The sequence below is a fragment of the Carassius carassius genome, chromosome 5 (genome assembly GCF_963082965.1).
Source record: "Carassius carassius chromosome 5, fCarCar2.1, whole genome shotgun sequence".
Lineage (NCBI taxonomy): Eukaryota > Metazoa > Chordata > Actinopteri > Cypriniformes > Cyprinidae > Carassius > Carassius carassius.
In genome coordinates this window covers 27,951,913-28,226,767 of record NC_081759.1, presented here as the reverse complement: position 1 = coordinate 28,226,767, position 274,855 = coordinate 27,951,913, and the positions used below count along the sequence as shown (strand labels likewise).

Sequence of the window (274,855 nt, the reverse complement as noted above, 5' to 3'; positions counted from 1 at the left end):
AAACACTAAAACTAAAAACTCTTTGGTACTGGAATAATACTACAAAAAGAAGACTTTGCCTCCCACTGCCAGCAGCTTATGTTCCGGAGACGGGAAAACAACTGCCCACATTCAAACAGAAGAGAGAGAAAATGCCTCCTCTTGGATCTACTTGTTGCATGAACTGCTGCAAACTTCTACAAAGGATTGTGATTCTTGAAACAAAGTTACTTGCTGGACCAAAACAGGTGGAACACTCAGCAGACCGTTGTCATGGACCCTCTCAGCATACAGCCAGTTCCATGAATCTTCTGACTCTCAACAGTTTATACCAAGTATAGAGGAACAAGCCGAAACTGATCACCACACTAATCGATGGCACAAACAGGGAGCAAGACCCAAAGGAGAGATATCAGATTGTCACGAGTTTCTCGTATTGCTGCTGTAGCTTCCTCTACCCCAGATTCGACTATGACAAGGCTTGTGAATACTGGTTTTCTACCACACCCTATACATCTTGAGAACAGATTTGAAGCATTAAAGAATGTGGGTGTGGAATACCCAAATGTGATTAAACATGGATCGGATCAGCCAGCAGCTTACATCGCTACTAACAGGCGCTCAAAGACGAGCAGACAGCAGCTTTCAGCTCAGAGCGCACCTGAGCCCAGGACTCTGATAGTGTGTGACTCTGTTATCAGAAACATCCGTAGCAGGACTACAACAACATGCTGCCTTCCTCAAGCAACAGTCTCTGATGTGAACAAGGAGCTTCAGAATATTCTGATGAAGCACAAGACTCCAAATTAGAATAATCATCCATGTGGGGAAGAAGGATATTTGGAAAGATCAGTCAGAACTCCTTAAGAAGGACTTCAGTGATCTCTTTGAAACACTTCGAAGACTCAAAGTTCAGTCGTTTATCATTGGACCACTCGCAGCAAGGGGAACAAATATGTTTTCACGGTTGCTTGGGCTGAACACATGGCTACAAAGATCTTGTAATATAAAAGGAGTGATTTTCTTCGACAACTTCAGTCTTTTCTGGGGCCATAGACAACTATTCAAACCAGAAGGCCTCCACCCATCAAACTTGGTGCTAGAGTGCTTAAGGACAATATCTACTTCTCCCTCCGTCATCCTTCAGCAGAGTGTGTCAATCCATTCGGCACACACACACCTGATCCGAGTCATCGTGTGGTTGACACATCCCACAAGGACACTGAAAACACCACGCAGCCACAACAAGCACTGCTCATGGACACTATCCTGGCTGAGCCCTGCCCACAGAGCTCTTCACAGACAGACTGTGATGTATCAAAACAGCTCCAAGACTCAGCAACCAAGGACGACTTTCTGGAAAACAGCAAGGGAAGCCAGGACAACGTATCACAGCCACCGTAAAAACACCAGAGACACAGCCAGAACCAGAAAATCTGAGCATATCACACCAGTCTTCAGGTCCTTACACCAGCTTCCAGAATAGATCAGATGTGCTAAAACACTAGCCACTTTTAAATCTAGACTCAAAACTCATCTGTTTAGCTATGCATTTATTGAATGAGCACTGTGCAATGTCCGAACCGATTTTACGTATTCACTGTATTTTATGTAAAATAATTTTGTTTTAAATTCATTTTAAATAAGTCCATTTTTAAATAATTTCCAAAGTTTTAAAATGGCTTGTTTTTATTTTTGTTTTATTATTTCTTCATGACTATTTTACTTTCTTTTATGTTAAGCACTTTGAATTACCATTGTGTACGAAATGTGCTAAATAAATAAACTTGCCTTGCCTTGCCAAATTCATTATATTTAGGCAAGTTTGCATCTTTGTCTTAATCATCATTACTATTGCCCCTTTCTTCTCTAGTAGCACTTGTCCTCATAACTCTAGTAGTTCAAAACGATCCAGATAAGGCCATGCCATTAATGGATAGGAAGATTGAATTTGAGCTGTAATATGAATAGCTCCTTGGAACAAAGTTCAGCTCCCAGAGAGCAAATATATATATATAGAGAGAGAGAGAGTCGTGGCCAAAAGTTTTGAGAATTACATAAATATTGGAAATTGGAAAAGTTGCTGCTTAAGTTTTTATATTAGCAATCTGCATATACTCCAGAATGTTATGAAGAGTGATCAGATGAATTGCATAGTCCTTCTTTGCCATGAAAATTAACTCCCAAAAAAACCTTTCCACTGCATTTCATTGCTGTCATTAAAGGACCTGCTGAGATCATTTCAGTAATCGTCTTGTTAACTCAGGTGAGAATGTTGACGAGCACAAGGCTGGAGATCATTATGTCAGGCTGATTGGGTTAGAATGGCAGACTTGACATGTTAAAAGGAGGGTGATGCTTGAAATCATTGTTCTTCCATTTTTAACCATGGTGACCTGCAAAGAAACGCGTGCAGCCATCATTGCGTTGCATAAAAATGGCTTCACAGGCAAGGATATTGTGGCTACTAAGATTGCACCCAAATCAACAATTTATAGGATCATCAAGAACTTCAAGGAAAGAGGTTCAATTCTTGTAAAGAAGGCTTCAGGGCATCCAAGAAAGTCCAGCAAGCACCAGGATCGTCTCCTAAAGAGGATTCAGCTGCGGGATCGGAGTGCCACCAGTGCAGAGCTTGCTCAGGAATGGCAGCAGGCAGGTGTGAGCGCATCTGCATGCACAGTGAGGCGAAGACTTCTGGAAGATGGCCTGGTGTCAAGAAGGGCAGCAAAGAAGTCACTTCTCTCCAAAAAAAAACATCAGGGACAGATTGATCTTCTGCAGAAAGTATAGTGAATGGACTGCTGAGGACTGGGGCAAAGTCATATTCTCCGATGAAGCCCCTTTCCGATTGTTTGGGGCATCTGGAAAAAGGCTTGTCCGGAGAAGAAAAGGTGAGCGCTACCAGCAGCTTGTTGACGTTTTACCCCACAATAACCACACGGTGTCCTCAGAGGCCTAACTGGCACACAGACACATTAAATGTCTGTGAACGCTGCTGTCTTCCCTTGCAAGGGATGTGATTTTGTTTTTTCAAGGGGTAATGGCTGCCTCAGAATCTCGGAAATGGGGACCATGCTGTAGCACGGTGTGAAGTGTGAAGTTTTCGTTCACACTTATGTCTGTTACGATCATAAGGCTTGGTAGGTGTTTATCCTTGGAAGTCATATCGGAGGCGACTGTCTGTCTAGACTTCAGCCACACAAAAACCCCTGATTGTGCATATCAGAACTTTTTTACCAACAATTGCGGGTACTTAAAGACACTAAAGGATTACATTCCTTAATTTTTTTTTGTATCTTTTTTTCTGGACTATATATAAATATAGAGTCCATACAGTATACATATGACCTTTGTTGTATTTCTACATCACTTAATACCATGTTAATGTTTTCTGAAAAGAAAGTCTGCTTACACAATTTCAAACACCAAACCAGGCGCTATAAAATTTCCATTCTGAAGAAAAAAAATTCCACTGCTAGAATGCAGAATCTTCAAACATAATTCCCACTGTTCTAGAATAAAAAGCATATTTTACAGCTGAACTAAATAAGAGCTAATACAGACAATAAGGTAATCAAAATAAAGAAAAAAAAAAAGACACATGGAGCAGGCACGTGCACACATAGACTTGAAAGGGGGCTTGAGCACCTACCCTTTTTATTCCTGGAGAGAAAGTGCCCTTTTTTCTGGGATGCTTTTTTTTATTTTTGAAAAATAATATATATTTCTGTTTGCACACAGCTTCCCTGTCAAACAAATATATTTATTGAAATATAGTATCTATATATCAGGTCAGGAGTTCTGAAGCGCTCCCTCTCCCTCGATTGTTAAACCCGATTGTATTGCTTCCGCTAAAGAAAATAGTCCGCTCCGTCTCTACGGTTAGAATCCTGTGAGTCCATAGCAACGCTCTGTTTTTCATGGCAACTGTCTGTTATACTCCGCACAATTCTACATTGGAATTCAACCAAGCCATGTAATAAAATAAGTTAATAAAATAAGCATATATCACCACCAGGTGATATGCTTTAGTTATTTTGTGTAAAGGCCAACAGAGTAGTTAAGCACTATTTTTATTATAGCTACGCTATAAGGTTTTATTATTACGGTATCAGACTTTTATTTTGATAACCAAAGAAACCGGAAGTATGGTGACGGAAACGAAACTGGCAAACGGCGCAAAGGACGAAAGGAAAGTCTGAAAAGGTTCATGGTTAAAAACAGTAAAAGGCCACGGAGAAACAGTTGAAACTGCAAGGTTTAGCTTCGGTCAATTGGGGAACAAGGTTGGTATAGTTAATAAGAAATATATTTGAGTTACTTGAAATGTTTATTGTAAAATGTATAATTTGGTAATGCTATCGGATTGAAACTAATGTAATGAGCTGTGTAGCGTTCGAAATGTGATGGTAATGCATGGTTTATTTGTTTGTTACTCAGCTCTTACGTTGGTTGATGACACGGACGGCAATAAAAGTCATTTTAACCATCAGTTCTGGCCTTCTCAATATTGACTGGATGCTACAGTAAGAGCTTGACCATCGCCACGCGCTGCACAACGGGGCCACAAGATCTAACGGCAATACCCGTGACGTCCAGCGGATGGCAGAAGTAGGTCAGAAAATAAAACATTTCAACGAAAAGTGCTCAAAATGGAAGAATCACAGGCTGCTTCAGTAAGTCAAATGGACATAAATGAACAGATCACAAATTTACAACAAGAAATTCAAGATTTAAAAGACTTACTTAAAGACGAAAGTGAGGATAGACAAAGCATTAAAGATTCAATCACATGCAAAGAACAAATCTTAACAGAGCTTCAAGACAAAGCTCAAAGCATGTCAAAGTTGCCAAGATGTTCTGAAAGAGTTAAAGCTCAAACGGAAAGGATGATATCATTCCAAAAGGAAGAAATGAGTAAAAAGGAAAAAAGACTAATAACTCTTTATGAACAATGGAAAACACAGGTACGCGAAACAAGAGAAAGGTTAAAGTTAGATATCACAGACCAGGAGATGTCAGAACTCGCAGATATAACAGAGCAAAAGAGAGATGATGTATTGAAGTTATATTCAGAAATAAGAAACCAAATGGCACCATCATCTGACATAAGGAGAAAGATGGATGCATGCGATGCAATAACTCAAGACATCGTAAGGATAATTCTGGAAAGATTAAGTGGTGTTGATGAGGATTTTGATGCAGAGCGTGAAAGAACTGGTTTACGTGGACTTTTAGAGCACGACTACGCCCAGTCCATATACGGCTCAACCGCAGCATCAAATCGCAGCCAACGGTCCTCAGCTTCACAGCTCACAGCAAAACGAGCCGACGCAGCAGCAGAGCTAGCTGCAAAGGAGGCTGAATATGAGATCGTACTAGAGGAACAAAGACAACAGGAAAGGATAAAAGCTCTAGAGGAGGAGCACAAGAAACAAATGGCAGCTCAAACATCCGAATTGGAACGCTTGAAAGCACAGAAGGACGTGAAAGCAGCTCGAGCCAGGTTTGAAGCATATGACAGAGAGTTATCACAGGTGGATGATGTACAGTCAATTAAAGGTGAACAGGTGAGCCCATACTTCACACCCAAACAGCCCACACCAGCACTCTCTTTCATTCCTGTGCAAACAGCTCCCCCTAGTGTCACTCAACTAGCTCAAGCAGTGCAGGACAGCATTAAACTGAACAGACTTCCCACGCCAGAACCAACAGTGTTCAGTGGCGAACCAATAAGCTTTATTGAATGGAAATCCACGTTCATATCACTGATTGAACAAAGGGGCATCTCAGCGGCAGACAAGTTGTACTATTTGAAAAGATACGTAACGGGCCCAGCTCGAAAATGCCTTGAAGGGACTTTCTTTAGAAATGATGAGGAGGCTTACAAGGACGCTTGGGACAAACTAAACCAAAGGTACGGCCAGCCATTCGTGATTCAGAAGGCATTTAGAGAAAGGCTATCAAACTGGCCTAAAGTGCAGCCTAGAGATGCTGATGGACTAAGGGCATTTGCAGATTTCATAAATGCATGCATGCTTGCAATGCCTCATGTAAAGGGGCTACAAATACTCAATGACAGCGAAGAAAACCAAAAACTGTTGCACAAACTACCAGACTGGATAAACGCGAGATGGAACAGGCAGGTAACAAAGACTTTAATGGAGGGCGGTGAGTTTCCAAGTTTTATTGCCTTTGCCTCCTTCCTCTCATTAGAAGCTGAAGTCGCCTGCAACCCAGTCACCTCCATTCATACACATCGCTGCACTGAAACAAACAGCGACAGAAGGAACACAAAGGAAATCAAAAGAAACAAGGCAAGTGTATTTAACACAAACACAACTGAACAAAGTGATAAAAGGACAATAACAAAAGCACTTAACAGCTCTCCATGCTCGATGTGCCAAGGCACCCATCATCTTCACAAGTGCCCCGACCTCTTGAAAATGTCTCTAGAAAACAGAAAGAAGCATGTGAAAGACAATAGACTTTGTTATGGCTGTCTAAAACAAGGACACAGTGCTAAGGACTGCAAACGCCGCCTCACTTGTGAGACCTGCACAAAGCGACACCCGACATGTCTTCACGATGAAAATTACAGGAACGGTCTGCAAAGAGAAACACGTGCGAGCACAAACTATGCAGCCCAAGGTAGCTCACCTGAAACAGCAACAGCCATGTCACTTAATGTTGCCAGATCTGAACAGTCAGTCAGCACCTCAATGATAGTTCCAGTGTGGCTGTCCACTACCACTCACCCACTCAAAGAAAAACTGGTCTATGCATTATTAGACACACAGAGCGACACTGTATTCATTGATCAGGATGTCACACATGAGCTGCAGGCAGATGTTTGTCCAGTAAAGCTGAAATTAACTACTATGATGGGTAGAAATGCAGTTGTAAGCAGTGGAAAGGTGTCTGATCTCTTAGTGAGAGGCTATAACTCCGCCACAGTCATAAAGCTCCCTACTGCATACACAAAGGATTACATACCTGCTAACAGAGAACACATACCCACATGTGAAACAGCCAAACAGTGGAGTCATTTGCTACCGATCGTAGACGAGGTCCCTCCACTCCTCAGTTGTGAAGTAAGTCTCCTCATAGGTTATACTTGTCCTAGAGCTCTCGCACCCAAACAAGTAATCTTAGGCAAAGAAAATGAGCCCTATGCCATTCACACTGATTTGGGATGGAGTATAGTTGGCAACTCCACATCATGCAGCGAAACAGATTCGGCGAGCAGGCTCTGTCACCGAATCACTGTTAAAGAGATCCCTCCCTCCACTCCAGCTGATGCAATACGTGCTTTGGAGAGAGATTTCAAAGAGACTGACGGGAATGAAAAGACTGTCGCAAGAGGACTTAGTATTCCTTCAGAAACTCAACAAACATAACACAAACTGAAAATGGACATTTCGAAATGCCATTACCATTTAAAGAAAGACCACAAATGCCCGATAACAGACAACTCGCTGAAACCAGGCTAAATCAGCTCAAACGCAAATTCATGAAAGATGAAAAATACAAAAGGGACTACATGAAGTACATGAGCGACATCATCAAAAGAGGGGATGCCGAAGAGACTGATGATAATGGACTGCCCGGAGAGACATGGTACATACCGCACCACGGAATCTATCATCCAAAGAAACCTGAGAGGTTGCGCGTGGTCTTCGACTGCTCTGCAAAACACAAGGGCACCTGTCTTAATGAGCATTTACTGAACGGTCCTGACATGATCAACAACCTAACTGGTGTGCTTGTGCGCTTCAGACAGCACCAAGTAGCTCTCATGTGCGACATTGAAAAAATGTTCCACCAGTTCCAAGTCAAAGAGAATGATCGCAACTACTTGCGCTTCGTATGGTGGAAAGACGAAGACATGAACAGCCAACCACAAGCATACAGGATGACAGTACACCTCTTTGGTGCAGTTTCATCACCCGGTTGTGCGAACTATGGACTCAAACGTTCAGCCAAAGAGAACAGTTCCACATATCCAGCTGGCTCACGGTTCGTAGCGCAGAGACAGTAGAGGATGCTATACGACTGGCAAAGGAAGCACGCGAACTATGTGCAAAAGGTGGACTAAGGTTACATAAATTTGTGTCCAACAACTCTGAAGTCTTAAAAAGCATTCCAGCTTCAGAGCATGCAACAGATACAAGAACAAAGGACTTGACGTTTAATGAAACACAGACAGAAAGAGCACTTGGCATTTATTGGAATGTGGAAAAGGATTGCTTTACATTCAATGTCACACTAAAAGACCAACCACCAACCAGGCGTGGCATCTTGTCCACAGTCGCAGCAATATACGACCCTCTTGGCTTCATTGCTCCCTATGTGCTAAAGGGAAAGGGGATTCTCCAAGAAATGTGTCGTCAAGGAACGAACTGGGACGACCCGCTACCTGAGCGTCTTAAGCCACGGTGGGAGTGCTGGAAAGGAGATCTACACAATCTAAAAAAGGTGCAAATCAGCAGATGTTATGTTCCTGCAGATTTTGGAGAAGTGGTAAAAGGAGAAATACACCACTTTTCTGATGCAAGTACCACAGGGTATGGACAGTGTTCTTATCTCAGACTCATAAACAAAAGGGAAGATGTCCACTGTACCTTCATCATGGGCAAAGCACGCGTCTCTCCAACAAAGGTCAACACGATCCCAAGGTTAGAGCTTACCGCAGCCGCAGTATCAGTCGCTGTAAGTAACATGCTAAGAGAAGAGTTGCTCTATGAAAATGTTGAGGAGTTCTTCTGGACCGACTCAAAGGTCACTCTAGGATACATAAACAATGATGCGAGGCGGTTTCACACGTTTGTTGCTAATAGAGTGCAGAAAATCCGCAACAGTACCTCACCGCAACAATGGTTTTATGTGCCTACCAGTGAAAACCCAGCAGATATGGCATCCAGGGGCACATCTGTAAATGAACTGCTTTCATCTAATTGGCTCACAGGCCCTCACTTCCTGTGGGAAAAGAAAATACAGCTTCCAACAAAAGAGACCATTGTACTTACAGTAGGAGACCCAGAGGTGAGAAAGGTACAGACACTAAGCACAGAAACGGTTGAACATACAAGCCTTAGTGACCGTCTCACAAAGTTCTCTTCCTGGTCCCGTGCAGTCAGCGCAGTCGCATGTCTCAGACGATACGTGCTCAAAGACAAATCAAAGACACTCACAACTGTAACTGAAAGACAAAACACAGAAACGGTGATCATCAAGGACTTACAAAGACAAGCATATCAAAACGAAATAGAGACATTAAGCAAAGGCAAACAACTTCCAAAGAACAACAAAATGTACAACTTGGATGTTCTCTTGGACATGGACCATGTGCTCAAGGTGGGAGGAAGGCTCCATCACTCATCTCTTCCCAGCTCATTTAAACATCCAACAATCATTCCCAGAGAACATCACGTCACAAAACTGATAATTGCTCACTGCCACGAAAGGGTCAATCATCAGGGAAAAGGGTTCACAATGAATGAGATACGATCCAATGGCTATTGGATTCCAAAGTTGAGTCAAACGGTTGCATCCTACATTCGCCAGTGTGTGTTTTGTCGGAAACAAAGGAGACCTGTGGAAGGACAAAAAATGAGAGACTTACCCACAGAAAGAATTGAACACTCTCCGCCTTTCACATACTGTGGTATGGACGTTTTTGGACCATTCCTGACCAAACAAGCAAGGAAAGAATATAAAAGGTATGGCCTTCTTTTCACATGCTTTTACTCACGTGCAATTCATGTCGGAATGTTAGAAGACCTATCAACGGACACCTTTATAAATGGACTCAGATGCTTTATCGCTCTAAGAGGCTCTGTCAGACAAATAAAATGTGATCAGGGTACTAACTTTGTGGGTGCCAAAAACGAAATGAGTGCAGCACAAGGTGAAATCGACACGGATAAACTGACAACCTTCCTTGCAGAAAAACAATGTGATTTTGTCCTAAACACACCTCATGCTAGTCACGCAGGTGGAGTATGGGAACGGCAGATACGTACGGTGAGAAACGTTCTTAATGCAACATTGGCTCTCACACCAGGTCGACTCACCGACTCTTCACTCAGAACCTTCTTGTATGAAGCAGCTTCTATAGTAAACAGCCGCCCCGTTACAACAGACAGTCTCAACGATCCAAGCAGTTTGGAGCCGCTAACTCCAAATCATCTTGTCGCATTGAAAACCTCAACACCTCTGCCTCCCCCAGGACAGTTCGTTAAGGAGGACTTATATGCACAAAAACGATGGCGCCAAGTACAGTACTTGCTCGAACAATTTTGGAGCAGATGGAAAGGGGAGTACTTGCAAAACATAATGGTCAGACAAAGATGGCACAAGCCTAAAAGAAACATGCAAATAGGTGACATAGTAATGGACAAGGATGAAATGCAACCACGATCACAGTGGAAACTTGGTCGAATCTTGGACACTGTAAAAGATACAGATGGACTTGTCAGAAAGGTCAAAATAGGCTTTGCAGACAGAAATCTTACCAAAAGGGGTCAACGTGTGAACAAAATGTCTGTAGTAGAACGCCCAGTACATAAGTTAGTTCTGCTACTAGAAGATTGTGAAAGGTAAATCTACAATGCTTAAGTGTATTGAGATGTTGAAGTTACAGGTGTAACATGTTTACAAGATTATTTCTGTATTCTGGTTAAGTAACTTGAAGAAATTATTTGTGTTTTTATGTGTGTAACAGCAAATAATTTGGTGGGAGTGTAAAGGCCAACAGAGTAGTTAAGCACTATTTTTATTATAGCTACGCTATAAGGTTTTATTATTACGGTATCAGACTTTTATTTTGATAACCAAAGAAACCGGAAGTATGGTGACGGAAACGAAACTGGCAAATGGCGCAAAGGACGAAAGGAAAGTCTGAAAAGGTTCATGGTTAAAAACAGTAAAAGGCCACGGAGAAACAGTTGAAACTGCAAGGTTTAGCTTCGGTCAATTGGGGAACAAGGTTGGTATAGTTAATAAGAAATATATTTGAGTTACTTGAAATGTTTATTGTAAAATGTATAATTTGGTAATGCTATCGGATTGAAACTAATGTAATGAGCTGTGTAGCGTTCGAAATGTGATGGTAATGCATGGTTTATTTGTTTGTTACTCAGCTCTTACGTTGGTTGATGACACGGACGGCAATAAAAGTCATTTTAACCATCAGTTCTGGCCTTCTCAATATTGACTGGATGCTACATTTTGTTTATCCTATTTACCTGCAGATCCCTGTCAATTAGATGCAAATGTGTGCATTTTAACTAGTTGACGCCTAATTTGCATACAGAACGTCCCCAGTTATTGACTTACATCAAGAGTCTTTCCACCTGAAATTTAGAAATCTAAATTGGTAAATTTAGAAGAAATCTACAGATGCAAACAGATGGAGGATACACTTTAAAAAATGTAGTAAATCTGAGTAACTGCATCTGGTACATTAATAAATAAAACTGAGTAGAAATAAGTTAAACTTTAAAAATAACAATATTTATAAATAAACTATTTAAGTAATTTAATTTTTTTTATTTCCTCGAAACCTTTATAAAATAGTATTCCATACCACCACAAATACATACATGATATTGGCTTTTATTGAATTTTTACTCAATTATTTTGGTAAGTTTAATTTTAAAGTGTTATGTATTCTGATAACACCAAAATAATTAAAAGGATGTAGTGCCTTGTGCAAAAATAAACAAATTATTAGTAAAACACGCCGCTCTGTTTGATTTAGTTATTTAGGTTATTCTAAATATGAAGAGTTCAGATGAAAAATCCTCTAAGTGCCATCTGAAATTTCCTTCAATAATGATCATTTTTATCAAGCTTGTATGTTTATGTTCACTTATTTCACATTACTGGCAATGAAAATTACCTATTAATTGTCATTTAAGTTAAATTACTGAACTTAAATACGAGCTTGAAAAAAAAAAGCTCATAAGAAAATTTCAGATGGCACTTAGAGGCTTTTGCAACTGAACTCTTCATATATACTTGAAACTAGTAGCATAGAAAATGTTTTCAAAACATGCACATTGTGGAATGGTTTCCTTTGCTGCTCTATAAACCTAGTGAATACTAAGGAGACCATGGTTTCTGTGAACTGATTATTTTGTAGACATCTTTTGAAAATGAAACTATTGCGTGAGTTTGAGGAAGATAAAATTTATTAACTTTTTAAATTATTTTTTTTAAAAGGAAGTCAGAGTTGCGTTAATATATATATATTTTTTTGTATATATATATATATATATATAAAAAACTAATTATGAGAAGTGCCCTTTATTTCACTTGAGCCCCTGCCCCTCAAAATGTCTGTGCACGTCCCTGCTCGGGTGGGCAATGGAAGACTGTATGGTATGGATATAGCAGAAATGTCTGTTGAATTCAGAAATTCCTCAATGATTATTGCCTGTGATTAAGATAATTTCATCCCAATTTATGAAAAAAAGATCAAAAGGGTACGAGAGAACTGAAATATGTGTCCCGTGTCTTTTTTAATATTAATTTGCCGTCCATGTTGTAAAAGGTGTGTGTCTGCACCCGCCTGCATATATTTGTGTGGCTGAAGTCTAGACAGACAGTCGCCTCCGATATGACTTCCAAGGATAAACCACCTGCCAAGCCTTATGATCGTAACGAAAACACGCGTGTTTGCGTGTGCAATACTACAGCATGGTCCCCATTTCCGAGATTCTGAGGCGGCCATTCCCCCTTGAAAAGACAACATCACATCCCTCGCAAGGGAAGACAGCAGCGTTTACAGACGTTTAATGTGTCTGTGTACCAAGTTAGGCCTCTGAGGACACCGTGTGGTTAGTGTGGGGTAAAACGTCAACAAGGTGCTGTTTTAAGTAGCGAGGTCGCTGTTCAATTTTGCATTTTTTCCAGTATTAAAAATTATTTCATACATTTACTGTTGTGTTCCACAAAGAAAGAAAGAAAGACATACAGATTTGAAACAACATCTCTACCTGTCATATGCTTTTTCTAAAGTAAAATATACCATCAATGTGCCTGACAGTATCAGTGATTTTGTTAAAGCTTAAAGGGATAGTTCACTTTGAAATTAAATTTTGGTATGTTTTAGCTTACCTCAAGATCATCAAGGCATCCAAGATGTAGGTGTCTTTGTTTCCACAGTAGTTTCAATTTTGATATTTTTAGGTCAAACCGTTCTTGTCTGTCACTCATATAATGCAGGTCTATGGTCACCACCTCAAAGAGCATGCACAGAGAAGTCCAAATTAAACAATTCCCCATCGTAAGTACACATTGATGGCCTAAGACACGAAATGAGCTGTTTGTGTGAGAAAACAAACAGTATTTATATAGATTTTACCTCTTATACACAACCACGTCCAAGTGATCTGAGGGTGTGCACGCGTTCTGGTTCTATTTTCTTTTATAGTTAATAATCACAACTACTTTCCACAACTTATAAAACTCTGAAGTTTCATGTTTACATATGGGGACATGTGAATGTGTTTATTAAACATATATGTGTGTGGCTGAGTTGCACAGCAGATTGAAGATCAAAACACTTATTTTACTGCTGATAATCTAATCTGCTAGGGCTGCTCCGATCACGATCGGCCAATCGTTAATGCGCATCTCGTCAGTAAAGCCGGTTCTCTAATCAGCGGTAAATTCCATCAGGTACGTTCATTTTCAGCGTTTATTTGCGCATCTTCTCAGTTAACGACGGCTCTGTGTAGTAACAGCTGCTCTATGTGAAATCACGCACCTGATGGAATTTACTGCTGATTAGAGAACCGGCTTTACTGACGAGATGTGCATTAATGATCAGCCGATCGTGATCGGAACAGTCCTATAATCTGCAGTAAAATGTGGTTAACAAAAAGGAACTGAGGCGTCTAATGATCAAGAAGCAGCCAAGCACTGAGAAAAGGAACAGACAAATGAAGGATCCTGAAGACTATTCATTTGAATTGCACAAAGGCCCAAACTGGGATGTAGAAAGTATAGGCCTACGGCCAGATAATTCTCTTTTTTTAATAAAATTTTCCACTTATTATTGTTTATTTTAGCTGTAGTTGTTCTCAAGCTAATACAGAAGGCAGATGTGGAGATTTGTTCCAGAATGAATCAGTGTTGCCAAACAAATTGGCTAATGTATTGTTTTAATGCAAATTATACATTATTATGATATGTAAATGAGACAAATGAGTACAGTACACTCTGCTAAAGACAGTAGAGGTGGTTTATTCAAGAAAAAAAAAATCAAACATATGATTAATCCTCTTTACATGAAATGTCCAGAAAGCTTCTATCTGGGGACCATACAATAGGTTGGAACTGGGACTTATCCAATTTCCAACCTATATAATGGGCCTCGGGTGTTTTGTGGACAGAACGGTCTTATGATGTTTCCTGCTGACCTGTCTTATAAAACCTATATATCAACATCCATAACTCCCACTCCACAGAGTCAGCAGCACCAAGTTTCATGCCAAAAGTCCTCTGTCCACAACTTATTTGGGGACCATTGAATGGGTTGGAAATGGTATGTAGATTAGTGAAGAACATGGAGAGAGAACAAAACAAAATGCTGGTCACAAATTAGAAGCACAAAATGAGGATTTGTAAAGAAAAACTAAATAAGCCAAGAGAAGATTGGTTTTCCTTTGCTAAAGTAAGGAAACTTTGTTATATTTTACAATATAACAAAATTATATATACAAATATACTATTGGGTATTATCCATTATATACTACATCATTGTGTAATTATATAATTGTGTTATACACAACATAACACAATATTGTCGTTTTTTTTCTCTGTTTTGTCCAAAAAAATATTACCTATAAATCCACAGCAGAATTGTTGTGCATCTCAGAGCAATACAGCAGTGTTTAGATTTTTTTTTTAATGAACCCATGTTTTGAATGAATTGGGTGAACCAATGATTCAAAAGCCCATTCATAAAGTGAGCCATTTACTGAATTCCTGAATGAATCAGCTATTTGTACGAATCTAATGAATGGAAAGGTGCGTTCGACTTCACGCAGCATTGCGCAAACCGATCACTATCTGACTTGCAGCACTGCATGCCGGTTAGAAATTATGTCCGACTTGAGACGGAGCTGACGCCACATGGCTGTCAAGTGTGGCATCAAAGTACCACGAGAGTGTTTCGAGAGCAGCCGGCTGACTCAGCCACCGCAGTTTTCCAGAGCGGCTGCAGGAGCGCTGATGATGACACAGCTGCTTCACGATTGGCCAGATCCACCACATGACAAGATCACGTGTGTTTCGGGTTAGACAAACCTTTTCAGTTCCAATAATGGCAACAAATCTGAGATTTTAGAATGGTTAACACTTTTAAATGTAGTCGCACTGTTGTATTGAGTCCCGTTTATCATACAACACTGATAAAAGCATAAATGCCCCACTGTATTAGTATTTAAATAGTATATGTTTGTTGAACTTTATTCTTGAAAATTTGGCGCTGCTTATATCGAAAATATAAGCAGTATGTAAAAACTGTTTCTGTTGCTCATTAAAACGTTTCTAAAACGTCTGTGTATTTTACAAATACTGCATTTAATTCACTTCATCTGTGATAAAGTATGCAAACACCACGTGAGTGTCACTAATAGGAGCTGAAGATGTCCGCTTGACAGGTCTGTTTTTAACTCCGCCCCCAAGCGGCAACTGTCGCTAATCGCTGTCTGTAGCCTTGCTTCAAGTCGAATGCACCCAATGACTCATAAGGACATTTACTGCCACCTGCTGGAAGTCTTAGTTTCTTATTTAGAGTATTATTTCTTTTTTTTTTAAAGGGGAAAAACCACTTTTTGTATCGTTCACCCCCCAATTTTTTTTTTATTATATCATAATTTACTCAAACCTGAATGACTTTCTTTCTTTTATGGAACATAAAAAAAAGGTATTTTGAAGACTGTTGGTAACAAAGCTGTTTTGGTTACCAATGATTTTCATTGCATGATTGGAAAAACTGAGACGTTTCTCAAATTATCTTCTTTTATGTTGAATAGTTCATGTTAGGCCATTGTAGCCTAAACATGTAATACATTTTATGTTGAATCAAATAAATTATTTATTTCTTTTGGGGGCATTTTCACAGCCAAATGAAGTTTCTGATTAATTAGATTAATTAATCGACACGGAATTCATTAGATAACATTTTTTAATTGACTGACAGCCCTAATATATATAACTTTGTTTTAGAATTCGTCATTACAATGTTTTCCTTGACCTCTGTATTAAATAGTTTTTTCTGTATGCTCTGTACATGGTTCTTGAGATTGCATTTGATATCACAGCTGTAAGTTCTTGTTTAAAAAGATAAATGGGACTTAATTCAATTTGATGATATATTAATATTTGCGTTTCCTTATTTGTCAGTTTGAATTTTCTCTAATACTAAAATAGTGGTGCCTCATTCTCTTGTAACATTTTGCTCTAGAAAGGTATATTTTTTCTCGCTTACATTTTTCTCTGTCCAGCAGACCACAAATTACCATATTTTTTCACAGGAAACATGTCCTCACTGTGTGCAAGTGCCGGAAGAGAAGAAGACTGAAATCTGCAGCAGGATATGTTTTTTATATCTCAAATAGGAGAACTTGAAAAAAAAAAGAAAAAAAAAAGAAAAAAAAAATTCTAAACTTAATAATAATGCTTGCAACATCATGACTAAGGCTCATGACTTTTTACTATTATGTGTTATTGAATGCACAGTATTATTGAAGGTATTTCAAACACCTAATTCCATTTGTTTGTATACCTCATTCAGGACACAATATAACAAAAGACCTCCACACTACAGTTGGATGGCTGCAGAAAAAACCTCTGTATCTTCAGGTTTGTTGAAAGAACTGAGGTTCCTCCAACTCAAAGAGAAAGACCATAAGAAAGCTCTTCTTCAGCTTCCACAGACAGAAAGGGCTGATGACCAGCAACTGGCCAAAGAACCTTTCGTTTCACAATTCCAATATAAGAATATTATGGACATTTTATATAGACATTTTTCTCGATGAGAGCAATTTATTTTGGGGCCCCTTTTGTTCATACAAAAGTTTTGACTTATTTGATTTATCAGTTTTTATATTTATCAGTTATATTTATCTCATTATTTTTAAATGTGTGCATTTAATTTAACATTTGTTTGTTTTATTTTCTTTAGTTTTATGTTTTAAAATATTTTTGCTACTTAACGTTTAATAATGTGTATAATGGAAAAATAATTGTAAAAAAAGAAATATATATATATATATATATATATATAAAATCTACCTCATCTAACATGATTAACTGATTGAATCATGACTGATTAAATCGTTATAATAAAATGCTGACTTCGACATAGATTAACATTTAGAAGTGATCCAAAACACTAGGAGGCGCTATGCTTAGTAAGATAACTTTTGCTCCGCCCACTTCCAGCTTGACGCAGGCCTGGCGTTGCTGTCCTAAGACTGCTGTGACGTAAGGGTTCTGCAGCTGGAGTTATCTCACTGGAGCTAGAATTAGTAGAATCAAGTTTTTAATAAAGCGTTTACCCCCAATTTCCACTACACGCATCTGCGGTGCGTTACGGTTCCGACACGGCTGATCACGGCCACTCTACTCAATGCTTGTGTTTACACCACACTGTAAAAAGTGAATCATGAGTCTTGTAATTTTCATTAAAAAAATTAAGGTGATAATTAAAAAATAATGTGTTGATTTCATTAAAGAAATTATGATTCAGTGTTGTATAGAAAAGAATGAGGACTTTTTTACTAATAAAACCAAGATATGCGTTTTCCTCATTTTTTTAAGGAGACTTAAGCAGTTTTGGTGCTTGAATTGGGGAACTGATTAAACTAAAATAATTAAGGAAAGAAGGCTGCCTATTTATTTTAAGAGAATTAGCTCAGTTTTGCAGTTTTATTTTAGAGGTGACTGTTAGTTCCCAGCATTCTTTGCATATGGCTGGATATGGAGAGTAAATTTTAAAATTAAATGCTACTTTATATTTTTGGGTGAAAGGAAGCATCTATTAATGTTTAATGTTCAGTTACATTTGACATTTGTAAGAGTTTCTGTAACATTGAAGTTTCCATTGCACAGTGCAATCGTTACCACTGTGCTGAAGAGTAGAGCTTGTGGGTATGGATACTACTCTTCTAAGGCATTAAACCTTGTTTAATGAGCAGTAGCTTTGCTAGTGCAGTACTTTCCAGTATTTCTCAAGTATTTTCCTACTTGAGGTGATTGGCTGTATACAGTTTTTACAGTGCAGACACTATTTTGATCCTAGGAGGCCAGGGGCCCGTTTCACTAAGGAGGTTCAACCAACTCTGAGTTTAAACTTGAACTCTGAGTTGACTTACCCTGAGATGGGAAACTCTTAAGTTTTCAGTTACAGAACAACTGAAATGAGTTGGTTTAATCAACTCTAAATTGACTGAGTTAAGCGCATGCACCACAACTATAAAAGCCATTATCAATGGAGTGCCGATATTACGATTCACCATGGCAACAGCTACCGCCAAAAAGCCGTCTGCATACTTCAGACTCAATACAAATGTAATTCTTCTCAGTGTTATAATATCACAGGTGAAAACTGGCAAAACGTTAGATTAATGAACTAATAGCTAATCATTTTATGGTATCTCATAGGCAAAAAATATATATAAAATAATAATATTAATAATAATATTTTAATATTTTAGGCATTTTTCTTATTTTACAAATGATCTGCAAATAGAGTAAGAAAAATACGGCACTGGCTATTTACACTGAGTGGAATTAACATACTTTCTTAGCGAAAGATCCTATTTACAATAGGATAAGTGCAAGTAGCTCTAGATGCTATTTACAGAAAAAAAAATGTACAGTGAAAATCATGATATATTCTATTTACCAAGTAGCAGTTCTTTGCAACAGGCTAAGTGTAAATAATAATTAGATGCTAGTTATACTTTATACTGGCAGATACATTTGCACCTCAGTATTGTTATACATTAACAGGATGCAATAACAGATTGTAAATGATTATATTTATTACAATTATAAATAGTTGTATCATTATTAAACACTCATTAGGCACTTTACTGACACTTTTAGAAAATTTTGTTCATTTTTATTGAAAATAAATTCTAATGTGACATGTGATGGGAAAAGTGAGAAAAACAAGGTCAGCTAAAGCCGGACTCTAACCCAATCAATCATGTTACCAGCTAGTTTTCTGTTCCCAAAACATTACTGCCTACACCATTGAAGCCGTTATTCACATGTGTCGTATTTAAGGTTATGTGTCGATGGAGGGCGGAGCTACAGTAGATTTGCACTTAGTAATGGACACTCCGAATAATCTTGTTTGCCATTTGCATTAGGATTATATTTATTACCACACTGGCATATAATTTTACTTAAGTAAAATGCACTTTATTTAGATCCTCCCCAGGAAACAAGACTAAGTATCTTATATCATTTTCTTATATAGAAAATCTATCTTTATTTAATTAAATTATTTTTTATATTTGTACTTGGGGGGGAAAAAAGACAAAAAAAAAACACTTAAGTAAGAAGAGCATTTTTCCAGCGTGCATCAATGAAGTGTTTTAAAAAGGGGAGGAGGCCGAAAGAAACTCTGGGTTTACTGAAGAAAACCTACTCCTGACCAGGTTACTCCGGACCATGGTAACTGACTCAGAGTATAAGTTACCTCTCTTTCAGAAACAGGCTTGACTTACCCGGCTTTCTTGGGTTTGACAAACCTCCCATTCTGAAACAGAAAACTTAGAGTTTCCCTCATTTTAGTGTTAACATACTCAGAGTTTTCACTTAACCTCCTTTGTGAAACGGGCCCCAGATCTACTTCTCTGTTTATGTATATTACGAATCAATGGGCTACTCCACAGCGGTACCTAGCCGAACCAGTCTAAAAGAGTCAGAATATAAACACTTATTATATGTGTACCGTAGTGATTCTGGAAAAGCCAAATACACAGTTTGGAAAATGGATTCATGGTGTACTTGCTTATTATAAAAATGTGTAAATTTTGAACACAAAAGTAACGGACTGCAGCGTTAAAAGTAATGCATTACAATATTGTATTACTCCCTAAAACAGTAACTAATTATGTTACTTAGTTACTTTTTATTGACAGTAATGTCTTATGTTACTTTTGAGTTATTTTTAAATCAGGGCAAAGCTTTCTTGATTGTTTTTAAAAAATTCTTCTTTTATAAATGTAACATCCCTTTCACACCAAAAGTGAAATGAATACGGGTCAGGCTGAAGGAAATTTAAATTTATTCACATCTCTACAGTAGGGGGCGCAGAATATGACGCAGCTGAAGAAAGTTCAACACCATTGGTGTGACTGACAAAGGAAAAAAAAGCAGGAAACTATGCGGTGCACTTACCATTTTCTTGTGTTTTTGTTCAGCCTTTTTGTCAGTGCCTCCGCCTGTAGGTATGTGCTTTATTATAGACTTCTATGATTGCTAATCCACAACAGATGACGATTATTAGGTTGAACGTTCAGAATAGGATTCCATAGGTTATATTTCAGCACGAATTTCGCAAATGGACAGCGATTCTTAAAAGTAGCACGTAGAAGTCGTTCTTGTCAAGTAAATTTTTAGGGAAAAGCGCGTGGAATTGCGGCGAGAGTTTGTAACCTTGCACGTAGAGAGCGCTCTTCAGAGCTAAGATACATTGTTATCGGAAAACTCGACCCAGACTCAGTTCCCTTTCATAGGTCACTTCGATGCTGCGGTGACGTCACCGTATGGGAACACCCCTCGGTGTGACGAATGTCTGAAGCCCTATACCATCCTGGCAAACCTATTGGCCAAATAGCACTTGGCACCACCCCTACGCATGCGCACGCATCGTATACCTGGGTGCCGTGCGCTATTTCGCTCAGATTTCATTCCTTCAGGGAAGCGAATCATCTGTGCCCTAGGAATCATCTCGCGTTCTCAGCGGTTTCTACAAGCAGTGCTAACTCCTCTTCGCAGACGCGATGAATTTTTGAAAATGTAAGGAACCGTGTACCAGGTTCATCACAAAGGGAGACTCACATGAAAGGTGCGTAGTATGTTTAGGCTTACATCACGCACAGGCGTGGCTTAGCGACCTTTCTTCTTGTCCCCACTGTGATGGCCTGCGGCTTAGAGTACTGCGCTCGAGGGTGGAAGTGTTTTCTAATGTCGCCCCCGTGTCTAACCCCCGTCATGTCACATATGCGGCTGCCGAGGCACCGCACGAGGCGATAGCTTGGGGAGACATGTGCGACATGGATTTTGAGGACAGCGCAGTGCTGGAATTTTCTCCATGTCGCTCGCTCTCCCCTACCCTGGTGCAGGAAAAGAGCTTTATTGAACCAGTCGTCTTCTCAAACAAGAATTTTCAGCCCACACCGGAGGCATGCGACGCCATCTCCTTCGGTTATGGACGTTACGATGACGACATTTTATCCACCACGGCCTCGGGGTCCGAGGACTTCGCAGCCGACGCTAGCTCTCTCCCCCCTAGTGGACAAGAGAAGCGTGTTTCCCCCTCCTACAGTGAGCTGTTGGATGTGGTTTCTCGCGCGGTGGGTAAACTGGGACTGGATTGGGAGGTTGAGAAGGCCGAAGCCCAACCTTCATCTAAGCTGGACGACCGTTTCTTAACCAGTCATACATCTGTGCAGCCCCGAAGGCCCTTGCCTTTTTTCCCGGACCTCCACCAAGAGGTTTCGAGGTCCGGGAAACAGCCATACTCAGCGCGTATCACTAACGCTGCGGCTGCGGATTTCGCCACCATTTCTGACATGGCCAACCATGGCTATGCAGCGATGCCTCCGGTGGAAGAGACTCTCTCTGAACATCTCGCGCCTAATTCGGCCGCGGCATGGAAGTCTCGCCCCCTTCTACTACTAAGTACTAAGGCGTGTCGAGTCACATCCAGCCTCATTGGAAAATCCTACATGGCCGCTGGCCAGGTGGCTGCTTCGCTCCACTCTATGGCGGTCCTTCAGGCCTACCAAGCGGAGCTCTTAAAGGAACTCGATGAAGGGGAGGGTATCACACCCGAGGCCGTGAAAGAGTTACGACGAGCAACAGATTTGACGCTACGCGCTACCAAACATACTGCTCGAGCAGTGGGCCGTTCCATGGCTGGTTTGATTACGGTTGAGCGCCACCTCCGGCTTAATCTCACCAATATCAAAGAAAAGGACAAATCTTTTCTTATGGACATCCCTGTTTCTAAGGACGGTTTGTTCGGAGAGGCTGTCACTTCGGTGGTGGAAAAATTTAGAGCAGCGAAACAGCAATCAGCCGCCTTCCGCCAGCTGATTCCTCGCAGGCCCAGGGAGGTTGAACGCCGGCAGGTGCCCGCGCGTTCTCGCTCAACCTCCTCTCACCGCCAACGAGTTGCCTCACGGGAAGAGCCTTCACCTATGGCGCCCCCTCGTAAGGATTGGGGTCCTAAGGTTTTTCCACCGGCTCACCAGCGACAACGGAAGAGGTTAGACCTGAGCTCGAAGGCTAATGCCTCTAATAGCAGCTCCTGATGTTCTCGCTGCTTGCCAGGGACTGTGCCCTCCACTAGAGAGTGCTATTGGACTGCTTTTGCGCATCCAACCCTCTCACTGCAGTCCCCACACTCAAACACTGACTGTCTTGCCGCAAAGAGCGCCTAAAGCAGCATTGGATTGAGTTATCATGCAGAGCGTTCCCTCAGACACTCTGCGCAATTCAGCTTTCAGACTCCGAGGGATAGTGCAAGGGTCTGGCAAAGACGACCAGCTTATGGCGGCTTATACAGCCGCCGCTTTTTCGCTAGTGGCAGAGCCCGATGTTCATCTTGTTGGATGAATTCCTGCCGTGGACATGTTTCAGGATTATGCACAACGAGACGCAACGACTTTTATGCATGCACTTCCCCTGATCGATCTGAAAGATGCATACTTTCAAATTCAGATCATCAAGAGACACAGGAAGTTCCTCAGATTCACTTTAGAGGGCAAAGCATATCAGTACCGCGTTTTTCCCTTTGGCTTAGCTCTGGCTCCCCGTACTTTTTCAAAATGCATGGATGCATCTCTCGCCCCATTGTGGCTCCAAGGCGTTCACGTTTTGAACTAATTAGATGATTGGCTGTTGATAGCACAATCGCAGACTCAAGCACACTCTCATCGGGATCTTGTGCTGAATCATTTAAACAGCCTGGGCTTACGCACGAATTTCCAGAAGAGTGTTTTAATTCCCTCTCAATGGAAAACCTTTCTGGAAATAGACTTGGACTCTCGCGCAATGACAGCAAAGCTATCTCCCCCGCGCGCTCAGTCGATCGCGTCATGCGTGCGTCACTTCAAAGCGGGTCGCACAGTGACGGTGAGCTTGTGTCTCAGACTTTTAGGTCTAATGGCAGCGGCATCACCCGTAATCCGTCTGGGATTACTTCACATGCGCCCTTTTCAGTGGTGGACGAAAAGACAGAACATTTCACCCCGTTGTCTTCCGCATCGGACGATTTCGGTGACACGGAGGTGTGTTATGTCGATAAAACTGTGGATGTCGACCGAATTTCGGCTGGGGATTTGAGCTTCCCGAGAGACTGTCACGACGGATGCGTCTTTGACCGGTTGGGGAGCTGTTTGTCAAGGGCGCCCAGCCCACGGAGTGTGGACAGCGACACAACGCAGTTGGCACATAAACAGGTTAGCATTACTGGCAGTTTTTCTAGCTCTCCAGTATTTCTCGAATCTGCTGATCGGCCGTCATGTACTGCTCAGGTCAGACAACACAGTGGTTGTGTCATATCTGAATCATCAGGGAGGATTACGCTCTCGCCCCCTGTGCAGGCTGGCGAGACATATTCTTCTTTGGTCTCAGAACAAATTCCTGTCGATCCGAGCGGTTCATGTCCCCGGACGTTTGAACTTCGGAGCGGATTTGTTATCCAGACAGACTCTGGAGCAAGGGGAATGGAGATTGCAACCCCAAACGGTGAACCTCTTATGGCAGATTTTTGGAGAAGCAAAAGTGGACTTATTTGCGTCGAACATGACTATGCATTGCCCGCTATGGTTCTCCCTATGCCCTCCATCGCCCCTGGGCTTGGATGCGTTAGCTCACAATTAGCCAAAAACCAGCTTGTATGCTTTTCCCCCGATTCGTTTAATTCCAGCTGTATTATCCAGGATACGGCTGGACAGAGTGGAACAGCTGCTGCTGGTGGCTCCACGGTGGCACACACAGCCGTGGTTTGCACCCCTGATCAGTCTGTTAGCGGGCTCTCCATGGGAGATTCCCCTCAGACAGGATTTACTATCACAAGCACAGGGAATGATTTGGCACCCAAGGACAGATCTATGGAAACTGTGGGCGTGGCCTCTGAGCGGAGTGAGCTAGTATGTCCTGGTCTTTCTGTTGAAACTACAGAGACTATACTGAATTCTAGAGCAGCTTCTACGAGACGCTTATATGCTTTCAAGTGGAAACTGTTTACGACCTGGTGTGGAATTCGTAATATGGACCCAGTTTACTGCCCAGTGGCTTAAGTACTGGAGTTCCTTCAGGACCATTTTTCTGATGGAGTGACGCCAGCCACTCTGAAAGTTTACGTGGCAGCTATTTCAGCTGACCACGAATATATAGATGGTGCCTCAGTGGGCCGTCATCCGCTGGTTTCTCGTTTTATACAGGGTGCGCGACGGCTGAGGCCTATCCGCCCTGTGCAAGTTCCTTCATGGGATTTATCTGTTGTGTTACAAGGTTTATCAGGGCATCCGTTTGAGCCCCTGGAATCTATACCGGATAAAATCCTGACTCTGAAGACAGTTCTTCTTATGGCTTTATCCTCCCTCAAGAGAGTTGGGGATTTACAGGCTCTTTCTGTCTCACCCTCGTGCATGGAATTTTCACCGGGCTCTGTGAAGTTGTTGTTGCGACCCAGGCCTAATTATGTTTCTAAGGTCGCTTCTAACCCCTTTCGTTTTCAACAAGTGGTCTTGGAGGCTTTACCCCCTGCTTTACCCCCTGCTGTCAGGAGATCTAAGAGTTTGCCCTGTCAGAGCGCTAAAGACTTATGTTGATCAAACTGCCCCATGGCGTGAGTCTGACCAGCTGTTTGTCTGTTTTGGACATAAGAATAAAGGCCATGCTGTCACAAAACAACGCATGTCCCATTGGCTGGTGGAAGCAATATCTTTAGCCTATGAAGCGCGCGGACTCACTTTGCCCTTAGGAATTAGAGCTCATTCCACGAGAGCAGTGGCTTCTTCACAAGCTTTTCTCAGTGGATCTTCTATGGATGATATTTGTGCTGCAGCAGGATAGTCCTCACCGAGCACTTTTATCAAGTCTTACAGTCTGGATGTGAGGATGGCTCCTGGCTCCCGGGTTCTCTCCGCTTGAGCATATGCTTCCTTGGATCCCAGCTATCAGGTACGTCAGGCGTTATGGTATAGCGTTCCCATACGGTGACGTCACCGCAGCATCTAAGTGACCTATGAAAGGGAACATCTCGGTTACGTATGTAACCATGGTTCCCTGAATAGGGAACGAGATGCTGCAGTCCTGGCCGTTCCATACCTTGATAGCATTTTTCTTCTTCAGTTCATGAAATCTGAGCAAAATAGCGCGCGGCACCCAGGTATACGATGCATGCGCATGCGTAGGGGTGGTGCCAAGCGCTATTTGGCCAATAGGTTTGGCGGGATGGTATAGGGATTCAGACATTCGTCACACAGAGGGGTGTTCACATACGGTGACGTCACCGCAGCATCTTGTTCTCTATTCAGGGAACCATGGTTACATACGTTACCGAGATGTTTTAAGCATTCATTAAAGCGAATCGGTTCAAAGGAGTTATTAGTTCGAAAAATCAGACGTTTCCTTAGTGGACAGATATGCTCAAATGCTCCACACATATAACGTTGCTCCCAAATATATTTTTAGGTCGCACAGATTACATTTCAGGAGCATACGCGACAAAAATTTTGACAATTTCGAGCCTTGGGGAAGCTGCTAAGCTAGCTAGAAGTAAGCAATAACCAACATGGCGTTACTTTGCTAAGTAAGGCCAGAATTGCTTAACATTAATGTTATGGAATCATGACAAAAATGATCAATAGATTGGTTAAATTTTACTAGACCTGCATATAAAAATGAAAGACATATTTTATTTGCTTACATGAATCATCCGTGTTCACTTGTCTTCCTCAGTCAACTGAAGCTGTTCACTTAAGTATATGGCTGGGTGTGTGCGCATTCATCGGTGCGCGTACACTTTGAACTTCAATCATGACAAATGATTGGACAACTTGCGGAGTGACATGACGACATGAATCTCTCATCAGATGCACAAAAAATGTTGACAGCGGTGAGCGCAACCGCTGCACAAAGCCTCTGCACTCACTCACGGTTCTCTCAACATAGCACAAGAGCTGTCAGTTAATACATGGGAAACAAAGTATCTGGAGTTACTTATTTGAAAAGTAACTCAGATATTTACTTCTAATTTAAAAAGTAACGTGTTACTTTACTGGTTGCTTAAAAAAGTAACCTGATTATGTAACTTGCATTACTTGTATTATTTTGTCCAACCCCTTATGAAGATTTTACAGTAGATTAATCCTTCCATCCGTTATCAAGACTGCTTGTCTTGTGTAGGGTTGTGAGGATACTAAAGCCTCGGAGTAGACTCATGTATTTATTTATTTTTTTATTATTATTCATGTCTATGTTCTTCTTGTATACTTTCTTTCTGACAAAATGGCATAAATATTTCAAATAGAATAAATGCGTACAAATGCTGTCTTGCATTATTCATTTAATTATTACCAATGTTTGTTTTATGAGTTATTATAAAGTATGTTTCTAATTATTAAAAATATTAACAAATTTACTTGTGTACATAGTTCTGTATTACTAGTTTAAGTAATTGAAGTAAACTAAATATTGTGATAAAAATCTATACAAAGATTTATATATTCTGTAATGCATCTGTGTAATCTTGATCATTGCCATCATCTTCTGTAACAGCAGAGACAGAGGGGTTTTGGCGGTCTGGAAGCTCAGTAGAGCAACCTCTACGAGTTAACATCTCCACAAGCTCTGTTGCGTGTGTCTGCTCAGTCACAATCTTTAGGGTAAATCTGGGTGGGCTCCCCATGTGACTGCGATCACCTGGAATAATCTCTATTTCAGCCATTTTCCTTGAGAAAAAGAGAGAGATCAATCGTAATGTAAGCAAGAAGGCATAGGCCAAATGTGCAGCAGAGATGCTCAATCCTGTTCCTGGAGAACTGCACCTTCCTGCAAATATATCTGGACCAACTAATTAAGATCTTCAAGAACACTTCATAATTACAAACAGATGGGATGGATCAAGTCTAGGACTGACCTTTGCTGGAAATAAGATCCCAGGAACAGGAACAAGCACTCTTGATGTACATGGGATTGATATTGTGTTTATGGTAACCATATCTGTGTATATGTGTGTGTGTGTGTGTACACTTGTACAGCTATCTTTTTGAGGACCGGTTTTAGTTTTAGACCATCGGAGTAAAGACAAACTTGTTAAGCGAGGACATTTTGACCAGTCCTCACTTTCTGAGACCCCTTTAAAAGACTTGTTTAAAGGTCAAGAGTTTGTTTTAGGGGTCAGTTTATAATTGGGTAAAGGTTAGGATTAGGGTAAGGGTTTGGGTGAGGCACTTAGTTCTGATGGGTAGGTTAAGGGTAAGGAGCTAGAGATTGCATTGTGTCAAAATGTTTGTCCTCACAAAGATAGCTATACAGAGTTGTGTGTGTGTGTGTTAAGCAGGGCGCCCCCAAGGGGTGGCCAGGGGTGGCCACGGCCACCACTGAATAAACTCTGGCCACCCCTGTGGCCACCCCTAGGATGATTTTCAGTGTAACCTACTATAAATTTAAATGCAGAATGTAAATTCGTAATAGTTTAAGAAGTGGGGGAAAAAATAAATAAAAATGCAGCACATGCTGCAGCCACCAAAAAAGATCGCAGATTGGCAGCACCGGAGTAGTCATCCCCCCGTCGCCCTCCCCCGTCCAAACAAATCACAGAGTGTGCACATAGCTACGTCTAGATGGTCTAGATGGTTCGCATACGCATTTGTAGTGCGTTCTTTCACTGGAAATTTAGAATTATCACATTTTTCAAGATATGGGGCAGAAAATGTATAGATCTATATAGTTTATATAATTTCATATAGTTATTATCATACGAAGGGTTAAATTTTTCTCTAAAAGTCAGCATAATTACAAGTGTGACATTGCTTTTATACAACAGTTCAAACAAAAATCATTCCAAACACAGCCACTGTTTTGCGTCTCTGAACAACATGACAGTGATTCGTTCCTGAATAAATCAACCGTTTAAATGATTCGGTTCAATCGCAATGACTCACTTATTAACAGTGACTCACTGCCACCTACTGCTGGTTTTAATTTCATATTAACGGTACCTTCTTATTTTTTAAATAATTTCGAACATCAGTTTTCAATGTTTTAATTTTTAAAATGTCAGAACATTATTTATAAATTTATAACTGCAGGCTAAAGTTACCATGTCCCACAGAGCTGTATTAAACAGTGTGTAAAAACATCTCAATGGCACTTCAGGTGCAGCTTCTGTTTTCTCTGCATTGCAAAGATCATTTTTGTTGATACTGATTGCATTTGCTTGGTAACAGCCCAAATGCAAGTATTTGACCTAAAAGATGGTGCACACTTCTAGAAAAAATTGCGTAAAGGTAAAAATAAAAAATTCAGGAGTCATCTGTCAGCAAAATTAGAAATAAGATATCAGCACAATTAAAGTGACATTATTGTCTATTTATCGTTATCGATAAAATCCCAGAAATAACAGGGATACCATTTTTTTTTGTCAATATTGGAAACCCTTAATTATTTTCTCTTTATTTTGGTGTGCCACCCCAAGATTTACTGTGGCCTCATCTGGCCACCCCTGTTAAAATATTCTGGGGGCGCCACTGGTGTTAAGGCACAGTGTGTGTATGCTTTAGTACTCTGTGGGACTCTGTTTGTGATGTCGTCTTATGAGCCAAAAGACAGCAAAGATAACAAGCAGGAGGAGCAGCAGCAACACCACAAACACGATGAAGACATCAGAGTTCAGCCACCGTGACAGGGAATCTCCTGATTCCATCCCTACATGGAGAAACACAAGCTCATGAACTATTTTGAGAAATGTACCTACATATGCTCAGTGAACCTTATGGAATAGGATACATACTGAACAATAACTGTAAACAGCAGCCTATAACTATAAATGTTTCATTATAAATCGCTACTTGTCTGATATTTAAAGCTGCAAAATCTCCTTATGAAACAAATTTCTACTGCAGTGTTACTTATTGCGCGGCTCGCCAAGACGTGACTCGTATGGTAGTAAATAACATGATAAGAGCATGCAGTCAATACAGATATTTTATAAAATCATTAAAAACAAGCAGGGCTACAACATAACCCACTAAAAAACTCACACCGTGTCTACAGCGGACACGACGATTTTAATCAATATTCTGTCTACATAGGATGCGGCGCAGCGCGATGCACGCGACACGTAAACTGATGCATCGTTTTATGACGAACTGTATTGACACAATGGTCAAATTATTTGCAACGGTCGCTTTGTCGCGTCCAGTGTAGAAGATTAGTGTAGTGTAGTAACAACTGTCGCATCCGGCGTAGACATGGTCAGACAGTGTCTGCTCTAAATTACACTTACTTTATATTAAAATTTAATCTTACACAGCCCTTACGTCCATGACATCACAATATTTCCATCTCTTAACGCTGAATGTCCTGGATGGTTACATGGCTAACGTAGAAAAAACAATTTGAGGTTTATCAGCATTAAGGTAATCCAGATTTTTTTGTAATTAAGGGAACTCATCTTGTCTCAGTTACATAGCCTATTTGACTGGTAAATAACCCTTTTGATAATTTGCGGTAACTCTCTCGTTGACTTTGTCCTAAAAGTGAGGCTTATTAAAGATAAATAAAAATAAAAATAGTGAAGCTAGTAAATTATAAAGTTAAACCTCTGATAGCCTACCTGAGTGTCACGGCCGGCTCGCAAACCGTGACAAAGAAGGAGACAACACGTTGGATATTGCTCAAATGCAATATCCAACTTCCGGGCGCTGCTCTGTGGCGACCTGCTGTGTGTTTCACGTGCGCTGTTTGAGTTGTTTGTTTGCTGAGTGACTGTCGTTGTTTTTACTTCATTATTTTATTTTGGCTGCTGACGTGGTGCATAATCCGTAACAATGGAGTTTTATGGATGGATTGTGGCAATTGTCATCTGGATTTTAAGTATTAATTTAATTTGTGCACTAAATGCCGAAAACGCCGCCGGCGGGGTTGTTCGGTATAGCCGTGAATTTTTACTCCAGTATAGTAAATATGCGGAGACAACATCTCATCGACGCATACCAAGTTATTTGCAACCTTCACAAGACAAGATTACTCAATCAAAAAGGAACCGGAGACGAGGAAAGAGAGGTGGGATCCGCCAGAGACTAAAAAGAATGGGAAGTAAATTACCCCTGCCCACAACATTATTAATGAATGCCCAGTCCCTGAGGGGTAAAATGGACGAATTAACAGCAAATCTACGGTACTTTCATGAATATAGGAATGCTTGTGTGTTAGCAATCACAGAAACATGGCTGAATGAGAGTACCCCGTCAAGCGAGGTTGAACCAACTGGCTTCACGGTGTATCGAATGGATCGTGACTCGGATATCACGGCTAAGTCGCGTGGCGGTGGAGTTTGCTTTCTCATTAGGGACAGCTGGTGCAAACAAGTGGTGGTAAGAGAATCTCTCTGTACTCCTGATATCGAACTAATGAGTGTATCACTCAGACCATTCTATCTTCCTCGCGAGTTCCCACAGCTGTTTTTTACTGTCGTCTATATACATCCGCTGGCAAATTCAACTAAAGTCTCCGATGTGTTATATCAACTTTCACAAAGACTTGATACTCTGTCTCCAGATGCTCCCAAATTTATCTTAGGAGATTTTAATAACTGTTCCTTAAAAAACTGTTTGAGAACTTATTACCAGTATGTGAACTGTTGCACCAGGAAAAATAAGACACTGGATAAGTGTTATGGCAACGTTAAAGATGCCTTTTCTGCCTCGACGTTACCTCCCTTGGGTAAATCCGATCACAGCGTTGTTAATCTTCGACCAAAGTATCAAAGACTTCTTGAAAGAGAAAAGCCTCAGATTAAGACTGTAAAGATTTGGAATGAAGAGAGTATTATGTGCCTTCAAGGATGTTTTGATTGTACTTTGTGGGACACATTTGAATCACCTGATCTGGACACTCACACAAATGTGGTATCTGATTACATAAATTTTTGTGTGGAGTCAGTTCTACCCACGAAAACGTATAAATTATTTCCAAATAATAAACCATGGGTATCAAAGGAACTTAAACAACTGATAAATAAGAAGAAGGTAGCATATTATAATAATGATGTTTTAGCTAAAAGGGACATTCAAAGGGAAATTAAAAGACAAATTAAGGTAGATAAGGCCCTATATAAACAAAAAATTGAGGCTAAAATGTCACAAGGAAATTCAAAACAGGCATGGCAAGGTGTTAGGATGATGAACAGTGTACCACATAAAAGTCAAGGAAAACATAATGCAAATACGACGATCACAGATGGCAAAAGTGGGGAACTGGAGCTAGCAAATAGGTTAAATAATTTTTTTTCACGTTTTGAAGGAAATAGTGAGAACACTAACAGTGATGAGGAAACTTTATTTACATTTTCATCAACTAATAACTTTATCATCAAAGAGGCGGATGTAAAGAAAATGTTTAAGAGTTGTAATATACATAAGAGTCCCGGGCCTGACAGCATCTGTGGACGAGTATTAAAAAACTGTGCTGAACAACTATCCACGGTTTTTACTTCACTTTTCCAAGGATCTTTAGATCGATGCATAGTACCAACTATCTGGAAAACTTCAACTATAATACCCTTTCCTAAAATCAATAAACCACTAGAGCTCAGTGATTATCGACCAATTGCACTGACCTCTTTGGTGTTTAAAAGCTTTGAAAGGCTTGTTAAAAGGTATGTAGTGTCAAAAACCCAGCATCTATTGGACCCTTTACAATTCGCCTATCAGTCTAACAAGGGAGTAGATGATGCAATTTTAACATTGTTGCATATTGTTAATTCGCATCTTGAAGATTCCAAAAACCATGTGAGAATCCTATTTGCTGATTTTTCATCGGCCTTTAACACTATATTGCCAATGGTGTTGGTCGAAAGATTAACCACAGAGTTTAACCTGGATGGGGGATTGGTTATGTGGTTGTGGGATTTTTTAAGGAATAGAGTACAAAGAGTGAGAGTGGGTGGATCAATGTCAGAGAAACAAATTACTAATGTCGGATCCCCACAAGGCTGTGTCCTATCACCTATATTGTTTATATTGTACACAAATCACTGTATAAGTGCACACTCAGGCAGATTTTTTATCAAATTTGCAGATGATACTGCATTAGTCAGTCTCCTAAAGGGGGACGAGGACAGTCATGGACCTGTTTTAAATGAATTTATTTCTTGGTGTGACATGTCAAATCTTAAGTTAAACATTTTTAAAACAAAGGAGATGTGTATTGACTTTAGGAAGGAGTCTTCAGTGAGTGTAACCACTATCAAAGGAGAACCAATACAAAGTGTTGATGAGTACAAATATCTTGGGGTCATCTTTGATCATAAGCTGAGGTGGGATAAATGGACAGAGGCTGTGAACAAAAAAGGACAGCAAAGACTCTACTTCCTTAGGAAGATGTTGTCATTTAATGTAAACATCTCAATTCTTAGACTTTTTTATAATTCTTTTATTGAAAGTGTTTTTACATTCTGTATCACTTGCTGGTTTGGAAATGCCACAGTGAAACAAAAGAGCTCAATTAGGAAAGTTTTAAGCACGGCGAGCAAACTAATTGGTATCCCTTTGAGAGGTCTAGAACAAATTTATCTTAACAGATGCCACAGTAAAGCAACAAAAATCACAGCAGACAGTAGGCACCCTCTGTTTGATGAATTTGAGAGATTACCTTCTGGGCGAAGGTACAGGATGCCAGCAATGTTTAAAAATAGGGGGAAAAACTCCTTTCTGCCACAGGCAGTTAAACTGTTGAACAAGGGTAATGCTGCGTACTGAGCGGGTCTCAGTGATGATTTGTATATTTTATTGGTTTTATTCTCTTCTTGTATCATGTGACGTGTATTGTCGGTGCTGTATGTGAGCATGTGAAACGCAAGCAACAAAAATTTCCCTAAGGGGATAATAAAGTACAATCAATCAATCAATCAAATCAATCAAATGACTTGTTCTGTTGGTCTGTTTCTGTTGCTAGTTATGTTTGCGTTTTGTTGTTGTTTTGTAACTTGCGACAGCTGTTCAACACTTCAAAACATAACAGGAGGGGCTCTAGAACCCAGGAAAACTATGCGCAAAATCTAATGTTAAAGGGGTCATATGATGTTGCTAAAAATAGGTATAATGAAATGTGTTCGATTTAAGGTTCAAGAAACACATTATCTTCTACATACTGTACATGATTGTTTCTCCTCTATGCCCCGCCTTTCTGAAACACGTCGTTTTTTACAAAGCTCATTGTTCTGAAAAGCAAGGTATGTTTTGATTGGCCAGCTATCTAGTGCGTTGTGATTCGCCGAATGCCTCAAGCGTGTGACCGAAATGTTTAGCCCCTTGCCATAGTGTGATGCGGTTCCCGTTCACAACACTACTAGACAAAACAATAAAATCCATTACAAATGAGCCATTTTTGCATCCAGTGGGGACATATTTAAAGATTATAATGACCTATACTGTCTTTATAAGCGTTGTGTTGCATTTTGTGCAAACATAAAATCATTGCTGTGTCCGAAACTGCTCCCTATCCACTATCAGGTGTCAGCCATTTTGTAGTGCTGTCCGAATTATGAATGAATGACTTCATTCTCTACATTGTCCACTACTTTTTACCCACAATTCATTCTGATTTCGGTTGTACAACCGATGTACACTCGTTGAAGCACTATTTTCCACAATCCAATGCGGAGAACCGGCAAGCTAGAAGGGAGAGCAGGAGAGAGCGAGTTTGAATGAGAGATGCCATTTAGACTACATCTTTATTATTTCTGTTTTAAAGTTTTTTTTTCATGCATTATTTATATTAAAATATCAACATATTTAAACTCAGTTTAAATGTTTTACTAACTTACTGAGGTGGCATCGTTAACTTACCAAAATGATGATCATTTGGTACATAATTTAAAAATGTTTGTTAATCACAGTAGGTAAAGTGTAATCATTTTGATGTAAAATTAATGGTCGCCTGAGTGCGCTTCATGACCATTATCTTGTCTGAGCTCAAAACGCTACTTGGGAGAATGTCAAGATACTAAAAATAATAAATACAAAACATTATGATCTGTTAATGTGTGTTTATTTTTTTCTCAATATTTTAATAGCATTTAATGATTATGAACATGAAAGCATTACAAAACAAATTAATAATATACCATCAATGAAATCACAAAGCTGACTCGGAGGCAGCTATGAATGAAATATAAAGTCATTTTTAGTACCCTATTATTGCTATTAATATTATCTTCTAAAGTAAGGTACATGTAATGGGGAAGTTGTGGCCTAATGGTTAAAGAGTCAGACTCGCAGTTGAAAGGTTGTGAGTTCGAGTCTCGGGCCGGCAGGAATTGTAGGTGGGGGGAGTGCATGTACAGTTCTCTCTCCACCTTCAATACCACAACCGAGGTGCCCTTGAGCAAGGCACTGAACCCCCAACTGCTCCCTGGGCGCTGCTGTAGTACCTCTGAAGAAGAAGTACAAAAAGGTTAAAGAAGAATAAAGAATAAAATAAAATAAAAGAGCACTGCAGTGATTGCTTCTTTAACAGTTTATTGAATCTGAATGGTAAATAATAAAACATACATGTATTACAGATGCTCAGTACATTACGTTATCAGTGCATATTAACACTTTTCTTACAAAGTAATGACTAGCTGTGAATATAAGTAACTGCATGTCTCATCACACTAGAGACACAACTGACACAGTGACACTTGTTATAAAGAGAAAGAGAAAACACATTTTCAGAAATGACCAATGTTCACTCCATTGTCCAATGTATTTCCTACAATAACGTCACTTACAAGATTGATGAAAACTATTGAAATGCATAGCCTAACTCAATTCACAGACATGAAGGAGTTAATTACCCAAATGCAAGTTTCAGATAACTCATAAAACAAACAACTTAATAAACTCTTATATTCAAACAATGCTGACATAAATTACTCTCTCTCTCTCTCTCTCGTATATAGTGGGCTAACCATAGACTGTATAAAATTATGGACGTAGTGTCCGTGACGTCACCCGTAGACTACTGAAGAGAGTTTTTGAAGCCTAAAGTGTGTAGAGCGGGCCATCGCCATCTTGGCAGCGCGTCACCGCGCGACTCTCCCGGACAATCAAAAATGGGCAAAAAGGCGGGAGCTAGTTGCTGTAGCCACGCCCACCTAGCGCAATGGCAGTGTCAGCAGCGGCAATCTCCCTGTCACTCAAGTGGCCACGCCCTTAATTATGCAGAACTTTAAGTCTTAATATAATTTAAACGGATGAGTTATAAAAAAATTCACCCCCCCACAGTTGTCATGAAGGGCAAAATGAGCTATTTAGACCAAAATCATTTTTTGAACCAGGCTGTAAACATGTTTTGTCCTGCTGTAAAGTTGGGCATTTTAACACGGGGAGTCTATGGGACTGACTCCCTTTTGCAGCCAGCCTCAAGCGGCCAGTCGATGAATTGCAGTTTTAGTCACTTCCTTATTGGCCTCACGAGAGAGAGCGGGAGGTTGGCGCTCGGGGCTAACACGCTAATCGCGAGGCATCCATGCTAACCATGTGCTCAGAAATGCTAACACATGACACACTATCACTACACTAAAATAACCTGCTTTCAATACGTACAACTCATCAGTATTGCATTAAACAGTGTTACTACTCAAGATCGAAGTGTTTAAGTTACCTGAAGAAGAAGTACAAAAAGGTTAAAGAAGAATAAAGAATAAAATAAAAGAGAGCGCTGCAGTGATTGCTTCTTTAACAGTTTATTGAATCTGAATGGAGCGTATCACGGGCGCGCGCCACATACCGAAGTGTGCGATGACGTCATCACGCTGGTATGCCAAATGAAAATAATTAAATGGATTAATGCACATAACGCTCTTACTCATTTTGTTTACCTAAAGCACAACTAACCATTCAAAAATATTAGCAATATCAAGAAAATAACAATGAACAATTTTATAATGCATTTGAAAATAACATTGAACGATTCTATAATGCATTTGAAGAAATTAATAAACATAAAAATCACTATATCACAATGCAGCATAAATGGCTGCCCACTGCTGTGTGTGTGTGTAAGTGTGTGTGTGTGTGTGTGTTCACTGCTCTGTGTGTGTGCACTTTGGATGGGTTAAAAGCAGAGCACGAATTCTGAGTATGGGTCACCATACTTGACTGTATGTCACGTCACTTTCACATATAAAAGTATATATGGCAATGTTTTTGCAACAGCTTCAAGTCTCACGTGCAGTGTATCATCACCGTCCAAATCTGTTCACTTATCTGTTCAATCCTTTCTGATATAGTCCCCTCAACTGCAACACACTGATAGGGATGAGTGAACGAGTGAGCGATTTCAGACACAGCTCATGTCTGCATTTGTGATCGGAGAAAAGACAAACAACAAGCTCTACTCTACACTGCTCAAAACTCGGGTTTAAAAATATTATCATCAGTGGTAAATCCTTTAAATATGTAAACACACTTACAGACTGGGAGTCAGAACAGCCGGCATTGTAGTCTTCTCTCCCAGGATCAGCAAACAGTCCTCCATAAAATGTGCTGCACACATCTGAAAATTGGGGTTGAATTGTTCTGGAATGGTGTTGTAGATACAACTTAACCACTACTTTCTAGCTGTGTCCTCTTTTGGAAGGCTGAACAAAGTATTTTCACTTTTACAATGAAACAATGTTTCCACAAAATGGCCCCGGCGCCAACAGCAAGAATCAAAGTTAGGCCTTCTTTGCATAAAGATTTGGGTGGCGTTATGAAAATCTTCCCACGTCATGACGTAGACATGTGGGGGTGATTAGAATGAGGCGTCTTAGGAAGGCATGGATGAGTCTAAACTTTTATTAAGAATATCTCTTTGGTTCAAGTCTCCATATCTCCTTGAATTCAAGTTGAATGTAAGTAAAATTTAGACTGAATGAACTTAATTTATACATTCATATTTTAAAATAACATAAAACAAACATATAACATATCAATAATAATAAAATAAAAAAGATAATAAAAAAACAAGACAAAAAATATATATTTGCTCTCTGGGAGCTGAACTTTGTTCCAAGGAGCTATTCATTTTACAGCTCAAATTCAAACTTCCTAGCCATTGATGGCATGGCCTTATCTGGATCACTTTGAACTACTGGAGTTATGAGGACAAGTGCTACTAGAGAAGAAAGTGGCAATAGTAATGATGATTAAGACAAAAAAAAAAGAAGCCAAATTAATTAGATTTAGACAAGCTCTAAAAAGCTGTGCAGGGATGCACTCTCCTCTCACACACAAATCCTTTGATCTGTATCAACATCAACTATGGTGATGTCACAGTCATGATGTTCGTCATCCTGAGGCACAACCAGAAGAATTCAGAAGAATGTGAAATGATACACATATAATAATAATACATTTACTGATTTTAAATAATACAATTCCTAGTGGGAATAAGCTCATTAAATATTTCAATGTTATTATTTCTCAAATACATTTTATCTGAATTGAACTCATAATTGAAGATCTTTATTGAACTGAACCAAATTAACACTGAACTGCATGTCCTCAGCTGAACAATGACACTATTGTTTTTGTTGTTGGTGTAGTTTAGAGCTGCTACAGCTTAATTGACCTCTGTTTGATCCATCAGATCCATCTGATCAGGCTCTTGAGACCAAAAATTGCTTTCCACTGGTTCTAGACATAAACCAGACCTGCCCATGCACACACATTTATAAAAAAATAAATCTAATTTAATTAATATAAATGGAAATAAATTAAATTTTAACCATTTTGCCAAGTAAGACATGTTCCTGAATCAAAATTATTGTCAAAAAATATAGACTTAACCCAATCCCTACACCTAAACCTAACCTTACCCATAATTTATTCCTAAAATCAGTGGGTAATAAAAGCTGATTAACAAGGGTGTAGAAGCACGTAACTCTGATTGTAAGCCTAAAACAGATATTTTCTGAAAAGTTATATCTCAATTCTAATTGGTTGATTGAAATGTTGTTCCAGGATCAACAATGATGTTGATCCAGGAACATGTTGTACTTGGTGAAATCACGCTCGCCATATACATATATATATATAGTAAACTCTATGTCCAAATTACTTTGAAAATGAAGATAATTACCAATATATGACGTAAAAATAACTTTGTACCTCTGTTTACTGTCACACACAGTAACAGTGCATACTTTATTATTGCATGTTGCAATTTTAAATGTTATATTATATAATTTATATTTGAAAGTATTTAGAAAAAAGGAGGAAAGTGTATGAATAGCTGCTGCATCTTGTTATGCTCAGTTAAAACGGCCAGACTGGCGTTTCTCTCAGAATGAAAGCTCTCAGCAGCGCAGCAATCACTGTGGTCACTCCAGAACAAATAAAACACATTGTCACGGAGAAGCCACATTTCTGAAAGATAAGGAATAAATATAAAATAGTTTTTGGTTGTGGTTTGAAGAAATTATAAGTATTTTAATTATCTAGAAACCATTAAAAAAGCATTTTGTATGACTGTTTCAGAGGAAAACCACAACAGACCCATTTGAACACTTCCTTTTTGTGGTTTAGCTTAAAAGACAGTGCTTACATTTTTGTCATGATTGTCTGAATTTCATTGCTTTCAAATCATATTCACAATATCATTTGTGAATAACCGTAATCAAATAAATTTGACTGCTAGTGTATGCATTGATAATCAGTTAAATCCTCCAACAAAATGTAACCTAATACATTTTATAGACTCCTTTGGTCACGTTAAGTTTACAGATACTCTGCAGAGGCTCGGTAGAACCCTTTCCCAGGAATCTCAATGACAAAAGTGTCCCAACTTTTGCTTGTTCTATATATTCAGGGTTGTGGGGATGTTGGAGCCTGAAACAATTCAAATTATTATAATTAGAAACTTATCTACACAAAGATTTATATATTCTTAAATGCATCTTTGTAATATAGATCATTGTCATTATCTTCTGTAAAAGAACAGATGGAGGGGTTACTCTCTCTCTTAGACTGTAAATTGGAATACTTTTTTTTACCATTGATGTGTCTGGAGAAAAAATCCCAATTATCTTGAATTAATGCTATAAAATTTGTTATTCGACAGTCAAGAAAGATAACTCTTCTCCCAGCTCAGAGGCAGAATTAGGGGAAAAGCAAAAGAAGGGAAACTAAAAGAGTTGGCAGTTTCCCCTTCAGTAGAAATTGGCAACACCCCCCCCCCCTCCCACACACACATACATCCCCCACCATAACAAATGGTCATAAGAAATTAGCTAAATTTATTTACATTTATTTATTGAATAACCTTAGACATAGCCAAAGATCTCACTGATTCCATCCACATAGAAAAAAAGTGTTTTCAAAACAAGAAAAAGAGAATTATATAAGAGAAAATTAATGCTTTTTAAAAATTATATTGAAAGCCTTGAAGGAAGACAACCTCTTATCTGGAACTGAAGACAATACAGCTATTCTGTCTAGTATTTACAGAGTAGAGTTTTAGTAAAACAAAATAAAACAGGATAAATGAAGTACAACACATGCATGCTGTCTGGAAGCTGAACTTTGGGCCAAGGAGCTGTCCAGTATATCCATTACAGCTTCAAAAGAGGTAAAATCTGCACAATTTCTGACTGGGATTCACACTCCTTTCACACACAAATCCTTCTCCATGGTAGGTGTCAACATCTTCGGTCATGATGCCACACTCACAATTTTCATTTTCCTGAGGCACAACCAGAACAGAAAAACATTTTTAAGAAATGTACTAAAATTATGTTCTTAGAATGTGAATTAAAACACCTATAATTCATATTAGATTAATGTAAGACAATTATACCTTTTTGCTTTTAATAAGTCAAAACATTAATTTTTTTTATTATTATTATTCACTTTTCCCCACTGTCTCACACACAAACTATAGATCACACACTTGCTAACACTTTCTCACTGTTCTCACAGTTTTGTGTAAAACGGACATCAGTTGGTACTGTAGTCATTCATATATAGTTTTAAAAATTAAAAAAAGAAAAAATGTTTTTCAAGCTATGTTTAACAAATTTCCAACAGCTTTGAATTTTGCTAATTGTTCAGTAAAATCTTTCACAAATATGAAAAATTGCAAATGCATTACCACTGAGGGAGAAGCAGTGTTTCCAGATCCATCTGATGAGGCTCTTGAGACCAAAAATTGCTTTCCATTGGTCCTAGACATCAACCAGACCTGCCCATGTACACACAAACATTCAACAATGTGTTCACATTTAAAAATAAATAAATAAAAGGAGAGAGAGGAAAGTGAATGAATAGCTGCTGCACCTTGTTACGCTCAGTTAAAACGGCCAGACTGGCGTTTCTCTCAGAGCAGAAGCGCTCAGCAGCGCAGCAATCAATTTGGTCACTCCAGAACAAATAAAACACATCGTCACGGAGAAGCCACATTTCTGAAAGATATCAAATAATAGTTCATTAGTTAAAAGAAATATAAAACACACATAGACACACAAGAAACCCATTTTAAAAGTTGTACAACACTGCCAAAGTGAAGAACAATGAACATTTAAGATGTAACACACTGGAGTTAATCTAATAATGAAGTATGTGTGAATCAGTTTATATCCAGTAAGTACATTTTTTACACCAGTAAGTGCAAATTAAAATGAACCTTTTTGTCCTTTTATTGGTTGTGTTTCTCTGTTGTGAGAGTCTGGGGGGAAAAATGATATTCAGAAATGTGAAATATTTAACTGTCACATTTTTTCTAGATTATTATTTAGTGCCTCAATAAATTTCAAATACTGTGTCATGATACTTACAATTTAGACCCACAATGACAAGGATGATGGCTGAGATAAGAATGTTCACAGCAAACAGTAAAAACACACACTTTCTTTCATAGTGTTCTGTTAAACAGAGATTATTAGAGATTAATAAGAGAGCACTAACTGTAAATTACATTAAAAGTTTGTTCCATCCATTTATGCATCCTCTGTTGGCTTACTTGAGAGCAGTGTTGTGCTGTTTATAGTTCCATGGTGTGCAGTAGGTGAAAGCTGAAGACTTTGATAAATATCTTCTGTTTTAGCATCACAATTTTTATGCATAACCCTCTTCTCTGCATTTCCTTCACTTTCTTCGTAAATATTGACGGACGTAGAAAAACGCTCCTGCAGCTCCATCACACTTGCAAGCACTTTAGTATTTGCACATGCACATAGTTGTCAGAATCATATATCACCCTCTGAGGCTGAAAAAGGCTGGTTTTCTTTTCTCTTCTGTACTTCCTTTTCTGTCCATAGTCAGACCACGCTTTCCCATGTTCCATGGTGATGGTGTGCTTGGATATAAAAACTGCAGTGCAGTCTTCCTAAGAGGAAGTAGTGAAAGCATTAACTCAAAAAAGGTAACTATAACTTGATGATCATGATAAAAATTAATGTTTCTCAATCTGCAAAATGTCAGATAAAGCAGAAGCAAAATGTGTCATTGGTTTCTAGAATGTGTTCCTTCTCTCAATATCTTTCAGACCCTTAAACTAAAAATAGGAAAATATTTTTTTAGTTTACTTTTACTTCTCAAAAATGGGCTTTATGTACTCATCATAAATATACTTAAAATGACATTTAAGTGTACTTGACTTATACTTAGAAAAATTCTAAATATATTTGAGCTATACCCCTAGAATCTATGTTTTCATTATTATACAGTAGGGTGCTAGTACACATCTTCTGCACAGAATTTCCAAAAAAACAAGTGAAGAAGAAGAAGAAACAACAACAGATAGGCTGGTCTGAAATCGCATACTCAATGAGTAGGTACTTAATTTCAATAAGTACTTACTTAATGAGCGCTAAAACAGTACAGCCAAATCTGGTTGAGTATGAATGCGATCCGCCATGTTTACGTTATCATGTGACCTATGACTTTATAACAAGCACAACGACTTCAAATATATATTACTGACTGCGACAGGTTTAATATCTACTATCGCCAGAGGTGGGTAGAGTACCCAAAAACTGTACTCAAAAAGTACTGTACTGTAAAAGTAAAAGTACTTATAGAAATATTTACTTAAGTAAAAGTAAAAGTACATGTCTGAATAGTTACTTGAGTAAGAGTAAAAAAGTATTGGATAAAAAATCTACTCAAGTAGTTAGTTACTAGTTACTTTGGGTCATATATACTGAGCCTATTTTTATTTAGATATATAGAAAAAATGTAAGTTATGTGTGTGTGTGTGTGTGTGTGTGTATAAATATATACATTTCATCAGCCTTTACTCAAGTCTTCAATGTCACATAATCCTTCAGAAATCATTCCAATATGTTGATTTACTATCAATGATGTTCTTTTTATCATAATCCTAAACAAAATGTCACAGGTTCCAAAAAAATATTGAGCAGCAAAACTGTTTCCAGCACTGGTAATAAATCCATATATTAGAATTATATTTTTAAGGAATGACTCTGAAAACTGGAGTAACAGCTGATGAAAATTCGGATTTGCATCACGAAATAAATTATATTTTAAAGTATTATATATGTATAAATAACCTCTGACGCAGAGAAGAGAGACAACTCCTCACATGACTGTTAAGTTACAGAACATCTGTCTGTTTACTTAACAGATATAGGTGTAATGTGTCACGGCTTACGCTGCTGGAAGGAACACGGAGCCGAGGGATAAACGAAACAAGGATTTATTAAATAAAACATAGGCAAGGCAAGTGGCAAATAAGAGGTGGCAAGTGGCAAGTAACAGGTAACAAGTGACAAGTGGACAAGTGGACGAGTTGACAAGTAACTAGTAACGAGTAGACCCGACAAAACAGAACTGAAAGGACAAGGCATTTATACAAGGGATAATGGGGAAACACAGGTGGATGGCATGACTAACTTAACAGGGAGATGGAACACATGCGGAAATGACTAGACACACCTGGGAACTAATCAAACCACACACGGAAGACAGAAACTGGGTCACAGGGGCAAAAACACACAAAATGAGTCCAGGTGTGTGACAGTACTCCCCCCTCCCGGTAGGTGCGTCCTCGCACCGTAGAAACAACAAAGGGAGGCGTGGGTGGGAACTTGGGAGGAGGTTCCGGTGGAGGACAGCCTCCCAGGAGGGGGCCAGCAGACAGGGACTACAGAGGAAGGAGCCAGGGAGGAGATGACGGAGGGAGGAGCCAGGGAGGAGACAGGAAGGATGTGAAGCAGGAGGTACCCAGCAGGACCCAGGCCACAGCCATAACGGCCCAAGGTGGGGCCGACGGTGGAAGGAGCCATGGAGGAGGAATGGTCACCGACTCCAGGGACTCGACCCACGGCAACGGAGCAAGTGGAGGAGGAGCCCGAGGTGGAGACGGAGAGCCGAAGAGCCAGGGTGACGGGGAGGAGCCGGAGGTCCTAGGCGGAACTGATGGCTCTGGTGACTGACGCGGCGATGTGGATCCGGAAGGCCGCGGTGAGGCCAGAGTGACCGAGGACTGAGGTGTAGCCGAGGGGATGAAGGAGCCTGACGGAGCCGGAGGGACGGAGGGATGAGGCGAAGCCGGAGGAGTGGAGTCCCGAGGCATAGGATGGACGACGCCAGACCAAGGCGGAGCCGGAGGGACGAGGGAGCCAGGCAGAGCCTGCGGACTGCCGGGCCACGGCGGAGAGGAAGGAGCTAGGAGCCATGGTGGAGCCGACGGGTCAACGGGCCGAGGCGGAGTCCAGGCCTCAGAGGCTGGAGGCAGAGGTGAGGGAGACGCCGACCAAGGCGTCGCTGGAGGACGGTCCCGCTGAGCTCGCACCACAATGATGGTAGGCTGAGGGGCAGCCAGACGACAGCGGAGGAGGAGGCAGGAGTGGGTGGGAGGGAGGGTGGGAATTTTGGAGGAGCAGGCATTGGAGTAAGCTCTGGGGCTGGAGCCCTTCCTGGGCTTAACGGAGGATCAGAAAGAAAAAGACTGTGAAAAAACGGAAAACAAAACGGAGGGAAAACACGCAGTTTTTAACTTTTTCGGTCGGGTCTTCTGTCACGGCTTACGCTGCTGGAAGGAACACAGAGCCGAGGGATAAACGAAACAAGGATTTATTAAATAAAACATAGGCAAGGCAAGTGGCAAATAACAGGTGGCAAGTGGCAAGTAACAGGTAACAAGTGACAAGTGGACAAGTGGACGAGTTGACTAGTAACTAGTAACGAGTAGACCCGACAAAACAGAACTGAAAGGACAAGGCATTTATACAAGGGATAATGGGGAAACACAGGTGGATGGCATGACTAACTTAACAGGGAGATGGAACACATGCGGAAATGACTAGACACACCTGGGAACTAATCAAACCACACACGGAAGACAGAAACTGGGTCACAGGGGCAAAAACACACAAAATGAGTCCAGGTGTGTGACATAATGCCATAACATATTTTTAATACGACTGATTTTATATTAAATGTGAATTTAACATTGACAGTCAATGTGATATAAAAACTGCTACTAATCTTTCATTGTTCATAAAGAGAGCAAATAACATTTACATTATCAAAAATCATTTTCACTGACAGTCTAGAGTTCAGTCACTCTCAAAAACTCCCATTAAAATCACTGAAACTGTTAACAATGTGAAATCAATATCTTATTTACCGATTCGTACACACATCTGCACTTTGTTGTTTCTGACGAGAGAATTTGCCAGAAAGAGGTATTCAGTTAATGAGCGATCGGAAGTTCGGATCATTTTACCGACTCGGACTTTTGAGTCTCGTTCAGCAAAATGAACGAATCTTTTTTCGAGTCATTTAGTTCATTTCAGCAAAATGTAATTAAAATGTTATGTGCTACTTCCCCAACACATCTAGTACTTACGCAAAAGTTGATCACACTAAAAACAATTCAAAACTAAAATGATATAAGATACAGAAAAAATATTAATTTTTTACCTGGGTCTTCAGTCTGTGATTAGCTCACCTCACCTCTTATCTGACCAGAAGTCTTCGGTTGACGGGTTTAAGTCATGCCTTAATCACGTGACAGACCCATACGCAAAACTAACGCAGTCTTGAGCCGGAAAGAGAATTGATTAGTTCATCTCATGAGTCTTTCGGGTCTCGGGTCGAGTTTGACTCGTTCCTTAATCACGTGACAGACCCATACGCAAAACCAACGCAGCCTTGAGCCGGAAAGAGCATTAATTAGTTCATCTCATGAGTCTTTCGGGTCTCGGGTCGAGTCTATGGGGTCGAGTTTGACTCTTTCCTTAATCACGTGACAGTGACATTTCTGTGAGGATCTGTGGTTTGTTATTATTTTATAAATAAATAAAACCCTGTTATAAATAAAATATTGATTAATTTGTCTTTTTGACTGTCTATCGGTAAATAAACACTAGGCTATATAATAATATAATAATCCAAGCTTACAATAAAAAGTATTTATAGACTAGTTTGTTAATTTTTACTCCAATTTTGAGTTTGCTGGTATAATAATAATTTTCCTAGGCAGACTTGACATATTGGTGTAATATGTATAAGAAGATATGTATAAGATATGTATAAGAAGATTGCTCAAAAAAGGACATAATGACATAAATTAAAAGCAAATAAAATGTTGAATTTGAATTATTAATGTTAGTTTAAAACATTAAGGTTATGATAACTTCAGCTTTAACAGTTAACCCAAACTGAAATAAAACTGGAGAGTTAAAGTGATTTACTTAAAAAATATAGTGTGCTTGGGTCACACAAAGGTTTAACCAATGGTTCAACTGAAGGACAACTGTCACTCAAGACTGTCACTAAGGGAACGGTGACCATTCCACACCCATCCCCCTTTGTTTTGCACTAGGTGAGGGGCAGAGAAGAGCCTCAGACAGATTTTAACACCTCAGGACAATGAGCACTAGAAAAAGGAGTGATGTTTGGTCTCATTTTGTGGCAACTTCAGCCACTGAAGCAAAATGCATTATCACAAGTTAGAACAGAGACTGAGGATGATAGCCCTGCTGCTCCTGGAGCTGTTTCTACCACCAGCACTTTTTCTGCTGGACCTTTGACGGCTTTAGCTGGCACGCTGACCACATCTACAGCATCCAGTACACCAGCAGCAGCCACCCTCATCCAAGGAGCAGTTAGGCCGAGGAGGCCACAACAACAAACTTCAATGAGCAGTTTTGTAACAAGACCAATGGATCCATTAAGACAAAGCAAACTTGATGAGGCTCTGGTGAGAATGATTGCTTGTGACTTTCAGCCATTTTCTATAGTGGAGGACAGGGGCTTTAAGGAGTATTCACATCTTCTGGACCCGTGATACAGTCTACCTAGCAGAAAAACATTATCAAAAACTGTAATGCCTAGGCTGTATGACAAATTAAGAAGTGATATAATGGACAAAATCAAGACTGCCTCTGCTGTTTGTCTCACAACAGACTGCTGGACCTCTTTGACTACAAGAAGTTACATGACTGTGACATGTCATTTCATAGAGGACTTTCAGATGACCTCCTATCTCCTGGACTGCTTTGTTTTGACAGACAGACACACTGCTGCTTACCTGGCAAGTGAGCTGACAAGGGTTACCAATGAATGGGGTGTGGGTGACAAAATTGTAGCTTGTGTCACAGACAATGCCAGCAACATTGTTTCAGCCCTGAAAGACCATCTCCACTGGGACCACATACCTTGTTTCGCCCATATGCTGAACCTCATTGTCAGAGCTGCATTGAAGGAGGTCCAAGCATTATTGCAAAAGGTTATTGCAAAACAATAGTTGAATACTTCCACAGAAGTACAGTTGCTTCAGACAAGCTCAAGGCCACACAAAAACAGATGGGTCAAGAGCCGTTGAGGTTAAAACAGGATGTGGCCACAAGGTGGAATTCAACATATTACATGTTGAAAAGATTTACTGAAATCAAAGATCCGATCATCTCCACCTTGGCACTAACTAATGCATCTCTGCCAACCTTGTCACCAGAGGAATGGAAAATTTCCAGAGAAATCTTGGACATTATTAAGCCATTTGAGGAGGTCACCACAGAAGTGAGTGCAGAAAAGTAAGTAGTTTTAGGACATTTTTTAATTATTATTATTCATCTTAAAACCACATTTTTTAATGTCTCTTGATGCAGCCTTTTTTCTGTAGCCTTATTTTTTTTTACAAAGAAGTATATGCAGTACTGATTTTTATTTTGTTATAATTAATTTATAAACAATTTGTATTCTTCATAGGTTTGTGACTGCATCCAATGTCATTTTGATGACAAGAGGTCTTCAGAGGATTGTTGCCCGATATCAAAGAAATCCCTCCAGCTTTGACCCTGTTAAAAAACTAGTGGATGCCCTGATGTCAGAAATGACTAAGAGGTTTGGCAGAGTGGAACACATTGAAAAGCTTGCTGATGCTACTTGCCTGGACCCAAGGTTCAAAAAGCAAGCTTTTGTCAATCACCAGGCAGCAGAAGAGACAGTTGTAATTGAGATTTAAGTTTGCGCTAATTCGGGTTGTTTCGAACCCCTGCAGACAGTCGGTCAGAACTGTGTAATGACATCAATGGTAATGAATTCACTCTGCAGACTCCAAATCTCTTTGAATGATTTACTGATGATAATTTCAAAAGTAACAGGTGTGGTTTCTGGAACAAAATACAGATATAAACTTAAATGAGTGATTACATTAATTTACTTTAACATTTAGAAGTGATAGGCAATACTCTTTACAAATATGAATAACCATATATGTGAGCGGTTAATGCCAGTACTAGGAAAACAATAGACAGTTATACTATGTAAGGCCACAAGATGGCGCCATTGGCACATTTATAGTGACTGAACACATTCAAACCAATGATAGCATATAATCATAAATCACTAATAATCTAACACATTGTCATATTCTACTGTAAATAGCAGGTATTACTTGCAGTAGCTATTATGATAATAGAGCAAAGAATAACAGGATGGCAGCAGTATTTAAATAATGCAGATAACACAATTTCCTATGACGCGATGGCGCTAGATACATCCGAATCGCGGCAAGAACGATCAGCATAATTCTGAGGAAAAAAACTAACAAAATACACTTACTTTCTATTCACGCACACAATATTACATCAGTAATATTCAGATACTGCCAACAAACGTGCGATAAAGTGGAGTCATCTCAAAACGATCGCGTTCATTGTCTCTGCTCGTTGCACCTGCTTTTTCTCCTCACCACGAGACCAGTGATGACGTTGAAGAGTGCGATTGGTCAACTAACAGAGGAGCCTTTTGAACAGCCGCCCCCGAATTCAAAGCTTGAATTCGCACATCTTCCAAAAGGGTTTAACCTATAGTAGGTTATTCCTAATCAAGCAGGACTGGAAGTTTGATAAGACGGGATACTGGTCGAGTGTACAGTTTTTTCTTAACCTCTACCGTGACTGACCTCACCCTTGAGTCTACTCCTGGGAACACTTCTGTGATTTTTCCCACTGGCCACAACGCCCGAGGCAGTTGAGGGTCAACAATCATCACCACTTCGTCTACTTGCAGATTCTCTTTATTTAACCTCCATTTCTGGCGAGCTTGGAGACTAGGCAAGTAATAGCTGATGAAATGTCTCCAAAAATGATCAGCCAAGAGTTGGCTGTGTCGCCAACGGCGACGACTCAGCACATCCGACTCCTGATAAACCACCTGTGGCAAAGAAGCATCTCTGCGTCCGATGAGAAAGCAGTTGGGAGTTATCGGGTCGATATCTGATATATCTGAAGAGGTGTAACCCAGAGGTTTTGAATTCAAGATCCCTTCAATTTCAGTTAAGACTGTTCTCAAGACCTCTTCCGTCACAGTCTGCGCCCCTATGGTAACTCGTAGAGCCGTTTTAATTGAACGGATCTCCCTCTCCCAGCATCCACCAAAGTGAGGCGCTCCTGGTGGATTGAACACAAACTTGATTTGTTGGGCAGCCAGGTTACGTTGAAGTTCACTGTGCAAGGCAGCAAAGGATTCTTTCAACTCTCTTTCCCCACCCTTGAAGTTAGTGCCTTGGTCACTTAACAATTCATGTGGTTTTCCTCGTCGCGAGATGAATCTTCTCAAGGCCATCAGGAAGGAGTCTGAATCTATACTGGTTAGGTAATCAATGTACACTGCCCTGGTTGTCAAGCACTTGAATAATATGCCCCATCTCTTCTCATTTCGACGTCCAATCTTGATTGTGTAAGGACCAAAGCAGTCCATGCCAGTTGAGAAGAAAGCAGGTTTGAAGAGCTGTTGTCTTGCAAGTGGCAAGTCAGCCATACGGGGGACTTCTGGTTGACCCTTCCATCTTCGACACTCTACGCAGTGTCGTTGGTGGCGCCGAACTGCTTCACGTCCTCGCAATACCCAGTAGGTCCTCCTTATCTCTGCGAACACCCGTTCTGGTCCAGGATGGTGCAGCCTTTCATCATAATCTTTGATAATGAGTCTGGTCACAGGATGCTGAGGGGCAAGGAGGATAGGATGAATTAAATCCAGATCTGTCTCACTGCGACGTCTCAGGCGCCCACCCACACGAATGAGTCCAGTGGTAGGGTCAAACTCAGGAGAAAAAGAAGCAAGCCTACTCGTACCTGATACCGGTTTCCCTAACTGCAATTGGGCCACCTCAACAGCGAAAGAGTCTATCTGAATCTGACGAAGCACTAATAACTCTACCTCCCTCCGTGTATCAGCGCATGAGAGTTTTGCCGCCCCGTGAAGCTGCTGACTGCATGCCTCAAGTAACTCAGTTAACGTGTCATATTGCTGTGGATTCGGCATGGATAGCACTGTAGTTGATCCACAGAAAGCAGACTGCCTTAACTCGTTACTTTGCCCATCAGTTGGCAAGGAGGGTTGATTGGGCCAATTTGCTAGTGGCAGTTTAAGAAAAGAAGGCCCTTGAATCCACTGGCTTCCTTCAACAAGGTCACAGAGGTGTTTGCCTCGTGTTATGTCATCCGCAGGATTGTCTTCTGATCGTATGTGCTGCCATGTTGCATTTGCTGTGAGTTCCTGTATTTCCGCCACCCGTGTCCCCACAAACACTTTGTAACGGCAAGAGCTTGACAACAGCCAGGTGAGCACAGTCATGGAATCCGACCAGAGTGTTAAGGAACAGATGGGAATAGTGAGTTCGGTGACAAGGACCTTGGAGAGCTGCGCACCACTGAGAGCTGCACATAACTCTAGGCGTGGGATGGACTGCTGCTTTCGGGGTGCAACACGTGACCTAGCAGCCAGGAATACAACTTCAACTTGGCCTTCTTGGTTCTCTGTACGCAAATAGGCTACAGCCCCATAAGCCTTCTCTGAAGCATCACAGAACACGTGTATATCACGCCTGCTAGAAGGGAGGTCCATTTTTGAACTGGAATAACACCTCGGCAGCGAAATCTTCTCCAGATCACTCAACTCTTCCTCCCACAATCTCCATAACCTGAGCAGATCCTCTGGAAGCTGCGGGTCGTCCCAGTCACGCTTTTTATCCCATAAGCGTTGCACCAGTATTTTCGCTCTAGTGGTATATGGGATAATGTATCCAAGAGGATCATATTGGCTAGCTAGAACCCGATAGATGCTGCGCATAGTTACTTTAGAGCAGTTCACAACCCGATGTTTGTAGTGCAAGGTGTCAGACTGACACTGCCAGTGAAGGCCAAGTGTGGATTCAGGGGTTACTTGCTGACCCTGACTAAGCCAGAGCTCACAGCTGTTAGATCTTGATTCAGGTGGCAAATGAGCGATCACAGATGGGCAATTGCTGGCCCACTGCCGTAATTCAAAACCTCCTTCAGCTAGGAGGGAACAGAGCTGATCGACAAGTTCTTTAGCCGCATCTTTGGTGGTAAGACTGTACAGGCAATTGTCAACATAAAATGACTTCTCGATAACTTCCCTCACCTGGTCGTCTGGTTGACTGTGGTCTAGCACATGCTTCTGCAGGGCAAACGTGGCACAACAGGGGCTACATGTAGTACCGAAAGGAAGCACCTGCCACTGGTAAACATCTGGTGCTTGCTCTAATGCCATGTCTCTCCACAGAAACCGAAGTAATGATTTGTCTTCAGGGAGCAGCCTCACCTGATGAAACATCCCTCGGATGTCGCTACTTATGGCTATAGAGCGTTCCCTGAAGCGAAGTAACACGGCTAACAGGGTAGAACTCAAAGTGGGACCTGGAAGGAGCAACTCGTTCAAATTTTGACCCTGGTACTGAAATGAGCAGTTGTAAACAACACGATTTTTGCTGTTATGCTGGACCATGTGGTGGGGGATGTACCATGATTCTTGTTTACCATCTACTTCACATGGTCGCAGTTTCTCTACATAGCCAGCATTCTTAAGCCTTTCAACTTCGGTTCTGTAAGCCAGGGCTTGTTCAGGGTACTTTATCAGCTTCCTCTCAATGTTCCTTAGCTGCGGTAGTACAGCTTCTTTAGGCATATGCAAAGTTGGAATGTTTTGGACTCGAAGGAGCGGTGTAGCATACCGCATGACCCCATCCACATCAACTCTCACTGTTCTCTCTTGAAGGAGTTTGATGGCCTCCTGATCAAGCTTTGATCGCATCACTAATTTCTCACTTTGATAAGGGATTACGTCCATCTGCCATAGCTTTTCTACTTGAGAGAACAGCTCAGAATTGGGTGAGATAGCAGTAAAGAGGCACTGATGAGAGTTGAGCCCACGTTTGACTTCGTGTGTAGGGCCTTGAAGTGTCCAGCCTAACTGAGTTCTGACAGCAGCAGGTCCACCTGGTGGGCCTAGTAGGACAGGCTCGATGGGGGTGACTAGATGTGGGCAGTCTGAGCCAATTAGCAGTACTGGCTGTACTCTGTCTAGTTGCTGCAGCGGCAATCCCGCTAAATGTCGGTACCTCTTTTGAAGAGCTGCTACAGGGTAAGTTTGCTCAGCAAGACCAAGCCTTTCGGCAGTGAAAGCACCTTGAATAGGGAATTTCTTGTGTCGATTCGTGACTGGAGACACAGTGAATGAGACTGCCGCCCCATGAAGAACCTGTTGGTCTTGCCTCACTGTTCGTAATATAAGGTCCTCAGGCTGTCCCTTGAGATCTAACTGCTGTGCTGCTGGGTGGAGCAGTATGGTCCTCTCAGACCCATCGTCTAACACAGCATACGCTTCAATCGATTTGTCACCATTGGTGATAACAACTTTGCTCACCTTGAGGAGAACCTTGCGGCTGTAGATCGGGCGATCTACATACAGGATGTCGTTGGTGGTGTTAACCAAGCAGGAACTTTCTTTTGTGTCTTTCTCCGTTGTATCCTCCACAGACCATTCGTTCACATCATGCAGTATGAATAGATGCTTCCTATTGCATGTCTTACAGGGGGTTTTCAAGTTGCATTTCGAGGCATGATGACTACGTCCGCAGCACCAGCACCGATTGTTCTTACGAATCCAGCTTTCCTTTTGCTCCTTGGATAGCTCTTTGAAATTGGAACACCCATTCAGGAAGTGATTGACACTGTCACAGTAGGGGCAATATGCTTGTGACCTTCCCTTAAATCTGGCAAATTTAGAGGTTCCCTCTGGGGCAGGTGCTCGAGTTTCATTCCTACTCATATGTTTCTCTGTGCTTAGCAGTATAGAGGTTGGTTTCCTAGTAGATCTTGAGTCATGCTCGAAGGAGCGGCGCTCTCTTTTCTTACTGCTGAATTCTAGTGGGAGACTTGTCATCCTGGAGCCCTCATCTTGAACTTGGAGCTCATACTCCAACCAGTTAGAGAAATCAATGAGAGTAGGTATGGTTACTCGTAATGGGTGTATGTATCTCTTGAAACTTGTTCTCAGTTCGTGAGGGAGTTTGCATTGAAGCCTTGACACATGCGACCCACAGACCCTCAGGCCCCAGTTGCTCTAACATGCTCACCAGTGAACGCACACGGAGTGCAAACAGCTTAAAAGCCTTAACGTCTCCAGTTCTGATGTTAGGGCCGTCCATGACTTGAGCGATGTTCTGTAAAACCAGCTTGTGCGGCTGCCCATACATCTTGATAAGGGCTTGCAAAGTATCTGTATATGGGTGTGCTGAGTTGCCATAAGAATCCGCCACTAGCAGCGCTTCCTCTAACTGCAAATGATCTGTGAGGATCTGATATTTGAACCGTTCGGTGGCGTCAACAGGGAGGAGGTTCTCTAATGCCATGCGCAACCTTGAAAACTCTCTGGGATCCGATGTCGTCAATGTGGGTATAGAAGGCTTGGGTCCCCTGTAGATCTTCTCTTTGAAACATGGCGCTGCAGTTTGTTGTATATGTTCAGATCGCTGTGTAGGATATGACTCACTGACACCCATGTAAGGATGATGGTTGTCTCTAGAAGCCCTTTCATCATAGTGGATGGGTTCAGCATACTGGTTTGGATGAACATATGAATGCGTATCGCGACTCTGAGTAGGTGTTCGATAGATTGATGTTGCTTGAGGCTGATTAACTTGTACAGGTGAAATAGTGCAGTCCATCACCTGCTCAGTTATCTGTCTGATCTGTGCAGAAGGATATTCATTGGAGTCTCTGACGTGCGTGGTGTGGACTGGCTGGCCGTGGCTTTTTTCTGGCACGTGGAAACGGGGAGCTGGCGATGGGGGCACTGGTTTGCATGAGGTGGCCACGTTTGTGGCTAGCTGCTGAATCTCACGTTTCATGATGGCGTTCTCTGCTTTCAGTCCCTGTAACGCAGATAAAATCTCTGGCAGGTGTTGAACGCAGCTACGAAGCTCATCATTTTCTCTTTGCATCTCCTTCCATCTAGGCGGTCTGTTTTGTAGCTCTTCATTATCTCTGTGTGAGTCTCCCAGTGTATCTTGCCATTCATCTTGTATCACCAAGTCGCTGAATTGTGAATGTTGACTTATAGGGGTAGAGACACGAGACTCGCGTTCGGCAGACAGTGACGCAAGTTCAGCATCATCTTCATCAGAATATGCAGGTTGCAGGGATCTTCTTTCAGGTCCAGGTCTTTGTACTTGAAAATCTGCCAAGTATGCTGGTGGCTTTAAATGTCGTCTGGGGCGGACAACAGGAGGCTCTGGACGGAATGCCATTCTTCTGCAGTAATTCGAGATCCGGCTCGAAGGACCATTTGTAATTGAGATTTAAGTTTGCACTAATTCGGGTTGTTTCGAACCCCTGCAGACAGTCGGTCAGAACTGTGTAATGACATCAATGGTAATGAATTCACTCTGCAGACTCCAAATCTCTTTGAATGATTTACTGATGATAATTTCAAAAGTAACAGGTGTGGTTTCTGGAACAAAATACAGATATAAACTTAAATGAGTGATTACATTAATTTACTTTAACATTTAGAAGTGATAGGCAATACTCTTTACAAATATGAATAACCATATATGTGAGCGGTTAATGCCAGTACTAGGAAAACAATAGACAGTTATACTATGTAAGGCCACAAGATGGCGCCATTGGCACATTTATAGTGACTGAACACATTCAAACCAATGATAGCATATAATCATAAATCACTAATAATCTAACACATTGTCATATTCTACTGTAAATAGCAGGTATTACTTGCAGTAGCTATTATGATAATAGAGCAAAGAATAACAGGATGGCAGCAGTATTTAAATAATGCAGATAACACAATTTCCTATGACGCGATGGCGCTAGATACATCCGAATCGCGGCAAGAACGATCAGCATAATTCTGAGGAAAAAAACTAACAAAATACACTTACTTTCTATTCACGCACACAATATTACATCAGTAATATTCAGATACTGCCAACAAACGTGCGATAAAGTGGAGTCATCTCAAAACGATCGCGTTCATTGTCTCTGCTCGTTGCACCTGCTTTTTCTCCTCACCACGAGACCAGTGATGACGTTGAAAAGTGCGATTGGTCAACTAACAGAGGAGCCTTTTGAACAACAGTAAAGAGGATTATTGCAGCTGCAGCAGCTATTAACCCAGCTCAGAGTGAGGAGGATACTTCAGATCCTGGTGCGACTGCCAGTGCAGGGGCCATGTTTTGGGAAGACTTTGATGAGAGGGTAGCAAGCTTGAGGCCTTCTGCTACCTCTTCTAAGACCTCAGATGCTATAAAGGTTCAGGCCTACCTTGCAGAGCCACTCTTACCCCGCACATCAGACCCTCTGGCCTGGTGGAGGAGATGTTCACCAGTTTACAAAAGCCTTTCTGAAGTCACGAAGACAAGACTTTGCATTGTGGCCACATCCGTGCCATCTGAAATATTTTTTTCTAAAACTGGGCAGATTATCTCAGATAGAAGAAACAGACTCAGCCCATCCAAGGTCCGGGAGCTTGTTTTTTTGAATGAAACATGCCTTAAAGCAAGTCTTAAAAAAATAGCCACAGTGTGTTATTTATTTTAAAGCTTATTTATTTTTATTTATTTAGAAAAAGACTAGCTTGTTGTGCAATATTTTTGTTGTTGTTGTGATTTTAAAGGTAATTTGTTATTGTTATAAGGCTCCGTAGCTTTAGTATCTCTTAATTTTAATTTATTTTTTATTTAAATGGTTTAAAATTTTATGTTATTTATTTTAAATTTATTTATTTCATTTTTAATTATTATATAAAAAAAGCAAAGCTTGTTGTGCAATATTTAGTTTTTCTTTTTTTATATGGTACTTTTAAAGTTCATTTGTTAAGGTTATTAGACCCTATGGCTTTATTATCTTTTAATTTTAATTTCATTTTTAATTATTTACTTTTTTATTATTTTAATTTATTTTGGAATAGTTGTCCTCTTTGTTACAAAGCTTTTCTGGCACAAAAATAATCAATAAACAACAATTCAAAAGTATGTACACAGTGTTTTTTAATGTTAATAAAGTGTCATATGTTACAAAAGTATGGTTTACACAGACAATCTGATTTAATAACTGCACAATTAAACAAAAACAAACAAACAAACAGACAGAAAAAAATATCAACATTTTAAGCATAACCTAAACCAACTCTTTATTTCCACATTCAGTGTTATGGAAAAGTACCATCATGACAGAAATTAAAAGCAACAATTTGAAACCAGAAATGCATCACGTAACTGTAAGAGTAAATAATAATAATAATAATAATAAATAATAATAATAAGTACTACGTAGTGTTGTCACGGTACCAAAATTTCAGTATTCGGTACCGATACCAGTGAAAATCCACGGTTCTTGGTACCAATTTCGGTACCAAAGCAAAACATAAAAATATGCCAATTAAAAAAAAAATTACTTTTTAGCACTAAAAATAAAACCAATGCCATTCTTTATACTTATTTACAATTGTGTTTAAAGGTTTTCTACAAGTTATATAATTATGAAAAACAGTAAACAAGTTTCACCCAAATTTAATTTGTCTTTTAATTTATTAAATTTAAACACATTTTATTTTTGGTAAATAAAGGGGATTTGCTATTAAAATTAAAACATGGAAGAAATATTGTGATTTATTTCTTTAAAAAATATTTTCAACAGTAGTAGCAGTATCACATACATTTTACTAAATAATAGTAATATTCTAGTACTACTATTCTATAATAGTAATATTTCTAGCACAATGCCTTTATGTAAAAATTAACTTTTAGGCCTAATGAATGCATATTTGTCATTTTAACTGAACTTAAGACTGGTGGTGATGCTTAAGATATTTTTGGTCATTGAGGGTTTCTGTAAAAAAATAGTAATAGATCATATTAATTATTATTAAAAGATAATACTACTACTAATTCTACTATCATACTAATGTATATGTATGATACAATGCAATATGAATTGATGAGCTGCTGGGTTCATGAATATTAATCATGTTGTCTGCGTTCGGTCAAACTGATTTGCTGAAATCAAAACAGGGGCGGTAAGAGATCAGCGCCAGCCAATGAAATTGCCATTTGCGCATTAGCTCCGTAGAAACCGGTATGTCTTCTGCTTGTTCGAAAATGAATATGAATAATTCTTAATGAACTCCATTATTTTGACAGGAGAAGACAACAAAGAATAGTTTACATATAGCGCGTCGATTCAGCGTGGTAAGACTATAGCTCTCTCTCTCTTTGCATGTGTGAGAAACAGCGCTATCAGTAAAGCGACGGTGAGTCGTGCGCCTTCACAAAGAGTTTAAAGAGCATCAAATACAGGTGCGCTGTGCGTCCATTGAGATGAACTGAAAATTTCAGATCGCTTGATGGAGAGAGAACTCTGAAGCTCAGATGCTGAAATTAATGCAAGCGTCATGCGCTTCAGTCTATGTAGTAAACAAACCCGCACGTCTCTGCCATTCATTAATTCACACAGAGACGCGCAGAACACGGATTCATATTTCAAACAACTTTTGCGGCTTAACATTTACAGATACTCGTCCATATGGAGATTTGATTTGATTAATTTATGCTAACTTTGACAAATTCCATGACTGTCCATATTAAAATGTAAGTTTCATTTTCATGATTGGATTTTGAGATTCCGTCCTCGTTTTTTTTTTTTGTACTGACTTGGTACCGAAGTACCGGGTCTTTTGACAACACTACTATGCACCCATTTGTAAGGAAAGTAGCCTAGTAAATTAACTAATTACTCTAGCCAATGTTGTCACGTCACGGGACAAAAGAACGACCAACCCGAAGAACCGAAAGATAAACTAATCAATTCTCTTTCCGGCTCAATACTGCATTCTTTTACTGTCTATGGTTTTAGCGTATAGGTCTGTCACGTGATTAAGGAATGACTCGACCCGAAGACTCATGAGATGAACATCAATTCTCTTTCCAGCTCAGACTGCATTGGTTTTAGCGTATGGGGTTGTCACGTGATTAAGGAACGAGTCAAAAACCAGATAGACCCGAACTATGAACTAATCAATTCTCTTTCCGGCTCAGACTGCAATTGTGTTTAGCGTATGGGGCTTTCACGTGATTAAGGAACGAGTCAAAAACCCGATAGACCCGAACTAATCAATTCTCTTTCCGGCTCAGACTGCATTGACTGAGGCCCTGTCCCAAATGGCACACTCCGGACTTGTGGACTTCCTCAGAGTCCACACTTCGGTGACGTCATGTAGTGCAGACCTATAGGGCCCTTAGCGCGAGTCCGCGAGGGTGCATTGAGAAGTATTTTGGGACAGACTCGATCGTCACGCCGGAAACAGGAAGAAGGTCTGGTTGACTTATCCCTCTCCATACGGAGCTGAATAAACTTAAAGGTCATCTCATCAGTCCCTTTATTAGAAAAATATCACAAATATCATTAAACAAATTACAGTCTTTAGCATAGAGAACAGGATTAATTTTAATTTCCCAAATAATATGTCCATGTGAAATACACAGCCTGCTTTTACAGTTCTATAATTGTAAATGCCACCTGGGCATTAGAATAGATGTCATGGTTATTTAAATGATAAATACATTTGTACATAATAATACATAATGTTAAATTTTAACACAAAATTAAAATGAGTTTAAGAAAAATGTATAGGTTTCAATATTCATACTACGTTTATATGACTCATAAAGCCATGACATTCGGTTCTATTTATGTAATGAATCATAATGCGATCGTATTATTTAACGCGCTATTATTATGTTTGAGATATCAACTGGTCGATAATGTTTGTATAACTGTAAGTAACAACTGGTAAAATGTACGCCTATGTCATAAAAAACATTGATACTTTTACACTTAAATATTCTCTTCTCAGCCATGTTTACAGTCCGTGAGCGAAATATCCTCCCATCTGTTGTCTGATTGGTCTTTCGCAAGGATTCCTGGGTAGTTGAAGTGCGTGGAGCCTGCTTCTATGCGGGCTTCGCGGAAGACCGCTTCAAGGGTACAAAGGGGGCGCTGCTGAGCACACTTCGGAGCGTTAAAATGCTGAATGGGACGGCCTACGGACTCGTAGACTCGGCGAGCACGCGCATTTCAAGTCCACGAGACCGAAAGTCCACATGAAGTGCGCGATTTGGGACAGGGCCTGACAGGTGAATCACTACTACTAGAACAGAACATATAGAATATTGCGCATGCGCGACTGAACGAATCACTCCCCGAGACGACTCGTTCTTCCCGAGTCACATTAAAGATTTGTTCAAAATGAACGAATCGTTCAAGAACGCAGAGGTGGGTAGTAACGAGTTACATTTACTTCGTTACATTTACTTGAGTAATTTTTGGGGTAACGAATACTTTTCGGAGTATATTTAAAGATGGGTACTTTATACTCTTACTTGAGTAAATTTTTGGGGAAAAATCTGTACTTTTACTTCGTTACTGTGGGCGACGCTCCTCTCGTTACTTTATCTTAATGCAATAAATGTTATAATGCTTCAGTTTATTACAAACGCGCCGTCTACTTTTCTCTGGGCAATGAGCGATGCCCATTCGCGAATGATTCATTCTTTTGAGTCAATTCTGTTCAAAGGCTTGATCAAACCAATTGGCAAACGAGTGAATTGGTTCATGAATCAGTTTGAATGAGTCGTTCAGTTCCCTGCCGCACGCGCTGAGCGTCTGAAGTGGTTCACTCGGAGTTGTAACGTTTAAGAACAGAAAGAGCGTTGAAAACGTGGCTGGAACTGCACTGGATTGAAATCTGCACAGGTTATTATTTGCTAGCGATGGAGATCCTTATTAGATGAACACCGCGTGTGCTGTCTACTGTTTAACAGGTAATAACTTGGGCTACATTCGATTACAGTACACGATACCACTGTGACATTAGTTTGTTGTACGTGTGTGGCTTATAACAGAGGGGAGTCAAGTTGAATGCAGCTTCCAAAAGACAAAAAATAGCCGATTAAGATTTTATTAATTTTAATACAATCACACTGGTGCAAGTACGTTCAGCGAGTCATATTATCAGCTGCTAAATTCAGATCTGTGATTGCTTGCTGGCGCTTAGCCAGAGATAGATGCGTTTATACAGCGCTGCGCATTACAATTCACACATGATTCTTTTGAGCTTATTAAAGCATTGGCCAATCAGAGGCGTTCAGATGAGTCATCGCTAAAATGCCGGTGCTTCCTTCACTCGCTCACTGACTGAATACCTCTTTCTGGCGAATTCTCTCGCAGGAACAACAAAGTGCAGATGTGTGTACGAATCTTTAATTAAGATATTGATTTCACAGTGTTAACAGTTTCAGTGATTTTAATGGGAGTTTCTGAGAGTGATTGAAATCTAGACTGTCAGTGAAAATTATCTTTAATAATTTAAATGTTATTTGCTCTCTTTCTGAACAATGAAAGATTAGTAGCAATATTTATATCACATTAACTTTCAATGTTAAATTCACATTTAATATAAAGTCAGTCGTATTAAAAATATGTTATGGCATGACACCTATATCTGTTACTTAAGTAAACAGACAGGGTTTTATAATAAATTACATAAATTGGAGTAAAGGCTGATGAAATATATACATTTATACACGCACACATACATTACATACATTTTATCTATATGTCTAAATAAAAATAGGCTCAGTATATATGACCCAAAGTAACTAGTAACTAACTACTTGAGTAGATTTTTTATCCGATACTCTTTTACTCTTACTCAAGTAACTATTCAAGACTAGTACTTTTACTTTTACTTGAGTAAATATTTCTAGAAGTACTTTTACTTTTACTTGAGTACAGTTTTTGGGTACTCTACCCACCTCTGCAAGAACAACACATCACTAAAACGCATCTATCTCTGGCTCAGCGCCAGCAAGCCATAACAGATCTGAATTTAGCAGCTGATCATATGACTCGCTGAACACCGGTGTGATTGTATTAAAATTAAGAAATATTAATCGGCTATTTTTTGTCTTTTGGAAGCTACATTCAACTTGGTTCCCTTCTGTTATAAGTCACACGTACAACAAACTAATGTGACAGTGGTATCGTGTACTGTAATGAATGTAGCCCAAGTTATTACCTGTTGAACAGTAGACAGCACACGCGGTGTTCATCTAATAAAGATCTTCATCGCTAGCAAATAGCCTTTGCAGATTTGTTTTTAATTCAGTGCAGTTCTATAGCCACGTTTTCAACGCTGCTGATGTTAAACGTTACAACTCTGAGGCCGGTGACACACTGGATGCCTGGCGCAAGCGTCTCAGCTGCGTGGCGTGTCGGTTTTTAATTCGGCTCCCATGTTAACAGGTTAGAGCTTGCAGACTGCCTGCGTGAGATGCGCGTCTCAGGCGCGGCTTGAGCCGCGCGGAAAACGCGTGCATGCTAGAAATAGAACCGACGCCTATTTTTACCGCGACACGCGCGCGTGTTGGAAGCGTTTCCAGGCAAAATATAATAGGAAAATATGTTATTTATATATGTCATTTTGTACACAAATACATATTAATTCATGACATTTTGATATTTGAAAGTCTGTAGGTTGATATAAATTCAGATATAAATGTAATTTTAAAAATAAATAAATAATTGTTATAATAAAATATTGTTGTCATGAAGACAAGAGCCTGGTCTGTCGGCGGTCTCCCTCTATGTCACCTACAGCAGCAGCAGCGCGCCAGCGCCGCGTCAGGCACGCTTCTGGTGTGTAAAGACACAGAAAACGCGAAGCATCCGCCACGCTTCTGGGACGCTTCTGGCACGCAGCAGAGACGCCACGCAGCCAGTGTGTCACCGGCCTGAGTGAACCGTTTCAAACGCTCAGCGCACGCGGCAGGGAACTGAACGAATCATTCAAACTGATTCATGAACCAATTCACTCATTTGCCAACTGGTTTGATCAAGCCTTTTAACAGAATTGACTCAAAAGAATGAATAATTCGCGAATGGGCATCGCTCATTGCCCAGAGAAAAGTAGACGGCGCGTTTGTAATAAACTGAAGCATTTATAACATTTATTGCATTAAGATAAAGTAACGAGAGGAGCGTCGCCCACAGTAACGGAGTAAAGGTACAGATTTTTTCCAAAAAATTTACTCAAGTAAGAGTAAAAGTACCCATCTTTAAATATACTCAAAAAAGTATTAGTTACCCAAAAACTTTACTCAAGTAAATGTAACGAAGTAAATGTAACACGTCAAGTAAATGTAACGAAGTAAATGTAACACGTTACTACCCACGGTAGTAACGTGTTACATTTACTTCGTTACATTTACTTGAGTAAATTTTTTGGGTCGCTATATATTTTGATGTTGATGCAATTTGCTCATTTTGTGGTCTTGTTGAAGAAACAGCTCCCCTTTTATTGTGATTGTAGTTTAACCATACATTTTGTGAAAAGTTTTTATATTGTAACTCTACTGAAACCACAGTTTAATCCTTAAAGTATCATAGTATCACCTCATAGTATCAGTAGCTCCACAATCCTACCTAGTACGGTCTTCCTCAGCATTTGCAATATTTGTTATATCTGCACAAAGGAGACGTCGATCAGCAGCTCAAAGATCTTGCCTTTGGAGAAGACTGTTCATTTTACTAAGTATTACTACTTAGAAATTATGATTACCCCAGAAAGCATTTCTAGCCCACCTCAACACTTATGAACTGTTGTGAATTCTTTATGGTTTTTCTCTTATTGTCCATAATTTGTTCTGCTAATGTGTTGGGATATGAAAAATTCTCTGTATATAGGTTGAAGCAAATACGATTCTAACGGAAGTGAGGTATTCTCTGCTACGCAAGCGCAGCAGCCGGAGTTTTTGTAGCTGGAGTTTCATAGCGTTTGCAGAGTTTCCACTCGTGTGCAACATCCTTGAGTGCAAGTTAAAGTTACTGACAAAGTAAGTTCATAACACGATTCTATGTTTAATGTAGAATGTTTGTGTGCGCGGCAACTATTTCCGGCACTAAGCCAATATTGCCACTGTTTCGCGATCTGTATAATTATCAGTGCACTCGCGCTAGCACGGATGCTAATACCACTAATACTATGTTAATACTAAGTGGCACATGTCTGCACACAGGCTACGGTATGCACCCCAGTGATACATGAAGAAAAGTCATCTGAGACAGGTGCTATCTCTAAAGCAGAATTAGAGAGTTGCAATATTGGATTCACTCCGATCCATCCACAACAATCCAAGACTGCAGGTTTACTGTATTCTCCCCTCTCATCTGGCATAGCATCTTCTGTTTCACATCTTTCACAACCACAAGTATATGAGCCTTTCTCATCTCATTCTCCCAGAATTCTGCCTGGTCAGGAACAAGCTCTGACTCATGACACTGAACGATCATTCCAGCCCCTTAAGCTACAACAGCTGATTTCGCCATCACCTGTCTATCAACATCTTATGGCACCTCACGGCTATCTTGTAACACCACATTCAAAGATAGAGCCAGTGAATGCATTTACTTCATCCAGTCATGTCCCTCCTTATCAAACAATGATGCCATCAACGTTACCCTCTCAAGACATGATTCCTGGCTTACTCCCTTCCATGAGCCCTGCTGCAGTTTTCGTCCCTCCACAGCTGTTACCAACCCATACAGCAGCTCCACCAGGTTCAGCTCAGCGGACATTGTATAGCCCCCCTAAACCTAAAATTCCAGACTTCACAAGTGACAGTGAAAGAGAATTTGCAAATATGAAGCTGGAATTGGACAATTTGCTTGAGCCTTACCCAAAACTAACAGAGAACTATAAATATCATGTACTGTTGGAACATCTTAAACTGCCTGAAGCTCAGATGATAGCCCAGTCCTGTCGACATCACCCATATCTGTATCCAGCAGCTATGCAAGCACTTCAGTTACAGTACGGCCAGCCACATCAACTGGCTCAAAGTGAGATAGCAGTCATCTTCACATCACCAGATGTCAAGCCCAATGATAGCCACAGCTTTCAGAGCTTTGCTTTGCGAGTTCATCTCCTAGTCAGTATGCTGCTGTCCCTAGAAGGACCAAGAGGGATGGAGCTTAATTGCTGCTCACATGTAGACCGGCTACTTAGCGAGCTGCCAAAGTATCTATGGGATGGCTTCATTGACTTCCTTTAACAGCAGGGAAAGCTTAACTCCATAAGTCTCAACCCTTATAATCTACAGGACTTTGCTGGATGGCTGCAGGTTAAGGCACAGCTGCAGAGACTGTTCATTCGATTAGTACAGCGTTACCAGCATCAGAGACTTTCAGGGGTCAGTAGATAGAAACTCCCAGTTAAACCAAAGGGTTCGAATCTAGTTGTTCATCATGGTGCATCCCAAGCAGAGACAGCGCTCTCTACCTCTCCTAAAGAGCTAAAGCTTAAGAAACCATTCAAGGTACACTGCCTCTTTTGAAATAGTAAAGAGCACTACATTATCCGTTGTGATAAAGTCAAAGAGCAGTCGGTAGATGACCTTCAGAAGTGGATTTCTGAATACATTTCTGTGGTGGAATACATCTTCAGGTGCTTCATCGTATAGCCCATGATGATCCAACAAACTGTACATAAAGCACACCAGGGAGTCGCATTTACCTTACCCCTGCTAGTGTGACCTGCAGAGTTCTTCTCAAAGTGGTACCAGTGCTGCTACACAGCGAGTTCAGGTCAGTGGAGACTTACGCTATACTGGATGATGGAGCGCAGAGAACCATGATTTTACCAATAGCCGTCCACATCCTGTTTTAACCTCAACGGCTCTTGACCCATCTGTTTTTGTGTGGCCTTGAGCTTGTCTGAAGCAACTGTACTTCTGTGGAAGTATTCAACTATTGTTTTGACCTTTTGCAATAATGCTTGGACCTCCTTCAATGCAGCTCTGACAATGAGGTTCAGCATATGGGCGAAACAAGGTATTTGGTCCCAGTGGAGATGGTCTTTCAGGGCTGAAACAATGTTGCTGGCATTGTCTGTGACACAAGCTACAATTTTGTCACCCACACCCCATTCATTGGTAACCCTTGTCAGCTCACTTGCCAGGTAAGCAGCAGTGTGTCTGTCTGTCAAAACAAAGCAGTCCAGGAGATAGGAGGTCATCTGAAAGTCCTCTATGAAATGACATGTCACAGTCATGTAACTTGTTGTAGTCAAAGAGGTCCAGCAGTCTGTTGTGAGACAAACAGCAGAGGCAGTCTTGATTTTGTCCATTATATCACTTCTTAATTTGTCATACAGCCTAGGCATTACAGTTTTTGATAATGTTTTTCTGCTAGGTAGACTGTATCACGGGTCCAGAAGATGTGAATACTCCTTAAAGCCCCTGTCCTCCACTATAGAAAATGGCTGAAAGTCACAAGCAATCATTCTCACCAGAGCCTCATCAAGTTTGCTTTGTCTTAATGGATCCATTGGTCTTGTTACAAAACTGCTCATTGAAGTTTGTTGTTGTGGCCTCCTCGGCCTAACTGCTCCTTGGATGAGGGTGGCTGCTGCTGGTGTACTGGATGCTGTAGATGTGGTCAGCGTGCCAGCTAAAGCCGTCAAAGGTCCAGCAGAAAAAGTGCTGGTGGTAGAAACAGCTCTAGCAGCAGCAGGGCTATCATCCTCAGTCTCTGTTCTAACTTGTGATAATGCATTTTGCTTCAGTGGCTGAAGTTGCCACAAAATGAGACCAAACATTACTCCTTTTTCTAGTGCTCATTGTCCTGAGGTGTTAAAATCTGTCTGAGGCTCTTCTCTGCCCCTCACCTAGTGCAAAACAAAGGGGGATGGGTGTGGAATGGTCACCGTTCTCTTAGTGACAGTCTTGAGTGACAGTTGTCCTTCAGTTGAACCATTGGTTAAACCTTTGTGTGACCCAAGCACACTATATTTTTAAGTAAATCACTTTAACTCTCCAGTTTTATTTCAGTTTGGGTTAACTGTTAAAGCTGAAGTTATCATAACCTTAATGTTTTAAACTAACATTAATAATTCAAATTCAAAATTTTATTTGCTTTTAATTTATGTCATTATGTCCTTTTTTGAGCAATCTTCTTATACATATCTTATACATATCTTCTTATACATATTACACCAATATGTCAAGTCTGCCTAGGAAAATTATTATTATACCAGCAAACTCAAAATTGGAGTAAAAATTAACAAACTAGTCTATAAATACTTTTTATTGTAAGCTTGGATTGTTATATTATTATATAGCCTAGTGTTTATTTACCGATAGACAGTCAAAAAGACAAATTAATCAATATTTTATTTATAACAGGGTTTTATTTATTTATAAAATAATAACAAACCACAGATCCTCACAGAAATGTCACTGTCACGTGATTAAGGAAAGAGTCAAACTCGACCCCATAGACTCGACCCGTCAACCGAAGACTTCTGGTCAGATAAGAGGTGAGGTGAGCTAATCACAGACTGAAGACCCAGGTAAAGAATTAATATTTTTTCTGTATCTTATATCATTTTAGTTTTGTATTGTTTGTAGTGTGATCAACTTTTGCGTAAGTACTAGATGTGTTGGGGAAGTAGCACATAACATTTTAATTACATTTTGCTGAAATGAACTAAATGACTCGAAAAAAGATTTGTTTATTTTGCTGAACGAGACTCAAAAGTCCGAGTCGGTAAAATGATCCGAACTTCCCATCACTAATGCGTTTTTACAGCACTGCGCATTATAACCAATCACACAAGATTATGTTGAGCTTTTGAATGCAATGGCCAATCAGAGGTGTTCAGATGAGTCATCGCTAAAATTCCGGTTCTTCCGATCGCTCATTAACTGAATACCTCTTTCTGGCAAATTCTCTCGTCAGAAACAACAAAGTGCAGATGTGTGTACGAATCGGTAAATAAGATATTGATTTCACATTGTTAACAGTTTCAGTGATTTTAATGGGAGTTTTTGAGAGTGACTGAACTCTAGACTGTCAGTGAAAATGATTTTTGATAATGTAAATGTTATTTGCTCTCTTTATGAACAATGAAAGATTAGTAGCAGTTTTTATATCACATTGACTGTCAATGTTAAATTCACATTTAATATAAAGTCAGTCGTATTAAAAATATGTTATGGCATTACACCTATTTCTGTTAAGTAAACAGACAGATGTTCTGTAACTTAACAGTCATGTGAGGAGTTGTCTCCCTTCTCTGTGTCAGAGGTTATTTATACATATATAATACATACTTTAAAATATAATTTGTGTATAATTATATTAATAATTTTTAAATATAATTTGTGATGCAAATCCGAATTTTCATCAGCTGTTACTCCAGTTTTCAGAGTCATTCCTTAAAAATATAATTCTAATATATGGATTTATTACCAGTGCTGGAAACAGTTTTGCTGCTTAATATTTTTTTGGAACCTGTGACATTTTGTTTAGGATTATGATAAAAAGAACATCATTGATAGTAAATCAACATATTGGAATGATTTCTGAAGGATTATGTGACATTGAAGACTTGAGTAAAGGCTGATGAAATGTATATATTTATACACACACACACACACACATAACTTACATTTTTTCTATATATCTAAATAAAAATAGGCTCAGTATATATGACCCAAAGTAACTACTTGAGTAGATTTTTTATCCAATACTTTTTTACTCTTACTCAAGTAACTATTCAGACATGTACTTTTACTTTTACTTGAGTAAATATTTCTATAAGTACTTTTACTTTTACAGTACAGCACTTTTTGAGTACAGTTTTTGGGTACTCTACCCACCTCTGGCGATAGTAGATATTAAACCTGTCGCAGTCAGTAATATATATTTGAAGTCGTTGTGCTTGTTATAAAGTCATAGGTCACATGATAACGTAAACATGGCGGATCGCATTCATACTCAACCAGATTTGGCTGTACTGTTTTAGCGCTCATTAAGTAAGTACTTATTGAAATTAAGTACCTACTCATTGAGTATGCGATTTCAGACCAGCCTGTTGTTGTTTCTTCTTCTTCTTCACTTGTTTTTTTTGGAAATTCTGTGCAGAAGATGTGTACTAGCACCCTACTGTATAATAATGAAAACATAGATTCTAGGGGTATAGCTCAAATATATTTAGAATTTTTCTAAGTATAAGTCAAGTACACTTAAATGTCATTTTAAGTATATTTATGATGAGTACATAAAGCCCATTTTTGAGAAGTAAAAGTAAACTAAAAAAATATTTTCCTATTTTTAGTTTAAGGGTCTGAAAGATATTGAGAGAAGGAACACATTCTAGAAACCAATGACACATTTTGCTTCTGCTTTATCTGACATTTTGCAGATTGAGAAACATTAATTTTTATCATGATCATCAAGTTATAGTTACCTTTTTTTTGAGTTAATGCTTTCACTACTTCCTCTTAGGAAGACTGCACTGCAGTTTTTATATCCAAGCACACCATCACCATGGAACATGGGAAAGCGTGGTCTGACTATGGACAGAAAAGGAAGTACAGAAGAGAAAAGAAAACCAGCCTTTTTCAGCCTCAGAGGGTGATATATGATTCTGACAACTATGTGCATGTGCAAATACTAAAGTGCTTGCGAGTGTGATGGAGCTGCAGCAGCGTTTTTCTACGTCCGTCAATATTTACGAAGAAAGTGAAGGAAATGCAGAGAAGGGGAATATGCAGAACAACAGCACAACACTGCTCTCAGGTAAGCCAACAGAGGATGCATAAATGGATGGAACAAACTTTTAATGTAATTTACAGTTAGTGCTCTCTTATTAATCTCTAATAATCTCTGTTTAACAGAACACTATGAAAGAAAGTGTGTGTTTTTACTGTTTGCTGTGAACATTCTTATCTCAGCCATCATCCTTGTCATTGTGGGTCTAAATTGTAAGTATCATGACACAGTATTTGAAATTTATTGAGGCACTAAATAATAATCTAGAAAAAATGTGACAGTTAAATATTTCACATTTCTGAATATCATGTTTCCCCCCAGACTCTCACAACAGAGAAACACAACCAATAAAAGGACAAAAAGGTTCATTTTAATTTGCACTTACTGGTGTAAAAAATGTACTTACTGGATATAAACTGATTCACACATACTTCATTATTAGATTAACTCCAGTGTGTTACATCTTAAATGTTCATTGTTCTTCACTTTGGCAGTGTTGTACAACTTTTAAAATGGGTTTCTTGTGTGTCTATGTGTGTTTTATATTTCTTTTAACTAATGAACTATTATTTGATATCTTTCAGAAATGTGGCTTCTCCGTGACGATGTGTTTTATTTGTTCTGGAGTGACCAAATTGATTGCTGCGCTGCTGAGCGCTTCTGCTCTGAGAGAAACGCCAGTCTGGCCGTTTTAACTGAGCGTAACAAGGTGCAGCAGCTATTCATTCACTTTCCTCTCTCTCCTTTTATTTATTTATTTTTAAATGTGAACACATTATTGAATGTTTGTGTGTACATGGGCAGGTCTGGTTGATGTCTAGGACCAATGGAAAGCAATTTTTGGTCTCAAGAGCCTCATCAGATGGATCTGGAAACACTGCTTCTCCCTCAGTGGTAATGCATTTGCAATCTTTCATATTTGTGAAAGATTTTACTGAACAATTAGAAAAATTCAAAGCTGTTGGAAATTTGTTAAACATAGCTTGAAAAACATTTTTTCTTTTTTTAATTTTTAAAACTATATATGAATGACTACAGTACCAACTGATGTCCGTTTTACACAAAACTGTGAGAACAGTGAGAAAGTGTTAGCAAGTGTGTGATCTATAGTTTGTGTGTGAGACAGTGGGGAAAAGTGAATAATAATAATAAAAAAAATTAATGTTTTGACTTATTAAAAGCAAAAAGGTATAATTGTCTTACATTAATCTAATATGAATTATAGGTGTTTTAATTCACATTCTAAGAACATAATTTTAGTACATTTCTTAAAAATGTTTTTCTGTTCTGGTTGTGCCTCAGGAAAATGAAAATTGTGAGTGTGGCATCATGACCGAAGATGTTGACACCTACCATGGAGAAGGATTTGTGTGTGAAAGGAGTGTGAATCCCAGTCAGAAATTGTGCAGATTTTACCTCTTTTGAAGCTGTAATGGATATACTGGACAGCTCCTTGGCCCAAAGTTCAGCTTCCAGACAGCATGCATGTGTTGTACTTCATTTATCCTGTTTTATTTTGTTTTACTAAAACTCTACTCTGTAAATACTAGACAGAATAGCTGTATTGTCTTCAGAAGTTCCAGATAAGAGGTTGTCTTCCTTCAAGGCTTTCAATATAATTTTTAAAAAGCATTAATTTTCTCTTATATAATTCTCTTTTTCTTGTTTTGAAAACACTTTTTTTCTATGTGGATGGAATCAGTGAGATCTTTGGCTATGTCTAAGGTTATTCAATAAATAAATGTAAATAAATTTAGCTAATTTCTTATGACCATTTGTTATGGTGGGGGATGTATGTGTGTGTGGGTGTGTGTGTGGTGGGTGGGGGGGTTGCCAATTTCTACTGAAGGGGAAACTGCCAACTCTTTTAGTTTCCCTTCTTTTGCTTTTCCCCTAATTCTGCCTCTGAGCTGGGAGAAGAGTTATCTTTCTTGACTGTCGAATAACAAACTTTTATAGCATTAATTCAAGATAATTGGGATTTTTTCTCCAGACACATCAATGGTAAAAAAAGTATTCCAATTTACAGTCTAAGAGAGAGAGTAACCCCTCCATCTGTTCTTTTACAGAAGATAATGACAATGATCTATATTACAAAGATGCATTTAAGAATATATAAATCTTTGTGTAGATAAGTTTCTAATTATAATAATTTGAATTGTTTCAGGCTCCAACATCCCCACAACCCTGAATATATAGAACAAGCAGTCTGGAGAATGACAATAAATCTACTCAGTCTAAAAGCTTCATACATAGGTAGGGAGAATCCATATAAATTGGGACACTTTTGTCATTGAGATTCCTGGGAAAGGGTTCTACCGAGCCTCTGCAGAGTATCTGTAAACTTAACGTGACCAAAGGAGTCTATAAAATGTATTAGGTTACATTTTGTTGGAGGATTTAACTGATTATCAATGCATACACTAGCAGTCAAATTTATTTGATTACGGTTATTCACAAATGATATTGTGAATATGATTTGAAAGCAAAGAAATTCAGACAATCATGACAAAAATTTAAGCACTGTCTTTTAAGCTAAACCACAAAAAGGAAGTGTTCAAATGGGTCTGTTGTGGTTTTCCTCTGAAACAGTCATACAAAATGCTTTTTTAATGGTTTCTAGATAATTAAAATACTTATAATTTCTTCAAACCACAACCAAAAACTATTTTATATTTATTCCTTATCTTTCAGAAATGTGGCTTCTCCGTGACAATGTGTTTTATTTGTTCTGGAGTGACCACAGTGATTGCTGCGCTGCTGAGAGCTTTCATTCTGAGAGAAACGCCAGTCTGGCCGTTTTAACTGAGCATAACAAGATGCAGCAGCTATTCATACACTTTCCTCCTTTTTTCTAAATACTTTCAAATATAAATAATATAATATAACATTTAAAATTGCAACATGCAATAATAAAGTATGCACTGTTACTGTGTGTGACAGTAAACAGAGGTACAAAGTTATTTTTACCTCATATATTGGTAATTATCTTCATTTTCAAAGTAATTTGGACATAGAGTTTACTATATATATATGTATATGGCGAGCGTGATTTCACCAAGTACAACATGTTCCTGGATCAACATCATTGTTGATCCTGGAACAACATTTCAATCAACCAATTAGAATTGAGATATAACTTTTCAGAAAATATCTGTTTTAGGCTTACAATCAGAGTTACGTGCTTCTACACCCTTGTTAATCAGCTTTTATTACCCACTGATTTTAGGAATAAATTATGGGTAAGGTTAGGTTTAGGTGTAGGGATTGGGTTAAGTCTATATTTTTTGACAATAATTTTGATTCAGGAACATGTCTTACTTGGCAAAATGGTTAAAATTTAATTTATTTCCATTTATATTAATTAAATTAGATTTATTTTTCATTTTTTTATAAATGTGTGTGCATGGGCAGGTCTGGTTTATGTCTAGAACCAGTGGAAAGCAATTTTTGGTCTCAAGAGCCTGATCAGATGGATCTGATGGATCAAACAGAGGTCAATTAAGCTGTAGCAGCTCTAAACTACACCAACAACAAAAACAATAGTGTCATTGTTCAGCTGAGGACATGCAGTTCAGTGTTAATTTGGTTCAGTTCAATAAAGATCTTCAATTATGAGTTCAATTCAGATAAAATGTATTTGAGAAATGATAAAATAATAAATTGAAATATTTAATGAGCTTATTCCCACTAGGAATTGTATTATTTAAAATCAGTAAATGTATTATTATTATATGTGTATCATTTCACATTCTTCTGAATTCTTCTGGTTGTGCCTCAGGATGACGAACATCATGACTGTGACATCACCATAGTTGATGTTGATACAGATCAAAGGATTTGTGTGTGAGAGGAGAGTGCATCCCTGCACAGCTTTTTAGAGCTTGTCTAAATCTAATTAATTTGGCTTCTTTTTTTTTGTCTTAATCATCATTACTATTGCCACTTTCTTCTCTAGTAGCACTTGTCCTCATAACTCCAGTAGTTCAAAGTGATCCAGATAAGGCCATGCCATCAATGGCTAGGAAGTTTGAATTTGAGCTGTAAAATGAATAGCTCCTTGGAACAAAGTTCAGCTCCCAGAGAGCAAATATATATTTTTTGTCTTGTTTTTTTATTATCTTTTTTTATCTTTTTTATTTTATTATTATTGATATGTTATATGTTTATTTTATGTTATTTTAAAATATGAATGTATACATTAAGTTCATACAGTCTAAACTTACATTCAACTTGAATTCACATTGTTTTGTTTGTTTGTTTTGCTGTTCCTGTATAACCTCATGTATAATGTTTAATGCCTCAACTGTGCAAGGCAAAACTCATAATTAGACAGAGTAACTGTATTGTCACTAGAAGTTACCGATAAGAAGTTGTCTCCCTTCAAAATGGTTTTATTGTTTAAAAAAAACTATAATTTCTCATTGTCTTTTTCTTGTTTTAAGAACACTTAATGATTTGGTTTTAAGGCAAGTGGAATCAGACAGATCTTTGGGTATTTCATAAATTCAGATCATTTATGCGATTCCAAGTTTCCCTTTCTGTTTGGAGTGTTACAAGCAGTTTGTGAATAGATAAGATCCCTTAAATTACAAAGACTAGAGTCTCAAACCCAAAGAGATATTCTTAATAAAAGTTTAGACTCATCCATGCCTTCCTAAGACGCCTCATTCTAATCACCCCCACATGTCTACGTCATGACGTGGGAAGATTTTCATAACGCCACCCAAATCTTTATGCAAAGAAGGCCTAACTTTGATTCTTGCTGTTGGCGCCGGGGCCATTTTGTGGAAACATTGTTTCATTGTAAAAGTGAAAATACTTTGTTCAGCCTTCCAAAAGAGGACACAGCTAGAAAGTAGTGGTTAAGTTGTATCTACAACACCATTCCAGAACAATTCAACCCCAATTTTCAGATGTGTGCAGCACATTTTATGGAGGACTGTTTGCTGATCCTGGGAGAGAAGACTACAATGCCGGCTGTTCTGACTCCCAGTCTGTAAGTGTGTTTACATATTTAAAGGATTTACCACTGATGATAATATTTTTAAACCCGAGTTTTGAGCAGTGTAGAGTAGAGCTTGTTGTTTGTCTTTTCTCCGATCACAAATGCAGACATGAGCTGTGTCTGAAATCGCTCACTCGTTCACTCATCCCTATCAGTGTGTTGCAGTTGAGGGGACTATATCAGAAAGGATTGAACAGATAAGTGAACAGATTTGGACGGTGATGATACACTGCACGTGAGACTTGGAGCTGTTGCAAAAACATTGCCATATACTTTTATATGTGAAAGTGACGTGACATACAGTCAAGTATGGTGACCCATACTCAGAATTCGTGTTCTGCTTTTAACCCATCCAAAGTGCACACACACACACACACACACACACACACACACACACAGCAGTGGGCAGCCATTTATGCTGCCTTGCTCAAGGGCACCTCGGTTGTGGTATTGAAGGTGGAGAGAGAACTGTACATGCACTCCCCCCAACTACAATTCCTGCCGGCCCGAGACTCGAACTCACAACCTTTCGACTGCGAGTCTGACTCTTTAACCATTAGGCCACGACTTCCCCATTACATGTACCTTACTTTAGAAGATAATATTAATAGCAATAATAGGATACTAAAAATGACTTTATATTTTTATCATTCATAGCTGCCTCCGCGTCAGCTTTGTGATTTCATTGATGGTATATTATTAATTTGTTTTGTAATGCTTTCATGTTCATAATCATTAAATGCTATTAAAATATTGAGAAAAAAATAAACACACATTAACAGATCATAATGTTTTGTATTTATTATTTTTAGTATCTTGACATTCTCCCAAGTAGCGTTTTGAGCTCAGACAAGATAATGGTCATGAAGCGCACTCAGGCGACCATTAATTTTACATCAAAATGATTACACTTTACCTACTGTGATTAACAAACATTTTTAAATTATGTACCAAATGATCATCATTTTGGTAAGTTAACGATGCCACCTCAGTAAGTTAGTAAAACATTTAAACTGAGTTTAAATATATTGATATTTTAATATAAATAATGCATGAAAAAAAAACCTTTAAAACAGAAATAATAAAGATGTAGTCTAAATGGCATCTCTCATTCAAACTCGCTCTCTCCTGCTCTCCCTTCTAGCTTGCCGGTTCTCCGCATTGGATTGTGGAAAATAGTGCTTCAACGAGTGTACATCGGTTGTAGAACCGAAATCAGAATGAATTGTGGGTAAAAAGTAGTGGACAATGTAGAGAATGAAGTCATTCATTCATAATTCGGACATCACTACAAAATGGCTGACACCTGATAGTGGATAGGGAGCAGTTTCGGACACAGCAATGATTTTATGTTTGCACAAAATGCAACACAACGCTTATAAGGACAGTATAGGTCATTATAATCTTTAAATATGTCCCCACTGGATGCAAAAATGGCTCATTTGTAATGGATTTTATTGTTTTGTCTAGTAGTGTTGTGAACGGGAACCGCATCACACTATGGCAAGGGGCTAAACATTTCGGTCACACGCTTGAGGCATTCGGCGAATCACAACGCACTAGATAGCTGGCCAATCAAAACATACCTTGCTTTTCAGAACAATGAGCTTTGTAAAAAACGACGTGTTTCAGAAAGGCCAGACCGTTCTCATCCCAAGGCTTCATGTACTGACCCTTTTGACATTTCGTCAACATCCTACTCACATGGCACCCTCTAGCGTCAATATTAGAAGCAGATAAAAATGGGCCAGAAGGCGCCTCCTAGCGGTCTAACCCTAACCCTAACCTTAACCCATAATCTGTGTCTCATATTGACGCTAGAGGGTGCCATATGCGTAGGATGTTGACGAAATGTCAAGAGGGTCAGTATATGACGCCTTGGGATGAGAATGCGTTAGAAAGGCGGGGCATAGAGGAGAAACAATCATGTACAGTATGTAGAAGATAATGTGTTTCTTGAACCTTAAATCGAACACATTTCATTATACCTATTTTTAGCAACATCATATGACCCCTTTAACATTAGATTTTGCGCATAGTTTTCCCGGGTTCTAGAGCCCCTCCTGTTATGTTTTGAAGTGTTGAACAGTTGTCGCAAGTTACAAAACAACAACAAAACGCAAACATAACTAGCAACAGAAACAGACCAACAGAACAAGTCATTTGAGCAATATCCAACGTGTTGTCTCCTTCTTTGTCACGGTTTGCGAGCCGGCCGTGACACTCAGGTAGGCTATCAGAGGTTTAACTTTATAATTTACTAGCTTCACTATTTTTATTTTTATTTATCTTTAATAAGCCTGACTTTTAGGACAAAGTCAACGAGAGAGCCACTTTTACCGCAAATTATCAAAAGGGTTATTTACCAGTCAAATAGGCTATGTAACTGAGACGAGATGAGTTCCCTTAATTACAAAAAAATCTGGATTACCTTAATGCTGATAAACCTCAAATAGTTTTTTCTACTTTAGCCATGTAACCATCCAGGACATTCAGCGTTAAGAGGTGGAAAGATTGTGATGTCATGGACGTAAGGGCTGTGTAAGATTAAATTTTAATATAAAGTAAGTGTAATTTAGAGCAGACACTGTCTGACCATGTCTACGCCGGATGCGACAGTTGTTACTACACTACACTAATCTTCTACACTGGACGCGACAAAGCGACCGTTGCAAATAATTTGACCATTGTGTCAATACAGTTCGTCATAAAACGATGCATCAGTTTACGTGTCGCGTGCATCGCGCTGCGCCGCATCCTATGTAGACAGAATATTGATTAAAATCGTCGTGTCCGCTGTAGACACGGTGTGAGTTTTTTAGTGGGTTATGTTGTAGCCCTGCTTGTTTTTAATGATTTTATAAAATATCTGTATTGGCTGCATGCTCTTATCATGTTATTTACTACCATACGAGCCACGAATTAAGTCTTGGCGAGCCGCGCAATAAGTAACACTGCAGTAGAAATTTGTTTCATAAGGAGATTTTGCAGCTTTAAATATCAGACAAGTAGCGATTTATAATGAAACATTTATAGTTATAGGCTGCTGTTTACCGTTACCCCCAATTTCCACCAGATGCGTAACGGCTGCGTTACGGCTCCGGCACGGCGGCGGAGTCAATAGGTTTCCATTAAAGTCAATGAGTGTATTTCCACTGAATGCGTTACAGCTGCGTTCCGACTCCGGCGATCCGCAGCCCTCCGGAGCAGATACGCAGATCTTCTATTTTTGCCGGATGCCGGAGCGCTCCGCAGCACTACAGGGCAGAGTACTCAGGACAGGAAGTCGAGTGACAAAACAGAACAGCCAGAAACAAAGTAAAAGATCCGTTTAATTTTCAAAATAAAATACACCGCGCTCATATTTCCCTACACTACACCTTGAAAACGTCATAATGGGCGGAGACAGGCTTGTTGAAGTTTTAACCCCGTTGACACGATGGATAAAGAAATGAAAAGAGAAAAGAAAAGAGTTCTATCCTATACTCCTTCTGATGGAAAACTGTTCCTGGTTTGGTAGTTCTGTTTATAGAAACTATATATCGCGTGATCACACCAGAATTCGCGAGATTACATGGGGCATCGTGACGTCAGCTGTCAGTCATGACCGCAGCCGTTCCGCAACAAATACGGACCTGGTGGGTATTGACGGACGACGGAACACGGAGCTGTCACGCAGCGGAGCCGTAACGCAGCCGTTACGCATCTGGTGGAAATTGGGGGTTATTGTTCAGTATGTATCCTATTCCATAAGGTTCACTGAGCATATGTAGGTACATTTCTCAAAATAGTTCATGAGCTTGTGTTTCTCCATGTAGGGATGGAATCAGGAGATTCCCTGTCACGGTGGCTGAACTCTGATGTCTTCATCGTGTTTGTGGTGTTGCTGCTCCTCCTCCTGCTTGTTATCTTTGCTGTCTTTTGGCTCATAAGACGACGTCACAAACAGAGTCCCACAGAGTACTAAAGCATACACACACTGTGCCTTAACACCAGTGGCGCCCCCAGAAAATTTTAACAGGGGTGGCCAGATGAGGCCACACTAAATCTTGGGGTGGCACACCAAAATAAAGAGAAAATAATTAAGGGTTTCCAATATTGACAAAAAAAATGGTATCCCTGTTATTTCTGGGATTTTATCGATAACGATAAATAGACAATAATGTCACTTTAATTGTGCTGATATCTTATTTCTAATTTTGCTGACAGATGACTCCTGAATTTTTTATTTTTACCTTTACGCCATTTTTTCTAGAAGTGTGCACCATCTTTTAGGTCAAATACTTGCATTTGGGCTGTTACCAAGCAAATGCAATCAGTATCAACAAAAATGATCTTTGCAATGCAGAGAAAACAGAAGCTGCACCTGAAGTGCCATTGAGATGTTTTTACACACTGTTTAATACAGCTCTGTGGGACATGGTAACTTTAGCCTGCAGTTATAAATTTATAAATAATGTTCTGACATTTTAAAAATAAAACATTGAAAACTGATGTTCGAAATTATTTAAAAAATAAGAAGGTACCGTAAATATGAAATTAAAACCAGCAGTAGGTGGCAGTGAGTCACTGTTAATAAGTGAGTCATTGCGATTGAACCGAATCATTTAAACGGTTGATTTATTCAGGAACGAATCACTGTCATGTTGTTCAGAGACGCAAAACAGTGGCTGTGTTTGGAATGATTTTTGTTTGAACTGTTGTATAAAAGCAATGTCACACTTGTAATTATGCTGACTTTTAGAGAAAAATGTAACTCTTCGTGTGATAATAACTATATGAAATTATATAAACTATATAGATCTATAAATTTTCTGCCCCATATCTTGAAAAATGTGATCATTCTAAATTTCCAGTGAAAGAACGCACTACAAATGCGTATGCCAACCATCTAGACCATCTAGACGTAGCTATGTGCACACTCTGTGATTTGTTTGGACGGGGGAGGGCGACGGGGGGATGACTACTCCGGTGCTGCCAATCTGCGATCTTTTTTGGTGGCTGCAGCATGTGCTGCATTTTTATTTATTTTTTCCCCCACTTCTTAAACTATTACGAATTTACATTCTGCATTTAAATTTATAGTAGGTTACACTGAAAATCATCCTAGGGGTGGCCACAGGGGTGGCCAGAGTTTATTCAGTGGTGGCCGTGGGCACCCCTGGCCACCCCTTGGGGGCGCCCTGCTTAACACACACACACACACACACACACACACACACACACAACTCTGTATAGCTATCTTTGTGAGGACAAACATTTTGACACAATGCAATCTCTAGCTCCTTACCCTTAACCTACCCATCAGAACTAAGTGCCTCACCCAAACCCTTACCCTAATCCTAACCTTTACCCAATTATAAACTGACCCCTAAAACAAACTCTTGACCTTTAAACAAGTCTTTTAAAGGGGTCTCAGAAAGTGAGGACTGGTCAAAATGTCCTCGCTTAACAAATTTGTCTTTACTCCGATGGTCTAAAACTAAAACCGGTCCTCAAAAAGATAGCTGTACAAGTGTACACACACACACACACACACACATACACAGATATGGTTAACATAAACACAATATCAATCCCATGTACATCAAGAGTGCTTGTTCCTGTTCCTGGGATCTTATTTCCAGCAAAGGTCAGTCCTAGACTTGATCCATCCCATCTGTTTGTAATTATGAAGTGTTCTTGAAGATCTTAATTAGTTGGTCCAGATATATTTGCAGGAAGGTGCAGTTCTCCAGGAACAGGATTGAGCATCTCTGCTGCACATTTGGCCTATGCCTTCTTGCTTACATTACGATTGATCTCTCTCTTTTTCTCAAGGAAAATGGCTGAAATAGAGATTATTCCAGGTGATTGCAGTCACATGGGGAGCCCACCCAGATTTACCCTAAAGATTGTGACTGAGCAGACACACGCAACAGAGCTTGTGGAGATGTTAACTCGTAGAGGTTGCTCTACTGAGCTTCCAGACCGCCAAAACCCCTCTGTCTCTGCTGTTACAGAAGATGATGGCAATGATCAAGATTACACAGATGCATTACAGAATATATAAATCTTTGTATAGATTTTTATCACAATATTTAGTTTACTTCAATTACTTAAACTAGTAATACAGAACTATGTACACAAGTAAATTTGTTAATATTTTTAATAATTACAAACATACTTTATAATAACTCATAAAACAAACATTGGTAATAATTAAATGAATAATGCAAGACAGCATTTGTACGCATTTATTCTATTTGAAATATTTATGCCATTTTGTCAGAAAGAAAGTATACAAGAAGAACATAGACATGAATAATAATAAAAAAAATAAATAAATACATGAGTCTACTCCGAGGCTTTAGTATCCTCACAACCCTACACAAGACAAGCAGTCTTGATAACGGATGGAAGGATTAATCTACTGTAAAATCTTCATAAGGGGTTGGACAAAATAATACAAGTAATGCAAGTTACATAATCAGGTTACTTTTTTAAGCAACCAGTAAAGTAACACGTTACTTTTTAAATTAGAAGTAAATATCTGAGTTACTTTTCAAATAAGTAACTCCAGATACTTTGTTTCCCATGTATTAACTGACAGCTCTTGTGCTATGTTGAGAGAACCGTGAGTGAGTGCAGAGGCTTTGTGCGGCGGTTGCGCTCACCGCTGTCAACATTTTTTGTGCATCTGATGAGAGATTCATGTCACTCCGCAAGTCGTTCAATCATTTGTCATGATTGAAGTTCAAAGTGTACGCGCACCGATGAATGCGCACACACCCAGCCATATACTTAAGTGAACAGCTTCAGTTGACTGAGGAAGACAAGTGAACACGGATGATTCATGTAAGCAAATAAAATATGTCTTTCATTTTTATATGCAGGTCTAGTAAAATTTAACCAATCTATTGATCATTTTTGTCATGATTCCATAACATTAATGTTAAGCAATTCTGTCCTTACTTAGCAAAGTAACGCCATGTTGGTTATTGCTTACTTCTAGCTAGCTTAGCAGCTTCCCCAAGGCTCGAAATTGTCGAAATTTTTGTCGCGTATGCTCCTGAAATGTAATCTGTGCGACCTAAAAATATATTTGGGAGCAACGTTATATGTGTGGAGCATTTGAGCATATCTGTCCACTAAGGACACGTCCGATTTTTCGAACGAATAACTCCTTTGAACCGATTCGCTTTAATGAATGCTTAAAACATCACGGTAACGTATGTAACCATGGTTCCCTGAATAGAGAACGAGATGCTGCGGTGACGTCACCGTATGTGAACACCCCTCTGTGTGACGAATGTCTGAATCCCTATACCATCCCGCCAAACCTATTGGCCAAATAGCGCTTGGCACCACCCCTACGCATGCGCATGCCTCGTATACCTGGGTGCCGTGCGCTATTTCGCTCAGATTTCATGAACTGAAGAAGAAAAATGCTATCAAGGTATGGAATGGCCAGGACTGCAGCATCTCGTTCCCTATTCAGGGAACCATGGTTACATACGTAACCGAGATGTTCCCTTTCATAGGTCACTTCGATGCTGCGGTGACGTCACCGTATGGGAACGCTATACCATAACGCCTGACGTACCTGATAGCTGGGATCCAAGGAAGCATATGCTCAAGCGGAGAGAACCCGGGAGCCAGGAGCCATCCTCACATCCAGACTGTAAGACTTGATAAAAGTGCTCGGTGAGGACTATCCTGCTGCAGCACAAATATCATCCATAGAAGATCCACTGAGAAAAGCTTGTGAAAAAGCCACTGCTCTCGTGGAATGAGCTCTAATTCCTAAGGGCAAAGTGAGTCCGCGCGCCTCATAGGCTAAAGATATTGCTTCCACCAGCCAATGGGACATGCGTTGTTTTGTGACAGCATGGCCTTTATTCTTATGTCCAAAACAGACAAACAGCTGGTCAGACTCACGCCATGGGGCAGTTTAATCAACATAAGTCTTTAGCGCTCTGACAGGGCAAACACTTAGATCTCCTGACCCCGCCTCAGCAGGGGGTAAAGCCTCCAAGACCACTTGTTGAAAACGAAATGGGTTAGAAGCGACCTTAGAAACATAATTAGGCCTGGGTCGCAACAACAACTTCACAGAGCCCGGTGCAAATTCCATGCACGAGGGTGAGACAGAAAGAGCCTGTAAATCCCCAACTCTCTTGAGGGAGGATAAAGCCATAAGAAGAACTGTCTTCAGAGTCAGGATTTTATCCGGTATAGATTCCAGGGGCTCAAACGGATGCCCTGATAAACCTTGTAACACAACAGATAAATCCCATGAAGGAACTCGCACAGGGCGGAAAGGCCTTAGCCCTCGCGCACCCTGTATAAAACGAGAAACCAGCGGATGACGGCCCACTGAGGCACCATCTATATATTCGTGGTCAGCTGAAATAGCTGCCACGTAAACTTTCAGAGTGGCTGGCGTCACTCCATCAGAAAAATGGTCTTGAAGGAACTCCAGTACTTAAGCCACTGGGCAGTAAACTGGGTCCATATTACGAATTCCACACCAGGTCGTAAACAGTTTCCACTTGAAAGCATATAAGCGTCTCGTAGAAGCTGCTCTAGAATTCAGTATAGTCTCTGTAGTTTCAACAGAAAGACCGGGACATACTAGCTCACTCCGCTCAGAGGCCACGCCCACAGTTTCCATAGATCTGTCCTTGGGTGCCAAATCATTCCCTGTGCTTGTGATACTAAATCCTGTCTGAGGGGAATCTTCCATGGAGAGCCCGCTAACAGACTGATCAGGGGTGCAAACCACGGCTGTGTGTGCCACAGTGGAGCCACCAGCAGCAGCTGTTCCACTCTGTCCAGCCGTATCCTGGATAATACAGCTGGAATTAAATGAATCGGGGGAAAAGCATAAAAGCTGTTTTTTGGCTAATTGTGAGCTAACGCATCCAAGCCCAGGGGCGATGGAGGGCATAGGGAGAACCATAGCGGGCAATGCATAGTCATGTTTGACGCAAATAAGTCCACTTTTGCTTCTCCAAAAATCTGCCATAAGTGGTTCACCGTTTGGGGTTGCAATCTCCATTCCCCTTGCTCCAGAGTCTGTCTGGATAACAAATCCGCTCCGAAGTTCAAACGTCCGGGGACATGAACCGCTCGGATCGACAGGAATTTGTTCTGAGACCAAAGAAGAATATGTCTCGCCAGCCTGCACAGGGGGCGAGAGCGTAATCCTCCCTGATGATTCAGATACGACACAACCGCTGTGTTGTCTGACCTGAGCAGTACATGACGGCCGATCAGCAGATTCGAGAAATACTGGAGAGCTAGAAAAACTGCCAGTAATGCTAACCTGTTTATGTGCCAACTGCGTTGTGTCGCTGTCCACACTCCGTGGGCTGGGCGCCCTTGACAAACAGCTCCCCAACCGGTCAAAGACGCATCCGTCGTGACAGTCTCTCGGGAAGCTCAAATCCCCAGCCGAAATTCGGTCGACATCCACAGTTTTATCGACATAACACACCTCCGTGTCACCGAAATCGTCCGATGCGGAAGACAACGGGGTGAAATGTTCCGTCTTTTCGTCCACCACTGAAAAGGGCGCATGTGAAGTAATCCAGACGGATTACGGGGGATGCCGCTGCCATTAGACCTAAAAGTCTGAGACACAAGCTCACCGTCACTGTGCGACCCGCTTTGAAGTGACGCACGCATGACGCGATCGACTGAGCGCGTCATGCGCGAGAGTCCAAGTCTATTTCCAGAAAGGTTTTCCATTGAGAGGGAATTAAAACACTCTTCTGGAAATTCGTGCGTAAGCCCAGGCTGTTTAAATGATTCAGCACAAGATCTCGATGAGAGTGTGCTTGAGTCTGCGATTGTGCTATCAACAGCCAATCATCTAATTAGTTCAAAACGCGAACGCCTTGGAGCCACAACGGGGCGAGAGCTGCATCCATGCATTTTGAAAAAGTACGGGGAGCCAGAGCTAAGCCAAAGGGAAAAACGCGGTACTGATATGCTTTGCCCTCTAAAGTGAATCTGAGGAACTTCCTGTGTCTCTTGATGATCTGAATATGAAAGTATGCATCTTTCAGATCGATCAGGGGAAGTGCATGCATAAAAGTCGTTGCGTCTCGTTGTGCATAATCCTGAAACATGTCCACGGCAGGAATTAATCCAACAAGATGAACATCGGGCTCTGCCGCTAGCGAAAAAGCGGCGGCTGTATAAGCCGCCATAAGCTGGTCGTCTTTGCCAGACCCTTGAACTGTCCCTCGGAGTCTGAAAGCTGAATTGTGCAGAGTGTCTGAGGGAACGCTCTGCATGATAACTCAATCCAATGCTGCTTGAGGCGCTCTTTGCGGCAAGACAGTCAGTGTTTGAGTGTGGGGACTGCAGTGAGAGGATTGGATGCGCAAAAGCAGTCCAATAGCACTCTCTAGTGGAGGGCACAGTCCCTGGCAAGCAGCGAGAACATCAGGAGCTGCTATTCGGGGCCCGAGAACGAGAGGCATTAGCCTTCGAGCTCAGGTCTAACCTCTTCCGTTGTCGCTGGTGAGCCGGTGGAAAAACCTTAGGACCCCAATCCTTACGAGGGGGCGCCATAGGTGAAGGCTCTTCCCGTGAGGCAACTCGTTGGCGGTGAGAGGAGGTTGATCGAGAACGCGCGGGCACCTGCCGGCGTTCAACCTCCCTGGGCCTGCGAGGAATCAGCTGGCGGAAGGCGGCTGATTGCTGTTTCGCTGCTCTAAATTTTTCCACCACCAAAGTGACAGCCTCTCCGAACAAACCGTCCTTAGAAACAGGGATGTCCATAAGAAAAGATTTGTACTTTTCTTTGATATCGGTGAGATTAAGCTGGAGGTGGCGCTCAACCGTAATCAAACCAGCCATGGAACGGCCCACTGCTCGAGCAGTATGTTTGGTAGCGCGTAGCGTCAAATCTGTTGCTCGTCGTAACTCTTTCACGGCCTCGGGTGTGATACCCTCCCCTTCATCGAGTTCCTTTAAGAGCTCCGCTTGGTAGGCCTGAAGGACCGCCATAGAGTGGAGCGAAGCAGCCACCTGGCCAGCGGCCATGTAGGATTTTCCAATGAGGCTGGATGCGACTCGACACGCCTTAGTACCTAGTAGTAGAAGGGGGCGAGACTTCCATGCCGCGGCCGAATTAGGCGCGAGATGTTCGGAGAGAGTCTCTTCCACCGAAGGCATCGCTGCATAGCCATGGTTGGCCATGTCAGAAATGGTGGCGAAATCCGCAGCCGCAGCGTTAGTGATACGCGCTGAGTATGGCTGTTTCCAGGACCTCGAAACCTCTTGGTGGAGGTCCGGGAAAAAAGGCAAGGGCCTTCGGGGCTGCACAGATGTATGACTGGTTAAGAAACGGTCGTCCAGCTTAGATGAAGGTTGGGCTTCGGCCTTCTCGACCTCCCAATCCAGTCCCAGTTTACCCACCGCGCGAGAAACCACATCAAACAGCTCGCTGTAGGAGGGGGAAACACGCTTCTCCTGTCCACTAGAGGGGAGAGAGCTAGCGTCGGCTGCGAAGTCCTCGGACCCCGAGGCCGTGGTGGATAAAATGTCGTCGTCGTAACGTCCACAACTGAAGGAGATGGCGTCGCATGCCTCCGGTGTGGGCTGAAAATTCTTGTTTGAGAAGACGACTGGTTCAATAAAGCTCTTTTCCTGCACCAGGGTAGGGGAGAGCGAGCGACATGGAGAAAATTCCAGCACTGCGCTGTCCTCAAAATCCATGTCGCACATGTCTCCCAAAGCTATCGCCTCGTGCGGTGCCTCGGCAGCCGCATATGTGACATGACGGGGGTTAGACACGGGGGCGACATTAGAAAACACTTCCACCCTCGAGCGCAGTACTCTAAGCCGCAGGCCATCACAGTGGGGACCAGAAGAAAGGTCGCTAAGCCCCGCCTGTGCGTGATGTAAGCCTAAACATACTACGCACCTTTCATGTGAGTCTCCCTTTGTGATGAACCTGGTACACGGTTCCTTACATTTTCAAAAATTCATCGCGTCCGCGAAGAGGAGTTAGCACTGCTCGTAGAAACCGCTGAGAACGCGAGATGATTCCTAGGGCACAGATGATTCGCTTCCCTGAAGGAATGAAATCTGAGCGAAATAGCGCACGGCACCCAGGTATACGATGCGTGCGCATGCGTAGGGGTGGTGCCAAGTGCTATTTGGCCAATAGGTTTGCCAGGATGGTATAGGGCTTCAGACATTCGTCACATCGAGGGGTGTTCCCATACGGTGACGTCACCGCAGCATCGAAGTGACCTATGAAAGGGAACTGAGTCTGGGTTGAGTTTTCCGATAACAATGTATCTTAGCTCTGAAGAGCGCTCTCTATGTGCAAGGTACAAACTCTCGCCGCAATTCCACGCGCTTTTCCCTAAAAATTTACTTGACAAGAACGACTTCTACGTGCTACTTTTAAGAATCGCTGTCCATTTGCGAAATTCGTGCTGAAATATAACCTATGGAATCATATTCTGAACGTTCAACCTAATAATCGTCATCTGTTGTGGATTAGCAATCATAGAAGTCTATAATAAAGCACATACCTACAGGCGGAGGCACTGACAAAAAGGCTGAACAAAAACACAAGAAAATGGTAAGTGCACCGCATAGTTTCCTGCTTTTTTTTCCCTTGTCAGTCGACACCAATGGTGTTGAACTTTCTTCAGCTGCGTCATATTCTGCGCCCTCTACTGTAGAGATGTGAATAAATTTAAATTTCCTTCAGCCTGACCCGAATTCATTTCACTTTTGGTGTGAAAGGGATGTTACATTTATAAAAGAAGAATTTTTTTAAAACAATCAAGAAAGCTTTGCCCTGATTTAAAAATAACTCAAAAGTAACATAAGACATTACTGTCAATAAAAAGTAACTAAGTAACATAATTAGTTACTGTTTTAGGGAGTAATACAATATTGTAATGCATTACTTTTAACGCTGCAGTCCGTTACTTTTGTGTTCAAAATTTACACATTTTTATAATAAGCAAGTACACCATGAATCCATTTTCCAAACTGTGTATTTGGCTTTTCCAGAATCACTACTGTACACATATAATAAGTGTTTATATTCTGACTATTTTAGACTGGTTCGGGTAGGTACCGCTGTGGAGTAGCCCATTGATTCGTAATATACATAAACAGAGAAGTAGATCTGGGGCCCGTTTCACAAAGGAGGTTAAGTGAAAACTCTGAGTATGTTAACCCTAAAATGAGGGAAACTCTAGGTTTTCTGTTTCAGAATGGGAGGTTTGTCAAACCCGAGAAAGCCGGGTAAGTCAAGCCTGTTTCTGAAAGAGTCAGTTACCATGGTCCGGAGTAACCTGGTCAGGAGTAGGTTTTCTTCAGTAAACCCAGAGTTTCTTTCGGCCTCCTCCCCTTTTTAAACACTTCATTGATGCACGCTGGAAAAATGCTCTTCTTACTAAGTGTTTTTTTTTTTGTCTTTTTTTTCCCCAAGTACAAATATAAAAAATAATTTAATTAAATAAAGATAGATTTTCTATATAAGAAAATGATATAAGATACTTAGTCTTGTTTCCTGGGGAGGATCTAAATAAAGTGCATTTTACTTAAGTAAAATTATATGCCAGTGTGGTAATAAAAATAATCCTAATGCAAATGGCAAACAAGATTATTCGGAGTGTCCATTACTAAGTGCAAATCTACTGTAGCTTCGCCCTCCATCGACACATAACCTTAAATACGACACATGTGAATAACGGCTTCAATGGTGTAGGCAGTAATGTTTTGGGCACGGAAAACTAGCTGGTAACATGATTGATTGGGTTAGAGTCCGGCTTTAGCTGACCTTGTTTTTCTCACTTTTCCCATCACATGTCACATTAGAATTTATTTTCAATAAAAATGAACAAAATTTTCTAAAAGTGGCAGTAAAGTGCCTAATGAGTGTTTAATAATGATACAACTATTTATAATTGTAATAAATATAATCATTTACAATCTGTTATTATTGCATCCTGTTAATGTATAACAATACTGAGGTGCAAATGTATCTGCCAGTATAAAGTATAACTAGCATCTAATTATTATTTACACTTAGCCTGTTGCAAAGAACTGCTACTTGGTAAATAGAATATATCATGATTTTCACTGTACATTTTTTTTCTGTAAATAGCATCTAGAGCTACTTGCACTTATCCTATTGTAAATAGGATCTTTCGCTAAGAAAGTATGTTAATTCCACTCAGTGTAAATAGCCAGTGCCGTATTTTTCTTACTCTATTTGCAGATCATTTGTAAAATAAGAAAAATGCCTAAAATATTAAAATATTATTATTAATATTATTATTTTATATATATTTTTTGCCTATGAGATACCATAAAATGATTAGCTATTAGCTCATTAATCTAACGTTCTGCCAGTTTTCACCTGTGATATTATAACACTGAGAAGAATTACATTTGTATTGAGTCTGAAGTATGCAGACAGCTTTTTGGCGGTAGCTGTTGCCATGGTGAATCGTAATATCGGCACTCCATTGATAATGGCTTTTATAGTTGTGGTGCATGCGCTTAACTCAGTCAATTTAGAGTTGATTAAACCAACTCATTTCATTTGTTCTGTAACCGAAAACTCAAGAGTTTCCCATCTCAGGGTAAGTCAACTCAGAGTTCAAGTTTAAACTCAGAGTTGGTTGAACCTCCTTAGTGAAACGGGCCCCTGGCCTCCTAGGATCAAAATAGTGTCTGCACTGTAAAAAATCTAATGAGCTATTTACTTTAAAAAATTAAGGTAACAATATTACACATAATATTTTTGAGTAGTTTTTCAGGCTTGATTTTTTTTAATGGCATCTACCTGAATAAATCATGTGAAATCTCCTAAATTAATTAATCCATGACACAATACATTTTATATAATTAGGGAAATGTGCTCATTTATTTTAAGTTTATTCTCAAAAGTCTGTGATTTTAAATGAGGTCTGTTTGTATTTTATAAATTTACAAGACTGTACAGCCAATCACCTCAAGTAGGAAAATACTTGAGAAATACTGGAAAGTACTGCACTAGCACTAGCAAAGCTACTGCTCATTAAACAAGGTTTAATGCCTTAGAAGAGTAGTATCCATACCCACAAGCTCTACTCTTCAGCACAGTGGTAACGATTGCACTGTGCAATGGAAACTACAATGTTACAGAAACTCTTACAAATGTCAAATGTAACTGAACATTAAACATTAATAGATGCTTCCTTTCACCCAAAAATATAAAGTAGCATTTAATTTTAAAATTTACTCTCCATATCCAGCCTATGCAAAGAATGCTGGGAACTAACAGTCACCTCTAAAATAAAACTGCAAAACTAAGCGAATTCTCTTAAAATAAATAGGCAGCCTTCTTTCCTTAATTATTTTAGTTTAATCAGTTCCCCAATTCAAGCACCAAAACTGCTTAAGTCTCCTTAAAAAAATGAGGAAAACGCATATCTTGGTTTTATTAGTCAAAAAGTCCTCATTCTTTTCTATACAACACTGAATCATAATTTCTTTAATGAAATCAACACATTATTTTTAATTATCACCTTAATTTTTTCTCATTAAGGTGATTGACTCATGATTCACTTTTTACAGTGTGGTGTAAACACAAGCATTGAGTAGAGTGGCCGTGATCAGCCGTGTCGGAACCGTAACGCACCGCAGATGCGTGTAGTGGAAATTGGGGGTAAACGCTTTATTAAAAACTTGATTCTACTAATTCTAGCTCCAGTGAGATAACTCCAGCTGCAGAACCCTTACGTCACAGCAGTCTTAGGACAGCAACGCCAGGCCTGCGTCAAGCTGGAAGTGGGCGGAGCAAAGGTTATCTTACTAAGCATAGCGCCTCCTAGTGTTTTGGATCACCTCTAAGTGTTAATCTATGTCGAAGTCAGCATTTTATTATAACGATTTAATCAGATGTTAGATGAGGTAGATTTTATATATATATCTTTTTTTACAATTATTTTTCCATTATAAACATTATTAAACAAAATATTTTAAAACATAAAACTAAAGAAAATAAAACAAACAAATGTTAAAGTAAAGGCACACATTTAAAAATAATGAGATAAATATAAAAAACTGATAAATATAAAAACTGATAAATCAAATAAGTCAAAACTTTTGTATGAACAAAAGGGGCCCCAAAATAAATTGCTCTCATCGAGAAAAATGTCTATATAAAATGTCCATAATATTCTTATATTGGAATTGTGAAACGAAAGGTTCTTTGGCCAGTTGCTGGTCATCAGCCCTTTCTGTCTGTGGAAGCTGAAGAAGAGCTTTCTTATGGTCTTTCTCTTTGAGTTGGAGGAACCTCAGTTCTTTCAACAAACCTGAAGATACAGAGGTTTTTTTCTGCAGCCATCCAACTTTAGTGTGGAGGTCTTTTGTTATATTGTGTCTTGAATGAGGTATACAAACAAATGGAATTAGGTGTTTGAAATACCTTCAATAATACTGTGCATTCAATAACACATAATAGTAAAAAGTCATGAGCCTTAGTCATGATGTTGCAAGCATTATTATTAAGTTTAGAATTTTTTTTTTTCTTTTTTTTTTTCTTTTTTTTTTTCAAGTTCTCCTATTTGAGATATAAAAAACATATCCTGCTGCAGATTTCAGTCTTCTTCTCTTCCGGCACTTGCACACAGTGAGGACATGTTTCCTGTGAAAAAATATGGTAATTTGTAGTCTGCTGGACAGAGAAAAATGTAAGCGAGAAAAAATATACCTTTCTAGAGCAAAGTGTTACAAGAGAATGAGGCACCACTATTTTAGTATTAGAGGAAAATCAAACTGACAAATAAGGAAACGCAAATATTAATATATCATCAAATTGAATTAAGTCCCATTTATCTTTTTAAACAAGAACTTACAGCTGTGAAATCAAATGCAATCTCAAGAACCATGTACAGAGCATACAGAAAAAACTATTTAATACAGAGGTCAAGGAAAACATTGTAGTAATGACGAATTCTAAAACAAAGTTATATATATTAGGGCTGTCAGTCAATTAAAAAATGTTATCTAATGAATTCCGTGTCGATTAATTAATCTAATTAATCAGAAACTTCATTTGGCTGTGAAAATGCCCCCAAAAGAAATAAATAATTTATTTGATTCAACATAAAATGTATTACATGTTTAGGCTACAATGGCCTGAACTATGAACTATTCAACATAAAAGAAGATAATTTGAGAAACGTCTCAGTTTTTCCAATCATGCAATGAAAATCATTGGTAACCAAAACAGCTTTGTTACCAACAGTCTTCAAAATACCTTTTTTTTATGTTCCATAAAAGAAAGAAAGTCATTCAGGTTTGAGTAAATTATGATATAATAAAAAAAAAATTGGGGGGTGAACGATCCAAAAAGTGGTTTTTCCCCTTTAAAAAAAAAGAAATAATACTCTAAATAAGAAACTAAGACTTCCAGCAGGTGGCAGTAAATGTCCTTATGAGTCATTGGGTGCATTCGACTTGAAGCAAGGCTACAGACGGCGATTAGCGACAGTTGCCGCTTGGGGGCGGAGTTGAAAACAGACATGTCAAGCCGGACATCTTCAGCTCCTATTAGTGACACTCACGTGGTGTTTGCATACTTTATCACAGATGAAGTGAATTAAATGCAGTATTTGTAAAATACACAGACGTTTTAGAAACGTTTTAATGAGCAACAGAAACAGTTTTTACATACTGCTTATATTTTCGATATAAGCAGCGCCAAATTTTCAAGAATAAAGTTCAACAAACATATACTATTTAAATACTAATACAGTGGGGCATTTATGCTTTTATCAGTGTTGTATGATAAACGGGACTCAATACAACAGTGCGACTACATTTAAAAGTGTTAACCATTCTAAAATCTCAGATTTGTTGCCATTATTGGAACTGAAAAGGTTTGTCTAACCCGAAACACACGTCATGTCATGTGGTGGATCTGGCCAATCGTGAAGCAGCTGTGTCATCATCAGCGCTCCTGCAGCCGCTCTGGAAAACTGCGGTGGCTGAGTCAGCCGGCTGCTCTCGAAACACTCTCGTGGTACTTTGATGCCACACTTGACAGCCATGTCAGCGTGAGACAGCGCCGTCTCAAGTCGGACAAAATTTCTAACCGGCATGCAGTGCTGCAAGTCAGATAGTGATCGGTTTGCGCAATGCTGCGTGAAGTCGAACGCACCTTTCCATTCATTAGATTCGTACAAATGGCTGATTCATTCAGGAATTCAGTAAATGGCTCACTTTATGAATGGGCTTTTGAATCATTGGTTCACCCAATTCGTTCAAAACATGGGTTCATTAAAAAAAAATCTAAACACTGCTGTATTGCTCTGAGATGCACAACAATTCTGCTGTGGATTTATAGGTAATATTTTTGTGGACAAAACAGAGAAAAAACAGACAATATTGTGTTATGTTGTGTATAACACAATAATATAATTACACAATGATGTAGTATATAATAGATAATACCCAATAGTATATTTGTATATATAATTGTGTTATATTGTAAAATATAACAAAGTTTCCTTACTTTAGCAAAGGAAAACCAATCTTCTCTTGGCTTATTTAGTTTTTCTTTACAAATCCTCATTTTGTGCTTCTAATTTGTGACCAGCATTTTGTTTTGTTCTCTCTCCACGTTCTTCACTAATCTACATACCATTTCCAACCCATTCAATGGTCCCCAAATAAGTTGTGGACAGAGGACTTTTGGCATGAAACTTGGTGCTGCTGACTCTGTGGGGTGGGAGTTATGGATGTTGATATATAGGTTTTATAAGACAGGTCAGCAGGAAACATCATAAGACCGTTCTGTCCACAAAACACCCGAGGCCCATTATATAGGTTGGAAATGGGATAAGTCCCAGTTCCAACCTATTGTATGGACCCCAGATCGAAGCTTTCTGGACATTTCATGTAAAGAGGATTAATCATATGTTTGATTTTTTTTCTTGAATAAACCACCTCTACTGTCTTTAGCAGAGTCTACTGTACTCATTTGTCTCATTTACATATCATAATAATGTATAATTTGCATTAAAACAATACATTAGCCAATTTGTTTGGCAACACTGATTAATTCTGGAACAAATCTCCACATCTGCCTTCTGTATTAGCTTGAGAACAACTACAGCTAAAATAAACAATAATAAGTGGAAAATTTTATTAAAAAAAGAGAATTATCTGGCCGTAGGCCTATACTTTCTACATCCCAGTTTGGGCCTTTGTGCAATTCAAATGAATAGTCTTCAGGATCCTTCATTTGTCTGTTCCTTTTCTCAGTGCTTGGCTGCTTCTTGATCATTAGACGCCTCAGTTCCTTTTTGTTAACCACATTTTACTGCAGATTATAGGACTGTTCCGATCACGATCGGTCGATCATTAATGCACATCTCGTCAGTAAAGCCGGTTCTCTAATCAGCAGTAAATTCAGAGCATCCCTAGCAGATTAGATTATCAGCAGTAAAATAAGTATTTTGATCTTCAATCTGCTGTACAACTCAGCCACACACATGTATGTTTAATAAACACATTTACATGTCCCCATATGTAAACATGAAACTTCAGAGTTTTATAAGTCGTGGAAAGAAGTTGTGATTATTAACTATAAAAGAAAATAGAGCCAGAACGCGTGCACACCTTCAGATCACTTGGACGTGGTTGTGTATAAGAGGTAAAATCTATATAAATACTGTTTGTTTTCTCACACAAACAGCTCGTTTCGTGTCTTAGGCCATCAATGTGTACTTACGATGGGGAATTGTTTAATTTGGACTTCTCTGTGCATGCTCTTTGAGGTGGTGACCATAGACCTGCATTATATGAGTGACAGACAAAAACGGTTTAACCTAAAAATATCAAAATTGAAACTACTGTGGAAACAAAGACACCTACATCTTGGATGCCTTGATGATCTTGAGGTAAGCTACAACATACCAAAATTTAATTTCAAAGTGAACTATCCCTTTAAGCTTTAAACAAAATCACTGATACTGTCAGGCACATTGATGGTATATTTTACTTTAGAAAAAGCATATGACAGGTAGAGATGTTGTTTCAAATCTGTATGTCTTTCTTTCTTTCTTTGTTGAACACAACAGTAAATGTATGAAATAATTTTTAATACTGGAAAAAATGCAAAATTGAACAGCGACCTCGCTACTTAAAACAGCACCTTGTTGACGTTTTACCCCACACTAACCACACGGTGTCCTCAGAGGCCTAACTTGGTACACAGACACATTAAACGTCTGTAAACGCTGCTGTCTTCCCTTGCGAGGGATGTGATGTTGTCTTTTCAAGGGGGAATGGCCGCCTCAGAATCTCGGAAATGGGGACCATGCTGTAGTATTGCACACGCAAACACGCGTGTTTTCGTTACGATCATAAGGCTTGGCAGGTGGTTTATCCTTGGAAGTCATATCGGAGGCGACTGTCTGTCTAGACTTCAGCCACACAAATATATGCAGGCGGGTGCAGACTCACACCTTTTACAACATGGACGGCAAATTAATATTAAAAAAGACACGGGACACATATTTCAGTTCTCTCGTACCCTTTTGATCTTTTTTATTCATAAATTGGGATGAAATTATCTTAATCACAGGCAATAATCATTGAGGAATTTCTGAATTCAACAGACATTTCTGCTATATCCATACCATACAGTCTCCCATTGCCCACCCGAGCCCATATTTCCCCTTATTCACAGAACTATACAGTAGCCCACAGCCTGTTAACTCTCTTATTAAAACCCCTTTATACACAATTGTCATTGACTGTTTCATAGAATTAAGATATACAGAAGAACTGTTCAAGTTTTTTACTTTACACAAACCCCTGATTGTGCATATCAGACCCTTTTCCCCAACAATTGCAGATACTTAAAGACAATAAAGGATTACTTTTCGGTTTTTGTATCTTTTTTCTGGACTATATATAGATAGCCTAGTCCATACCTACAGTATACATATGACCTTTGTTGTATTTCTACATCATTTAATACCATGTTAGTGTTTTCTGGAAATAAAGTCTGGTTACACAATTTCAAACACCAAACCAGGCGCTATAAAATTGCCATTCTGAAGAAAGAAAAATCCCACTGCTAGAATGCAGAATCTTCAAACATAATTCCCACTGTTGTAAAATAAAATGCATCTTTTACAGCTTTCATGTACTAAATAAGAGCTAATACAGACAATAAGGCAATCAAAATAAATAAAAAAGACACATGGAGTAAAACACAATAGCCAAACGCTGTGACATAAACAGACAAACACGCGCACATGCACACACACACACACAAACAAACAAACAGAAAAACACGATTTGATGGTTTCTTTGTTTTTGTAATGATCTACCTATGAAGTGGATTAAAAAAGGCATGTCCTGCTCAGGATAAGAAGTAAACACAGAGGTTTCAACTCTTAAGGGGACAATATAAAGTCCATCCCACATTATAATCACCACCTGTTGTTCTTTTAATTTTAATCAGATTATGAAGCATGTGAGCTTTTTGGTGGGAGGTATGCATGTTATCTGTAACCACTAACAATCACTGTATAAGTGATTGTAATAAATACTTAAATACACTGCATTGAGTGTCACATGTTTTTACATGTCAATGAACCTGTATAGAATATGCATAACCCAAGGAAAATTTTAATTTTACATGATAGCAAAGGCATTAATTTAAGCACCATAAGGCTTAGTGTTTTGAATCCTGGTAAATGAAGGCAGCTGTTGTACTATGTGAGCTATGAATTTACATTGCCAAAATAGGTAATAAAAAATATGCAGATTGTGCAGGCAAAAGAGAAAAATATTGGTTACTAAAAATCAGGTATTATGTTTCAATTTATGAGATCACTCATTTTCCTCAACACATGATTGACGATAGTGTATGAGTTAGGTATTTGGCACCAAAACAGGATCATCTCTATTGTTTTTGAAAGTTACATACACTACACAAAACAAACTCTCCAGATTAATTAGAAAATTTTAGAAGCTAATAAAATGAATCTTAAATGTCAAAACGTAAAAAAAATTTATATATATATATATATATTTATAACAATAAAAATAACAACATGCTACGTTTTAGCAAAGACAGGCACAGCTGCCTGAATGGCATAAAAAGACCCTGTAACTCATCTTTAAATTGCAATACTAAACAAAATATGCGAAAGCTGAGGAAACTGGAGCGCATTCTCTACTACAGGAGAAGTGAAGTGTGTCTGTGTAAAAAGTAAATTGCAGGTGTGTAAAAACCAGTCAGAGTATTGTCAACAGGTCAGATGGAGATATTTGATGGATATCCACTGTCTGGCTATGTGGATGTGTTCAATTTATATAGTAGTTGAGTCTGTGATAACAGAGCTGTATTTGAGGGAGGCTGAGTTTTAAATCTGAACGCGATTGTGTCACCAAAGTAACCTGGGGATGGGAATTACTACATTAATACACCACCCTGGTTATACAAATAAGGACAAAAGTCCATGTATACGGACAAACATAATTTATCAGGTCATCTAGTTTTGTGCTCCCAGCCACTTGATGCCATTATGCTATATTAATAGAAGAAAGGGTGGATAATATTAATGTGTGTAAGTGTTTATCTGTGTAAAAGTAATGCATTCACTAAAGATTTAATAACACAGCAATATTGTATCAGTTTTGATCTTACTGTGTGTGTGTCCAGATCTTTTTTAGCAAACTGAGGCACAGCATGGCTGAGGCTTAGACGACTGATTACACCCACCCACCCACACACAGACACACACACACACACACACACACACACACACACACATACACAAATACAGCACAGTAAGGCAATCTGATTACACAAACTATAGCAAATAAAGCTCTTCCATCTATCCAATAGCTTTTCTTCACTTCACTTATTTGTAACTATCTGTCTTTCGGCTTTGTTCAGCATAACAAACACAAAGTAATGGGAAAGCAAAGCACATTGCAGAGCACACGGAGACCTGTGTAAAAATGGCTACAATCAAAAATTAGGCACTTTTATAAAAAAAAATAAAAAAAAAATAAAAAACAAGTTGTATTTATATATATATATATATATATATATATATATAGATATATTCTCAGTAATATTATGTCTACTATATATTTTTGTTCTATCATTATACTATTTATCATCTCTCTTACAATAATTGAAAGTGTGTGGTAGAGAAAAAAGGAATATCGTTGGCTCCTGGTTGGCAATCAGAGTCGCAATGGCCCTTCATATGCAGCTGAAGGATACGTCCATCTCAGTGATCTCTGGTGGAAATGACAGATAGTCTTTTGGCACAATTTTTTTATTTTGATTGAACCAATGGCAGCCCATGAGAGAAAATGTTTTAATGAGGTTTCCCCTGCTGAGGGATGTGGGAAATCGCACCGTTTTTCAGGACACATCATGTGCGCACACAGACAAACACACTCACGCAGGAAGGACAGGTGCTGACTGGTCCAAATGCAGGAACACATTAACAATCTGCAATAAGAAAAACAGACAGAGAGACTTGGTTAATCATCTTAAAATTATAAAAATAAAAACACTTACTAGTTAAGGACCCATAATTACAATCAATGACCTTACATAAAATATGTCTTTTGCAGATGATCAGTAAAATTACTGAATAAAAACATAGAATTATATACAGAAACGTTTAAAGGTTGTAATAAAAAATATTTCATGAAATGTTTTTCAGGATCATGTGACACTAAAAACTGGAGAAATGGCTGCTGAAAAATTTTAGCCATTTTTTTTACCATATGTTTGATTAAAAACTGCATCCTTGAGAATAAGAGACTTTAATTATTGTTTTTTTTTTTTATCTCCAAATTCATTCTTTCCAATACTTTTGAATTACCAAATTGGGCCAGAAAGCTTCTTGTGCTCATTTTTTCAGATTAATTTCTGGTTTGTTTGTTTGTTAAAATTGGGTTTATGCTTTGCTTTCTTTTATATATATATATATATATATATATATGATTTCTGACTATTTTCAATCTCAAGGCATCAAAATTATGTGTTTTCACAGTGCTATCTTCAGATGTGAGGTCATTAGAGGACACTGTATGCTGTCTACTGTATGCCATTACTTATGGTGACAGTCTCATACTCATAGTCTTAATGTTAAAACAAACAGCATACCAGAGGATAACATAGTCACAGAGGCACCAAACTACTTTCAGTTTAGTCTAGAGACAGGAGACAGTGGGAAAAGATTCAGATACGCACAAACACACACACACACACACACACACATGCAATCAGAAACACACACTTGAAAAATATCAAAGGGAAACTCAATAGACAGTAATGATAATAGCATCATTAATAATAGCATTGATTTGATAGTCGCTCTTCTTTCTTTGTGTCTATATTTCTTCTACTCTCTAAAAGGTTACTCATCAGGTTACACTGGCTACCAGTAGCCGCTCGCATCAAACTCAAGGTACTGATGCTAGCCTACAAGACGACCACTGGCACGGCACCAACATACCTAAACTCACTGGTTAAATCTTATGTGCCCTCCAGAAGTTTGCACTCTGCAAGTGAACAACGCCTTGTGGTGCCATCCCAAAGAAGTTCAAAATCACTCTCAAGGACCTTTTCCTGGACTGTGCCCAGCTGGTGGAATGACCTCCCAATCTCAATTCGTACAGAGTCTTTACTCATTTTCAAGAAACATCTAAAGACTCATCTTTTTCGCCTGCACTTAACCAACTAATACTAGCACTTTTCCTTTTCTTGTCTTTTCATTTATAAAACAAAAAAAAAAACCTGGCTATGCGTTCTGTACTAGACTAACTGAGACTTGTCATGGCACTTGTATACTATAGTTGTTCTCTTGTTGACCTGACTGCTTCTATTGTTCTCATTTGTAATTTGCTTTGGATAAAAGCGTCTGCTAAATGATTAAATGTAAATGTAAAAGTATCAATGAACAGGTCCCATGGGATTTCCACATTTGTTTTTGTTTTTTTACATGGAGTTCTCAATTTCTCATCCTTTTTTCTTCACTGCACTTCCACTGTCAGATATGATTAAGAAACATCAAGATGCCCTATATTTCTGTTCTTCTCTTACTGCCATAATTTCTGTGTGTGCATTTACACAATGCTACTATCATATTCCTGATACCCACACACAGTCGCACACATCTGTCTAAATGCATAAGAAGGCCAGATGGGTTCACAGTCAAAGATGTAGCGCAGAATGTGAACAGCCTACACTCCAGTGAGAAGCACCTCACACACAATCAGCACACAGTGCCCATACTGCAAAGATTCCTACCTGTGAAAGTCAGTCAAAGCTACGTCACACTAGACTGAAACTTCTACAGACACTGCAGTGTGGGTAATATAGCCTTGTGCTTGAGAATTCAGGGAAATGTTTATTTACTTATTATAATACCATTTAATGTTAATTAATTTATTTATTTAATGTTAACATTTTATTTTTCCATATTTTACCCATTTCACAAACAAATACATTTTATGGGTCAAAATGATTAATTTTTCTTTGATGCCAAAAATCATTAGGATATTAAGTAAAGCTGTTCCTTGAATATTTGTAAATTTCCTCCCCAAAACATATAAAAACTTTTGTTAAGAATCATTTTAAACGGTTCGCGTGTCCAATAACCATTAATCCACAAATGACTTAAGCTGTTAACTTTTTTTAATGTGGCTGACACTCCCTCTGAGTTCAAACAAACCAATATCCCGGAGTAATTCATTTACTCAAACAGTACACTGACTGAACTGCTGTGAAGAGAGAACTGAAGATGAACACTGAGCCGAGCCAGATAACGAACAACAGACTGACTCATTCTCAAAACAAGAACCGGTTGCATCGGTTTTCGGATCACCAGTAGTGATGGGAAGTTTGGTTCTTTTCCGCGAACTGGTTCTTCCGGACATTTTGATTCAATAAACCGGCTGAAGAAAACGGTTCACCGGTTCTTTTGCACTTGACGTAATGACGTCATTGGCGATGATTGCACTTGATTCAAGCCTTTGGTTTACCCGCGCTAATAACATTAGCACAGAATCAGTTCAGAATCAATCACCAAAAGAATCAGTTCGGTTCAGACACGTTGTGTGTCAGTCTGCTTCACGCTGAATCACACATGCGCAGTATCATCAGCTCCTCGGTTCTCGAATCGGACTCGTCCGACAGAAATGGTTCTTGACTTGAGAATGAGTCAATCTTTTGTTCGTTAACTGGCTCGCTCGATGTTCATCTTCAGTTCTCTCTTCACAGCAGTTCAGTCAGTGTACTGTTTGAGTAAATGAATTGCTCCGGGATATTGGTTTGCTTGAACTCAGAGGGAGTGTCAACCACATTCAAAAAGTTAACAGCTTAAGTCATTTGTGGATTAATGCGTATTGGAGACGCGAACCATTTCAAACGATTCAGTTCGATTTGGTGAAATGGTTCAAGAAGATCCGGTTACATCGAATGATTAGTTCGTGGACCGGATATCACTAAACTGCAGTGTTTTGAACTCGCTCACAACAGACACAGAAGAGAAGACAATGCTGAATAAAGTCGTAGTTTTTGCTATTTTTGGACCAAAATGTATTTTTCATGCTTCAAAAAATTCTAACTGACCCTCTGATGTCACATGGACTACTTTGAAGTTGTTTTTATTATCTTTCTGGACATGGACAGTATACCGTACACACAGCTTCATTGGAGGGACAGAAATCTCTCAGACTAAATCTAAAATATCTAAGACTGTGTTCCGAAGATGAACGGAGGTCTTACGGGTTTGGAACGACATGAGGGTGAATCATTAATGACATAATTTTCATTTTGGGTGAACTAACCCTTTAAAGGCGATTTTCTCAATATTTAGATTTTTTTGCACCCTCAGATTCCAGATTTTCAAATAGTTGTATCTCAGCAAAATATTGTCCTATCCTAACATACCTATCCTTATTTATTCAGCTTTCAGATGTATAAATCTCAATTTCAAAAAAATTTACCCTTATGACTGATTTTGTGGTCCAGGGTCACACACACACAGATATATATATACAATACTTTTTCTAAAATTAATCAAATCTTTAAAGTTACTGAATTAAGTCGCTGTCCAATCAAATCAAATCATTCTGAATTCACAGGAAATTTATTTTAACTGTCATTTTTAATTGAGAATGCATTTAACTGAAAACAAAACTGATTTGCAAAATCTCTTTCAAGCCACACATTCACGCCCCTAACATTTGATCTTTTACAAAGGTTATGAATGTTGGCTGATATTTTATTCTGTAAGACGGACAAACATTTAAAACAGCCAAACAACAAATAATGTGAATTCAACTATGCTCAACATCTTGTAAATTATAAGATCAGTGCACCTATGAGAATATTCCACCACTAATATGCTACAGTACAGTGTGAATAGATCATTTCTGTACATACAAACATATGCACACAGTGTGACTCCCCATACCTCATGAAAACCTAGGGGAGGAGTGAAATGTCTTGAGTAAAAGAGAAATGGTTCCAGTTGCCTATAGTAAACTACTAGATTTAAATCTGCAAGTCAGTAAGATTTTTGGAAATGCATTAAACTGATCAAGGGTGACATTTAATATTATAATGTTACAAACGATTTCTTAACAATAACAAGAAATGTTTCTAGAACACCAAATCAGCATATCAGAATGGGACAATAAATGAAGTAATGGCTGCTGGAAATGCAGCTTTGCAGGAATATTCAATATGACTATTTTTGAACCAGTCAATGCAGCCTTGGTGAGACTTCAAAACATATTTCACCCTCATTGTTTGTTCACGTGATCAGTACAGAACAGGCAAAATAAAAAGTATATAAAATTATTCTGCTCAAAATGACCTCACTGTCTCCATCAGCAATGCTTTTTCATCTCCATTTGTTGTATTTGTGTGTGAACTGGCCAGCTGCCACCTTCACCTTACTGTATGAAATGCCACAGAGCAGAGCATCAAAATGAATCCAACAACATACACTCTCTCTCCCAAACGTATTATACCCTGAAACGACATACAGAACTACCAAATGCTATAAGTTTGATTGTATATTATAATAATAGCTGTTAATAGTGTTCATCATCTGTTTGATTAAGTCTTTAACTGATTTCCTGTACATCTTCACTGATAAGCTAAATATTGTTAAAGCTTAATTTCCGGTAAAGCTGCATTGCAACGATCTGTATCCTAAAAAGCGCTATACAAATAAACTTGAATTGAATTACTATATAAACAGTCTAAACACACACTTAAAACACTGTCTCTTTGGCATTCTCCAAACTAGTAGTCTAACTATGCCTATACCCACTACTGCTCTGAGTGCATACACATGAGTGAGTGTTTGTGTTTGACAGTATGTGTGTGGATGGTTTGTTAACAGCAGACAGATCAATTGGCTCTGCTCTCGGTACACCCACTTGAGTTAACCATAATCTCCCTGCAGACAAGCACCTACCCACACACATTTACCCATATGCATACACTCTTACACACACAAACCCATTCTGTCTCAGACACACACATACACATGCAGATGGTGTTTGCTTAACATAAATAGTAACAAGAGTTCATTGTCAGTCTTTTACAGTCTCATCAGTTGTGAAAGTAAAGTGACATGTGGCCAAGTATGGTGTCTCATACTCAAAATGTGTGCTCTGCATTTAACCCATCCAAGTGCACACAGCCACATCCATAGAGCAGTGGGCAATGCTGCGGCACCCAGGGAGCAGTTGGGGGTTCAGTGCCTTGCTCACCTCAGTCGTGGTATTGAAGGTGGAGAGATTGCTGGTTATTCACTCCCCCCACCTACAATTCCTGCCGGACCTGAGACTTGAGAGAAGTCCTACTCTATATCTAAATTTTAACTTTCAACAACAGATATTTCAGCACAATGAATGTTCTGTGCTGAATATTTTCTCCCTCTGCCAGTGTCTGGTCATATGATGCGATTTTAATGTTTCCTTTCTGTTTGGAGTGTTACATGTTCTTGGTGCATGAAGATCTGTAAAGTTGCAAAGACTAAAATCTTAAATCCAAAGAGTTATTCTTAATTAAAGTTAAGACTTGTCCACACCCTCCTAAAATGGCTCGTTTAAACACGCCCCCACGTCTACGTCACAATGTGGGAAGATTTGCATAACACCTCCTAAATGTTCATGCAAACAAAGAAGGTGTAACTTTTATTCTTGCTGTAGTACAGAGTTGTTGTTGCCGACATGTGGATATGTTGTGTTTCCTTGTGAAAGCGAAACTACTTTGGTCTTCCAAAAGAGGACAATATCCATCCGCACTCAACCCCGCAGTGTGTGACGCTGTGTGAAATATTTTATGGAGGACTGAACCTGCAGGGTGGCCTGCAATGGGTCTGTTCTCAAACACTGTTCTATAAAGTGGGGGCAGTTCCAATTTTGCAAAGACAGTCTGGCGCTTCTGACTCACAGCCTGTAAGTAAATTTTTTATATTTAAAGAATTTGCCACTGATGATTCAAACGCAAGTTTTAAGCAGTGTAGAGAAGCGCTTGTTTGTCATTTATCCAATGCAGACATAGTTTTATGTTTATGCGTCGCGATACGCAACGCAACATGTAAAAACAGAGTATAAGTCATTATAATCAGTAATTATGTCCTCACTGGATGCAACAAATGCCCACAATAGCGTTTGCAATAGGAAAAATATTGAAGGATTGATTATAGTGTTCAAAAAGAAAGCATAGACCATTTTTTACTTAGGTAATATAACACACAGCATAGTGTAAAATTGTACATGCAATTAAAAACTGAATAAATATACATTTTTTTACGTAATGTATTTTGTATGGAAATACATTATCACAATATGTAAAAAGAGTCCACTGGCCACAAAAACATCTCTAGGACCATGGTTTATTATAACTGTTATATACTGAACTAATTAATAACATATTTCAATTTATTGAAAAAACATGCACGGTAGTTGTAACTAGAGCTGCGGGAGAAACAGTTGTTTGGTTGAGATTTTACACATTTGCTGACCACGACCCATATGAGCATTTATATATGTGTGTGTGATACTGCCAAATACTTGGAGAGGATGGGTGCTTAAGCTTTGGCTGACAAGCAGAGGCTGAGAGAGAAAGACAGACTGGCAGGGGGGAGAAAACAAACAACACTCTCATTACTATCACTAAGGAAACGAAGCAGATAAGTCTTCCTTTGACACAGGACAAATCAAAAGTCCAAATATTTTCTATCACACTACAAAAGCTTTTTTTTCATGTCATAAAAAGTTCTAGGCTTGAACTAGAATAAACAATGCTTGAAACTTCAAAATATAACCTTCAAAAGGTCAAGCATGTAAATTAACAGTACAGTCAAATACAACTACAAAAGGCAAGAGCCTCAGAGTAAATCCACACTCACTGTGAATAGCAACTTTAACAGTGATGTTGTGATTCAGTAAATAAAAACTCAAATTTCAGTATGTTCCTTAAGAAATAGCAACATTAATTATTCACATTTAAATAATTTATTTATTTACTTTAATCTTCTTGTTTTTATCATTTTCACATTTTTACGCTGATCTTCTCAAAACCTTTCCACAAACCCCCTAGCACTCCCTTGTTGCCCCCTGGAAGTCGCCGAAATCCCTGTGCAAGTGAAGACTTGATGATGACAGAATTCTGACCAAACATTCTATTTAAATTTTGTGAAAAGACGACAAGATATCTTGTGACCACTGCACTTTTTGGATTGAGATGCAGAACATGCCTTTGAATAAAATTACACTATTTCTTTATTCAGTGGCTTTTGCGTCATCAGGTCCAATAAGGTTGCAGGATCAGATGTAGACTACAAAGAACTTCTAATGCAATTCATATAATGGAACAAAACAACCAAAAAAAAAAAAAAACACAAGATGCAAAATCAGCACATTAAAGCAGCTTACTAAAGGAGAGCAAAGATTTTTGCTTTTACAACAAATATGCTTGCAGACAAAAACATACCAATCCTAAACTTCAGTTGTTTTACCGGGAAGAGTAATGCTGTGGACAAATTGTAATTTTTTAACTGATGATAATTCTAGCTGGGTAATGTAATGAATCATCACACAAACACAAAACACACACATACACTGCCACGCATTAATGCTGGTGTGGGTAAATGCCTTCCTTCGGGTCCATTATAAAGGAATGTATTCTCCTCTGGACCGCTGATGGGTCAGCTAGATTACAGCTTCTTTGACCTACAGCAACCTGCTTGTCTAGACAGCTTTTCGTCGGAGCAGATTCCCCTCTTCTTAGCACCAATGTGGTGACTGGGTTTGTATGAGGTAAACCCTTCAGAGCGTCACTTTGAGTCACACAATACCTGCATTGATGCTCTGCCTCCTTGTCTGTTTCTGTTAATCTTTTTCTGTCTATCAAGTCTGAACCTTGCTGTATTTCAGAGGTTGCAAACTCTCTCCTAGTCCATTCTTTTGTTGTCTGTTGTCAACTGTCTTTTAACCACTAAAAACCTTTCTTTGTTTTTCATGCTTTTCTTCTTATAAAATGTACAATTTCCACCCCCACAAACTTTCCACCTTGATGGTAAGTAGTTTAAGACAGATGGCTTTAAGGATGCTCATCAAGCCTAGCACTGAACTAAACTGCAAATTCTAGAATACACCATGACATTTCTTTATTTTTTAAAGTTTTGGGCAAGACTAAATGTGTTCTCTTATGAGAGCTCTCTCGTACTGCGTCTTAGCTAAGACGCTACGGGAAAAGTCTCTTTTCACGAAATACTGAAGCAAAAAATTATCCTTAATTTTGTATTTTTGTAAAGCGCATTTGCAGCAGTACACAGCCATAGGCGAGACGGCTCGTTCGCTCATTGGCTTGTTCTGCGGCAACTGCACAGCCTATCGAGTGCAGGCTGATGCAACATCAGATCAATAAGGGCGCTTCGCCCAACCTATAAAAGGAGCTCGAAAAGTCTGACTCACCAGATTTTTCATCTCTTCAGCGAAGCTCACGCATCGCTGGATCACGGAGGAAGCAAGCGCCGTCTGAGAAAGCATATCAGCGGGACGAGCCATTCTGAAGCTGCTGGCATCACCGCCTTCCACTGCCGTTCCTGCTGCGCTGTCCGGCGCCTATATCCTTTCAATTCTGTTATATCCAGCTGTTCTTTATGTGTGTGTGTGTTCGCCCTGCGTCTTTTTTAAGATGCCTTCCTGCGGCTTGTCAGAGCCCCACTCAGCGAGGGAGACCGGTACGTCATCTGTGTCTCCTACCTGGGGGAAGATCATGCAGCGCTCGCGCTCGCTGACGGCGGATGCCCTCACTGCGAGCTGTTGCCATGGTGACTCTGAGGACTCGCCTGGCCTTTTTTCTCTGAGCCTGCATTCTCCGCTGCACTGAGGCGCCGTAAAAGCACCGCTTCCAGCGGATTCCGGAACCGTCTTCAGCTCAACCGAGCTCGCCGGTTCGCCCTGCTTCACCGCCCAACCCCCCCCCCTGCATCGCTTCCCGGTGGGCAGCGCCCGCTGTTTGACGGTGCGTCGTCCGAGGAAGTCGATCTCAGGGCCGCGTCGGGGGAAGAGGAGACGCGCTCTCTGCTAGCTTCGGGCAGTGAGGGCTGGGCGAGCTCCGAGGATCTCGCGCCTTCTGCTCAGAAGCCCAGCAGACGAGCTGACATCGAGAAGGAGCCGGGGCGAATGCTCGTGTTGGTCGCGACGAGTCTCGGCCGCGAGTGGTCTGCTCCAGCGCCCCCCCTCTCTTTCCCGGCTGGATGGTATTTTCCTTTCGGATGAGCGTACTTCTCAAAGCCCGCCTCATTTCTTCCTGAGCTTCACGAAGAGGTGGCGAAGGCTTGGAACGCTCCATATTCAGCGCGAACTCGTTCGTCTGTCTCACTAGCATTCTCCACACTGATGATGCTAAAAACAGGAACTACCAGTCACTTCCGCCGGTGGAACAGGCGACCTTTGTCCGCCCTCTGCTGGACGGCGGCAAAAGCGGTGTTGTCATCTAAAGCCTGCTGTGTGACGCTGCGGCTGCACTACTCGCGATGGCTGCTTCATCGAAGCGCAGGTGTACGAGTTCCGCTGTGGCCGAGCTCTCACCCAAGCGCGCCGCTGTTTCAGTTCCAGGAATTGTGACTGTCTCAGCGTTTTCTGCAACACGCAAGCCTGCACAGTTGCCCGCTTGCCTGCACACAAAAGCCGTTATCACAACAGCTTCAGCAACGCAGCTCGAGACACCCGTTCTCGCTCTACCGGCCGTCGCCCCGCGCCGCGGGGACCGCGGCAGAGGATTACGGTGAGGCCGGGAGCCCCGAAGCCATCCTAGGAAAGCCATCTATACATGCTGCATGACACTGTGTCTGCACTACACACGATGGCTGCTTCATTGAAGCGCCGGTGTACAAGTTCCGCTGTGGCCGGGCTCTCACCTAAGCGCGCCGCTGTTTCAGTTCCAGAGATTGTGACTGTTTCGGCGTCTTTTGCAATGCGCAAGCCTGTATGGTTGCCCGCTTGCCTGCACACAAAAACCGTTATCACGGCTACCCAGATATTTCCCGAAAAAGGTGTAATTTCTGGTGTCCCGGCCACGGCCGATGGTGCTATAAATGTAGTGACGATGCCCACTGCTCAGTGCCCATCTCCACATATAAGCACAGCTCTTCACACAGGGCTCGCGCCCATAAAAGCGACTCAAGTCGATCACGCGCACTACATAGTAGACGTGCCCACTCCTCAGTGCCCACAATCACTATGTCACACGCGTCATGTGGTTTCTGTAAAAACGAAACCCGTGCACGTTCGTCCGGCCACGGCCGATGGTGCTATAAATGTAGTGACGATGCCCACTCCTCAGTGCCCATCTCCACATGTAAGCACAGCCCTGCACACAGGGCCTGCGCCCATAAAAGCGACTCAAGTCGATCGCGCACACTGCATAGTAAGCGTGCCCACCCCTCAGTGCCCACAATTACTATGTCACACGCGTCATGTGGTTTCTGTAAAAACAAAACCCGTGCACGCTCGTCCGGCCACGGCCGATGGTGTTATAAATGCAGTGACGATGCCCACTCCTCAGTGCCCATCTCCACATGTAAGCACAGCCCTGCACACAGGGCTCGCGCACATAAGATCGACACAGATCGGTCGAGCGCGCCGCATAGTAAACGTGCCCACTCCCCAGTGCCCACATACATTATGTCACATACGGCGCGTGGCTTCTGTAAAAACGAGGCCCGTGCACGTACGCTCTGCACAGGCAGACAGCGAGTTGAAAGTGGTAAATGTGCACATATGCAGCCCACAGTTACTCGCAGACATATCGAGTCCCACGGGACCTGCTCAGCCTTCCCCCAGTCGGTTAAGCGCCGGGACGGGGTCGAGGAGGAGCGATCTGCCTGCTGTGATCAGCGCGCTCCCCGCCTCAAATGCGCAGCACACCCGAGCGCAGATACTTTCTGGTGCCCAAGAGAGACGGGGGTCTCTGGCCCATACTGGTTCTAAGACAGCTAAACAAGGCATTGATGAAACGCAGTTTCAAAATGCTTACGATCAGGAAACTCCTCGCACACATTCGCAGAGGGGACTGGTTCATGTCAATAGATCTGAAGGACGCGTATTTTCAAATACAGATAGCGTCAAACCACAGGCGATATTTGAGATTCGCCTTCGAGGGCCAGGCATACCAGTTTACAGTCCTGCCGTTCGGCTTGTCCGTGGCTCCTCGTACGTTTACGAGGTGCATGGATGCAGCGATCGCTCTTCTCAGACTCAGAGGCATGCGAGTGCTGGATTATTTGGACGACTGGCTGGTTCTGGCCCGATCACGAGCGGAGCTCGTGGACCACAGGGCCGTTTTACTCGATCACCTCGAGAAGCTCGGCCTCAGTGTCAATTGGGCGAAGAGTTCGCTGAACCCCAGTCAGATGATTCTGTTTCTGGGTATAGTTCTGAACTCGTGTTCCATGACGGCGCGGCTGTCACCACAGCGCGTGATGGGCAATCAGCACGCAGCGAGTTCTTTCCGCTGCGGCGCTGCCGTGTCGCTCAAACACTGTCAGAAGATGCTGGGCCTCATGGCCTCAGCATCTCCGGCTCTGCAGCTGGGCAGAGCGTGGGCGTCTGGCCGGCTGCATCTCAAGGTCAATCAGAGCTGTGTCACTGCTCTGGCACCTTGGACAGCGAACGGCTGGTACCGATCAGGTGTAAGCCTGGGGACTTCCCCGAATGTGAAGAGGGTGTCGACGGATGCCTCCACTTCGGGATGGGGAGCGCTGCTCGAGGGCAGACCGTCCTTTGGCCTATGGTCAGAACGGGAAAAGCTCCATCATGTCAACTGTCTGGAAATGCTGGCAGTGGAGAACGCGCTGATGCGCTTTTGTCCCCAAATCAAGGATCACCACGTCTTAGTCCGTTCGGACAACATGTCTGTGGTGTCCTACATAAATCGCCAGGGCGGTCTCGGGTCCTGAAACCGGTACAGGCTAGCGGAACGCCTCCTGGCTTGGGCTCAGCACAACATGCGTTCGCTGAGGGCAGTGCAGGTGCCTGGGCTACAGAATCTGGGTCCAGACAGGCTGTCCAGGGGCAATGTTCCTACGGGCAAATGGTCTCTACACCCGCAAACAGTCCGGCTGTTGTGGGAGAGATTTGGCAGGGCGGAGGTGGACCTCTTCGCGTCCCACGAAAACGTTCACTGCCCTGCGTTCTTTTCCAAGAACGAAAGCGCGCTGTCACGGGAATGGCCGTGCTGCCCGCTTTATGCTTTCCCTCCCGTCTCCCTCCTTCCGCAGGTGATAGAACGGGTGAGAGAAACGAGATGTTCAATACTGCTTGTAGCACCTCTTTGGAAGAACCAACCATGGTTCCCAGATTTGATGCAGTTAGCAGATGTCGCCCCGTGGCCAGTACCGTTGAGGAGGGACCTCCTCTCGCAGGCCAGGGGCTCGATTTGGCACCCTCAACCAGAGTTGTGGTCCCTCCATGTGTGGGCGCTCAACGGTTACCCGCTGATCTCGCAGTCGGAGTGCTGAATACCATCACTCAGGCTAGAGCTCTGTCGACACGACGTCTGTATGCCTCGAAGTGGTCGGTGTTCTCCAGCTGGTGCACAGCTCGAGGATATTCACCCCTTAGTTGTGAGGTGACGGAGGTTCTCTCCTTCCTACAGGAGCTGTTGGATAAGGGCAGAGCCCCATCCACGCTCAAAGTTTATGTGGCGGCCATCGCAGCGTTTTCTGAAACAGCGCTCGGTCAGTCAATAGGAAGGAATGATTTGATCATCCGGTTCCTCAGAGGAGCTAGGAGGCTGAATCCTCCCAGACCTCCGTCAGTCCCTATGTGGGACCTCACGGCGGTTTTGGAGGCCATGAAGGGTCCACCTTTTGAGCATATCCAATCGGTTAGCCTTCAGCATCTGTCGTTCAAGACAGTATTCTTGTTGGCTCTCGCTTCGGTGAAGCGTGTGGGTGATTTGCACGTGCTCTCGGTTGATCCAGTCGTGCTTGGAGTTTGGGCCTAATGACTCAAGGGTCATACTCAAACCTAGGCACGGTTATGTGGGGAAATCCCTCAACACGCCGTTTCGGGCTCAGGTTATTGCCCTGTCGGTGTCAGGAGAGGATAGAGACTCGAGTCTTCTTTGCCCTGTCAGGGTTTTAAGAGCTTATGTGTCTCGCTCTGCTGCCTTTCGGCAGACGGAGCAGTTGTTTGTCTCGTTCGGTGGACGTTCCAAGGGAATGGCTGTTTCGAGACAGACTCTATCCAGATGGATAGTTGACGCCATAGCGTTAGCTTACGCTTCCAGGGGCCTTCAGTGCCCGTTGGGCGTCAGAGCACGCTCCACAAGAGGCGTCGCCTCGTCGTGGGCATGGTCTACTGGGATCTCCTTGCAGGATATATGTATGGCGGCAGGTTGGGCCTCGCCGTCTACATTTATCAGGTTCTATAACCTGGAGGTTCCAGCCTTGCAAGCAAGGCTGCTGTCGGTATAGTCGAATCAGGGCCCTGAGGGGAATTCTGAGTTCATGAGCGCTATGCGCTGCCGACTGTTATATGGGCAGTATTGCGTAAGACCCGCATTGCCACATTGGTCAGGCTTTGCCTCGGCTGTGTGATGTCATATTGCCGCATCTACGGATGCTGCTAGATATGGGACGGAGGGCTTCCCCCTTTTCTGTCCTGGACTCTCTGTGAGTCCCTCAGGTGACTGTGCACTGTAAATCCTGGGCGTTGCTTCAGGTTTATTGGTGTGTGATCCCTGCGCGCACGGCGTTTTACATTGGGTTCCCGTAGCGTCTTAGCTAAGACGCAGTACGAGAGAGCTCTCGTAAGAGAACGTACTCGGTTACTAAACGTAACCTCGGTTCTCTCTAGAAGAGCGAACGAGTACTGCGTTCTCTGCCGTGCGCACGATTCACTCTGGTTCGCTTCGGCGATGAAATAAATCAGGTGAGTCAGCCTTTTCTAGCTCCTTTTATAGGTTGGGCCACACCCGTTTCGGCGGGAAGTGGCTAGAAGGGCGCGAAGCGCCCTTATTGGTCTGATGTTGCATCAGCCTGCGCTCGATAGGCTGTGCAGTTGCCGCAGAACAAGCCAATGTGCGAACGAGCCGTCTCGCCTATGGCTGTGTACTGCTGCAAATGCGCTTTACAAAAATACAAAATTAAAGATAATTTTTTGCTTCAGTATTTCGTCAAAAGAGACTTTTCCCGTAGCGTCTTAGCTAAGACGCAGTACTCGTTCGCTCTTCTAGAGAGAACCGAGGTTACGTTTAGTAACCGAGTACGTTTTTTTTTTTTTTTTTTTTTACCTGCATATCTGATGTTTCAGTTATGGAAGATGGGACACTTACTCAAATTAGTGTGGCATGCTAGGTCATCACACACAATAAAAACCTTCACATGGACAGGCACCATTAAATTTTTCTCCAGAAAATGTAAAAAATTGCAGTGTATAATTTCTGTGCCACTTGTAGCACCAAATAGAATAGTAAATAAAATGTCTGTTTACAAAAAACTTCTTCCATTGGCTATTTTTTTTTTTGAAAACTAGGTAATACGCCTTAAAAAACCATGCTATCTACAATAGCAGAAAAAAAGCAATTAATGTCATGACATACACTAGCTTAATTAAGACATTTCAGGTGAACATTCAATTTTATGCAGACCAGAGTATTGAGAACCATTAGATTAAACTGACCTGAAGCATGTGACAAGAGCAATAGAAGCTACTCATTGAGAAGTTATTTTGAGACAGCTATATGCACCAGTTATGTGGTCATTGTCAATGCCATATCCTTGAGAGAAAAATAAATCCCCCTTAGAGCCAATTTATAAATGAAACATTTAATAAGCAGGGTTTAATCAGTCAAATTTAAGACTTTTTAAGACCTTTTTATGACTATTAGGATTTGAATTTATGACCTACACGAATTACGATAAATAACTTCAGTCATTAAAATTCCTTTCAAAAGTCTTCTTTTATTATTGACTTTCATTGAAAGTAACAAGTTTTATTATTTAAAGAGTTATTCTATTATTTCTTAAGATTAAGAAACTGAAGCCTTCGCCTTCTTTTTCTTGAGTATCAAGAACACAGTAATACTTAACAATTGTAACATTGTAATTAACATTGTAAATTAAGAATTATTTGGTTGTACCAGTGGGCCCTGTTTGAAATTGTTTAATTAGTATGTTCGTTTGTTTTTATTTATTTTTGCTCATTTTTAGTTATTTTTGCTATTTACACAATGTTTAAGTTTTTTCAAGTTTGTAGGTGTCCAGGTACAGAAACTGAATAATTAAATGTAAAATAGCACTGGATAGTCTTCAATGTAAAAATGAAATATACAATCAAACCAAAATTTATTCAGACACCTTCAACATTTCTCACATTATTACAGTTTATTTGCTATTGCTTCTAAAATGGTTATAAAATATGACAAGAATTTAGAGTTAAACTCTGTCGGAACAAATTCGTCTTGCTAATGTCATAACTTTGATAGAAATGTATTTAATGGACTACAATCAACTACAACAACAGACAACTGTTATTATGACAATATTTACACAACTATCAATACTTTGTTGACCAATTACCAAGCAATGCTTCATTTTGTTCAGACTGTGGTGTGAAAAGGTTGCATTAGCAATTCAGAAAAAAAACACATAAGAAAAACATGGTGCTTTATAAGGTGCTGAATAATTTTTGTTCCCAATTTTATATATAGATAGATAGATAGATAAAACATTTATATTTATCTATTTCACTAGTAGTTCACTCTATGAAGATTCTTTGGGTATAATATGTCACAGTTTGCTTATACTCACTTACATAAATGTATTAGTGTCCTGTACCTACTAGTAAAATATGTATATCAAAAATTACATCTGGAGTCTGGATAATTTTTGGTTTGACTGTGCATGAATTCTTGTTAAAACTACAAAGTAATGCAGTCAAGAGCAGTGAGTGTTTTTTCTTTCATTTTCTTGGATTAGCCCTTATGCGTTGTTGGGGACGTTTTCGTCCACTAGGGGGTAAAGTTGAGTCTTATTTTGGCCACAACTTTCTCTGTGTTTGAGCTAATGGAATGATTTTTGGTGACAAATCTTATTTTGACCCATATTTTGGAAAAATGCTTTGAAATTTTTCAAAAACTCAATGGTACACTGTGGGCAAATTCACTACCCTTTCGGTATGTTCGTGGATGAAAACATCCACTAAATTAAACTGCTGTAAAAATGTATCAGATAAATATTTTTTAACAATTTTTTTGCATAAATCTATTAATCAACCTCAGTCCTGATCAAAACTACCAAATGTTTAAAACAATTCCAAGATTTTAACTCTTTAATTACCAAGTTCATAAATGATGTCACTGATTTGGGGAAAAAAACACACAAAATTACATATTTTCAATATAAAAAGTGATTGTGGACTGGATATTTTTTTTACCTTTTATCACAGTCTTGGGCATGTCAAAGATTAGTAACAAGATTGGCTTTGATGCATTGTTAGTTTTTGTGCAGCATTAGATTTAATTTTTTTCTCCCTCATTTGTTGTTGGTGGCTGTTTTTGCCCCATTGACTTCCATTATAACAACATTTTTTGATTGCAAAGCCATGACACCATATAATCATGCATTCTTGATTGTTTGTGGTTTTCCCTTTTGGGAAGAGGTAAAAAAAAATATTTTTAAGGTTGATAACTAGGTGGGACCATTAACCCTTTAGATAGGCCTGTGCAAAAAAAGGCTTAGATTCTGGCTTGTATATGGAGTAATATGGAGTATAACAGCAAATTATAGTGTGTGTGTGTGTGAGATTCTTGATTGTTGGTGGTTTTCCCTGTTGGGAAGAGGTAACATTTGTTATTTTTTACAGTTGATCACTAGGTGGGACCATTAACCCTTTAGATAGGCCTGTGCAAAAAAAAGGCTTAGTTTCTGGCTTGTATATGGAGTTATATGGAGTATAATAGCAAATTATAGTGTGTGTCTACTAATTCAGCACCCTCACTCGGGACAGCGCTCTTGTAACGTCGGACGTAAGAGGCAGCGTGCTAAGAAGCTTCCTAAGGGACACTTCGGGGAACACACTTAGGAACATAAACAACTTTGGTAAGATATATCTTTCGAGGTCTTCTTAGCGCGCTAAGAGTGAGCGTTATCGGGGAACTAGGCCCAGGTCATTTCAAGAGTGATAAACAAAGGGATAGAAAATATTTATTTTAATGCATTTTAAATGTTTAAAAATGTGGAAACCACTCATTGCATCACACCATCTCCTGACTGCATTATTATTTGTAAAATAGGGACTTTATGGAGAGTGTGAACCGTTATATTTCATTAATTAAGGGAAATTAACAAGTGTCTCAGCCCTCAAAGGACTATTTGGCCAACAAGCTTATTCCTGCTTGAAAAGCAAAACGTCATTGATAGTGTAAAAAACATCAACTTTGAAACACATGCTGATTGATGGACTAGCATTACTCAGCATTACTTACTACCTTCCAGCAACGCTACATTCAGTGAAGGTAAAATAGTAAAAAACATAGTTCATTTAAATGAAACCAGGAGCCGAACCAGAAAATTTCAAAAAATACCCCACCCAACTTATGAAGATCTTTAAACTGTAATATATGTTGCATTTTGACATTGCCAACCTTTAAATTAAGTTGAGCATTGAGTAGTTGAGTATTGTGCATTTTTCCTTACCACTATTTCTTAATAATTGTTTAATGATTTTAATGGAACTGGAATCAGAACCGGAACCGTTAGGTGGAACCGGAACCGGAAAATTTCTAACGATTCCCAACCCTACAAATAACTGAAAAAAAAGTTTTTTTCGAGCATACTTTCCAAGGTGGGTATTTTGAAATATTTTGTATGTATTTTTGTCGGCACAAGAGCAAAAAGAAGCAAATCCGGTGTACAAACGTTTTGAGACGCCTTTCTCTGTGTGAGCCCTGAACACCAGAACACTGTGGTACCGAATTGGGCTCTTTCACATCCTTTTGTTTGTTCAAAACTGCGATTAGTATTTGTTCGTTCATGTGCAGGAGGGACTGTCCGTGATATGCGGCTCTCTCTCTCCGCACCGAACACAGCGCGCGAGTAACCAGCTACTCAGCTTTTCCACGTCTTGTGTTAGGATGCTTGATACCGATTGTTAGCGACGGGCTTGAGCCAGCTACTAAACGCACTGTCTTCGAGCCATGGATCGTTAAAGGTACATTTTCCCATTGTGATAGCCAGGATGATTTCAATTAAGCTAAGCAGTGACTCAGTATGATACAGTATGTTCGGAGTTCGCGCGGGTTTCTGTGAAAGTCCTTCTGACAAGTCTGTATGCTGCCGCATGGACCTTGTAGTTCTGGAACGCTGTGATACCAGTGTGATACCACCCAGATTCCTCATACAGAACTACAACAGGCAAAACAAGTTAATGCTATTGCTGCTGCGAGCGCATTTTGATGGAAGAACAAATTAATGGACTAGCATATCAATTTAAGACAAGGCTAAATGTTTTTATGACCTTGTATGGAAAATCCGGACGTTTTTATGACTTTTTATGGCCTTAAATTCTTATTGTTAAATTTATGACTTTTTATGATTTTTTATGGCCCCGCGGAAACCCTGAATAAAGGATTGAGATTTCAGTAGTACATTCTAGCTGTCTATATGTTACAGAGATAGAGAGAGATAGAAGTTCAAGATGAAAGACTCAATGGAAAGAAAGGAGAGAGAGAGAAAAAAGAGGGGAGAGATGAGTAGAAGCAGAACCACATTCAGGAACATTTTCAGCAAGACTGAAGTTAAATAGCAATAATTATCTACAATCACAGTGAGTTAAATATATATGCGGATACAGGGCTGCTCAGAGGTATCCCTTATAAACACTTAGACAAGCCACAAATATGCTATATCCTTTATCCATACACATCACAGGCACAAATATGCATATGTCTGTACTCACACTGCCCTTACCATGTGCTCATGACCTGTAACAAAGACACACTATACAACCAACAACATAAATAATCTGTGGATAATACTTCAACGCAGAAGCTGTCAGATTTTTCTTACACTCCACCTCCCCTTCCCTAATGAAACTAGGCAGAGAGTGGTCCAAATACAGAACTAGGCCTCTTACGATACTAACTATTGTTCTATAACAAAGGAAAGAGAGGAGTGAGGCCCCAAAATAACCCTTGAAAAGCCCATTACCATCACTGTGAGCCTCAGCAGGAAATATTTTGAAATTGTCAACACAATTTCAGACTGAATAACTGAATAACGAATAAAAAATTACCGCATTTATTTCTTGATTGAATGTTAGAATAGTATGTTGATCTGAGACATTGTTACTTTATGGCCTTTATAATGCTTTCTTTAAGGAGATAAGGAATTTAAAAAAAAAAGAGCTTTTACCTTTGCTGTCCTTCCTGTTGCTCTGATGAACTCTTAATTCATCTGATTTGATGAAATCAATGCTGGCATATGTATTTATGCTGGAGCTGATGTTTCCTCCTGCTCCACCCCCTCCCCCAGTCAACCCTCCCACTACAGGAGAGAAAAATGAATGAAGGCCAGAGGGTCCATCCACACTAGTTTGATTCTCCTTGCTGACCAAGTCCAAATCAATGTAGTTCAGCCCTTGCTCCAGGGTTAAGGAAAATGCCTGAGCAGCAGGAAGATTTGCTACTCCAGGGCTGGCACACTGTGCAGAGGGTGGCTGATTATGAGACCAAATGTTGTTCTCTAATCCTTGCTGTCGTGATGGACCAACATGTGGAGTTTCGGAAAAAGGAGACGGGGAAGCAGAGGGTGAGAGGGGGTGAGTTGGGGGTGTGATAAATGTCTCTGAGCGATGCCGCCTTCTTGCTGTTGATTCAGCCCTGACTAGACGGGCACCCTGATCCACGTTTGTAATAGCCTTGGGTGAAGGGAAATGTATGTTATGCTCCTGCTCCATGGAGGATGACAAAGGTGTTTGGCCAGCTTTTGGGGACTTGGATGTTGTATCTGCACCCAATCCATACTTCATCTCAGTATAGTCTGTAAAAGGAGCAGCAGCCACATCTGTAGATGTCATGGCTGTCATGCTGCTCTTCCTGAGTCCCATTTCCAATTCTTGTTCTACTTGATGAGCTCTGTTGATCTCCTTTTTGACCATTGGGGCAGGTTTAAAAGAAGAGAAGGTAGTGAGAGAGGAAGGTGAGCTACCTAAGTCCATATTTACATATTCAGAAGATAAAGAGATTGAGGTGGAGAGGGGTGCTGAGAAGCTCCGAGGAAGGTTAGCAGATCCACCTTGACTGTGACATGGCTGTGGTTGGTGAAAGGCTCTTCGATGTCCTTGTGCCATAGAGTTCCCTGGCTCAGTTGTAGCCATCCCCATGTTATGTCCTCTTTGCTCACCCTGATATACAATGCTAACATACTCTCCTGGGCTCTGGGATGCAGTTGGGAGCAAAGTCTCTCTGACTCTCGGCAGCGTATTGGCTTTGGATACATCAACAAAAAAACTGGATGACTTGTCCTTCCTTGATGGTAAATGCCCCTGTTTCTGAACACCTGACCCACATCTCTGCTGGTGATGGTGTTGGGATGAAACTTTGGGGTGAGTCCCCCCTACCCTGTGTCCTGCAATCAACCTAGTTGCTCTTCCCACTCCACCAACAGACAGAGACAACGATCTGTCCTCAAGGCTTTCACTGCTAGCTGAACTGGAGGAAAAAGAGGAGGAGGACAGAGACAGTTGTCCACCACCACCTGAACCCACAGGTGTGTCCCCTCCACAATGGTAACCACTATGCCCAGCTTTTACTCCAGCTTCACCTCTACCCATGCAAACCCTGTCCAGATCATCCTCAAAACGGGTTGAGAGGGTGGTGTGTTTGTATGAACGTGGCAGCGAAAAATAAGAATAAACCATATTTGGCTGCAGTGGTTGCTGCTCTGGGTGTGATGGAGGAGTACTACAAGCTGACCTGGCACTTATAGGTGACATGTTCATGTAATCGCTGCCTGTCCGACTTTCCATGCTGCCCCTACTGCCCCAATTACATCCACTTAGGCCGTGTAAGTCTGGTGAACAGCTGCTGTTAGGAGACATCAACATGTAGCCCTCATTGATGGGTAGGCGGATGTGCTGAGGGGGTGAGACACTACTGTTGGGAGTCATGGCCATGTATTCATCTCCACCCTTTGGTACTACATCTGATCCAGAAACTGATAGCGACAATGAAGCAGGAGGAGCCGTAACGCCAGGTAGCATAGACATGTATCCACTGTCAATTGAGTAGTCTTCAGGACCCCCTTTAGTACTGACTCCTTTATCTGCTGAGTTTTCCTGCACCAGTGATGTTGTAGTTGAACCCCCTGAGCCTCGGCGAGATGTGAAAGACTCTCTACTTGCACTGCGTGACATCACTGCATAGTCTTCTTCATCCTCTTCTTCCTCCTCCCTGCAGCGTGGGACCAAATGCTCTTGGATAGAAGTGGGGGGAAGGGAAGCACGCTTGCTGAGCAGCCTGCGCTCAGCCCCACACTCGCGACTAGATGAACGACGAAGAACCCTGCATCCATGAACACGTTTGTGACACCCTTCTCGATGACCCATCAGGATATAACTGGCTCCACCTTCAACAAGGGCAGCAGGGAGTCCTGTGGCTAGCAGTGAGTGCTCTCCGGGGCTGGAGCCGTACTCGTCTGATGAACCATAATCACTGGGTGATCCTGACATCGACACTCTCTGAGGTATTCGAGCATAAGTACAGACGGGCACTGTTCCAAAGGCAGCTCCACCCAACCCACATTCTGACCCATGACCAGAGCTGGATGAGAGGCTGGGGGCTGGGGAAGGTGCAGGGTTAGGGGTGTATCGTGCCAGGCTAAGGGTGATCTTTGCTGGAGTGGGTGCTCGTGTAGGTTTAGGTCTCAGGGTTGGGGTAGTTGAGCAGGATGAACCATTGAGACTTGGACTTGTGCTGAGTGCCGTTGCTCTGCCCCCTCCATCATCTGTGCGAGCCCCAATGCTGGCTGTCCGTGACCTAGAAAATCCATGTCGCGGAGTTGGAGATGTGTTGCTGTTGGAGACACCAGGAGTTTCCGTTCTAGCACGTCTGGAAAAGCCAACCTGTGAAGGTGGCAGATTTGGATGGTGTCGTCGAGAAGGTACACTGATAGGGTTCGAGGCAGTTCCTCCTCCACAGCTCACACCAACAGTCTGAGATTTGCTTCTTTGACGAAACTCTTCACTCAGAGCCTTCATAGCCTCAAGAAGGGTCTCATGCATGTTCTGTGCAACCACCGAATCTCCTACTTGCATCCAGAATTCTCCAGGCCCTGTCATGGCAGAACGACCCACTTCAATGAAAAAGAAGTTCTCTGAGTGGCCACAGCGTCGCACATTCATCAACTGGAGGATCACAGCTGCAACATCAGAGTTGAGCTTGACAAAGTTGACTGTTTTATCCGTCAAGCAAAGTCTGTAGATTCCAACTAGATTTCTGGCCTGGCCTAAACCTTTAGGCCAGACTTTAACTTGCCAGACCTCCTTAAAGGCAGAGCCAGGGGAAGGCAGTCCACAGTCTCCTCCACTGCCACACTCATCAGGAGTCTTACCTATAAATATAAAAGAATAGAAACTATAAAAAAGAAATATGCATATAATTAAAGCAATTGTAATGTTGATTGTGTCTATCTAGCTACTTATAGATATAATTTAAACATTACATTTCTAACTTCAAATAAGAATTGTCACTAAAATGTATATTTTTTCCATACAGAACAGTATTTGTCAAAGGAAGCTTTGTTATTAAACCATGCTAATATGCAGAAAATGAGTCACTTGCTGGTCACATTCTAAAACTTGTTGAGTGGTTGAATTTCATAAGTCGGGGAAAAAAACAAGTACAATGTTATTTTACATATGTGCCTTTTCTAACCTAAAATCTAATCTTCTTAATAGAACTGCCACGAAATCATTCTATTTAATTAAATATACATACATATTTCAAATACTTCATTACCACATAATTTATCCTCACATTTTGTGCAGTTCAAAAGGGCGAACGTTTATTTGTTGTATATATCTGTGCAGCAGCTTGATAAAAACACTACAGCCAAGTGAATCCATTATAGCCTTTACTGACGCTAATCAAACCGACAAAGCTTTATAGAATCGCTTGCTCGGCAACTAATGTCTCCATATTATCACGCTGATGGCCTGCTGTTCAACCCGGTGATCGGTTCATTCAGCGGAGGGGTGGGGCGATCATATTCTACCAAAACACGAGGGATGGGGAAGGAGGAGACCCGTATTCCAATAAACACGCACGGCAGCCGCGGCTCCCCTCCCCGGCAGAATCACTATGACAGAAATGTAGGTTACACGCACAACATGCACAAATGTGTAGAAAAACAAAAACAGTCGTGAGCGCTGCAGCAGCGTCCGCTGCACAATGCGCCACTCTTGCACTACGCACTGTAGTAGTTCTGTCTAGATGAAGAGCATTTAAATATGAAATATTCTACATCTCGATTTTCTATAAGCAGTCTAATTAAAATAAAATTACGAATTCGTCATGTATGAATGTATTGAATGGCTCTACAAAGCAAGCACCGCAATTTGGTCATTTTAATACCGCGTGCGTCCAGATTATCAGGTGTGGTGGTTATTAAAAAGACGGGTGGGGTTGAACTTGCATTTGAATCCGAACAGCTTTGCAAATATAGATCCACCAATGCAAGGGGGCTCCCATCATCAACACGCAAGATGGGCAGGTTAAGCTACTAGCTACAACCACGAAGGTCCATGCTGCAGCCTATATGTGAATGACAGATCTTTCACTAATTCAACTCACGGGTATAATAATAATTTTCTGGCTCACATTTACATTGTAGATCCAGCATGGCCTGGTACCATTCGTTTTGGACCTCTTCGGTGTCGGCAGCTATGGCAAAGCTCTCCCCGCGGGTATACAGCACTATCATGTGCTTGTTCTTTGAATCTGCCCGTTTGTTGATGTTGAAGCAAGAGTCCAGGTTCACTGCTTTCTTTGGGACCGGTGATTTGCTTCGGAATTTCTTTTCGTTTTCATAATATTCGAGTCTGGCCGGGCCCTGCTCCGAGGCAGCCCGGAGAACGAAAAAGCGCCGGTGCATAGATTTCTGCTTGCGGAGATAACCGCTTTTCCGCACGTCCTCGTAGCTCTGCGGCTCCATCGCCGCCTGGTTCTCCATTGCTAGCCGAGTTTCTTTTTTTATCCACCAATGTCTGCCTAAAATCTGGGGTAGATTTTACATTCGTTCATTATAGCTGCAGTTCTCTTCTCTCTCATCATGCAATCACGGTCCTTCGAGGAGAGCCGAAATAAGCGCGTGAGCTTGTTTTCCTGCTCCGACTTTTATGGCTGTGTGCACCCAGGCTCAACTGACAGGCGTGCACATGCGGCATGCGACGTCTGCACTAGCATGCAGTTCTGCTGTATATCATTGCAAGCGTATCAGAATTGTTTACTGTACAGCTCTAGCCCGCACACTCGGATGCCCCTCTCTGTCTGTACGACATGAGACTGGTAAACCCCGTTACTGCCAGTTCATGTACACAGTGTACACCGAGCGGAACAGAGACTAGGCTACATTGATTTCAGTGATGTCTGGAGATGGATTTGTTGAACGAGACAGTTCGGAATCCTCTGGGTTTAATTAACACATTTCGCGTGCCCGATTTTCTATTGGATATTCTATTAATTGCCAGATTGTGAATTTGGGTATGATTTTATGGTGGCAATTCGGAGACAATTATGTCGAAAAAAAATTTCTTCAAGGATAATCTACACATGATGCTGTTTTTCACGTAGTAGCGCATTTTTAAATTATTACTGTAAATGCGGAATCCCCTTCTCTGCGGTCATTGGCAAGTCTCTCGCGCTAGTGCTTCCCTCATAGCGAGGCCTTTGCGACACCTGTTGGTTGCCTTTTGAAATTTTTGTGTCAGTGCAATACGGCGAAACTCACTAGCCTGTTTTCACCTGTATCAAGAAATTAAACGAATATTAATACTGACTGAATTAATGCTTTTGCCAAAATAATAATAATAAATCCTTCAATACCACGACTAAGGTGAGACCAACGGCGTCGCTATGGCAATTTTAGGGGGCTAAAAATGACAACTTAGCCCCCTTAAACATTTTGCGATTAGCTCCATAAACTGTAGAATTCGTGATCGCCTTGATATTTCATATAAAAACGGCGGCAGACTTCGATCGGCTCCTTCCCGTCTTCTAGCGCGTTCTTCAATCCGCAGACCGAGAGACAGAGCACAATGTTTGTGTGTTTCTCGATAGACTGTTATAATATCTGCATCTGTGCAGTTCTTTGTCATAAATACAGTTTGCAAAATATCATGGGGGAGAAATCGGTTTTCCATCTCCTGTAAAGTTTCCGCTGCGTTCAGCACTCAACACATATAAAACGACCATGTTAACATTTTTATTTGAAAACGGGTTATTTTTTGTTGAAAAACAAAAAAAGTTTGCATATTTAAGCTAAAGAAAGGGTTGTAGGCTACTAGCAAACGGTACAATTTTGTGTTCGCATATTAAACAGGAGTGTGCGTGTGTGCGTGCGTGCGTGCGTGTGTGTTTGTGAGTGAGAAAGAGAGAGAGAGAGAGAGAGAGAGAGAGAGAGAGAGAGAGAGAGAGATCAGGATTAAGGAAGACTTGTATGGCTTATTCAGTATACCTGAATAAATGCAGTATAATAATAAGTTGCAAAATGCAATAACAAGCAGTAAGTTTAGTATACCACCTTACCTTATTAGCAATTTATTTTTACATTTTATTTATATGTTTATTATTATGTTTTATTATTATACCCTCATTGGTGGTTGAGTCCCCCTAAAACAAAAATCTTTCAAAAATAAAAATATTGTCCCTGGGTGAGAACCTTGAGCAAGGCACCGAACCCCGAACTGCTCCCCGGGCACCACAGCATTAGCTGCCCACTGCTCCGGGTGTGTGTTCAATACGGTGTGTGTGCACTTGGATGGGTTAAATGCGGAGAACAAATTCAGAGTATGGGACACCATACTTTGCCGCATATCACTTCACTTTCACTTCGAATTCCTATCTGCAGTTTGTGAAAATGCTCCTGCACAAAATCCATTTACAACATGAACATGATAGAAAAACTCTCTTATTGAAAAACAAAAACAAAAAACGCTTTCAATTTCAGCTGAAAATGATCAATTTGTACTGAGAAGTGATGCGTACATACCAGTGTTTCTCAGCAATGTTCCCACTGTCATTCCATGTCAGTCGATGGGCCTCTGACACACAATCTATTATTTTTCCACTTGTACTCCTGCTGAAATTAAAACAAATGTGCTTGTGTTCAAAATTTTAAATGTGTATTAACCCATTTAAACCCACCGAAAATTATAGTTGTCGCAGTTTATAGTTGTCATTTTCCTTTTGTAAGTATTTTTCAAGATGTTATCCATGTTTTATGACTCAATGACATGCAAGCAAACAACAAAATAAAGGATTTAAATGAGGAAAAAGGTATTCACTTCCTTCCTTTCAAGTGAGGCAGTCTAATTGTTACCCCTACTTCCAGGAAGCATAGCGAAGGCAAACCCTCCTAAAGAAATTACATTTTCATGTTACTAATAAGTATTTTTTGTTGACATATGTATATCTACATAATCATGAAGGTCTCTAGAATCATCCAAATAAAACAAATCATACAAGAGATCTAAAGTTTTTTGTATGCTTAGTCAAAAGTCCAAGTGGCAACTATAGTTGCCGGTGGCCAAATTTTGTAAGTATCATGGGGAAATGGGGTATACTGTGTTAATAGGATGATAAATCAAGGTAATTGGTCTTGTTTAGTGCTTATTGCTTTCATATTATCCCACCTAAAACGTAACTTAAATCATGGAATTAATTGCTGTAGATTATCTTTTTCAATTTTTCTTGTAAGGGGCAAATTATTGAGGCCCCTTCATCCAGTTTGGATGCGTTTCATTCTAATCAGTCAAGGACCCTAATTCTTTTTATGACTAGTAGCTTATAATTCCATTATAATGTGGAAATTCAGGCAAGTAATGAGTTAACATTTACATTATTATATGAAATAACCTACTACAGTCAGCCATATGGGCCTAAAAAATGCATAATTCTCTTTCAGGTATACCTTTTTTGCTAGATATAATCTTTTCTTCATTCTAGAAATTTTTTTTTTAATTTATTTTCATTTAACTTTTTGACACACAATGCCCTGTTGGGTTACCTTAATGGCTGCACTTTGTTCTGCACTATGTTCCACCACTTTAAGACAAATGGATTTGTTGTTTGTTGTGTTTTCATATTCAATAGATAATAAGCTAGATCAGAATCAGAATGAGCTTTATTGCCTGGTATGTTTATACATACAAGGAATTTGTTTTCATGACAGCTTCCGCAGTGCTACAGAATGACAGCGACAGAACAAAAACACAAATAATAAAAGAATAAAAATAGAACAAGTAAATACAGAATAACAATATACAGATTGACAATTGTATTTACAGGTACAGTATATTATGTGCAAATTTGAAATGTAAACTAAGTATGTGTATTATATAAATAAGTATGTGTTAGATAAATAAGTATATACGTGTATAAATAGTGTGTTCCACAATTATTGTCAAGTGTAGATGGATTGCCTGCAGTGTTGCCAATTTAGCAATTTTGTTGCTAGATTTAGCAACTTTTGAGATTACCCTAGCAACTTTTTCTTTTTGTTGTTTACATCAACAACACACACAGTGATCTGTTGGATGGGGGCCAGCTGGTCAGCACAGGTTTTCAGAAAGTCTGGTGTAACACAATCTGGGCCTGGTGCTTTCTTTCTCTTCTGCTTCTGGAAGACCTGGCACACATCATCTTCGCTGATCTGAAGTGCAGGTGTGGGGGAGAGGGAGGTTGCAGGAGGTGTTAATGGCTGTTAGGAGAGGTGTTCAGGGTGGGTGTGGGGTGTTTTTTTAAACCAATAAAATTCAGATCATCTGCCAGTTGTTTATTGGTGCTGGGGGATGGTCTTGTAGTTGGTGATGTCTTTCAGACCTTTCCACACTGATCCAGATTCACTGGAAGAGAACTGAATCATTAGCTTTTCAGAAAAAAATCCTCTTTGCCACGCTGATCACCTTTTCCAATGTGTTTTTTGCCTACTTATACAGCTTGTAGTCAGGCTATACAAGCTGTATACAGTGTGTAAGTTGTATACAGTGTGTATTTGGCCTGTTTATAGCTTTCAACTTGTGTGGGTTCGCATTGAATGTACATTTATTTTTATACATAATACATTTGGTTAGCAATAAAGATTGATCTGTTGAAAGCAGTTATTTTGTGTTGTAGAATGCCAAATGTTCTCTTTCTATTCAAATTTTACATTGAAGGCATTTTTAAGCCGCTGAAGCTTTCACCTCCTACCAGCGTAGAAAAGTCTGGTCCGTGTAACGCTTCACAATTCAATTTTCAGACCACATGAAGCAAATGCAGAAAAAAAATGAAACCAAACATTCTTTTTTTTTTTTCAACTACTTCATAAATGTACAATTGCCATTTTATTTCCCTTTTTCAATTTTACTTCTGCAAAATTGTGACTTTAGAAATTATCTTTTGAATAAATTAAATCTAAATGATTTTCTATTTTTAAATTTTTTTCTCATGGAAAAAATACTGCAGACTGTTTCACAAACGCTTAACACGGCTTAATGTATTCTACTAAAACTGACACTGGAGAACACACCTTATTAATATTAAACATATAGGCTACTATTTACAGACAAACTGAATAGCCCAGAATATGAAAGCAAATTGAGCTAAAATGCATGTTAAGTGTTTTGTGCCTCAAAAAAACCTAACGAAAATACGTGGCTCAATGAACGAAGACAAGACAGTGGTATAAATGAAAAAGCCCAAACTCTGTATATTTATTAACAGAATGTATTTATAAAGTATAGGTTCAGGAAAGCAGACTAATATGAACGCTACACGCTAAACTTATTCTCCCATAGGCTTAATAAAAGAAGATGGTGTAAAAGTACAGCTAAATTCGGTATACACCTTATAAATCTTGCAAACTTTGCCTTGCCTACTGGGAAGCAGAACGCGACACGCAGTCTCAAGTTAAGCATTTTCCTCCCTTTGAAAACCATTATTTGAAAATGGTTATTATGGCTTGATGCATTAAGACAGCATACGCCTTATTAATAAAGCATAGTCTACTTACACACGAGAAGAGCCCAGAATATGAACTTAATGTGCAAGTTTCATGTGAAGCGATTTCCTCCCATATTGTGAATTGCACTAAAGGTCACCTAAGGTCTAGTGTTTGTAGCTCCCCCATAAAAACATGAACGCCAGTGAAACTATGGGTTAGCCAAAGCTGCGGTATCATGTCATCAAAATCACATGAACTCTCAGATGTTCAGTCATATTTGAGGGCAGAGCAATCATCAGACAGAGAGCACACTGTGCAAAGGTCAGTGACATAGAGTTTGGACAAACTTAGGAGTATAAATTAATTATAAACATTTAAAATATAATTTAATGATGTCCATCAAAATATAGTATAACTTTGTATGTATAAACTATATATTTTATGTTTTTTATCAAATTTCCCAGTGTCTCACTTTAGGAAATATGGTTCAGAAAAGTGGGACAGTATGATTAACCTAATGTGGCACAGTTTTTCAGTCAGTCAAAAATGTGTGGTAGGGCATGGTTTGTGGGACAAACAAGGTTATTATATATATTTTATATATATTATGCAATATTAGAATGCGGTTACTGCAGATGTTTAAATGGGTCATATGATGCGATCCAAATCTTTCCTTTCTCTTTGGAGTGTTACAACCTCTTGGTGCATAAAGATCTGTGAAGTTGCAAAGACTAAAGTCTCAAATCCAAAGAGATATTCTTTATCAAAGTTAACAGTCCACCACACCCGCCTGAAACGTCTCGTTCTAACACGCCCCCACATCTCTAAGTCACTATGTGGGAAGATTTGCATAACGATGCTCAGATGTTCACTCAAAGAAAGAATTCTCGTTGTGGTATTGTTGTTGCCGCTGCCGCCATGTCATATAGACGCTGTGTGTTTGATTGTGAAAGCAAATTACTTTGATTGGCCTTCTGAACAAGGAAAATATCCACTTTGTCCAGAGTGATGCACGGTGATGACCAAGATGTTAACAGCCCGCTCCACCTACTTTGAGCTTCAAAAACGCTCTTCAGAAACCTACGGGGGACATCACAGACACTACGTCCATGTTTTTACAGTCTATGTGTAGGGTATTTCTTCTGTGCAACCTAATGTGTTTTGAAGAAATATTTATTTAAAATTTTTTTATCAGAACCTAAAGGACCATGGCTCACACAAGCACAAGATACTTTCACATTTTATTCTATGACACAGTTACACCCCACTCTTGATTTTTTTTAAACGGTCACGTTTCTTTAAAAAGACGGTTGCTAACAAGTTGCTAAATGGGACTACAGGCACCTGCCTGTGCTGTGGGACTAGAATTTTATTGAATAGTATGTGGAGACAGGTTTTTTATTAAAATGTTCATATCAAACAAGGATTTATTGACTTTTAATGCACCTTATTTCTAAATCTACAGAAATACGTGCTTTCATATGTCATTTAGTTATGGTTATTTCATTTATTTTCTATAATATTTATTACTATTTATTAATTTGGGTCAAGTTTTGTATATATGTATCCAGATAATAACAAAAAGGTATATGCAGTGTGGATTAAAATTCAATTAGAGTAAATCATTTTCACTGAACACCTTAAAAATAAGTTTGAAAAAGTTGTCGGGAGTATGCTGGTGGTGACACTGAAGGCAAGTGACTGTGGAGCTGAAGTTCGTTTATAGCCTAACTTTAGCTTTTAAGTTCTGCCTCTTTAATTTAGGCTTCAAAATTCATGAAAGTTTTATTGTTTTGTGAAGATTATCTCGATGGACAAAACGTGTAAGTTTCATGAACTATGGGTGAACACAGAGGTTTTTTTTTTTTGCTATAAACCAAAAGCCCAAAAGCCTTTTTGTTGAGGGAACCAGTGTGACGCTAACAGCCGATCGGCCTACAAAGTGACGTCATACATAAAACATGCAACGCGGACTATTGTGTTTCCCGGAGTTTTATTCAGTCACTTTATATTGGACATTTTAACAGTATTAAAGACAGTTAATTCAAATGTTTCTTACATTTATTTTGCTTGTTTGTTTTTGAGGGGTTGAACGAGATTGACTAGAAACAAGTAAAAAGGACTACAAATGTTCAGTGGTTTCAAAGTCCCTTTAAGGGTATTCTGTTGTCTTCGCTCGTTTTAACCATATATATGGTTTCAACTGCACGCAACGAAGGGTACGTCTTGGTTGGCCAACTACTAAACGTTTACCGCTTCAGCGTTATCCAGTGAGCGGTGCGCTTCGTCTCTTCTTAAGACATTAAAAATATTGTCGTAAAGTTATTTTAAACGAGAAAGCAAATGGCGGTAAACACAGGCCCTGCAAATCCCGCAGTGATCGCTGACGTCTCGTTTTCGTTTCAGGATGAACTGACTGCGACCCTGCAGAACGCGCTCGGCGTCGCGGTAGAGATCGCCGTCGCTGAGATCACGAGACTGCTGGACAGAGCGCTCAAAGACGTGCAGGTCAGAATTCAACAGGCTCTACGGGACAACAGTGCCCTGAAGTTCAAGCTACAAACAGCTGAAACACAACTTACTAATGTCTGTGGTCGCTTGAATCAACAACCACAGAATTTTGAAGATTTTAACGTTAGCAGAGAGCTGGTGACGACCCCCATTAGCTGTAGCGGGAGTTCACAGTTAAATCACCTTAATAACGTCCGGCAACAAACCGAGCACGCTGTGGACTCGAAACATGTATTTGAGGTATGTGGACACAGGGAAACTGATGTATTCCAGCGAGGATCCGTCTGTGGGAACCCCCATGGAGGCGCATGCGCGCAGGCTTCAAGCTCGCTAGAAGAGTCAACCCCCTATAGATTAGAGGAGACAAATGGTAAGTTATTCGGAGACGATTAAAAAAGCGTACGTTTAAAAGCTTAAACCACTTAAAATGACCGAATGTCTATGATTTCGCAATAACAAACCGCCCCTGTAACACCTGGCACATTTTGGCTTCATGTTCATTTATAACCCTTGTGGGTTGTTATTACCCATAACCTTGTGCTGTGGCAGTGGTGATATCTATTTACACTTGTATGACACTGTTCAGGGTTCAAGTTGTTTAAAACATGCAATTTTTACACACACACACACAATCTTGTTTTTGTTCTCAGATGTCAGGTGTTTTGTGTTACATTTTCTGTTATTTTGTGAAAATATTACAGTTACGAATATGCCATCCCATAATAGCTTAAACATTTCCACAGCATTTTTTGTGATGAATTTCTGGCAAAACTGCCTTTTTTATTTTTACGTAAATTTAACAATATTGTTTTCTACAGTGCATGGTTTGGAAAGTATTGATGAAATTTAATGAGACGCTTCTTTTTTTAGACTTGAAGAATGAGCAACACAGTATGACCAAAACTGAGCAGGGATGTGCTGAAATGGTTACAAACGTGCTGAGTGAGGAGTCATCCCTTGAAGTGGCTGTAAAGGTAGAAAAAGAGGAGGGATATAGTGAACCAGTCCCAGTTACCCTCTCTGTAGTGGAGGAGCCTAACTCAGACAGATTTTCTCTGGCACAGTCTCAACTACTGGAAGATTGGAGACCTGAGCCATTGCAGTCAGAGAGCTGCCAAACAAACATGCGCTGCCAGTCCACCAGCCAATCCCTAGGTAAGTGCTGTATGAGTAATATGCCATGCTAGTTGGGCTGATATTAATTTGCAAATAGTATTATATTATCAGGACATCAAAAAAAAAAAATGGTCCTTGGCTGGTCTTAAAATTTGGAAATTGGACCAGACGAACATCAACACATGACATATTACACAGTGTAATTATTTATTTAACAAAAATAAAGCTAAAGTGGAAAATCCATTTCTGACAAAGTTGTGACACCCTTAGTGTTAACACATGAATCAAGAGTGTAAGTAGCACTCAGGCACTGCTAATCAAATTCCTTGGATTAATTGATCATCAGCAAGTGTGAAGCAGAAGTTTTGGCAGTTTGCTGGTCTGGAGCCTTCAGGTGTGTGTTAACACAATATCAATGAGATAGATATCAGCAATGATCTTAGAGAAGCAATTGTTGCTGCCACCAATCTGGAAAGAGTAATATGGCCATTTCCAAACAATTTGAAGTCCGTCATTCTACAGTGAGACAGATTATTTGCAAGTGGAAGATATTCAAAACAGACACCAATCCTCCCAGAAGTGGACGTCCCAGCAAATTCACCCCAAGATCAGACCGTGTAACACTCTAAGAAATGTGGTTTTATTAACAAAGTTGGGGAGGAGCACGATCAGATAATCATCCAATTTGGCACAGGTGCATCTCGTTTAGCTAATCATCTTAACTAGCACACAAGCGTATATATATATCCAGTCTTCCTACCTCCTGTCCCACGACAGTTTTTCGGCATCCCTCCTCCACCCCAACTCCTCACTTCTAATCTATTTATCCCAAATTAGGGATAGGGGAAGATATTTGGGTTCAGTCTATGCTCTGGGCCCGAAAACCCCTCCCCCAGGACAGCACGCCAAAATATGTCTACTATTCGCCTTCAGATTAGATGTAAGGGTGAACTCGTGAAATGTCAGACAACCCAAGAACTTCACCTTCACTCTACAGGCCTCGATTAAAGGGGTCATCGGATGCAAAATTCACTTTTGTTGTTTGAACATAAATGTGTGTTGGAAGTGTGTGTAAACATGCTTCCTATAATGATAAAAATCCACCCAGTGTTTTTTTTTTTAATCTATTTTAAAATCCCCTTTCTCAAATCAGGCTGTTTTGAGATGTACTGTCAGAATGACGTAGTTCTGCACAGGCGCCTCCCACGATCTTGCTTTAACCCGACCTGAGTGTGAGCTGTGAGCTGTCTGTCATTGTGTCGACTCCGGTGCAGGGGAATGCAAGAATGTCTCAGACTAAGCGATTGAGGTGTTCTGTTGTTGGATGTAATAATAAACATAGCAGTTGTCATTTACTTCCGACATCTGAGCCACTGAAGATGGAGAGGATTAACGTTACTTTCGTTTTGAAGGGAATGGTGCCTAAATGTGTCTATGTCCACGCAAATCATTTGTGATCGAGCTTCATCTACCGAAGAATTGAGTATAAGGTTTTTTTATGAATCTTTGCAAATCACCTTTCCTAATATGTGCTAGTAAGTTTTGCAGCTAAAGTAAACAGTAATGCTCGTCACATCACAGAAGAGGGGGCGGGGTCAACAGAGCTCATTAGCATTTAAAGCAAAATGGACTAGAATAGACTAGAAATTTTGAGAGGGTAAAAAAAACTACCATTGAGACATTTTAACCAAAGTATGTTATAGACTTTTCATTAAGACCCTGTAGAATTATATCAACCTATATCAAATGGGCATCCAATGACTAATTTAACATGTTAAATGAGTTCATGACATAACAATTATAAAAATTTGAGTATGTCATGTTTGGAAAGCTTGCCAGAAGAAAGCTTCTTCTAAAAAAAAAAAGCATGGCAGCACATTTTAGGTTAGCAAAGTTGCATCTGAACAAACCATTTAAGACTTCTAGAACAATATCCTTTGAACAGATGAGACCAGGGTGGAGATGTTTTGCCATAATGTACAGCAGCAAGTTTGTTGAAAACCTAACAAGCATATCAGCACAAACACCTCATACCAAAAGTCACACATGCTGGTGGAGGGCTGATGATTTTTGGCTTGCTTTGTAGCCTCAAGACCTGGGCATCTCGCAGTCATTGAATCAACCATGAAGCGCTTCGTATACCAAAGTATTCTAGAGTCAAATGTGAGGCCATCTGTCTAACAGCTAAAGCTTGGCCAAGATTGGGTGATGAAACAGGGCAATGATCCCAAGCACACAAGCAAATCTACAACAGAATGGCTGAAAAGAAAAGAATCAAGGTTCTGCAATAGCCCAGTCATGGTCCAGACTTCATCCTGACTGAAATCATGTGGTGAGAGCTGTGCATAAACAGATGACCACAAACCTCAATAAACTGGAGCAACGTAGTAAAGAAGAGTGGGAGAAAAATTCTTCCAGAACGATGTGAGCGACTGATTAATCTTACAGAAAATTATTACTTCAAGATTACTTCATAATAGCTAAAAGTGGATCTACAGGCAATTGAATCAGGGTGTCCTAACTTTGTCACTCATGACTTTAACACCTTGGTTTTGCTTTTATTAATCAAATAATGACACAATGTGATGTGTCATGATATTGTTCATCTGAGGCTTTATTTTAAAAATTTTAAGACTTTCCAAGGACCAGATATTTTTGTTATGTCCTGATACCATGGAATTCAGTAGGTTGTCCTAACTTTCTCACATGACGTATATGCCATTATGCAAGACTTTCTTTAATGTATTTTTCCCTGTCCTTTGCCTCTCAACCTAGATTTCCTGTCATCTTCAAGCTCAGGTCAACAAAGCCACTTCCCAAAGCTCCACAACAATTACAAGGGTCCTGAGCGCCTTGCATTTCCCCCTGGCCGAAGACTGTATCGTTGTGGCCTGTGTGAGCGAGACTTTAACCGTAAACAACATCTTAAGATCCATCAGAGGATCCATACAGGAGAGAGGCCATACACTTGCTCCATCTGCAGCGCACGCTTCCGTCACGCATTGACCCTCAAGCGCCACTCCCGCATCCATACAGGAGAGAAACCTTATGTTTGTGATCAGTGTGGGAAAACGTTTCGAAATGATGGTGGTTTGAAGTTCCATCAGTGTTCGTGACAACAGTTGTATAAATGCACTGTTTATGGTAGTCATGTGTTGCAGGATGAATCGCAATATAGGGTCAGCCTAGGAACAGAAAGGTTATTAAATGGATGATTCACCCAAAAATTTAAACTCTGTAATCATTTACTCCCCCTCATATTGTTCCAAATTACTTTAGTTAATCTTTGATATTTAATATCCAAGATATTTTAAATGAAACCTGAGTGGTTTCTGTCCATCCATTAAAAGTCCAGCTAACCAAAACTTTCAAGAACCAAAATTAAGTTGTTGTTTTTTAATGTTTTTTTTTTATTATTATGAACAGATTTACTTCAGCCTTTTATTTACATCTTAACAATAATCAACATGCATAAATAGAACATCGCATTTGGTAAACATAGAAGCTTAATCATTGAGGTTTGTTGTAAAGTGTAATGGGTTGGAAGTTACATGATGCCAAATAAAAGAATTAAACTTTTTGGGTGAACAATCCCTTTGAGATGATATTATTGGATTTATCCATGAAATGACTGTCCCTGCTTTAAAGTTCAAAGCATCGGGTCAAGTAGATATCTATAGTACCTTAATGTCTTTCAAAAATATCCTTATTTCCCTAAGATTTAAAGTGCCTGAAAAAAACTTTGTTGTGTAAGACTTTAATATGAATACTGTTAGATTGAATGAGATGAAGTGATGACAGTAACAATAAAAACACTACAATTGCAAGGGAAACAAGTAAACTGTAAAGTAGAACCGAATAAATAATAGGTTGCTACTTAGAATCCTTAGATGCATTAATACTTTAAATGGAATGGTGTATTGCACCATGAGCTGTTATTTTAAGATTTCTTACATATTAGGTATACAAGAGAGTGGCAGAGAGTCATAGTAAAGATAATGTACAGTCAGTTTCACTAATAAGATACAAACCATCTTGTGTCAACTAGTCTTACTTTATTGAGGTTTACTTGAGTTGTTATGCCTGCTAACCAAACTCCAAGTCAGTCAGGTGTATGTCATAGCATAGATTTAAAGCACAGGAGAAAAAGATGGGATCGATGCAATGCTATTTTTGTTTTGTAGATTGCATGTTTGTGAAAATATTTTTTTTACTTGTCACTTCTGTATAGCAATTAACAAATCTTGCATTTGCATTTTATACAATATTATCCAACCCTGGGAGGAATCTCTGTTTAGGATTGTGGTGCCATAAATCTCTGTCTTTTTGCTCTCGGCTTTGTGCAAGTTAGTTTCCAGTAGTTTGCTTTATCCTTGCTACAATCACCTTCCAAGCAGATGAAACAAAACTGGTGAGTGCATGTTTTGCATATTACAAATTTGCATCCTTTTTCATGCATAATCAGATTATGACATTTAGGGCAGGCTCTGAACGTTGGACAACCAAACACTCTGCTCTGTGGATCTGATACCAAGTCACAGGTTAGCAGTGTGGAGACGAGGGGGCACAGCTTGTTGGTGCAGGCAGCAGAAGTGCAGGGGTAAAGGCAGGAGTCACACAGGAGCTGAGAGGTCGGGCATTGAGTGTACTGAAGCAGTTCAGTAGTACCATTTATACATGCAGAGAAATAAACCAGGCTCTTTGGAAAAATGCAAGAGATGTGTGGAAATTAATAAAAATGTACAACTTCATGACACCATATGAGCCATTTTCCCAAGAACGCGTCCTTGCCAGGATTTTTATATTGCCTAAAATATCCAGATTTTGGCTTTTTGTGTTGTGCAGATCGATCATTGTATGACATTCACAAGAGCTATAGAGAGCAGAGCAGACGGCTCCTTATGCATTCAAATCACTCTCTTGGTACTTTGGTGCCATACAATGATCGGTTCGCAGCGACGCTTCAAGTTGAATGAACGAACAAACACCTAACATGTATGTGTATTTGCATTGCTTTGATCGTTCTCTGTAGATCTCACCTTCTCGCACGCCACGATTGGTTGATTATGTAACATACCTGCATGTTATTGGTCAAACTACTTTGGATGTTTTAGGCAATATAGAAATCCTGGCAAGTACTCGTCTTGGGAAAATGGCTCATATTGCCACCCTAAATGAAGTAAACATAAAGTGCTTACTGTGTTTGTGGGATTTAGTTTGTTTCCATCTTCCTGAATTCCAAACGTGTTTACGGGTTGGTTATTCATTATTGATTGTGTTTGAGAGAGAGGATAAAGAACCTTTACAGACCAGACAGAAGATACAATGAGTGATTTGCTAAGTTTGATCCAGTTACTTAACCATTATCACTTCCAGAACTAGAGTGCCATGAGGCATCACTGTCTTTTTGCTAACCATTCCTTTTTAAACAGCTTTTTACAGATCTTTTGTATTTGACTGGTATTTAATTATGCAACCATGTTATAAGCTATCAATAGAATGTATTTAACATAAGAGTGTTCTCACCTCTAAAATATTTTCCTTCTTGCTGAGATCATCAGTCAAATCATACACTTGTGAATTTCCTACAGAACAATCATTATGAGTTTTTGAAGTATTTTAACAAACAAAATGTGCCATAAGATTAACTGAAGCATAGATTAGGCATGTTGCATCGTATATTCTCAGGTCAAAGTGAAAGTGAAAGTAATTTCTCAAAAGCTGTAAATATATTTATAAACAAATTTGTTAATTATTTACCGTACAAATTGTTAATAAACAGCAAATACCTGATCCCACTATTGTCTGTCCTCTTCCATTCCACCGTATAACCGTGTCTCTCACGCTTCTTAGCTCTTCCTTGTTTGTGTTTATACCTTCATTTTTCACACAGATTTTTCTGGTTCTAGTATGTTTCATCATTCCGGTTTCAAATTATTTAAAAATCCTCACTGTAAACAGGCTACCTGTCCAGTCCTGTCGATCTGTTCTGTGTGGGAATGAAAGTGGACAGTATTTGCTTACAGGAAACCCAACAGCTGAGCTTGGGAAAGTCCTGGAAATTCATGACATGATAATAAAAGTTTTAGTGATTGAAATCTTCGGTGTATTTGTGAATTAAAACATACAGTGCATAATAAAATCCATAATATTCCATTGTAAATATATATTGAAATTTGGTTGTGTAACTGTCTGAGTTTCATAAAAGAAACAATGTTACTGTTTCTCTCTAGCTTTCAAATCAGATAAAACATGAAATACTTGACCTTTGCTATGTTATGTATACGTAATAGCTGGTCAGAACTTTACTGTAATAAAAAAATGTATTATGTTCCTACAAAATTTTATAAACAAAAGTTCAATAAAGGTCTTTCACAATATCTAAAATCCATTTAGACTTGAGGTTTAAATGTAAATAGTGAGTTTTGTCATTGATTTTGGATTAGCTCCTTTGTTAATATAAAGCTTAAATACTTCATCTATGAAACTGAGCACTAACCTGTCAAATAGGTTTTCTTGCAGTGGGCATTCCTGTACTGAAGAGTTTAACATTTGTTTCTGTATCTAAAAATCTTTACTTACACAATTAAACACTTGAAAACCAGCGGTACATTTTTAAGATTTAAAACTACTAGCTCGAAGCCATTAGACATTAATTTCCAAAAACATAAAAAGTACAAAACAATAAAATGTAACAAATCGTTATTATCAAGCCTGTTTGTTTGTGCAGCATTAACAATAGCCATTATTTTGTAGGCACCCTTGCGACCATGCACACAGTGTCGGGAATACATTTGTAATAAAATATTCTTACGCACCAGTCCATCGAGCGTCACTCACCCCAGTAAACACTCTGATATATGTGTGGAAGAGACTATAAATCTGGTTCTAATCCCATCTTGAGCCAAAACCCCATTATGTCTGAAGGTCCTTATGTGGGGCAGTAAATACTGTCCTCTTCTGACTCATGAATAGGATACTCTGCATGTGTGTGTGTGTGTGTGTGTGTTTGTGGGCACAAGTGCACTGTATGTGCATGCATATTGTACAGTCGTGGACAAAAGTTTTGACAATTACATAAATATTGGAAGTTGCTGCTTAAGTTTTTATAATAGCAATTTGCATATACTCCAGAATGTTATGAAGAGTGATCAGATGAATTGCATAGTCCTTCTTTGCCATGAAAATAAACTTAATCCCAAAAAAACCTTTCCACTGCATTTCATTGCTGTCATTAAAGGACCTGATGAGATCATTTCAGTAATCGTCTTGTTAACTCAGGTGAGAATGTTGACGAGCACAACGCTGGAGATCATTATGTCAGGCTGATTGGGTTAGAATGGCAGACTTGATATGTTAAAAGGAGGGTGATGCTTGAAATCATTGTTCTTCCATTGTTAACCATGGTGACCTGCAAAGAAACGCGTGCAGCCATCATTGCGTTGCATAAAAATGGCTTCACAGGCAAGGATATTGTGGCTACTAAGATTGCACCTAAATCAACAATTTATAGGATCATCAAGAACTTCAAGGAAAGAGGTTCAATTCTTGTAAAGAAGGCTTCAGGGCATCCAAGAAAGTCCAGCAAGCACCAGGATCGTCTCCTAAAGAGGATTCAGCTGCGGGATCGGAGTGCCACCAGTGCAGAGTTTGCTCAGGAATGGCAGCAGGCAGGTGTGAGCGCATCTGCACGCACAGTGAGGAGAAGACTTTTGGAAGATGGCCTGGTGTCAAGAAGGGCAGCAAAGAAGCCACTTCTCTCCAAAAAAAAAACATCAGGGACAGATTGATCTTCAGCAGAAAGTATAGTGAATGGACTGCTGAGGACTGGGGCAAAGTCATATTCTCCGATGAAGCCCCTTTCCGATTGTTTGGGGCATCTGGAAAAAGGCTTGACCGAAGAAGAAAAGGTGAGCGCTACCATCAGTCCTGTGTCATGCCAACAGTAAAGCTTCCTGACACCATTCATGTGTGGGGTTGCTTCTCATCTAAGGGAGTGGGCTCACTCACAATTCTGGAGCACCGTGCCATAAGGCAAAAGTGATAACTAAGTGGCTCGGGGACCAGAATGTTAAAATTTTGGGTCCATGGCCTGGAAACTCCCCAGATCTTAATCCCATTGAGAACTTGTGGTCAATCCTCAAGAGGCAGGTGGACAAACAAAAACCCACTAAATCTGACAAATTCGAAGAAGTGATTATGAAAGAATGGGTTGCTATCAGTCAGGATTTGGCCCAGAAGTTGATTGAGAGCATGCCCAGTCGAATTGCAGAGGTCCTGAAAAAGAAGGGCCAACACTGCAAATACTGACTCTTTGCATAAATGTCATGTAATTGTCGATAAAAGCCTTTGAAACGTATGAAGTGCTTGTAATCATATTTCAGTACATCACAGAAACAACTGAAACAAAGATCTAAAAGCAGTTTAGCAGCAAACTTTTTGAAAACTAATATTTATGTAATTCTCAAAACTTTTGGCCACGACTGTATGCTTGTGTGTTTCTGTCTGTCCAGTTCTGCCTTTTTAGAATCACAACATAAGTCAATGTCTTACATTCTCCCTAAGGTCTGAACCCAAACTGTCTAATGTACTTAATGCATCTTCGATCTCCCTATAGTCCTGCCAGCAATGCCACTAAAGCCAGTAACAACACAAGAAGGCCTCTGATGATACGATTCCATATGATGTGGCATTAACTGTTTGCCAAAAGTAGTTCTCACTCAGTTCTTCTGCACATCAGTTTGGTCTCTGTGAAGACAGGAATATATTGTGATTATTAATAAGGATGCTGAATGCAGAAAAAAAACAGTTGTGGGTGATTAAACAGTTGTTGGTCTCCATTAAAAACAATATTATGGAATGGGGACCAGAAATGTTGTTACCCAGCTTCTTCAAAATATCTTCTTTCATGTTCGGCAGAAGGAAAATATTCATACAGGTTTGAAATAACTACAAGGTGAGTAAATAATGACAGAATTATCATTTTGTTTGAACTATCCCTGTAAGTTACATAGAGAGAACATTTTTGTATATGTCACAAAAAGAAGTGAGAATTTGTGTTCATTGCCTATAAATAGTTGATTAATTGAACAGTTAGCAGCACTAGTCACCTTATCTCTATGGCTCCGCTGATGAGCCCTGAACTGCTCGGGGTTTGTGAACATCTGTTGGCAGAATGGGCAGACTGACTCCGGGATGGTTTTCCATGGTACCCGTCCGACTGAATCTGGAGAGTTCAGTTGTTCTTCCAAGTGTTCTGCCGTTGTCCAGTGCTTCTGCTTATCCATGTGCACCATGTTAATAATAGACGGTCTGTTGTTTCTCACTACTGCTGCATCACTACAAGATCCAGAACCAGATTCTGCTCTTGATCTGCAATCTGATTGCAAAGAAGCATCTGTGTGAGTAGCACGGGACCTGATAGGTGAGTTATCTTTCTCTAACCTCTGTGGCACCTCTGAGGGGTAATCATGTTGAGGCCTCTCCTCCTTGCCTGAGACCGAGTTGTGTGTGTCTCTTGGGAAAGAAAATGATATAACTCTACTCCTGTCCTTGTTTTTTTGATCTCTTGCCTCATTGCTTTTGTTATTATTCACAGTCCCAGGTTGAGAGGGTCTCTTCTGTGACCCAGAGCCATCCTCTTTCCCCTTTGCATTAAACTTGACCAGACCTGCACTCCAGCTTTCCAGTGGAGGCACAGACAGCTGCTGAATGCAGTGGTGAAGAGATGGGTAGTCCACGTATTTAAACTTGGGCACCTTTTCCTTAGGACTGTCAGGCCTGTAGTTTGGTGCCTTTGCCAACGAGCAGGATCCCAGCCAGCTGTTCAATGGAGGCACAGAAAGCTGTTGGATGCACTGGTGCAGGGAAGGGAAATCCACATACTGGAAACGAGGCACCTTGCGAGGAACATCGCAGAGATCGTCTTTTCTCACACAAATTTGTGTGGAGGTCTCAGGGTCATCCTGCTCCTTCCTGATCACTCTATCCACTGCGTCACACTCAGCTGAGGCAGAGCGTTTGGCATTTCCACCTCCATCTGGTGGCAGGTACCTCCTGTCCTCCATCCCTCTGAATGCACAATGGTGCTTTCGTCTTCTGTGACTATAAAGAGATATAAAATGTGATGACCTTATGAATAATATTAAGTATCCTAATCAGTTCTTTAAATCGGGATCCATTTTGATTGTGATTAGTGTTTAATGAATATTCCGCATTTAGCAAAAAAGGTGCAGTCACATTAGCAAAATTTCAGTAATAGAAGGTCCATTTTCTATTGCCAACAAAAAAGTCACTTTCAAACCAGGTACTTTTTCATGGTGGGTTTCGCCTGCAGAATTTTTCCAAGCAGAAGTAAATGTGATCACACATTAATGTTAATTGACCACAAAAATGATTTGGATTTATCCCTGATTTTCTTAAAAAAAAAAAAAAAAAAAAACACTAACATAGATTTTATGACTAGGCACTAAATAGTGATTAGGGCAAAGTTTTATAAACAGAAATGTGAAGCTTATAATTTTATGGAAGCACTTACATCAATTCTTGTGTTAAAACAATTTTACAGTTGCTTAAGGGCTTTATGATTTACAATTTAATGTAATAATAACAAAGTTTAGCAAAGGTTAGTAAATTCTGTGTATTTATGTTCAGCGGAAAGAATGGGTATTTTAATGTTTGACAGATTGACCCCCTTAATTTACTGTAACCTATATTTTTGCTTTTTAAGAAAAATAGGAAACACCACATTTTATTTTTATATTCATATTATTATTTTGTGGTAATAAACATTGTGGCACAAGTGCTGTTAATTGAGCTTAACTTATATTCAACCCAGAATATAAGTTAATATTTGTTCACGCAAATCAGCAAGGATCAACATAACTTTTTCCTTTGTGATAAATTTCCCAGTTTTGGTTCAACAAAACTGTAATTCAGTCTCTAGAAATTCTGGTACAAACAAATAATTACAGATGTGGGCTGATCCTTATTACACATTAAATATAAAAAGGGATTCATTAGGGATTCATGCCTTGATATATGAAACAGGCTTTTACATGTATACTGGGACCAGATCCTTTAAAAGAATATAACTCACCCTCACTATTCTCCTTGAGGGGGTGTAGATTTCACTCTGTGTGGGTGGGTGGATGGCTGGATGGGTTTGCTCTCCACAGGCCAGACTAGGAAAATGATAATGATAAAAAAAACTCAGAGATGGCAGGAGATGTGTACACATAAGTGTGTGAGCACTAGAGCAAGTGACTATGTGTGTTTTCGTGAGGGGAGAGATGGTCTGAGTTGCTCCTGTAGCCCTGTGCCATGGGTATAAATAGCAGTCTGCAGGTATGGAGTAAAGGAGAAAAGTAGGTCAGCTTCAGACCGATCGCCTTCTCCAGGGGGCCCAAAACAAAATATCTGTCACACACACACACGCAGGCAAACGCACGCACACACACACACACACACACACACACACACACACACACACACACACTCTACAATCTTCTCTTTCAGTATTCACTGTGGTCAAAAACCAAGAACACCACTAAGAATACTGGCACACAAAGGCCTAGGAGCAGCCCAGCCCACCCTGACTTCAGATCACAACACACACATACTGAAATTGACACTGGTTCACTACCCATGTGTAATCAACAGGTGAAGAGATGTGGTTTACCACCTGGTGAGCCCACAGGCTATGTAAATGGAAGTTTTTTTATTTTATTTTTCTGATCTAGCATCAGTATCTCACAACCACGCCCCAAACATTATCTGTAGTAAAAACATTATAACAATATATAATAGTTTTACTGACTTACTATACATGTCAAAACAGTAACGAGACATGACATGCAAATACTTACAATACAAACTTTTGATACCTTGTTGCTATTTTAAATAGCAAATTGGGTAAATGTAACATTACTATCTTCTTTTTCATATTTCTAAAAGCCCCCGAACATTGCCTGGCACAGAGAGAAAAACACACAGTAGAACCGCCCTGGAACCGTGCCGGGCGCGGGGGATAATAGCCGTGCTCCACATTCACATTTGCTGGGTTGTTCATGAGGAACTGGGTCACGCGCCGTGGCCTACATTTTTAAGGTTTGTTGTCTTCGTTTTTCTCCTCCCCACATTTATTTGGGCTGGCTCCGCCCTCGTTGCCTGAGCAGTGCAACGGGGGTTGGGGAAGAGCGGCGGTTCGCACAGTTTGAAGCTGAGAGACCAAGTCAAGCAGTTGGATGCGCCCTCGCATGTAGACAAACAGAGCATTCACACGCGCGTAACAGAAGAACAGTGCGCGAGCCAGCGAGAAATTTGTGCGTGCTGACACAACGAACTAATACAGAAACATGCGCCTGTCTATAAACATATTCATTTAACTTCCTATCCAGCCACGTATCACCCCGTCAAATAATTCACCTGTCATTGACAGCGCAATAGAAAATAAGCTCATTCAGACAACTGTTATTACAAATCTGCATTAAGTCATACGAGATGACGACAATGATTAAGATATGAACAAATGGCAGGGTTGAATAAATATTTGAACGTATCAGATATAATTTAGGCTAACGTTACACATTTCATGTTCCTTTAGTTTACCTTATTTTACCGTAGTCCGTGGAGGTCCGTGAAGTGCATGCCAATCCGTCGATTTAATCAGAATTGTGTTCGTCTTATTTCAAAGGAGAAAGAGCTTTATCATCGACACGTTATTTAAAATAAAACATAAGGAAATTATTTCTCTCTGGTTTGCTCTCTTGAAGGACCATTTAAACTTCTTCAGTTTGAAAACAGTGACCAGGAGGGCACGTTATTATTTATCCTGTCTTAGTATCAGCGACACTTTACCAGAAACAGTTGCTTAATGTGTAAAATGTGGTTTGACTCTAGGAGCCGCTATTCGGATTCTGATGGAAAGAAGCGAAAGCCAATCATAGTTTGGTCACGCTTCATGACACACCCATAGACTCCGCCTCACTCGCGTATCTTTGCCCAATCAACGAGCTGATTTGTGATAAGTGGGCGGAGCCACCATGTCCTAGTTCTTGGCGAATTATAATTCAGCTCAGACTCCGTTTACTCGAGTCACCCGAGCGCGAGTTGACACCCAATCCTCCGCGCGTCTTTATCAATCAGTCATATTAGCCCTGACATATGCACACAAAACAGAGATGCCTTCCCTTCTTTTAAAATCACACGGATATGCAACTCGTTTAAATGTTTCAAATAATAGCCTAGCCTAATAATAAAATCTTGTCAGAATTAACACTATAGGATCTTTTGTCTCTTGACATTATTTTGCCCCATTGTACCTGTAACTCTTGCCCAGTGTACGAGAAACATGTTTGTACTTTACATTTGTTACTCCGATGTGCTAGAAGACTTCGTACTGACATGTTATTTCAAACTGTGCAGGCAAATAAAATATATGATGTCTGAGAAAATCCTATGACCTTCTTGTTGATAAAAAAAACTTTCCTGCAGTGGAAAGGTATTTCAGCTACTTGTCTAATTTAAATGTCATTACATTTACATTTTCATTTAATGATTTAGCAGACACTTTTATCCAAATGAGAACAATAGAAGAAGTCATGTTTCTAGGAAGGGAAGTCTAGTCTGTAGATTAAGTGTTCACTTATGGAGCTAAATAAGCACATGTATGCAGCAAGTACTAAGAAAACATCTACACACTCACTAAAACCAGCTTTTATTTACACAGTTACACAGACAACAAGATAAAATGCTGAGATTGCAATTGAAATTCAGCTACATCCTGCTATGACTGTAGCTCCATAGATTGTGGTTTATCAGGTGACTGAAACGTCATCCTGGACAACCACAGGCGCCAGAACCCTCCTATCTTAATGACGATATCCATACCACACATTTAAAATTCCCTCTGTCATGAAGCATAATACCCCTTTTAGGGGGCACATACATTTACTGAGTGCATGAGCAGGCAAAGTAGTGCTGAGGATTAATCTCATGTTTTTTCTATGGTAATAATAGACTGCATGTCAGTACTTTTGATATCAGCAGGTTTTGACATCAGAATATTATGCATGGAATGTGTTGAATATCAGGATCAGGTGCCATGCTATTATAAAAAAGATTATTCGAATCTCAGCACACGAGTTTCCTTTTCAATGTATCTCTTTTCTTAACTCAAAGAGGACAATTGACCAATGAGACCAAATCATTTTCTGCCATATAACCTTGAACTTCAAAGAGGTGGCCGTGAAAACTGCTCTGAATGCTTTTCAATTTCCAGAAAGGCCAAACAGTGCCACATGAAATTAAACTGAATGCAAGCATTTGCAAAAAGAAAATGTGAAGAATGTGAAGAAATTCTTTTTTGAACTAACACCTAGTTTTTAAAGCCTGACATTCCTAGAAAAAAAAATTAACACAGTATTTTAAATCATTTCAATACATGGATATTATTGGTGTTATTTCCACTGAATTATAACTAAATAGTCAGGTGTCATTAGAAATAAGCTCCATCAGTTTTGTTTTGATTGTTTTTGTTTTAAAAATGTTGAAATAAAGAAAAATAAATCTCTCTGCAGCAGTGGAATAACTGGAGCGATCGCATAACTGCAGAGATGAATTGTTATCTCAGCACTGTCTTTAATTTGGTATTGGATGAACTGCAGTATAAACTATATACAGTTTTTAAAAAGTCCTCTGTGACCATCCAAAGCAGCTGTATGTCATCTTGTTTAGCTGATGGTTTTGATGGACTGGCATTCAGAGGTCAAGTGTTTTTGCTTCTTGTCAGATGTCCTAGTGAGCGTCTCCACTCTTTTTAGGAATGAATCAAGTAGAAAAGGGTAGTAGAGGGGTTGAACTTCTCAGTTCACCCCTTTCATCTCCTTGCCCCACTTCCTCCTAAATTTGATAGACTGGTTCAGAAACGTGCATCACAACCTATTGGAAGTCAAAGAAACAAAATAGCATGAGTATAGAAGTTTAACAACCTTAAGTTGCATGGCTTATAGGGATATTTTACACAAAAATGAAGAAATAAATTCTGTCGCCATTTGTCATTGCAAGCCGGTTATATTTTCTTTCTTCTGTAGAACACAAAATATATTCAGTGGAGTCCATAGCAACAGTAGACCCCACTGACTTTTCAAAAAAAAAAAACAAGTAACTCTTAAATTACATGTAGGATGCAACAGTAACTACATTAGTAAACTTCAGTGAACTGTAAACACTGTTTTTATTCATTAAGTAGAAAATTGAAATCAACCAATATAAAGAAATAAGTAAAATATGATTGAAATAACTGAGATGTTTCTACCTCAATTCCCCATCCTCTTTTGTCGATCCAGGAATTTCTGCCGCCTGTCCATCGGAATCTCATCCAAGCAGATACCATGGTTGCTCGCCCTTTATGGCAAGATAACCAAAGTTATTAACTCCCTAAATTACAGACATCTTCCCCAAAAGTACATACATATAGAACTTGTTTCTTTCTTACCCAGGAGTAAGGTCTGGCGGTACAGGTAATGGCTTATTGAATCCATCTCTCCCAACCAACCAGTATGTTTCCTCTACACCTTTACCCTGATAGAGAATGAGGTTTCAGGACATTTAAGAGGCATTTAGTGTCATGTGTGATCCCAGGAGGTTTCTTGGCAAATGCTAAAACAAAACCTTTCTTTAAACATTTCCCCCCTCACACTATTTCATGTAATTTGATTCTAGCTATGCCAAAGGGTGGACATATGTGCAACAGTGAAGAATTTTTTTTTTCTTCTTCTGAATGTCCTGAACCTTTCTACCATAGAGTAATTTCCATTATTGTGTGTAATGACATTTTATGGTGAAAAAGATGGCGATTGAAATTTAGAACATAAAACATTTAAACATTTTTGAATATAGTTGTTGTCTCTTTTGTTGTTAATTTTATAGCTATAGCATTCAGAAGGCAGTTGCCTTGGTTTTTTCTTCACACAACATGTCTCATGTATCATCTCATGTGTTGTCTTCATCGGCGCTGATAGATTTGTGTGAAGAGCTGTTGTGCTACGGGTGTCCCGAGTTCGAATCCCGACTCAAGGACCTTTCCTGATCCTGCCCCCATCTCTCTCCCACCTCGCTTCCTGTCAGTTCTGATCTGTCGTATCGTAATAAAGGTGAAAATGCCAAAAATAAATCTTTTTTTAAAAGTGTGGTCTTCATTAACACTGTTATCTTCTTGATAAAGACATTCAACGTTTGATAAAAACATAATAGGGACAACATTGACTCTTCTGAAAATTATACCAGAACTATGGGACAGATGCCATTCTAGAAATATATATCTGCTATATAATCATCACAATATTGAATTATTTTACTGTTTAGGATTATTAGGATAATGCATTTGACCATAGTTGTGCATTGTGTGTGTGTTTGCATACCTTGAGCTCTGTCCTGCCCCTAACATCTATTTTGTAGCCAAGTTTGAGGCTGTTCAGGACATCAACAGTACTCTGGTTGACATGAATTCTGTAAGCTATTAAAACAGGGACAAAACAATTAAGAAAAACATAGTAAATTAATTAATATTACAATAAAAAGTGTTACAAACTAAACAACACTTGATCATTGCCCATGTTAGTTTCTTGTGAACATACAGACTCACTCAGGACATCAAGAACATACTGTATCAAGCAGAATTCCACTTAGAAGTAATGATGTTTCTTGAGAAACCACCAGATGGCAGTATGTCCATAACTGCTTGACTGTTCACTCTCTGAGACATTTTAAAACTGAAGCACTGGGCATATTACGTCACTCAAGACATTCTGTCATTCTTCTTTTAATTTATTAATTAAACAACTGCGTTTTTGTCATTTCATTCTGTAGGTAAAAACACATAGCAGTAGATGTGTGATTTTATTTTATATTTATTTTTTGTGTGTGGCCTAACATATGAAAACATCAAATATTTCATTTTTAAATTGAATTTGAAACCTAATTAAAAAAAAAAACCTTCAGCAATATAATAATAATAATAATAATAGTTTTGAGGTATTTCAACTAAAATTTACTCTACAATTAAAAATGTTGTGGACGGTAAGATTTTGGGGAAAAAAAGCCTCCTAATCTGCATTTGTTTGATAAAAATATAGTAAAACAGTAATATTACGAAATATTGCTTTTTTTTATTTTAACATATTTACATATTTAATTAAGTCAAACAAAGCTAAATTTTCAGCCACAATTACTCAACATTAGTATGTTGAAAACAGTGCTGCTTAATATTTTTGTGCAAACCGTAAAACATTTTTCCTGGATTTATTGACAAATGGAACATTTTTAAAGTACCCAATTTTTTTGAAATAGAAAACATTTGTGATATTATTAATGTCTTTACTGTCACTTTGCTGAATAAAAGTATTAATTAAAAATGTACTAACCAAACTTTAGAGCGATAGTGTATATTTTTAGACACTGGTAGTAATCATGTTTCACACATTCTTCCATGTTCTTCAACATGAAACATGTTCTAAAGGTGAAGTGAATGTTCTGAGATAAATGTGGCACAAGGTCTGATTAAAGGTGAAACAGTTCAGGGTGATGTCGAGGCGGAGGAGTTCTTAGAGGACATTCGCTTTAAAGCAGAATTTTCTTTCTAATTTGGCTTATACTCTTAAGAGCTTACAGTGAACTCTGCACTTTAAGCCTTCTCAGCTTCTCAGTGACATGCACTCACTGATCAGCACACACACACACACACACACACAGTACTAACCACTGAGTCTTCTAACTGATCCTTAGCCAAAGACCAATTCCTGGAATCACAACTTCAGCGACAGCCACAAATGTTTAGATTTTTACTACGTGCTGATGTATATGCATATGAAACACACAAGTGTACTCACGCAACCCTGTGGATTCCATTCGGGAGGCTGTGTTTACTGTGTCCCCGAACAGACAGTATCGAGGCATCTTCAACCCAACTACACCTGCTACCACTGGACCTGTCACATACACATGAAATATTAGTTAGCACATTAGCAACCGCATAGAATTACATGCTGTGTCAGTCACACCTGTGTGAGCACCATGTGATCTCTGCTGAGTTGTAGGGTGGGGGAAAGGGCCAATGGCGTGCAAACTAATTGGATGAATCTGTTAATTGGATGATGCCCAGGATTTACATTTCACTTGTTCTAGAAATACAAAGCCATCAGAGGATCAAGTGTAAATACGTTTTTACATTTAGCACAATGTTGATTGTGTAAGACAAGACCATCTTTATCAATGAACATTACATTCAGGAGAGGAATTATGTGTTTGATTTTTAAGTATATGAGATGATGCATTTCATTTAAGGGTGTTAAGTACTTGGACAAACTGTACTGTTGACATAATATGAAAATACTGGCTCTCTTATGGCTTTGTTAGATTTATAGGGTTAAAAGGCTGCTACAGAGTTTAACCAGTTGCATGCATTATGAAGATTTTCATTCAAAAGTTCAGGGTCATTAAGCCTTTAATTTATTTTTTATTTAATAAATTATTTTATTCAGCAAGCTTGTATTAAACTAATCAAAAGTGACAATAAAGACTTTAAAAGTGTTACAAATGATTAATATTTCAAAGAAAAGCTCTTTTAGCTATCAAAGAATAAAATAGCTAAAAGAAAAAATTTAGCACAGTTTCAACAAAAATATTCAGCAGCACAAATGTTCTCAGCACTGATAATAATAAGATTTTTTTTTTCTTAAGCTATAAATTTAGCATATTATAATAATTTCTGAATGTACTGATTTTGAAGTAATGGCTATTGAAAATTCAGCTTTACTAAAACAGTAACGTATGACCTTTTAACAGAAATTGTTTTGATAAAGAGCAAGATACTAAATGTATCTTTCAGACCCCAAACTTTTGAATGTTTGCTATATATGTGTTTGAGTGCTTTGCGTGATTCTTACCAGAATGAAGTCCAATGCGGATTTTGACTTTGACGTCAGGCATGTGCCTCATCTGAAATGTTCCGATGCAGTGAAGAATGTCCAGAGACATGTTGGCCATTTCTGCTGCGTGACGGTTACCGTTACGGTTTGGAACCCCTGATGCCACCATGTACGCATCTCCAATAGTCTCCACCTGTATGTATCATATAAAATGTTTCTGGCAAAATGCTAAACTGTTTGCATGCACTATTTTATCTCAAATGATGTAATATTATATTATATTGTTAAGTAATTTATTGTTTTCATTTATTCACAAGATAAAAATATTTAAAAGAATGTCTCATCAAATGATTCACTCAAAGACCACAATAAAAAATTGGATGTTTTAGCCTTACAAAAGTTACTAAAATGTACCATTTAGATACTAATATGATTATATATTAGATTACTGCACATACAGTACAGACCAAAAGTTTGGACACACCTTCTCATTCAAAGAGTTTTCTTTATTTTCATGACTATGAAAATTGGAGAGTCACACTGAAGGCATCAAGGGCTATTTGACCAAGAAGGAGAGTGATGGGGTGCTGCGCCAGATGACCTGACCTCCACAGTCACCGGACCTGAACCCAATCGAGATGGTTTAGGGGTGAGCTGGACCGCAGACAGAAGGCAAAAGGGCCAACAAGTGCTAAGCATCTCTCGGGGAACTCCTTCAAGACTGTTGGAAGACCATTTCAGGTGACTCCCTCTTGAAGCTCATCAAGAGAATGCCAAGAGTGTGCAAAGCAGTAATCAAAGCAAAAGGTGGCTACTTTGAAGAACCTAGAATATGACATATTGTCATACCTAGAATATACAGTTGTTTCTCACTTTTTTTGTTATGTATATAATTCCATATATAATTCCACATGTGTTAATTCATAGTTTTGATGCCTTCAGTGTGAATCTACAATTTTCATAGTCATGAAAATAAAGAAAACTCTTTGAATGAGAAGGTGTGTCCAAACATTTAGTCTGTACTGTATATATACCTTTGATACTAAGTAAGGCACAAAGATGTACATTTTGAAAGGGTACCACCAAGTGACAGCTTATATAGCTTTTTTTCTGAGATCAGCTTTGATCGTAAAATAATCTATTCAATTTCCACAACAGTATAAAAGAAAGAGAAAAAAGCTAATGCAAACCTTGTAGACATCGTGGATTGCAATGATTCCATCAAAAAGTGTGTAGAGGTCATTAAGCAGATCAACCACTTCGATAGGTTCACTCAGAGCAGAGATGGTGGTAAAGCCCACAATATCACTGAAATACAGCGTGGCTTCTGAAAAGTGCTCCGGCTTCACAGGCTTCCCTGTCTTTAATGCCAAGGCCACAGATCTGAAAGACAGAATGGCATTATAACAAACAAAAGAAATGTGAAAATCAATCTAAACATCTGAAGTAGGACTCACTTGGGGAGCATCTGGGCTAGAAGAGCATCCGTTTTCTGACGCTCAACCTCTAGTTCTTCAGTCCTCTCTCGGATCAGATCCTCCAGGTTTGAGGAGTACTGCTCCAGCATCCTTAACATTGAGTCAATTATATTTGTCTTCTTTCCCTTGTTCACATTCTTAAACTGCAAGTTAGAAAAAAGTTTTTTTTCCTGTATATTTTATATTGTGTGTGTGTATATGTAAAGTGATGTGTATGCTTGAGAAAGAGAGAGAAAGAGAGAGCACCTGTCTAAAGATTTCCTCAAACGTGGGTCTCTTGTCAGGCTCCTCACTCCAGGCCTGCTTCATGATCTGAATCACCTCCAGCGGCGCTTCATCCACAGACACAGAGGGTCGGAACAGCGGTGGAGGACTGCGCACCTTATCTATGATTTCTGCCCGCAGAAATACACAACTTGAGCATTCACATCTTATGTGACACTGTATCCATATCTGAATTGCTCCAAACCAACTGCATTAAATCACTGCCATCTTTAGTTTTTACATTGACTAGGAGAAAACCTTAATGGTATGTGATTATATAGTGGTATATGAGAGTGTCTAACCTTCAGGAGGCATATCCAACATGCAGAAGGGCGCACAGCGAGAGATCACCTCCTGCATGATAATAGAAAAGCTATATACATCAGCTGCATACGTCCCCTTCTTCTTCAGTTTGGGATCCCGCAGGATCTCTGGAGCTGTCCAGAATTGATCTGTATCAAAGATACAGGGATTAGAGTCAATCAGAAATACTGAATATATTAAAAAAAAGCAAGAGGAGATGATGATAACTTCTATGTCATGATTCTCATCTCATGGTTTAGCAGTTTGCACATGTATTACATGTACCCTCTGGTTTGGTGTCCTCCAGGATGATGTTTTGACAGCTGAGGATTTCACTGAAGCCATAATCCGTAACTTTCAGAACAAAGCGACCATCTACCACACAGTTCCTTGACTTCAGACGTCCATGAATAATCCCATGATTATGCAAGTACTTCATCCCCTGGCAGGAAAAGATAAAAAAAATGCCTTAGAAGGAAAGTGACAGAGAAGTATGAGGAGATGGGAGCGAGTGACATCTTTGGCAGTTCATTAGTGAACTAGATTTTCATCAATATCTTCATCTTCTTACTGAGCTGTTTTTACTTATCCGTTCATCTATGCATTCATTCAGCCCTAAATTCCTCACCCTGATCAGGTCAAGGAGAAGAGAGGATTTGAACATCCAGTCCAGTCTCATTTCCTCGTTGTTGAGCAGGTCTTCCAGGCTGCCTCTGGTGCAATGCTCCGTAACAATGCCAAATATGCCAGTATCCAAGAACAGACCCAGAAACAGGTTCAGATTCTCATGACGCATGTCTCTCAGCTAGAACGAGAGAAGAGGAGGACAAGCAGAAGCAACAACAAAAAAAAAAGGTGAAGAAGACAGGATGGGAAGGGGAGTATAGTGTTCAGTTTTTCATTTCAAAACCTGTCCACAAGTTGTAAGTTATACAATGAATTATTAACTTTCATTCACTTCATTCACTTCTCTCTTACCTTAATAAAGATGGTCTGAGCGCTTTCACTGATTTCTGAAACTGAATCTCCACAGGGGCATTTCTTCAGCCAGACCCAGTCACCCTGACAGCACAGAATAATACAACTGAACACATCTCCACAGGCTCACATAAAATCTTGTTTTTCAACTTTTCCGCACCAGATTTTATGTATTTCATTTAAATTAGATAAATGGTTTAAATAGAGTTTTAAGTATTGCACTTCTGTTCATACTTTTGATAATTGAATATGTAGAATTTTGTGAAAGTTCTGCAGAACTTTCTGCTGCTAATTCTGTACATTATTAATACTTTTCCCTCAACAACTGATGTACAAACAATAGCTGTATGTTGTTCATATTAATATACAGGCTACTACATACCTCTAATTTGACTCTTAGTGTATTTTGCCTGCAGTGATGGACAGGTTATTAAAAGCTGAAAAATTTAAATTAGTGAGCGTGGAGCGGGAAATGAAAAACCTAATGGAAGCTTGTTTTGTCCATTGAATAAAAAAAGAAAAAAGGTAATTGCAACTAGCACTAGCACTTTTCCTTCTTTTTTTTTTCTTGTCTTTTCATAAAAAATAAAAAAAACCTGGCTATGCGATCTGTACTAGACTTACTGAGAGTTGTCATGGCACTTGTATACTGTTGTTGTTCTCTTGTTGACCTGACTGCTTCTATTGTTCTCATTTGTAAGTCGCTTTGGATAAAAGCGTCTGCTAAATGATTAAATGTAAATGTAAACTTTGTATCTCACAGTTCACAGTTTATGTCTCACAATTCAGACTTAATTTTGCGAGATATAAACTTTCAATTCTTAGAAAAAAAATCTAATTTCAATGTGTTTACTTGCAACTGCCAATTTTAATACTGAGTGTAGAACTGGCAACTGTGTGATATAAACTCGCAATTCTGAGGAGAATTATACAAATTGTGAGAAATACAAAAATGCTTATAAAAAAAATTCACAATTGTGAGATGAAAAGTTGCAATTACCCTTTTTAAATGTTTTATCTTGGACAGGCTGTTCTTTTTAAAAGTGTGAATTTATATTTTACAATTCTGAGTTTATCTTGCAATTCATTGGTGGAAAAAAAATATACAGAATTAGCTATTAACTATTAACTTACTGTTTATTGAATTGTTTTATAAGAACAATACCACAAATGGAATCATGCTTTTGTACTGAATATCAGCATATCAGACCAGACCTTCTGGTATTAAGTACAAATTCACACTTTTCTTTGTGTGATATTGCTTTATACAGAACTAAAACTTGGTAACTAACAACTTACCAAAGTGTATCTATGGCTGTAAACAAAAAAGCACAGATTTCACACACCTCAAATACAGCAACGTTGGACGTTTCAGGAGTTGACGCAATGTAACTGCGTCTTGAAACTGAGTGGCGAGGGGTTTTAACATCTTGTTGACTCTTCACCGTACTCTCCTCATTCAGCTTCTACAGAAAGAATGGAGAATGTGAGAAACACATACAAACATCTGAGTAAGAGCGTGAGTCAGAGTCATCACACTTGCAGCAGATCACACAATAAAATTATATAAAACTAATTAAAATTATGACCATACTCTCCTCATTCAGCTTCTACAGAGACACACACACACACACACAGAGAGAGAAATGATAAGTGAGAGAAACACAGATAAAGAAGTCTATGAGCAAGACAGAGAGAGATAGCATTTATGACTGACCCTCCTGCTGAGTGTGGTGTTGATGAAGACCAAGTCATCCAGTGTCAGTATTATCTTAGTTGGGCTGCCATTTCCTCCTCCACCAAATGCTCCTAATATCCCCATCCCATATTTCCTGGACACAAACAAACAGATATATCAGTAATACAATAAACATATTCAATACAAGGTGGTTTGTTGCAACTCAGCCAATTCAATTCATACCTTAAATGTAGAAATAATACACTTGCTCCACTTAAAAACACACAGAATAAGAGAAAAAGGAAGAAAATGGTCACTCCATCTAAGCCTGCAATGAAAGGAAAAGAACAACAGACAGAATCATTGGTTAAATATATTGTAGCTAATAAAATGTATGTGGTACAAGAATGTTTGCTTTCTCACCTCCACTACAAGCGACATAAGGACTGAACCAACAGTTTGAGTCAGTTCTTGGAGACGCTCCAGCAAAATGAATCGATTTCCCCAGGAACTTCAACCCTCCATATTTCCCATGTGTGTGCGATGCTTCCAGGGCGTGCGTGCGATGTAGGCTGGACCCAGAGCCATCTGAATCAAGGACAGCATAGCGGGCCTGCATTCCTTCTCCATCTGTACCTGCAGATATCCGCTGGTTAAAGCCATTGAATTCAAATCCTCCCTCATTTTTAACCAGTGCATCACCCGATACCCAGCGCCCTCCACTAGCAACTCGGCTCTGCTCTGCGGCCTTGGCTGTATAATAGAGCATGTTATAGATGGTCCCAAAGAATGGAGAAACCTGCCAAGAAAAAAAAAATCCTCAAAAATGGAACAAATAACATTATGAATCTTAATGGGATTCTAAGCAATTTCTCATAGAAAATGTAATCAAATAATAAACGTTTTAGTAGTTTTTATTTAGTTAGTTTTTATTAAGTAGTAGTTTTAGTCGTGGCCTAATGTTTAAAGAGCTGGACTTGTAACCTGAAGTTTGTGGGTTCGAGACTCAGTACCAGTAGGAATTATAGGTGGGGGAGTGAATCTACAGCTCTCTCTTCCACCTTCAATACCAATGACTGAGGTGTACTCGAGCAGGGCACCGAACCCCCAATTGCTCCCTAGGTACAGCAGCAAAAAATGGCTGCCCACTGATCCAGGTGTGTATTCACAGTGTTTGCATTTAAACCCATTCAAGTGCAAACACTTAGCAGTGAGTAATGAAAACATACAGAGCACAATTTCCTACTGTGACAAAGATGATTTCTACATAAGTATAGATCTTCCTATTCCCATCCCTGTATTGCTAGTTTAGAATGATACCTAGTTGTAAGCACTAAGACAAGTTCATACCGATTATTTTTCGGACCGATAACAGTTACCTCTTCGGGTGGTGTGCTGGTACGTATGTCGTAGGATTCCTGCGCTGCACTAAAGGCCTCATAGAAGTTTTGTTCCCCTTGGTCCATGGTTATTGTCAGGACCCCATCATATGCTCGTCGCAGTTTGGTGTCATTGGCCAGGATTGGATAGTTCACATTTTTATATGGCAGTGAATACAGAAGGGTGTCATAAGGAATGAAGATGTACCCTCGGTCAATCATTCTCATGTCCATTGCTGTGGTTAGCAACTGATACTGTTCCTCTCCACCAATCAGAACAGAGTGCATGCACATGATGACAACTGCACACAGAAAAAGAAGAGGGAGGAATAAAAAAATGGGAAAGTGCAAAGAGGACTCATGAATAAATAAAATTATTATTAATTATTAAAACACAATGAGAGATATTACACAAATAAATATGCAAAAAAATATATATTTATAAAGTGCCTGCCCTAATTTCGATTGGAAAAGGAAAAGGACACTAAAATTGCATTTAATTGTTTTTAATCATTTAAAAAAAAAAAATTAAATAAAAATAATTAACTATAAAAATAAGTACAATTAAAAAATTAAGTGAATTACCATAGATTACATTCTCAAACAGTAATTATAGATTGAATTTTAATTTAATCTCAGTATATCTAAGGACGTAGAAGCAGATTATATTAACTGAAACCACTAATCAACTTTTTTCATTATAATTTTTGTTAAATTGAAACCTTAAATGTCAAAATTCAAAAAGATTCATTTTAATTCATATTTAGATTTTTAAAGGGGTCATCGGATCCTAATTTTCCACAAGTAAATATGATTCTTTAGGGTCTTAATGAAAAGTCTTTGGTTAAAATTTCTCAATGGTAGTGTAAAACAACACCCATTTTACCTTGTCAAAATCAGCTCTGTAGACATCAACCCATTCTGATGCATGCCGCTTTAAATGCTAATGAGCTCTGCTCACCCCGCCCCTCTCTTCTGTGGGATGACCAGCCATGCTTGGAGAGACTGTTTACTTTAGCCACAGAACTTGCTAACTAGCAAGTTATTAGTAAAGACAATTGCAAAGATTCATGAAAAAACCCTTATACTCACATCTGTTGTAAGTGAAGCTGGATCACGAATGATTTGTACGAACATAGATGTATTAGGCAGATCTGGGGCGCATTCCCATAAACAAACGTAATCACTTAGATGTCAGGAATAAATGATGTCTGCTATGTTCATTATTACATCCAACAACAACACACCTCTATGGAGACATTTTTGTCTACTCCTGCTCTGGAGTAGATTTCGGTCGGACTGTCACAGCTCACTCAGGGTGGGTCTAAGGTACAACAATCATTGAAGGGGCCTTCGTCTGTGAAAAATAAGGGGATATTATTTTTTGGTTTTTAATAATAACTACTGGGTGAATTTTAATCGCTATAGGCAGGGCCGGCCCAAGCCTTTATGGGGCCCCTCAGTTTTGCCAATATGACGGATTATTGTCAATGCTTGATTATTCTCACACTATAAATCACCCACACCCATTATCAGTGTTGTTTATCATACCAATGTCTGCCTGGCATGTTTTTACCCTTCTACCATTTTTAAATGTAAAAGTAGCAAACCCTCAAGAGCGGTCAGGTGTTAAAGTATGCGTGAACCGGAGGTTTGCGACCCAATTTATAATATTGCGACCCAATAATATTTTGAAGTATTTCGGAGAGAGACGGAATATTGAATGAGGAAAGCAGAGGGCATGGTTTGTTTGTTTTTCTACCGCAAACTGATTAAATATAGTAAAGTAGGGGTTTCATTCAGAAATGGAGGCAGATGAGTCCTGTTCAGTTTATACAGAGCGTGTGTTCTGAAAATGCAGTTGTGAGTCCTGAAAATTTACAGGTGAGTTCAGTTACAGAATTGTAATACAAATAAATAACGGAACTGTGTGTGAACGTAACCATAAGGACTCTAATACAGGACTGACAACCGTATTCTGCTGGTGTGTGAACGCAGTGGTGTACTGAAAAGCAGACAATACATTTACCAAACCGAATGTTATTTTAACCACATCAATTATTAATCACACATCTAAAACAACAGCTCATAATCTATAACTAGCTAATTAAGGCATAATGTTTTTGGAATATAGTGGCCACAGGGACCCTAAGAAACCGCTTAGCATGGTAGATGTGTACACACACTGCCAATACACATTTATGTTCAAACAACTTGTAAAAGTGAATTTAACATCCGATGACCCCTTTAAATATAATTCAAACATAACTGCACCTTTAAAAAATGAATTTAATGGATTAATAAAAGACTGTAAAAATGCTACTGTCACGGCAGGGATCCAATGAGGCACGGAGATAGAACCAATCGCAGATAAGTCTTTATTCAAGGGTTAATCCAAAATAATAACAGTCCAGGCAGGTGTCGAAACCAAAACATCCATCCAAACATAAACAGAACAAGAACAAGTAGACAAGGCACGGGCAAGACAGATTGACGGACATGAATTCACAACGACTCCGTGACACATACTAAGACAGACCGGGTTATATACACAAGGAGAGACAAATGCTAATGGGAAACTGACAATGTGATGATAGGTAATTAGTGACAGCTGGGTGCAATAATTAAGCAGGGACGTGAGGAATGTGACGGCTCCCAGACGCTCCACGACAAGACACAATACAGAGACAAGGAGGGAGGCGGACAGGTGGAGGCTCAGGGGGAGGGACGGAGGGCCAGAAAGGAAACATAGGAAACAGACACCAGAAGTGTAAACACAAAACAGGGAGACCAGGAGGGAGGAGGACCGGAGGAGGTCCAGGGGGAGGGACAGAGGGCCAGGCTAACAGAGGGGAACCGACAGAAACCACAACAGGAAACGAAAAACCTAAGTCCATGAAGGACTTCACGTGGCGCCCACCAGGGCGGAACAGAAGACCACCACAACCGTGTGGTCAAGGCGGAAACCCTCCAGGGCGGAGCAGAAAACCACCACAACCGTGTGGTCAGGGCGGAAGCCCCCCAGGGCGGAGCAGAAGACCACCACACCCCTGTGGTCAAGGCGGAAGCCCTCCAGGGCGGGGCAGACGACCACCACACCCCTGTGGTCAAGGCGGAAGCCCCCCAGGGCGGAGCAGAAGACCACCACAACCTTGTGGTCGAGGCCAGAGTTCCCCAGGGCGGAGCAGAAGCCCACCACTTCCGTGCGGCCGGATCAACGGGAGGACGAGACTCTGGTAATTCCATGGTGTCTCTACTGGACTCCAGAAGATCGGTGCTGACCTGGCTCTGCTCATGAAGATTATTGGTGACTTGCATCTGTTCATGAAGGTCCCCGGTGACTTGCATCTGTTCATGAAGGTCCCCGGTGACTTGACTCAGTCCTTGAAGATCACCGGTGACTTGACATGACTCTGGAGGATCAGCGGTGACTAGCCCTGACTCTGGAGGATCAGCGGTGACTAGCCCTGACTCTGGAGGATCAGCGGTGACTAGCCCTGACTCAGGAGGATCAGTGGTGACTAGCCCTGACTCTGGAGGATCATCAGTGACTAGCCCTGACTCTGGAGGATCAGCGGTGACTAGCCCTGACTCTGGAGAGTTCACTGGCACCTGACTCGACTCTGGAGAGTTCACTGGCACCTGACTCGACTCTGGTCAGTTCACTGGCACCTGACTCGACTCTGGAGGGTTCACTGGCACCTGACTCGACTCTGGAGGGTTCACTGGCACCTAACTCGACTCTGGAGGGTTCACAGGCACCTGACTCGACTCTGGAGGGTTCACAGGCACCTGACTCGACTCTGGAGGGTTCACTGGCACCTGACTCGACTCTGGAGGGTCAACTGGCACCTGACTCAACTCTGGATGGTCAACTGGCACCTGACTCGACTCTGGATGGTCAACTGGCACCTGACTCGACTCTGGAGGGTCAACTGGCACCTGACTCGACTCTGGAGGGTCAACTGGCACCTGACTCGACTCTGGAGGGTCAACTGGCACCTGACTCGACTCTGGAGGGTCAACTGGCACTTGACTCGACTCTGGAGGGTCAACTGGAACCTGACTCGACTCTGGAGGGTCAACTGGAACCTGACTCAACTTCGGAGGGTCAGCTGAGACTCTCATCCTGTGCAGCGGCGCTGGGCAAGCAGCCATCTTGGGCCATGACTCTGGACAGGCAGCCATCTTGTACTGTGGTGCTGGGCTGGCGGACATCTGGGGTTGTAGCGCTGAACCGGTGGCCAATGTGGGCATTGGCGCTGGGCTGGCGGCCATCTTGTACTGTGGCGCTGGACCGGTGGCCAATTTGGGCATTGGCGCTGGGTCAGCGGCCATCTTGTGCTGTGGCGCTGGACTGACGGCAATCTTGGGCTGTGGCGCTGGAACAGTGGCCAATTTGGGCATTGGCGCTGGGTTAGCGGCCATCTTGTGCTGTGGCGCTTGGCTGGTAGCCATCCTGGGCAGTGGTGCTGGACTGATGGCCATCTTGGGTTGTGGTGCTTGGCAGGTTGCCATCCTGGGCAGTGGTGCTGGGCTGACGACCACCCCGCCGGAAGAGACAGGAGTGGCTGGGGCATCCCACAGAAGCCGATGCTGCAAATAGTACACAAACTCCCAGAACTCCAAAGTTTCTAAATGCGCCATCTCCTCCTGAGAAACTGGATCATCCAGCCCGCTGTTAAAATAATCTTTAAGGGCTGCGTCATTGTATCCCATGCCCTCGGCCAGGGACCAGAACACCTGTGCCAGGGCACCCACCTCATTGCCCTCTTGGCGGAGGGCGATCAACTTCAGATACTTCGCCCTCCGCTCCGCCATCCTGGCTGGGGAGCGGGAAAAGACATACCGCTGGTTCCTTGCATGACGGAGTCGTTCTGTCACGGCAGGGATCCAATGAGGCACGGAGATAGAACCAATCGCAGATAAGTCTTTATTCAAGGGTTAATCCAAAATAATAACAGTCCAGGCAGGGGTCGAAACCAAAACATCCATCCAAACATAAACAGAACAAGAACAAGAAAAAGAAGACAAGGCGCGGGCAAGACAGATTGACGGACATGAATTCACAACGACTCCGTGACACATACTAAGACAGACCGGGTTATATACACAAGGAGAGACAAATGCTAATGGGAAACTGACAATGTGATGATAGGTAATTAGTGACAGCTGGGTGCAATAATTAAGCAGGGACGTGAGGAATGTGATTAATGAAGTGAAAGACACCGTGGGAAAAGAGGACATCTAGTGGACACCCAGGGAACACAACCCAGACACTGTGACAGCTACAGTAAAAACCTGTTAAACGGTTAACGATAAGTTCCTCTATTATATACAGTGAATACTGATAACTGTATTGGGCATTACATGTAATTTTAAGGTAGTATACCATTTTTGGAAGTGAAAAAGAATGTGAATAACAGTAAAGAACAGTGAATAACCGTAAATTGATATTCCCATAATTCCCTGTGTTACATTTCAAATAAAAATTTTTTCTTAAATAACTGTTTCTTCTAGGGTTTTTTTTGTTATCAGTTATGTACATTAGGGTTTATTGCATTATTTCAGTTTCATGTGTAACCATGATGGTGTTTAGTGTTTGTGTGAATGACACGGTGCACCTTCTATATTAAATGCTGCTTTGGTTTATCATGTGACTTTTTCATCACCACCTGCTTTTGGTGGTTATCATTGTATTACAACGGTACAAAACAGATTTTAGTACTTCAGTAGGTTGGTATACTGTATTTTTTACAGTATATTTCTTGCAACCACAGCTGCAGATTTTTTTTACCATAAATTTTATGGAATTTTTTTTCAAAGTGTTATAGAACTCACCCCTCACTCGATCGGTCTCCCGTATTGTCTTTAGGGCTCGCCGTGGCCCTTCCTTGTCCGTTTCCATGGTAACAACCACACCAACTGGCAGACCAAGGGCGCGCAAGGAAGCTGCCAGTTCATGCCCAGCCGCTTCCCACATGTCGTTCTCTGCTGTTATAATCCCAACATGTGCCCAGCGGAAAAAGCGTAGCACAGAGAGGAGCACACGAGAAGACAATGGGAGCGGCCGCAGGAAGGTGGAATACATTCCCTCATCCATGTTAGCCTTCAGACAAGCCCAGGACAGGATACCCTTGTTCCAATTCTTCGCTAGCAGCGCAGCAGCAGTGCAGTAGCCAGGGTTTGCCGGTCCAAGAAAGGCCGAACCATAGCCCTCCAGCTCAGCAAAGTGTGCCAGGGCTTTCGAGCTGGAGCAATCCTCATTAATTAGTGTGTAATCATACCAGTAGCCCTTGTTGAGGTCGGGGTCTTTGTTTATTCGGCTCATGGCTAACCGTGCAGCCAGATCTGGCAGGGCTTTGGAGAACATGGGGTCACATGTCCACGGTCCTACAATGGCAATTTTGAAGGTGGTGCCCCAGGCCTCACAGGGCAAGTATGATAGCATGACTAGAGAAAGGAGAAAACAGTTGCCCCACCAGCTGTGGCTGCATAGTACTGGGGTTGAGGACACAGGACACAATGAGCCATCAGGATTTTTCACTTTTCGCTTTGAGGGTTTTTTTCGTCGTCTCTTTCCGGCACTAGACTGTGGCCATCGTGGGTGGTGGGAATGGCGAAGAAAGCTAGAGTTTCTGTGGTCATCCATTTTATTTTTGATTTACTTTTAATTGTCTGGGACAATGAAAAGCAGGTGGCACTGAGAAGTGTTGTGCTGTATTGTGTGAATATTTGCTTAGCTACAGTATAAAGGCTGTTAAGAAAAAACACACACACACACACACCCAAAACACCCAGCTCTCAATTTGGGTTCTACCCACTGAGGAGCACTAGCCCAAAACTATTGCACAATAACCAGCCATCATGGTCTGTTTTAGAGATGGAGAGGAAAAGAGGGGAAAAAAGAAAAGGGATGAAAACAGAAGAGAAAAAGACAAAGTTAAGATTTTTATATGGGAATATTAATATACAATACATCTCTTTTTACCATAGTTTACTATATGTAGTAGTGATGTGAGAGTGTAACATTGGCTCCAACGTCAGCAACAGGGTCATATAACTGATTGTGGTATCAAGGTCAATAGATCTATACTGCATTTGAAAAGTCAGTAAGATTTTACATATACAGTTGCAATCAAAATTATTCAACCCCCTTGACCTGCAAGACATTTCGCTGTGGAGAACAACATTTTATGAAATCAATTCAACAAAGGCATCAGTAAAGTATTAGAGAAAGTTTGTTAATACACTTTTGAGTGATTCTGAGAATGGAGCATTGATGAATCATGATAAAATTCAAACTGGCTCTAAACATTCATGTTCAAAATTATTCAACCCCCCTTTGTGCAGAATATTTTATTGTTTAAAATCACCAATAAACGCTATCTGTAAGTGTTTAGAAGCTTCTGTCACCTCACTACTACAGTTTTGGCCCATTCCTCGCCTGAAAAAGCATCCAGATCACTGATAATCTTTGGTTTTCACATTGCCACTGCTTTCTTCAAATTCAACCAGATATTTGCAATGAGAATTAAGCCTGGGGACTGAACAGGTCACTCAAGTACATTCTATGACTGATCCCTGAACCAAGCAGAAGTAGATTTGGATGTGTACTTTGGGATGACTGTCCTGCAGGAAAGTCCACTGATAATCAGCTTCAGTCTTTGCACCAAAGGCATCACAATTCTTGTCAAAATGGTCTGATACTTCACAGAATCCATGATGTCCTTCATACAGTCATGATTTCCACTTTCTTCTACAGTAAAGAAACCACATAAAAGGACTGATCCACCTCCAAGTTTGATGATGAAGATGGTGTTCTTCTGCTTATGAGCTTTGCCAGTTTTGCCGCAGACATACCGCTGATCCATTGGTTCAGAAAGTTCCAGTTTGGTCACATCACTCCATAAAACATTACTCCAGAGCTCCACAGGTCTACACAAATGAATCATCAAGTTCAAGTTCAAGTCTGCCTTTTGTTCTTCTTGATCAAGAGTGGTATTCTGCAAGATGTCTCAACATGAAGGCCATACTTGTCTAGTGTTCTTCTTACATCGGGTCATCTTGCAAGTCTTTGGCTTTACATTGAAGGTTTTTCTCATTTGCTCTGATTAAAAATTTTCTGATATTGTGCTTTTTCTTCAACACCCTCATAGGTTTTCTGGTAAAACACACTTTAAGCTTAGGAATAAGGCTGAGAGCTGTGTCTCTAGGAACCTTCAATGTCTTGGAAATCTTCATATAGCCTTAGCCTTTATGAAGTATTACAATATTTATTCTATTTAGCTTTTGTGAGATCTCTGTTGACATTTGTGCTACTCAACTTCAGCACATGCATGGGCTAACTGTATGTGTAACAGCTCAAGCTAATTCTGTTTTTAATAGAGTTTCTAAAGGCTTAATTGTGTTTTGAGACTGTTTTATTACCCACCATGCAAATAAGTGATTTAAAAACAGCAATTTTGAATAGGGATTGAATAATTATGACATAGCAATATTATTAAAAAATCTTATAACTCAACTCAAAAGTATTACATTATATATTGACAATATCACTTTTAATATGCCAGTGAACTGTTATAGAGGCATTTTTTATTTTATCCTGGATCTTCAGAAAAGCTTGTATTTGTAAAGTACTGCAGTCTCTGAGGGGTTGAGTAATTTTGATTGCAACGGTATCTTTAATACTTAATAAATCTTAACACTTTAATTTAGTGAGGATGCATTAAATTAAACCAAAGTGACAATAAAGACCTTTACATTATTACAAAAAAATATATATATTTAGAAAGATTTATCAAATAATCATTCAAAATAAGTTTAATGGTTCCCATAAAAATGTTCATAAGCACAACTGTTTTCAACTTTGATAACAAAAAAAAAAAAAAAAAGTTTCTTGAGCATTAAATCAGCATGTTAGAATGATTTTATGGGGGATCATGTGATACTGAAGACTGGAGTAATGGCTTCTGAAAATTCAACTTTGTCACCACGGGAATAAATTAAATTTTAAAATGAATCAAAATAGAAAACAGTTATTTTAAAATGCAAAAATATTTCAAATATACTGTTTTTTCTTAAATAAATTCACCCTTGATGAGCATAACAAACATCATAAAGAAACATCCTAAAATCTTACCAACCCAAAACTTTCAAACGACAGTGTAATAAAAAATCAAATAAAACAAATGAGTAGATCTATTTTCCCCTATGTTGTACAGAAAAGTACAAAAGCCCATTTCTGCCTCAGAGTAAAAAGTATTAGGACTCTATTTCTCCTACTTGTGACTGTACATCTTTTGTGTTAAGTCACATTGTGACTTAAATTCTTATTTTAATTTTTATCTCACAGTTATCTTATTTTTTATTATGAGGAAGATTATATGATTAACAGATTAAATATATTAAAATTTTCCTATTTTTTATTTTGATAAAATAATACTATTTTTTCTTTAACAGAATTACATATATTTCTTCTTTAAGAGGCAATCTTCAATTAAATAATGAAATGTTGTTTGCTAATAAGAGTTTTGTTTTTCAACCCTCTTACCATCCTGTCCTCAGATATCTAACTGCAGGCTTGGTCACCTGACTCATGTGCTATTGGTGTTTAAAGGTGGAGCTGGGGTGAAGTGTCACACGACTTGTACCAGGCTGTCAACCCATTCCTCCCTCCCTCTCTTTCTCTATGCATTGCTCAGCAAGCACCAAGCAGATTACAATTAAAGAGCTCCACTCTCTAATTCATGTCATTATAATTCTGTCTAAATTCTGTATAAATGTCCTGTCTACCCCTCACTTCTTAACCACTTGGTCTGGCTTACTCTCGTTCTTTGGACTTTTGGCCAGCACTGAAATAACTCAGGATTACAGAGGATTGCACAGGACCTTGCTGTCAGTCTCATGCTACACCTTTGTTTGAGAGCTTTACTGTCTGCAATATTAGAGAACTGTCATCAGTTGTTGTCATGTTTCATCAGCTAAAGGAATTTCTCAATCTGCTTGAATCTCATGACCTTATCATGGATCACATTTTGTTTCAGTCAAGTTTATTGTAACTTTGTGATGTCACATTATTTTACCATTAACACTGAATACCACTAAATTTTCAATTTTTGGTGATTATTTTTGACGTAAAGTAATAAAAATAATTTAAGGCAATTCATTGTTAAGTTTAATACTGAAAAAAAGTGCAAATGCATTTGTTGAAAAAATTATTTATCAAACTCCTATACAAAGAAAAAAAAATATTTAAAGTTATGCTGTAACAACCTATTATTACTTAGCAGACCTCAGGGAGGTCCTAATCTTCTAAGCCTCAGGGACTACTCTAGCAAATTCAATACCGAAAACTACTTTTACCCTTAATTAAAGAATTGTTAGTAAAAGAGCAAAAGATGGGCTAACCTGGTAAGTGTGGCTAATTGAGAGTCATGGTGAGTACTCGTCCCATTAGAACTTCACAGAGTCTGAGAAGAACCAGAGGGGGACCAGAACAGCACTTCCAGGAGGAAATAGTAACAAGAAATAAAAAATTCCAAATTAAAAATTTAAAAGTCCAGATCGAAGGTGGAGAAAAGACAGATATTCCATTTCAAAATAGATGGAGAAGCTTTTTTTTTTTAAAAAGTCCTTTGTCTCATCATCTTTTAAAAGTATAGTATAAAAATGTAGATGTAGAAATCCACCTTTCTCTTTTTAAAATGGAGAGCTGATCTTTGGTTTGTGGTCCCTACAGGTTGGAGACCCCCTATTGGACTGAGTCCTGCCCCAATCTGGAGCGCTTAATGGGGGAAGCCACTGGAACAAGAGCCTCTCTGAGTCCTGGGTCTTACTGGGAATAGGCAAATTTACAAAGAGAGAGAGCAAGCGACAAGGAACGAGTAGGAGAAAGGAGGGGCAGGCCAGGAATCCAAGCAATGACTTCTTAACCCTCTTTAGCCTAATCCAGACATACATGGCAAAAGGCATTGTCTCTCCTCAGTGTGCATATGAGCTTGCGGTCCAGTAACATCCAAGATACAGACTTACAATTTAATAAAAACAACACTTCAACATGGACAATTTTTAACTAACTTCAATTAATTCTTTTTGTTTTTGTTTTTTTAAATATTTGTAACCAATATTAGTGTTTGTAGTCTACCTGTAAATGGAAGTTTAGGCAGACTGTATCATGTTTAATGTAATCCCACGATAAATATTACAATGGATAGGTTGTATGATGGTTTCTAATTAAGCGGAGGATTTGATCCCGTTGTCTGTGTGGGATCAGTAGTGAACCATCAAACGTTACAGATTGTACCATTAACACTTTATTTTAAGGTGTCTGTTATACATGATACAGGTACTTACTATTATAACAATAAATTATGCATAATTACGTGCAAGTACCCCTAAGACCAACCCTATTAGTAAGTACATGTATTTAATTATTTTTACTGAGTACTTGTAATTACACTGTAATAAGGACACCTTAAAATAAAGTGTAACCAATATGCATGTACTGTCCCGCTCCATCTTGTTGCCTCAGGTGCACTCTGTAATTTTTGTTTATGTTGCACTGGTCAATATGGCAGTCATCTGGACACCTAAAATGGCTGTACAACTCTGGCTGTGATTAATGAAAGTGAAAGATAACAGTAACCAAAATAAGCGAGTGGGATTTGACTGGACACATGGTTTAACATGGCAGCCCCACTGTTAAGGTCGAATGAACAGATTCTGCTAAGCTACTGACATGACTAAAATCTTATTTTTTTACTATTAACTTCTTTTGGGGAAACACTTTTAAATTTAAAACAACGGACGGAAAAAAACACAACTGACGCCAGACTTCTGCAATGAGTTTTAGATGATGGTGTTACTGTTAACACATTAGTGTAGCCAGGGGCGGACTGGCCATCGGGAGCACCGGGACATTTCCCGGTGGCCTGATGGTCATTCTGGCCTGCCAGCTGCCGCTGGTATGCAACTGCAATTTAATTGACGGATTTATGAATATACAATCAGGCGATCGGGGGTGAAAATGACACCACCACATGCCCAACATTAGCGACGCACTGCCTAATTGGCTATATTCAGAGGCAGGCTTTATGTTAGAAAATCGTGCAAAAAATAGAGCGTAAGCGCAAAGGAGTAGCAGAGAGGGAACGTATAAAAAGGAAAAAAGTCCTGGCCACAGGCGCAGCAAGTTGCTGCAAAATCCCAACCATGTTCGCCAGTATGGAGCAGGTCGGTCAGAAATACATTTACATTATATTTACCAGGGGTGGGACGATTCATTGAAAAAACCGAACCCTTCGGTTCGGCACGCGCTGGGACCGGTGTCGCATCTGTAATATGGTTTACTATAAATGTAAAACGGGGTTAGGCTAATATTTGTTTCTGTTGATGGATGAGCTGGGTTCCCAGACATTACAACAACGATGAGAAAAACAAAACAAAACAAAACAAAAAAGCCGGTGGACAAATCATTCACTCTTATAATCCCCATTCCAAAGAAACCCAAGATAACAGGACTTAACGACTACAGACCTGTGGCTCTAACGTCTGTCGTCATGAAGTCGTTTGAAAAACTGGTTCTGGCTTATCTGAAGGACATCACTGGACCCTTACTGGACCCCCTGCAGTTTGCGTACCGAGCAAACAGGTCCGTGGATGATGCAATCAACATGGCATTGCACTTCATCCTGCAACATCTGGACAAAACAGGGACTTATGTGAGGATCCTGTTTGTGGACTTTAGTTCGGCTTTCAACACCATCATCCCAACAACCCTCCAAACCAAACTGACCCAGCTCTCTGTTCCTAGCTCTATCTGTCAGTGGATCACCAGCTTTCTGACAGATAGGCAACAGTTAGTGAGACTGGGGAAATTCATGTCAAACAGCTGCTCCACCAACACTGGTGCCCCTCAGGGATGTGTTCTCTCCCCTCTGCTCTTCTCCCTGTACACCAACGACTGCACCTCTAAAGACCCCTCTGTCAAGCTCCTGAAGTTTGCAGACGATACTACAGTCATCGGCCTCATCCAGGACGGTGACGAGTCTGCTTACAGACAGGAGGTTGAGCAGCTGGCTGTCTGGTGCAGTCTTAACAACCTGGAGCTGAACACGCTCAAAACAGTGGAGATGACTGTGGACTTTAGGAGAAACCCCCCTGCACTTTCCCCACTCACCATCATGAACAGCACTGTGACTGCAGTGGAGTCATTCAGATTCCTGGGAACCACCATCTCTCAGGACCTGAAGTGGGACAATCACATTGGCTCCATTGTGAAAAAAGCCCAACAAAGGTTGTACTTCCTTCGCCAGCTGAGGAAGTTTAACCTGCCACAGGAGCTGCTGAAACAGTTCTACTCAGCCGTCATTGAGTCAGTCCTGTGTACTTCAATTACTGTCTGGTTTGGTTCAGCTACAAAATCAGATATCAGAAGACTACAGAGAACTGTTCGGACTGCCGAAAGGATTATTGGTGCTCCCCTGCCCACCCTCCAAGAACTGTACACATCCAGAGTGAGGAAAAGGACTCAGAAAATCACTCTGGATCCCTCACATCCAAGTCACCCCATCTTTGAACTTTTGCCATCTGGCCGGCGCCTCAGAGCCGCAAATACAAGAACAGCAAGGCACAAGAATAGTTTCTTCCCCCAGGCAATCTACCTCATGAACAGTTAAATGTTTCCCACTTAAACGTATGCTTATGCAAAAATGTGCAATATCCTTATATTTATTTGTTACCCCTCCATCCTAGAACATTCCTGCATCTCACTCAATCCTATTCCATTATCATTTATAGCACAATTGTTTATACACTTATTTATTTGCCAATTTGTAATTCTCCTGTACATTTTTTTTTTTTTTTTTTTTTTTTTTGTCTGTGTGTTGTTGTCTCTGTTTACTGGAAGCTTATGTCACTAAAACAAATTCCTTGTATGCGCAAGCATACTTGGCAATAAAGCTCTTTCTGATTCTGATTCTGATTCTGATTTCAATACGAATACGAACACTGGATCAGTGCATTCTCTTAAAGTGACAGTCTTTATATTAATCGAACAGCAACAACAAAGAAATCACTCACTGCTCTTGATTAAAAAGCTTTTGTAACTTTAATAAAGAAAATATTTAATTTGAAGTCCAAAATGCAATGCTGTTTAACATTTGATTACTTTATTCAATTTCTGTACCACAAAACTAACGTTAGACCTCCCTAAAAACCCTGAAAGTCAGTTTATTTAATTTGTATCTTTACTCTATTGTATTTATTTGTGCTGTTGCTTTTAGTTAGAATATTCTAAATAATATGATAAAATATATATTTTTTGAAAGTATAGTTTTTCCTTAAACATAGCACATACAACGGTACTTGCACAAACTAGCACACTTTTTTACATATGGGGATACAATATTTCTTTAGTGTCAAATTTGACCAGAAATTTAGATTTTCCATTTCTAGCCTACAATATATAGCCTAGTCTACAATGTGTATTTATTTATTTTGAAGGTGACGAAGGAAGCAACATTAGCACTATAGTGCTGCTAGTGCTCCTGCTGTTGAACAAGAGAGGGTGGACAGTTCAGCTTTTGAGTCAGATCAGGAACCTTCAGGTAAAGTTTAAGCTATAAGCAAAACTAAAAATGCTGGCTATACTCTTAGAAAAATATGTGCTTTTATGATTTATAAGATCATCAGTAGTAGGACTGTGATCATTGGGACATACAATTGATGGCTGCATAATTAATATAGATTATTGATAGTGCTTATTTCATATTGCAGAGAAACTCGATGTGCAGAGAGAGACAGGGATTAAAGGAAAGATGATAGATACAGTGAATGCCTTGATACTCCATTTGATTATTTTGCCCGTCCACAGGCTAAGGATTTTGATTATAACCCAATTCAAACAACTGAAAGAGCCAAAGAGTTTGGGAAGTCGTGGCCTAATGGTTAGAGAGTCGGACTCCCAATCGAAAGGTTGTGAGTTCGATTCCCGGGCCGGCAGGAATTGTGGGTGGGGGGAGTGCATGTACAGTTCTCTCTCCACCTTCAATACCACGATTTAGGTGCCCTTGAGCAAGGCATTGAACCCCCAACTGCTCCCCGGGCGCCGCAGCATAAATGGCTGCCCACTGCTCCGGGTGTGTGCTCACAGTGTGTGTGTGTGTGTGTTCACTGCTCTGTGTGTGCACTTCGGATGGGTTAAATGCAGAGCACAAATTCTGAGTATGGGTCACCATACTTGGCTGAATGTCACTTCACTCACTCACTCACTCACTTTAGCAGTCTCGTGGACACATGAATTGGGTGGTGGTGACTGCAGAAACATAGGTGGCCTGGGGTGGTGTCAAATTCCCGGCCTGATTTACTGTCCCAGTCCGCCACTGAGTGTAGCACATCCTCATTTCAAATAAAAAAAATCCCTACTTCTTGATCTTTCTTGAGTTTATAAGCTTGGCTAGTAGTTCCCAAGGTGAAAGGAGGTTTGAGTTCCCTGGAAGCCCTAAGCCACGATAACTCTTTGTTCATTGTGACACTATGTCCTATAGCTTAACCTAGTTGAACTTTTCATAGAGTTTGCTTTGACATAAAAGCTACATTTCAGTCTGATATTTGCAAGTCAGACATAGAAGTGCTCAAATGAGAAAACTGGAACGAAAGGTTACAGGGTTACCAAGCTGTTATTACAAGAAGCAGCATTCAAAATAATGAAAGAGGTCATTCAAGCACTTGTGGCATGGCAAGAGCTCTAACGTCAAAACCACAATAATCACCATAATTAGTCCCATTAAGAGAATTATTTTGGAATGATCTAAAAAAGATTTATGGAAACAATTAATGTTTAACTTGACATTGGTGCTCATAAAAAAAAAAAGTTGCAAAATGGAAAGAGGAAAATTGATTTTACAAAAATGTGAACTAAAAGCCTCAGAAACCTTGATTTACGACAAATATAAACTCTCTTTCTCTATGAATTGTACAATCTGTATATTACCGTTCAGAATTTTGGGGTTAGTTAGTGTCACACACCTGGACTCATTTTGTGTGTTTTTGCCCCTGTGACCCAGTTTCTGTCTTCCGTGTCTGGTTTGATTAGTTTCCAGGTGTGTCTCTTCATTTCCCCATGTGTTCCATGTCCCTGTTAATTTAGTCATTCCATCCACCTGTGTTTTGCCTATTATCCCCTGTATAAATGCCTTGTCCTTTCAGTTCTGTTGGTCGGGTCTACTTGTCAACTCGTCTAAATGTCAACTTGTCTACTTGTCACCTGTTACTTGCCACTTGCCTCTTGCCACCTGTTATTTACGACTCACCTTGTTTATGTTTTATTTAATAAATCCTTGTTTTGTTTATCCCTCGGCTCCGTGTTCCTTCCAGCAGCATAAGCCGTGACAGAAGACCCGACCTGAAAAAGTTAAAAACTGCGTGTTTTCCCTCCGTTTTGTTTTCCGTTTTTTTTCAGTCTTTTTTCTTTCCGTAGTGTTTCACGGATCCCCTCTATCGCCCCGAATACCTCCTCCTCCTGCTGGAGCAGGAGGGACTGTCTCTCGAGGACCATACCAGACGGTTTCTCTGGCTAGCTAATGCCACCAGCTACCCGGACCACGCGCTCTGCACCTTTTATCACGCCAGCCTGAACCCTAGGTGCAGAGCGTTGTCGCCCGAAGATGGTCCTCGGGAGGATTTCGCCGCATTTATAGAGTGGAATCTGGTGAGAAATGGGTCCCCTCTCACGGTCGGCCCAATGGAGGATCTCGCCAGGTCCACTCTGGACCCAGAGCCCAGCCTACAATCTCCCCACGGTACGAGGCATAAGCCCGAGCCCACCGATGACGGAGAGCCAGAGAGCAACCCGTCAGACCAGGTGCGAGAGCCGGCGACACTGCCCACCACGAGGGAGCAGAATGTGGAGCGCCAAATGGGTCAAAATGAGGGGGTTTCCGATTCACCTATGCCGGATCCTCTGTTAAGCCCAGGACGGGCTCCTGATCCTCTGTTAAGCCCAGGACGGGCTCCTGATCCTCTGTTAAGCCCAGGACGGGCTCCTGTTCCCCCGTTAAGCCCAGGACGGGCTCCTGTTCCCCCGTTAAGCCCAGGACGGGCTCCTGTTCCCCCGTTAAGCCCAGGACGGGCTCCTGTTCCCCCGTTAAGCCCAGGACGGGCTCCTGTTCCCCCGTTAAGCCCAGGACGGGCTCCTGTTCCCCCGTTAAGCCCAGGACGGGCTCCTGATCTTCCGTTAAGCCCAGGACGGGCTCCTGATCCTCCTGTAAGCCCAGGATGGGCTCCTGATCCTCTGTTAAGCCCAGGAAGGGCTCCTGATTCCCCGTTAAGCCCAGGACGGGCTCCTGTTCCCCCGTTAAGCCCAGGACGGGCTCCTGTCCCCCGTTAAGCCCAGGACGGGCTCCTGATCCTCCTGTAACCCCAGGACGGGCTCCTGTTCCCCCGTTAAGCCCAGGACGGGCTCCTGATCTTCCGTTAAGCCCAGGACGGGCTCCTGATTCCCCGTTAAGCCCAGGACGGGCTCCTGATTCCCTGTTAAGCCGAGGACGGGCTCCTGAACCCCCGTTAAGCCCAGGACGGGCTCCTGAACCCCCGTTAAGCCCAGGACGGGCTCCTGAACCCCCGTTAAGCCCAGGACGGGCTCCTGAACCCCCGTTAAGCCCAGGACGGGCTCCTGAACCCCCGTTAAGCCCAGGACGGGCTCCTGAACCCCCGTTAAGCCCAGGACGGGCTCCTGATCCTCCGTTAAGCCCAGGACGGGCTCCTGATCCTCCGTTAAGCCCAGGAAGGGCTCCAGCCCCAGAGCTTACTCCAATGCCTGCTCCTCCAAAATTCCCACCCTCCCACCCACTCCTGCCTCCTCCTCCGCTGTCGTCTGGCTGCCCCTCTGCTCGCCCTCAGCCTACCATCATTGTGGTGCGAGTTCAGCGGGACCGCCATCCTCCAGCGACGCCTTGGTCGGCGTCTCCCTCACCTCCGCCTCCAGCCTCTGAGGCCTGGACTCCGCCTCGGCCCGTTGACCCGTCGGCTCCACCATGGCTCCTAGCTCCTTCCTCTCCGCCGTGGCCCGGCAGTCCGCAGGCTCTGCCTGGCTCCCTCGTCCCTCCGGCTCCGCCTTGGTCTGGCGTCGTCCATCCTATGCCTCGGGACTCCACTCCTCCGGCTTCGCCTCATCCCTCCGTCCCTCCGGCTCCGTCAGGCTCCTTCATCCCCTCGGCTACACCTCAGTCCTCGGTCACTCTGGCCTCACCGCGGCCTTCCGGATCCACATCGCCGCGTCAGTCACCAGAGCCATCTGTTCCGCCTAGGACCTCCGGCTCCTCCCCGTCACCCTGGCTCTTCGGCTCTCCGTCTCCGCCTCGGGCTCCTCCTCCACTTGCTCCGTTGCCATGGGTCGAGTCCCTGGAGTCAGTGACCATTCCTCCTCCATGGCTCCTTCCACCGTCGGCCCCACCTTGGGCCGTTATGGCTGTGGCCTGGGTCCTGCTGGGTACCTCCTGCTTCACATCCTTCCTGTCTCCTCCCTGGCTCCTCCCTCCGTCATCTCCTCCCTGGCTCCTTCCTCTGTAGTCCCTGTCTGCTGGCCCCCTCCTGGGAGGCTGTCCTCCACCGGAACCTCCTCCCAAGTTCCCACCCACGCCTCCCTTTGTTGTTTCTACGGTGCGAGGACGCACCTACCGGGAGGGGGGAGTACTGTCACACACCTGGACTCATTTTGTGTGTTTTTGCCCCTGTGACCCAGTTTCTGTCTTCCGTGTCTGGTTTGATTAGTTTCCAGGTGTGTCTCTTCATTTCCCCATGTGTTCCATGTCCCTGTTAATTTAGTCATTCCATCCACCTGTGTTTTGCCTATTATCCCCTGTATAAATGCCTTGTCCTTTCAGTTCTGTTGGTCGGGTCTACTTGTCAACTCGTCTAAATGTCAACTTGTCACCTGTTACTTGCCACTTGCCTCTTGCCACCTGTTATTTACGACTCACCTTGTTTATGTTTTATTTAATAAATCCTTGTTTTGTTTATCCCTCGGCTCCGTGTTCCTTCCAGCAGCATAAGCCGTGACAGTTAGATGTTTTTAAAAGAAATTAGTACTTTTATTCAGCAAGAATGCATGAAGTGCATGATCAAAAGTTGATGCTGCATGACAACATTTTGGTAAAATGCTTTTGAATTTTAGCACCAAATCAGCATATTATGACTGATTCTGTAGGATCATATGATACTAGGAGTATATAATTAATGACTGCTGAAAATTCAGCTTTGCAGGAATAAATTGCATTTTACATTTAAAACAGAAAACATTGTCATAATATTTTACAATATCATTGCTTTCACTGCATTTATTTAATTAATTTAATTTAATAAATGCAGAATTGGTCAGAATATGAGACTTCTTTCTTCTCAAAAACATAAAAAAGAATGGTACATAATGGTGTTATCCACCATATTCTTTTCCTTTAAAGTAAATGGTTTGGTGTGTTCTAGAATGTCACTTTCGCTTGATCCTTCCACTAGTTGTCCTCATTAATGATCCTAAAAGAAGGCCCTCCATACGGCCACTGGCAATATTGGCTTAGCTTTGACCGCAGCTCTATTAAACACTATGTGGCTGGCTCATATTAATTAGAGAGCTGTAAGAGCATGAAGTTCACCTTTTGCCCCAACATAGGTGCTGGATGGAGAAGACACACATATTGTCTTAGTCCTTGTATATCCTTAAACTCCCTTAAATTTTAAGTTAATCAGATTAGTCAGATTGGGTCGTGCTGTACTGAGCTTCAACCGGCAAGCCTCTTACCTCTGATCAGAGAGAGAAATGAAGTGGGGGAGACAGGTAGCAACATAATTTGCCTGAAAGAATTGTTAATTAAAGTTTGACAGAATTATTAGTATATTATCATTGTAAAATCATGTTAATTTATAAATACATATAAATGTGTATGCCCCCTGTCCGCCTTCTCCTGCCACATTAGACCTTTTTTCATTCAACTATGCTGCACTTTTTTTAAACAAATCAGTTCTGTTCTGTGAATGGCATCAACCGCCCTTTTCCACAGCAAAAGTGAAAGTGAATGCAATGACTATGGCTGTCAAGCAAATGATTTTCATAGCCTACTTAAATTCTGTTCCTCATTAGACTGGAATAAAAAAAGTAAGAAAATGGCATGAAGTTGTATTGTGATTTTTGGTTGAACTATAAATCTTGAGCCTAATTTTGAGTTTTGACCAATTCCCCTAAAACCAAGTAGTAGGCCTGGTGACTGCTTTGGAAAACTTACTGTAAGCTGGGAAACCCTATTCAAGTTGACTGTTTTACCAAGTGTAGTGTAACATTTCAGTAATTGCCAAGTTTAAATCGACTGAATAAATGTAATTGATTACTTAAAGGCATACATAAAATTACAATGCTTTTTTGTACTATTTGTGCAATAACAGAAAGATTGAATGAATTTAAATAGGGTTAAGCATTCTTAAGATATTTATTGATATTACTACAGTATGTAGTACAGAGTAATCAGCATTTTTATCATTTTTTAGACTTACCTTTTCTAAACATATACAAGAATAACAGTATTTTCAATAGCATGCTTAACAGTTATTCCTATATAAATCACATATAGCTTTTATAGCTATAGCTTTAACTGTTTTTAGCATTATGCTATTTAACAGATCATATGTTCAAAACTTTCTCATTACAGTCCAAAAACTGTGAGACTCTGTTTGTTGTCCACAACTCTACATGGAGTTATATCATAATCTTGAAAGCGGGACAATCTATCGGTAAGAATCCCAAGGTCTTCAATATTCCCCAGCCCAAGGCACCTTTGACATGGGCAGCGGAAACAGAAGGATGTGCAACAGTGAGGGCAGATGATGTTGGGACAGCCTTTTACATTGTGTGTAAGCAGGGCCTTGCACCCTGGACAGGCTCTGAAATAGGGACACCCTCTCGCCGAGCTGTGTGGGTCAGTGATTTTTGTGTTGCTGAGGGGTGCAGCACTGAGCGCACAGTTTGGAAGCATACAGGAACTCGTGGTCGGAGATTCGCATGGCCACTCTCTCTGACATGCCAGGCAGAACCGAAACACGGACCTCTTCAATTTGGAGCAAGACTTGCAGAGCACACACTGGCCATTCAAAACTCCCACATTAGACTGATGACAACTAGGACACTAATGAGGGGGAAGAATTGGTGAGATTTGGTCACAAAATATAATAAAAGATGTGCTCCACTTCACAGATTCACTTACTTTTCCGCTTAACACGTGAAAAAAAGTATCTAGAAAAAGATTTATTTGAGTGAGTTTCTCCACAAGTTTGACAACTTTTCTAAACCTTTTTCCAAATCTTTTTTCAAGCTTTAGAAATGACTGATGAATCAAGAGGCAGTTAAGTTTGTATAATTTTTTGTATAAAGTAATTTTAATGCACAAACTGTGAAAAACTAGATGCACCAGATGATATTTTCAGCTGAAACAAGCACAATGCATTTATTGCAAAATATTTGGGCAATAAATTCATTGTTCGTTGTCAAGAGTGTAATGATGTATGAAGCACTGCTCACATAAAAGTCATTTTCAAAACAAACCACTGTTGGTCAAAGCAGCCATTCACATGGCCAACTTAAAAAAGAAAAAAGCGAAATCTGCAGAATTTTGCAGATTTCTACACTCTCAGAAAAAAAGTTCCAAAAGCTGTCACTGGGGCATTACATAATACATACACACTAGTTTTTTTTTCCTGTAAATCATATTTTTCAATAAAGGAAAAAAGATTTATTGCATTTTCTTTTTTATCACTTTGAGGGCTTTTGTAGACAACAAGCTCATTATAAAATAAACAAAATGTTGGTTTTCCTTTTCAAGTACGTCGATTTGTGTATATGACATTTTCCCAGGAGAACTAGACTAAGTCATCATAATGTTACTGTTTGTTTGGGGGAGGACTTACAGTCCTCAATATCAGAGTGATCTTGCGTTATTTCCTTATCACTTCTCATGTGGGTTTGGTTATGGCTTGTGGGAAGTCGTGGCCTAGTGGTTAGAGAGTTTGACTCCTAACCCTAGGGTTGTGGGTTTGAATCTTGGGCTGGCAATACCACGACTTAGGTGCCCTTGAGCAAAGCATTGAACCCCCAACTGCTCCCCGGGCATAAATGGCTGCCCACTGCTCTGGGTGTGTGTTCACTGCTCTGTGTGTGTGTGTGCACTTTGGATGGGTTAAATGCAGAACACAAATTCTGAGTATGGGTCACCATACTTGGCTGAATGTCACTTTCACTTTATGAAATGTTTACGGACCTGTCAGAGTTGTCGGCAGTGTAACCTCTTGTTGTCGATCTATCGTGCAATGTGAACACAGCAGCAACTGAATGCTACCCCAGATATTACGGTGCGCAGGAGATGGTTGGTTCACTTAGTTTTGTCATGGCCATAATAACTTGTGGGAATGTGATAATATGTTGTGGCCACCAGATATGGGGCTATGATGTTTTACAGTGTGAACATTTTGGTAAATAATAGCATACTGTAAATGCTCGATATGCCAATAAAGCTTAGAATTTGCTGACCTGAATTTTTGCTGGAATGTAGTTTAAATTTAATATATTAAATTTTATTTTGGCTAATTAATAGACCATAATTATAAATACTATAGTGTTTTGTTGAGGAATTAATCATTTGTTTCATTTGAAAATGAAAACACAACACACTCGTTTATCATCACACCAAGTCTAAACTTTAATTGTCAGGCATTTATTTGCTAAATATATGGTAGGCTAGCAAATGCTAGTATAATTATACAAAACGTTATAGTGATACACAAATCGAAGGGGGAATAAGCATATATAACAATAAAAAAAAAAATTGTAGCCCTAATAAGTTAATGTAGTAATAGTAGTAGTAATAATAATAATATACAAACATTAAATTAAATGTTTAATGTTAATAAAAAAATTGTTATCCATTTTTTATAATACTTTACAAGGCTTTTAGCGTTACATATAGGACTACATAATGACCAAAAAATATGTAAATTTTATTGTTAGAAATAATAATAAACTAAAAAAACTAAGCTAAACTTCCCACTGTAGCTACTGTTTTAAATGAGTAGGCTACACGGTTTGTTTCAAAAGTACAGGTCTACTGGTGTGTAGTAAGCTTCACACATTAAGCTTTGCACAGTTACATCATTACTTATTTCATTTAACAACAGAATCATGGCTTCATATCAAAATTGTTAGGGATAATGTTGCTAGTAGCCTTAGGTGTACATTTTCACAAATTTGATCTCAAATATAACTAAAATGACGAGCATAGCTCAATGATCCTAAAAGTTTTAACCCAGGAAGGCTCTAGAAACTTATCAGCGGAAAACTGCGTCACAGTTAATCAGACACCTTGACATAGTGTGCTAAATCAAGTCTAAGAGCTTAATTCCTTAATTCCTATAGTATTCTTTTTAAACTTGAATCTGAAAATAGCGTGTGCGAAACTTCTGACGTCATGATGGATCACAATGTTCTCGCGCGGTCAATCTACCTTTGGATCGTTCATGGCTCAGATCCTCCTGGACAGCTTCCACGGATGGTGACACCTGAGACAGAGAACGCGAGAGTGGACGAGGGTCAGACGATTAGTAAGACAAACGGTATTGGGAACTGTGCTGACAGGGAAACTGAGGACACTGCCTCACAGTTACGATCCACATTGAGACAGTTTACCAAGAACATAATATAGCCTACTGGGTAAAATAACATGCATTTCGAAAATCAACATGTCTTTGTCAACAAGAAAACAATATTCCTTCCTAATAGTTTGAACTCAAATACAGTGTGGGCAAGCTACATGGAAAATGTAGTGAGCTAAGCTACCAGTTACTCTACAGTAAATGAAACTTCACTACACTGAAGCTACCCACTGGGAAATGTATCAACAACATCAACTGTAGCTTGCTACATCTAAGCTACTTTTAAAATTCAATTTTTAAGTTGAACACGTTTTATTACAAGTCAATGCTATCTCAAAGTGCTCAAAACTGTCAGTCAAACAGATAGGCAGGTGTAATTGTTTAGTTCAATTGTGTATTGTGTTCCTTATCAATTTGGCAACAAAAACAATCAAAATACATGTAATTCACGTAATAATGTACACACAAGTATGTGTACGCACCTGTTTGCATGGGCATGCTTAATATAGGCCTTTGCAGAACAAAATGCAATGTGAATGTCTTTGGAAACCCAGCTAAACTGATTTATTTTCTGATTTACTGTTTTCTACATTAAATCATCCTAAAGAACATTATGTGAAAATATAATATTGATTACATTTAAATTATAATTAAATAATATAATCATATCAGTGATTTAAATCAAACTTTAATGGGGTTTTTAAATTCACACATTCTTAATTTAGCACGAGGGCATGTGCTATTTTCCCCTTTGTTAATAATATATCTGAAATGTGATTTTCTTAATAAGGGAAAACGCTTTTTTTCCACCAACAGATAGAAAAAAAGATAGCTAGAAAGTGCTTAGTTTGTGATTGAAGACTGAATTGCGATGGTTGTATATTTGGGAATCAGTGTCATGTACTTGTCGAGGTACGGCCACGGTCGACTCGCTCCTCGGGATCAACTGTTCTCCGACCTCACCCACTGCCATCATTTCATCAAGTAATTTTTTGCCTGACTGGCCAAGGAGTGGTACCGTCCGGGGCAGAAGGTGGCGGTAATGCATCATAAAGCTGGTTGGTTGCTATCCACCGTAAACAAGAACAAGATGAAGTGGCGGCGTCGCGTCACTTACTGATCCAGGATCAGTGATCTTAATAGTTGTATTTCCCGATTTGAGTTTGAGCTTCAGAAATGCTTGCGAAAATGTAGCTTGTGTGGAAGCTACCGCGCTACTTGGTAAAAAAAAGAGCTTCGCTACAGAAAAGCTATTTGATTCAGAAAGCAGCGAAGCTACGACCACGCTACTGAGGAATGTAGTTAAACTAGTAGCTTCGCTGCTTGTAGCGACGCTACTGCCCAACACTGTTCAAATATTCCGAATTTTACCCACCTGTGCAGTTAAAGAGACTCTTACTAAAGAATGTATGATGATAACTATAGTAAAATGAACAAATTGTAAATCAGTAGGCTACTTACTGGAGACCAGCACAATATTTAATCCACTTCTTTGTGCGAAGAGACACAACATGAAAGTATATATTTACCGTCTGCTTAAATAGACTGAATGGGAATACCAGCTGGTATTTGTTTTTTTTTTACTTTCTGTTTTTATGCGGAAGTAGCCTAATAGAAAAGAAAATAGACAGCAAAAATACCCCATTGGCACTCTTCCAAAATATTAACGTTCACCTGAAAAAAATGTATACTGTTATGTATAGTTTCTTGGTTGTTATGTTTTTCTTTGCAAAACACTCATTTGGCTATTAATTTAGCCAGCGATAACTAGATGATTGGTGATTTAGGTTTATATAGCGCCATCTGCTGGTCGAAGAATGAAAGTTGAAACGATTCTTGATAAATAGCAGTCTATGTCTGCCCCCTCTTCCATTTACTGGTCCTGATCACGTGATCACGGCCATAATCATAAATATGTTCTTGTATGGTAAGAAGTCGAAATGCACTGGTGCTTTTACAATGAGAATGAATAATTCAAACATAATATTTACAGTTTTTCCAAATATTTATTTTTTTCTCCACCTGAAATGGGAAAGACAAAAAAAAAAAAAAAACATTTATTTTATTGTGAAATCTTATTTTTAATAGTTTATCATCATCCTCTAGAGTCCCAGATGTTTAAGGATCTCAGCATTATCCACTATCACACAGGGCTCTGTCTCAGTATCATCTTCATCATCACTGCCATAGTATTCATTGTCATTGCATTCTGGGCGCAAGCAACGAAAGCAGAACTCCTTGTCGCATTGGGGACAAATGATGTTTGGGCAGCCTTCACCACTGTGTGTTAACAGGGCATGGCATCCCAGACAGGCCCTAAAGTATGGGCATCCATTCACTGAGCTTTGCGGGTCATGGATATGTTTGACGCTGAGGAGGGCAGCACGAAACGCACAGTTCGGAAGCATGCAGGAGTTGGTGGTTGAAGCATCGTATGGCCATTCCCTCTGACATGCCCAGCAGAACTGAAACACAGTTCTCTTTGCTTTAGAACAAGATTTGCAGACTGCACGCTGTCCATCCAACTTTCTGATATCAGATTGCTGACAACTGGGACACTACAAGACAGACAGACAAGTTACATCGTTGCCAGTATGTGGTGATGAAATACATTTGTTGCTGTGAGTGTGTCATTAATTCATTAACTCAAATGATTCATTAAACAAACGAAAATAGTGACACTTCTTAAGTTTGATTCTTTGAATCCATTACTCAATCTAGCCCTACTAACAGTGCTACTTTGTGTTCGCAGGAGATGAAACAGTTAATTTTGTTGAAATCGATTGGAACTATTTTATTTGAAAAACAAAAACAAAACAACAACAATGGAATTTTTGGTCTAAAATGAAAGTTATTTCTTTCCTATAGTACTCTGTCATAATGTGGGCAGTCTTTTTCATGATATAAGAAAAGAAAAAGAAAGTTAAAGTTCTACCTTTGGACTGCTCATGGTTTAAATGATCCTGTTCCACATCCACAGATTGACTGAGAAGCTTTAAGCAAGCAATTGTAATCCACTGGAGAACAACATGAGCATATAAAGCCTAACACAAATCAGGCAGGAAAGTCCAGTTAATCATCACATATTTTTTAAGACAACAAGACAGATTTTTTTTTTTTTTTTGCTCCCACAAGTCATAAATTCACAAAGGATTTCCAATAAGCAGTATGCTCAAAACTATAGCAAAACATGTGAACAGTGAAGTATCTAGAAAAAATTTATTGTAAAAAAGCAAACAAATACCTCAATGGCAAATCATAAGCACATCATACTCCACACACGTCTGTTCTAAGAAGCTGTGTTTCCTGGAATGAAGGGAAATACCACAGTGCAATGTAACTTTCACTTTGTCTTCCTCTCAAGCACAACCCTAAATTACCTTTCTCTCACTGCTTTCCCACTGAGGGCGGAATCACTTTAACTAACACCAACAGTGAAGACAATATTTATTTTCTTTTACAAGCTGTCATATATAGGGCAGAATGGTGTTGACAGATCATTTTGACATGAGCTTTTCAAAGTTTTAGTCATAGCTTCTACTTGGTAAAGTCAAATTTATTTTTATACTTCAATAAAATAGTTATAATCTTTAATAAGATCAAACAATACAGCAGTGATTTATTTTACGAGAAAAACATTGTATTGCACATTACACTTATTTCTTGCATTCCACTTTTAAGATTTTATTGCAGTAGTCCCAAAATGATAATTACTTCTAGTCATCCCACATTTCATCTTTTGGTCGTTTTTAATAATTTATTTGTGTCTTTAACGAAACAACTACTTACATTTTAATACATTGTAACTTCTTAAAATATCTTAAACATGCGCTAAACTAAGAACAGGAAGAGAAACAAGTCGATATCGCCATCTTGTGTTTGTAAATGGAAACATAAACGAACAATTGGAACAAGCTGTACAGACAGCTGTACTGTCATCTACAGTCCTACACAACTCTGGGCTGTTCCTCTGTGGCGAGCGTGATTTCACCAAGTACAACATGTTCCTGGATCAACATCCTTGTTGGGTAAGGTTTGGTTTAGAGGTAGGGATTGGGTTAAGTCTATATTTTTGGAAATTATGTTGATCCAGAATCATCAAAAGATGTTGATCCAGGAACATGTTTTACTTGGCAGAATCCCGGCGACCGTTCTTCTGTACACTTGTCCATGTTTACAAATGATAGGGAAATTAAAGCGTTTATTTGTGATTTAATATCTGTGAGTAAGGCTACAACCAGGGATGCTAGCTACATTGCTTTTTATCTGTTTCGGACAGTAATAAATTGTTCATACAGTAAGTTATTCAAAAGTGATAAACTTTAAATTGAATGGCAGACATTTATCGAATCACATACTTACAAAAAACACACTCACATAGAGTAGGTTAAATAAAGTAAACGACCTATCACCTGTTAACTCTGCTTACTTAGAAGCAGAGTTACACTTTAGTGGATCTAATGTTCTATTCTATACTGCCGACCAATGACAGATATGCCTCAGGAACGATGGGAGGAGCGTGCATATAATTAAGCGTGAGTATGTATATGGAGTTTTTTTTTTTTCAGGGTTAAACTCTGGAGCATACCAGAAGAAGCCCATTCTTATTGTATACGTATGACAGTAACGTATTGTTGCAGAGTATTACAATGGGAGAAACTGCAGAATGCTGCTGGTATTCACTATTGTTATGCAGCATCGGTACCGTTACTGTTTTGTATTACCTGCTGAGGTGGTCGTGGCAGTGTTGGAATGGATTCAGAGTGTACGTGATTTCTGAGATCTGGAAAACGAACCTGAGGACATATGGCCAATGGGCTGGTAAGGAGTTCTTACTTATTCTTTCACTATGAACGGTATGGCAAACCAATTTTATCATTTATTCCCTTTAACTAACATGCATTATTATGCTATTAATGACAATTTTGTAATTATGATTTGTGATAATACTGGCAAGCAAATATACCAGTGTTAACATTACAAATTGAATTCTTAATTGGTTATATCTACAATATGTCAACCCTTCACTTCCAGTTTTACTAGCAAATAATCATTAATTAGGCTAGTAGCCTTATGTCTCGATTTATTAAATACAAGTATCCATTTATGCAAATCTTTTCAAATTGTTGCTAATAAAATGTTGATTTCTTACAATTTTTATAAATAACTGCTTGTTAGTGACCAATTGAATAGACAATACTGGAGTAAGTACTAGCATCTAATGAATGGAAAATCTCATGAAAGTAAAAAATCCAGTATTTCAGAATATTAGAATATTTCCTAAGATCAATCAAAAAAAGGATTTGCAAAACAGAAAATTCAAGTACTTTAAAGTATGTTAATTTATGCACTCAGTACTTGGTCGGGGCTCCTATAGCGCAAATGACAGCATCACTGAGGTGTGGCAAGGAAGCGGTCAGCCTGTGGCTCTGTTGAGGTATTATTGAACTTTCAGTTCATCTGTATTGTTGTATCGACTGTTTTTCAAATTTCTCTTGAAAATATTTGGGTTCAGGTCAGGTATGTTGGCTGGCCAATCAAGCACAGTCATATCATGGTCAGCAAACCACTTGGAAGTAGTTTTGGCACTGGGGGCTAGCAGGTGCTAAAGTCCTGCTGGAAAAGAAAATCAGCATCTCCATAAAGCAGATGGAAGCATAAAGTGCTCCAAAATCCCCTGGTAGACAGCTAAATTGACTTTGTTCTGTGAACAGCAAGCCCTATGGGCCATGGAGGTTGTCAATGATTGTCTTCTAGACCATTGCGAAGTCAGTAGTACCCCCTACCCCCCCCATTATTGTGATTTCAAAGAACAAGAGAGACCTGGACTTTATACTGTAGAGATGGTCATTTGATGAAACTCAAATATATATATTCTAATATTTTGAGATACTGGAAATGTTCAACTTTCATGAGCTGTAAGATCTAATCATCAAAATGAAAACAAAAAAACTTTAAAACAATTAAAACTTTTTGTTGATATTTTTGATTTGTTTTTGTTTTTGTTTTTTTGATGCACCTGTATACTCTTTGTGAAGTGTTTATGAATTAAATTTGTACAATTTGTGATCATCAAAACCATTGCCATTGCAGTGTTCTTGGTAAGTCAATTATTATAGTTTTTAATTTTTTTTATATGACCCGTCTAAAATAATCTGATGTACTGCTCTATACCCAAAACAAGCTTTCCAGGAAAAAGTAAAGTCAACAAATCAGATTTTGTCACGTGTCTCTCTTATTTATAGATGATAGTGATTGATATATTGCCCCTGCTGATCATAAGAACTGTTAGCATTATGAATTTTGTTCCGGTTTGTACCGCTCAGCACTGGTTTTCTGCTGGTCCAGCTGGTGGACCATGCTTTAACCAGCAGAATCCTCCTGATTAGCTGGTGTACCACAGGGAGTCTAGCAGGCCAGCAAGTGATGCAGCACGGTCTTGCTGGAGCAAGACAGATGTTTGTAGTTACGCAGCATGGGGGTGACACACCAGCATCTAGTGTCCAAAACAAAACATGTGCTTGTGACCTGTTTTGCTGTTTTTTCTGCAGGGGTGTTCTTTTGCATTGGTTGTACAGTACTTATTCTGCTCGGGGCATCTGCACAGCTAGAAACTCAACACTGTTGCCTTTTTCTTGTTTACTTAAAATGTGCAGATTCCAGACATAATTGTAACAGCCTTAAAAATCAGACACAAACAATCACAGTGGTTAAAGGTTGGTGATATAATGATAACTGACAGCAGAACAGGAAGGATGAGATAGTGTTGATATTTCACTAAACCTTCCTGTCTCTCATAGTTGTAACTGGAGCAACATCAGGGATTGGTCGTGCATATGCTGAAGAGGTTAGTAAATAACTCTCTTATCTTAAAACATGAATTATGTGGGAGTTTAATAGCATCCATTTTGATACTAAAACATCCACTATAGATCTTTGTAGTTTGTACTTAACCATTTATACGAGTTATATACTTCCTCTAAGCTACATGCAATATTTGACTTATTTTGGTGTGTTAAATGGCTTTAGTCTTTGCTTTAAGTCAAGGTCTCTCTTGGCCGCCACAATGTGTTGTTCTTGTCCTCAGTGAAGGAAGAGGAAAGTAAGTCTGATTACATAAGTTTGATGACATAGGATGTCCATCAAACAATGTGTTTGCCCTCCCGCATATCTAAAAGAGAATAAGAGAGACTCCTGTAATTGACTTGCACAAGTTATCAACACAGTTATTGGAACTGTTATTGTCTACATAATGAAGGTTAATGGGGAATGGACCCTAAACAATATTGGACTCATTCTGTGAACAACAAAAATCTACTTCCTCTAAATATATAGACATTTGTCTTGTGGGTGTATTTGTTTCTTAGCTTGCCAAACGAGGATTAGACATTGTTCTGATCAGTCGCTCAGAGGACAAGCTTCGCAGTGTCGCCAAAGAAATAGGTGAGTTTCAAAGTAGAAGTGAAGAGGAAAAACTGAGCTTCTCGAAGTGAAATCTGTCATCCGAACAGAGACAAATCCATTTGTACGCAAGACATCAACCCGTTTTTTCTTGGAATGGTATGACTAAAATTTGATGGCTCTTTTTTTGAAAGATAATCGAATAATCTAAAAATAAAATTTTAATATGCAGCTTTTTTGTAATTCAGTCTGTGTTATTTAAGCAAGACTAGATTTATTTATTTTTTTGACAGAGAAAGAATAAATCTGCTCTGTATGTGTATGTTTCAGAGTCTCAGTACAAGCGGCAGACACATGTGATTCAGACAGATTTCACAGAGGGCCATTCCATCTACTCTTCTATCGCACAACAGCTAGAGGGCCTGCAGATCGGAATTCTGGGTAAGATAAAGAGCAAGAATAAAGTTTAAAACAGTGAGGATGCTGCAAAAGAATGATGTGAATTTTGAACCAAAAACAATCATCATTTAGTCTCACTTGACCATTTTTTAATCCTGCTTTTATGTTTTATTTTTGCCACTGTACCTGCTTACACAGAATATAAAAGACTTCACTTCCATGTCAGTAAACACTAAAAACATTAAACAGCCTAATGTGGACTATAAGGCACTGAGTTTTTATGAACATTAAGAATTTCTGTATAGCTGCTTATGAACATTTATTGTGAAAAGTGCTATACAATTGAAATTGGAAATCAAATCAAATAAAAAATTTTGCCCACTACTTATTTTCTGTATATTTGGTACTTCCCCATATCATACTCTAGCATCATCACCATCATCATCATGAACTTCTGGTGATTAGGAGTAAGAGTATTCACCTTCTCGTCATTTCAAGTCAAGTCACAGCTGCTGTTTTTTGCCTGCATATTTTCTATTTACTATAGATCAGAAGCTCTACGCTATCAATGATTAGGATAATAAAACACACTCAGTACATAGTACAGAATAAATCTTGACCAAAATAGGTCTGAATTTACTTTCTCATACTCCTGAAAGAAGGAGAGCTGTAGCCTATCTATAACTGATTTCGTCTGATTTCTCTGTAGTGAACAATGTTGGTATGAACTATATAGGGGTTCTGGCAAATTTTCTGGATGTTCCTGATCCAGACCAGGTCTGACACAGCTTTTCTACACCACACAGCTTGACTTTCTATTCTATTGTAATCTGAGTCCATTTTATGAAAGCGTCTATTAAAGTAAGTGCTTTTTTATGTCTCCAGAGAATCACGCAGGTGATAAACTGTAACACACTGTCCGTCACTCAGGTAATACTATCTGTATTTGAACCTGTTTACACACACCCTGTTATACCATTATCTTTGTTATCTTATATATTATCTTGACATAGTAGCATACAAAATGGGTGCCATTTTGTGTCCTTCATATACATATGTAAAACAAACAAACAAACAAAACAAAAAACATATACAGGGGATGTATAAAATAATGCCTGGGAAATAACTATATTTATTTATTAAGGTATGTTACCACCATCTGCCTATAATACAACTCCCAACCTTATTTGAATAGATTCATATAACCTTTGTCTCCAGTTGAATATAGTCTAAAATAACATCTGCCAGTTGCTTCAGAAATGTGGGAAGTGGGAACTGGCTTTTTACTCTTCTCTCCAAAACTGGCCACAGTGATTTGGTCATATTAAGTCAGGTGATTGAAATGCCCAGGGCAGATGTTGAAGTTTAACTTGGAGCTCCACCTGCCAAGGTTTTATGATCATATTGTATGGTTTTATGATCATATTGTTCACATTTTAGCATTGGTGTCCATGATTAAAGTATTAAAGTATTATAAGTACTTCATGCATTTTAGGTGTGTGAAGTGCCCTGTGGTTGGTTTTTGGGTGAAAGTTGAAATCACTTTGCTCTGTGTTGTTTGGACACAATCTTTCCTAGTACTGGACAGTCCGTATCATTCACATCACACTGATGAAGTCTTGCCATGCTTTGTTACATAATTATAAAGACACCAATGAATTGGGTTGTTAAGGTTACAGACACTACAGACATATAAATGCCCCCATGATTTGTCATTTTTGGAAGTTTTGACCTACATCTTACTAAACACGGGTGAACACAAATTATATGACAATTAAAAGATAAATAAAAGAACTCTGCAATGTGTTTTTTTCACTGCAGCCTAAACTCACAATATTAATCTCTGTAGTAACATCCATAAAACCCCTGTCGATGGATATGGATATAAAATGGATACAGATTTCATATATGGCTGAGTGCTGGACACGGCGAGTCATACGTCTTTTTCAGGGATTTACTTTTGAGTAGCTTAAACTTGCTTGATATAAAATCTATTGACATGTAAGCTACACACATACGCCACCAGCTAAAAGTTTTCTCACCAAGGCTGCATTTATTTGATTGTGAAATATTTATAGTGTTTTTTAAATTGTTAATATATTTTAAGGTATAAAATATAGAAATATAATATAGAAATAATTTTGTGGCGACGACAACAGTGATGTTGATGACAATGTTGTTGTTTTGTAGATGAGCAGACTTGTTTTACCAGGCATGCTCGAGAGGTAAACACACACAGCCAGCTCTGATCATATCTGTTAAATGATGAAAACTGTGTTTATGTTTTACGTGAGGGCTTGTGTTTACTCTCAGGGGGAAAGGCCTCATTATAAACATATCATCGGAAGCTGCATCTCAGCCACAGCCAATGCTGTCAGTGTATTCTGCCACTAAGGTACATCTTTGTTAAACACAAAACAAATTTCATACGCCTGTATATTTCCATCGAACACAGCCTTACAGAATAACACACAAAAATAACTCAAGTGTGTCTTCCTCTTTTCTTACATCTAGATATTTGTTACATATTTCTCTCGCTGTCTGCATGCAGAATACAGGTCAAAAGGAATCACGGTTCAAGTAAGTTCAGTATTGGTAAACATCTTGTGTATATATATATATATATATATATATATATATATATATATATATATAATTTTTTTTTTTTTTTTTTTGCCAAACCTTGATGTTGTTTTTCTTCTTTTGTCCAGTGTGTAGCCCCGTTTGTAGTCTCCACTAATATGACTCACAATGTGCCTGTGAATCCACTGGTGAAAAGTGCTGCTTCTTTTGCTAGAGATGCTCTGAACACTGTGGGTTACACAACGCACACAAGTGGATGTTTAACTCATGCACTGCAGGTAACGCCACAATCAGTTTATATAATGTGGGATGGCAGCTTTTATAACAATTTTTACCCTCCTCTCAAAACATATTTCAACATTTTGTAGTATATAAATATACAGGGTTGTGTTATAATGTCCTATTCATTTTTATTTTATTTCAGTTATTTAATTGAAAATCTGAATATGTTGTAGAATTATAACTTATCATCCTTTGTTGTTTCAGCACTTTGCTCTGTCCATCTTTTTCCCGGGCTGGCTGCGTCTCACGTCCTTTTGTGTGCAACACATGGCAAAATTCGCTCGTAGCACTGAACCACAATTAATGGAGAGGCTGGCAGAGACAAAAAATAAACAGGACTGACACAAATCTGTGGACAGCAGAGATAAACATAAAAAACACAGATAACAAGACATGCATACGCATGCACATACAAACATATGTATAATGGCATTAACTATATCTATATAAGCAAACTCTTTTTATTGCAGTGACAGAAAAACAGATGCATTGTTACAACAGTCACACACATTAAATTAATTTTTATGGTATTTTGGCTGATCTATATCTATATATATAATGTAAAAGTTAACATTCGTATTTGCATTGTGTATTTGCATCATAATCCGAAGTCTTAACTTATGTAACCTTTTCACAGAGTTCAGTGACCCCCCCCCCCAACACACACACACACACACACCTCATAAAAACAGTTTCTCATTGGATCTAAGCAAATCTTATAGGTGACCTATTTTGATCTCAAAAAACTGAGTTGACACTGAAAGGCGAGGAGTTTGCATCAATGATATTTACAGTGCTGTTCAAAAGTTTGGGGTTTGCATTAATTCTTTTAACGTTTCCTGTACTCACCAAAGTCGCGTATACTTTCAGTATAACATCAGTCAGTGCTTAAACCGTTTTTAATGCTTTTTTAGGGTAAACAATAATACATGTTTTTCAGGATTCATATGTATATATATATACAGTGCCTAGTGAAAGTATTCTTCCCTATATTTATTTCATGTTTGTTGCCTTGTTAAACTGCTTTAAAATACTTTTTTTTCCACCTCAATCTACACTCACTACACCATATTGACAAAGCAAAAAAATAATTGCCACAACTTCGTAAATTTATAACAAAATAAATAAATAAATAAAATGAAAAAGTTCATAGCATAAGTATTCAACTAAATATTTAGCTGAAGTCTTTTTTGTTTGATGTGACAAGCTTTGCTCTTCAGCATTTGGCAATCATCTGCTATCCTTCACCTTCCCCTCTCAAGCCACAGGTTGAATGGGGACAGATGCACATTTTCAAGTTTCTCCAGAAATATTTGATTGGGTTCAAGCTCAGGCTTTGGCTGGGCCCCAGAGTTGTCTATAAGCCACTCTTACTTTGTGCTGAGGTTCATTGTCCTGTTGGAATATAAATATTGAAGTGGTGGTGGGCCGCCTGGACCAGAAAATGCCAGGGTCATTTTGTTGTGAATGCTCTGGACTAGGTTTTCATTAATATTAACTCATTATTTTGATGCATTAAGCTTTTCTTCTACTCTGACGAGTCCCTCAGTCCCTTCCGCTGAAAAACAGCTTGAGGTTGCTGCCAGCACACTTTACTTTTGGGATGCTACTCTGCAGTTGATGAGCAGTGCCTGGTGTCCTTTAAACATGATGCTTAGAATTGAGGTTCACCAGAGCAGAGATTATGGTTTCTCACAGTCTCATAGTTTTTTTTTTTGTGCAAAATATAAGTGTGTCTTCACTGAAGAACTGAAGAGAGGCTTGAGTCTTGCCACACAACCATAAAGCCCAGATCAGCAGAGTGTTCAAGTGATGTGTTTGTCCTTCTGTAGATTTCTACTATCTCCACATATGATCATGGAGCTCAACTAGTGACCATCAGGTTCTTGGTCACCACACTAACCAAAGCCCTTCTCCATCAATTGCTCAGTTTGGCCAGGAGGCCAGCTCTAGGAAGAGTCCTGATTGGTTTAAACTTCTTCCATTAAGGGTAACAGAGACTACATGCTTCTTGTGAGCCTTCTGTGGAGCAGATTTTTTTTTTCTGAACTCTTCCCCAGATGTATGGTTTGATGCAAACCTGTTTCTGAGCTCTACAGGCAGTTCTTTTGATATAAGGGCTTGGTTTTTGCTTTGATATGCATTATCAGCTGTTTTTTTTTTAAGACGTGTATGCCTTTCCAAGTCTTACCCATTCAATTGAGGTTAACTTCACTCAAAGTGTAGTAACATCTACAAGTGATATAAATGATGCTCCTTGATGAGCTAAATTTAAAATGTCCCAGATAAGGTTATGAATACTTATGCTGGGGAATCGTTTATGCTTTTTTTTTTTTTATAAATTTGCAAAGATGTTAAAAACCATTTTTTTTGCTTTACCATTATGTTGTATGGAGCGTAGATTGATGTAGAAAAAAAACTATTTTAAAGCAGATTAACATAAGGCAGCAACATAAAACGTGAAAAGAAATTAAGGGGTGTATGAACACACACATATACAAGAATTCACACAAACACACATCTACTGACCCCAAACATTTGAACGGGACAATATATACAACAAATAACCTTTACTTTGACTATTATATTGGAATAAACAAAAAAAAAATCTAACTAGCACAATAGTCAACACTGATATATAGCGCACCAACACACAACCTTCCCTTTGTGTTAGCAATAATAATGAATGATTAATGCTAACATTTAATTTTCAAAAGACAGCGAGAGGATGGATTTCTATTCAGTTCTAAGGATATTCTTTTGCCCCTTGTTTTATGTGTTGAATGAACCAGCATTTTTTTATAAATGTGATATGCCAATTGTGATGCTTTGAGGTCTAGCTGGTAATAATTAACTGCATCACATTAATGATTAGATATTATACTGTCCAATTATATGGGCCTATCAAGAATTATCAAATATGGAGTGACAGTAGATTTTACCTCCTGATGCAAGCTGTGAAAATGAAATGTGAAAATATATCCACAGGGCAGCGGTGAAGAACATTAAAAATGAAAATTCTGTCATTAAATTACTCACCCTTCATAGAACACAGAGTAAGATTTTTATTTTTTTTATGAAATCTGAGAGATTTCTGACCCTGTATAGTCATCACGGGAGCTACCACGTTCAGAGAAAGGTAGTAAAGACATTGTTAAAATAGTTCATGTGACTATTTTAGAAAATAACAATTTCTTCCATTCTGTGTGAGTCTGTGACACTCATTTAGGACGTGCTGGAGTGACATGAGAGTGAGTAATTAATGACAGAATTTTTGGGTGAACTATCCTCTTTGATACCACTGGCTTTGACATTTACATACACAATGTATTTATTGCTTTTCCATAATGCAAAACTAAAAAACGAAATCTAGACTGAAGGACAGCATTATATTTCAGCATAAAGAAAGAGGCAATGAAGAAAACAGAAGACTGAAATATTTTATTTAATCACATAGTCTTCGGTTTACAGACTCTACATTCAGTAATATGACTGCGCTCCTGTAGAACTAAATTGGTAATAATGCCCATTAATGATTTTTGATCTCAAAACACTTTAGATTATATGGAAACTGGATTGTGTAAAGCAATCTTTGCATATTCAAGCATTGTTAAAAAACATTTTTTTTATGTATAATAAATGTACAGAATGGAATTACTTGTACACATGTATTAGTTTGCATAAGACTCCGATTATTACGGTTTATTTTGGCGTTGCTTTTCTGTTAATGCTTAACAACACATGCACAAATGTGCAAAATATTCAAGTATTATTTAAGCCAGTGTCCTTTTTTACTGCACAAAGACCAGCACAGACTCATCACAAACATCATCTTTAGTCCTGACCAATCAGACACCACTTTAACCGAGTCAACAGAATCATAAACACAAAGAGCGTTTGAACTGTAAAAACTGTAAAAAAACAAAACAAAGAAAAAAAAACACACAAAATCAACAGAATGTAACAAACAGGTAATGCTAATGACCAGGGGAATTTCTTGAGACACACAATATGAAATCCGCACTTAATAATGAAAACAGGTGCTTAAGTCGATGTATTTACTCACACATACACAAAAGTAAAAATATTAAATAACACGTCTATATAATTGGCAGTAAATACGCAATCAATGCACAGATCCAATGCAAGTGCTCTAAATTCAAAGCTGAGAGTTCTGTTCTGCCATGACACCAACAATGTCCCAAACCCACGAGGGCTCCTCAATGGCTCACAATCTCTAACTGTGCCACAAGGGGGTCAAAGGGCCTGTTTATATCAAGAAGAAAGCAGAAATGATTAACTAAATTCCCCAACTGTGCATTAAAATAACAAAAAGCAAACAAAAAGTACACCGACTCACTTTGCCCTATTACTATGCCAACTGTAACCACATCTCATTTTAGACAAACTTGTTCCCGTCTTGCACAAACATATAAACATGGATCATAGGATATGCAAGCTCTCCCTTTCCACCAACACTAAACTTAATGGGAACAAACAGAGGTGCGTGGAGAACACAAAAATAACGGTACACTACATCATGATACGGCAGTTTTCACCCATAAACCAAAAACACAGTTTTCGTCAATAACACAAATTCCAACCATCTGTTTTTAAATAAGATATTTAACAAGTGCACATATTTGACCAGTTTACGATGTATGGTCCTCAAAATCCCCCACCATTAGAGAACATTGGGAATCAAAGACACTTGTATTCCACTCACTAACATTCCAGATGTTCCTCTCTATCTCAATCACACAAATCCATTTTGGTTATTGTTTCTCAGAGTTCAGTGCATGTTACCGGTGTGATCCCGTGAATCAAGAGAGTTGGGCCCAGGTCTCGCGTCAGCATGTCCAGCTGTGTCAGGTACTGCTGTGACAGCTGGGAACTGGAGGGAGGGTGGGGCAAATACAGGAAGCGGACTGCTGCCGTAGAGCTGTGTTCCTTCAGCAGGGCATTCATGCCACACAAGAAGTCCTCAGTCAGTTTTTGACCCTCAGAGTTTGGCCCTCTACACATGCGTGCTACGTTATCCCATGCCACAATCTTAATAGCAGCACGGATCCTCAGCTTTCCCAGCAAATCTCTAAATTGCTCCTCTTTGGCCAGCCAGCCCTGGTCTCCCGAGTCTGACTCCACACAGACAAATATACGTAACCTCGCACGGCGCCACCTATTGGCCATGTTTAAGACGCAAGCCATCTGAAGCAGGAAAAGACTGGACACATCTGCGTAACTGGCGCTGCCTGGCGACAGTAGGTTTGTCGGCCACACGTCAATGGTGTCCACGTTATCATTTGCCCTTATGCCTTTGCTCTCAGGTGGCAGCTGGAAAAAGTAGCGGCCTAAACAAACGTTCTTGCCCATTTTTATGGCATCTTGGATGATGCTCACATACTCCTCAGGCAGTAGTGCACGAGGGCTCTCAGCATGGCGCACCGGTGGAAAATGAGCCTGTAAGGATGGGAGGTCCACCCCGAAATGATCCCCCTCACCCCTATCACCCTCGCAAAATACCGGGTCCTGCAGGAAGTAGTCTTCTGGATAGCAATTGTCATAGAAGCCCAGGACCAGAGTATTAGGCTTCATGCCTCCTGGAAAAGAAGAGAAGAGAAATGGCTCATAAGAGTCAAGCAACACTAGTTTTTGATTCACTTAAAAGAACCACACACACGAGAGGCTATTATTTGTGAAATGGGCTGCACTATTTGTGTTCCCGAATCATTAAAAAAATAATTACCTCATAAGTAAGGAGTCTGGAAATTACTCATAAGTAATTTGTTCATGTATAACGCTATACGTGTTTTACATGTTTTTGATTGGCTAAAAAATGACTTATAAGAGTCATTTGTTTGTGAATCTGGCTGCTCCGGTCATGCAATATATTTGTTTCTGCATGGAACGAAGGACAAAAGTCAATAGAAAGATGTTTCCTGCCATTATTTCACCTTACACTTGTCTTTTTAGTACATCATTAGTTAATCTGCATACAAGTAATCAACACTCCTGAAGGATGTTCTTTCACTGAATACTTTAAACGTTTTTACAAACTGCTCTAAAGCAAACTTTGTTTGTATTTTTTCTTATGCAGTGAATGTATTTTAATTTGTGAAGTTGTTTTTTTAAGTGAAATTATTTGTGCTGCCTCTTGTCTAAGACTGGAAGATAAGATCTTTTATCTCAGTATGAATTTCCTGGTTAAATAAAGGATAAATAATAATAATAAAAAAAATTATTAAGTACATATACTACTGTAAATGAGATGAGAAGAATGAGTAAATCCTAAAAGATATGAATGACTTAATACTGTAGAACAAATGCCATCTCTGAACTAGCTGAGCTCTTAGGCTCATAGAATGCATCTTATAATCTATTTATTGTAATATTTCACTAGAAATGTACTTGTTCTTTGCACAATATCAGTAAAGATGAATGTAATCTAATTGATGCTTCCTGACTCCATGCTGTAAAGATAATGTGATGAGGAAATGTCTCACCTAGTCCAGTAATGCGGAGCAGATGCTGAGTGCCCTGCCTGACAGACGGAGAGAGAGTCAGATCTACAAATGCCTTCACACCCAACTTATCCACTAGACTCAACCAGAAATTATACTGTGGCTGCACCGGGTCTGCTGGCAACACATCTGTAACACAGACAAGAGTTCAGAGAGATTATGTTTGGTTGTTTGTACCGTTCGTCTCTGGTAAAGTAAAATGGATTCACATCAGGAAGGCACTAAAATAATTTGGTTATAAACACCCTTCTGAATATCTTCTTTCATGTCATGTCTTATGATGGATTTGCTCAAATGAGAAAAGCATAACATTTCTTTTATCTTAAATTAGATTTCTATAGACAGCTATTCATTGTCATTGTCGGTTTGATTTCCTTGCAAAAAGTAAAAACACTTTTTCAGATTGTGATATTATCAAAACACTTTGTTTAAGGCTTTTGACCAGCTTTAAATAGCAACAATGACCCTGCGTACATGCACTTAGGAAACGCTTCAGCATTCTGGAACATCATGTAAACACATGATGCTTTTCTGTACCATTCAAAAGGGTCATATAACGTTGCTAAAAAGAACATTATTTTGTGTATTTGGTGTATTGAAATGTGTTTATGCGGTTTAAGGTTTAAAAAAAAAAAAAAAAACATTTTCCACATACTGTACATTATTGTTTCTCCTCTAAGCTTTTTTTTTACAAAGCTCATCGGTCTGAAAAGCAAGGTGTGCTCTGATTGGACAGCTATCCAGTGCTTTGTGATTGGCTGAATGCCTCAAGTGTGTGATGGAAATGTTATGCCCCTTGCCATACTGTGATGACGTGTGTCCCTGCACAACAAGACAAAAACCACGATCATATTTTGCGCATGTTTTGCGCAGCTTGTCAGTGAACAATGGCCGTGTAGTTAATGCTGCTCCATGTGAAAGCGTGCAGGTGATGGAGATTTATCGCTGATTATAGAACCGGCTTTACTGACAAGATACGCATTAAATATCGCAAGCAATATATTGTGCACCCCTACTGCACACATCTGAATATTTTGAGTTGACTGTTCTGGAAGTGTTGTAAATACAACTTAACCACTGATTTCTAGTTTTGAAAGACCAAACAAAGCAGTTCCGCTTACACAATGAAACAGTGTCTCAACGACGTGGTGCCATGGTAGATATGTGGGGGCATGTTTAAACAAGACATTTTAGGAGGGTGTGGATGAGTCTTAACTTCTATAAAGAAGATCTCTTTGGGTTAGAGATTTTAGTCTTTGCAACTTTACAGATCTTCTTTATGCACCAAGAGCTTGTAACACTCTAAAGAGAAAGGAAAACTTAAAATAGCATCATATGACCCCTTTAAGAGATTAAGAAGCCGGAGAACACACCTTATTGTGGTCATAAAATGCATATGTGGCCACAGAAAAATCTTTATTCTACATGTCTTGTGAAACTTGGGTCCTACCCAGATCTCCAATCTGCACATGCCCAAGAACAAACAGCCCTCCTTTCTTCAGCTGGTTGACAAAGCAGATGAGCTGACAGGAGGAGCGTGGGTTCGCCACCATCAGCAAGACCTGAGGCCGCCAGAACTTTACATGATCTTTACGCGAGTCTAACATCAGAAGGTACTTCCTCACCTGAAAGAAGAAGAGAAATCCCACCTCATGGATTTCAAGTTCAGTGCATTCACAAGTGTTTTGTGTGTGTAAAGTTACCTGATGGAAGATAAGTGCTTGGCTGATGTAGCCCCAGCTGCTGGTGGGAGAGCGGTAGTGCAGGAACAGGAGGAGGAGCAGCAGCAGTACAATACTGGCCGAGGAATACACTGGGTTTATAACGAACATCATTACTAAACAGCTTATAATACCCAACAAACATGTGTGCCAAGAGAAAAACTGAAACGTTGGCCTGAAAAGAAACGAGAAGAAAAAAGATAGAGATAAATACTTATACTTAATTTACATTTTTGATTCAGCAAGAATGCATTAAATTGGTCAAAAAAATCTAAATTAATTTACAAAATGCACACAAGCACACACACACTTAAAGCAGTACCTGAAGTTTGGAGCAGAGGCCCATTCCAGAGCCAGACAGGCCAAATCAACTGCAGCATATGCCAACAGGTAAAACACTGTCACAATACCAGCAATCACATTCAGCTGTCCTGCAAACAGTGTACACTACAACACACACACACACACAATCTTAACAGACATATTCTTTATATCATGTGTGACAGAAATAACATTAAAAGACATGCACAGAGCTCCCTATACCTGCACCAGACCCCAGGTGTAGAGCACAGACACCCATGGGTTCCCAGAGCTGGAGGTGACTGCAGCCGGAGCCAGAGGCAGACCTGAAACCAGATCAACAAAACACTGACACAGTACATCATTACATCACTCCAGGATAATATTACACCATGATATCATTAGCCATGTCAAAACTAACAATGCTACCTAGTTACTGGGTTACTGCAGGAGGTGGACATAGTTTTCTTTATTATATCCAGGGTGTCGTGTATGTTTCACCATTTATCTGTTTGTATTCATAATCAAATAGTGCCTTTGTAATGTTTCCTTGAATTTTAGTAACATAGATGTAAGCTGTGGTTGAAATGCTACATGGTGTGAATTAATAAAAACAAATCTGTATATATTAAATTTGTTAATTTATAATTGTCATGTTTGTGATTTTTATTCATGTAAGCTATAGCTTCTGACCTTTATATCAAAACAGACTTGTGATTTTATGACATAAATTAGTGCTTTATGTATTCAGAAACACATATCTTAATGTTATTTCTGTATCTTTCCCTTTATTAAAAGGAGCTCAACAGCACCCTCTAAATACTAGGGGTGGCACGGTTCGCTGAAAAAAACCCTGAACCGTTCGGTTCACCACACACGGTTCAGCATGTGCTGGGAACGCGGATCAATTTAAATCTGACAAAGCATCTGTAATATGGTTTGCTATAAATAACACGTAGGCCTAAAACAAACCGGGTTCAGCTAATATGCGTTTCTGTTGATGGATGCGCTTTCTGGCCTCCAATACATTACAACAACGGCGATGAGAGAGAGAAAAAACAACCCTGGACAAATCATTCACTTTTGTTCAACGCGAATCACGTATTATGGATAATGAGCAGTCATTTATCCCGTCATCACCCGGATGCTGATAGCGCGCTCACAGATGAGATCTGAACAGCACACGTTTATATATGTTTAAACTAAACTCATTTAAAATTTGCCAGTTTAAAATTTTAAGAGCCAGAGGACGTGAGCTTGCGCGCGCAGTGAGAAGATTTGTGCGTGCGCTCATCCGAAGCGCACAAACATGCACCTCAAACGTGCGCAAATATTAAGCTCCCTCTTAAGTATTGTGTTTAAATTGACAAATTCAGACAAAAATTATGTCAAAATGCCTGTCTTGATAAGTATCCTACAGCAGACATAGCCGGTTGAACGTAGGCCTACTGGATCAGTGCATTCTCTTAAAGTGACAGTCTTTATATTAATCGAACAGCAACAACAAAGAAATCACTCCCTGCTCTTGATTAAAACGTTTTTGTAACTGAAATAAAGAATAATATTTAATTTATACAGTCCAATATGCAATGCGGTTTTAAATTTGATTATTTATTCAATTTCTTTACCTAAAAACTTATGCTAGACCTACCTAAAAAAAAAGAAGAAAAAAAAATCACTGTTTATTGTTTGTATCTTTACTCTATTGTATTTATTTGTGCTGTTGCTTGTATTTGGCCTTATTAAAATTAAAAGGCCTTATTATCAAATCGGTTTGAAGTCGATGTTTAGTACATTTGAAGCCTTTATCAGCCAATTCCAATAACTTTCTATCTTATCGTTGATTTTTTTTTAAAAGATGTTCTACATAACATTTTTACAATTGTGCAATACAATCAATCAATTTCTGTGATTCCAGTGAATGATTTGTTTATATGTTTTGAGAAGAAAAAAAAATATTTTCAATAATTCAATAAAATCAGTTTCTCAAAAGAATAGATTGTTCATTTTGATTATGCCTAATCGGTTAACTGATTTGAGTAGAAAAAGGTCAGAGGAAATATGATTATTTTAGGTAAAATGTCAATTTTTACCTTTTCACACAGATATATATGACCTCTCTCACACCATATAACAGCCTATACAATGTGACAAAAAAAGTTACACTGAAAAACATTCACCAAGCATATTTTCCTTAGAAACCATGAATACTGCTTTCCAAGTACTGCTCACTAATGTTTTCCCATAACAGTTCTTGTGGAGACGTCAACATCCCTAACACAAACATCTCAGTATCAGTTTCCAGCCTGAAATATGTCTCTTAAATAGACCAAACCCACAAATGCACAAAAAAAGCAAACTAACCAAAAAGCTTGTCCAGAGCAAGTGCATGAAGGATTCGAGAAGCTCCTATCATGGAGCACATAGCAGCTGAGAAAGACGCGCAGTACACCCCAATTGTCACGAATGGAGGCCACACATTCACTCGCTGAAACACTGCGTAATCATTGATCAACAACAACCTGAGAGAGAGACCAAGAAATGACAGAAGGACAAAGAAGAGATAAATGAAAGGGAGAACAATTGTGTAAATTTCCATGTGGCTTGAGTGTCATAAATGGCACCTTTCGCAGGTGGAACTCAGGAGCAGGTAGAGAAGCAGATAGACAGTGAAGGTGTATGACACTGCCATGATGGTCCCTCTAGGTATTGACTCACTGGGGTTCTTCAGCTCACCTGAGAAAGCGAGACAAATCAAATGGCATGTTTATGAAACTCATCCATTGGCCAAGTGTTATCAATATTGTAAAAATCAACACAATTAGATTAGAAACCAAAAAGAGGATGCAAATAAATAAAGGTGTCTGCGGTTGTCTGGTTTTGTACCCGACATGTTGGCTCCTGCCATTATGCCTGTGCAGCTAGTGAACATCACAGCAAATACAGTGGCGAAAGACATCATTGTGTTGGTACTGTAGTCCAGAGAGTAGTGCGCTACAGGATTAGACATTTGGACAAAATTCATGGCAGTAAATTAATGGAAAGTTTTTAATTAGAAGAGACATTTTGCATCCTAAACATTTCTCATCTATCCAATTTAAATCTCTAATAATTTGAATTGTGTTAACCGGAAATTAGTAGAAATCCGCTCTTCATTTTGTTAGAGCTAGAATCAGCTTTTGCCTGTGTAAAATGTTGATTTAAGAAATTGTATGTCTCATCAATTGCCATTGAACTATATTATACATACACACTGTTTCAATATGTTAAAAATCTGATAATAGATCTTAGGAAATACAATAAAAACAGTAGTATTGTTTAATATTATTAAGGTAAACTATGTATTTTCAGCAGCATTACTTCAGTCTTATTATTCATATTTAATGTCATTACTGCCCAATACACCTTTTTTTTCACTAAATGTTTCATCTAACACATAACACAATCATGATCAGTTTCATTTCCCTTTTATATCTTTTGAAATATAACTGCTAAATAGCCTCAATGATCATCACCTCAACCACACAACCATCACTAGGACTATTGCATTAATCTTACTCACGCCCGAGGTTGTTTTTTAAGGTAGTTCTGTTGAAGCCTGTGTAGCTGGGGTTGACAGTGATGGTGTGGTTGTTGCCGTATGTGTGTGTGATGTTGAAATGCTGTGGACTGAGTATCAGGGGGCTGATGATGATAGAGATCAGTGACACAGTCACCACCAGCAGAATGATAAAAGAGGCTTTGGCGTAGATATGAGCACCAACCAGACACACCACCAGACATAGCAACAGCACTAGAGACGAGTACAACACTGTGTACCAGTAACCCTGCGGCAACACACGCAGCCCATGTGACGCAGCAGAGCCTGGAGAGAGAAGAATAGAGACGCTTCGAAGTAAAAACACAAGCTATACGCTTGCAATTACTTCAAAGACAGTTTAGTAAAGTGTGATTCAATGCTCCACTCACCTGGATCCTTCCCAAAGATGTCCAGTATGGCCTCCACCAGGCCGAGTACATAAACGCCACACGCACATACCTTCGCCAAGTAAAACATCAGGCCGATACTGCCTCCAAACTCTGGTCCCAGAGAACGACTGATCATAACTAAGCACTAAAGAGTTAAAGGTCAACAACATTATTCAAACACTCATGAACAACAGATTGACATATGATTGAGTCTGCAATTCAAGCACTGTTTATGGCACAGAGATTGGTTAAGGATACAGTAGGCCCCGCCCCCTTCCACTGCACCATTAGTTGAAATGGCACATATAGACAGAATTGTCAAGGAGATGATGAAGTAGGCCACAAACAGCATTAGGAGACCATGGAGAAGACCAGCATGACCCACAACAAAACCTGCAAAATCGACATACACTGTATCAGAATGAATAATTTACAAGAACACACCTAGAGCCACACAGAGGGAGGATACTTTATCAAGTCTCTGTTCATCAACTTCTGTCTTTTACAATCATTCTCACTCACCTGTGCGAAGAAAGAGCACAATACTGAACATGGAGAGGATGGTGGGCACCATGACGCCAAAGAAAGTGTTGAGCTTGCGGGGGTTTGATTTGGGGGATCCCTCTCCTGTCACTGCTGATCCACCCCTGGGCTCTTTAGTATCACCCATCATGCTGTAAACCCCGTGAACAAGAAGAGGAGCGTGCTCGTTTGCCATTGTCTGAAAAACAGGAACTCGTGATAAGAAATCATTTGAGTGTTTCCTGGTTAGTACATACAAACCAAAATAAGACAATACATTTAACATGGATTTGAGCTATTGAACAAGCTATTATTATTACTACACAAACATACAGAACATTTGGGGTCAGGAAAGTTTTTTTTACTTTCATTCCTCAAGGGCACATTAAATTGTTCAAAGTCGACAGTAAAAACACTTTTACACTGTTACAAACTATTTGGATTTCAAATAAATACTGTTCTTCATGCATCAAAGTAAAACTTTTAACTAAAACAACTTAATTACTATTATTATTATTACTGAAAGATAATGTGACTGAAGACAGGACCAATTGTTGCTGAAAATTCAGCTTTGCCATCATAGAAATAAATGAAATGTTGAAACATTTTAAAATAGAAAACAATTATTTTAAATTGTAATAATATTCCTGTTTTACTGTAAGTTTGATCAAATGAATGCAGGCTTGTGAGCAAAAGAGACTTTTTTCAAAAACAAGTTTTAATGTGTATTTTTGTTGTTGTAATATAACAACTTTTTTTTTCAAATCAGCATAATTAAAATGATGAAAAATCTGTTATCCTTGCAATGTGAAGTTTATTTATTTATACAACGCTAGTTTTTTTTTGTACTTTCAAAAATATCTAACCAATGGATTTAGAGCTGTAGTCACCATAAATGTCAATGACTTCGTATTTTATTCATATCCACGACTTTTATTAGACCTGCAAATTCTTTATTTAATCGAATTTTCCATGACCTTGGAAACCCTGAGACTTTAAGACCTCGATCGCCGATTGAACCGCGTTTTTAAAACGAACGTTACATCTTTCTAGTAGCGGAAGTAACTTACATGATGATGTAAACAATCCGAAGTACGCGGTTTAAAAGCGATTGTATTACGGTCCTATACGCTGATACAGGTATATGAGTAAAGATAATGTGACTATAACAATACCACGCTGCAGCTAAACTAACATCCGAGTAGTTGTCTGAATAACTAGCAGACATTAATCCCAGAAGAGGCAACTAGAATTTCTAGATGAGACCGCCACCTCCCTAAGCACTCATGGATGCCTTTGCGTTTATTGTTAAAATGACACGTATAACGGTGAAGTACAGTAAATAGATGGAGAAGCAAACATGACCTACCTGTCCTTATGAACAACAGCGGCGGCGCCAATCTAAAAGCGGTATGTAACTTCCGCTTTTAGGAAGAAACTACACAAACCACAAGGAAACCAAACTACTCGTTTTGACAATGTGGATGCAGGATGTCCTGAAACCGATATGTTTCATCAGAGCATCATGCCGAGTTGGTTTCGTTTCTTTAAAGAATCGCAGGTGGAAAGTTTTCGTCTGCAGCCTCAGATCTCGTGATCATCAAACCCCCGGGACATGACAGATGAGGAGCGCGCTGTCGTCGTGTCGTGACCCCCGTGGACCTGAAAATGAACAGCAGACAGCAAGACCTAATGAAAACATATATCTATTATGCAACGGTCCATTGATAGGTTATGATCATCACGTAGCCTACTCTCACACTGCAGCACGACTGGACGGTCCCGCCTGCCTGCCCCTCAGTTGATAAAAAAAAAAAGTCACGGGACAGAGGAAGCGCCCATGTGACTTCACAGAGAGCACGGCTGAAATATCAGAAGTGGAAGATGATTTTGAGTTGACTATGAGAGCCGTGTTGTTCACTACTTGATTCGTTATTTAAAAAATTAGATGTTTAACCAGTCAAACACTTGATCTGCTATTAAACCAAGTACCTCTCATACCTATTTCTTATATTTAGGTTGCATAAAGTACACTATGCAGGCTCACTTAAAATGCAAAAAAGGAGCAGTGTATAAAATCTTAACATGGGCATTGGTGTGGTACTTTCTGCCTTTATTTGTTAGGCTATAATTTATACTGATGCACTTAAAATCTCTAAAGTGCTGCATTTATACCAAGTACAAAAATAATAAGTTTCAGTTCTGATTTGTGCAGGATGCACATTTTGGTGTGATGATCAGAGCAAGTAAAATCAAGTCTCAAGACCAGATAAATGCCATATTGTGAAAGTTTAATAATAGCTGGAACCAATTTAAATGCTTTGCACTTTAACACTTGCATTGTTGTTTTTATGCATGAAAACCACTCATTATAGTTATGGTTATGCTGCACTGTGGATGATGTATTTTGTACATATGATTCTAAATAAATTTTGTTTGTGTGTAATGGACAAACTGTTTACACAGTCAGGCAAATATATATCTTCCAATATACCTCCAATTGTTTTTGGACCAAACTGTTACTGAACAAACTTTATCTGTGGTGTGTTTTGTGCACAGCATATTCTCATAAAATGTCTTCTCAGATGTCTTCTCTTCTCTAGGCCTTTTACTGAATTAGATATGCGCTGGTATTTGGTAACACGGTACATCGTGGTAAGGACCATACAGTATTCTAATCATACGCACTTCAAAATATAGTGAATAATTCTGGGTACCTTGTTTTCTGAATTGTAAAAACTTTTAGACTGCACATTAGCTTATTTTCCATCAACCAGTTAAAATTTGACACTGCATGACATGTATACTGCATATGAAATAAATCCGATTTTCACTTTGATCTAAAGTAAAAAAACAACAGCAAACAGGCCAAATGGAAATGCAAATTCATGCTCTTACAGTATGTGGCACTTACAGAAATACAGTGGTTAATACAGTGGTTACCCCTGTACACAAAGTAGTGCTATGAAAATTCCTATTTCTGAACTGAAGAAAGTCAAACAGTATTTAAAAGCTTTCAAAACAACCATTCAGATTTTGCTATGGTGTTTATAAAAACAACAACAAATATTGAGTATTTAATACTAAGCATTATATAATACGCATTTGTTTACACCTGGACATTTTAATCTGGACTAAAACACTCAAGCCCAGAAAAAATATCTGGATAATGGTTAAAAATCGTTTACTTCCTTGTTATTGTCCGTTATAGTTGTGTAGTTTGTACTTTAATCAGTTTGAAACAAGTTTATTTTATAATTTTCTTGTCGTTTTTTTATTTTTAATGTCCCTGATTTGAGATGATTTAAAAGGACAAGTTTGTTTATCTTTTCAACCTGTTTTTGTAACTTCATTGAATCCCAGCACATAATACCGTACCAATCTCCACAATTACCATACTTTGAAAATACCGTCACATGCCTAGACTGAATCTAAAGACTGTGTGTTGAGATGTGGCCAGACATAGGAGGGTCCAGCTGGGAGGAGAGGGAAGGTGGGATTGGCCACAGGAACAAATGTGGGTGAGTGTTTGAGTCTGTGCTTTTTGAGCTGACCGAGTTCTCTGAAGCAGCATCCACACTCAGCACAGCGGTACGGTCTCTCTCCTGTGTGAATGCGCTGGTGCTTGTGTAAGCTGTCCAAATGGCGGAATCGCTTCTCGCAATATCTGCAAGGATACGGGCGCTCTCCAGTGTGTATGCGCTGGTGCGTTTTCAAGCAGTAGAAACGTCTGAACCCCCGGCCACAAATGTTACAGCGGTGCACTTTATCAGGGCTCTCGATAGTCCTGCTGAACCTGGAGTCACTACTAACAGGTGCAGCCAAGGCCAGCAAAGCATCACCATCACTCTCCCGCATCGAAGGCGAAGAGATTTGTGCCAACTCTTGCATGGAGTTGGATGAAGATGCTACAGCTAGAGTTGATGAAGGAGGCTCTAATGTGAGGGAATCAGGATCGTCTTCAATTTTAATGGTGCTCTGTTTGACTTCATCAGAGTCCTCCATCACCTGTATCAGCTCCAGCTCATCAACATTCCCAGCTGGCGTGCTCATTTCAAACTCAAACTTTGTCATGTCAGATGGATCCTCTGGTGGGTTTGCGGAGGGGTCTGGATTTTCTGGTTCTTCATGTCTCCTCTCACTGTCTGTTACTACAGAACTGTTGTCTGTAAAACAAGGAAAAGCTTGTGTTCATATATTTTTAGCATGTGAAATGGCATCTGTCTCCTCTCCACCAATAATCTGGTATGTGGTGGGCGTTCTGGCGCAATATGGCTGCCGTCGCATCATCCAGGTGGATGCTGCAAACTAGTGGTGGATGAGGAGATAACCCCTGTCTATGTAAAGCGCTTTGAGTGCCTAGAAAAGCGCTATATAAATGTAAATGTAATGAATTATTATTATTAAAAAAGGCCCCCTTTAGGTTGTGGCACTCTTTATTGTTTTGCTTTGAAATCTCATGGTTTTTGAAGAAATAAAAACTAAGTATAATTTTCTAATTGTTAGTTATATTTTAAAATAAACATTTACTGGAATGAAGCAGCTTATGTTTGCTTGATTAACCATACATCCTTTTTTTATTTTATTTTTAATCATTTCAAAAACTCTTTGAGGATTTTGAAAAATGTTTATTTGTATATGTCAATCTTCAATGCATGCAATTATGTTTTGTCTTCCACATTTAAAACTTCAGAGATTTGGTCATAATATGATTGAGTGACAAATGATATTTATATGCTAGTAGTCTGTTATATTGTTGTATACTGTTTTTTATTGTAATAAAAGTCCCAATAATTTATAGTGCAAGTTATCAGAATTCCATATAAATAATATCTGCATCATATTGCATATTTTCAAAACATATATATTTAAAGATTTTATCTAAAACTGTTCCTTTTCAGATAAAATGTTCTCTTACTATTATGTCAGAGTTTGCTAAATCGATAAACATCTAAGGCCATCTGTGGTGACACTTGTTTGGCAGTATTCGACTTGCAAATGATAAAGATAAAAACATTTAACCTTTTTCACCCTCATTCGTGATGTAAAACGGGCCCTCTGGCTGATCTTCTGGTTTGAAGAGAGCAGGACTGTTTTCCACAAGAGTCTGGGAGGTCGTGGGGTCACTCGCGTGTGCTGAACTGTTGCCTCCTGAGGACCCTCCTCTTGCCTGTCTGCGGTTGACGCACTCCCGAGGCCAGTCTGACTGCACCGTGGGGAGACAGAGGCCAACACTAGGGAGATTTTTGGGTTTGTGGATTCTTCCCGGTGAGTTTCGGAAGCTCTTGCGGGAGGAATCTCTGCTTTGCGCCTGTAATGTGGGGCTTCCGTCCGCAGCGCGTGATGGAATCACAAAAAGTGCGTCTTGTGCGTTCGGGCGCACGATATTTGACCCGGGCTGGTTTCTGTTGAGAAGTAAACACTGTTTGATGTTCTTTTCAGCCGCGGTCATGTAGTAGCGCACTGCTTTGAGCTCGCTCTCGGAGATCTCCAGTCTCTCGCGCAAGCTCTGGTTCTCTCGGTGCGACTCTGCCGCTGCGTTTCGAGCGGCGGACAGCTTTGTGCCAACAACTCGTGCCGTTTCTTTTAAAACCGTTTCGACGGCGCATCTTACCGCCTGGTCGATAGTAGAGGCGAGTTCGCACTTGAGAAAAGAAACGCTGATGTCCATGCTCAAAGTCATGGTTATGATCCACGGCAGTATTTCACTGCGAGATGTAACGTTGCATAGAATGTAGCAGAGCTCAGAAGAGGCGGCTTGGGTTTCCGTCTTAGCTGACTGAGGACTAGAAAACAATAGTTTACGGCCTCACTTCCATCAGTATTGTAGTACTTTGATAATGCTATCTGGTTGTGATATAAAAGAAACAGCAACCCAAAAGTGTTTGATGAATCTTGCTCAATCTGTCGCGTTCTACTGTCGTCAGTGTCGAAGAATAATGACGTCAATAGCAGCCTGGGATTTTGAGTTTTCGTTCTGAGTGAATTAAGACGTTCTGTTTTTCAGTAGTTGGTTCACATTATATATAGATTTTTTAAAGTTATTTATGTGTAGTATATAACTGGATCCATATAAGAATGAATGGCCTTTATATAGAAATTGAAAGAATGGAATATAATTGTTTTTGAGACCCCTCAGCCTCCTTAACTCTGATTATAAAATTTTATCGAAAATTATTGCACAACGCTTAGAGAAAGTATTTCCAAAAATTATTAATACAGACCAAACGGGTTTTATCAAGAAAGACAAGGTGCAGATAATGTTAGGCGACTATTTCATATTATAGAGCACACAAAAAAACATGACCACCCTGCTGTGATCGTCTCTATGGACGCAGAGAAGGCGTTCGACAGGATAGAACCAAACTTTCTTCTTGAGACCATGAGGGCCATGAATTTTGGTGAAAATTTTCTGTGTTTCATCGACGCCCCCAGATCGCAGATCCTAACAAATCGGGTTCTGTCGAGCGCCTTCTCCTTATCGCGTGGCTGTCGTCAGGGCTTCAAATAACTGGGAATCAATATCTGTAGCACCTGTGAAGAAATATATGAAGAAAATTACGCCTCTTTGCTTACTAAATCTAAAAAGGAGTTACTGAGATGGATGGACCTCCCTTTATCACTGATTGGCAGGATTAATACAATAAAAATGAATCTATTACCCAAATTTATTTATTTATTCCAGTGTATACCACTGAAGGTTCCTATATCCTTTTTTTAAGGAATTAGATAAATCACTTAGTTCCTTCCTGTGGCACAACAAAACACAGAGAGTCAAACTCCTTACATTACAGGCACCTTATTCCAAAGGTGGCTTGAATCTCCCAAAATTTAAATTGTATTATTTGGCTGCACAACGTCGCGCTCTGTGGATGTGGTTTCACTGCAGAGCAGATGAAGTAAAATGGATGTCAATCGAACAACATGAATTACAGGACAATCCATTAACAATCGTACCATTTTTGGAATCTAAAAAGAAACTAAAAACAATCACTCAAAACCCAATAATTTCTGCTACATTTAACGCCTGGCAGCAATTACACGTATCAGTTGGACAAAACACAAAATTATTGGTAAATGCTTGCTACTCTCACGAACAATCCCAATATCCCAGCAGCCTTAGCGGATGGAATTTTACAAAACTGGGTGAGAAAAGGAGTAAAAATTGTTAGTGACCTTTATACTAATAATGTCTTTTTAAGTTTCAGTCAAATGTTAGAAATTTATGATATAGATAAAAGTATCTTTTTCAAATATTTACAAATTAGAAGCTGGATCAAGAGTCAAACTAAAGATAATTTTCCACACAGACCCGAGGAATCTTTACTTGAAAAATTCATTTTCAACTCCAAATGTAATAGAATTAAAGGTTTAATATCTACAGTGTATAAAACCATAAATGACAACTTACCGGCTTATGCCAGATATACAAACAAAACAAGGTGGGAGTCTGATCTTGGGTGCACTTACACAGAGGAGAATTGGAACAGATTATTGGAATTGGCAAAAACAAAATTGGTGTCCTCTAAACACAGACAATGATATGTGATTATTTAATATCTTGCCTTGTGGAGAGAGTTTTTTTTTTTTTTTTTTTTTTTTTTGCTGTTTTATTTCGTTGTTTTCTTTTTTGTTTTTGTGTTTTGTAAAACATTTAAACTATAAAAAATAATAATAAATAAATTAAAATAAATAATTGTTTTTGAGAGATGCAGTATTCTCTATAGTCAGAGAAGAATTGTCAAAGAAAGCTCCTTTCCAAGAAAAAACATATGTGTTGCATAAATTATGAGTATGCACAGGTCTAGATAAAATTTTTTTTCTTTATTTAAAAGTTACTTTAAATATGAAACATCTGTCTTTGTGTGACCTTTACACTACTGGACATTGTTTGATTAAACACACAACAGGGTTAAACATTAGAAGGAGCTTGCAGCAGAACATTAGGTTAATCACTGCTTTTCACTTCAAGTTTTGTTTGGATTACGGGTTAAACAACATCTTTCTAACGTTTCAGACAATACTGTGTATTTTTTTTTTCCATTGCTGGAAATAAACGGTTAATTAATATTTCCTAAGCATTTACATATTTACTTATTTAACACATTCGCTGATTTATATTGTGGCAGTAGTTCAAATAATGGCACATTTTGGACAGCAATTGTTTTTTTCTTGTTTTATTTTCCTCAACATGCTGTTAGAAGGAGCAATAGCGCACTCTAGAGGTTGACAAATGGAAAGCACAAACTCTATTTATTTTAGATTCGGGGTTTTTGCACCAAAATCTGATCGTTCTGACACCAGAATGTGAACCCTTCACTTTCTCTGGTGTCTGTGAATCTGAGCCCTGTTTAGGCCATGTGGAGAGGAGTGTGATCACACTACACTCCTCATCTTCTTCACCCGTCCATTCATTCTGCCCATCTCATCTGTTGGCAGAAATATGTTTAAAACTACATCATAGACTGGATAAGACACAGTTACCTAAGTAGCTATGGATATATGTCTGGAGGATTAATGCAGAACAGTTCATGTCCATCCAACCACATACTGCTTGCATGGGTCTGTGAAAATGGTGTTGCTGGGCAACCCATCCACAGTTATACTACAGTACAGTCCCTTATGGGGAGTAGGGCAGGTGGAATGTACCATCACTACATTTTGGGAGGAGGGTATACATGCTGACCATATTTTGCTGGCCATAATGTGTGGGGCAGTTTAATGGTGCAGAGTATATATAAATGAAACAAATTAATCACTGTTTGATATTCATCAGCAGAACAGCATATAGACAATCCAGGCTGTCATACATTTTAATAAGGGCCAATCAGCAAGTGTACAGTAGTATAATCTGTCTGCCCCTCCCCTCAACTTGTAATTATGGCAGGTGTAATTAGGAGTGTGTCTCCGGTGGGTGGCAGCTTATGTCTCTAGAGAAAAAGTGTGCATTGCATTACCCTTACAGGGGAATTTTAATTACAGCTCTAAGTAATTTGAAAAAGTGTCTGTGAACTTATCACGATAATAATAGATGTAGGGTATTTTTAGAAATGTTTTGGAAAAATACTGAAAATAAATGTATCATTAAATGTGTTCAAGAAGAACAGAAAATGCATATGTGATAAGTGAAAATGTATACATTTTAGCTATCGTTTTTATTTCTGGCATAATGTGAGCAGGCTACAGTCCAGTGGGTGTTGCTATGTCCCCCATTATGGTCTATTATATTTTGGGAGGAGGGTATACATGCTGACCATATTTTGCTGGCCATAATGTGTGGGGCAGTTTAATGGTGCAGAGTAGATATAAATGAAACAAATTAATCACTGTTTGATATTCATCAGCAGAACAGCATATAGACAATCCAGTCTGTCATACATTTTAATAAGGGCCAATCAGCAAGTGTACAGTAGTATAATCTGTCTGCCCCTCCCCTCAGTTTGTAATTATGGCAGGTGTAATTAGGAGTGTGTCTCCGGTATATATATATATATATATATATATATATATATATATATATATATATATATATATTTGCCTGTAAAACTTGCTCACTGTTTCTGTTACTGTCTTACCACAGTCATGACAATACAGCTGAATTGAATTGAGAGAGAAAGTAGAATATTTATTTTATGGCTGGTGCTTGGCCTCCAAAACCCAATAGTAAGTTTTTATAATGAGTGTTATTACCAGGTAAGAATGGAAGAAGCTATTAACTATTTGAAAAAAAGTAACTAAAGGATACCTAGTGAGTAATTATACCTTAATTAAATTGGTAGCAAAACTGTAATATAAACACACACTGAGACAGTGACTAATCAACGGCACTTCCAAATACCCCGACCTACTGTTGGAGCCTCGCCCTCTGTCATTTTTATAGTTTGTTCTCCTTTCTCAGCTCCGTATTTTTTCGACTCTTACTGCGCAATCTGGCAACACTGCGACTCCGCGCAGGAGCGCATTCATAGCCACTGAGCAGCGCGTAGGGGGAGTTCTGTAAAATGTCACTGTTTTCTCCAAGTCCTTTATTTGTCATTTTAAACAAAGGTTTAGATTGAGATCTATTTATCACATTAGCTTTGCGGCCTAAACTCGAGTGTGTTCCAGTGTGAAGTGCTGTTCATCCCGCGTTTGGGCGGTGGAGGTCTGCGCTGCAGTGGTACATTCGCAATAAAATGGGTGTGGTTGAATCGCGCATATGTGATGCTACGTATTTCTGGTGCAGACCGAATGATTTCATGCGGGACTGAATTGATAGCAGAGCGAGCGCACATTATTTTAATTATTTAGAAATCAACTGTACTGTTGTTTATGTCGAATTCACCCCGCCTCTTATTCTGGCACAGTCACATTTGAACTGATGGACGGGTATGCTCCTCCGGAAAGATAACCAAGTCGATTTTGGTTACTTTATTTTAATTTTTTTAAAGGGCCACGGGGTGCCTCGCGTTGTATTGAATTTGTCATTTCTTGAACGCGGAGCGACGGTCAAAACTATGGAAAGCCAAATGGGTCAGAATACGCGTGCTTTTCAACGCCGTATTCATTTTAAAACGCCGTTTTCATAACGCCGCCAGGCGTTAAATAAGCGCCGTTACGTGATAAGTTAACGCCAGACGCCACCAGGCGTTAAAATAACGCCACACGCCGACCGACGTTAAGTTAACGCGACACGCCACTTAAGATGCAAATTTATTCGCTCATCTACATGGACACACCTCTCATGGCTACGAGGACTCTACGGCAAGTCAGAGCATCCAGTTTGCAAGAGCGCGAAGATGGCAAGAAGAGCCCTTACAATTGTACATATAGGGGATAAATGCCCCTGAATAAGCTTTTGTCTCATGAAGTCTCATGAAGTGAAAATGTGGAAATGATTTTATTCAACAGTTAAATTAATAAGGAAGTAATATTATTATTTTATTATTATATTATATTTTGAGTAGGATATCATTTCAATTTAATAAATAGTTGGCCATAGTTTTACAAAAATAGAAATTCTGTTTATTTACATTTACTCAACCCAATGTTGTTTCAAACCTTATGTCTTTATTGCGTTTGAGGAACATAGGAAGATATTTTGAAGAATGCTGATAACCAAACTGTTTTAGTCTGTAAATATATGTTGATTCAGATGCAACTTCTGAAACAAAGCATAGCATGTGTAAACCTAAATTAAATATACATTTTTAAAGCTACATTTTGATTCTGTTTTCTCATTCTTTGCTTTTCTCATTTAACACAATTTGGCTATATGATAAAATATCTTTTGAGGGTACTTTTTCTTCCTTTTTAAAACATAATAACATATGATAAACTGAAATCATACTCAAAAGTAGATACCTGAATTTTTACAATAAAGCACTTACACACACACACACACGTCTGGTCAGCTATCCTTGTGGGGACTCTCCATAGGTGTAATGGTTTTTATACTGTACAGACCGTATTTTCTATCGCCCTACACCAACCCTACCCCTAAACCTAACCCTCACAGGAAACTTTCTGCATTTTTAGGTCAATTTAGGTCCCCTCCGTGACACGAGTCCCCATGAGTCTGTGTGTATTCAGGTTTAAGTCCCCACCAGAATAGAAAAACAAATACACACACACACACACACACACATATATATATATATATATACATATATACATATAATGAATATTGTTATTACATGACACAAATGAGTGTAAATTTGGAAATTATTACAACAGTTAAATAATAAATTTCTTGTAATATATTCCAAAATATATTTATAATCTGTGTTGGAATATATATATATATATATATATATATATATATATATATATATATATATATATATATATATATATAATGACCTTTTGGATGTATTTCATTATAAATCTCTTTGTAATCTATAATAACATTACATTTATTTCATATTTCTATATGTCCTTCTTGAATATTAAGCAATTTTGGCCACATTATAAATACTTTGTGAAATTGCACATGCTAAAATATAAGCATTATTAATGTGTTTAATAAAAACATAAACATTAATTAGTGAAAAGAAAGAATTATTTAATAAACAATTAGAATGATTAGTACTTGTCTCTCATTGGACTGATTAGCCTATCTCTCAAAACCTTTCTTAATTAGTTGTACAGTATTGCATGATTTGTAGATTATATTTAATACACTTTGCGTAAACGTTTGCAATTAGTTTTTAAAAGGTAACATTAAGGTCTTAAGGCGTCTATGCTTACATTCCTTTATATATATATATATATATATATATATATATATATATATATATATATTCAAAGAGTTTTCTTTATTTTCATGACTATGTAAACTGTAGAGTCAGACTGAAGGCATCAAGGGCTATTTGAGCAAGAAGGAGAGTGATGGGGTGCTGCTCCAGATGACCTGTCCTCCACAGTCACCGGACCTGAACCCAATCGAGATGGTTTAGGGGTGAGCTGGACCGCAGACAGAAGGCAAAAGCACCAACAAGTGCTAAGCATCTCTCTGGGAACTCCTTCAAGACTGTGGAAGACCATTTCAGGTGACTACCTCTTGAAGCTCATCAAGAGAATGCCAAGAGTGTGCAAAGCAGTAATCAAAGCAAAAGGGGGCTACTTTGAAGAACCTAGAACATGACATATTTTCAGTTGTTTCACACTTTTTTGTTATGTATATAATTCTATATATAATTCCACATGTGTTAATTCATAGTTTTGATGCCTTCAGTGTGAATCTACAATTTTCATAGTCATGAAAATAAAGAAAACTCTTTGAATGAGAAGGTGTGTCCAAACCTTTGGTCTGTACTATATATATATATATATATATATATATATATATATATATATATATATATATATATATATATATATATATATATATATATATATATATATATATATATATATAATTATAGGGCGATATTTGACTCCTTAAAGATTAGTTTTTTAACCTTTATAATCCCCTTTTTCAAACTTTATTAAATGTATTCCATATTTTAAAGCCAAAACATTTAGATTTTAACTTAGCATCAACATTTCATCTTTGCCATGCACTTAACTTTTTTTGTTGCATTAAGGAATATTTACAGACTTCATGCATAATAACGATGTTATGAGATTAATGTTTAAAATATGAAGTTTTGAATATAGAAATATTAAACAATTTAAATGACTCAATTTATAAAATGAAACTGAAACCGCCAGTAGGTGGCAGCATGTCACTGAATCATTTATTAAATCGATTCGTTCAAACGTCTGATTCATTTATGATTTTAAGACAGCACCGGATGTAGTGTCTGGCGCGTTTTTTAGATTGTTAGGTCATTATTAATCTCTTTATCAGAGAACAACAAAGATGTCTGGTGTACCTAATAATTTTAGAAGACGTCTCAGTGGGATTAGGGATCGCATAAATGCCCAACTTGACAGTTTACTTGAAGCATCACCAGCAGAGCTTGGAGAACAAAGTCTTGTGGACAGGTAGGGAATGTCTGTCTGCCTATCTATCTATCTATCTATCTATCTATCTATCTATCTATCTATCTATCTATCTATCTGTAAAATCTTTAAATAAAATCTATTTATTAGCCCTATAAATTAATTGGATGATTTAATTCGACAACTTAAATCATGACATTATAATAACAAACAATAAGTATCAAACTTACTTTATCTCAGATCATTAATTAGGTTATAGCAAATATGTTTAAATTTCGTAGTAGAGTTATGTTTAAATGTTCTCTGAAAGGTTTGAGATGTTCCGCAACGAACAGCCGTTGCATGGTCCTGCTCGTCCCAGAAGGACGCGGAGGAGAAATGTGACATGTACATTTAAAGTAACTCTTCTCCGCACTGGTATTGATCGGTTATCTTCTTTGAGAGGTAAGTCCTTTGCTTATAATGCTATTCATGAAATTGTCATGTTGATTGTAAACAAATTAAACTAACAGCATTTCACATTGTTGACCAATAGATGCCATTGCCAGTCAGAGACTTGTTGTACAGAGAGAGCAGAGTGAGACACAGTTTGCAGAAATTCTCAGAAGCACGTTTCCACAGCTTCAAGGGAGAGAGTTTGAATTATGCAGGGTTGATGCACAGAGGCAGGTTTCACGTTTGAGTCTGGAGTCAAAAACCCCAGCAGCCATAATTGCTAGTGGGCAGCTAGGAAGATCGGCACTTTATGTACAAGAGAAGGTAATCTAATCTAATATTCAAAAGGCCTCTTTGTGTCTGCAGTATTATGTAGAAACTGTGTTCCTATTGTTTGATCTATTTCATATCAGTCTTCGTTTTTTGGACAGCCTAATATTTTATTGCTTCCTTTATATTATGTATAAACAAAAGTGCTACAAATAGTGCAATAGTACATTCAAATGAAAGATCACAGTTGTTCAATTTTACAGAGTACTTATGCACTTGCACAAGTGAACTCCTCTCCAGCTCCAGCCGTGGCCTCCTTCTCATCTCCAGCCGTGGCCTCCTTCTCAGCTCCAGCCGTGGCCTCCTTCTCAGCTCCAGCTCCAGCCGTGGCCTCCTCTCCAGCTCCAGCTCCAGCCGTGGCCTCCTTCTCAGCTCCAGCTCCAGCCGTGGCCTCCTCTCCAGCTCCAGCTCCAGCCGTGGCCTCCTTCTCAGCTCCAGCTCCAGCCGTGGCCTCCTCTCCAGCTCCAGCTCCAGCCGTGGCCTCCTCTCCAGCTCCAGCTCCAGCCGTGGCCTCCTCTCCAGCTCCAGCTCCAGCCGTGGCCTCCTCTCCAGCTCCAGCTCCAGCCGTGGCCTCCTCTCCAGCTCCAGCTCCAGCCGTGGCCTCCTTCTCATCTCCAGCCGTGGCCTCCTTCTCAGCTCCAGCCGTGGCCTCCTCTGCTGCTCCAGCTCCAGCCGTGGCCTCCTCTCCAGAAGTTTCAGTGGCATTTTCTTTACTCAGTCCAGACACAGATATTTATATCTCAGATGAAGATGAGTATGAGTAAGTCAATTGATGTTGTTAGACATGTATTTATACTGTAGTTGGATCAAAAGACGGAGTAACATTCTCTTTTATTTATTTTTTTCAGTGTTGACCTGAAATCATTGTTAAATACAATGTCAAACAAAGTGGATTTTACAGCTGCACCCATTTCCAACCAAATCAATGTAACACGATGCAACATCCTAGACAGTGGCATCAGAGCCTTCCGACGCCAACGTTTTAACCCTGAGGCAAAACTAGATGTTGTGTTCAGAGATGCTGATGGGATTGGTGAGGGAGCCGCTGATGAGGGTGGACCAACGAGAGAATTTTTAACTTTGCTGATGAGGGAAATCCACTCATGCGAAATATTTGATGGAGAGGACTGGAAAAAAACACTTGCCTGCAATTCCAAAGGTAACCTCCTGCCTAATTTGTGTGTGTGTGTGTTTACATTAAGCATTTTGGAAAAATAGTTTGCCTCCTTTATAATTTTCTGTAATTCTGCACACTTTCACATTGAATGTCATTAGGTCTTTATAAAAATCATCTTTAATTATTAAAATTAAAACATAGTCCCCTATGAAAAAAGTGATTAATTTTTTAAGAAGCACCACACATTTTCTAAGCATTGTTTATAGACATAATAATGCTTTTCCCATGTGTTACAGCACTGTACAATGGAATGTACAAAATAGTTGGACGGATGATAGCTGTGTGCCTGATACATGGTGGTGTGGAGCCAAATTTTTTTTCAGAAAGACTGTTCTGTCAGGTGTGCAACCTTCAGCCCCCAGTACCAGACCTTCAAGAGATTGCTGACTATGACTTCAGAGCAAAGATGACCAAGGTTAGTTTATATATTGCACATTTTCATTTATGCCAGCTGTTGCTTTGTTAGTAACTGTAATTTGGCGATAGTGGTAATATCTTAGAATGTTTAAATTGTTAACCTTAACCTTAAAAAGCTCTTACTTAAGGGTTTGTGTGTGCATTAAATATTTAAATGTTTTATATAAGTATTTTGTTTCTTGTATTTAATGGCTAATTTTGTGTTAAATTCATTGTCAATTTAGATCCAGTTGGCACAGAATGTAAATGAAGCACAGTGTGCTATAATGGAGGCGTCTGACCAATTAAGTATGCTGGGGTCTCTATGGCACATCCAGACGCTAGAAGACAGAGACAACTTAGTGGAATCAGCTACCAAGTTTTTCATCGAGAACAGGTTGAGGGATTCCTTGGAACAGTGAGTATAAGAATGTACAGATATTTTCACCTGACAAATTACCAGTACTATTTTGTCATTGTTTCACATTTGGTACATGTTTTGCTTATCTAGATTTAAAGAGGGCCTGGAGTGTCTTGGGCTTTTACATTTGATGCAAAAGCATCCTCAGCTCTTTAAAGAAGTATTTATGTATGAGGAGAAGCCACTTTTGGCCGAAGACATATCTGCTTTGTTTAAAGCAGAACTTTCTCCAGTTGGCAGCAACAGGAGAGTAGTGGAGAGTAGAACAATCTGTTTCTGGAGGGACTGGCTCATAGAAGTGGAAGGTATGAGATCAAACTGAAGCTATGTTGGATCTCTCTCTCTCTCTCTCTCTCTCTCTGTCTGTCTGTCTATCTATCTATCTATCTATCTATCTATCTATCTATCTATCTGTCTGTCTGTCTGTCTGTCTGTCTGTCTGTCTGTCTATCTATCTATCTATCATATTTTTTTAAGATAAATTAAATAAAAATGTATATATGTTTGATGAAATCCCATAGCTCATGTGTGCTTTTAACATATTATCCCTGTATTAAAATGTATTTAGTTGCCACTTGAACAAATCTTTCATACACTTTTAAATATATACTGAACCATAGCACACCTTTAACTAATACACTTATAAAACACTTGTATATTTGGTTTACTTTATCTGACTACACTTAAAATCAATTTATATTAAGTGTACTTATGTGGTACAGTTGGGAAAATGTACTTATATTTATTAAAAGTTTAATTTAGGATTACTATATAAAAATCTACTAAGATTGAACTAATTTTTAATGTAATGAAATCAAACTTTAGAAGTACACAAATAAAAGTCCTCTGTATATTTTTGTGATAGGATACTTTATTTCAATGCACTAAAAATGAATTTGAGTATTAGTGCTACTTAATATACTTTTTCAAGTGCAAGTAGAAATACACCTTTAATTAGTGTCTATATAAAATATAATCTTATTTAGCACAAAAAAATGAATTTACTACAAAAGTACTTGCTTGTTTTTAAGTATTTTTAGTACATTCAACTATACTTTATTGTTATCTGGGATGAGGATACTTATATGGGTTTGGAAGAACATGAAGTACAATAAACTGTGACAACTACTTTACTGGTATTCTGTATCTGCAAAATGGTCATTAACTTTTTTTTTTCCTGTTCATTTTTACTAGAAGGAACTGCATATCCCCTCACCTTAGACAAGATTCTTGGATTTGTGTCAGGATCTACTGCTATTCCGAGGCTAGGGTTCCCAGTGGAACCCAAATTGGAGTTCTTACACCCTCAAGAGAATGAGGCCCCTAAAATTTTTCCAGAGGCAAATACCTGCAGCATTGTCTTGAGGCTACCAATCCATCCCAGCTATGAACTCTTCAGAGAAAACATGGAAAGTGGTATTTTGCAATCCCCCACTTTTGGAGTGATGTAGAAAAATTGTGTTGGCTGTTACTGATGTAATAGTTTTAAATATTTTCATGTTTTAAAGTTTTATTATGAAACATGAAGAGCTAAATTGGCACACCACTGCTCTAAGAGTAGAAAAATATTTATATTCTCACCAAAAGTGACATTTCAAGCCTACAAGCTCTTCATCAGACAATGATCACATACATCAAACTAGAGTGACATGATCACCCACATGACCCCCCGCCCCCCAAACCGAATGGCAATCAGATAAAGGCAATAAACATAAAAGTGAAAACAACCATTAACTACAAATGCTGAACCTCAACATATTAAAAAAAAAAAAATACTTGCAAAATATACATAAAAGAACAATACTTTATCTCTCACAAAAATCATTAAATAAAATGCCTGATGTTAAGAAAACAATCAACATCAAGATAGAATCAAATGTAAATTTGATTCTATAATTTATGTATACTTTACAGCTATTTTTTTTATATAGGCTTAGGTTCAGAATTTGTAGTTAGTGGTTGTATTCACTTTTAGGTTTGTTTATTGCCTTTATGTGAGGTGATTTCCTGATTGCCCTTTTTTGGATCATGTGGGTGATCATGTCATTCAGGTTTGTGCTATATATAAAACCTGAACTATGTATGTGTTCATTGTCTAATGAAGAGCTTGTAGGCTCGGAATGTCACCTTTGATGAGAACATAATACTTTTGGAGCTGTGGTGTGCCAAATTTCTTCTTAGTTTTAGGTATTTACGTGGTTGAGCACTCACATTAAGCCCTTCAGCCTGTTGGATGTGTGCACTTCGATTATCTAAAGTTATACAATGGACATTTCATCATACAGTTCTACTACAGCTTTTTGATGTTTGTAGGGGTTGCTAAGTTTTGTCCCTTTCTCCAGTTCTGCTCTGTCTTGGGATATCTGATAAGAATCCACATCTGAAAGTATTCAGATTATACTACAAATTAATGAAATTTACATCACAATTACAATAAAAAGTTGTTTATTAATGTGATTTAGTGTTTTTTTTTTTTTTTTTTTATCTCAGGGATATGACTAGCCCTTACATAAACTATAAATGAGTCAGGAAAGTAGAGGGGAGATACCGATCAGAATATGACACATGCCATGTAAAACACTTCAAACAAGTAACAGTGACACTGTTAAATGTCAATTTACATTCTTAGGTTTTCCACAAAAGAAAGGACATCTTTAAGTACATTTACTCCAAGATTTTCCCGGGGACCTTCAAGTGGATCAATTTGTTCTGTGAGTTGTTTCATCTCATCATCAGTCACAGTGAACTGGTTTGGAGGTACGGTAACTCGTTCAAGCCAATGCACATGAGATACCGCTCCAGATACAGAATGACTGTCACCACCAACAAGCTCTGCTGAATTAGTCTCTCCTCCAGTGGAGTCTGAGGGTCTTGCAAATATCTCCTGCATTGCAGTACTTGGCAGACTCTGTTGTGCCAGGCAATCCCGGACAAAGATTTGTAGAGGTGACTGGTGTCTCTCGGTTCGTAAACCATGATTGTTCCACTGGTGTTTAAAATTTGTCAAGTCTTTGTTAATTCTTGGGATGTAGACATATTGCAGAGCCCACATGTGCATTTCATTATCTACATCCACAATGCCCTCACTCTCAAGAAAGTGGAAAAGGTCATAGTACACATTTGACACCCCACGCCACAGATCGACCCAAAGTCTTTCAATCCTCTGATTGTGTGTACTTCTTCCTCTAAGAGCACTCCCTCGTTCAGTGCCTCTGAACAGGTTCATGAACAAGCACACTGCATTGTTCTCTCCCCCATGGTCAGTCCTTACTCTGGAAGGGACTCCATATTTGGAAATGGCATCCAAGAAGCAGTTCATGACAGTGCTGCTGCGATTGTTGTTAGATGCTTGGAGAAAGGTGACAAGCCGACTGTAGCCATCAATGGCACCATGAATTACTATCCTCCATCTAAATTAACACAAATACATAATTACTTAGTTGAGCATAAAACCTGCATTAGACAACAACAAAATATCCAATGAAGGGTGTGCTTTAGATGTTCTACAAGAGCACTGTTACATCCATTTCAACAACCCTTTTTATGCAGCCATACTGATTTCTGTTAATCAACTGCTTAATTCTGAAATTTAGACTTTTAAAAACAAATTTTAAATTTAGTGACTTAATGGCATTTTGTTAAAGCAACAGAAGAATAAAGTGGTTAAGGCATAATGCAATGTTTAAGATTGCATTTAAAAAGAAAATTACCTTATTAGTTTGTGATTTCCATCAAGATGCCATAAAGAATTAGGTCCTGCGACACGGTAGGACCTTCTACGTAGTCTCTGAGACATTGCTCTGAGAGCTGCAGCCCTTGGGTTGACACGATGCATACTGCTCCGCACTCTGCACCTCTGAACCCGAATTCCCTCTGTCCTCAGTTGTGCTCGAACTGCCTCTGGTCCAAGTTGGTCATTTCCAGCCACTATATCCCTAATTTTTTCATCTAAATCTGCATCAGATATATCTGAGTATGAGGAAGACTGCAACAGATTGAAGCACCTGGAAATATATATCCAAGCATTTTAACATTTAATAGGAGCGCTAAAATAAATCAAAAGTTGCACTCAGCATTTTTCCCAACTCATTATGATCTAATGAGATGAGTACTCCAGTCAGCCTAAACATATGACATTTTAATCTAGGTGGAGCAAATTCCCAAATATGTTTCTATTGTTATAAAATGCTTTGGATAAAAGTGTCCACTAACTGACTAAATGTAAATATAAATAAAATTCACTTTATTAATCGGGTTACACAGTGTAATTACACATTTAAGTACTAAATAATAATAATAATAATCTAGATGCACTTACTATAGGGTTGTGGTTAGGAATAGGATTAGGGTTTAGTTTATGGTCAGTATCATGTAATTATGCACACTACATGTAACATATGTAACTGGGATAAAATAAAATGTTTCCATCATTTTATTAGTTTTGCATGACAAATACACCTGTGAACAGGGTATAATGTGTGTAGTCAATGGATATTAGTTATTATATTATATAACTTACCTTAAACGTCGCTTGACTGTGGATATGGAGGTGTGTAGAATTTGTGCAATCTGTTTTACAGTGAAGCCACAAGACAACAAAAATGACAGCTGATCCTGTGTAATGACATAAGATGGTGCACCTCTGGATCCACTACGAATCAGTGGAGGTCGATATACAGTGCTGTCTGTAGAATAATTATAATATATTGCTTTTATAAACAATTATAAACAGACTTCTTAATTTTTCCAATAGTTTGTATGTCTGTGTGATATGTTATGCTTAGCAAAATTATTCAAAATATATTACTGTAGATGTCAAGTTACTGGCCATCAAAATCAGACAATCTAACTGAAGTTTACTGTGAGTAATTAAGATTGTTTGATTGCATTTACCATCCTGTGCTCTTGGTTCAGAAGTTTGAATCTCCTGAATAAAATCTGATACTTCATGGATGATCTCATCTGCTGCCTGAGTATGTAGAAGAGTCCCCTTTGCCCATTCCAGGCTCCTCAGCATGGTTTGAAGTCTAAAAAGTAAATGTTTTTTTTTTATTATTATTATTTTTATATTAAATAAATTAATAACAATACATAATTTTTTGCTTTGTTTTAAATAGTATATCATGCTATGTTTTTTTAAAAAGAAAGAAAAATAACCTCAAAACTTATTTTAAAGTCTAAAAAATGTTGTTCTAACATGTTGCTTTAGAAAGAAATATTCAATTTACATTTAGGCTACACTGTCAATTTTTTATTTATTTATTTATTTATTTATTGAAGCTGCATCTGAATCATTATTTACATACATTTAATGACTAAAACAGCTTGGTTACCAGCATTCTTCAAAATATATGTTCCCCAAAAGAAATATAGACATTTAGGTTTGAAACAACATTGGGGTGGGTAGATGTTAATAAAAAGAATTTCAATTTTTGAGAAACTATATAGCCAATATATTTTAAACATAAACTAAAAAAGATACTCACTGCTAGTAGGTGTCAGTAAATGTTTAAAAATCATTCAGTCCATTCGTTCAAACGACTGATCATTTTCAAAGTTGGAATTATTTGTGATTCCTGTAATAACTATATGAGACAGTTCATTCTGGCATTTCCAGCAATGCACATTTTGTGTGTCTACCTAATCAAACACACCTGATTTAACTCATTAGCTCATTAAAAGAAACTCAGGGGACTGAAAAGGCAGTGTCAGATAAGGAAGACATACAAAATGTGCAGTGTTGGGGGATGCCCAGGTCCAGGGTGGAGAAACACTGTAATGCATCTTGTTTGCTTCCAAACAACTGCATAAAATGTATTAAGATGACTTAACATAGTTCTGGGGCATAAAAGTTAGTAAATTGTGTTAAAAAAAATATTGTGCCATTATTGTGCCATTAAAATTAGCAAGTTAAATCAACAGCTCATGTAATCGTGTCTATCAAAACGTGACCGTTACAACTCTAACTAAATTATTTTGGAGAACATAAACACAATCTTTACCTGTTTAATGATGACTGAAAAACAGCAGGCCCGGGATTATCAGACAGTAAAAGGCGAGTGCAGTCATTAACAGTGTGTTTACACTGCAAAACAAACGCTCTTCTTGCCATCTTCGCGCTCTTGCAAACTGGATGCTCTGACTTGCCGTAGAGTCCTCGTAGCCATGAGAGGTGTGTCCATGTAGATGAGCGAATAAATTTGCATCTTAAGTGGCGTGTCGCGTTAACTTAACGTCGGTCGGCGTGTGGCGTTATTTTAACGCCTGGTGGCGTCTGGCGTTAACTTATCACGTAACGGCGCTTATTTAACGCCTGGCGGCGTTATGAAAACGGCGTTTTAAAATGAATACGGCGTTGAAAAGCACGCGTATTCTGACCCATTTGGCTTTCCATACAAAACGAAGAGACCAGAAAGAGAAGACGGAGGAAGAAGACACTCGGGAGGGAAGAGGCGAGGATCAAGCAACGCAATTTAAAGACAACGACGGCACGTAGCCTACTTCATTTGAAAGCTTTACTGTATTTGGACTTATTACATCTGTCGGTAGTTATACAATTTAAGGCGAAAAATACGTTTGTTCCCCACATTAGCAACGTGTTTCAGGAATACCGTGGAAAAGGCTTCTTCCCATTCTCAGTAAACGATCAGAGGTCGACATGGTAGCTCCATGCTTCATGACAACATCGTTTTGATTCGTTTCGCCCATGAAACACGGAGCCACTGAGGCCTAAACTAGCACTAGGAAAAAACCGACAGTATGCAGTTGTAATCATTTTTCCAGCAGAATATATATATCTATCTGCGAATTACTTCCGCCACCCACTTCAGCATTCCACTCACTTTAAGTGGAGACTAAAGCCAAACAGAAAGATTTAACAGGTAGGCCTATATTAATTTCTAAGATTTATCAGAATGTTGTGACCCACACGAGACATATGGATGAAAGTAGTAAAGACGTCAGAGAGCTAGACGATTAAAATGGTTCGTCTTCAGTTGTAATGTGTTATTTTCGATCATTTGTGATCTCACTGGTTTTGTCACAAAATCACATTAGTGGATTGTTATTCACAATCAATAGGAACATCATGGATATTATAAATCACATTACATCTGTTTTTAAAGGTGCTGCATTTCTCATTTTAGCCGTGAGTCGTGAATTGATGGAGCAGAAGCCTCCTGTTCTTCAGCTGCCCGCAGCCTCCAGCGTTTTACTCACTCCACAGCTCTGATTATGGCAAGCTGTTTCAACATTTACTGCTTTATACTAAATATTAGGGCTGTCCCTGACTAAATATTTTTCTGGTCGACTAGTAGTCGTTTATTTGAAGCATAAGTCGACTAATCGCATGATTATTAATAAACAATTTAAATCATAATACAGAGCCAGGGGAAAACAGTAAGGAGGCTGCATTAACATTTTAATAATTAATTGATAAACTAGTGCTTTCTTTGTTTTTGGTTATGAGACGAATTCCGCGACACTGACTCGTCATCTCCGCAGTAGTGATCCACCTGTATGCATGTTTCATACATAACATAATTGGTTGGTTTGAAAGTAGACATTTCGCTATATAGCTATATATATTTTGAATGTCTGTGAGGCAAAGATATACACAGAGTTTTGCGCTTTAGTTCAGAGAGACAGAGAGCAGAAAGGGCTTCCTTTGCTTTCATTATTTTACAAAAGCATGTTTTGTTGTTATTGTGAGTGCACACAAATAAACGTAACGTCTTTACAGATTCGAAAGATATATTACTCATCTTTATTACCAAAAATTACAGAGTATTTTAAGAGCAAGTGACCGCAACAGTGCTTCCATCTGTCCTGCAGTTAGCGAGCTACTGTTCCACTTCCACACAGACACTTGAACAGCACACATTTCTCTGGGTTAACATTAGATTGATCAGCCATGTAAAGTTGCTAATACTTTTAAGATGATAAGCCATATTTGAGGTCAATGAATGTTAGGCGAGCGTTTGGATGTCCTGCCCAAAGTGAACTAGCCTCTATTACCACATACACCAGCTGCTTATTAGTCATTTTAACTGGACTGATGGTGGTGTTTTTTTGGTCATTCAGTGTTTCTGTGGAAAAGAAAACTATCAAAAATACGAGAAGATAATAATGATACGAATTCTACTAAAAAGAATTAATGAGCCGCTGGATTCATGAATATTAATTCAGGTTTTGTGCGTTCGCTCAAACTAATTTGCTGAATTCAAAACAGGGATGATAATAGGGGAGCACCAGTCAATGAGTTTTCCATTTGTGTATTAGCTCCACCCACTACCGGAAAACCTGGCAGTTTGTAAAAGCAGAAGAATTCCAAAGGAACGGCGTTATTTAGACAGGAAAATACAACAAAGAATATCGTTTACATGTAGTGCATCAATTCTCTCTCTCTCTTGCTCTCTCTCTGCATGTGTGAGAGACAAAGCGACAGCGTGTCGTGTGCCTTCACAGTAGAGTTTACGGTACGTCAAATATAGGTGCATTGCACATCCATTCAGATGAACTGAAAAACAGCTCAGATCATTTGATGAAGAGTGAAACTCTGAAGCGCTCATTCGGAAAGTGTCCGCGAGCACTGTCTGTTTACGAAAAAAACACTGGTTTTTAGGCCTTAGTTATCTCACTATTGACACTTGCTTTATTGCTTGTCATATGTAATAACTTGCCAGAATGGTTACATTATAGTAAATGTTAATTCTTATTGGTAGATAAAAATGTTATACTAGAACCAATTTTAATACACTGTCATGTCTAATAAACAGGTACTAGAGTTTGATAAGTTAATATCAGAAAAACTGGAGAATGGCAAAAGCAACTAAAGAATAAGTAGTGAGTAATGAAGTTACTAGTAAAATTAGAACAGGTATTAGTATATATTAGAATACATACTAGTTCTGAACCCCAAATCCAAATAGAAGATACTAGTCATTACTTAATTATGTGCTAAAGACAAAAAAAATAGCATTGCATATTGATAGTAGTCAGTTTCTATTAAGGATAGCTTGATAAAATGGCTTGCCATATGCAAATGTCAGTAGCATGATAAAAGAGGACGTTCGTAAGTCTGTTGTTCTGGGCTAGGATGATCTGACTGATATAAACGTAACCCATGTGACCAAGCAAATGCACGTTTTGCAGCTGTCTCCCGGGTTTAAAAGGATGCGTTGTTTATAGGCTGTGGTTTCAGTGAAAACAGCGTTTGGAGCTAGTAGGCCTATATGAAAGAAATGCCACTTACTTTTATCCCTTTCCTTGCTGTATGCAGAGTGCATATGACACTCTGTGTTCAGCTCTAGGGGTGGGGCAAAATCGGACATTTTTTGTAGTTCATGCTAAAAGAAGTCCAAGGACACAAATCCAATGAGCATATTATTAGTTTTGTATCGGTAATGGAACGCTGATTAAAAAACAAATGGTCCTCTACACCCGCCTTTCTTTGGCAACGTGATGATAGAAGCCGGTTGCAACATGCTTTTTCCACATTTCATCTGTCTGTTTACAAGCTTTTGTCTGTAAAATAGTAGTAGAAAACATTTTACCTTTATGGCGACAGAGAAAACATTTGCCTACTCCAAGGCAGTGGCCTTGTTAGCGCTCTCAATTTGGTGCTTATTATCATCTGACAGCCCCCTCATATTTAATGTATGAGGTTGTATTATTTTACATAGTGCTGACAATAATATATCCCCACTGCCAAGAGGATAAAAGCCGTAGGTTAATAAATAGATAATGTTTGATCCTAAGGCTATTTCTAAAATATATTTAGCTGATTTCAAACACTAAACATTTATCTATAAGGCACTGCGGTGCACTACTAACCAACCCCTCTTTCCTTAACCAGCTTCTCTTTTCCCAACATGCTTGAAGACCTTAAAAGGTGCAGAAGAGGTTTCAGTCATCTAGATTAGCCAAGATTCCTCGGATCTAAGCCATTTATATCTGAGTGAAAGGTTTTGTGGGTAAAATGGGATTATACATCATCGCTGTTTCTTTCTCTATGATGGGTTGTGATGTAAGTTTTCAAGTGGGTGTGTGTGGCTTTTATGCTCTTTGTGTTGAGTTTCCTAACAGATTGATTCTTATACGTGGCTTAATTTCTTTCTTCCTACCGTGGTGGTTTTTGTTTGTGTGTTGTATAGGGAGTTAAGGCTCTCTAATAAGTATGTGTGGTAACGGGATAATAACAATCATTTTTGCATCTGTGTCTCAGAGTTCCCATCAGCATTGATACAATAGCCATACTGAGATCTGTGGGTTATAACTGGAAACATGCAAAACAGAACTGGTAATAAGGTACAAAAGACTATGGGATTGGTTGATGATTTGTTATATATTTGACTGTGAAAAAAAAAAAAAAACATATGCAAAAGTCCTGTGTGTTAGGGTTTTTGCATGCCACTTTGAATGTGTAACCTCAGGTTTGGTTTCAGGTTAGGCAACCTATTCTTTCTCTTATTTCAATTCAATTCAAATAACAATATTGGCAAGCCAAAAGTGCATTTTGTATAAAACATTTCAATTTTAAATCATATAGACCCAATTTTTTGTACCATAAATTATAACCTTGATTTTGTTTCTGTGTTTGGAATGGCTCTCAGAACATTAATCCTATTATATTAAAGATTGTTAGCCAGATTACACCAGATTAAAGATTATTCTGTAATGTTAATCTAAACCCTGCAGCACCATCTGCACAATGAAAGTATCCATATTAAACAAATCTCTGATACATGTTTTTACATTAAAAAAGCATAACCAAAAAGTATAAATCTTATAATCAATATATAAATAATTTTTCACTTTCATACTGCAGTGGAACATTTGTATTATTTTGCTCATCATCTCGTCAAACTGCAAATTGAACCCTGTGGCTTTTAATGTTATTCATACATCATGTTTTAATCTACAGGTGTCTCAGGGTGCGTGAGAGAGGTCAGAGGTTAAAAGTCATTTCAAGATGAGTGAGCTCGAGCAGCTTCGACAGGAGGCTGAGCAACTGCGCAATCAGATCAGAGTGAGTCCTAATAATGTTACTGCTAAAAATAAACTGTGTTGGGGTTCTGATCGTCATTTCAGGGTTTATGTTGGATAATGACAGTTAGGTTTACATTATCCCTTACATATAGCAATGAACAAAATGAGTGTTTATGATGTCACTGCTAAACATACTTGGATGAAATTCAGTTTATGGCAAAATCCGCACTGATCCTCATTTTCTGAATGCAGATTCAGAGAAAACTGTTTGTTTTTTAAATGCCATTGAGTTATAAAGTTTAAAATAGAAGCTAAATAAGACATTTAAGAGCCATTTTAACTAAATTATAAAACCAATTTTGACTTAAAATTTAATTAAATTTAACCCATAATCTAATCCATTTCAAGTTTGCAAACATAGTTTACAACATAAAAAATAGTGGCTTCCCTTAGACTCCACTTAAAATGAAGTGTGCATTTGGATATCCTGATTACTTTAAAAACAAGTCATATTCCTACTTACAAATGGTGGCGATGCAATGATTCCCCTAACACTGTCCTCTGTCCCTCAGGATGCCAGAAAAGCATGTGGAGACTCCACACTCACTCAGGTGAGATGTAATTACACGCAGGACCCGGATGATGTGATCTCCAGAGGTCTGTGGGTTTTTACTTATGTGGAGTTTGTGTGTGGTAGATAACAGCAGGCCTGGACCCGGTGGGGAGGATACAGATGAGGACGAGGCGCACACTGCGTGGGCATTTGGCTAAAATCTATGCCATGCACTGGGGCTCAGACTCCAGGTATCTTTGTCCTCAACCTTCTAACAATTCACCACTCACACCTGGCATCAAAAAAAAAAAAAGCTGAAAGTAGCAGATGAGCGTGACTGACTGGTTTGTGTCTTGGCTTTGGTTTTGCACTTGTTGACGGCACAGAAGACAATGAACAACATGTCACACTGACCCACTTTAACCAATCTTTGTTGGCTAATTATCTACGACTGCGGTACTGTCACAATGGAAACAAATTTCTTTAAAGACATCATTTTTGTCAGTTGTACTATATTCCAAGGACATACTGCACTAGAGTCATCTTTACTGTCTCATATCCATATATACATAATAAATATACACAGTACACACACACAAATATTATGTATTTTAGATGCAATTAATTGTTGCCCAGCACTAATTATACTATAAAAAAAACAGTATATTTCATTATACACACATACATTATATATAAACAAAAACTTTTATTTTGGATGCGATTAATCATTGCCCAGCACTAAATATTATCTAAGGGCTGTATATCATTGTATGTTATCTTAGGCTATTGGATAAGCACGCTAACCATAGAGAATGCATTAATGAATTTTATCTCAGCAGGCTAATTGTTAATCAGAAAATCACAACAATTTGTTGCTTTGCTCATATCTTGTAATACCATTAAATTGCATTAAAATCCAAGAGGGATCGGATTCAGGCAAGTTAATTCGAAAGCGACTAGTTTAAATGAAAGTTGCTGCAGTATACCAGTCAAATGTGTGCCCTAAAAAAAAAATTAAATAAAAAAATAACTAGAAATCTAGTCAAAGTTGACATTTTTCATCATATACAGACTGCATACTCTCAATGTAGGGAGCAGTGGTACTGAAAAAACATAAACGTACAAGCGAATTGCTTGACAACTAGCTGAATTAAGTTGGAGTACAGAAATGAAGTTTAGTTTGTAAATTCAAAATACGTATGGCGTGAACTTTCAGGAAGACCTCCTGGCCATTTCCCTGTCCTCTATTCTCCTGCATTATCTATAATAATATATGTCCATTTTCTAATCTTATCCTCAGGTTTCTTGTTAGTGCCTCACAGGATGGAAAACTCATCATCTGGGACAGTTACACTACAAACAAGGTGTGCAGTTCCATCATATTGTTATACAAATCACATGATGGCGCAGCCAAACAGTTCTGAAGAAGTAACCAAAAGCTTTTAAGTTCAGCTTTTGATGGAATATCAAAATCAAGTAAAAAATGGGAATGCCAGGTTTATAGTCTCTGTAGTAAGTGCATTATTCATCACGTAAAATAATACATTATTTAGAAATACAGTTCATAGTTAACATTGGCAAAAGGTTAGTTATATATTATGTCATAAAAATTATCACCATGTGTGTTTTTCCTGTCATTATCTGATTTTCCAAAGCCTGTTTTAATCTTGTCATTCATGTTCTATATTATAAACTTCAGATGCATGCCATCCCCTTGCGGTCATCATGGGTGATGACCTGTGCGTACGCGCCATCTGGAAACTTTGTGGCCTGTGGTGGACTGGACAACATTTGCTCCATATACAGCTTAAAGACTAGAGAGGGCAATGTTAGAGTCAGCCGAGAGCTGCCAGGACACACAGGTTTGAGAACATGACTTCACTTCCTTAACATTTATTGCAGTTTGCATACTGTTGTTGGCCGTAATCAAATATACAGCTCATGACTGCATTTTTGGGGTACATCTGAAAGAATAGATAATCAGACAGCAGTTGAGACATTTTTTCTACCATCCTGCAGTTTCAGGGTGTTACATGTTAACTTCCTGTCTGCTCATTTCCTAGGTTACCTTTCCTGTTGCCGTTTCATAGATGACAATCAAATTATCACCAGTTCAGGAGACACAACCTGGTGTGTTCAACAACACTATTCTACACTGAAAAATAAATAAATAAATGAAAACTACATCATACTACAGTGGTTCTCAATTGGTTTTGCTTCAGGACCAAAATTTGTGGTGCTCCACCATACAAGATCAAACATGATTTTTTTTTCTTATAATAAATTACTGAAATGTATTAATACTTATGTTTAATATTATTTAATTCAAATTAAACCCAGAAATCACTATTCTCAAGCCAAAACAAAATCACTTTTATCCATGTTGCAAGAGATTTATTTATAACTTCGGTCATATTTTCTTGTACCTTGTGTAGTTTTATGGTTTTCAAGGATAAAGACATCACATAATCGGTCCATGTTACGGTATTATAGCTAGCTTTAACTAAGAGATAGATGAATTTACGGCAAAACTGTTTGAACATCAACAGAAAATGATATGGGAAGCATGAGCTGGTTTATTGCACATGATAAAATGGTTATTTGTGTTTTATTATTTGCATTTATCAGGGTTTTCTTCTGCTGTCTGTAATTAGACCAGCTGAGAATCACTGCAGTCAAACACACCGTTCAGTTATAATGTTTGTTTTCAATTTCAATAATATCTGTGCAGGTTGCACGTTTTAACCTTCCAGTTGTGTTTGTTCCAGCGCTCTGTGGGACGTGGAGACCGGTCAGCAGACCACGCTGTTCTCAGGTCACAGTGGAGATGTGATGAGTCTGTCATTAGCTCCAGACTCGCAGACCTTCATCTCTGGGGCCTGTGACGCCTCAATTAAGCTCTGGGACATCAGAGACAGCATGTGCAGACAGACGTTCACCGGGCACGAGTCAGACATCAACGCTGTCTGTGTGAGTAAATGCTAAACCAGGGGTAGGCAAGTTCGGTCCGAGAGAGCCGCAGTCCTGCACAGTTCAGCTCCAACCCTGAAAAAAAAAAAACCTCACCTGCCTGTATCTTAGTAATCCTGAATGGATTGATGAGCTTGTTCAGGTGTGTTTGATTAGGGTTGAAGCTGAACTCTGCGGCTCTCTAGGACCGAACTTGCTTACCCCTGGACTAAACAAATACACGTCACCTTTCCTTTTGACTTCTTTTCCTTCCATCTCTCAGTTCTTCCCCAGCGGCAGTGCGTTTGCAACTGGTTCTGATGACGCCACCTGCAGGCTGTTTGACCTGCGTGCGGATCAGGAGCTGTGTTTATACTCTCATGATAATATCATCTGTGGCATCACCTCTGTGGCCTTCTCCCGTTCTGGCCGTCTGCTGCTCGCCGGCTACGATGACTTTAACTGCAACATCTGGGACGCCATGAAGGGAGACCGAGCAGGTGAACATACCGGGGTCATTATTTTGCGGCAGTACAGTAACCACAGTGGTTTATTTGTGAATTGTGAGGTCCCTGAACAACAGTGAGATCTATAGGGTTTAGGGGCAGAAGATTTGACTGGTTAAATACAGTATTTAGCACTAAATCCTTGCATTAGATTAAAATCAAAAATTTTGCAGTACTAAAATCATCAAAGCTGCCTATAGTGCAAGATAGGTTTGTTGCATTGCTTCTAGTGGATACTGTGTACATATTTTAGATTTACAATAATACAAATACAATACTCAAATGGCACATTAATTTTAAATATGCTCTTTATATGGAAATGATTAATAATACTTTTGATCATTATCAAAACATTAAACGGTTCGATAAAGTTTCTTTTAAATTGCAACATTTCTCAATATTATGGTTTTTGAAGACTTTTTGATGAAATAAGTGGGCATAAGAGACTCATGTAAAGGTCAAAGCATATTTTTTCATGGTGCATGAGGTGGGAAATCTATTAAAAGTATGAGTTTTGTACTGACCCAATATAAACTAAATGTTAACCCTTCCCACTCATTATCTCTTCCAGGAGTGCTGGCTGGCCATGACAATCGTGTGAGTTGTCTTGGGGTCACAGATGATGGCATGGCTGTGTGTACAGGTTCCTGGGACAGCTTCCTGAAGATCTGGAACTGACCACACACAGCTCACATATTGTACACATTATTCACTCATCATTCACAATGTATGTACTTTACTGTACATCTGATGTACACTTGCCTACACCGACACACACGCCTGACAAAAACTGTACATAATATATAGAATTAGTGCCACATCATTCTATACACAGTCACACTATAGGCAGGTTTGGACCACAAGTTTAAAATAGGAATGTTTACACACACACACACACACACACACACACACACACTTTACACACACTCCCTTAACTTAAGGTTTGCTGGAACTACATGGTACCCTCACTAAGAGACACAAGTACATTTGGAGGACTGAGTGAGTTGTCTAATTTGAGCGTTCATGCCAAAACATTTATTTGACACGCTTCATTTTTAGACTGAGCTCTAAATGGTGGGTGTTGATCCATTGAAAAGAATCCTTTTTTATTTTGACTTCCATTCTGTCTTCTATACTCAAAGTCTAAAGTACTGAATGTTTCCATGAGCATGTAGAGTTGAAAAGATGAGGGGATGTACCCAACCCATCTGTAGTTGATACAGATCACACTTTATGTAGCCCATGTTTTTATAGATGCGTATGCCGGCATATTCCAATATAGAAGTAATTAAAATATGTTTTTGTCTTTCATTTTTGTTTAGAATTTACATTTTTAAAAGGCTTTTATTCATGTTTTCCTGTGTGCAGCACCCTAAGGAGAATAAAGAGAACTAAAAATAAATAAATACAAATCTGTGCCACTAAATATGTGATCACAGGTTGCTCACAAGGCTGTTTAAATACTTGTTATTTGAAATGACTCAATTCATAAAAGGGATTTTCAACTGCTTTCATGTAAGGTCCCAGACTTCACACTGGACAAGCAAAAAGATTAATCTGACAGTGTTATAAAAGCATAAACAACAACTGAAGTGTGATACTGAACACTTGCATTTGATAAATTTTGGGGCAAAAATTTCCAAGTTACCATCAAAATAGATCTTTAAGAGTTTGTTTTCTAATATATCTTCTACAACCCAATCAGGAACTTGTTGAGAACCACTTGTTTGTTTGACTTGGATCCGGTCTCAAGTCACAGGAAACAGAATGCATTTATTTAAAATTGAATAAAATGAGTTTGAAGGAATAAAAAGAGACCATATTAACAGAGATCAAGTTATTTTTAATTTTCAAATAATGATTGAGACATTACAGACTTGTGAATGCATTCAATCTTTAAGACTTAAAATCATCTGAAGCACTCCCTCTCCTAAACAGAAACACAAAAAATGTCTGAAACATCTACTTTTTTTTATGAAACAGAAACTTTTAAAAAGTAAATGAAAAGAACGATAATCAACCCATCACAGAGGATCAACTTTATCAAGTCCTCCAGAAACAACCTTTAACCTTTCCTGGCTACTGCTATGAGTTTAAACCAAAAGCACAACGGAAAAGAACTACAAATCATTCTTTGGAGTAGTAAATATTTGACAAAAATCAGCTAAGGGATTAACTTTGTATTACTAGAGAACGACAAGAGAAATGCCACTTGTTAGCATAGTCCTAATAGCATGTAGAGTAGATAAATACCTCAAACACAGCAGTAAAGGCCTTAAAATGAAAACCAGACAGCTCTGCATCTCTCGAAGACCGCTACACACGTGACCTAGTGTAGTTCTTTAAAGACCGACTTTATTTAATGATGAACATCTCTTCAAATCTGGGGGATGGTGTGTAAAATGTCTTTACATGTGCACCTAAACCATGGATTCGGTAAAACTCTTACAAAAGCCTTCAATCCAACAGATCGGTTTAATATACCAGAAGAAACCAAACTGATTACATTCAATAACATCCGCAATAAAGCCAACAACACATGTACCTTCAGAACAACCCCTGACACACTGGATCAGATATCAACACGAGCTTTCACATGAGATCAGGACTGTGGTAGCTGCCGTAGAGAGACTATAACTACGAGAGACACAACGGTCAACTGGTCGTCAGTGGCATTCACAAACATGACTGGAGTCGCATGTGTGGCTTGAGTCCAGTGATGATGTGTGTATGTTTGACCACACCGGTCCTCAATCGGTGTCGACTGCTCTTGTCTTTTCTCCCCAACTCTCTTTCCTCCGAGGGAATAATGAACAGCACACACGCGGATCAGAAATAGCTCCTCTATTCACACATGCACAGTCACACACCCACACGCTCTCTTTTATAACACTCGCTGCGAAAGAGAGAGGAGAGAGACGAGTCGAACTGAACGCACAGCCATATGTACAGGGGAGAAGCTCTGTGCTCAAATGATTATTCTTCAGCCAGAAAAATGCTATATATCAATGCATATTCATTTTTTCAGTTCTATTGATAAGGTTACGTTCATTCATTATTTTAAAGATTCACATCTAGGTAAAAAAAGGTTAAGAAGAATTCAGGGATTTTGTATATATATATATATATATATATATATATATATATATATATATATTTTTCCTCCATTCATTTCCATCAACATGACAGGCAATGGTAATCTTAATATAAATTATTTATCTTATTTATAAAGCATATTTCCTCTCCATTTAATTTGTTTACATAATTCTGCTATAAAAACATAAATTCTGTGAATCCAGTAGCATGAACAGTTATACACATTTACTATTAAGCATGAAAGGCAAAATCTCACTAATTCCAAGAGTTCTTGGGAATGTTGGGGACTTTTATAATCACATGCATGCGAGCAGCTCTTCACCATGACAACTTGAACCTTTTGTGAACCTCCGGCATGAAAACCCAGAGGCATTCCTGGTTTGGCAAAAGATATGTGAGCTACAAGCATCACCATCGCACACTCCAGAACAAAGAGCTCATCTTGTCATGTAACTGAAGGGCTGTGTTTGGGCTGTAATATGGTATTAAATAAACATCTGAGGAACACGCTGCCTTTCAAACCAGAGGAATGAACTCTTTATGGCATGGCTTTTGTGCTAAAACAGAGTGAGAGGAGCCTGTCGGTGCTCTGGCTATTGTCAATTTAAGTGCACTTTGTTGGCACAAGATCCCTAACTGCGCACTGGACTTTTCTCTTCCCTGAACTTAAAACATTCACATGCTCCACACTCTCCCACACACACATGCACACAATCAAATACACCCAACCCCAATCCAAGGCACTGTTATTTCAGTAAACATGGCAGTTTGATTTACTAAGCAAGAAAATGCTTAAGTTCTACAGCTAAGAGAGAGAAAGAAAGTAAGGATGAGGGGCACAAACAAGTATCTCTCAGAAAGTGTGAATCTGTAATAATGGCACATTAGCATTCAAGTTCAATTAGATTTTGCTCACTTACAGATGATGCAAATTCAAACTTTAAGCCCCCGATTCTCTCTGCAATGCAACAATTTATAATTATTCGGCTGAAGTGTTGCGCCACCATTATTTTAAGAATGACTTGCTAAATGTGTCATCGGTGTTAAGTGCTCGTCTAGACAGTGACAGCAGCCAATAATGGGACTAAATGTTTTAGTCCCATTAAATGAATTCAAGACCATGTTAAAATGCCATATAACTCAAAAATGTAACTGCCATATGTGACCTGTTCCTTTTTATGTGATGCTTGTTTGGTTGTTTTGACTATGTTGTATTTGTATTTAAATTGTAACTGGTGTGCCGTCTTGGCCAGGTCTCCCGCGAAAAAGAGATTCTATCTCAAGGGACTTCCTGGTTAAATAAAGGTTAAATAAATGTCCGGTGGGAGGGGCTATCAGGTAACAGAAGATGATTTTACCGTCACAAGCTACTTAACAAATCGGTGCTAATCATTTAGTGTGAAAATATTTCAAAGTGCGTCAAATATTCTGTGATTAGTGTTCACATTTGTTCATTATGACAGCACTTTATAAGTGATATAATGGTATAATAACATCTTCATTAAATAGGGAAAGAGAAAATGTATTTATTTTTTTGGGTGAATACTGCTGTAAATGTAGATTACCTGCATGGAGATGAGTGAAAAGCTTGAGAAAAATCTCTGGTCTAGTATTGCAGAGCTGAAAACAGTAACACCAGGCACAAACCCGTCAATAATCCTTATGCTATTGCTTTATACTGATCCTGTTTCCCCACAAACACATGCATGCACGCACGCAGCTCGTTTGCATACTGTCTGATACAAAAGAATATTCTTGCTCCAATCCACCCAAGTTCTCATCTAAAACATGAAATTTGTGTTGCTAAATGATGGTGGGGCTAAAAAGTCTGATCAAATGCACACATCCCTGATGAACTACAAGCCTGCCTAAAAAAACTAAACCTTCCATAAGCAAGCAAGCACTTTTGACAGCACAAACACATTTTCAGTTATGAAACCACAGTCAAGTGTATTACGCAGTCGTGTAGTGATTGAACTCCTAAAAAAAATCATATGCTTACTTAATACAAATAAGATCTAAATACAACCATAACTGCTATGTACAATTTACATTTTGACAACAGAACTATACATTTGTGCTGCCAAACAAAACAAAAAACATTTTCAGTCATATCCGGGGTAACTTGTTGTATCTTCCTATCTGAAATCAGAATAACCCAAGAGAAACTCCCTCGTCAAACTTCGAACAAGAACGAGCACACACAACGTATTGCAATAGAACAGCTATAGAACAGCAGATAATAAAAGTAGAAGTAATACCAAATACGTTTACGTACAGAGAATATCAAACTGTAGTAGATATGATACTTTCCACATAGAAAGAAAAAAGCGCTTTGAAAAGCAAAACCAGAGACTGTTGCTCCATTGTGGGTCACTTGGTTTCACCAGCTGACTAGTGGAAAAGCAAAACGCTGGATTCTGCTCCGTAAGCGGCAACCACCTTTTCCATCGAACAAACAATTTGGTGACACGGGCTTCAGATTATTGTTTATACATCAAGAAAGCGAAAAAACCTTCCCTTGCTCAGAAGGGAAGCCATTTCAGAATGTTAACTCCTATTTCTAAATCAATTTCTAAACTTCTACATGTTGAAAGAAAACATTATATCACTTTTATCTGAAACTCTGAATGCAACCAGGAAACAAATGACTACTACACTCTACAGTTAAAATGGAAAATTACAGATGTTGCAGTACCACCTCGAGTGGTTTCTGCTGCTCAAAGTAGCTTATAAAGTCTCACACGCACGCACGCTAATGCTGCGTCACAAGACGCATGACAGTTAAACGATTCTCATAGTTTACACGCATTTCTAGTAGAATAATGTACAGTTAGTCTTGTTGTCTGGTCTTAGAAAGGTCAGAAATATTAGCAGTGAGGATCGTTGGCCCCAGTGAGCTGAAAGCTAACCCATGTGGAATCAGATGAACACAACATTGCTCTGTCAGAGGTCAACAGCGCGCTCACGGCAGACACGCGTGCCTTGTACAGTTGGCTCAGAGATCACAGGAGAATGGTGAAGGAGTGTCTTCAGGAAGATATGAAGTAAATAACTCTGTTCTATATGTAAGTTTGTGCAGGAGTGTGTTTGTGTGTGTGTATTTACAGAGTGTGAGAATGTGTCTGTGGATGATGTTGTGTGTGAGGACTATCTCTTCAGTGTTTGCCAGTGTGCACACAGCAGAATCTATGTTCATGTGGCAGCTCTTTCACCAGTTCATAATGCAGTTTCTGTTGAGGGTCATAAAGTAGACTTGACTGCTGCCACCAGAACGCACCGACGCAAAAAACACCTGAAAGAAAAAAAAGTTACAGTGTAAAGTGGATAAGCTTAATGAGAAGATCATTTTTCTGTGTAAATCTATTAAACTGATATTGAATATATTGAATAAGTTGATTGAATATAAAAACAATAATTTTTTTTTACTTATTACCTTAATGACCAAAATGTAATATTTACCCTTGTCCCAAATTAAATGTAATTATTTATTTTTTTAAATACCCATGTTAAACTGTATTTAATTCCATATTGATAACACTTTAGTATAGGGACCAATTCCCACTATTAAATAGTTCATTAATAGCATGTCTCTACTTAACACATTTTTTATTAGTACTTATAAAACACATTCTACAGCCCTAATCCTACTCAATACCTAAACTTAACAACTACTTTACTAGCTATTAATAAGCAGTAAATTAGAAGTTTAAGGCAAAAGTCGTAGTTAATGGTTTGTTAATAGCAAGAATTGGCCCTTAAAATAAAATGTTACCTCCATATTTTTGCAGCAGAATTGCAAAACTTGCAGATATCATAGAACTTGAACAGAATCTAAAAAACTTTTTTTTTGTCTAAAACAACTCTCCACTTGAGGTTTTGTTATGTATGCATTCTAGTATCTACACTTCTTTTGGAAAAAAAGGAAGCCCTATTTGAATGAAGTGCCACATGTGTCTCTCTGTGTGTTTGTGTGCAAGAAAATTGATCACCTTGTCATTTCTTTCACATAGGAACTTGAGCCTCTGAGCTCTCTTGTGCATGAAGACTCCATCCAGGTGTCCCGTCTCAACAGAACGGATCTCTATGGCTTTCTCTCCCCATCCCATAATCTGATTAGAGCAGATGTGGGCTACACGCAAAATACAGAGACATATGAACATTTTATCATTCACTTTATTAATACTATCTCAAAGGCACATGTGCAACAAAAATATCTACCGCAACAACACAATCATCTCTTGGTTAATTCAAGCTAATGTGCTCTAATCCAGAAAAGACATTCATTTTAACCAATTTAGCAATTCTGCGAAAAGAATACGAGAGCACAGTACACGCGCGCACGTGTGTGTGTGTGTGTGTGTGTGTGCATACTTACCCACAGAAGTGGGCATTTCTCCCCACTGCAGCACCACATCTTTAATGATGCGCCCATACGTGTTGACGTAAACACCCTCATCCTCATAACACAACAGCATCTCCATCCCATCTGAATTGGGCAGGAATACGATGGCGTGAGGAGTCACCTGTGACTGGATCTACAGACAGATAGATACACAGAGAGCAAGAGGGAGTCAAAGAGAGGAAAATAGGTCAAAGGAAATTTATCTTTCTAAATGGGCTATAAAACTTTTCTCTTTATTTTCCAACTGACCCACAAATCACTGATCGCTCACATGTGATTCAGTGTATTCTTGTGAAAAAAATCTTAACTCACGTGTACAGGAATGTAGATGTCATAGTTGTTTCCAGAGTCAACATCAATGGCATGGAAGCCGGCACTTGACCCATAGATGACCTTTAACCTCTGACCCTCTTCCACTGTGAGGTCAACCAACAGAGGCCTGTGTGGCAGGTCTCCAAATGACTGAGAAGAAATACAAATAAGCGAGAGTATGAAACTATAGCACATTACAAAGATTACATGGAATGATAAATTTAACACCTATCCCAACAATCAGATCATGAGTTTTTCACATTTGCTGTATTATTTTAAAGGAAGTGATGTAAAGAAGCATACTTGTCTCAAACTATTTGGTAATTGGCTACTATTACCTTTACTAGTTTTGGAATTACATATGCTCTTTTCTTACACAGTAAAAACAGTAATACTGTGAAATATTATTAGAACTTAAAAGAACTGTTTTCTATTTGAATATATTTTGAAATGTAACTTATTCATATGATGGCTATAGCTTCATCTACCTTGAAGGCCATGAATTTGTGGTAAGGTTTGGGAGCCCAGGCGTAAACCTCCACAGCATTCTTCATAGCGATAACCAGAAACTTAATCCTTTCATATTTCACTGGAAAAATAAATGAGAACATTCACAACCAAGGTGATATATGACATGAAGTACTTTGGAAGATTCAAAATAGTTTGCTTGAGGTTTTTTAAACTACAATAGCTAAAGTTTACTAGCCAGTAGTAGTGTAAACTTTCACCACTTTCTTGTAGCCTTCATTTTGTGGATAATTAAGCACTCTGTACATGCACACTTACCAACTTTGTAGTGCACACAGCCCTCCATTTCTCCTACAGTGGTCCAGCCCTGTTTCTTCTCCACCTCTGGGTCATTATGGAGGATTTTATTCCTCAGCCAGGCTAGATAATACACACGCACCTTATTCTTCTTCCCTGAGAGAAAGATAATAAAAATGAACAGCCTGCATGTATGTGTCCTGACAGTAATGAGAAGATGGATACTTGTAAATTGGTGAATATGCCTGTGTGTAACCTGATATAGTGATGAGGAGGTTCAGTCCCTCCAGAACATCCATCTGTTGAAACCTGCGTGAGTTGATCAATGGATAAACTTTCCCTTGGCCACTTCGATCCAGCAGCTTCAGACCGTTCTCTGTCCCTACCAGCAGATTCACACCTGACAGAACAAACACACACATACAAAGACCCTCACAACATAAGCAGTGTTAGGGGAGCTATTTGTTAAGCTTCAGGCTTCTCCGTAGGAGTAGCAGAAAAAAGGGGGAAAAAACAGCTGTATGGTGAACCTTGAATAAATACGGAATTTAACAGGCCCTCAAATGTTTGGAGCTTACACCACAATATTCCAAAGCTACAATGATTTTGGTCATATTTTATGCACTTTGGCCAGAGGGTGGCAGTGCCACCAAACTAGTCTTAACGTTCAGGGAATAAAGGCAACTGAAGATAGAAAGTTCATGTCAGTACATCTAAATGTAGCACAGATACTTCCTGTCTCAATTCATATTGTGCCAAATGCTTTAAATAACCTGACTTCCAAGTGACGGGCCGATGACAGCAGGACAAGTTTGGAAAAGAGGAAACTCAAAAGGGCAGAAAATTGAGGTCAGAAATCACTTGTTGCATTGGTATGGCCCAATGAATCAGAGGAAAAGTTTTCTTTCTAGGACACTTGATTCAAACGTTATTAGCTAAAATGTGAAAACATTCGGAACATTTGGTGGTACTGGAGAGTTTAAGAGACTGAAATAACACCAGGGACACGGAGACCAGTTCTTATCATTGTGCCAAATTTCAAAAATTTCATACAAACATTACACTAGAATGACCCAAAATGGCTCGATGCTAATTGAAATCAGGGAAAATTTAGAACAGTGCTCTCGATTCGCTAACCTAACCATATCTCTGCTTTGTGCATTAACTTAAAGGGTTAGTTCAACCCAAAATGAAAATGTTCTGAAGAGAGTAGATCGCTTGTTATGCTTGAAAATATTTAATTTAGGCTTTTACTCACGTTTACATTCGAGTAAAAGCCTAAATTAAATCTATTCATATGGATTAGTTTTCCAATCTCTTTATGAAGTTTTTGAAGCATCAAAGTGGTAGTTTCAAAGGCAGTCAATGGAGAAAAATCTGACAGCATTCTGTCATCAAAAAGATTTCATTTGTCTTCTGATGATGAACGAAAGTCTTACAGGTATGAAAAACATGACGGTTAGAAATAACAATTTTTATTTTTGGGTGAACTAACCCTTTAAATTGTTAGTGCTCACAAAACATCAGGTCAACATGTGTTCAGATTGTGGTACTGAACTGTGGTACTGGAATCTACCACATAATTTAATGTGTTTTGTCACACTACACCACTAATTGTTTGAAGAGTCAGCTGGGATTCAGTCATAAAATATGTAGTTAGTATCACTAACATGGGCAAGCCCACACACACACACACGTACACACTCCTACACAAAGCGCTCGTTCATCTCTTACCCCAGAGAGCAGCACAGAGGATCTCAGAGTTGAATCTCTTCTTGTATTTGCGGATTTCAGGAGTGTCACTAACTGGACGAATGTTGGTGGGATTGACATTGACCATGGACCCTTTCCTCACCTCCAGCTTCAATTGTTCAAAGCGAGAGCCCAGACCTACAACACCCACAAACAACACAAGCTTAGAACCGAGAAACAGCATTGAATGACTTAAGTCATCTGTCTGTTGTTTTTGAACAATGCGCATCATTCATGATCTAGCTTCATCTACAGAAGAAGCAAGAATAAGTTTTTATTTTATGAATAATAAATGTTCTTTTATTAATCCTAATAATGTGCTAGTTCCATGGATAAATGCGGCTTTTTTAAAGTTTACCATCTCGGAAAACTGCTCATCACCCCACGGAAGAGGGGGCGGGGTAAGCAGAGCTCATTAGCATTTAAAGGACATGCATTTATAGGGTCGCTGTGAACAGAGCTGTTTTTGTCCAGGTAAAAAGAATGTTTTTTTACACTACCATTGAGGGAATTTAATTTTAAGTATGTTACAGGCTTTTCATGAAGACCCTAAAGAGTCATATCAACTTGTGGAAAATAGGCATCTGATGTCCCCTTTAACAACAATGAAGCAATGATAGCAGACCTATAATGCAAAAAACATTTTCTCAATCATTTTCTTTATTTTTGGCCTTGTTTTCTTTTAAAAACATATAAGGATCCTTAAAACAAGAAGTCTTATCTTACATCTTATTTTTGTTTCTCAAGTATATTTATTACATGTACATTTCAATTAGAAAACAAGACCAAAATCCTGATCATTATTCAAATGTTTTTCCAGTGTATTAAATCTGTGGATAAACACTAACATTTCAGTTTTGGTTCAGTAAGAAAAAAAAAAAGAAGAATACTTTTCTTTAAGGGTGCATTAAACTTTAAATAAAAAAATATATAAAAAATCCCAACACTTTTCATCAGTGACATTCATAAGAAATATTACTTGAGCAGCAAATCATCATATCAGAATTACTTATGAAGGATCATGTGACACTGAAGTAATGGCTACGGAACATTGAGCTTTGCCATCACAGGATTAAATTAAATTGTAAATTATAATTCAATAGAAAGCATTGCAATATTTCACAATACTACTCTTTTATAATGTAGCTTGAGTGAGATTAAGTCTTCTTTCACAGTCTTACATACCCCAAACCACTGAACGGATCTTAAACAAATACCCAGTAACTGTCAGAAAATGTAATACCATACCTCCACCAGACATGTTATCGCCTGTGCCCCCTGATGGTTGGTACATTCCAAGGTCCACAAAGGTAGTAAAAGAGGACTTTCCAGAGGCCTTCACCAATCCCCTGGACTGGTACTGAAAATGATTGCATGATCCGAGTAAACCAGTGAACTACACAGATTGGGCAATATATTTGTTAATGACTATCTAAACAAAGAAAGAAAATATGATGTAATTATATAGATGGAGAGAATAAAGCTTTAAAAGTTAGGTGGGCAGACAGCTCACATCACAGGTAGAGTCTTTCCCAGGAGAAGAGTGGGAGGCAGAGTCTGTGGGAGAGTGGGAGGGCTGAACCACATCAGGCAGGTTGGTGTATCCATTATGACTACGCTTCTCTGGAGTCTGCCAGAAACAAACACACAAAACAAACACATTTGTACTGGAAAAAAGCCATGAATTCATTATTTTAGCTTCATGCATGCACACGAAGGCTCAAAAGCTTTTTTTGAGGGATCGTGGGGACACTACTGATGGGAACCCTCAAACAGTAGGTATTGAAAAAATGCTAGTAAAACAATAACTGTATATGCTGCATTAATAAGGCAATCCCATAGGTATTAAATTAATAGGTAATTAATAACATTTAAAATAAATGCTATTTATTTGAATTTTCTTCTGATTGAAGAATCATAGAAAACAAAATGTATGCCTGTTTCCATAAAAATAATAAATATATTTCAACCAGGGTCCCTGATATTCTGATATCTGATATTCTATTTGTTGTATTTTGCATAAAACTGAAAAATATTCTGTACATCCTTTAAGGTATTCTAAAATGATCTGATATTAACTTTTGCATGGCTCATGTAACCAGAAGTTTTAAGATATATGAATATACTTTTAAGTTTTTCTTGCCTCATGGGTTTACATTATCTTAACAAGCAAAGCAATTCAACATTAATTTCCAGGTGTGTCTGTGAAACAGAGGTACCATCCTAGTAGTTTTGTGCACGCACGAACGCCATGTAGGGTGACCGTATTTTAGTTTTCCAAAAAGAGGACAGTGGATGTGGGTGGGGCGGGGGCTGGGGTGTGGTTTGCTGGGGTGTGGTTGGTTTGGTGGTTAATGTAATGCCCAAAGTAGTGCAATGACCATATCCCAAATATCAAAACAGAAAATGTAATTTCCATACCTAAAATACATACTTTGCAGTCACTGTTATGCATATTGACCATAAACACAGCTAAAAAGCTTCCTACCAGTGCCCCTCCTTCACAAAACTTCATCTAGCACAGTTTTTATCACAGGCAGAATGCAAAAATGTTTCCATACAAGCATTTTAGTCAAATATAATTAAACAACATTTCAAACCTTTAACACATGGGGAAAATCAACCCATTAACAGTTTACATGTAACCATAGGGAGAAAAAAAATGTGGACTTGGAAACCCTGCATTCAACACGGGCTGCAGGAGTCAGATTTGACTGATCATGGGTTGAGGAGAGAGAGACAGCTGATTTTATTTAGGTCAAAAAGAGGACATGTCCGGGAAAAAGAGGAAATATGACACAAAGAACCTAACGCGCAAAACACTTGATGTGACGCATAAATACGCATAACTAATGTAAATTAAGATAGCTTCTATGCATAGGCCACAAATTGTTGGCGAAATTACTGGATTACTGGCTGCTGAAAATGTAACTTTACCATCAAAGGAATAAATTACATTTTGAAATCAATTAAAATAGAAAACTATTTTGTATTATAATAATATTTAAAATGTATAATGTTACTGTATTTAATGAATGAAACCGACCCCCTTTTTTCATGTTTACATTTTTATTTTGATGAAATTACATTAACATGGTTATAGAACATGATCAGGAATTTGTATGTATTACTATTTTCAAATTGATTAATTTTAATCAAATAATTGAAAATGATTTACTATGTACTGCTATTTCCTATTATTTACTTTTTTTTTTTAATTAAATTTCATGATTACCTGTCAGCTAAAAAACCAAGGTACATAAGACATAAGACACACACAAACATCCTACCCTCTGTACAAGCATGGTTTGGTCTCCATATCCTCCGGCACGTTCTTCGTCTCCTCCTTCACCTTCCACCTCCTCGTGGACCACCATTGTGTTAACAGAGTCAGAATCTGCATCACGTGGGCTGATTGACATTGAAAGAAACACGTGAAAAAAAAAAAAAAAAGTAACACCTGTGAAATATTCACATCGTCTCATACCGGTCAGTAGGGCTTTCCTCTTCTGCTCCCTCTCCACTCTCACTCTCTTCACTGCTCTCACTGCTTTCTGAGGAAGAGGAGTAATCATTAGCCTTCACTGGGGGCCGTGGCTGCTCCTCTGCCCGCTCCTTAGAGTACAGACCATGGTCCTGACACATTCACATGAGGAAGAAATCAACAGGCAAGTGAGAAACACTTCATAATGCGCCACATTTCCATAGTCATCATTACATTCACATTGGATCTCTCCAGATTAAATCAGATCATAAGATTTGAATCATGCATCCTGTCTTTTAAAAGCTATCTAGTTTGGAGGGTGTGGTGTGTGTGTGGGCCTGGGATCTTGGCTGTGGAGGGTAAATGTGGTCACACAAAAACCATGAGTGTGGGACTGTCCTTCTACAGATGCTAGTGGTTGTGGACTGGACTGGTGTGCAGGGGAAATCAACAGGACAACAGACGGAAGACACTAAAGAATGGTCCAATATGTACATAACACATCCTGTGTGAATGTCTCTTCAAGGAATAGTTCACCCCAAAATGAATGATTGCTTTCTTTGGTGAAGACAAAATATGATATTTTAGAGGATGTTTCGATTTTTTGTTTTGTTTTTTTTGTCCATAGAATCAAAGTCAATGGGGTCATCATTGCATTATTCAGAAATTATACACTACCGTTCAAGAGTTTGGTCTCTTATGCTCACTTTATACTAATCTTAATTTTTTAATTAATAAATTAATAAATTATCAATTTATTGTAAAAATTCAAAATAGTTTATACACAGAGTTTATACAATAGATTATACAAGGCTTTACGGTCACTTTTGATCAAGTTAATGCATCTTTGCTTAATAAAAGAATAATAATAAAAAAAGTCATACTGAAACCAAAATTCGGAACGGTAGTATAGTATATGTGATTAATTGTGATTTACTTGATTAATTCATCAGCATATCACGCATGTACTGTAATTAATTCGATTGACAGCTTTTATATTTTTATATCTTGAATCATGTGATTTATACAGCGATTACCCAGAATTAGGGCTGGACGATATATATATACAAAAAAAATGTTATCTCGATATTGTCAAAATTTTTACGATATTCAATATATATCTCGATATGTTTGCATTTGCATCTAAATAATACAAAAAAAAAACATTTTCTTTTGCCCTTTAAAAAAACAACAACAAAATCTATTTAGATTAAACAGCAAATTTAAGCAGTTGGAATAAATCTAGACCAAGTGATCACTTACTGCTTTTTATTAAATTAACACATGTACAAAGTGCATTCTGTCAACTTTTTAGTGCATGTAATTCACAAGTTAAACTATGCAACTGAGATATTAAAATTTTAGCTAAGAACACAAGTCTGTCTACTGTCTGTGGATTTAAGATAAGCTCTGTGGCATGGAACTATGTTCCTACTAACACTAAAAACCCTCTTAGATGGGGAGCTAGTTGCTGAAGCACATAGCAATTTCTTATATATAAATCTATATAAATGAATACCAAAGGCTTTTGCACTCACTGTCTATATTATGAAAACTGGTAAATATAACAGTGAAATTCCCTAATAGTAATTCCAAATGGCCATAGTCTATTGTTTCTCTATTCAAACATCAGCGTTCGAGTAAGTGCATTTATTCAGCGATCACAATCGCAAACAATACAGTCGAGATCTCATGACTGAACACAGACCGGCTGAACGACGCTTTCATTAGATTGCTAAACTCTAGATTGTTAGTGATAGAAAATGTATCCTTGTAACAGTGAAGCTCTGATTCGGGGATTTAAACTGTGTTATCTGGCAACCGCTCTAATGAAAGCTCTCGTAGTACAGGTGCGTAGAGCAGTCCGCAGTAAACTGTTCCTTTTTTGGACAGTCGGCGCGCTCTTTTAGGAAAGTATGCTTGAATTTGAAATATTCGATATTCCTGATATTTTCAAATTTTACGTCGTCGTCAAAATTATTCCGATATTATCACTAATATTTGTTACATTGCCCACAGCCCTGCCCAGAATAACATTTTAATGATTAATAACTTTCAGCATGTAATGGGAAAACACAAAGTTCATTTAACATTTAGCCTCATCCACATGAACATCATCGCGAGATGATGTAATCGTGCAAGAACACAGACCGACGTCATGCTGATACACAGATACGGGCACTGACCTCTCCTATTGCTCTCTTATAGCTCTGAGGGCAGGAAGAGGGAGGAAAAGAGATCAATGAGAGGAGAGAGGGATGAGAAAGGATAAAGGGAGAGGAGGAAAATGTTAAGGAACAGAGGTTAGTGTTTAGAGGAAAGCTCAGTGTGTTCATTCTATACAAGACACAGGCGAATGATTTTGGAATCTTTTTGCACGAGTGTATTTACATGCTACTCTCATGTTTGTGTGAATGTGTGTGTCTGCATCTCACCGCTGGTCTGCTGGGTCTGGATGAGGTTCGGGATTCTCCTGGTTTGTGTCGGCCTTCATGAGAAAGGGTGGGGGAGGAATCCATCTTGGATGAGCCTGAAATAAACCAGCAACAACATTACATACACTTCATTTTTAAGAGTGTAGGGTTTGTCTGCAGTAATTATAAAGACTCCAAAAAGGGGTTTTCACCACAGAACAACCATTTTGGGTTCTCCAAAGAACCTTTCATCAAAACTTCTTCAAAGACTCTGAAAAACATTTCAATAATGTAAAAAAATGACCTTTTGTGTAATGGAAAGGTTCCATGGATGTTAAAGGTTCTTTATAGAACCATATATGCAAATAAAGAACCTTTATTTTTAACAGTATATCCCAAAAAATTAAGTTATTATTATTTATGAATCAAAAAGTTTGTCAGATTTAAAGATTTGATCTTTCTCTACGAGATAATGATATTTTCGATCTGCTAACACAAGTATTTTAAAAGTCTATGCAGTCCCACCAGGATTTCACATATAATTACCTGTAAATATTTTTGAACATAATCACTGACATTGTGGTCCTGGTACTCCATGCACAAGGCATTGGAGAACAGATGAACACTGGTTAATGTGTTTTGGCTCCGAGTTTTTGATTAGCTAATTTTTTTTTTTCACTCTCAAATTAGCATTTTTATAAGAAGCTTTGTGGAAATAAGACAAAAATGAATGCAGATGCAAATAAAACTTTATATTCCATGATTTAAAAAAACCCACAAAATCATTGAGGGACTGATTAAGACATTATTTAGTATGGTAACTAAGCTGTTGTCCCTGCAACATAGGTCATGTCAGGTTGTACTACCCTTGCAGGGAGATGTGGCGCCACAGTGTTGGCAAAACCTGAACTACACAACACTCACTGAGTATGCGGTGTCGTTCTAGAGAGCCGGTCTGTGGCAGATTGGACATGATGCTCATGCTATCTCCTCTCTCCCAGCGCTCATTGCGACTCAGATCAGGATTACTGACACAGAGAGAACACACAGTGCAGGAGTCAGGGCAGTCAAATCATTTGTGTAACAGCTGGATGTGTGTGTATGTATGTTACCTTGCTCGAACTGGGTGTCTGATGCCGGAGGAGAGATTTGTGTTCAGTGCAGTGGCTATGGAGGCTGTTCTCTGGGGAATCTAAAAGAGAGACAAGGGGTGAGGAATTAAAGGAAAACTGTACATTAATAAGCATGATATATGCAACCACTGTTTACATTTGTCCATTTTTACATGCTGTTTTTGTGCCCAATCTTGATGAGTTTTACGAAACCTGTATGATTATTTTGTCTTACTTTAGGAGGTTGTTCAATCTCAGGAAGACGGATCCAGGGTCCCCGGTCATCCCTCATTGGCCGAGACTGAGGGGCAGGGGTCTCTGAGGTGGGGTCAGAGTTTTGACGGACTAGTTCTCTGGAGTGTAGAGGACGAGCTGTGGGTGTGGGAGAGGGATCCTGGGTGGGGAAGGCGGACATGGTCTTAGTGGGCTGATCGCAAAGAGACTGAGAGCGAGGGACAGGAGCGGCATACGGTTTTAACGGCACCAGGTGCGCCATCTGGAACTATGGCAGATGAACGAAAAGGAGTGGAGACGAGTAACAAAAAAAGTGGGAGAGTGAAATTAATTAATTTTTTTGAGAGTGAGAGATAAGTCAAGGTGTTTTTACAAAAGGGATTTAGAAGAGTGGGGATCAGTAAAGCAGTTGTGCAGAAATGGAAACAGGATTGTGTCATGCAAAGAAAGGATGGGCAGCATAGAAAGGTAGAAGATCCAGCACAGGATATGCAAGTGAAGAGGAAGTTCCCGAAAAGGATGGAGGATTACAGAGGAAGCAAGTGGGCCCCAAGAAAGAAAGAGAAGAAAAAAGAAAGTCATTAAACAGAGAGAGTAAAGAGTTAGCCAGAGCATGCAGCATTAAAGAACAGAAATGATGGCATCCTCCTCCTGATTGTTATCCTTTCAAAAGTTTAAGGTCAGTTTTTATTCATATTTAATAATATTTTAAACAAAACAAAAAACACTCTGAACTGTACTTTAATTGACAGCTCTAATAATTGTATCAATGTTTTGGAGGTATGACTACTGAGTTTACCAAACTGAAATCTTTCTGATTTACAAAGGGGGAAAAAAATATAAATGATAAGCTGCACACCTTTCCCTGCCCACCCTGTGGTTCCACAGGTCTCTGCATAGGTGGGGTCTGTGCGGCTCCTGATTGGCTGATTGATTCTGAACGCGACTGGATATTGGTGTCAGACACTGTAGTGCAGATTTTAGGAGAGCCCTGTCTGTTCAGTTTACTGCGCTCCTCAACCTGAGAAACCAAACATAAGAGTTTATATTCCAACAGGTCAGTTCAGGTCAGTTCAGAGAGCCATCCTCAGCAGGTTGCATGTGTACCTCTCTAGCCCAGGATGGTTTGTTGTTCTCTAGGTTCTTGCTGTAGTGGTACATCTGTGGTTTCTTGTCTTGTTGCTGCTGTTGCTGCTGGAGTGAGACAAGGTATGCATGCTCCTGCTGCAGCTGTCTCTGAAGTCTTTCTGACTGTCTCTGCTCCTCCAGCTGTTTACGTTTATACTCCTACATATGAGCAAACAATTAATACCTTTTTAACTGGCAAAATGTGACAACTGGAATTTCAGGCACACACACAAAAAAAAAAACCTTACATAGCACAGCACACTGTCACATGCATAAATACCCCCCCACACACAAACAAACATATGCCCCTTCCCAACATGCAAAGGAAATAATTATGAATGAATAACAATTACACACAAAACATGATTATTTGAGTTTTACACGGTACAGTGTTTAGTGTTAAACTGAGCAAAGGAAGGAAAACATTTCCTTAGCTGTACTGTACCATTCTTTCCTGAAAGATTTAAAGCAATTGAACAATTTGTAAAATAAACATATTGTATTGGGTACACAGATATGTTATTATTGTGTGTAATTGTGTCATGTTGTTGCATATTGATATTTTGATTGTCTCCCCAATTAAACTGCAAATTTAAAATTAAACTAATCCAAGCAATATAAAGGATCAAATCAACCCTTCATGAAGCATTGACTAAAACACACACACAGGGCTTTGACACATAAATGAGCCAAGTTTGAGGAGTTTCACTTTAGTAAAGGTTCTTCTGCTTTAGAACAGGGCTCTAAATCAGATTTATACTACTCCAGGACCCAAAAATCCCCTGTTTGGGGTTCAGTTTCAGTGTTTTTTTTAATGAAATAAACACTAAGCAAAAATGCATTTGACTGATCAAAAATGAAAGTAAAAGACATTTATAAATGTCACAAAAGATTTCTTTTTTTTTATCTTTCTGTTCAAGAATTTATCTATATGGCAGCATTTTCAGTACCATACTAAACTTAAATGTACTTATATAATTAATTTTAATGCTTTCATTGCAAAGTCATTAACATAGTTAATTATTTACAAGGTCATATACTTGCATATACATTACATTTTAAGTTTACTTCTTGCTTTATTTTAATTTGAGAGGGTCAATGGAACATTAAGATCAAGCTGGTTAACTTAATACTGTATTTTCCTTCAATGCATTTTTTCATAAAATAATTGAAGACCGTGCTCCAAAACATTTAAAAGGATAGTTGAACAAAAAATGTAAATTGTCATTAATTACTCACCCTCATGTGACGCATTCTGTTCAAAACCTGTAAGTTATCCGTTCATCTTTGGAACACAAATTATTATATTTTTTATGCATTCTGAGAGCTCTCTGACCCTCCCATAGACAGCAAGGGTCCTTACATGATCAACATCCAGAAACGTAGAAAGGAGATCGGTAAAATAATCCATGTGACATAAGGGGTTCAACCATAACCTCGTAATTTTACGAAGCTACGAGAATGCTTTTTGTATGCAAAGAAAACTAAAATAATGACTTTATTCATCAACTCATCTCCTCCACGTTACCCTAGCACCATTTTGGAGAGCATCCACTGAATGCAAACAGTGTATGCTGTTCTGTGTCAGCCACACCACACGGATATGTTGTTTTCATTTAAAGTTCAAAGTGTAAATAAATGCAGAAAAAATATCTGCATTGCACAGCTGACACAGAACATATGCTGTTTGCGTTCAGTGGATAATCTCCGAAATGGCGCTAGAATGACAATTTTCATTTTTGTGTGAACCATCCCTTTAAAAACAATCTGTTCCTAATTCCCCACTCTGATACCAGCAGTCATTTGATCATTTAAAACACTATTTAGGAGTTCTGCAACATGAGACACATCAAAACTGGCTGAGGACTGACAAGACCAGAGCAAAGAAACAGAGGTAAGTGAAAGAAAGATGTGTGTTACCATGAGCAATGCCTGCTCCTGAAGTAACTGCTGCTGCAGTATCTCTAACTGCCGCTGCTCTTCCTCCAACTTATGTCTTATAAACTCCTATAGAGAGAGAGAAATGAGGAGCAGTGGAGGAGGAAGAGACAGATCGGAATAGACTCAAAAGGATGGAATAAAACGATATTTGAGGGAGAGGACAAATACACCTGTATGTGCAGCCTCTGTAGAAAGAGGCAGACATTTTAAAGAAGTGTTCCTGATAGGCTTTTTAAAATGGCTGAAGACACGGAGTGAACAGATTTGTTCCACGCGCTACATTCACCTACCGCGGTAGAGCCGTAACATCACACTGCTTATAATCTTAAAATGGCATGCAGCGAGTGTTTACAAGTGGTTCCTGTCACTCCGAGGAATGTGTTGCGTATGCGGTTGTTTTAAGCAGGACAACAGAAGTGTGATGTGAGGCATGTACATGTGAGGTCGTTTTGAAGAGTGTGTCCTGTGGCACACTGTGCACTAATTCATGTCGATTGGTCTTTTGTGTTTCTGTCAGTTTGAATTGTATTGAATGTAGGGCTGCACACAGCTCACCCACACACACACACACACACACACACACTGCGTTTGAGAGCCTGCTGCCATGGCAACCACTCTACAGACATTCCAGGGCCTGAGCTGAGTGGAACACTCACGCTCTGCTGTGATTGGCCGGCCGGCTGCAGTTCTTTGGCTTTGATTGGTTACCTGCTCTCTCTCTGCCATCCTCCTGTCCTCCTCTCGTCTCATGTCATCGAGTCTCCGGTGAGGAGCTTTATCCTGTTGCTGCCGCACCATATCTCTCTCCTTTCTCTGTTGCTGTGTGTGCGCGTGAGAGAGAGAGAAAGAGTGAGTGAGTCACTATAATATATTTGGCTGAAATAATAAGAGCCTTCCTGTTGCTAAAAATCATCTAATGCTTTTAAGAGGGGAAATTAAGGGGGAGAGTACAAGTAGCATAGCCAGAGTGATGAAGTGACTAAGAAACTGGGCAGCATGATTGTGAGAGAGTGAATATAGTGATATTGGCGAGTCAGAGCACATTGGTGCTGTGTTCAGTAAGTTAGTGGCTAGATACTGTGTGCTGGTGGCACTCTGTAGACGGCATTTCCAGTGTGTAACTTTGGACAACAAGCCTAAATTCTGGCATTCCCAACACAAAATCTGAATTGTCAAAACCTGAATCAAATACTTTTGTTTAAATGTAAACTCATGTTTGTGTAAAACTTGATCATGTTCTCTAAACATTATTTGAGAAGATCCAAAGAAGATTCAATGTGCTTCGATGGAAGATCAATGACACAGTCCATTGTGTATTATTATTATTATTATTCATTACATTTTAAAAGTTTGGAGTATGTAAGATTCTTAAATATTTGGGAAAAAAGTCAAAATAGTAATATTGTGTAAAAATTTTTACAACTCGATATGCTTGAATATATTTTAAAATGTAATTTATTCCTGTGATTATTACTCCAGTGTCACATGATCCTGCAGAAATGTAATTCTAATATGATGATTTAATGCTCAAGAAACATTTCTTATTATCGTTGTTAAAATTACTTGTGCTGCTTAATGTTTTTTAAAAATACATTTTTAAAGGATTCTTCTAATAGAAAGTTAAAAACAGCATTTAATACAATAAAAATATTATAAATAATAACATATACATATAAATAAAAGTATAACTACACACACCCCAAATTTTTTTTATAGTAATGTATTATTAAATGAAAATATGGTCCCACTTTACATTAAGGAGCCTTAACTACTATGTACTTACATTTAAATTAATAATTTGATACAATGCACTTATCGAGTACATACATGCTTTTTCATTGTATTTAAAAATACCTGCATGTAATTACATCTGTAATTAATTTCTGTAATTACATTTATAGTTACACTGTTGACCCATCCCCTTCTCCTTAACCCGTCCTTAAACCTAACCATACATCTAACCTTGCCCATATCCCAACCATAAGTACATTGTACTTATTTTTTGATGCAAGAACATAGTACTTAAAGCCAATTTTCTCATATTTTTATGAGGTGGTGTCAGAATTTCAGAATAGTTGATTTAGTGCTGTATTCTGTAGCCCCCCGCAAACATGTCTTGGTCCCACATGGACTTGATTTAATTAGCTTAGCTGTAAGGGGCTTGACTTTGAAAATCTCTCTTAGAGTAATAAAAGGCAGACATGAATATAATGGCTTATGATGCTTAGTACATAAATACACACTCCTTTGAGCTGTGGCCTATTCATCACCCCATGTCTCACTCAGCTAATGCAGTGCTAATCAGCCATTGTGTCCATTCAGTGACAATGACCACTCGAACTAATTCAATTAAAAGTTTGACTTTGCACAATAGTTCTCACTCATTTAGTCTCTCTCAAATCTACCTATATGTATTAGGGTTGTTAATTTTTACCGGTTAACCACTAACTGACCATTAAGAATTTTGACCAATTAATACAATCAGTTAAATGGTTTAAAATGTCATTTATTTATTTTCAATTATTTATCAAAATATTTAAAAAGGTTTGCTGCATGGTTAATATATGCTACACGTATACATTTTTTTGTTGTTTTTTTAGACAAAAAACGCATCACGTAGCCTATTAATAAGTCACATTTTATTTTTTCATTCAGAAATGGGCCTAATGCTGACTCAAAATGTTAACAAACATTGTTATACTGTAAACATAGTTATGCCATTTTAGTTCCCCTCACTCCACAACAAATCATTACAATTAACAGTAGCCTATTTAAAAAAACATAAGAAGTTACAGCAACATAAACGACAAGCCAAAACAAATTTATTTAGGCTAAAACGAAACTGAAACCAACACTGGGTCTCTCATTCGACACAAAATCAAATGTTTCCATATTTGGGATTTACGCCTATTTGAATGCCAAATTATTATTTATTATAGCCTTCTTCATTCGCATTGCAATAATCACATTTTTTGCATTGTCAAGATAGCAAAACTTAACTGTGAGCGCGTATGCAGCGCCAGTGCAATCACTTGAGTTTTTCCTTCTAACAGTGGAATCAACTTCTCCATTTAGTCATAAAGATAATCAGAATTGTAAACGGTTTGCCTTTATTTGTGTACATTCACAATAAAAACAAATCTTTGTGCGTAAAATAAGCCTAAAGAAAAATAGGATGCCGTTTTCTGCCGTCTGGTTTCCTTTCGCGCAGCACAATATTTACAGAAACTGCATTTTTCGTTCATTCTCATAATTTATTATTCAGGAAAAAAATATATATTTCTCGTATAGGCCTATTTATTCGCTATACATAGCTTAGCTTTATTATGTTTTTCTCCGCTCTCTGTTGTTTGCTGCTTTTTGTAAAATTAATCCCCGGGAAACAAATGTTAGTATTTTTAACGGGTCACAGACACTTATACTTTCTAATTTAATTCATTTCTGGTTAACTATCACAATAATCTTTACAAATAAGCTTTACTTTGTATATACTGACCCCTTACATGATTGGCACTCTTCACCTTATTACGGTAATTCCTGTTAGAAAAGGATCATGTTCAGTAACTTTAATGCGCACGAGTATGACGCATACCTCCTCCAAGCGACGCCTCTGTTCTTTCTGCTCCTCTATCCGCTTCTGCCGGTCATGCAGCAGCTGGCGTTTGTGCTCCTCAGGGTCTCTGCGCTGAGCAGCGAGCTGCGCCTGCTGTCTCTTTAAGGCCTCTGAGCGCTCCTTATTCTCCTGCTGCAGCCGCAGGAAATCCCTCCGCAACGTCGACTCACCAGGAACATTCAAAATAGAGCTTCAGACAGAAATAAACAGAATTCAAGAAGAGTTAGCAGATATAAACAGAGTTTAGAGTAGAGGTTGGACAGTGAAGACAAAGTTCTGTGGTTTTGAGGAAGGACTGTGCAGTATGTTCATTTCTTTCTCAGGGACATCAGTGTCATGTACTCATGTGCATTAAAGGATTGATCCATGTTGAGTTATACGGAGGGACCATCTATTCGATTTAATTTATTTGTATAGTGCTTTCCACGAAACAAATAGTTGCAAAGCAGCTTTACAGAAAATTAAGTTTCTACAATATATTTAGTAGCAGCTTATCAGTGCTGACTATGTCAAATTGATGGACACATGGCAGAAATGTACAGTAACATTCAGTTAATGACAATCAGCAGACGATGAGCACTATTAACAGCAATGATCTACACAGATAAAATAGTTCCCTAAACAATTTCATTAAAAGTGAAAGAGTAACTTCTACCCACAATTACAAAAATAACGAATCACTTTTTTATAAATAGCAGATTAATAGTCATGTTTTGACAAAAAGGAAAGTCCCGCCTCAAACAAACAAAAGCTTACCTACTGTACTCTTGACTCATTCAGACATGTACAGACAAGTCCAACTCAAGTCTCAAATCCTTTCTCGTACTTTTTTTTTTTTAATCAAAAGATAATTTCATTGAAGCAAAGTCTCTATTAGGTTATGTACTAGTTCAATTAAAGTCTCAAATCAGTCATCTACTAGTTTGTCAAATCTCAAGTCAGTTATCTACTAGTTTAATTGAAGTCTCCAGTTAGTTATCTACTAGTTTGTCTCAAGTCAGTTATCATTTATCCAAGTTATCAACTATGTTAAGTCTCTGGCGAATTATCGACTAGTTTAATTCTCAAGACAGTTATCAACTAGTCATCTTAAGTCAGTTATCTTTTAGTTTAAGTGAAGTTTCAAGCAAATTTAGTTACCAATTTGAATCTAATCTCAAGTGAAATTGCCAAATCAGATGAAGTACAGTTCAGTTATCTAGTAGTTCAAGTAGAGCTGCAAGTCAGTTATCTACTAGTATAATCAAGTATAATAGTTTAACAGGTTAATTTTCTAAAACTCAAGTCTCAGATCAGTTATTCAGTAGTTTTAAGTCAAGTTCCAAGTCAATTATCTCCTAGTATAATCAAGTCTAATCATTTAACTAACAGGTTAATTTTCTACAAAAAGTTTCTGTTTACCTGGATTCTCTCTCATCTCCTCTGTTCTCATCCTCTTCATCACTACCGCTGTACTCATACTCGGTCTCCTCTGAGAGGAATCAAGACAAAATGAGAAAGAGAGAGAATGAAAGAAGGAGAGGAGGGCAGGACAATAACAAGAAGGCTTTAGGCATTAATATAATATGGCTAAACACAGTTTATGCAGACTGCAGCACTTTTAGAGTCTAAATCATCTGCACTCTTTCTTAACTGATACTGTATGTGCTCTAATAACACTGCTGAAGGCTGCTGGCTTGATGCTTCCATTCTGAGCTCTTCCTTGTTATTCATATCCAAAAAGAAACATAATTCAAGCACAAGAGTAGTATTTGATTACACTACTGACCAAAGATCTCACGACATACTCGCCGCTACGGGAGTTATGGGCAAGCACCACTTTTGCGGGCCAAGTCAAAGAAGACCTCTGATTGGATGGGAGTTTTAGTGACCTCACTGCACAAAGGCAAGTAAACAAACTTTATTAAACATTCTGTTCCACCACAGAGCTCCAGCGTGCCAATGGATGGATGGATACATAATCTATAGTCCCAGAAGAGCCCCTGCATCTATCCTGAACTCTTACAAAAAAACTAATTCAAAAACTGGATTAATTATTAAACACTTGCAGCAGAAAATGTGGAACAGAAAAGTTTCTGGAATTGATAAAGCTCTACTGTTCTTGTCTTTAATTATTTGTGAAGACATGCAACAACATACATACACATACCCTTTTCACCGCGTTTCTTGCGAGTGCGGTCAATGTGATCTTTGAGCTGGATGCGGACTTGTCTCTCAGTTGGCTGGTCTCTGATGAACGAGTGCTTCAGCAGCTGTTCTGTGGATGGACGACTCGGATAGGACTTCACAAGACAGCCCTCGATGAAGTCAATGAACTTTTTTGACCTGAAAGAGACAGTAAAGATATGAATGTATTAGCAGGAAAATAGGGAATGCCTAAAAGCTTTTCAGGCCAGTTGGTGGTACAGCTACTTGATCTATTGGATAAGTGCTGCATTGACACTACATCACTCCTTGACAAAATAAATGTATTTTTATGCCATGAAAACACAGGGTTTTCTGTTATATATAGAATTCTTGTTGCTGTGAATTCTAGGTCACCTCAGATGGCTAACAGATGAAATGGTGTTGAAAATGGGCAAATAAGTTGTGACATTCTTGCAAGATGCCGTTAGAAGGAGCTGAAAATGACTGATAAATAAGCAATACTTTACACTATATGCAACAGTTATACAGTTATATATTAATACTTTAAAATGTAAAACATTTTGTAAATAGAAAACTGGTTTATTTTGCAAAAAAACATTTTTGTTTTGGGATTTTTTTAATGCTTTTGAAAGAAGTTTCTTATGCTCTTAAACAGAAATAATATGAAATATTGTTACAATTTAAAATAATGGTTTTATATTTGAAAATATGTGATGGCAAAGCTGAATTTTCAACAGCCATTATTACAGTCTTCAGGGTCACATATGGTGATTTTGTGTTTGAGACATCTCTTTTTATTATCAATGATAAAAACAGTTGTTGGTTAACTTTTTTGAAAACAGTTCAAAAGAACAACATTTATTTGAAATAGAAATAATTTGTAACTTTATAAATGTTACTGTCACTTTCAATTTAATGCACTCTTTGCTGAATAAAAGCATTAGTTTCTTTAATCTACTTTTAAGCAGTGCAAAACATAGAATGAAACATTTTAAAACAGAAAAACTCATCCTTGATTATATAACTTTCAATATAAAATTTTAAAGAAAAAAAAAGAAAGAAAGAAAAATGGCTGTTTTAAACAGTCAGGAAGCAGAGTGTTACACATCTTTGCTAGCAAGACAATGCAGTAAACTGAAACATGGCTGCCTTTAAATCCCAGCTCAAAATATGCTCCATCTCTACTTCTTATATCCAGCTGTTCAAGGGCAGGGCTCTGACCAGAAGGACTAAAATAACTAAATCACAGCATGCCAATATATGACAACTAGCCAACAGAAGAAAAAAAAACCCCAGATGAAATTAAGGAAGAAAGAGAAAGCATTTTTTTGTCATACAAAGCACGCTATATCTGTAGAAATGTAGATGGGTGTAAGAGCAAAACACTGCAACTGCTGTCTGAGAAACATTATTAAACAAGGAAACCCCATATGAGAAGCTATATGGATTGCAGTGCTCATAAGTATGCAGTGCCTGTATATAGACAAGGGGAAAAAGGGAGGGAAGGAAGAAGGAAAATATAGCTTGATCTTAAAATAACGGCTGAGATGGTGTGTCCTCACCATTTCTTGGACTTCAGTTTAGGAGGTGGGTTCCGTGGGATAAGGAACAAAGCTCGCATGGGATGCATGTCACACAATGCTGAAGGAAAGAGCAGAGGAATCAAACACGCTGATAAAAGACTCTTTCACCCATGTGTCCAATTATTAGACTAACTGACTCAAGAGGTGACAATAATTCATGAACGCAAGAGGAACGGTGACTGGGTCGCTGCTACACACTGTCCGTGTGAGCGTGTGAATGTGTGTGTGAGAGAGAAAATATGACTAAGTGTTGTGCTGCATAAGTTATGACAATTGAGCACAGATCGACCTCCACCTCAGATCTCCTTTTTCAGGAGTGCAAAATATCACAAAATAAATCGGAGTAATCTATTAAGTATTGAGATATACATACATTATATATATATATATATATATATATATATATATATATATATATTTTTTTTTTTTTTTTTTTTTTTTTATGATGCCTTTTGTTTAACTGGCATAAAAGGAATTGGGAAGAGGGAGGTTTAGTATTTTTGTATGTTTGTTTGCTTGCTTTGTAAAACATGAAACGTTAATTTATACAAATTTTCTTATATACCATTGGATGGAATCACTTTCATAATTTTTTTTTCAACCAGTGAGTGAGAAAAACACTGACAGCCAATCTGAACCCAATTGACTTTAAAGAGCTCAAGCATTCAAAACGGCAGACAACAATGGTGCACTTATAATAAACAGAACTTTTACCTCATAAAGACATATACATGCTTTGTGAGGAGTTGGTATGGATAATTAAAAATAAGTTGACATCCTGAAAAGCTATCATCCATTACTTTCAACATTAATATAGCTTTAACTGAGAATTACTGTAAATGGGCCTTCATTTCTGGCTGTCTATTTGGATTGGCTGAGCAGTGTTTTAAAGAGCTATCACTGCTTACAATATAACTCCGTTTGCATTTCAGTCCAAAGTGTGTAAATAGTATGGTAAAAGCAGTAATGGTGGAGGGCAAACGCATTAATTCAACTTTTTTTTTGATTATTCATTTAAAACAGGAACTGAAATTATGACTTCAATATAAGTATAATGCAGCTGGTATGAGGGACTAATATAAAGTATATACATAAGGTATATGTTCTTGTTCATAAAAAGGCCAGGATCCACACTGTAATGTGAGGCTGCATCAGTAAACACAGTGTACTTACGAGGTGCTCCTTCAGCCATCTCTATAGCGGTGATTCCCAGAGACCAGATATCACTCTGTTGTAAAACAACAACAAAAAAAGACATACAGTATGCTATTGTACAACTGATGTGATTTAAAAATAAGTAAATAAACACACAAACACATGCAATCAATAGAGGAATTGCAATTTTGTATCAAATAAAAATAAAGAATCAGTTTTAAAAAGTGAATAATGTTAACAAATCATTGCACTGTTTATTTTGTATTAATGCATTTTATGAGCTTAAAAGTGGAAAACAAAATAATGTTTCCACTAAATAGCAATACAGAGGAACCATTTCCTCTTCTGTACTCATTGAAACCAAGTGATGGCACACATTCAAACCAAGCAGAGAGAAAAAATTAAAGTTTCGTATTGTGTATCACTTCACTAAATAGTGACCAAGCTAAATATCACATTTAAAAAGGTTTTTATAGCGATTAAAATTAGGCCTAGTTTAAACGTCATTTTATTAAAATTGACAGTGCTTATTGACCCACACACACAGGTGTACACAACCATTCAAAAGTTTAGAACTTTTGAACAGTGGGGTACATCAACAGTTAGAAGCTCATTTTACCCTATAATCATAGGTGGAGTCGGGATTCTCATCACAGGCAATGACTTCAGGGGCCATCCAGTATGGAGTGCCAATAAAAGTGTTTCTTCTACCAACTGTACGATCCAGCTGTGCGCTCACCCCAAAGTCCACTGCAGAGAGAGTGAGAAAAGAGGAAGCAATCAAGAGTCTGTAATATTTCAGGACACTTCGTGCTTACAAACAGTCTATTGAAACGTATTGCACAGGCCAAATGTTTATATTTATCTATGCTAATTGCTTTCCTCTCATACATGCAGACACACTCTTCCACTTCCGCCACACTCTCCCTCAGGTTGTGGTGTGAAGATATTTTTGTCATGGTGTCAGGCCTATATTAATATGCTTCGGTGCTTTGCTCTAGTTGTTAAAAGATGATGTTCTCTAATCAGAAAGGATATAGGCTAGACAATACACACACACACACACACACACGTGTGTGGGGACATCCCATAGGCATAATGGTTTTTATACTGTACAAACTGTATATTCTATGGCCCCACACCAACCCTACACCTAACCCTCACAGGAAACTTTTTTACTTGCATTTTTACTTTCTCAAAAAAACAAAAAAGTGGGTTATGTCCTCATAAGTCACCCTCTCCATGTAATACCTGTGTCATACCCATGTCATTATACAGAGTTGTGTCCTGATATGTCACAAAAACATGCACACACACACACACACACACACACACACTCAAACACACAAAAAAGAGCTATGCAAATCAAATATCACCACATCAGACAGCCCTGAACCAAAAACAAAGTTTATGACAGACTCTGTTTTTCGTAGTGTGACAAGCAAATATCTCACTCACCGAGTTTAACCTCTGCGTTCTCTGTAAGCAGTACATTCTGTCCCTTGATGTCTCTGTGGATGACTTTATGAGCATGGAGGTGAGACAGACCCTGAGAAGCAGAGAGACAGCGTTTACTGGCTGTGCAACATTACTTGTAATTACATGAAACTAAAAGATCAACTCAAGTAAGGCTGCAGTGTCATGTGTCAGATATGTAAAGTATATTTTTAAATCTGGTGTGAAATGGAAGTTGTGATCCATCTTCTAGGGCTGAATGATGAATCGAAATCAAACTGTAATCGCTATTTGGCATGATGTGATTATTGAATCGCAAGGGAATTATTGAAACTGCTCATCTCTGCATGCGCTGCGAGTTTGTGCATCTCAAAAAGCAACACATCAAACATCCTCACCAACTTAATAAGAAGCGTTTATATGCTGTCCAACAAAAGAGAACATATAACATGATTTTACTCCACAACACCAATCAAGTTCAATTTCTGATCTGATGTGGCTTCTTATCACACTATGAGGCAGTAACTGTAATAAATGCTTTGTAAACTAGCATTGGATTATTCATTTACTATTTATTATTATGGAAATACCCAAGATGACTTGAACACAGGTAAAAGAACACAGGTAAACCATACTGTCATGTTGTGCGTTTACTGTTTTCATGTGCAATCCCTTCAAGTGTTCAAGTGTTTCTATATTCTTTTTATTCAGTCACAGCAATAATTTAATCAGAAAAATCACAAGATTTTTTTCCCCCAAATCGTGCAGCCCTATCATATTTTTTACTATTTTGTGACATATACAGGTTGCTGAAAGAAAGAATTATTGTCCCCCACTTGAACCAGAGCATGTCAACAGAGAAGAGATGTCGTTATAGGGCAAGTTATCATTTTTGATTTAAGATTATGAGGGAATATGAATAAATAAAAAAAAACAAGCAAACATGAATCATTTATAATAAGCACTGGAATATACATATATGAAGAGTTCAGATGCAAAAGCCTCTAAGTGCCATCTGAAATTTTCATCCAAAATTAGGATTTTTGTCAGGCTCCTATATTTATGTTCAGTTATTTCACTTTAAAAGCCTGGAAAAGGACTCGCACATTGCCATTAAAATAAAATGACTCAACCCAAGCATAGGAGCTTGATAAAATTCCTAATTTTAGATGAAAATTTAGATGGCACTTAGAGACTTTTGCATCTGAACTCTTCATACATATATATATATATATATATATATATATATATATATATATAAGAAGGAAAAGAAGAAATGTCAATTTTGATTTCATGGTAAATTCATTATTCTTACTCTCAGTATTTCTCTGCAGATGTAAGCAATCCAGTCTTCTTTCAGGGAGCTGCCCTTCGTGTTCTTCACCAAGTCTGTTACTGAGCCAGCACCGCAAAACTCCATCACCAACTAAACAAAAACAAACTCAATTTACATGAAACTACAACTTGATTCAGGCTATTTTTTCCAGATCAACAAGGTCCACCTCCACTAATGACAGAGTGCAGCTATAATTTATCACTGTGTCTTGATGGAGGCAGGACTTTCTAGCAGGTTAGAAATCACAGGTTACGGTGGAGATCAAGTTTGAGGAAGCACAGACCCAGAGCTGGTCGTCATGTCCAGGCGGGCTCTTCTTCACGAAGGCTCCATAGTAGGTGGCGATGTTCCTATGGTGACTGTACTTCTTCAGCATGTTAATCTCAGCTTTGATTTCCTCCTCCTCTTCCTCAGTCACATCCATGACCTTTATGGCTGCCAGCTGACCAGTCTTAACATGACGACCCTGAGCCAGAAATAATTTAATTAGCAAGTAGCACAGAAATGAATCATTTACACACTTAATTTGTTTATACACCATAATCATCCTACAATATAGCATACTTAATTTAGGATAATATGAGACCGTGAGGAATAGAAGAAGAAAATCTATGAATATACACTGCAGTTCACAAGATGTGGGCAGTATGATTGTTTTTTATTTTTTATTAATACTTCTATTTGGAAAGGAGGCATTGAATTGATCCAAAGTGACAGTAAAGATTTATAATGTTATAAAATATTGCTATTTAAAATAAATAAAGTTTCTACTAATCACAGAAAAAAAAAAAGATTTTCAAGTTTTCCACAAAAATCATAACCAGCAACTGTTTTCGATAATAACACCAAATTAGCATGTTATGATTTCCAAAGGACTGTGTGATAACATATATTGAAATATAAAACAGAAATTTATGACAAAAAAAAAATACACTGTAATAGTATTTAAAAAGATTACTGTATTTTTGGTCAAATAAACTTGGTTAATTAACAAACATATTCCCAAAGTATTAAGATATTTGACAGACCCCAAGCATTTGAACATTACTTCCAAAAACTTCATCAGATAAAAGTTCAAATAAAGGTAAATTATGTATATTTAACATTATATTATTGAATCATTCAAAACTACTGTAGTAAAACAGCACTTAAAGAAATGTCACATTGTACTGTCACTAGTACACTAGTCTAAAATTAACTAGTCTATAAACTACATATTTAAAACTACACTAAATCTAAGATGGACAGACTACTTCACAATCTCACCACTAACCATAAACTACTAATACACCACATCCTACAGTACGCACTCATTATACAAAGTACATAAACTATAGCCTCACTACAGATCATAAACAACACATTTTACAAACAATACAGCCTGAAGTATAAATTACACCCTACACACTTTTAAAGAAGGCTCATGTCATACATTGCAATAATTGCAGAGGTCTGTAGGGTTAAAATCACTACATGAGCCTGTAAGAATAAAGACGTGTTTCTTAAAAGCATGTATTTTTGTTATACCATTTCCAGCTTAATATGCAGACTATATGCAAGTCATTTGAAGAATGATTTTATATATATATATATATATATATATATATATATATATATATATATATATATATATATATATATATATAATATATCTTAACCAAATAATCAACCAATGGTTCAACCAATGAAGTGCATTTGGTGCAGGCATATCGGTTTAACGGACAAATAAAAAATGAGGAGATTCTGTTTGGTTACATTTAGCGGTGAGGAAATGACACAATTTAGCTATGAAAAAGAGTCAAATTCGTCTGCATTCAGTCTGTACTTCATTCAATTTTCTCTGTCAGCTTCCTCCCCTCATCTCAACGCGAGTATTGACAGGTCTGAGCACAGCTGCAGTGATCAGAGTTACTCTGTGTGTTATTGCACCACGCTGAGAGTGCAATGACATTCTCACACATACGCTCAAGTACACAAGCACACAACTGCTTTAAACCACTTATGTCCTCTGTTACTTATGTACCAACAGCAGCATCTCTAATCCATCTCCCACTGAACCCTTCATCGCTCATAACTCGATTCTTCTAAGAGCATAAATGGGAGTTTTATTTATCATCTGAAGAGCCATCTATTATTGCCGAGTAACAATAGGATAACATTTACTCCCAACAAAACACTGCTGTCACTCTTCCTCTCGCCCTGCATCGGTCTCACCTTGTACACTTGTCCGTAGGTGCCGTTGCCCACGACCTCCACCAGCTCGAAGATTCCTGCTGGGTCCTGGAAGAGAAAGACCATTTTTAGAATGGTAAAATCATTCAGTCATGCAAAACCTCCAAAGTGAAGATGATTTGGATTTAGTGTGCAATAGTTTTGTCTAATGCTAAAAAAAAAAAATTATTAAAAACCTTGAGGCTTAGACCAGAAACATTTTACGCAAGAATGTGAATGCTGATGCCACCGCTTGAAAAACTTACTGTCAAAAAGCAGTCTAAACATACCTGATGTGTACTTATTGCATTAGTCTGGCAATAACAAGGAGATGGTAGAGTTACCTTCAATAGAACGTGCCATTAAAACTTTTTTAAATAAAAAATTGAATGTGTTCTTCCCAATATTTATTCTTGAAATACATTAACAGAACTGTTCAAATTCCATTAGGTAACCAGAATATTTAAGAGGAATCAGAATCATTCAATCAATGAAGTAGTGACAGATCATTTCTTTTTCTATTGTGACACAAATCCAAGTGAAAAGGGTTACTGAGAAAGAAAATAAAAAGTAGGACAGTGATTTGAACATGAGCTTAAAGTCATCTGAAAGAAAGGGGTCAGGTATTAGCGATGATGAAATGAATAAAAATGTCAAGGTCAAAGAAAAAATAAAACCTACAAAAAAAATATATACAAAATACATTAATTTGCTATTTTGAGTTATATTTCCCTTGTGTCAATGCTTGAGAATTAATAAATTGTGGTAGGATATTTCAGAATGCTGCTAGACATGAAATAAAGCTAACATCGATGGAAACGTCTGAGTTTGTGCATTTGCACTGGGTTTTGTCAGTAAGAAATTCACACGCTGTTCTTTCTCAGTGAAAAATATGGAAATTACATTAAGGTGCACAATGATCAAGAAAGGAAATATTTAATGTCTTCAATCAAGCTTATTTTAGAGACTATTTTTCTCTCTTACACAAATGGCTCAGGATGGCAATGACAAAACCATTACCTGCTCAGCCATTGAGAACAAGACATAGCGTCATGTTTTAACAAACCCATGGCTTTAAAAAGGGGATTTATGCGGTATTGTCGTGTATTAAGAACCATTACGAAACTCTCTAGCAGCTTTATGTACCTCTTATGTGAGGCTTCAGCTGGAGAGTGCAGCCAAAACCTAGAATGAGTAGAGGGTTAAAAACAGCCAGCACAGCACATACACACACACACAGACACACACACACAGTGTGATTCAATATGGCCTCGGTACAGCTCTGTGGGTGGACAAGGCTAACGTTCTTCCTAGCTCTCACACACATTTACACACCACGATCATCTTGCTCTCATCTGCCTCCAACGACTGCAATCTTTTTCTCTCACTCTCTCTTCATCTCTATTTTTTATGTCTTCCTCTCCTTCTCTCTTAAAGAGATCTGGAGTGGCGAGCTGTAAGCGAGCAACACGCATTTATTTGAAACATCAGTAAGAGGCCGAATGGAAATGAGAAACACAAACAGTATAAAAACAAAAAAACAAGAGTTTATAAAACCAAATAAAATATCATATCCAGAATATATATTTTATTCCCCTAATAATATTCAATATGAGTTTACAATGATCATCAAAGGAAATTAGTCTATACTCTAGAGAGCATCTGTCTCAGGGAGAAAGAGAGATGGCACTTAAGCAGCAGTGAAATGAATAAATGAGCTAATGAATAAGATGATAAACAGATAATAAGGCTTTCCCTGGAGAATAAAGGAGGACAAATTAAGAAAGGCACGACAGTGGTCAGGTGGTGAAAAGGTTGTCTCTGGCTTTTCAAAGACTGTGAAACAACAGAATTTAAAATGAAAATACAAGATAAATATGAGTCAGTGTATGTCCATAAAAGTGTGATGAGTTACAGGACAGAACATACACTGCAGCATAGCAATGGAAAATATATGCCAATGTTCTCTGAAAAACCCATATGAAAAATAAAGTCAAATCAAATTAGTGTACAAAAAACATTTGAATACAAACTGTAACTGTAAAATAGTAAAGTATGATGCATGTTAAACCTCCAACATCATTATTTGATTATGCAACTGTATTAGTTCTTTCATGGATGTGCAACTAAGCTAACACAGCTAGAGTTCTTACAGTACTATCTGCCACATACTTAAAATACCCTCATAAACCAACTTAAGGTTAGAAAATGAAAACAGTTGAGGAAACATTCTGAACAGCATACAGCTATCTGACCAGGGATAATGCCCATCAGATCCAGTATACGGTTATCAATATTTAAGCATTACTAGATCAAGTAACATCATTAACCTGCAACCTCATGAATGCAGACACCAATAAACATTAAGAAAGATTTGCTCCTTGTCAGTGTAGAAGCAAACATCTGGCTTTATGCACAAGTGTTCTTAGCTGCTTTATTCGACAGCTGGTTTTACAGTTTATTCATCAGCCAATGACAAGCTTCTGTTAAATCTGTCAGATTTTTCTAGCCATGCATATTCATTACTTTGTGTTTACCCAATAGCTTAGATCATTACTATTTAATTTTTTGGTTTCTGGTATGATGTCATTAGCATTCATGTCTCATTTACATAAGCAACCCAACCATCAAATGGCTGTTGTTATGATTATGTAATAGAAATTTAAATATGATTTTACAAAATTCAGGCACTAGCAAATAAGTTCACCTACTTCTATGCCAAGTTTGATGTTCTGGCAAGCCTAATGTTATTTAAAAGTGATCCTTACAAGAACGGAAACTGAGATGACCACAGGTGAGCTGGAGAGCAGGTTGATCTCAAGTTCAAAAACAATACAAGGAAACTACAAACCACCTCGGTTGTGTGCAGTTCTGGCCAGAGAGCTGACCTCTTGTGATAGTCTAAATGTGTGTCTATGACAGTGCGTGAGAGACGTGGTATGTGGGTGTTATATAGGACAGCTATCAAACAATGAGCTCAAGTGAATCATCGTGCTCTTTCTCTCTCTCCAGGGCCAATATCAGACGAATCACACCCTGGAGAGCCGTGCCCAGGAACTCACTGTACCAACACACAAGACAGAAGGAAAGTTACAGCCAGAGCTCTAACGTTTATGGCTTATTCACAACCCCACTAACACACTTAACTGCTTAAGTGTCAAAAGAGGGATGGATTTGGTCCTATATGGTTTACTTCCAGTCCACAAAGCTCAGATCAGTTGTTTAGGAAGGATGCATACCTCGGTATTCCTAAACCACAGTTAAACTACCAGGGTTATTATCGTTTACAAAAACTATCAAAAATGCATTTGTTTATTGAAATAAAGCTGTAAAGTAAAATATAATTATTCAATGAAAAATTGGAAATGTTGCCTTGGCAACTAACTAAATGACTGGAAAAGTCTGGCATGCATCATCAGAGAGGAATCAGTCATTTGAAAGGAAGACTTTCGATTGAGGCTAAATGACAGGTCATAAGTGCCATAAATTTAAGGTAAATGGTGAATGGCAGACAAGTTTCCTTATTCTATATGCAGGAATTCACCAAATTAGCCTAAAACACTGTATTAGCCACCTGCTAACATGCCACTAAGCTACATGACTAGATTAGCCTTCTGCTCGCACATGAACTACACAGGAACTATTACTATTCTGGTATACAACATATGCCATCTATTCTGAGGTGTATATACTGTATGTATATATATATATATATATATATATATATATATATATATATATATATATATATATATATATATATAACTGTTCAAAAGGTCAGTATGTTTATTTGTTTTTAAGAAAGAAATTAATACTTATTACGAGATGCATTAAATTGATCCAACGTGACAGTAAAGATTTATATTTTTATTTAAAATAAATGCTGTTCTTTTTTAATTTTCTATTCATCACAGAATCCTGTAAAAATAAAACTTTTTGAATATATTATGGTTTGTACTTTTTTTTTAATCAAATAACTCCATCCTTAGTGAGACTTTAAACACATTTAAAAAATCTCTCTGTCCCCAAATCTTTGAATGGTGGTGTATGAGGTAAGATATTAATTGTTGCTAAAACATGCTAAGCAGGTTTCCTGCAACAACAGATTTCAGTATAGGATTATCATACACTTGCCATGAAGTCTGGATTAATGTCAAGATGATAATCTGCCCACTTCTGCATGCTAACTGGGCAACTCATTTTCTCCCGTTGCTGTAAAAATATCTGATATATCCATTAACCAAGACTTTCCAGCATCTGGCCTGAATGGAATGTTGAGATTTTGTGCAATAAATAAATTTAGAAGACATTAAAACTAACAGTCCACTGAATCATTGTATCACATTTGTATTGTATACAAACACAAAAACAGTGACGCCTAAATGGAAAGCTACACCAATGTTTTGCAGGGTATTCCCCATATAATAAGAGCGCTGTTCTAAGATTACAAAGCAAGCCTATTCAGTGTCAACACTTATTTGCAAGGTAGGCCCTCCCAAACCACAACTGTGCGCGAGACAGAGAAAGCTAGACTTACATATACACACATACAGAAATACATAAACACTTCAGGCCTGGATTATTAGATCACAATACAGACTGCAGTCCAAGATTCAACTGCTCACAGAACATAATCAATCACGAGCTAGTAAACCTTTAAGATTATTACGTGAAAACCCGCTGATGTGTTTGGACTATCCCTCATCCACCATAATGGCACTGATGAGGCTGTTATGATTTGTTTGGGTGTGAAGGCCTCTGGCAGGTGCAGGCAGGTGAACAGTAACTCACCCGCAGGGCGGCCAGGTCGATGTCATCCAGACTCCGCGTAGGTGCGTTTTCTGACATTTTTGCAAGATTTCTAAAAAGGAAAATGAAAAATAGGTACTCCAAAAGTGCAGATACGACTGCGCTATTGTTTTTTTACCACAATGTTTATTTCAAGGGACAGTTGAGAAAAACTTGTGAGGTCCCTGGAGAAACATTTGGCTCGTCCCCGCCTCAACCAGTTTAACCAACAACAGCTGCAGGATATCTGACCATAAAATGTTTGTTTCTTTTTACCGGAAAACAAAAGGTTCTTTGAGGCCAAGTGACCCGGTTCTTCAGGCGAACGTTAGCCGGAAAACACAGAGAAATGCCTAGCGAGCATTTATCGATGATAAAGGCTGGGGTTGAGCCTATAATCCTGAAGACTGCATGGCAACATTTACACGAGCTTGAGTCAGATGTGCCACACTGCGCTCCGTCTCTGCACTCATTTTGGCAGCACTGCGTAAATTAAGCCAAGCGTACCTCTGTCACAAACAGTATATTAATATATATATATACACGAGCCGTATATATATCTCAAAATAGGTCAATCGAGAGGCAGAACTTCGCGACAAGTCAAAAAGCCGAGCTCCCAAACAGCGGCGCTCGTGATATCCGCGTCAATCTGCCACTGCCGTCATGTCACGCCGCGACCAACGCATACGCCTTAAACAGGATTTCTGTGTGGATTTCGATGTCACTGCTCGGCTAAGTGAATGTCCACATTTTTTAGAAGATTCTGCAATGTGTACAGAATTGAAATGCGCAGTCCTGGTGTCCAAAACAAGAAGTGTTTACGTCGAAAAATATTCCGCCCGCCTGGCAAACTTTCATTCCCTCCTGCCGTCAGTCAGCGGCACCTCCCGGTTGTGCGCAAAACCTCCGCCGATTTGTTGGAGAGAAAGAGAGGGGGAAGAACGGAAAACCATAATCAGTCCCTTGTTTTCAGCCCGGACCCTTTATGGCAGCGACTGGTCACGATGCATACATAATATTTATTATCATTCAGATATTCCCTAACGAGTCGCATCGGGAATCCACTTTGTCCTTTTGCTTGTAATGTTGTATGTTTTGATGTGACAGATTGAACTTCTCTCTCCTGTCTTGGTATGATCCTATTCCTACTTCTGCCGTCTGTGTTCGGGCTGTGACGTCCCTCCTCTGCAAGAATACTCAACACTTTTCTAGCCACTTTTTCCCCCCTCCCGTCTTCCTGGAGTGTTGAAGTGCTACGGTGCTGCAACAGGGACAAACTACCTTCGTAAGCTAGTACCACCAATCGAGACAGGTGGTACCGGGGTAAAACCTCCCGAACTATTGCAACATCACACATTTTTATTCATTTATATAATTTAATTTCAGTTGACTTCTATTATTTTTATAGTAGGTTGACCTTCAATGGTAATTTCTTTAAGTACTTACCGTCCACCTTACCTAAGTCTAACCCCTTTAGCGCAAATTTATTCAGATATAATTTAGTATGTATATTAAAGGGATATTTCACCCCAAAAGTGAACATCATCATCATTTTCTGACCTTTATTACTGTCTAAAAACATGAAACAAAATCAAATATTTTGGTTGTGTGTGTGTTTTCGTCCATATGGAATGGTCAGCAAAATCTGAAGTATCTTGTTTTGCATCCTGCAGGGGAACAAACGTCAGGTTTGGACTTCAGGACAGGGCGAGTAGTTTTGAGTTTATGCGATGACTGAATTTTCTTAAAATGTTTCCTCCTTTAACTATCCCTGTAAGTGGGTTTCATTATCGTTACTGAATTGTGTTTTTCTCTTAGTATACTCAGCTTCTATAATAGTCTCCCTTAAATTTTGTTTCACTTCATTTATTTTATTTTGTTTTTTTCTGTTTGATTGATCTCATAAAACATTTTTTTTTTGCCCTTTTACTTTTTTAGAACATATAGTATTTTTTATGTTTTTCCCCCCATATCCTTGTAGACATTAGGTCCTTACAATGGAGAACAACCTGTACACACAAAAACACACAAA

At 39.0% G+C, this 274,855-nt stretch overlaps 13 protein-coding genes and 2 long non-coding RNA genes across 29 annotated transcripts; 5 read left to right on the top strand and 10 right to left on the bottom strand.

The window, feature by feature from the left end:
• Positions 1-39,943: 39,943 nt before the first annotated feature.
• On the bottom strand, positions 39,944-42,343 carry LOC132140387 (uncharacterized). The gene is made up of 6 exons (XM_059549175.1): positions 41,473-42,343; positions 41,288-41,374; positions 41,137-41,178; positions 40,791-40,915; positions 40,606-40,695; positions 39,944-40,197 (listed from the first exon to the last, which is right to left on the bottom strand). The coding sequence occupies exons 1-6, from the start codon at positions 41,648-41,650 to the stop codon at positions 40,075-40,077; spliced, it is 645 nt and encodes a 214-aa protein (XP_059405158.1). The 5' UTR covers positions 41,651-42,343; the 3' UTR covers positions 39,944-40,074.
• A 26,702-nt stretch (positions 42,344-69,045) lies between these two features.
• Positions 69,046-70,679, top strand: LOC132140386 (uncharacterized). The gene is made up of 5 exons (XR_009433788.1): positions 69,046-69,135; positions 69,245-69,286; positions 69,508-69,632; positions 69,728-69,817; positions 70,226-70,679. It is a non-coding gene; the product is annotated as an uncharacterized LOC132140386 (long non-coding RNA).
• A 26,343-nt stretch (positions 70,680-97,022) lies between these two features.
• On the bottom strand, positions 97,023-122,019 carry LOC132141147 (insulin receptor substrate 1-B-like). Its single transcript, XM_059550421.1, has 3 exons — positions 121,369-122,019; positions 116,903-120,100; positions 97,023-97,446 (listed from the first exon to the last, which is right to left on the bottom strand). The coding sequence occupies exons 1-3, from the start codon at positions 121,718-121,720 to the stop codon at positions 97,439-97,441; spliced, it is 3,558 nt and encodes a 1,185-aa protein (XP_059406404.1). The 5' UTR covers positions 121,721-122,019; the 3' UTR covers positions 97,023-97,438.
• Positions 122,020-128,855: 6,836 nt separating this feature from the next.
• si:ch211-284e13.5 (uncharacterized protein LOC793850 homolog) lies at positions 128,856-133,545 on the top strand. Its single transcript, XM_059550420.1, has 3 exons — positions 128,856-129,572; positions 130,073-130,357; positions 133,094-133,545. Exons 1-3 carry the CDS (start codon positions 129,035-129,037, stop codon positions 133,432-133,434), a joined length of 1,164 nt encoding a protein of 387 aa, XP_059406403.1. The 5' UTR covers positions 128,856-129,034; the 3' UTR covers positions 133,435-133,545.
• A 514-nt stretch (positions 133,546-134,059) lies between these two features.
• On the bottom strand, positions 134,060-136,839 carry LOC132141145 (potential E3 ubiquitin-protein ligase ariadne-2). Of its 2 annotated transcripts, none has more exons than XM_059550418.1 (4): positions 136,108-136,839; positions 135,845-135,903; positions 135,517-135,618; positions 134,060-135,017 (listed from the first exon to the last, which is right to left on the bottom strand). In XM_059550418.1, exons 1-4 carry the CDS (start codon positions 136,238-136,240, stop codon positions 134,613-134,615), a joined length of 699 nt encoding a protein of 232 aa, XP_059406401.1. In that variant the 5' UTR covers positions 136,241-136,839; the 3' UTR covers positions 134,060-134,612. The 2 variants fall into 2 exon arrangements, with proteins under 2 accessions (XP_059406401.1, XP_059406402.1); XM_059550419.1 differs by having other exon boundaries at positions 134,060-134,966.
• Positions 136,840-138,808: 1,969 nt separating this feature from the next.
• LOC132140384 (uncharacterized) lies at positions 138,809-140,427 on the bottom strand. The gene is made up of 2 exons (XM_059549174.1): positions 139,429-140,427; positions 138,809-139,066 (listed from the first exon to the last, which is right to left on the bottom strand). The coding sequence occupies exons 1-2, from the start codon at positions 140,383-140,385 to the stop codon at positions 139,055-139,057; spliced, it is 969 nt and encodes a 322-aa protein (XP_059405157.1). The 5' UTR covers positions 140,386-140,427; the 3' UTR covers positions 138,809-139,054.
• Positions 140,428-144,018: 3,591 nt separating this feature from the next.
• gucy2d (guanylate cyclase 2D, retinal) lies at positions 144,019-166,156 on the bottom strand. Of its 8 annotated transcripts, XM_059550412.1 has the most exons (22): positions 166,016-166,150; positions 165,735-165,828; positions 161,166-162,196; positions 155,325-155,626; positions 154,369-154,744; positions 154,189-154,273; positions 153,985-154,099; positions 153,857-153,877; positions 153,614-153,733; positions 152,268-152,351; positions 151,918-152,094; positions 151,575-151,731; positions 151,289-151,438; positions 150,969-151,117; positions 150,702-150,865; positions 150,435-150,627; positions 149,263-149,437; positions 148,207-148,305; positions 146,740-146,834; positions 145,815-145,900; positions 145,635-145,723; positions 144,019-145,258 (listed from the first exon to the last, which is right to left on the bottom strand). In XM_059550412.1, the coding sequence occupies exons 3-21, from the start codon at positions 161,974-161,976 to the stop codon at positions 145,636-145,638; spliced, it is 3,447 nt and encodes a 1,148-aa protein (XP_059406395.1). In that variant the 5' UTR covers positions 161,977-162,196; positions 165,735-165,828; positions 166,016-166,150; the 3' UTR covers positions 144,019-145,258; position 145,635. The 8 variants fall into 8 exon arrangements, 6 of the variants coding, with proteins under 6 accessions (XP_059406395.1, XP_059406394.1, XP_059406396.1 ...); XM_059550411.1 differs by having other exon boundaries at positions 165,735-166,156; XM_059550413.1 differs by having other exon boundaries at positions 161,166-162,042; positions 165,735-166,156.
• A 9,701-nt stretch (positions 166,157-175,857) lies between these two features.
• Positions 175,858-181,036, bottom strand: LOC132140383 (uncharacterized). Its single transcript, XR_009433787.1, has 3 exons — positions 180,471-181,036; positions 178,862-178,916; positions 175,858-176,494 (listed from the first exon to the last, which is right to left on the bottom strand). It is a non-coding gene; the product is annotated as an uncharacterized LOC132140383 (long non-coding RNA).
• A 29-nt stretch (positions 181,037-181,065) lies between these two features.
• si:ch211-284e13.9 (uncharacterized protein LOC566600 homolog) lies at positions 181,066-182,097 on the bottom strand. The gene is made up of 2 exons (XM_059549173.1): positions 181,945-182,097; positions 181,066-181,567 (listed from the first exon to the last, which is right to left on the bottom strand). The coding sequence occupies exons 1-2, from the start codon at positions 181,957-181,959 to the stop codon at positions 181,112-181,114; spliced, it is 471 nt and encodes a 156-aa protein (XP_059405156.1). The 5' UTR covers positions 181,960-182,097; the 3' UTR covers positions 181,066-181,111.
• A 1,463-nt stretch (positions 182,098-183,560) lies between these two features.
• On the top strand, positions 183,561-190,218 carry hsd20b2 (hydroxysteroid (20-beta) dehydrogenase 2). Its single transcript, XM_059550410.1, has 11 exons — positions 183,561-183,830; positions 185,810-185,856; positions 186,377-186,452; positions 186,741-186,851; positions 187,519-187,586; positions 187,695-187,739; positions 189,000-189,034; positions 189,123-189,204; positions 189,324-189,389; positions 189,521-189,670; positions 189,879-190,218. The coding sequence occupies exons 1-11, from the start codon at positions 183,659-183,661 to the stop codon at positions 190,014-190,016; spliced, it is 990 nt and encodes a 329-aa protein (XP_059406393.1). The 5' UTR covers positions 183,561-183,658; the 3' UTR covers positions 190,017-190,218.
• A 3,376-nt stretch (positions 190,219-193,594) lies between these two features.
• Positions 193,595-204,464, bottom strand: slc12a9 (solute carrier family 12 member 9). Of its 2 annotated transcripts, none has more exons than XM_059550407.1 (14): positions 204,077-204,464; positions 202,708-202,906; positions 202,444-202,578; positions 202,186-202,323; positions 201,779-202,081; positions 201,103-201,210; positions 200,841-200,952; positions 200,581-200,738; positions 198,460-198,542; positions 198,239-198,363; positions 197,899-198,091; positions 197,646-197,820; positions 196,178-196,324; positions 193,595-195,274 (listed from the first exon to the last, which is right to left on the bottom strand). In XM_059550407.1, the coding sequence occupies exons 2-14, from the start codon at positions 202,901-202,903 to the stop codon at positions 194,460-194,462; spliced, it is 2,688 nt and encodes an 895-aa protein (XP_059406390.1). In that variant the 5' UTR covers positions 202,904-202,906; positions 204,077-204,464; the 3' UTR covers positions 193,595-194,459. The 2 variants fall into 2 exon arrangements, with proteins under 2 accessions (XP_059406390.1, XP_059406392.1); XM_059550409.1 differs by lacking the exon at positions 204,077-204,464 and adding an exon at positions 203,778-203,993.
• A 658-nt stretch (positions 204,465-205,122) lies between these two features.
• On the bottom strand, positions 205,123-208,646 carry LOC132141139 (zinc finger and SCAN domain-containing protein 5B). The gene is made up of 2 exons (XM_059550403.1): positions 207,739-208,646; positions 205,123-206,873 (listed from the first exon to the last, which is right to left on the bottom strand). The coding sequence occupies exons 1-2, from the start codon at positions 208,388-208,390 to the stop codon at positions 206,128-206,130; spliced, it is 1,398 nt and encodes a 465-aa protein (XP_059406386.1). The 5' UTR covers positions 208,391-208,646; the 3' UTR covers positions 205,123-206,127.
• On the top strand, positions 207,844-235,341 carry gnb2 (guanine nucleotide binding protein (G protein), beta polypeptide 2). 3 transcript variants are annotated; one of them, XM_059550404.1, is made up of 11 exons: positions 212,848-213,219; positions 225,313-225,382; positions 229,819-229,923; positions 230,456-230,494; positions 230,581-230,687; positions 231,737-231,800; positions 232,136-232,298; positions 232,500-232,566; positions 233,205-233,406; positions 233,669-233,885; positions 234,463-235,341. In XM_059550404.1, exons 3-11 carry the CDS (start codon positions 229,867-229,869, stop codon positions 234,567-234,569), a joined length of 1,023 nt encoding a protein of 340 aa, XP_059406387.1. In that variant the 5' UTR covers positions 212,848-213,219; positions 225,313-225,382; positions 229,819-229,866; the 3' UTR covers positions 234,570-235,341. The 3 variants fall into 3 exon arrangements, with proteins under 3 accessions (XP_059406389.1, XP_059406387.1, XP_059406388.1); XM_059550406.1 differs by lacking the exons at positions 212,848-213,219; positions 225,313-225,382 and adding an exon at positions 207,844-207,975; XM_059550405.1 differs by lacking the exon at positions 212,848-213,219 and having other exon boundaries at positions 225,289-225,382.
• LOC132141138 (uncharacterized) lies at positions 215,740-221,346 on the top strand. 2 transcript variants are annotated; one of them, XM_059550402.1, is made up of 8 exons: positions 215,740-216,579; positions 216,671-216,894; positions 217,104-217,660; positions 217,749-218,059; positions 218,401-218,492; positions 218,719-218,891; positions 218,985-219,199; positions 220,089-221,346. In XM_059550402.1, the coding sequence occupies exons 1-8, from the start codon at positions 216,432-216,434 to the stop codon at positions 220,343-220,345; spliced, it is 1,977 nt and encodes a 658-aa protein (XP_059406385.1). In that variant the 5' UTR covers positions 215,740-216,431; the 3' UTR covers positions 220,346-221,346. The 2 variants fall into 2 exon arrangements, with proteins under 2 accessions (XP_059406385.1, XP_059406384.1); XM_059550401.1 differs by having other exon boundaries at positions 218,314-218,492.
• Positions 235,342-239,464: 4,123 nt separating the features above from the next.
• mink1 (misshapen-like kinase 1) lies at positions 239,465-274,072 on the bottom strand. 3 transcript variants are annotated; one of them, XM_059550398.1, is made up of 32 exons: positions 272,827-274,072; positions 268,039-268,104; positions 266,108-266,290; positions 265,804-265,914; positions 264,492-264,582; positions 263,653-263,783; positions 263,052-263,106; positions 261,858-261,936; positions 260,297-260,472; positions 259,549-259,618; positions 258,127-258,337; positions 255,243-255,353; positions 254,514-254,600; positions 252,573-252,752; positions 252,325-252,486; positions 251,467-251,733; positions 251,232-251,311; positions 251,044-251,147; positions 250,141-250,235; positions 249,892-249,915; positions 247,709-247,857; positions 247,512-247,632; positions 245,735-245,851; positions 245,470-245,581; positions 244,204-244,359; positions 242,726-242,869; positions 242,491-242,625; positions 242,193-242,293; positions 241,705-241,854; positions 241,366-241,525; positions 240,980-241,119; positions 239,465-240,282 (listed from the first exon to the last, which is right to left on the bottom strand). In XM_059550398.1, exons 1-32 carry the CDS (start codon positions 272,881-272,883, stop codon positions 240,199-240,201), a joined length of 3,909 nt encoding a protein of 1,302 aa, XP_059406381.1. In that variant the 5' UTR covers positions 272,884-274,072; the 3' UTR covers positions 239,465-240,198. The 3 variants fall into 3 exon arrangements, with proteins under 3 accessions (XP_059406381.1, XP_059406383.1, XP_059406382.1); XM_059550400.1 differs by having other exon boundaries at positions 251,467-251,625; XM_059550399.1 differs by lacking the exon at positions 249,892-249,915.
• Positions 274,073-274,855: the final 783 nt, after the last annotated feature.

Coding starts and splice junctions, on each gene's coding strand:
- LOC132140387 (XM_059549175.1), bottom strand. CDS start 41,650: ATGGAGCTGCAGGAGCGTTTTTCTACGTCCGTCAATATTTACGAAGAA. Junction 41,375..41,472: donor CAGCACAACACTGCTCTCAA/GTAAGCCAACAG, acceptor TCTGTTTAACAG/AACACTATGAAAGAAAGTGT. Junction 40,916..41,136: donor ACCAATAAAAGGACAAAAAG/GTTCATTTTAAT, acceptor GATATCTTTCAG/AAATGTGGCTTCTCCGTGAC.
- LOC132141147 (XM_059550421.1), bottom strand. CDS start 121,720: ATGGAGAACCAGGCGGCGATGGAGCCGCAGAGCTACGAGGACGTGCGG. Junction 120,101..121,368: donor GCTGGATCTACAATGTAAAT/GTGAGCCAGAAA, acceptor TTATATTTATAG/GTAAGACTCCTGATGAGTGT.
- si:ch211-284e13.5 (XM_059550420.1), top strand. CDS start 129,035: ATGGCGGTAAACACAGGCCCTGCAAATCCCGCAGTGATCGCTGACGTC. Junction 129,573..130,072: donor TAGATTAGAGGAGACAAATG/GTAAGTTATTCG, acceptor TTCTTTTTTTAG/ACTTGAAGAATGAGCAACAC. Junction 130,358..133,093: donor GTCCACCAGCCAATCCCTAG/GTAAGTGCTGTA, acceptor CTCTCAACCTAG/ATTTCCTGTCATCTTCAAGC.
- LOC132141145 (XM_059550418.1), bottom strand. CDS start 136,240: ATGATGAAACATACTAGAACCAGAAAAATCTGTGTGAAAAATGAAGGT. Junction 135,904..136,107: donor ACAGACAATAGTGGGATCAG/GTATTTGCTGTT, acceptor ATTGTTCTGTAG/GAAATTCACAAGTGTATGAT. Junction 135,018..135,516: donor AACTAAATCCCACAAACACA/GTAAGCACTTTA, acceptor ATTTTTCCAAAG/AGCCTGGTTTATTTCTCTGC.
- LOC132140384 (XM_059549174.1), bottom strand. CDS start 140,385: ATGGAGGACAGGAGGTACCTGCCACCAGATGGAGGTGGAAATGCCAAA.
- gucy2d (XM_059550411.1), bottom strand. CDS start 161,976: ATGGATGACCACAGAAACTCTAGCTTTCTTCGCCATTCCCACCACCCA. Junction 154,745..155,324: donor CCAGCACACCACCCGAAGAG/GTAACTGTTATC, acceptor TTTTCTTGGCAG/GTTTCTCCATTCTTTGGGAC. Junction 150,866..150,968: donor TTGAGGAAATCTTTAGACAG/GTGCTCTCTCTT, acceptor TCTAACTTGCAG/TTTAAGAATGTGAACAAGGG.
- hsd20b2 (XM_059550410.1), top strand. CDS start 183,659: ATGGGAGAAACTGCAGAATGCTGCTGGTATTCACTATTGTTATGCAGC. Junction 186,453..186,740: donor CAGTGTCGCCAAAGAAATAG/GTGAGTTTCAAA, acceptor TGTATGTTTCAG/AGTCTCAGTACAAGCGGCAG. Junction 187,587..187,694: donor ATGTTCCTGATCCAGACCAG/GTCTGACACAGC, acceptor TTATGTCTCCAG/AGAATCACGCAGGTGATAAA.
- slc12a9 (XM_059550407.1), bottom strand. CDS start 202,903: ATGGCAAACGAGCACGCTCCTCTTCTTGTTCACGGGGTTTACAGCATG. Junction 202,579..202,707: donor TGTGCTCTTTCTTCGCACAG/GTGAGTGAGAAT, acceptor TCGATTTTGCAG/GTTTTGTTGTGGGTCATGCT. Junction 195,275..196,177: donor GCTCCGCATTACTGGACTAG/GTGAGACATTTC, acceptor CTTCTTTTCCAG/GAGGCATGAAGCCTAATACT.
- LOC132141139 (XM_059550403.1), bottom strand. CDS start 208,390: ATGACTTTGAGCATGGACATCAGCGTTTCTTTTCTCAAGTGCGAACTC. Junction 206,874..207,738: donor GTTTTACATCACGAATGAGG/GTGAAAAAGGTT, acceptor CTTGTTTTACAG/ACAACAGTTCTGTAGTAACA.
- LOC132141138 (XM_059550401.1), top strand. CDS start 216,432: ATGTTCTCTGAAAGGTTTGAGATGTTCCGCAACGAACAGCCGTTGCAT. Junction 218,060..218,313: donor ACTTGCCTGCAATTCCAAAG/GTAACCTCCTGC, acceptor CATGTGTTACAG/CACTGTACAATGGAATGTAC. Junction 218,493..218,718: donor TCAGAGCAAAGATGACCAAG/GTTAGTTTATAT, acceptor TTGTCAATTTAG/ATCCAGTTGGCACAGAATGT.
- gnb2 (XM_059550406.1), top strand. CDS start 229,867: ATGAGTGAGCTCGAGCAGCTTCGACAGGAGGCTGAGCAACTGCGCAAT. Junction 229,924..230,455: donor AACTGCGCAATCAGATCAGA/GTGAGTCCTAAT, acceptor TCTGTCCCTCAG/GATGCCAGAAAAGCATGTGG. Junction 232,299..232,499: donor AGAGCTGCCAGGACACACAG/GTTTGAGAACAT, acceptor CTCATTTCCTAG/GTTACCTTTCCTGTTGCCGT.
- mink1 (XM_059550398.1), bottom strand. CDS start 272,883: ATGTCAGAAAACGCACCTACGCGGAGTCTGGATGACATCGACCTGGCC. Junction 264,583..265,803: donor TCTGCAGAGAAATACTGAGA/GTAAGAATAATG, acceptor TCTGCTTCTCAG/GGTCTGTCTCACCTCCATGC. Junction 258,338..259,548: donor GGAGATGAGAGAGAATCCAG/GTAAACAGAAAC, acceptor TTCTGTCTGAAG/CTCTATTTTGAATGTTCCTG.